Source organism: Thalassophryne amazonica, chromosome 5 (assembly GCF_902500255.1).
Source record: "Thalassophryne amazonica chromosome 5, fThaAma1.1, whole genome shotgun sequence".
Taxonomy (NCBI): domain Eukaryota; kingdom Metazoa; phylum Chordata; class Actinopteri; order Batrachoidiformes; family Batrachoididae; genus Thalassophryne; species Thalassophryne amazonica.
In genome coordinates, this window is record NC_047107.1 from 33,246,685 (window position 1) to 33,535,042 (window position 288,358).

Genomic DNA, 288,358 nt, shown 5'->3' on the forward strand with positions numbered 1-288,358 from the left:
GAGTGAGATAGATTATCTCATCAATAGTTTTATATCCTCATTGAGGACAACTTTGGATGCTGTAGCTCCTCTGAAAAAGAGAGCTTTAAATCAGAAGTGCCTGACTCCGTGGTATAACTCACAAACTCGCAGCTTAAAGCAGATAACCCGCAAGTTGGAGAGGAAATGGCGTCTCACTAATTTAGAAAATCTTCACTTAGCCTGGAAAAGAGTCTGTTGCTCTATAAAAAAAAGCCCTCAGTAAAGCTAGGACATCTTACTACTCATCACTAATTGAAGAAAATAAGAACAACCCCAGGTTTCTTTTCAGCACTGTAGCCAGGCTGACAAAGAGTCAGAGCTCTATTGAGCCGAGTATTCCTTTAACTTTAACTAGTAATGACTTCATGACTTTCTTTACTAATAAAATTTTAACTATTAGAGAAAAAATTACTCATAACCATCTCAAAGACATATCGTTCTCTTTGGCTGCTTTCAGTGATGCCGGTATTTGGTTAGACTCTTTCTCTCCGATTGTTCTGTCTGAGTTATTTTCATTAGTTACTTCCTCCAAACCATCAACATGTCTTTTAGACCCCATTCCTACCAGGCTGCTCAAGGAAGCCCTACCATTAATTAATGCTTCGATCTTAAATATGATAAATCTATCTTTATTAGTTGGCTATGTACCACAGGCTTTTAAGGTGGCAGTAATTAAACCATTACTTAAAAAGCCATCACTTGACCCAGCTATCTTAGCTAATTATAGGCCAATCTCCAACCTTCCTTTTCTCTCAAAAATTCTTGAAAGGGTAGTTGTAAAACAGCTAACTGATCATCTGCAGAGGAATGGTCTATTTGAAGAATTTCAGTCAGGGTTTAGAATTCATCATAGTACAGAAACAGCATTAGTGAAGGTTACAAATGATCTTCTTATGGCCTCAGACAGTGGACTCATCTCTGTGCTTGTTCTGTTAGACCTCAGTGCTGCTTTTGATACTGTTGACCATAAAATTTTATTACAGAGATTAGAGCATGCCATAGGTATTAAAGGCGCTGTGCTGCGGTGGTTTGAATCATATTTATCTAATAGATTACAATTTGTTCATGTAAATGGGGAATCTTCTTCACAGACTAAGGTTAATTATGGAGTTCCACAAGGTTCTGTGCTAGGACCAATTTTATTCACTTTATACATGCTTCCCTTAGGCAGTATTATTAGACAGCATTGCTTAAATTTTCATTGTTACGCAGATGATACCCAGCTTTATCTATCCATGAAGCCAGAGGACACACACCAATTAGCTAAACTGCAGGATTGTCTTACAGACATAAAGACATGGATGACCTCTAATTTCCTGCTTTTAAACTCAGATAAAACTGAAGTTATTGTACTTGGCCCCACAAATCTTAGAAACATGATGTCTAACCAGATCCTTACTCTGGATGGCATTACCCTGACCTCTAGTAATACTGTGAGAAATCGTGGAGTCATTTTTGATCAGGATATGTCCTTCAATGCGCATATTAAACAAATATGTAGGACTGCTTTTTTGCATTTGCGCAATATCTCTAAAATTAGAAAGGTCTTGTCTCAGAGTGATGCTGAAAAACTAATTCATGCATTTATTTCCTCTAGGCTGGACTATTGTAATTCATTATTATCAGGTTGTCCTAAAAGTTCCCTGAAAAGCCTTCAGTTAATTCAAAATGCTGCAGCTAGAGTACTGACAGGGACTAGAAGGAGCAAGCATATCTCACCCATATTGGCCTCTCTTCATTGGCTTCCTGTTAATTCTAGAATAGCATTTAAAATTCTTCTTCTTACTTCTAAGGTTTTGAATAATCACGTCCCATCTTATCTTAGGGACCTCATAGTACCATATCACCCCAATAGAGCGCTTCACTCTCAGACCGCAGGCTTACTTGTAGTTCCTAGGGTTTGTAAGAGTAGAATGGGAGGCAGAGCCTTCAGCTTTCAGACTCCTCTCCTGTGGAACCAGCTCCAAGTTCAGATCAGGGAGACAGACACCCTCTCTACTTTTAAGATTAGGCTTAAAACTTTCCTTTTTGCTAAAGCTTGTAGTTAGGGCTGGATCAGGTGACCCTGAACCATCCCTTAGTTATGCTGCTATAGACGCAGACTGCTGGGGGGTTCCCATGATGCACTGAGTGTTTCTTTCTCTTTTTGCTCTGTATGCACCACTCTGCATTTAATCATTAGTGATTGATCTCTGCTCCCCTCCACAGCATGTCTTTTTCCTGGTTCTCTCCCTCAGCCCCAACCAGTCCCAGCAGAAGACTGCCCCTCCCTGAGCCTGGTTCTGCTGGAGGTTTCTTCCTGTTAAAACGGAGTTTTTCCTTCCCACTGTCGCCAAGTGCTTGCTCACAGGGGGTCGTTTTGACCGTTGGGGTTTTTCCGTAATTATTGTATGGCTTTGCCTTACAATATAAAGTGCCTTGGGGCAACTGTTTGTTGTGATTTGGCGCTATATAAATAAAATTGATTTGATTTGATTTGATGTATTGGCCAGCTATGATGTCCACCAGCTCTCTGTCTATCCTGTTAATTCTCAGGATGTCCCACAGTGCAGCCTGCTCAACTGACTCAAAGCCTTTGTGAATAACATTATAGGTTGAAAAGAAGTACTGCTGACATTTACGCTTGTGTTCACTGAGTACGATTGACTTTTTGGGTATAACTACAGACTGCTCTGGTCTCTGAGCAGCAAGAAACTAGGACTGAATCCTGCCAGCAATAACTCTTGAAGTATCTTGCCTGGTACACAGAGTAGTGTAGTACCCTTCCAGACCAATGCCCTTTCCTTTCTAGAGAGGGACAACAAGATTTCAACCAGTCTGTTGGGATGACAGCCATCCTCCATATGGATGCAAGGTTTAATTGCAACACCAGCAGAACAACACTGTGACTTTTCTGGCGTTCAGCCCTGATACCACAGATCTCTGCAGCTGTTTCACCACATTTGTAATTTCACAGAGATTTTGCATTTTGGTGCCGACAGACAGAAAGCTAGTTATACTTACGAAGTCAGTATTATACAGTCTTCTTCAATTTCAATTTGTTTTCTTTATATACCGCCAAATCACAACAAAGTTGCATCAAGGCGCTTCACACAAGTGAAGTCCTTCTGATATGTCCATTCCTAAACCTGTCCATTGTCGTCCCTCCCAAAGAGAATCACAGCAAATTTAGCTCTGCCACCTCCAGCTCTGCCTCCTGTCTTTTTGTCAGTGCCACCATCTCTGAAGCCCATTTCGCACCGGCGCAAATGTAGAGTAGCGTTTTGTTGCATTTAGAGTACGCATGAAATGCACGCGCACTCTGCGTTTTTCCTGCGTATCATGAGAGACAGAGGGGGAGAGAGAGAGAGAGAGAGAGAGAGAGCGCTGTCTCTCTGTCTGCTCTTTTTTTTAAACCTGCTGTTTGTGTTCTCTGGATTTCGAAAGAAATCCATTTTATGAATTGAAAAAATGTAACCGTATTTTCTGATGTGCATTGTAATGGATGGATCCCTGCCGGCTCATGCACCCACACCGGGCTGGGTGGATCATTTATCACAGACTCGCACATGTTGGATCACAAGCGCTGTGTGCTATGTGGATCAAACCTGTTCACACGTGAATCTGAAACCTTTTCACATTCAAAGTCATACTTCTGTAAAGTGCTGCCTGGTTTGCACAAACCGAGGCGCAGTTCGCTCTCATCACCATGTCGGCCCTCAGCAGAACCAAGACAGCTCCTGCAAAGCCTCCCTGCTGTGAACAACTACACAGCCATCAAGGATCGTGTCGGCACTCAGCAATGCCACAGCAAAGAGAGTGATCATGCTCCTGCAAAGCCTCTCCTTCCACAGCAGCATTCACAAACCAGCTTCTGTTTGTACCACGCACCATGTGGATCCACCGACTCAGTTACTACAGTGTGTACAGCAGACTTGTTCAAAATGCCGTGCTTTAATCGTCCAGTGTTCTACACAGAAAAATTAAACATGTTTTAATTTCTTCCGCTTACTGCTGCGTTGGGGAGCAAAAACTCGGCGTTGAGCTACGTAGAGATGCATAACTCAATGTAGCAAGTACGCCACAATGCGCAACTCTACATTTGTGCCTGTGTGAAAGGGGCTTTACTGTTGCACTGGGGAACAAAAACTCGGCACTGAGCTGCGTAGAGCTGCACATTTCAATGTCCTAGGTACGCCACAATGCGCAACTCTGCGTGGGTGTGAAAGGGGCTTAAGATGTATAACATAGCTAGTCTCATTACTGTCTCTTAGACTCTTGTAGACTGCAAGATTGAAGGGGAACTTCAATCTTGTAGATATTCTTCAATCGCAAATCACTCCTGCCACCTTTGTCTACCCATTCCACCCAGCTTGCACTCTCTTCTTTACCTCTCTACCTTTGGACCCCAAGTATTAAAAATCATCTTCTTTTACCACCTCTACTCCTTGTAACCACACTATTCCACTGGCTCCCTCTCAATCACACACATGTACTCAGTCTTGCTCCTACTGACTTTCATTCCCTGTAACTCCAAAGCATATCTCCAGGCTAGACCCAACCTGCTCTCTACTCTCACTACAGATCACAGTGTCATCTGTCTTTATTAAACAATCTGGTTGGAAGCTAACATTTCTCCTAGACATTCCCAAGTTGGAATGGCATCTGGACCGACTGCCATTCAACTCTTCATCCTCTTCATGGTTGCCCTCAGTTCATCCTTACTAATCTCTTGCACATCCTGATCTACTCTCTTCACATCACTCAACCTTTTCTCTCTCTCATTTTCTTCATTCATCAGCTCCTCAAAATATTCCCTCCACCTTCTCAACAGCACATTACTGTCTGCATTCTTTACCACACTAACCTAGTGCACATCCTTTCCAGCCTGGTCCCTTTGTCTGGCCAAACGGTACAAGTATATGGCTCTATTCCACACAAGCTCGTCGAAACTGCACTTGCAAGACACAGTGTTCCAGACAAGATATGCAGCCTGATCATGGACTATTACAACAAGTTCAGCATGCGAGTGTCTTCTGCACAAGTAAAATCTGCCAGGCACCATCTGGAGAAGGGTATAATCACTGGCTGTACGATCTCAGTGTCACTCTTCTCATTAGCGATGAATATGCTGGTCAAGTCTGCAGAGGCTGTATGCAGCGGCCCCATGGCAAGATGGTCGCCATGCCCAAGCAAGAAGCTTGGACTTGATGGGAGCATGCGGAATTCCAAAGATCACCTGGGCAGAGCTATTGAGAGCAGAACCAGCACACATTAAGTCTCTCATCCAGCCGGTCTACGACGTCCTTCCATGCCCAGCTAACATGCACACTTGGGGTTTAGTAGACACTCCCGAGTGCAAACTGTGCCGGAGGAGGGGCACCCTGGAGCATATCCTGAGCTGCTGCCCCAAAGCGCTAGGTGAGGGACGATACCGCTGGCGCCATGACCAAGTTCTAAGATCTTTGGCGGATTCCATCTGTACAGCGATACAGCGCAGTAAGACTCAGACTCAGATGGTCCCCAAACAGACCATCTTGTTTGTTAGACTGGGGCAGAAGGCTCAGCAACATTGACCTAGCTCTTCAGGGGGGCTCCTCACCACTGCCTGTGATTTGCAGCTCCATGCTGACCTGGGTAAACATCTCAAATTTCCGGCCAACATTGCAACTACTTCTCTCTGCCCAGATATGTTGTTGACATCAGAGTCAACAAAGCAGGTGGTCCTTCTGGAATTGACTGTCCCATGGAAGGATGAAATTGATGAAGCCAATGAGCGAAAGAGGGCCAAGTACGATGAGATCATCAGAGAATGCCAGAGCAATGGCTGGAAAGCCCGTTATGAACTGGTTGAGATTGCGTGCCGAGGCTTTTGCTGGCCATTCATTGCTGCACACCCTCAAACTCCTTGTAGTGAAAGGACTGCAGGTGAAAAGAACCATCGAGAACACGCTACAGCCTGCACAGAGGGCCTCAAGGTGGCTGTGGATCTGAAGGGGGGATACGTGGAACAACTAGCCATTTGGACACAAGCTGGGGCCTGATCAACTGAGGGTGTATGAAGATTAAAGACCCGAAATACCTAATGACCCTGGGTTCTTCACTGATGATGTGTTGAGTAGCACCGGAAGGTGTAATAAATTCCTTCAGCGTCCACCATCTGATCCTTTTGTTGAGCTCTGACTCTCTTCCTCTTCTTCACTTCTAAAGTCATCTTACAATCCACTCTCTGATGCTGCCTACTACACTCTTCCCTGCCAAACATATTACAGTCTCCAATTTCTTTTAGCTTGCATCTCCTACAAAGAATGTAGTCCACCTGTGTGCACCTTCCTCCACTCTTATGTCACCCTGTGCTCCTCCCTTCTTAAAGTAGGTACTCACACAGCCATTTGAATGAATGAATGAATTTATTTGGCACACAAACTTAACAATAACAAAAAACTGATACACAAGACAATTCCACAGTGACATGTGTGACCAAAAGGGGGTGAGCAGAAGCAAAGCTTATAAAAGCCCACCCCTTATATACATACAAACATACATATATACTCAATACTATCCCCCAGAGCAAGCACACAGGTGACAGTGGTAAGGAAAAACTCCCTCTGATGTATTGAGGAAGAAACCTCAAACAGACAAGACTCTAAGGGGTGACCCTCTGCTTGGGCCATGCTACAAACACTTTTAACACAACACAAACTCAAATCCCATTATCATAAACATATCTAATGTAGATACATACATATATACACATACAGTAGTGTTCAGAATAATAGTAGTGCTATGTGACTAAAAAGATTAATCCAGGTTTTGAGTATATTTCTTATTGTTACATGGGAAACAAGGTACCAGTAGATTTAGTAGATTCTCACAAATCCAACAAGACCAAGCATTCATGATATGCACACTCTTAAGGTTATGAAATTGGGCTATTAGTAAAAAAAAAGTAGAAAAAGGGGGTGTTCACAATAATAGTAGCATCTGCTGTTGACACTACAAACTCAAAACTATTATGTTCAAACTGCTTTTTTTTGGCAATCCTGTGAATCACTAAACTAGTATTTAGTTGTATAACCACAGTTTTTCATGATTTCTTCACATCTGTGAGGCATTAATTTTGTTGGTTTGGAAACAAGATTTTGCTCATTTACTAGTGTGCTTGGGGTCATTGTCTTGTTGAAACACCCATTTCAAGGGCATGTCCTCTTCAGCATAAGGCAACATGACCTCTTCAAGTATTTTGACATATCCAAACTGATCCATGATACCTGGTATGCGATATATAGGCCCAACACCATAGTAGGAGAAACATGCTCATATCATGATGCTTGCACTACCATGTTTCACTGTCTTCACTGTGAACTGTGGCTTGAATTCAGAGTTTGGGGGTCATCTCACAAACTGTCTGCGGTCCTTGGACCCAAAAAGAACAATTTTACTCTCATCAGTCCACAAAATATTCCTCCATTTGTCTTTAGGCCAGTTGATGTGTTCTTTGGCAAATTGTAACCTCTTCTGCACATGTCTTTTATTTAACAGAGGGACTTTGCAGGGGATTCTTGCAAATAAATTAGCTTCACACAGGCGTCTTCTAACTGTCACAGCACTTACAGGTAACTCCAGACTGCCTTTGATCATCCTGGAGCTGATCAACGGGTGAGCCTTTGCCATTCTCCTTATTCTTTTATCCATTTTGATGGTTGTTTTCCGTTTTCTTCCACACATCTCTGTTTTGTTTTTTGTTTTTTTCCCTTTTTAAAGCATTGGCGATCATTGTAGATGAACAACCTATAATTTTTTGCACCTGCGTATAAGTTTTCCCCTCTCCAATCAACTTTTTAATCAAACTACGCTGTTCTTCTGAACAATATCTTGAATGTCCCAGGATTTCAAAGAGAAAAGCATGTTCAACAGGTGCTGGCTTCATGCTTAAATCGGAGACACCTGATTCACACCTGTTTGTTCCACAAAATTGACGAACTCACTGACTGAATGCCACACTACTATTATTGTGAACACCCCCTTTTCTACTTTTTTTTTTTTTTACTAATAGCCCAATTTCATAGCCTTAAGAGTGTGCATATCATGAATGCTTGGTCTTGTTGGATTTGTGAGAATCTACTGAATCTACTGGTACCTTGTTTCCCATGTAACAATAAGAAATATACTCAAAACCTGGATTACTCTTTTTACTCACATAGCACTATTATTATTCTGAACACTACTGTACCTACATACACCTACACATACGTACATGCATATGCAATGCGTGTGATTTTATACTACATATTTACAAGATAGAAAAACAAAGTGCACACAACTAAACAGTGATCAACAAAACACCCTAACCCTCAACACCCTTCCTCCTCCCTATACCTAGAAAAAAACATGTGCCTATACTGCTGCTTAAACTGGTTCATGCTTGGACATTGCTTGAGCTCCACCCTCAATCTGTTACACAACCTCACTCCGCAAACAGAAATACAAAAACCTTTTAATGTTGTATGTGCCCACTGATGTTTTAAGTTAATCTCCCCCCTCAGATTATAATCCCCTACTCTAAAGAACATGTTTTTAATATTTCCAGGAATGTAAATTGTTTATTGTTTTATACACGATTTGTACTGTTTGAAAATTAACCAGATCAGTAAATTTTATTTTTTTTTTATTTTAAGAAAAGTGAATTTGTGTGGTCTCTATAACCAGTATTATGAATTATTTTTATAGCTCTTTTCTGCAGTATGAATAATGGTTGTGTTGTACATTTATAATTATTGCCCCAGACCTCTGCACAGTAGTGTAAATATGGTAAGATCAGTGAGCAGTAGAGAATGCTGAGTGAATTGTGGTCCAGAATGTATTTATCTTTGTTCAGAACTGAAATGCTTCTTGACAGTTTGCTCTGAATGTGTTTTATATGAGACTTCCAGTTTATTTTATCATCAATTATCACCCCAAGAAACTTAGTTTCATATACTCTTTGAATATCCACCCCCTGTACTTGTAACTGTACTTGTATGTCTTTATTACAATTGCCAACTAACATATATTTTGTTTTACTTAAGTTTAATGATAATTTGTTCCTGTCAAACCACATTTTCAGCTTTCCCTTTTCTGTAGTGACGCTCCTTAGTAGTTTCTGCAAATCCCCCCAGAACAAAAAATACTTGTGTCATCTGCAAATAATACTAATTTTAATATCTTGGACACATTAAAAATATCATTTATATAAAGTAAAAAGAGTTTCTGACCCAATACTGACCCCTGTGGGACACCACAAGCAATGTCCAAGCATGATGATGTATATTCTCCCAACTTCACAAATTGTTTGTTACTCAAATAACTTCTCACCCAGTGCAACACTAATCCCCTGATCCCACGTTTATTGATTAATATATCATGATTGATTGCGTCAAAAGCTTTTTTTAAGGTCTATTAATATTCCAACTGAATGTAATTTATGATCTATGGCATTTGTGATCTCCTCAACTGATTCTACAACCCCTGGCAAAAATTATGGAATCACCGGCCTCGGAGGATGTTCATTCAGTTGTTTAATTTTGTAGAAAAAAAGCAGATCACAGACATGACACAAAACTAAAGTCATTTCAAATGGCAACTTTATGGCTTTAAGAAACACTATAAGAAATCAAGAAAAAAAGATTGTGGCAGTCAGTAACGGTTACTTTTTTAGACCAAGCAGAGGAAAAAAATATGGAATCACTCAATTCTGAGGAAAGAATTATGGAATCACCCTGTAAATTTTCATCCCCAAAACTAACACCTGCATCATATCAGATCTGCTCGTTAGTCTGCATCTAAAAAGGAGTGAACACACCTTGGAGAGCTGTTGCACCAAGTGGACTGACATGAATCATGGCTCCAACACGAGAGATGTCAATTGAAACAAAGGAGAGGATTATCAAACTCTTAAAAGAGAGTAAATCATCACGCAATGTTGCAAAAGATGTTGGTTGTTCACAGTCAGCTGTGTCTAAACTCTGGACCAAATACAAACAACATGGGAAGGTTGTTAAAGGCAAACATACTGGTAGACCAAGGAAGACATCAAAGCGTCAAGACAGAAAACTTAAAGCAGTATGTCTCAAAAATCAAAAAATGTACAACAAAACAAATGAGGAACGAATGGGAGGAAATTGGAGTCAACGTCTGTGACCGAACTGTAAGAAACCGCCTAAAGGAAATGGGATTTACATACAGCAAAGCTAAACGAAAGCCATCATTAACACCTAAACAGAAAAAACAAGGTTACAATGGGCTAAGGAAAAGCAATTGTGGACTGTGGATGACTGGATGAAAGTCATATTCAGTGATGAATCTCGAATCTGCATTGGGCAAGGTGATGATGCTGGAACTTTTGTTTGGTGCCTTTCCAATGAGATTTATAAAGATGACTGCCTGAAGAGAACATGTAAATTTCCACAGTCATTGATGATATGGGGCTGCATGTCAGGTAAAGGCACTGGGGAGATGGCTGTCATTACATCATCAATAAATGCACAAGTTTATGTTGATATTTTGGACAATTGAAAGGATGTTTGGGGATGATGAAATCATTTTTCAAGATGATAATGCATCTTGCCATTGAGCAAAAACTGCAAAAACATTCCTTGCAAAAAGACACATAGGGTCAATGTCAATGAGCAGATCTGATTTGATGCAGGTGTTAATTTGGGGGATGAAAATTTACAGGGTGATTCCATAATTTTTTCCTCAGAATTGAGTGATTCCATATTTTTTTCCTCTGCTTGGTCTAAAAAAGTAACCGTTACTGACTGCCACAATCTTTTTTTCTTGATTTCTTATAGTGTTTCTTAAAGCCAGAAAGTTGCCATTTGAAATGACTTTAGTTTTGTGTCATGTCTGTGATCTGCTTTTTTTCTACAAAATTAAACAACTGAATGAACATCCTCCGAGGCCAGTGATTCCATAATTTTTGCCAGGGTTGTATTAATGCCAGTGATGTTGAACTATTTGCTGTAAATCCATATTGACTGTCAATAAGTAATTTATGTTTGTTTATGACTTTATCCAATCTATTGTTGAATAATTTTTCTAATATTTTGGAAAATTGTGGAAGCAAAGAAACAGGCCTATAATTTGTGTGAAGTGGTGTCTATCCCCAGTCTTATACAGCGGTACAACTTTGGCTATTTTCATTTCATCGGGAGATTTACCAGTTTGAAATGACAAATTACAAATATATGTTAATGGTTCTGAAATCCCTTCAATAACCTGTTTTACAACTATCATGTCAATTTTATTTAAATCAGTAGATGTTTTGTATTTGCAATTGTTAACAATATCTATTATTTCTTTTTCTTCCACTGCTGTGAGGAACATTGAACAGGGATTCCTCTCTATAAGATTATCATTCCAGTCCTCCGATAACAATGAATCAGGAATTTTTTTCTGCCAAGTTAGGTCCCTCTTTGCAAAATCTACTACCATCTGCCCTTCCACATTTCTGTCCTTGATACCATACCTACCTATTACTTCCTTGTTACCTCTGTTACGTTCACCAACATGCCCATTGAATTCTACTCCAATCACCACTCTTTCATCCTTGGGTACAGTCCCCACCACTTCATCTAAAGTCTGGTTCACACAGCAAGATTTTAAAATTGTTGATAGGTTTTCAATAGCTGAGAGACCACACGCATGGCGATAAAAAAAATCCTAGATATAACAGTTTTGGTTGCACAGTGTGTGGTGTGCAGCCACACGGTGAGGACAACACACCACATGAACAGATTTCACACACGAACATTCCCAGGTCAGGAAATCTCACAAAACCTCTCAAGATCAAACGTGACTTTGGAGTAAACAAACATGGTGGACGAGGAAGAAGCAATGGTGATAGTTTGTGGACTATTTCTGACTGAGAAAAAAATGAGAGAAAAAGAAAAGGCGTTGGTTAAAGGAGTGGAAACAGTGTGAGCGTGGGCTCTACCTGCTACACTATGATATGGAGGTCAGTTGATTTTGTTTTTCCTTGTACACATCGTTACACACTGTGTTTAGATTGTTCTCTGTTCAGATATTTCCTGATTAATTACAGTTGAAATAAATGCCCATATCTGTATATGATTTCGAGTTGGTGGTGTCCTGATGTTGTTGTGGGATGTTTCCCTGTACTCTGGTGACTGTTGATGATAGTTATGCCCATCAGCTTTATTCATATTGTGATATTTTACAGGTTTATGACAGAGAAGGGTTAAAGGGATTACTTTACATGAATGTGAAGGAGCTTGAGTTTGTCCTCAACAAAGTAGCCTTGTTGATCACCAAGCAGGATACCAACAGGAGGTTATCAATTTCTGTGAAAGAGAGACTGCTATTAACACTGACAGGTTTGCTTGCAACAATCCATTTTGTTAGTTATATTTACATTTAACTGATACAATGAATGTCACTCTTGCTGGTTGTTTCTTTATCTTGGAAGTCCACAATTTCCAAGATTGTGAGTGAAACATGCAGAGCCCTCTATCAGGCATTTGCTCAGGATTATCTCAAGGTAACTGTAAGAGTGTTCCATGATGCATAACACAAAATGGCTGAAGGACATCCAAAATGTCATCGTTACTATCTGATCTTGACCTAACTGCTTTTCAAAATAGCTGACGCACAAAATGTCCTTGTATTTGGTAAAATTATCTGATCTCTTTATAGATGTTGAATTGATAAACCCAACGTATTCACATCTATTTGGAAAAGAATCAGCATGATGGAACACTCTGATTCTTGCATCGACATACACAGACACACACTATAAGAGTTTTACATAACAACCTTGAACATAATGTGAGCAGACACCCAATTCCCGCCTACTTCACTTTGCAGCCAATCACATAGCCGCTGACCCACGCCAGGCTAAGGACCGCCCACCCACATGGGGCTGACCTGAACTCAGGAATAAAAGTTGGTGGAGAAGAAAAATCTAGGCTCTTTGTCCAACAAACGAACTTAACAACTTCTTCAACCGGTTCAACCAGACCACAGCCTCAGCCTAAGCATGTTGTTGTTTTGCTGAGTGTGCTGTAGAAAGAGATTAAATAAACAGAGATGGCCAACACATATACAGGGCTGGAAATTAGAATCTGCCTGGTCATACCGGCTGTGGGTATGAACAGGCAGTTCCCCATGTCATGAGGATTCAGAATATATATAGTTTTTAGGGCTACCTATTACAGTTTGGGAGTTTATCAGACAGACGTAGCCCTTTATGTATATAGATTTATGAATGTCAAATCTGCAACCACTTTTATCTTTTTTGGGGGCGGGAGGGGATAAATGATACTGTGTCTTTTCTGTTTGTTTTCCTGCAAATTAAGAGTAAGTGGAATTTAATTATAATTGCCGCAGAGCTGTTTCATGGTCCAGTAGTGTGTGTCAGTGACTGTTTTTCTGTGACAAAGCTGAGACAACACTGAATGGTTTTTATATCCCTTGTGGTTTATTTATAACAATCATTTAAGCATTTACCACTGCCCTACAACAACAACAAAAAAATATGTCAACATCTAGATATACATGAACCTATAGCTGCACATGAAGCTGCATGCTTATATATATATATGCAATGAAAATAATTCAGTAGTTAGGTGTGACTGTGAAGGTTTTTTCTTCAGCAAGCACCTAAGTGTCAGCTAAATATCATTTGCTCTGTACATTTTGTTCTGTATATTGTGTGAGATTGCACTTGAATTAATAAATACAGCAATGCTTGTTACTGACAAACTCTTTATTCAGCTTCCTGTTGAATGATTACATCTGTACATTCCTCATGTTTTCCAAAAGCAATGTACAAATTTGTCCACGGAGAAATATTACTCCTACATTTATTTTATGAAATTGTAACTCAAACAGCATATTTTACGGTGCATCCCTGAGCCTGGTTCTGCTGGAGGTTTCTTCCTGTTAAGAGGGAGTTTTTCCTTCCCACTGTTGCCAAGTGCTTGTTCACAGGGGGTCGTTTTGACCATTGGGGTTTTTCCGTAATTATTGTATGGCCTTGCCTTACAATATAAAGCGCCTTGGGGCAACTGTTTGTTGTGATTTGGCGCTATATAAATAAAATTGATTTGATTTGATTTGCATCTGGAAAGTATTCATAGCGTTTCACTTTTTCCACATTTTATGTTACAGCCTTCTTCCAAAACAGACTAAATTCACCCGCTTTCTCAATTGCTCTCACCCTCCCACACCCCTTAATAAACAACATAAAAAAGTTTTTTGAATTTTTTATGAATTTATGGGAAAAAAACAACAACTAAGAAATCATGTATACGTAAGTATTCACACCTTTTACTCACTACTTTGTTGATGCACCTTTGGCAGCAGTTACAGCCTCAAGTCTTCTTGAATATGAAGCCACAAGCTTGGTGCACCTTTGGGCAGTTTGGCCCATTCCTCTTCGCAGCATCTCTAAAGCTCCAAGGGCACAGCCATTTTCAGATCGATCCAGAGATGTTCAATTAGCAGGTCTGGGCTCTGGCTGGACCACTCAAGGACACAGAGTTGTCCTGAAACCACTTCTTTGATATCTTGGCTATGTGTTTAGGGTCATTGTCCTTCTGAAAGATTAACCATCACCCCAGTCTGAGGTCAAGAGCGCTCTGGAACAAGTTTTCATCCAGGATGTCGCTGTACATTGCTGCATTCATCTTGCCCTCAATCCTGACTAGTCTCCCAGTTCCTACCTCTGAAAAACATCCCCACAGCATGATGCTGCCACCACCATGCTTCACTGTAGGGATGGTGCCTGGTTTCCTCCAAACATGATGCCTGGCATTCATCAGACCAGATAATTTTGTTTCTGATGGTTTGAGTGTCCTTCAGGTGCCTTCTGGCAAATTCCAGTTGGCTGCCATGTGCCTTTTACTAAGGAGTGGCTTCTGTCTGGCCACTATGCTATTCAGGCCTGACTGGTGGATTTGCTGAAGAGATGGTTGACCTTGTGGAAGGTTCTCCTCTCTCCACAGAGGAATGCTGGAGCTCTGACAGAGTGACCATCAGGTTCTTGGTCACCTCCCTGACTAAGGTCCTTCTCCCCCGATCGCTCAGTTTTGATGGGCGGCCATCTCTAGGAAGAGTCCTGATGGATCCAAACCTCTTCCATTTACGAATGACCGAGGCCACTGTGCTCATTTGGGACCTTCTAAGTAGCCAAAATGTTTCTGTACCCTTCCTCAGATTTGTGTCTCGAGACAATCCTGTCTCAGAAGTCTACAGACAATGTCTTTGACTTCATGCTTGGTTTGTGCTCTGACATGCACTGTCAACTGTGAAACCTTATATGTAGACAGGTGTGTGTCTTCTCAAATCATGTCCAGTCAACTGTATTTATCCCAGGTGGACAACAATTAAGCTGTAGAAATGTCTCAAGGATGATCAGTGGAAACAGGATGCACTTGAGCTCAAATCTGAGCTTCATGGCAAAGGCTGTGAATACTTACGTGGATGTGATTCATTATTTTTTTTGTTTGTTTGTTTGTTTTTAATAAATTTGCAAACATCTTCAAAAAAAAACTTTTTCACATTGTCATTATGTGGTATTGTGTGTAGAATTTGAGTAAAAAAAAAAAAAAAAATCAAAGAATTTCATCCCATTTGGAATATGGCTGTAATATAACAAAATGTGGAAAAAGTGAAGCGCTGTGAATACTTTCCAGACGCACTGCATACAGATACTGTAAGTGCTGATTGCGGAGTCCATTTGTTAGTTAGAATTATATAACACCTGAGTGGATTCTTGTCATGTGATTGGTGCTTTGTATGTCACGTGACATTATTCGTTCCATTTGTGTTGCATTGCATTTAGTGTGCAAATGTAATTTGGTTCCATACACTTTGTACCACTGCATGCTGCGAAACCTGCACACACGAGTGGGGGCGGTGTTTAGCCAAGCAAGGCAGAGTTTGTTTTCCTGACAGACAACGATTTGAACAAGATAATTGACGGTGCTAATTCTTCTAACACACACACACACACACACACACACACACACACACACACACACACACACACACACACACACACACACACACACACACACACAAACCAAGTCCACGACAGCATAAGCTGCCTGGAGGCACGAGCTGTGAAGATGAAGTTAGGATGAAAAGCTGGACAAATTTCTGATGTGATTTTTCACTGGAGTGAGGCAGTACACCGTCTTTTTTTGTGTTGGAAGTACACGAAGTCGGTGCATGACATCACGGACTACATCATCAGAATTATTTTTAGACTCCTATTTAAAGTTTGTGTTGGACTGTTGATGTCAACGCACCAGTGATGCACCAAAATGTAAGTCCCTTTTCTATTGTTTAGAAATTAACATATCAAATGACAAGGATCTGTTTTAGCCGTTATATACAACCCAGTCTCACGGCAGCAGCATGAAATATACATTAATCTATTGGTTCATGATATTGTGCCAAAAAGCACCTCATTTTCATCACGGCAGCACAAATTCATTCTAATACATTGCGTGATGGCTGCATGAAATTAAAAGTGAAGCGGGGGTCGGGGTGGTTATGGTTAGGGTGGGGGGAAGGAGTAGGGTTAGTAATAGCGAGTTAAAAAAAAAACCCTGTCACGAAAATTCGACTCATTTCGTGATGGGAGCACAAAAAAAAAACAACAACAAAAGAAAAAACGTGAGACTGGGCTGTTATATAAAACAAATAATTAATGTTTTTACATTCTTTCAATGGAATGAATAATTAATTCGGTGATTGATGGAATGTTCCATTCAACGAGGCAAAGCTGAGTTGAATGGTCTGTTCCAGCTTTCACCTCATGAAATATTCCCACCATTGAACTGAAACATTCATTATCTGTACAATGTTTTACTGACCTTGACTTTATACATGATGCTGTAGTCTTTTTGGAATAAATGGATGTCCCGATAACAGTACTTATTAATAAGTCATTCAAGAGTAAGATCCAGGATTTCAGTGACTTTCTGGAAATGACTAGCAGGTTGCTGCTACCTCTTTTCCAGATGGACTGACTCCATAGTGACTGGACTGAAGGCCACACTTCTATTTAATACACAGTTGTAATCATCTATTTTATTTTAGTTAACTGTGCATTACTTTTGTTAGTCTTGAAGTGCAATAGCTATGGATTTGAGCTCATTAATTTACTGCTGCGTGAATCCTAGGGGTGGTTAGGTTAGCTTCTCATTAGAGCTTAGCTTGCATTAGCTTTTGCTACTTGTTTATTCTTTTCTTACTGCACAACACTTTCAGATAACTTCTGCAATATTTTCAGACAGGGTAGCCCTCTTAGAGAGCTGTGTCCATAAGCTGGAGCAGCTTTTTAGTTTGAGTTAGACATCATAGGTACTCCAGATGAGCTTAGTGCCAGGGCAGCTAGTGCACCTATTAGCATTAGCTTACCTCCACCAGCTAAAGACTATGGCTTTCGGGCTGTTGTCAGGCAGAAGAAATCCTATAAAGCTTGGTGTCTTGTGGTACCCAGCTCACAGCTGCCGCTGCCAAATGTGAACCATTTTTCAGCCTTAGCTACACCTATTGATAGCTCTCTGACCCACAGGTGATTTCTAGCCCTATCTCCATGCCAGAACACCGTGTGTTAGTGATAGGGGATTCTATTACCTGCAAAATTAGATTACAGATGCCAGATGTTAAATGTATTCCTGGGGACAGAGCATCTGACACTGTCTCTCACGTTAGGGTGCTGACTATGCACAAGGGCAGACAGACAAAGGAATGTGATAGTAGTTATACTCACATTCATGTCGGTGCCAACAATGTTAGGATGCGGCGATCAGAGGTCACAAAAATGGACATAGAGAGTACTTGTGACCTCAGCCAGAAACATATGTCGGCATCAAGTAATAGTGTCTCCTCCCCTCTCGGGGAAATAAGACATTTAGCAGGCTGAAATCTTTGAATAGGTGGCTGGCGCAGTTTTGGAGACAGCAAAGTTTTAGTTTAATTGATAACTGGCCTTCTTTCTGGGGTCACTATAGCTTGCTGATGCCAGACAGTATTCACCCTACTGGGGAAGGTGCCACCATCTTATCTGCAAACATAGATAGAGTTCTACAGGGAGGGTAACATTCGGACTCAATTGCAGGTCACAGAGCAGGTGATTAGAGAGCCTGCAGGGCTGATGATTAATGTGGCTATGGATTCCATTAGCCTAGTGGGGAAATTAGCGCAGAAAAAACCCACTATCTTGACAGTGTAGTTTATGTGCCAGGAAGGAAAATTTTTTAAGTTGAGACTGTGGCCTGTTTCTGCAGACATACCCATAAACACGTAGAGGGACATGTTTTGCAAACTTAATTCCCATTATTACACTGGAAAACAGTAAAATTGAGGATTCCCCACTGGCTGTTCCTGCAACATCAGTTATTGCATGTCTGCTACCTTTAACCTAATTTTAGGTTTAACTTTAACTTTTGACCTCTTTAAAAACTGAAACTGACCTTTGTCACAATTTTTGCCGTATTTACCCAATGACTCCAAAACATACAGTCATACATAGTCCGAACTATACCTTTTTGGAATTGTTATGATCAGATAAATAATGTGGTATAGTTTTCAATATGATTGGAGCATTTTTAAATCTTGACCTCTGTGTAACCCTTCATCGACCCGTACCTGGCTACAGCTGCTACCCTAGAATTGCTTTATTACATTTTTGTGTAAGCCATGGTACACTGAGGCTGGATTCTAAGTGTCATTTCATCACCTTAAGTGGTACCGATTACGTCAAAATTGATGACTGGCTCATGGACTAAAGCATTGTCTCATCTAGACTGAATTATTGTAATGTCCTATTTTCTGGTGTATCGCAGTCCAGCATTAGGACTCTCCATTTGGTTCAAAATGCTGCTGCCAGAATTTTGACAAGAAGCAGAAAGTTTCACCACATTACACCAATTTTGGCTTCCCTTCATGGTCTTCCTTTCTCTGTGAGGTCTGAATTTCTGTGTTCTCAGGGTGCAGAACTACTTTGTGTCCCTAAGTTTAAAAAAAGTGGGCAGGCCAGAGAGCCTTCTATTATCATGCACCCAATGATGCCGGTAACGCGTTACTTAGTAAAGCGTTACTCTAATCTACCACTTTTTTCATAACAAGTAATCTAAGGCGTTATTCTTTCCAAATCATTAATCAGATTAAAGTTACTTGTCCAAGTCACTGTGTGTTACTATTATTTTTGTATCAAGGGTCGATTGCAGCATTAAAACTGGTCCATGAGCAGGGAGACATCAGGGTTTGGTTACTGCCCATTTCACTCACTTTCAGCGAGCTCTGAGCACAGAGCCATATCTGCTGTGCAGCAGCTCTGATTTGAAAAACAGTTGTCTCTCAAAGCGCAGTGAAGCTCAGAGTGATGGTTTTACAAAGACATTTTTAAAACACTGTGCCGCTGTGCGTCTCCTCACTAAAAACAGCTGATCCGTGATGCATTACAAATACTAACACTTTTTTCCCACCCAAATGCATCTACACTCTTTGTCTGATTTCAACATGATGTAAAAAACGCTGATTAAAATTTCTTACCTGTCAATCTGGCAGCTTAATAGCCCACAATAGCCCTAGATAAAAGGTCCACTTTTGAAGACATTTTTCATACTATTACTACTACTAATACTACTTATAATAATAAGCAGTGGGTCACACCTCTCAGTCTAGTCTGGTTGCAGTTTCTTCCTCATTATCACCAGAGGGAGGTTTTCCTTACCACTGCCAGTTGTGTGTTTGCTCAGTGGGAGGTTGGTAAGACTAGACCACTCGTGTGAAGGGCCTTGAGGCAGCACTGTTGTAATTTGACACTACACAAATAAAATACATTGAATTAAATTAAATTCTGTATATGGTGAAGGTGTTGAACTTAGTACAACATTGATGTTCATGTCTGTGACCTAGGCCTTTGAGCTCGAAAGACAAAAGGGAAGAGCTCATGAGGTCACCAGACAGAGGTCATTGAAGTCCAGGGTCCTACTGGTTCTACACTTACACCACGATTGTGAGCCTTTAAGTAGGACCAGTTACCTTAGCTGACAAGTGAATGTCTATAATCACACTACGGTCATGTGGTCCACACCCAAGATCATGATCCAGTACATAGATCCCTCAGTACTATTGACCCCAACACTGAATGGACATGTAAGAATGACTTGGCTGTAGCAAATAGATGTTAGATGGCTGCCAATCAGGACCCAGGGTGGTTCTGTAGAGTGGTGAATCCATCAATGCGTAGCACAAAGGTGTAGTTCCAGACCTGACCTGACCAGACCATTTGAGTAATTACCAGTAATTACCAGGCAAATGCAGCTAAAGCAGAAAAAGTGTACAATCAGTATTTTTGATCAAATATTAACAACACACTGCATTCATTACCTCTTAAAGTTTGAGTGCTTGATTATGACAGAAACATCTGTCAGTTTCATAAAGTCTATTTTTGATCCAGCACAAATTTCAAACTGAGGATTCTGTTAAACATATCTCAGTCAAGTTGAAGCCTTGATTTTCACCCACATTTCAGGCTGTAGTCAAAAGTAGAAAGATGTCAGAGCGAAGCGGTCAGAGCCAGATGGATGCACTCTGCTACATGGTCCACATTACAGCTGTTGATTGCACTGACATTGAGACAGCCATTGGGATGCAGGTACACGTGTTTCTCATTTGACAGAAATCCTACCTGCTGACCTGAAACATCCAGAAAACCACAATAAATGTAATTATTCTTCATGCTTCTGTACTACACACTGCTTCACTGCACAGTGCTGTCAGTTTGTTCCTAAAGTTGAACATCTGTTGCAGTACATGTAAAAATGACATTCACATAAATAACCATATGTTCATACAGTGTTAATGTCATAAAATAATGAAATATTCTTTATATCCTTTTGATTCTGTTAAAGAAAAAAGGCAAACATTTTCAACTTGTGTGTGAACTTCAATAATTGCACATTACATTCAAACACACTCAGGCCTTCAGTTAGTTCAAATGATTATGTGAGTGTTTGCAAAAGTAATGGCAATTACATTTTTCAGCAGAGTACAAAATTAATTACAAAAGAAAGAACTGACAAAACTAATGAAGCAGATCAAAAGTATTCTGAAAGTGGCATGATGCCCACATTTCAAAGTATAAGGCAATTACAAAAAATGGGCTTTTTATAACAGTCAACTTTGGGTTCAGAATACAATATCTGAACCCATTTTCATACATTTTCCTATATATTAGCATGGGGCCAGAAATTGAACTTGCCCTCAAACTTTGATTGTTGACTGAACCTAACTAAAATCAAACACTTCTTCCCATACGTTACCACAAAGTACCTTCCAAGTTTGACCAAAATTGGATATGGTGTTTTTAAGATATCTTGGTACAAATCATAGTTACATAGAAACCAAGGCGATTATAAAAGCATACACTTCTAGTAGCATTACTATCTTTTCTCCTTTTTCATTCATTTTCTGACACTTATCCAGGTCATGGTGGCAGTAGACCAAGCAGCTCATCCCCACTTCCCTATCTTCTGCCACGTCCTCTCACTCTTCCTGGGAAATTCTGAGGTATTCCCAAAACAGCTGGGAAATGTAATCCCTCCAGTGTAGCCTGTGTCTTCACAGGGGGGCCTCCTTCCAGTTGTACATGCCTGGAAGACCTCCCAAGTGAGATATCCATGGGGGGATTGTCACCAGATGTCCAAACCACCTCAGGTGGACCTTTCAAAGTGAAGAATCAGTGGCTCTTACTCAGAGTCCCTCCTGGCTATTCAAGCTTCTCACCCTGTCTTTGAGTGTAAGCCAAGATACCCAATGGAGGAACCTCATTTCTGTCACTTGTATCAACAACCTTGTTCTTTCATGACCATAGGTGAGGAGGCATGGAAACTGACTGGTAAATCGACAGTCTCTCCTTCTGGCTCAGCTATTTCTTCACCTCAGGACCTCAGATGCAGGCATAATCAGTCAATCAAACTCAACCTCCATCTTACCCTGACCTAGTCTTTTGTCCTAATTAAATAATTGCCTTATTTTTGCTGCTATAAATTGACACTTTGAAAATAATCTATTGTAAGAGAAACTGTAGAGTTTGTTTCTCACCATTCAGGCCCATGCAACAGTACATTCCACTCTGTTGAGTCAGATGGTCCCAGCACCCTGGAGATCCCAAAAGTCTTAGACGTTCTCTCAAAAGTTCTCTGATCAGCTTACATCTCTCAACAGTGTGCTTTACTTCTCCATGCCTGGGAAAAACAGTTAATTTTAGTAAAAGTTATCCATCCATCCATCCATCTTTTATACCCGCTTGCACCAGTTAAAGGTCATGGGGGGGCTGGGGCTTGTCCCAGCAGTCACGGGGCAGTACACCTCGGACAGGATGCTCGTCTTGGTAGTCTTAGGTGCACACAATTTATGGCAACAGGACAATATTAATGTACTAGGTCTGCCCCAACTACATTTCATTTATGTTCAACTTATCCATAGGACCATAAGTAATAGCAGGATTTAGTGAATGTGGTTGTTGAACTTAAAAATAGAATGTAATGACTGGAAACTAGCAATGAAACCTGTGCTGGACTGTGTGCTACTTTGCATCAGAGTCTTTTTCTGATGCAGTTAAAAAGACTGCATCAGGTCTGTGGGTATTGCTTCAAATGAACACTTAGTAATGTTGAAGGTTGTGTCAGTGACATCTAGTCACATAGATATTCCAAGATGGTGGCAGGTCACCAGAGTGCTGTGCTGCTCTGAGAAGTATATCTTGTTTTAATGTGCTGTTATGTGATTTTTAGACTGCAAAATAGTGTCTTTTAAGCTGCAAAATCCAAAACCTTTTTGAGGTTTTAATATTTCAGTTTTAAAACATTCTGGACTTTAAATTGGACAATGGAGATGTGTTACTAGCCTGCTAGCTGCTGTCCACCTGGGCCTGCCTGCTAGCTATTCTCCACCTGGGCCTGCCTGCTAGCTGCTGTCCACCTGGGCCTGCCTGCTAGCTATTCTCCACCTGGGCCTGCCTGCTAGCTGCTGTCCACCTGGGCCTGCCTGCTAGCTATTCTCCACCTGGGCCTGCCTGCTAGCTGCTCTCCACCTGGGCCTGGCTGCTAGCCGCTTTACACCTGGGCCTGTATGCCCTGCTGCTAGCTGCTCTCCACCTGGGCCTGCCTGCCCTGCTGCTAGCTATTCTCCACCTGGGCCTGGCTGTTAGCCGCTTTACACCTGGGCCTGTATGCCCTGCTGCTAGCTGCTCTCCACCTGGGCCTGCCTGCTAGCTGCTCTCCACCTGGGCCTGGCTGCTAGCCGCTTTACACCTGGGCCTGTATGCCCTGCTGCTAGCTGCTCTCCACCTGGGCCTGCCTGCCCTGCTGCTAGCTATTCTCCACCTGGGCCTGCCTGCTAGCTGCTCTCCACCTGGGCCTGGCTGCTAGCCGCTTTACACCTGGGCCTGTATGCCCTGCTGCTAGCTGCTCTCCACCTGGGCCTGCCTGCTAACTGCTGTCCACCTGGGCCTGGCTGCTAGCCGCTTTACACCTGGGCCTGTATGCCCTGCTGCTAGCTGCTCTACACCTGGGCTTGCCTGCTAACTGTTCCACACTTGGCTGGCTGCTATTTCGTGACTGCAATTTCCCTACCATAATTGCTGACTCTACCTGGCTAGCTAGGCAGCTTTCTAGCTGCCTGCCCTGCTGCTAGCTGCTTTCCACCTGGGCTTGCCTGCCCTGCAGCTAGCTGTCCTCCACCTCGGCCTGCTTGCCCTGCTGCTAGCTGCTCTCCACCTGGGCCTGCCTGCTAGCTGCTCTCCACCTGGGCCTGGCTGCTAGCCGCTTTACACCTGGGCCTGTATGCCCTGCTGCTAGCTGCTCTCCACCTGGGCCTGCCTGCTAGCTGCTCTCCAGCTGGGCCTGCCTGCCCTGCTGCTAGCTATTCTCCACCTGGGCCTGCCTGCTAGCTGCTCTCCACCTGGGCCTGGCTGCTAGCCGCTTTACACCTGGGCCTGTATGCCCTGCTGCTAGCTGCTCTCCACCTGGGCCTGCCTGCTAACTGCTGTCCACCTGGGCCTGGCTGCTAGCCGCTTTACACCTGGGCCTGTATGCCCTGCTGCTAGCTGCTCTACACCTGGGCTTGCCTGCTAACTGTTCCACACTTGGCTGGCTGCTATTTCGTGACTGCAATTTCCCTACCATAATTGCTGACTCTACCTGGCTAGCTAGGCAGCTTTCTAGCTGCCTGCCCTGCTGCTAGCTGCTTTCCACCTGGGCTTGCCTGCCCTGCAGCTAGCTGTCCTCCACCTCGGCCTGCTTGCCCTGCTGCTAGCTGCTCTCCACCTGCTGTCAGCAGCTCACCGCATCAGCGCTCAGCTGGCTCCTCATAGTGGAAAAATCACGGGCTGGATTTTATCATGGGGCGGATCCGGAGCCAACACGCAGCGGGACCAGCGGATCCTTCGCGGACTATGGGGCTGTTTTTTCCTGTGCGTCTCGCCCTGCTGTGTTTACTGACAGTCTGCTTTGAGCGTTCCCCCTACTGCAGCGCGCTTGGTGCTGCGCCTATGTTGCCTGCCAGGGGGACGCGTCCAGCTGATTGGGGTCCGGCATCATTGTCACCCACACCGCCTCCAATCAGCTATGACTCCCCAACTCTGCTTCCACACATAAGTATTCTGGTTTTGAAGGAGTGCATTTTATCACCACTCCACCTCTCTGCTGGACATCAGACCAAGGTGGATGTCACTTACAGACTGTTCAAGCAGAGGTGCCTCATTGCCCTTCTGCTGCTTATTTCAGGAAACATTCAACCTAATCCAGGTCCTGATCACAGTTTGCTGACTAATGTCCCTACATTCAGACCCCCCAGTGAACATCAATTAACTTTTGACTCCTTCTGCACTAGAAAGCACCTAGGTGTTTTCCATCTAAACACCCGCAGCCTGATCCCAAAAATGGCTGAGTTGACTGCTTATGTCCACACTTCAAACCCTGATGTTCTGGTTATCTCTGAGACCTGGCTCAAAAAATCCACCCCTGATTCTGCAGTCGCCATCCCTGGATATAATATATTTCGCCAGGACAGAAGTTCCAAGGGGGCTTGAGTAGCCATTTATTCCAAGGCAAATTTACACTGCTCAGTGTTAACATCTAAATCTGTTAAAAGCAATTTGAGTTGGTCATCATGAAGGTTAACCTGTCTACAAACTTCTCTATTATTGTTGCTGGTTGCTACAGACCACCCTCAGCACCTGCCTGTGCTCTCCCTGCTATCAGTGAGCTTATTGCTCCTTATGTTACTTCAGAATTCATCTTGCTTGGGGACCTGAACTGGGACATGCTTAACCCTCTACCATCAGTGCAGTTACAATTAGATGCACTTGGCTTGTCCCAGATTGTGTCAAGCCCCACCAGGTATAACTCCAGGTCTATGAACATTGGGACACTGATTGATGTTATACTTACTAACAGACCTGATAAATATGTCTCATGTGTATTCTGTCAAAGTCTAAGTGATCACTGTATCATAGCCTGTGTTCGCAAGAGCATTACTCCACAAACCCCACCTCTGATTATATTCAAATGGCTAACAAAACATTTTGACGAGCAGGCCTTCCTACATGATCTATCCCAAGTTATTTGGCGCAGCATTGATTTTATCCCTGATGTTGAAGTTACCTGGTCACATTTCAAAAGTTTGTTCACTTCAATTTTAAACAAACATGCTCCCCTAAGAAAAATAAGAGTAAAAAATCGATATAGTCCTTGGTTTAGACCAGATTTAGCTGAGCTCATCTGTCAGAAACACCATCTTTGGCAAAAAGCTAAATTCTCTAATAAACAATCAGATTGGCAGACCTATAGAGCTGTCCAAAACAAATGTACTCAGACAATTAGAAGGGCAAAAGTTACTCATTTTAAAGAGCAATTACTCGCTAGTAGTGCTGATCCTAAAACATTTTGGAGTTCAATTAAGTCTATGGAAAATAAGAAAATAAGTCCCTGTCTGCCAATCATGATCAAAGCTGATGGTGTGGTTATCACTGATAAGGCAAAAATTATGGACAATTTTAATAAACATTTTGCTCAGGTTGGCCATACAGACCTTTTATCTCAGGCCACAACCCCTGTGAAACAACCCCAATCAGCCCCTGATAGACCTGTCTTCTCTATCCATCCCATCCTGGAATCTGAAGTGCTCAATGAACTGCTGAGACTGGACACTTCCAAATCTGCTGGACTCGATTCACTAGAGCCTTTCTTTTTGAAAGTAGCAGCTCACATTTTAGCAACCCCCATCTGTAGACTATTCAATCTTTCCTTACAGACTGGGGTTTTTCCAAAAGATTGGAAATCTGCTGCAGTCACTCCTCTATTTAAAGGAGGAGACAACAGTGACATGAACTGCTTCAGGCCAGTTTCCATCTTGCCCTGTCTTTCGAAAATCTTTGAAAAAATTGTCAACTTACAGCTGATAGATTACCTGGAGTCTTACCAAATCTATAACCCATTGCAGTCTGGGTTTAGAGCCAGGCACAGCTGTCTGACTGCCTCATTGAAGGTCCTCAATGATATTATCAATGCTGTTGACAATAAGGAGTACTGTGTGGCTATGTTTGTTGACTTAGCCAAAGCTTTTGATTCTGTGGACTTAAACATCTTGATGGATAGGCTACGGGAGACAGGTTTTTCAGACAACTCCATTACATGGTTTAAAAGCTTTTGCTCTGGGCGTATGCAGGCGATGAGAGTTGAAGGGCTCCTCTCAGAACCCCTACCTCTTCACAAAGGCCTGCCTCAAGGATCCATTCTGGGCCCCACCCTGTTCAATATTTACATAAATAATATCACATATGCTGCAGGTCAGTGTCAAATGCATTTGTATGCAGATGACACTATCCTGTATGCGCATAGTCCCTGTTTCAACACTAGTCTGTCTTTGCTCCAAGACAGCTTCATTTCACTTCAACATGCCTTTTCTGAGCTTTGACTTACGTTAAATACAAGAAAAACCAAATGTATGTTCTTTAACAGAAACCTCCCGCTCCAGGTAAAATTGTATCCCTGGACGGATCAGAAATTCAGACTGTCTTGCACGATAAGTATCTAGGTGTATGGCTTGATAACTCTCTAGTTTTTGAAACCCACATCATTAATCTGCTCACCAAAGCAAAGGCGAGAATTGGCTTTTTATACCGCCACAAAAACACTTTCACTCGCCCAATAAGAGAGATTTTGGTAAAAACTACAGTTCTCCTCATCCTTGATTATGGAGACTTAGTTTACAGAATGGCATCAAAGACTCTGCTCCACAAACTTGATGTTGTATATCATGCTGCCATACGCTTTGTTACAGGTGCACCTTTCACCACGCACCGCTGTGACTTGTACTCAATGGTGAAGTGGCCCTCTCTCCACACACATAGACAAATCCATTGGCTATTGTGTATTTACAAATGTTTGATTGGCTTGGCTCCGTCCTATTTGAGCTCTTTATTAAACATCCACACTTCTAGTCGCGCTCTCCACTCCAGCACATACATCAGTCTTGTGGTCCCAAAAGTTCGCACAGTCTTTGGTCGCTCCTCTTTCCAGTTTTCTGCAGCAAGTGACTGGAATAACTTACAACAGTCTCTAAAGCTTAGTTTGTTTTTACCTCTATCTACTTTTAAAAACTCAATTTCTAACATTTTACAGGACCATTGCACATGTTTTTAATATTGTATATCTTAATTCTTAACATTTTCTGTTTTATTGTTGTTTCTGCAGTTGTTTTACTGTATGTTTTTCACTGTTGTATGTGGAGATTGTGAATCTGTTATTCTCTCCTGCTGTTGTGTTGCCTCTTGTCCAGGTCGTCATTGTAAATGAGAAAGTGTTCTCAATTGACTTACCTGGTAAAACATTGAATAAATAAATAAATAGTTGTAAGATTCCATATTGCAGCCCACCTCACTGCCTATAATTATGTTTTCTAAATGGGCACTGGGCTGGAAGACCTCCCGTGTTTACATAGGCTGTACATATGCAATCTCCCTAATGGATTTACCTATATAGTTTCTGTAAAAGGGACATTTAGTAAGGTTGAAGGTGGAGTTGATGACATCTAGTGGTATGGTTTCATACTGCAGCCCATCCACCCCAACGAAGTTTGTACTGATAATAATATGGACTAGACTAAGACCAAGAAACTAGCAATTCCAAGCAGAGCAGAATAGACTCTCCAACAAAAAAAATTAAACCCCATTTCAACCAAACAATCTGGTTTCAGTACTGGCACAGTACAGTACAAGATTTTATAGTAGAGAAGCTTGAATCTTCGACTGGACTGGGTTGCTTGACGCGAGGACGTTTCGCTTCAAATCGCAGAAGCTTCCTCAGCTAAAATTCTTGCTCTGGAAGTCTGACTTCTGTCTGACTCTTGTAGAGAAGAATAAAACAGAAGCCAACAAAAGCTGGAGTTTTAAACCTAACCAGACCCCTCCTACTGAGAGGCAGACTGCTATAGGCTAGTGACTAAACAATAGCTCTAATTAGCAACTATTGTGCTGTAGTTAGCACACCTAATGGCAGGACAGCTGTCCCTCTAATGATGGGATGGATGCCTTTCTGATGGCTCCCTTGATGACGTGAATGACTCATTACCATGAACAAAAGACTGAAACTCCTTTGACCTGAGTACCCCATTGTAAACAGGGGATAAAGTGTGTCTCATACCCCCTCCCCGGTTAAGGCTGGGTTTCAAACGTTTCACAAAGAATACCTCCTTGACCCCTCTCTCAAACCATTTCTTCTCTCTGGCTAATATTTTAACTTCCTTGTCCTCAAACGTGTGGTTAGTGTCTTTAAGGTGGAGGTGAACTCAGACTGAGGTCCACTGGCGCCCTCTCTGCGGTGCTGGTATAGCCTTTTGTGTAAAGGTTGCTTCGTTTCACCTATGTAGTGTTCGTTACAGTTTTCCTGACATCTGATAGAATACACTACATTGCTCTGTTTGTAACTAGGGATCATGTCCTTAGGGTGAACTAATTTCTGTCTCAAGGTGTTAACCGGTTTAAAGTAAACTGGGATTTTGTGCTGTCTGAAGATGCTCTGTAGTTTTTCCCCTACTCCTGCTAAATAAGGGAGAGACACTCCTTCTTGTTTCCGTCTCCTGTCTATCAGGTCTCTTTGTTCTCTGGGACTTCTGCACTTTGTCCAGGGACCATCGTGGGTACCCACATACTGTGAGGGCTTTCCGGACACGTTGTTGTTCTTTAGCCCTTCCCTCTGCAGTTGTGGGCACCTGTAGGGCTCTGTGTTGAAGCGTCCTGATCAGCCCGAGCTTGTGTTCAAGGGGGTGGTTTGAGCCAAAGAGCAGATATTGGTCAGTGTGAGTTGGTTTTCTGTAAACCCCTGTCTGGAGCTGCCTGTTCTCTCCAATCATGGTGCTTGGGCATGCAGTAACTGAACTGTCACATTAAATTGTATCGAAACAAACAACCACATGAATCTCTGTATTAATAAACCTAAATGATGTGTTTTCTCCCATGAGACGGGTGGAGACACAAAATGAATGCATCTCTATCATTGTACGCACATAAGTTCTCATTGTTTCATGGGTGCGGGCAGGACTGGGCAGGCACACTGTGGGAAATGGCTGGAGTGTAACACACATGTTGCAGGTGCAGGCGGTAACAATCCAGAATTAGGCGGGGGCAGGCAGGAGTTGGACGGAGAAATTAGTCCCATGCAGGGCTCTAGTCCCCATCTGTAAAAAATGGGGCTGGAGAGTGTGCTCAACTTATACAAGAATCACACTTCTCAGCCTTCCTTGGAAAGTCTGTGCCAGGGTACGAGACAGGAGACAGGAAGAGCAATGCGTTCCGTCCTGGTCATGGAATGGTGGATGAGCTCTTTACCCTTGCAAGGATATTGGAGGGGTCTTGGCAGTATGACCAAACAGTCTACATATATTTTATGGACATGGAAAAGGCATATGATTGAGTTCCTCTAGGAATCCTGTGGGGCATGCTGGGGTAGCATGGGGTACTGGATTCACTGCAACGTGCAATCCAGTCTCTATATGGCCAAAGTAGGAGCTGTGTTTGCATTCTTGGCATTACATCAGACCTGTTTCCGGTAGGTGTTGGACTCCACCAGGGCTGCCCCTTGTTACCAATCCTGTGCATGATGTTCATGGACAGGATTTCAAGGCACAGCCAGGGACTGGAGGGTATCCAATTTGGTGACCTCAGAGTTGCATCTCTACTTTTTGCAAATGATGTGGTTCTGTTGGCTTCATCAGAATCTGATGTGCACTGAGCAAGTTTGAGGCTGAGTGTGAAGCAACTGGGATGAGAATCAACACCTTCAAATCTGGCACTATGGTCTTGTGTCAGAAAATGGCAGATTGTCCCACCTGGGTTCGGGGAGAGTTACAAGTGGTAACTCAAGTCTGAGGTCAAAAGTGCTCTGGAGCAGGTTTTCATCCAGAATGTACATTGCAACATTCACCTTTCCCTCAATCCTGACTGGTCTCCCAGTTCCTGCCGCTGAATAACATCCCCACAGCATGATGCTGCCACCACCAAGCTTCACTGTAGGGATGGTGCCTGGTTTCCTCCAAACATGATGCCTGGCATTCACACCAAAGAGTTCAATCTTTGACTCATCAGACCAGAGAATTTTGTTCAGGTGCCTTTTTGGCAAACTCCAGGTGGGCTGTCATGTGCCTTTTACTAAGGAGTGGCTTCCATCTGGCCACTCTGCCATAAAGGCCTGATTGGTGGATTGCTGCAGAGATGGCTGTCCTTCTGGAAGGTTCTCCTCTCTCCACAGAGGAATGCTGGAGCTCTGACAGAGTGACCATCTGGTTCTTGGTCACCTCCCTGACTAAGGCCCTTCTCCCTCAACTGCTTAGTTTAGACGGGCGGCCAGCTCTAGGAAGAGTCCTGGTCTAGCTGAACTTCTTCCATTTACGAATGATCGAGGCCACTCTGCTCACTGGAACCTTCAAAGCAGCAGAAATGTTTCTGTACCCTTCCCCAGATTTGTGCCTCAAGACAATCCTGTCTCAGAGGTCTACCGACAATTCCTTTGACGTCGTGCTTGGCTTGTGCTCTGACATGCTCTGTCAACTGTGGGACCTTAAATATAGACAGGTGTGTGCCTTTCCAATTCATGCCCAATCAACTGAATTTACCCCAGGATGATGCCAATTAACCTGTAGAAAGATCTCCATGATGATTAATGGAAAAAGGATGTATCTCACCTCAACCTTAAGCTTCATGTCCATGTAATTTCTTAGATTTTTATTTTTAAGATATATTTATATGTATACTCAACAAAAATATAAGCGCAACACTTTTGGTTTTGCTCCCATTTTGTATGAGATGAACTCAAAGATCTAAAACTTTTTCCACATACACAATATCACCATTTCCCTCAAATATTGTTCACAAACCAGTCGAAATCTGTGATAGTGAGCACTTCTCCTTTGCTGAGATAATCCATCCCACCTCACAGGTGTGCCATACCAAGATGCTGATTAGACACCATGATTAGTGCACAGGTGTGCCTTAGACTGTCCACAATAAAAGGCCATTCTGAAAGGTGCAGTTTTGTTTTATTGGGGGGGATACCAGTCAGTATCTGGTGTGACCACCATTTGCCTCATGCAGTGCAACACATCTCCTTCGCATCATCCGTGAAGAGAACACCTTGCCAATGTGCCAAACGGCAGCGAATGTGAGCATTTGCCCACTCAAGTTGGTTACGACGACGAACTGGAGTCAGGTCGAGACCCCGATGAGGACGACGAGCATGCAGATGAGCTTCCCTGAGACGGTTTCTGACAGTTTGTGCAGAAATTCTTTGGTTATGCAAACCAATTGTTTCTGCAGCTGTCCGAGTGGCTGGTCTCAGACGATCTTGGAGGTGAACATGCTGGATGTGGAGGTCCTGGGCTGGTGTGGTTACACGTGGTCTGCGGTTGTGAGGCTGGTTGGATGTACTGCCAAATTCTCTGAAACGCCTTTGGAGACGGCTTATGGTAGAGAAATGAACATTCAATACACGAGCAACAGCTCTGGTTGACATTCCTGCTGTCAGCATGCCAATTGCACGCTCCCTGAAATCTTGCGACATCTGTGGCATTGTGCTGTGTGATAAAACTGCACCTTTCAGAGTGGCCTTTTATTGTGGGCAGTCTAAGGCACACCTGTGCACTAATCATGGTGTCTAATCAGCATCTTGGTATGGCACACCTGTGAGGTGGGATGGATTATCTCAGCAAAGGAGAAGTGCTCACTATCACAGATTTAGACTGGTTTGTGAACAATATTTGAGGGAAATGGTGATATTGTATATGTGGAAAAAGTTTTAGATCTTTGAGTTCATCTCATACAAAATGGGAGCAAAACCAAAAGTGTTGCGTTTATATTTTTGTTGAGTGTATATATATATATATATATATATATATATATATATATATATATATATATATATATATAGCTTTTTATGTTTTTGTTGGTTCCCGGTGTCGCTGACTGAATGATCCCCCCTAAAAATCAGTCCCCCTGCCTTCACTGCACATGCGTTGGTAGCAATTCACCGATTATCGCCTCATTTCTGCTTAAAACTACACTCCAGTCATCATCTGTCTCAGCAACAGATAGCTGAAGCACTTGTACAACAATCAAAATGGGGGAGCGATCAGAGTGAGTGTGAAAGCAACAGGTCTATGTCTGACTCTCTCAGCCTGAGTCTCTACACCCAAAGCAATCAGAGGGAATAATGGGATTATTAACCATCAGATGACAAAGTAAGACCTCTTAAATCATTCTAAAGTCAGTTTAAAGCAGAAATGAGGCCATTTTAAGCAGAAACTAGGTGTTAATCAGTGAATTGCTGCTGATTCTCCAAAATGAAGCATGTGCACTGAAGGCGGGGGGATGATTCTTAGAGGGGACCGTTCGGTCTGTGACACCGGCCGGTAGGTTACAGAAACCAGCATGGGATATTTCATTCCCTATACTGTACATCATATGTTGTTTAAGACTTTAACTCAGGTATCTTCTTGTATCCCCAAATTGTTACCACATGTTTTTCGTTAGAATCATAAAATAATATGTAGCAGATTGTTTGTGATTGACAACATTATCGACACACACCAACAAGGAGCTCATCTGCCAAGGGTGTCATCTCCAAAGAACAATCATTGATTTTACAGTCCCAAGAATTACAAAAAAAAAAAAAAAAAATCTGTTACTTAGATCATCCACTAACTCTGCTGGCTACATGAGGCAGTAATATGGAAATTAAGTCTGGCCCGGTCAAAGACGAGGTGTTCAAGGCACGACCATCTGGGAGGAGACTCAGGGTTAGTTGGAGAGATTATGTCTCCACACTGGCCTGGGAACACCTTGGGATCCCCAGTCAGAGGGAAAGGGAAGTTTGGGGTCCACTGCTAGGGCTGTTGCCCCCGCAACCTGATCCCGGATAAGCAGTCGAAGATGACCCATTGCCCATCAAAGACGAGGGATTATAACCCAAGTCAAGCCCATTAAGTGATACTGCCATTAACATAAATGGTAAATAAATAAATAAATAAATAAAACAAAATAAAATTGAGAGTAATATAATTTATGTTCCATGTTGCTGTCAAATGTATCGTAGGGGCCGGTAACATGGCGCACGGTGATAGCTGAATGAAGGAAAAAAGTCACAAATCATCGAGAAAAGGTGTGTGAATGATCCTGCATCTTCCCCATCACCAAAAAGCCTGTGAATCAGGAGTGCAAAAACAGATGAAACAAAACCCGACACTAATAAAAGTAAAACAAAGCGAACATCGACCTCTGATGCTTTAAATGAAATCAAAATGAAACATTCACGATGACGTGACTGACAGCAGGTATGAGACCGAGCACAGCCAGTCCTGTCCTCATGTCCGCAGCACCTGCAGGTGCAGGATTTGGTTGACAACAGGTGAGAAATGTTGTTTTTGTTCACAATAACAAAGTGTGTGCACACGCAAACTAGCCACAAACAGCTGGAACGTGCGCAGATGTTCTTACCGCTATTGTTTCTGTATGACAATGTTGCTTTTTGTCCCACACATGGACGAGTCATCAGGGATACATGGATGTTACGTTCAGTTCGTCGGCGCTTTAGTTATTGATCCGTTCAGATATCATCAACGTTCGTGCAAGACATCAAACTTGGGAGGTTGGACGACAGTCAGATGGAAAGCTGATGTTACGGGAACTACAAAAAGTTGCGGTCTTTGGTTGCACAGCTGTGCTGATGTTTATCACATGACTATCGTGCCTTCCAGCTCATGACATTTAAACACTGTGTGGCTCCGATCAAGCCACCAGCATTTGCTGAGTGTCCCTCACACACAGAGCAGTCTGACCCCGCCTCCTGCAGAAGGCAGGACATGGAAACACTCACTAAAATGTTTTTGACTGATGGATACAACCAGGGCAATATACAGGCCTGCAAAGTGGTTTGACTTAGTTATGCCGCATGCTAATCAATCAATCAATCAATTTTTTATATAGCGCCAAATCACAACAAACAGTTGCCCCAAGGCGCTTTATATTGTAAGGCAAAGCCATACAATAATTATGTAAAACCCCAACGGTCAAAACGACCCCCTGTGAGCAAGCACTTGGCTACAGTGGGAAGGAAAAACTCCCTTTTAACAGGAAGAAACCTCCAGCAGAACCAGGCTCAGGGAGGGGCAGTCTTCTGCTGGGACTGGTTGGGGCTGAGGGAGAGAACCAGGAAAAAGACATGCTGTGGAGGGGAGCAGAGATCGATCACTAATGATTAAATGCAGAGTGGTGCATATAGAGCAAAAAGAGAAAGAAACAGTGCATCATGGGAACCCCCCAGCAGTCTACGTCTATAGCAGCATAACTAAGGGATGGTTCAGGGTCACCTGATCCTGCCCTAACTATAAGCTTTAGCAAAAAGGAAAGTTTTAAGCCTAATCTTAAAAGTAGAGAGGGTGTCTGTCTCCCTGATCTGAATTGGGAGCTGGTTCCACAGGAGAGGAGCCCGAAAGCTGAAGGCCCTGCCTCCCATTCTACTCCTACAAACCCTAGGAACCACAAGTAAGCCTGCAGTCCGAGAGCGAAGCGCTCTATTGGGGTGATATGGTACTACGAGGTCCCTAAGATAAGATGGGACCTGATTATTCAAAACCTTATAAGTAAGAAGAAGAATTTTAAATTCTATTCTAGAATTAACAGGAAGCCAATGAAGAGAGGCCAATATGGGTGAGATATGCTCTCTCCTTCTAGTCCCCGTCAGTACTCTAGCTGCAGCATTTTGAATTAACTGAAGGCTTTTTAGGGAACTTTTAGGACAACCTGATAATAATGAATTACAATAGTCCAGCCTAGAGGAAATAAATGCATGAATTCGTTTTTCAGCATCACTCTGAGACAAGACCTTTCTGATTTTAGAGATATTGCGTAAATGCAAAAAAGCAGTCCTACATATTTGTTTAATATGCGCTTTGAATGACATATCCTGATCAAAAATGACTCCAAGATTTCTCACAGTATTACTAGAGGTCAGGGTAATGCCATCCAGAGTAAGGATCTGGTTAGACACCATGTTTCTAAGATTTGTGGGGCCAAGTACAATAACTTCAGTTTTATCTGAGTTTAAAAGCAGGAAATTAGAGGTCATCCATGTCTTTATGTCTGTAAGACAATCCTGCAGTTTAGCTAATTGGTGTGTGTCCTCTGGCTTCATGGATAGATAAAGCTGGGTATCATCTGCGTAACAATGAAAATTTAAGCAATACCGTCTAATAATACTGCCTAAGGGAAGCATGTATAAAGTGAATAAAATTGGTCCTAGCACAGAACCTTGTGGAACTCCATAATTAACTTTAGTCTGTGAAGAAGATTCCCCATTTACATGAACAAATTGTAATCTATTAGACAAATATGATTCAAACCACCGCAGCGCAGTGCCTTTAATACCTATGGCATGCTCTAATCTCTGTAATAAAATTTTATGGTCAACAGTATCAAAAGCAGCACTGAGGTCTAACAGAACAAGCACAGAGATGAGTCCACTGTCCGAGGCCATAAGAAGATCATTTGTAACCTTCACTAATGCTGTTTCTGTACTATGATGAATTCTAAAACCTGACTGAAACTCTTCAAATAGACCATTCCTCTGCAGATGATCAGTTAGCTGTTTTACAACTACCCTTTCAAGAATTTTTGAGAGAAAAGGAAGGTTGGAGATTGGCCTATAATTAGCTAAGATAGCTGGGTCAAGTGATGGCTTTTTAAGTTATGGTTTAATTACTGCCACCTTAAAAGCCTGTGGTACATAGCCAGCTAACAAAGATAGATTGATCATATTTAAGATCGAAGCATTAAATAATGGTAGGGCTTCCTTGAGCAGCCTGGTAGGAATGGGGTCTAATTAACATGTTGATGGTTTGGATGAAGTAACTAATGAAAATAACTCAGACAGAACAATCGGAGAGAAAGAGTCTAACCAAATACCGGCATCACTGAAAGCAGCCAAAGATAACGATACGTCTTTGGGATGGTTATGAGTAATTTTTTCTCTAATAGTTAAAATTTTGTTAGCAAAGAAAGTCATGAAGTCATTACTAGTTAAAGTTAATGGAATACTCAGCTCAATAGAGCTCTGACTCTTTGTCAGCCTGGCTACAGTGCTGAAAGAAACCTGGGGTTGTTCTTATTTTCTTCAATTAGTGATGAGTAGAAAGATGTCCTAGCTTTACGGAGGGCTTTTTTTATAGAGCAACAGACTCTTTTTCCAGGCTAAGTGAAGATCTTCTAAATTAGTGAGACGCCATTTCCTCTCCAACTTACGGGTTATCTGCTTTAAGCTACGAGTTTGTGAGTTATACCACGGAGTCAGGCACTTCTGATTTAAAGCTCTCTTTTTTAGAGGAGCTACAGCATCCAAAGTTGTCTTCAATGAGGATGTAAAACTATTGACGAGATACTCTATCTCACTTACAGAGTTTAGGTAGCTACTCTGCACTGTGTTGGTATATGGCATTAGAGAACATAAAGAAGGAATCATATCCTTAAACCTAGTTACAGCGCTTTCTGAAAGACTTCTAGTGTAATGAAACTTATTCCCCACTGCTGGGTAGTCCATCAGAGTAAATGTAAATGTTATTAAGAAATGATCAGACAGAAGGGAGTTTTCAGGGAATACTGTTAAGTCTTCTATTTCCATACCATAAGTCAGAACAAGATCTAAGATATGATTAAAGTGGTGGGTGGACTCATTTACTTTTTGAGCAAAGCCAATAGAGTCTAATAATAGATTAAATGCAGTGTTGAGGCTGTCATTCTCAGCATCTGTGTGGATGTTAAAATCGCCCACTATAATTATCTTATCTGAGCTAAGCACTAAGTCAGACAAAAGGTCTGAAAATTCACAGAGAAACTCACAGTAACGACCAGGTGGACGATAGATAATAACAAATAAAACTGGTTTTTGGGACTTCCAATTTGGATGGACAAGACTAAGAGTCAAGCTTTCAAATGAATTAAAGCTCTGTCTGGGTTTTTGATTAATTAATAAGCTGGAATGGAAGATTGCTGCTAATCCTCCGCCCCAGCCCGTGCTACGAGCATTCTGACAGTTAGTGTGACTCGGGGGTGTTGACTCATTTAAACTAACATATTCATCCTGCTGTAACCAGGTTTCTGTAAGGCAGAATAAATCAATATGTTGATCAATTATTATATCATTTACCAACAGGGACTTAGAAGAGAGAGACCTAATGTTTAATAGACCACATTTAACTGTTTTAGTCTGTGGTGCAGTTGAAGGTGCTATATTATTTTTTCTTTTTGAATTTTTATGCTTAAATAGATTTTTGCTGGTTATTGGTAGTCTGGGAGCAGGCACCGTCTCTAATGGCAGGGGGAGAGAAGCTGCAGAGAGGTGTGTAAGACTACAACTCTGCTTCCTGGTCCCAACCCTGGATAGTCACGGTTTGGAGGATTTAAGAAAATTGGCCAGATTTCTAGAAATGAGAGCTGCTCCATCCAAAGTGGGATGGATGCCGTCTCTCCTAACAAGACCAGGTTTTCCCCAGAAGCTTTGCCAATTATCTATGAAGCCCACCTCATTTTTTGTACACCACTCAGACAGCCAGCAATTCAAGGAGAACATGCGGCTAAACATGTCACTCCCGGTCCGATTGGGGAGGGGCCCAGAGAAAACTACAGAGTCCGACATTGTTTTTGCAAAGTTACACACCGATTTAATGTTAATTTTAGTGACCTCCGATTGGCGTAACCGGGTGTCATTACTGCCGACGTGAATTACAATCTTACCAAATTTACGCTTAGCCTTAGCCAGCAGTTTCAAATTTCCTTCAATGTCGCCTGCTTTGGCCCCCGGAAGACAATTGACTATGGTTGCTGGTGTCGCTAACTTCACATTTCTCAAAACAGAGTCTGATCCTCAGCGGGTGTGTCGTCGAGTGGGGAAAAACGGTTAGAGATGTGAACGGGTTGGCGGTGTACACGGGGCTTCTGTTTAGGGCTACGCTTCCTCCTCACAGTCACCCAGTCAGCCTGCTTTCCCGGCTGCTCGGGATCTGCCAGGGGGTAACTAACGGCGGCTAAGCTACCTTGGTCCGCACCGACTACAGGGGCCTGGCTAGCTGTAGAATTTTCCACGCTGCGGAGCCGAGTCTCCAATTCGCCCAGCCTGGCCTCCAAAGCTACGAATAAGCTACACTTATTACAAGTACCATTACTGCTAAAGGAGGCCAAGGAATAACTAAACATTTCACACCCAGAGCAGAAAAGTGCGGGAGAGACAGGAGAAGCCGCCATGCTAAATCGGCTAAGAGCTAGTAGCTACGCTAAGCTAGCGGATTCCTAAAAACACACAAAGTGAATAATGTGTAAATAATTTAGAGGTGATTCAGCAGAAGGAGTGCTTTAGTTAAGGCACGTAAAGATTACACTGGGAAACAAATTGTAATCTAGATAACTAGATCAATCTAACTGCGCAGATTAAACAGCTAACAGATACAGAAAAACACTGCTGTGCTCCGGAACAGGAAGTGATACAATACCGCAGTGAGAGCCAACCACCAGTATAATGAGCCGAGCCAACTTGCTTGCACTGTACAAACTGCTGTATGGAAGGTAAGAATGCCACATGAGAGAAACTACATTTACAGCATTGAGGAGAAACTGAAATAACATGGAGAGAGCATTTTGAATTGTAAAGGATAAGAATCACAATTCTGACAAATAGATTTGTTAAAGAATTTAAATTTTAAAGATATTTATCAATGACTAATGTCTTTGATTCTGTTTTTATACACACACACACACATATATATATATATATATATATATACGTGTGTGTGTGTGTGTGTGATTTCATCTAAATATTACTTTCTTAGTAATCACTGAACTGTTCACAACTGTAAAATGACCTTTTGCTCACATGAAAACTATGAGAATGTAAGCCTTGTTTTTGCCTAGCACAGATGTATATTTTAACGAGTCGACGTTGAGCAGAGAACAACACAGCCTCTGCACTAGTCCAAGGCTGGCGCTGCAATGTTTCAATTTGAAGAACAATTACTATCTGTTTGAGCAGACGTACCACAAGGCTCTTTCAGGTGCAAAGTGATACAAATGTAAATTGACTGAAGGAACGCAGCTGTGCTTCTGAATATTGTTCTTGCAATATGTCTGTGTGCAAATAAATTCAGGAGCAGATTGGGCGGGCCCTTGAGAGCTGACTGACGGACAGTGACGAGGGGTCATGATGGCTCTCCCTGATCAGGAAAGAAATTCAGTGTGTCCGTGTGGTTATTCTCTGCAATAATTTGAGTTGTTCTCTAGTACCAGGCTCAACTCGGACAAGATTTTTTTTTTCACACCTGCAGACCACAGTTTTCCACCAAAGTAGGCTACTTCTTAAGTACTGCAAATTATACTGCTGCCTGTGAGCACTTCCAGCTTTTTTGAGATCTGGTATTGGGCTGGTTTCTGTGGTGTTTATGAGTGGATATTTGGCTGGCTTTGTTCCAGAGACCTTACAACCCTGTGTGGGAAAGATATTTTTACTCAACATGGATCTGAATACAATTTTTCCTGAATGGCTTCTGCAGAAAATCTTTGCTTTGTTTCTTAAATGCTAGTTTGTTAAGTCTCTGTCCCACCTCTGCGCTCCTTCCCGCTGGCTTTATTTCTTCCACGGCTTTAAACACAGTCATTTTGACACTGTGATCCAACTTTTAACTTTGTGTTTGTCTGTTATTGACTGCAAAATCACTCGAGCTGGCGTTCTACGTAAATGCTCGTCTTGAGTGCGAGTCATTGCATCAGTGCGCACACACAGCGGAGCTCATCTGATCCATTAACAAGATGTTAAATCTATCATAAAGATACTTTTACAGTTGCTTATAGGAAGGAATGAACATGCAACTGTTTTACCAAGCTATTACAATAAATAAATAATAAAAAAAAGATGTTCCAAATACATTCTCCACTTCATGGAGCAGGAGAGAGAGAGACAAAAAGGGTCGGGATGAAACAGTCCTCTGTGATTACAGGAATGATTAGAGGTGTTTTCAACATCTAAGCTCTGACAGAAAATGATTAATCCGCTACAAAATAATTATTTTATATACAGCGTTCAGTGCACAAAGCAGGTGGAATTGTAATGCACAAGAGGATGGAGCCTGTGCAAAATAGCCTCTGTGGTCCTCATAGCTGCCAGGTGCTTGGATAATGGGCTTTTAACAGCCTCGTCCTCACCACAAACATGCCTCTAAAATCCTTGATTGTCCTCGTAGTACATCGTACACAAACTGCCCCACGCTGTTGTTACTAAATTTTGAACTTCTTGAAATTAGCACCACGTTTAGAAATAACCCTCGTTAGCTGAATATTCTACTTCTAAGAGCCTCTCAGAGCCATTATTCTCCCACAATTGTTGGATACCTCCTCTCGTACCAAAAAAAACATGCTGCATGGTTCATTATTCACTGTTCATTATTTGGTGGGACCAGGGCTTTAGTTGCTCGTTTGTTGGTCTTAGTGGAGTGCATTTTATTATCTGTCCAAACTTCATTGCCTCCGCTACACAAGAAAATGTCAGGACCACAGAAGTGCAAGATGAAACACATTACTAAGTGACCCTTTTAAATGGAAACTTTGGCTCAGTGGGCATGTCACACAGAGTGACATAATCTCATATCTATCAAGCCTAAATTTTACTTGTAGCAGTAGAATTTCTACATGCATTGTCAGAATTGTGAGATTTTGATGTTCAGAATGAAATCTCAGTCTTTACTCAAGGCCAAAATATGGCCATTGGGTATTGCAAAGACTTCGCATCTGTCCGTCCGTCTGTCTGTGCTCATCATAGGTCCAGTCCCACTGCTTCCAGGTTCTTCAAATTCACAGGGACCGTTCTTGGGACACAGACCTTGGACAAGTTCAAAGATGGCTAACTTTGACCTATTTTAAGGGGTCAAGATGGTGGGGGAGTGCACAGGCACGAGAATGCCCATCAAAAGTGACACCAGGCCTGACGTAAACAAACATAGTGGTGCCCAATGTAACCAGCTCCAAATAAAAATGCCAAAATACTCCAGTAGGGCAGACTGGGAGGCCTTCCATGCCCAATTTGAATTGTGGGCATGGGCTGCGGGCTGGTCAGAGGACAGTAAAGCACTCAAGCTGGCTCTGTGCCTTACAGATAGTGCTTTAACATGCTTGTTGCTGCTTAGCTCAGCTGAAAGAGGTGACTATGGGACTTTAGTTGGGGCCCTACAGCATCTTTTTGAACAAAGCAGTCAGCCTAGTTTTCTGTGTTCAGAGCTAGAAAACAGACAGAGACAGGCCGGAGAGCCACTCCGTGCATTGGCTAATGATATTGAAACCCTGGCCAGGAGGGCATACACCCATCTACTACTGAAATGCAAAGCAAGCTGGCCAGGGATCCATTTATCCGGGCCATAACCCCTGGAGAGCTGTGCAGACAAACACAATTGGTGCACCCCTGTACTCTGCAGGAGGCACTGCAGCTGGCCTTGGAAAGGGAGGTCATAGGAGGGACTGCAGAGAGCAACCATGTTGGGGACAGCCCAATAGCGAGAATGTGGACACAGGAGGGCCCAGGCCAAGAGAAGCCAGCATGGGCTGCTGAGTTGACTGAAGTAATCCGAGCGGTGTGACTGCAATCACCACACAGCAACAATCGTCCTCGCCAAGGCCCTCCTGTGTGTTGGGTGTGTGGCCAAGCTGGCCATATCAGCCCCAAGTAGTTTTTGCTCAGGGATATGCCCCAACGTCTGTGTAGAAGGGGCAGTGCAGACCCTTGCCCCTGTGTCTCACTATGCCTTGTCTCCAGGGGATGGAGCCCAGCAACACAAACAAGAAAACAGGGCTCCACTTCACCCAGAAGTAGAAGACACCGCTAAGTCAGCAAGGGTGGTGGCCTTTCCAGGGGTCCCACGGTTAACATAGTACACCCCACACAGACCCCAAAACCATACCACCAACCTCAAGAGCAACGGAGGCACAACATGGGAGAGACCCCAACTCCAAGCTCCTCATCCTACACCCTTGGCCCCCACCACCCCATACCCCAATTGACATACAGTACCCTGCCCTGGATCAGCAGGCCCCAGCAGGTGAGGCGGACAGACTGGCACCAGTAAGAGGGGCATGGAAACATAGCTGTGATAACTTATAAACTGGGCAGCAGGAAGAGCTGTGGCAGGTGTTGTTAGAACACAAGGACATTTTTGCCCTGATGGAGAAGTAGACCTGACACACCTGGCATGGCATGAAATTGAGAGTGGTGATGCACCCCTGCCACCTTCCTTTGGCGCACCAGGTAGCTGCTGACAGAGCAATTGAAGAAATACCGAAGGCTGGCATCAGTGAGCCAACTGACAGCCCATAGGCCTCAGGGGTAGTGATGGTCATTAAGAAGAAGCGCCCAAAGACGAGGTTCTATGTCAACTACAGACCACTAAACAGTGTGACCAAGAAAGACTTATACCCACTGTCCCGCATTGACAAGTCCCTGGTTCTACTCATTAGACCTGCGCAATGAGTATTGGCAGGTGCACTGAAGCCACACCAAAGATTGCTTTCTGTACTGGCAGAAGGTTGCGGCAGTTTTGAGTCCTCTGTTTTGGCCTGTGCAGCACCCTGACCACATTTGAATGGCTGATGGAAAAGGTGTTAAGCCCAGGTTACACATAGACGGTTTTGTTGGCGGGCAGTACGTAGACCGAAGTTTGCAGTAGTTCCGGCTGTTTTCGCGGTGGAAAGGGGTGGAGCATTTCGCCAGCGTTTTGAGCGCTACACTAGCCGCAAATGCGCGGATAAAACGCCGCTAAATCCACCGAATAAAGCAGCGTTTTGACGCCGTAGCATCCGGCACACGTCAGGCAACGGGGGTTAATACCCAGTTCTATCCTTTACAATCGCAGGTTTACACGCGCATGAGAATGGCGGTGTTCTGCTGCTGCCGATAATGCCCTGTGTACCGCTGGATTTATCCAGGCAAATCCTGCGTTACTCCAGGAACTTTTGTATATAGGCACCGCCCCAGAGTATAATAGGCTGAAGCAGCTGTCACTTCAGGGGGAGGGAGCTCATCTCTCAGCCTTTTCTTTTCCTCTTCTTTTCCCCTCCTCAACGTGTTGCTCATCTCCACTACAGGGCTCTCCTCTGCTTCTGAACCAGACCTCTTGGTAAGTCCTTGCCGCTGCCAATTTTCTTTTAGGAGGCATACTGGAGCTTCTTTGCAAAAATATCTGGAGCTGGCCGCGAGTGAGAGGCCTGCATGCAGCGTGCTAGCGTTTTTATATTGGCCGCCGCCTATCGGCCGTTTGGAACGCCATTAACCGGGAGGTGGCGTTTAGAACGACGTACTGTCTGCTAGCACTGCCGTTTTGTTTGCCTCTGTCGCCAGTTAAAACGCCTTTGAGGACGCCGATGTGGGCTCTATCGCCATTTTACACGCCGTTGGTTAGGGATACAACGCCAGCCGCCAATTACGGCGGTGTAAACTGCGGCAATACAGGAAGGAGCAGGATGACACGGTGATTAAAAAGTATCAAACGCCGTTGTTTGTGTTGTCTCTGTCAACACGCGAATTCTCCGGGAGCACTCCCGGAATTATTCTACATGTTGAATAATTTTTTCGATGATTCCCGGTAAAGCTGAAACTAAGCCATGCCCCCTAGTGCCGGCATTGACAACGGCGTTTGAGCCTTAAGATGGCCAAAAACTCTTCTGGGATGCTTCCGGGAGCTCTTACCGTCTATGTGTAAACAGGGCTTTAGCTGACATTCCTCAACAAGAATGTCTCATCTACTTGGATGACTTTCAGATCCATGGGAGGTCCTTCCAGGCAGCCTTGGGGGCCCTGTGGCAGCTTCTACAGAGGATATCAGTGACAGGTTTGAAGCTCCACCTCAAATGCTGTTTCATGAGAAAAGAGCTGGAGTTTGTGGGGCACAGAGTCGGGGGACAGGGCATTGGCACTTTGGAGGAGAAGGTGCGGGCCATGAGGGATTGGCCGGTCCCCACCAACCTGTGTGAGTTGAAGAGCTTCATTGGGCTGATGTCCTAATACAGGTGGTTTGTGCGTGGCTTCTCTTGTATAGCTGCATCCCTGTTCTGCAGAGTGCGGGCAGGCCTTCAGCTTTTTGAACAAGACTTTAACAGAGTCCCTCATCCTCACCCCTCCAGACCCCAACCTGCCATTTGTCCTGAACACACACACCAGCAATGTTGGGATGGGGGCAGTGTTGAGCCAAGTGGGTGCAGCAGGAACAGGATGTTGATCTGCACCCAGTGCTGCAGTGGGTGGAGTCAGGAAAAATCTGCAGTGGAATGAGGTTGCTGGGTGCTCGCATGCCACTAAAGGACAGCTTGAAAAGTTTGGGGCTCTCCTGGTGAAGGATGGAGTGCTTCAGAGAGCCTGGAAGGAGCCAGCTATAGGGGAATTAAGGTGGTGGTGCCTAGGGCATTGAGAGAGTCTGTGCTCAAAGCCTCTCATGGAGCTACTGGGGCAGGACACCCTGGAGTCTCAAAAACCCTCCGACTCCAGCAAGGGTTCTACTGGAGTCAATTCAGGAGGGATGCCATGACGTCTGTGGCAGCTGTGACATCTGCACGGCAAATAAAGGTCCACTGGATCAGTCTCGTGTCCAGCTCCAGCAACTGGCAGCGGAAGCCCCAATGGAGAGGGTGGCAGTGGACATAATGGGCCCGTTCACTGGCACAGACAAGGGAAACTCTTATGTTCTGGCTGCCATGGATTATTTCAGGAAATGGTTAGAGGCGTATGCCATACCAGATCAGGGGGCAGAGACTGTTACAAACACACTGGTGGACAGCATGTTTGCCAGGTTTGGTATGGCAGAGGTCCTCCACAGAGACTTTAAGGCTGAGGACCTGGTTTGGGTGTGTAGTCCAGGGAGGAAGAAGGGGCGGTGCCCTAAGCTAGACTGTCACTGGGTGTGGCCTTGTGAGGTACTGGAGAAGCTGGGTGAGGTGGTATATAGGGTCCAGCTGTCACCTACGGTGAGACAGGTGGCTGTCCACAGGGACAGGGTGGCCCCGTACAGAGTGGATGCACATCGACATCCACACTCAGGACCCTCAACACCTTACACGAGGAACGAGACAGCCACACCCAAGGCCCAATGACTGTTTCTCCTGCTAATTCCCCACCCCTAAACTAATTCCCTGCTCCTCAGCATGTTGTTCCAAGACTCATCTCAACTGCTCACATGACGCAAGCCCCCCCATTGCCTCTGCCCTGCCACTCCACCCCCCTCCGCCCAAGCTTGGTGGCGTGGCACGGGGCTGTGGCCACCTATACCCTCAATGCTTCAATTCGGACGACGGACTGTTTCAAAATTTAGCGTACATAAACAATCAAATGTATATGTGTGGTTGTTGTAATTCTGATGTGGGCCATTATTACACCTGCCCCCCTGCCTGCTCCTGGCCCTCCACATGTCTCCAGCAGCCAGCCCTCCCGTCCCTCCAACCCCCCACCATCCACCCCCTGGTCACCTCCACTGCATCCCGGACCTCGTCCCTCCTCCCCGGCGACTGTATTCAGCACCAGCCCACCTCAGCTCACACCCCAGCTCCCCCTCCCTCTCCCCACCCTCACTGTAACTCCAATCGAGGTGAGAGGCCAGCTCGTGCGGCTGAAGCAGAGGAAAGCAGCAGGACCTGATGGGATCTCCCCAAGGCTGCTGAGGACCTGTGCAGATGAGCTCTGTGAGGTCCTCAGCCACATCTTCAACATGAGCCTCAGCCTAGGGGTGGTCCCCACCCTGTGGAAGACCTCCTGTGTGGTCCCGGTTCCCAAAACACCGCACGCCAAGGAACCAGCCCACTACAGACCAGTTGCCCTGACCTCCCACCTCAAGAAGACCATGGAACGGCTCGTCCTCTCTCACCTCCGCACCGTGGTGAGCGACTCCCTGGACCCACTGCAGTTCGCCTACAGGCCCAACATCGGGGTAGATGATGCAGTCATCTCCCTACTGCAGCGAGTGCTCACCCACCTGGAGACCGGTGGGAGCGCTGTGAGAGTCATGTTCTTTGATTTCTCCAGCGCTTTCATCAAACTGGACTGGACTCACAACACCGATGCCCTGTACAAAAAAGGTCAGAGTCGCCTCCACCTCCTGAGAAGACTGAGATCCTTTGGAGTGAGCAGGCCTCAGCTTAGACCATCTATGACTCTGTTGTAGCCTCAGCTCTCCTCTATGCTGTCATCTGTTGGGCCCCGGGCAGCACAAAGCGGAAGAGAAAGAGACTGAACAAGCTGGTCAGGAAGTCCAGCTCTGTCCTGGGCTGTCCTCTGGACTCTCTGGAGGAGGTGCCTGAGAGGAGGGTGTTAACCAAGTTCAAATCCATCATGAACAACTCCTCTCACCCTCTGCACTGGACTGTAGTGGAGCTGACCAGCGTGTTCAGTAACAGACTGAGGCACCCTCAGTGCAAGAGGAACGATACCGCAGGTTGTTCCACCCTGTTGCTGTCAGGCTGTACGATAACACTGTGAAATAACCACATGCAATAATATGTCCACAAATCACGTGCAATATTAAAATGTCCACAAATCATGTTCAGTAACAACTCGTTTACAAATCCCTGCACTAATGTCACCTTACCACATCTAAACTCCATTTCACATATTGTAAAGAAGATTCTCCTATCTCATTTTCAATCCTAATCATGTTATATATATGCATGTGTATATATATATATATATATATATATATATATATATTTATATATATATATATATAACGCGCAAATTCCTCTGCACGTCTTTTCATGACAAAAAACTCCTGTAACAGTGGAATGTGCCGTTCATTTCCAAAGTGAACGCTTTGTTGATCCGGGACGTCATCTGACTACCAGAGAAATGGCAGAAGAGTTGGACATCAGCACTTTTTCGGCATGAAAAGACGTGCGGAGGAATTCGCGCGTCGGGACAGAGGCGCATGGAGCAGAACAAAAAGCAACGCCGTGATGAAGCCTCACAGGACATGTTGTGGCATGTCCAGCTTGTCCACAATTTCTCGGATAGTCACACAACTGAAAAGCCACCAAAAGCCATCTGAATCTTCCGAATGGTGCAAGAGCTGGGCATGTCAGGGCATGTCCTGTGAGACCAACACGGAGGTGCTTTTGTCCCGCGCCATTAGCGGCTCCGTGGCGAATTCCTCCGCTCCTCTTTCCATGACAAAAACTCCTGTAACAGTGGAATGTGCCGAAAAAGTGCTATGTCCAGCTCTCTTGCCATTTCTCTGGTAGTCAGACAACGTCCCGGATCAACACAGCGTTCTGTTTGGAAATGATCTGGTAGTTTCAGCCTGTCGATCGCCACTCGGAGCGCGGCGCGCCCTCCGCCGCTGTGGGCCGTCTTTAATCCAGTTGTAATGCTCCTTAATCTGTGTGATCCCCATAAGATCTTCAACGAAAGCTATCTGAATTTTCTGATTGGTTTCCACCTGGCTGTCTCTCACAGTTTCCGATCAGCCAATTTCCTGACAATGAAAATCCGCCGAGGAGGCTGGACCACTCCTCCCACAAGGCGTGCTAACAGGTGAATGACGCAACCGACAGGTGTGAAAAAAAACTCACGCATGCGCACGAAGGTTCAAGCAAACACACATGATTCAAATCTATATAGTTTTTGCAAAAAATAAAAAGGTCGGATTCTTTTCTAACAGACCTTGTATATATATATATATATACATATGAATGTACGAGGTCTGTCAATAAAGTAACGGTCCTTTTTATTTTTTTAAAAAAATATATGGATTTCATTCATATGTTTTTACGTCAGACATGCTTGAACCCTTGTGCGCATGTGTGAGTTTTTCCACGCCTGTCGGTGACGTCTTTCACCTGTGAGCACGCCTTGGGAAGGAGTGGTCCCGCCCCCTCGTCGGATTTCATTGTCTGGAAATGGCGGAATGATTTGGACTTTTTTTCCATCAGAATTTTGGAAGCGAGACAAAGGAACACCTCCGTTTCAGCGTGTCAGAGGACAAGTTTGGACATGTCAAGCTCTCCACAATTTCACTGATACTTACTGGACTGGTAAGCATTGAAAGCCGAGATAGACATGTCCAAACTTGTCCTCTGACACGCCGAAACAGAGGTGTTCCTTTCTCTCGCTTCCAAAGCGAATCGGTCTTTATGCACAAAGCCTCCGCGCGGCTTTCCATGACAAAATCTCTTGTTAAATGTGAAATCTGCCGGAAAATGGCTGATGTCCAGCTCTTGTGATAACCAGAGAAAGAGCACACGACGGTCTCGTATCCACAGAGCCATCAGTTTAGAAATGGACCGGTGGCTTGTGCCGCATCGTCGCAGCTCGGAACGTGGCGCGCCGAGCGTCCTTAAAGGGGTCCTTAAAGCTGAACTAACAGACCTTATTCTCTGTGAAGCCCATAAAATTTTCACCGAAAGCCAGATAAATTTTTCGAATGGTTTCCAGGTGCCAGTCTCGGCTCCGCACATTGGAAAATCCTACAGCTAGCCAGGCCCCTGTAGTTGGTGCGGACCAAGGTAGCTTAGCCGCCGTTAGCTGCTGCCCCCCAGCAGATCCCGAGCAGCCGGGAAAGCAGGCCGGCTGGGTGACTGTGAGGAGGAAGTGTAGTCCTAAACAGAAGCCCCCTGTACACCACCAACCCGTTCACATCTCTAACCGTTTTTCCCCACTCGGCGACACACCCGCCGAGGAACAAACTCTGGTTATTGGCGACTCTGTTTTGAGAAATGTGACGTTAGCGACACCAGCAACCATAGTCAATTGTCTTCCGGGGGCCAGAGGCGACACTGAAGGAAATTTGAAACTGCTGGCTCAGGCTAAGCGTAAATTCGGTAAGATTGTAATTCACGTCGGCAGTAATGACACCCGGTTACGCCAATCGGAGGTCACTAAAATTAACATTGAATCGGTGTGTAACTTTGCAAAAACAATGTCGGACTCTGTAGTTTTCTCTGGGCCCCTCCCCAATCGGACCAGGAGTGACATGTTTAGCCGCATGTTCTCCTTGAATTGCTGGCTGTCTGAGTGGTGTCCAAAAAATGAGGTGGGCTTCATAGATAATTGGCAAAGCTTCTGGGGAAAACCTGGTCTTGTTAGGAGAGACGGCATCCATCCCACTTTGGATGGAGCAGCTCTCATTTCTAGAAATCTGGCCAATTTTATTAAACCCTCCAAATCGTGACTATCCAGGGTTGGGACCAGGAAGCAGAGTTGTAGTCTTACACACTTCTCTGCAGCTTCTCTCCCCCTGCCATCCCCTCAATACCCCATCCCCGTAGAGACGGTGCCTGCTCCCAGACCACCAACAACCAGTAAAAATCTATTTAAGCATAAAAATTCTAAAAGAAAAAATAATATAGCACCTTCAACTGCATCACAGACTAAAACAGTTAAATGTGGTCTATTAAACATTAGGTCTCTCTCTTCTACGTCCCTGTTAGTAAATGATATAATAATTGATCAACATATTGCTTTATTCTGCCTTACAGAAACCTGGTTACAGCAGGATGAATATGTTAGTTTAAATGAGTCAACACCCCCGAGTCACACTAACTGTCAGAATGCTCGTAGCATGGGCCGAGGGGGAGGATTAGCAGCAATCTTCCACTCCAGCTTATTAATTAATCAAAAACCCAGACAGAGCTTTAATTCATTTGAAAGCTTGACTCTTAGTCTTGTCCATCCAAATTGGAAGTCCCAAAAACCAGTTTTATTTGTTATTATCTATCGTCCACCTGGTCGTTACTGTGAGTTTCTCTGTGAATTTTCAGACCTTTTGTCTGACTTAGTGCTTAGCTCAGATAAGATAATTATAGTGGGCAATTTTAACATCCATATAGATGCTGAGAATGACAGCCTCAACACTGCATTTAATCTATTATTAGACTCAATTGGCTTTGCTCAAAATGTAAATGAGTCCACCCACCACTTTAATCATACTTTAGATCTTGTTTTGACTTATGGTATGGAAATTGAAGACTTAACAGTATTCCCTGAAAACCCCCTTCTGTCTGATCATTTCTTAATAACATTTACATTTACTTTAATGGACTACCCAGCAGTGGGGAATAAGTTTCATTACAGTAGAAGTCTTTCGGAAAGCGCTGTAACTAGGTTTAAGGATATGATTCCTTCTTTGTTATGTTCTCCAATGCCATATACCAACACAGTGCAGAGTAGCTACCTAAACTCTGTGAGTGAGAGCTTGTCAATAGTTTTACATCCTCATTGAGCACAACTTTGGATGCTGTAGCTCCTCTGAAAAAGAGAGCCTTAAATCAGTAGTGCCTGACTCCATGGTATAACTCACAAACTCGCAGCTTAAAGCAGATAACCCGTAAGTTGGAGAGGAAATGGCATCTCACTAATTTAGAAGATCTTCACTTAGCCTGGAAAAAGAGTCTGTTGCTCTATAAAAAAGCCCTCCGTAAAGCTAGGACATCTTACTACTCATCACTAATTGAAGAAAATAAGAACAACCCCAGGTTTCTCTTCAGCACTGTAGCCAGGCTGACAAAGAGTCAGAGCTCTACTGAGGCGAGTATTCCTTTAACTTTAACTAGTAATGACTTTATGACTTTCTTTGCTAATAAAATTTTAACTATTAGAGAAAAATTACTCATAGCCATCCCAAAGACATATCTTTATGTTCGAGTGCTTTCAGTAATGCTGGTATTTGGTTAGACTCTTTCTCTCTGATTGTTCTGAGTTATTTTCATTAGTCACTTCCTCCAAACCATCAACATGTCTATTAGACCCCATTCCTACCAGGCTGCTCAAGGAAGCCCTACCATTAATTAATGCTTCGATCTTAAATATGATCAATCTATCTTTATTAGTTGGCTATGTACCACAGGCTTTTAAGGTGGCAGTAATTAAACCATTACTTAAAATGCCATCACTTGACCCAGCTATCTTAGTTAATTATAGGCCAATCCCCAACCTTCCTTTTCTCTCAAAAATTCTTGAAAGGGTAGTTGTAAAACAGCTAACTGATCATCTGCAGAGGAATGGTCTATTTGAAGAGTTTTAGTCAGGTTTCAGAATTCATCATAGTACAGAAACAGCGTTAGTGAAGGTTACAAATGATCTTCTTATGGCCTCAGACAGTGGACTCAATCCTGTGCTTGTTCTGTTACACCTCAGTGCTGCTTTTGATACTGTTAACTATAAAATTTTATTACAGAGATTAGAGCATGCCATAGGTATTAAAGGCACTGAGCTGCGGTGGTTTGAATCATATTTATCTAATAGATTACAATTTGTTCATGTAAATGGGGAGTCTTCTTCACAGACTAAGGTTAATTATGGAGTTCCACAAGGTTCTGTGCTAGGACCAATTTTATTCACTTTATACATGCTTCCCTTAGGCAGTATTATTAGACAGCATTGCTTAAATTTTCATTGTTACGCAGATGATACCCAGCTTTATCTATCCATGAAGCCAGAGGACACACACCAATTAGCTAAACTGCAGGATTGTCTTACAGACATAAAGACATGGATGACCTCTAATTTCCTGCTTTTAAACTCAGATAAAACTGAAGTTATTGTACTTGGCCCCACAAATCTTAGAAACATGATGTCTAACCAGATCCTTACTCTGGATGGCATTACCCTGACCTCTAGTAATACTGTGAGAAATCTTGGAGTCATTTTTGATCAGGATATCAATGCGCATATTAAGCAAATATGTAGGACTGCTTTTTTACATTTGCGCAATATCTCTAAAATTAGAAAGGTCTTGTCTCAGAGTGATGCTGAAAAACTAATTCATGCATTTATTTCCTCTAGGCTGGACTATTGTAATTCATTATTATCAGGTTGTCCTAAAAGTTCCCTGAAAAGCCTTCAGTTAATTCAAAATGCTGTAGCTAGAGTACTGACAGGGACTAGAAGGAGAGAGCATATTTCACCCATATTGGCCTCTCTTCATTGGCTTCCTGTTAATTCTAGAATAGAATTTAAAATTCAACTTCTTACTTATAAGGTTTTGAATAATCAGGTCCCATCTTATCTTAGGGACCTCTTAGTAACATATCACCCCAATAGAGCGCTTCGCTCTCAGGCTGCAGGCTTACTTGTAGTCCCTAGGGTTTTTAAGAGTAGAAAGGGAGGCAGAGCCTTCAGTTTTCAGGTTCCTCTCCTGTGGAACCAGCTCCCAATTCGGATCAGGGAGACAGACACCTTCTCTACTTTTAAGATTAGGCTTAAAACTTTCTCTTTTTGCTCTGTATACACCACTCTGCATTTAATCATTAGTGATTGATCTCTGCTCTCTTCCACAGCATGTCTTTTTCCTGATTCTCTCCCCTCAGCCCCAACCAGTCCCAGCAGAAGACTGCCCCTCCCTGAGCCTGGTTCTGCTGGAGGTTTCTTCCTGCTAAAAGGGAGTTTTCCTTCCCACTGTAGCCAAGTGCTTGCTCATAGGGGGTCGTTTTGACTGTTGGAGTTTTTCTGTAATTATTGTATGGCTTTTGCCTTGCAATATAAAGCACCTTGGGGCAACTGTTGTTGTGATTTGGCGCTATATAAATAAAACTGATTTGATTTGATTTTAGTGTTCAAAATAATAGTAGTGCTACGTGACTAAAAAGATTAAATCCAGGTTCTGAGTATATTTCTTATTGTTACATGGGAAACAAGGTACCAGTAGATTCAGTAGATTCTCCCAAATTGAACAAGACCAAGCATTCATGATATGCACACTCTTAAGGCTATGAAATTGGGCTATTAGTAACAAAAACTAGAAAAGGGGGTGTTCACAATAATAGTAGCATCTGCTGTTGACACTACAAACTCAAAACTATTATGTTCAAACTGCTTTTTTAGCAATCCTGTGAATCACTAAACTAGTATTTCAATCAATCAATCAATTTTTTTATATAGGGCCAAATCACAACAAACAGTTGCCCCAAGGCACTTTATATTGTAAGGCAAGGCCATACAATAATTATGTAAAACCTCAATGGTCAAAACGACCCCCTGTGAGCAAGCACTTGGCTACAGTGGGAAGGAAAAACTCCCTTTTAACAGGAAGAAACCTCCAGCAGAACCAGGCTCAGGGAGGGGCAGTCTTCTGCTGGGACTGGTTGGGGCTGAGGGAGAGAACCAGGAAAAAGACATGCTGTGGAGGGGAGCAGAGATCGATCACTAATGATTAAATGCAGAGTGGTGCATACAGAGCAAAAAGAGAAAGAAACAATGCATCATGGGAACCCCCCAGCAGTCTATGTCTATAGCAGCATAACTAAGGGATGGTTCAGGGTCACCTGATCCAGCCCTAACTATAAGCTTTAGCAAAAAGGAAAGTTTTAAGCCTAATCTTAAAAGTAGAGAGGGTGTCTGTCTCCCTGATCTGAATTGGGAGCTGGTTCCACAGGAGAGGAGCCTGAAAGCTGAACCTCAGTTTTTCATGATTTCTTCACATCTGCAAGGCATTAATTTTGTTGGTTTGGAAACAAGATTTTGCTGGTTTACTAGTGTGCTTGGGGTCATTGTCTTGTTGAAACACCCATTTCAAGGGCATGTCCTCTTCAGCATAAGGCAACATGACCTCTTCAAGTATTTTGACATTTCCAAACTGATCCATGATACCTGGCATCCCATATATATATATATATATATGCCCAACACCATAGTAGGAGAAACATGTCCATATCATGATGCTTGCACCACCATGCTTCACTGGCTTCACTGTGAACTGTGGCTTGAATTCAGAGTTTGGAGGTCATCTCACAAACTGTCTGCGGCCCTTGGACCCAAAAAGAACAAATTTACTCTCATCAGTCCACAAAATATTCCTCCATTTCTCTTTAGGCCAGTTGATGTGTTCTTTGGCAAATTGTAACCTCTTTTCTTCACATGTCCTTTATTTAACAGAGAGACTTTGCGGGGGATTCTTGCAAATAAATTAGCTTCACACAGGCGTCTTCTAACTGTCACAGCACTTACAGGTAACTCCAGACTGTCTTTGATCATCCTGGAGTTGATCAATTATTGTATGGCCTTGCCTTACAATATAAAGTGCCTTGGGGCAACTGTTTGTTGTGATTTGGCGCTATATAAAAAAAAAATGATTGATTGATTGATTGATCAATGGGTGAGCCTTTGCCATTCTGGTTATTCATCTATCCATTTTGATGGTTGTTTTCCGTTTTCTTCCATGCGTCTCTGTTTTTTTTTTTTTTTTTTTGTCCATTTTAAAGCATTGGAGATCATTGTAGATTAACAGCCTATATTTTTTTTTGCACCTGCGTATAAGTTTTCCCCTCTCCAATCAACTTTTTAATCAAACTATGCTGTTCTTCTGAACAATGTCTTGAACGTCCCATTTTCCTCAGGCTTTCAAAGAGAAAAGCATGTTCAACAGGTGCTGGCTTCATCCTTAAATAGGGGACACCTGATTCACACCTGTTTGTTCCACAAAATTGACGAACTCACTGACTGAATGCCACACTACTATTATTGTGAACACCCCTTTTCTACTTTATTTACTAATAGCCCAATTTTATAGCCTTAAGAGTGTGCATATCATGAATGCTTGGTCTTGTTGGATTTGTGAGAATCTACTGAATCTACTGGTACCTTGTTTCCCATGTAACAATAAGAAATATACTCAAAACCTGGATTAATCTTTTTAGTCACATAGCACTACTATTATTCTGAACACTACTGTACATACATACATATTCTATTTCTACCTCATTTCTTATGTCTTGTACTGTTACAAGTATTATTATTATTGCTTATCCTTGCACACGCTGTGTGATGAACATTTTCCTCTACTTGCACCCAGCTTGTGTGTTTTTTAAGAGCTGACGTAACATGTGAATTTCTCCTCTGTGAGATCAATAAAGTTTATCTTTATCTTTATGTTTATTACGTTCAACAACTGTGGATTAATTGCTGTATTTTTGTCTGAGGTAATCGGGTGTGAAGAATGAATTGCCCTTTTGGGGATCAATAAAGTTGTTTGAATTGGAATTGAATTGAATTGAAGACTGCAGGCACAGCCGCTGGTGTTCACTCCGAGGCAGCCTCAGAGACAGAAAGGGTGGCCGGGTCACCTCAGGGATTTTTTTATGTGATCCATCGGGCGAGGGACTTTGTAAGGGGGGGGCAGTGTAGCGACGCTGAAGTAATCTTCATGTTACACTGTGTTATCTGTTCTCTCAAGTGGTCTCTGTGTTTATTGGTTGTCTGGTGCATTGAATGTGTATGGGGATAAGGCAGGTATGTGACTGGAGGAGCAGGGAGGTAGAGCATTTCTGAGAACCTGCAGCTTTTTGGAGCTGAGAGCATTGCAGTTTTGTTGGCGTGGTTACGGCCGACAGTAACTGTTTTATGCTCCAGAATAAGGAACCGTTTTTCTGATACTCCCTATCATCTTTTCAGCATCCTGGTAGATGTTACATTATTCATTCAAGATGTCCTTGACTCACCATTCAAGAAGGTGGGCTGGATTTCGGAGCACTGTCGCAACAACACGTGCACCTCCTCCAGATGGCTGGGCCCACAGTGAGCTGACTATTTTCTCACACCGAGACCGCATAGCCAACAGGTCTGAGGGCTGCTTTAAGACACACAGGAGGTGTCCAACAGCCTCATCTGCCAAACACGAGAAAGAAAATGATCCTGATGTGAAGAAGAATGACGAACGATAGGTAATATTCACATATTAACAAGAAAAGAACCAAATCTATCTCAGAGAAAAGCACACAGTGAAGCACAAGACACGGTTTAGCATGACAAGACAGATACTGTATGGATCTCACACTAAAAAGGATGCATGACTTGCATTTATGTTTCTATGTTTCTAAGAAACAGGAAAATTATGTTATTTCGACACATTCTGATCATGTGGAACTGATTTATACATTTAAATTGTGTAAATTCAACAGACGTTTTAGAGTATTTTAAAGGATACAACATAACATGCATTTTCTGTTTAATAATGGTGCTACCCAGTGGTGTCCAAAGACCAAAAAGATCCAAGAAGATCTGATTTATATTACTTTGAGCAGATGGGATGAGTTCATCAGTGAAATCACCTGCTGGAGTCTGTGGCTGCAAACAAAACCTGCACCCTCTTGGCCCTTTCTGGAATACTTTGGACACCACTGCACTACAATGTAAAAAAAAACAACAACAAAAAATAACAAAACAAAACAACAACTTATTTTTTAAAGTTAAAAACTGTGGTTCTTAGAATTATTTTGCCAAAATACAGTTAAAAAAATATAAGTACCTTTTGGAGAACAGCATGTAAATTTGAATATATTCAGCTGTTGTAATTTACAAATAATACAGCATTACAATTGTTGTTGTTTATTTGGCTAAATTAACATTATCACGCTGCTGTTAGACCAATTATTTCTGTAGAAATGCAGTTGTTACTTATTGTACATCGAATCTCATTTCTTGAGAGTTTGTTGTGCTACTCCTATTTTGATCAGGGGTACCACATGAGGTTTGGTATGAGATCCAGATGTTGATGTGGTTTTTCTAGCACCAACTATATAAGGAGAATGCACCTCTGTCATTCTTGAACCTGCGATATTTCACTTGGAAAACAACCACACTGAGGGCTTGATATACTAAGATCCTCGGTAACAAGTGCTAAATTGCATGGGAAATCCGAACTTGCGCAATGGGGTGTTGACAGGATTGCAAGCGACTTACTAAGAGTAAATACGCAGTTGATAGTGGGCATGACATAACAAGGATTTTATGCATGTTTATGGTCCTAAGTGCAAAATGAAATTATATCAGCCATTTAAGTTACTGCGTGCAGGTGCAAGCCACTTTTTTATCCAGATCTAATATATATGGAAGAAAGCTCAGTACCCAAACAGCAGTATATTTAATTGATTTATCTAACGTGGTCTATATTTTTGTTTACTATCACCATTTCTCCAGTGTTTGTCTAATTGCTTTTTAAAACTAACACTCTGATATTTGTCATTGTAAATGAGAATTTCCTCAAATCCAGACGTGTCCTACTTTAAAATCATTTCTTGCTGTGACCCCTTCTGTTGTTGTCTGATAATGAGCGATCAGGACTCTATTCACTTGCCGTATGTACCTCACATGCACAAACTGTGACACATAACTGTGTTCATGAGCTGACGAGTTTTATTTTTAAAGAAAAAGAAAAAAATCAGTTATTTCACTCATTCAACTTCTGTTTTTGATCTTATTACACATGGAGACATTCATTCATTCATTCATCTTCTACCGCTCAGTCCAATTAATGGTCACGGGGGGCTGGAGCCTATCCCAGCAGTCATAGAGCGCGAGGCGGGGTACACCCAGGACAGGATGCCAGTCTGTCACAGCACATGGAGACATTTTTTATTTAAAAAAAAAAGCATTAAATAAAGTTAAATATGACCCACATTTACACTGAATGATATATTTTGTTTGTTTCCCCTGTGCGGTCTCTCTGCAGAAATGATGATCTACAAGAGCAAGCTGCCAAGTGCCTTTGGTTAACCCCATTTTCAAACTGTCAAACTACAGGCACTGTCATTTCATTTTGACCTTGATAAATCGTGTTACGTGTGCAAACCTCACTTATTGTGAACTGTTAGTAACTCAGCATACAGGTGTAATTTCCAAGTGCAATGGTGTTTGCACACCTTTTTACACCAAGTAACCCTTTAATAAATCACGCCCTTAGCACCTGCACCACGTTGCTGTCATGCAGTAGGAGCTACTCAGAAAATATAAGGAATTATATATCATATTGGCATATAAACATATTTTTACTGTATTTCCACAAAGTGTATTATATGAAGCGTTTTGAAGAATTTAGTTCTATATATCAGCAGGTTAAAAAGGATTCTGCAGTTCATTTCATTTTCAGTCTAATTCTCACCATGTGACAAAATTGTGGCACGAGTTACTGTGTTTTCTTCCAAAACAAAATATTACTGGTTCAAGGCTACCTTTACCCATTTGTCCTTTAATAATTGTTTGCTATTTACAACAGTTTTACGCTGTAAAATTTACAATATTTTCTGTAAAGATATTTTCACAATTTTACTGTTTTTTTGTTTTTGTTTTTGTTTTTTTACAGAATTATTCTGTCAAGCACAGCTGCTAGTTTCCCTCCATAAAAACAAGATAATTTATTTAGAGTGTATGTGAATAAAAATTACGGTTACCCTTGTTCAAATAATTATCAGGCTAAAGCTATCAGCTTTGTGTGGACATAAAGAAAATGCTGTACATCATACTGGTTAAACACATATGTTCTATGCAATCACTGACCACTTCATTAAGTATGTCTGCTGAACTGCACATCAAAGCCAATATCTAATCAGCTAATTATGCAGGTCTTCTGAAGTCCAATCTGAGCTTCAGAACATGGAAGAAAGGTGATTAATGTAGTATGCCTGTTGGTGCCAGACAGACTGGTTTGAGTATTTCTAAAACCTGCTGATATACTGTCTAGTGTTTGCAACATATCTTGGTTCTACAGAGAATGGCCACAATAAAAAGAAACATCCAGTGAGTCACAGTTTTCTGGCAGAAAATGCCTTGTTGATGTCAATTTGTTAAAAGTCAGAGAATTCAATTTTGTTTCAATTGATTTTATTTATACAGTGCCAAATCACAATGCTGCCTCAAGTCACTTTACACAAGGAAGGGCTAACCTTACCAACCCCCTGAGCAAGTACCCAGGTAACAGTGGTAAGGAAAGCCTCGTCTGTTTGTTTGTTTGTTTTTATCTTAGGGACAAAAAGGAGTCCTGAGACAGCAGAGCCCGGGCTAATATGTAGGGTGTAATTAGATCAGCTACAGTGATGTACAGCGTCCAAACTGCTTTTTTAGCAATCCTGTGAATCACTAAATTAGTATTTAGTTGTATAACCACAGTTTCTCATGATTTCTTCACATCTGCGAGGCATTAATTTTGTTGGTTTGGAACCATGATTTTGCTCGTTTACTAGTGTGCTTGGGGTCATTGTCTTGTTGAAACACCCATTTCAAGGGCATGTCCTCTTCAGCATAAGGCAACATGACCTCTTCAAGTATTTTGACATATCCAAACTGATCCATGATACCTGGTATGTGATATATAGGTCCAACACCATAGTAGGAGAAACATGCCCATATCATGATGCTTGCACCACCATGCTTCACTGTCTTCACTGTGAACTGTGGCTTGAATTCAGAGTTTGGAGGTTGTCTCACAAACTGTCTGTGGCCCTTGGACCCAAAAAGAACAATTTTACTCTCATCAGTCCACAAAATATTCCTCCATTTCTCTTTAGGCCAGTTGATGTGTTCTTTGGCAAATTGTAACCTCTTCTGCACATGTCCTTTATTTAACAGAGGGACTTTGCGGGGGATTCTTGCAAATAAATTAGCTTCACACAGGCGTCTTCTAACTGTCACAGCACTTACAGGTAACGCCAGACTGTCTTTGATCATCCTGGAGTTGATCAATGGGTGAGCCTTTGCCATTCTGGTTATTCTTCTATCCATTTTGATGGTTGTTTTCCATTTTCTTCCACACGTCTCTGGTCTTTTTGTCTATTTTAAAGCATTGGAGATCACTGTAGATGAACAGCCTATAATTTTTTGCACCTGCGTATAAGTTTTCCCCTCTCCAATCAACTTTTTAATCAAACTACGCTGTTCTTCTGAACAATGTCTTGAACGTCCCATTTTCCTCAGGCTTTCAAAGAGAAAAGCATGTTCAACAGGTGCTGGCTTCATCCTTAAATAGGGGACACCTGATTCACACCTGTTTGTTCCACAAAACTGACAAACTCACTGACTGAATGCCACACTACTATTATTGTGAACACCCCCTTTTCTACTTTTTTTTACTAATAGCCCAATTTCATAGCCTTAAGAGTGTGCATATCATGAATGCTTGGTCTTGTTGGATTTGTGAGACTCTACTGAATCTACTGGTACCTTGTTTCCCATGTAACAATAAGAAATATACTCAAAACCTGGATTAATCTTTTTAGTCACATAGCACTACTATTATTCTGAACACTACTGTACAAAGAATGGAGAGATCTGTAATTTTATCGTAGGTACACTTCAACTGTGAGAGAAAGAATCTAAAAAAAAAAAAAAATTCAGAAAATCACATTGTATGATTTTTTAAATGACTAATTTGCATGTTACTGTATGAAATAATGCCACACGTGTATAATTCTTTTATTAAGCAGAATTACTCCAAAACTAATGAGCCGCGTTTCCACACATACAGTACATCTTCAACCACTTACTCCAGTTAAGGGTCGCGGGGGGCTGGAGCCTATCCCAGTATTCATAGGGCGTGAGGTGGGCTACACTCTGGACAGGACACCAGTCTGTCGCAGGACCACATATAGACAAACAAACACACTCACACCTACAAACAATTTAAAGTCTCCAATGTAACTAACCTGCATGTATTTGGATGTGGGAGGAAGACGGAGCACCCGGAGTGAACCCCCGCAAACACGGGGAGAACATGTAAACTCACAGAACACACACCCATAAAGCCCACAGAAAGGAATCGAATCCATGACCTTGTTGGATGGAGGCAACAGTGCTATTCACTAAGCTACCATGCTGCCCTGAGCCATGTTTTAAATTTGAAAATGGTGGGAAGGCAAAAAATGGCACATTTAAAATTTATGAGTGAATTTCAATAAAAGACTGGGGTTTTTGTGCTGTTTAGGTTTTTATTATTTTTTATTAATTCAGGTCCTGACTCTGATAGGGATGCCCTCTTTCAGATATGCTCTGTTCAAAATCATTCACTCTCCATTTATATTCATATTGCAACTAGAGACAGTTAATAGCCTCTGAGAACGTCAGAAAGGGAGTGTATTTTAGGGCCCTCATTTGGAGTAATGATGGTGAGAGAAGTTCTGTTCTTTGTCTTTAACGTAGATTTACCCTGCTGGGCACAAATCTCACAACCCAGCTTATCTGTCCTTTAAGCTTTATTTTAACAATGAGGCAGAAGCCATCAATTACCTTGATTAAACAGTACAGGACCTGACCTGGAAATGATCACTAAAAACAATTAGCGAAAGTAACCACTAGGGATGGGTATTGATAAGATTTTATCGATATTGATACCATTATCGACTCCGCTTATCGTATCCGATTCCTTATTGATACCTCTTGTGAATTCTCTCTGTACTAAAAGTAGGCTTTACAGATTTTCTATGTCAACAACATTTTATTGAATCTTAAATAAATATAAAATTGGTCACTGGATCCTTAAAGTCTGGACATAATAAACTGTACATGGTGGGTCCTTGATCTCTGGACATAAATAGAAATAAACAAAATCTATAGTTTTGTCAAAAGCATTTTCTTTCAGAAATTACCGGCATAAATGTCTTTCCATACCTCTGAGCTGAGCTCTTGCAGCTGGCTGTTTTGCACGTCAGGATGTAATTCATAAAGAATGCAGGACGTCTCATTTTGGGACAAAAAAAAATAATAATAATTTTAGTCGATTGTAGTTTACAGCGTTTGGAAAGAGGTGTAATTTTATTTAAAGTGACAATTCATTATGAAGTTAATAATTCCGACTGGACTCTGACTTGGCACAGAGCAGCACAGTGTTTGCAGCAGTGCCAACGGAACAGAGGATGATTCTCGTTTCTTGACTGCAACAAGACAGAAGTCCCAGTTAGTGACTTTAATCCACACAAAAGTGACTCACGATTGACATATTTTAATGGCTTTGAGAGGGGTTAAAAAGTGGACTTGCCGCTTCTGAAGAGCAGTGAATCAAAGATCCAATGAGCCAGTGGATCAAAGCACTGCTTAATTAGTTCACACTTCAAAGTGGAGTCACACTGCAGAAACAGTTGATTATAGACCCGCTGCAGGGTTTGCAATCAACGTAGAGGAATGATCATTTTCCCGACAAACCCTCAAAAACAACGGCCACTCTGAAGGGCTGATAAGGGAATCATTAAGCAAAAGGCTATTGATGTCGGTGGATTGAATCAATTCTTAACGATATCCAAAAAGAACCGGTTCTCAATACCCAACCCTAGCAACCACTAACTTTTAGTATTGACTTGGTTGGGGTAACATCTGTCGGCTACTGATAAGCCAGTTTTGAGTTTAAGCACTGCAGGGGCTGCTGGGTAAATTCAGGATCACAAACACAAAACGAACGCATGAAAAATAAATAAATATAATAAATGAAAACCCCCAAACACTGTCATTGTCTATTTCATTTTATATAGCGCCAAATCACGACAAAGTTGTCTCAAGGCACTTCACACAAGTAAGGTATAATCTTACCAACCCCAATGTTGTTAGCTAAAATCTGTAGCTTGGCTGAAGACATTAAAACCACTACACATTTCACTCATGGTACCAACATGAGACTTACCTCAATCACAGTAAGAGCAACATAACACTTAAGTAAACTAACTACACCATTTGAAGTACAAAAACACAATAAATTAATAACACTAACAACACTGTTAAACTATAATGAACCACAATACCAACAATTAAAACCTCAAAACCTGGAACTCCCATGGTGCATTGCAGCACAATGTCCATTGTTTACTGATTAGCTAAAATTGCTAATTTCTCCAAAAATATTTGTCCTATCAACTTTCCGTTTTAGCAGCGTTCATCCTTGACCAAGAATACATAAGAATACGAAGCCATACACACAGATGCACACACACACACACACACACACACACAGAGGCCACTTGGCTATTATAATATAGATGTAGACAAAATGGGCTTTTCAATATTAAATTCAAATGTCTACAAAATCCACAATCCAGATCAGATCTGGATCAAACCTTGTCAGGCAATAGTGAATGCCAGTGTGCAGCTACCTTTCAAATATGATACTTGTTGGGGCAAGTTTGATTAAGATATAATGTAAAATATACATTAAATTGGATTTTCAATGTTAAATTTAAATGTCCAAAAAATCTGTAATCTGGATCATGTCCAGGTCAAACTTTGTCAGTTAATAAAGGATCCTACATAATGCTCACAAATATGAAAGAAATTTTAAGAGGTCAAAAGGAAGCATTCTGTTTCTTATTTTTAATGCTCATACGGCAGAGGGTATTTTAACATTGCGTTATATTTACTGTTGTTATTATAACCCTAAACCTAACTCTAAAATCTAACCTTAACCAAAACACACATTGCATATGCATGGGAAAATCATAGAAGTTGGCTACACACAAAATGTTGCTCTTAACTTTATGGTATCATATCACACAAAACATGTCATGAGAATACGTTGCTATGATAGAATCCCTGCACCGTCAAGTATTCCATGTCTGAGTTCTGTTCCTCTGACACAATCGGTGCTTATTTCACCCATACAGTAGTGTTCAGAATAATAGTAGTGCTATGTGACTAAAAAGATTAATCCAGGTTTTGAGTATATTTCTTATTGTTACATGGGAAACAAGGTACCAGTAGATTCAGTAGATTCTCACAAATCCAACAAGACCAAGCATTCATGATATGCACACTCTTAAGGCTATGAAATTGGGCTATTAGTAAAAAAAAAGTAGAAAAGGGGGTGTTCACAATAATAGCAGCATCTGCTGTTGACACTACAAACTCAAAACTATGTTCAAACTGCTTTTTTAGCAATCCTGTGAATCACTAAACTAGTATTTAGTTGTATAACCACAGTTTTTCATGATTTCTTCACATCTGCGAGGCATTCATTTTGTTGGTTTGGAACCATGATTTTGCTCATTTACTAGTGTGCTTGGGGTCATTGTCTTGTTGAAACACCCATTTCAAGGGCATGTCCTCTTCAGCATAAGGCAACATGACCTCTTCAAGTATTCTGACATATCCAAACTGATCCATGATACCTGGTATGTGATATATAGGCCCAACACCATAGTATGAGAAACATGCCCATATCATGATGCTTGCACAACCATGCTTCACTGTCTTCACTGAACTGTGGCTTGAATTCAGAGTTTGGGGGTCGTCTCACAAACTGTCTGCGGCCCTTGGACCCAAAAAGAACAATTTTGCTCTCATCATTCCACAAAATATTCCTCCATTTCTCTTTAGGCCAGTTCATGTGTTCTTTGGCAAATTGTAACCTCTTCTGCACGTCTGTTATTTAACAGAGGGACTTTGCGGGGGATTCTTGCAAATAAATTAGCTTCACACAGGCATCTTCTAACTGTCACAGCACTTACAGGTAACTGTTTTTGATCATCCTGGAGCTGAGCATTGGGTGAGACTTTGCCATTCTAGTTGTTCTTCTATCCATTTTGATGGTTGTTTTCTGTTTTCTTCCACGTGTCTCTTTTTTTTTTTTTTTGTCCATTTTAAAGCATTGGAGATCATTGTAGATGGACAGCCTATAATTTTTTTGCACCTGCGTATAAGTTTTCCCCTCTCCAATCAACTTTTTAATCAAACTGTTCTTCTGAACAATGTCTTGAACGTCCAGTTTTCCTCAGGCTTTCAAAGAGAAAAGCATGTTCAACAGGTGCTGGCTTCATCCTTACATAGGGGACACCTGATTCACACCTGTTTGTTCCACAAAATTGACGAACTCACTGACTGAATGACACACTACTATTATTGTGAACACCCCCTTTTCTATTTTTTTTTATTTTTTTTTACTAATAGCCCAATTTCATAGCCTTAAGAGTGTGCATATCATGAATGCTTGGTCTTGTTGGATTTCTGAGAATCTACTGAATCTACTGGTACCTTGTTTCCCATGTAACAATAAGAAATATACTCAAAACCTGGATTAATCTTTTTAGTCACATAGCACTACTATTATTCTGAACACTACTGTAAGAGGTGCTGCCAACTGTCCTGCATTGGGCGGGACAGTCCCGGTATTTACCCCCGTGTCCCGCATGAGTTTGTGTGGGATACCTATTAGTCTCACATTTGTGTGGGTCAAGGCATGCCCCCGGACCTGCCTAATTACACTTTGTGCCCTTGGTGCTCGCGGCCACGCGTGGGTGTCCCACACTGGTAAATTCAAATGTTGGCAGGTATGCCTGAATAAATAACATCAGGCCCGGATACAGACCGGTTTGGACCGATGCAGTTGCATGCAATGCTTCGATCCACTAGCTCGTTGGTTCTTTGATTTGCTGCTCTTCAGAAACAGCAAGTCCGCTTCTTAACCCCCCTCAAAGCCATTAAAATACCGTGAGTCATTTTTGTGTGGATTAAAGTCACTAACTGGGACTCTTGTCTTGTTGCTGTCAAGAAACGAGAATCGTCCTCCGTTCCGTTCACACAGCTCCAAACGCTGTGCGGCTCTCTGCTGAGACAAAGTCCGGTTGGAATAACTTCAAAACGAATCGCCGCTTTAAATAAAGTGACACCTCTTTCCAAACGTTGTAATACAGACAAGAAACTACAATTGACTAAAATGTTTTTTTTCCTCCCAAAATGAGACGTGCTGTATTTTCTTTACAAATTACATCCTGAAGTGAAGCACAGCAGCTGCAAGAGCTCAGCTCAGATATTTGGAAAGACATTCATGTCAATAATGTCTGCAAGGAAATGCTTTTGACAAAACTACAGATTTTGCTTATTCCTATTTATGTCCAGAGATCGAGGATCCACCATGTAGCGTTTATTATGTCCAAAGTTTAAGGATCCAGTGACCAATTTCATATTTATTTACTTTAAGACTCAATAAAATGTTCAATTTCAATTCAATTTCAATTTAGTTGGCCTATAAAGTGCCAAATCACAACAAAATTCTAAATATACTAAAACAAACACATCACGATTGTACACGTGTACAATTGTGATGTATTTGTTTTAGTATATTTAGTCATGGACATGATGAATATTGTTACCTGCTGGACTGTTTCTAATTTTGATTGGCATCAATGGAAAATGTCTTCTGTGAACTGTCTGTATCTCAATATATTATTATTAAGAATATATGCAGTCATATTTTTATTGATTTTATCAATTGAAAAAAAAATCATATATAGATTCAGGTATAACTGAAAGATTTTGGCACTGAATTTGATCCTGTCAATTTTTGTTATAGTGTTTTTTTAGGACATCATATTTATACAAATAAGAAGTGTTCACTATGGTCCATGAAGTATAATAAATATATTAAAAGAAGTGTGACAGTGTATGTTGCACACGAATAAAAGAATTAAGATTATTGAATAACAAGATGCGTGCGATTTTTATTTTATCATTGGGCAAAAATGCATCTGTCAGATTTTCACTCTGGATCCAGCCCTGAACATTCCTCACATAATTTTCTCACCATATAATCCAAAGCAGTGGGAGAACGACTGAGCACAGAGGAGCTCCATTCCTAGTGAAGCACAGTGCTGCACAGGCCAGGCATCACGTTCTAAATCCCCAAAGCAGAGCGCCTGTGCAGGTAGCAAGAGGAAAGGAAAAAGCCTCTGCCTCTGTCAAACAAAAACAAAATTACAATGAATGCAGGAAGGAAGATCTACCTGATAAAATATTAATTGTGGAAAAATGTGCACCACCATTACCAACATCAGTTGTGTGACTTTTGCCCACTGGTTGTGTAAGAGGTCTGCTCCAGTGGGGTAGTGACCAGAGGCTGAGAGAACAACCACACTTTGCTCTGGAGCCTTTCCCAGATTATCCAAAAGCTTCTTCAAACAAATGCCCCGCTGTTTTTCATCCCAGTAATAATACTGACGAATATCTTGAATCCCAGCTCCCTGAAAGATACCAGCCAGTGAATCTGTGGAGGAAATGAAGTGGAGATATTTCATAGGTGTAAAGTCTTCAAAATCGCAATAAGCCCCAACTGTGATTACAACAGTGGCTCTCAAATGGTCTTCTAGGCTGTTCATTGAAAGCAGAAAAACATAACAATGCTCCTCACTTTCCAAAATAGTGTTTTTGATTATTTATGTTAGGGGAACCAGCAACCAAAATGAGAAAATTGAATACGAGGTCTGTGAGAAAAGTATCCGACCTTTTTATTTTCTGCAAAAAATATATGGATTTGATTCATATGTTTTTACGTCAGCCAAGCTTGAATCTTTGTGCGCACGCGTGAGTTTTTCCACGCCTGTCGGTTGCGTCATTCGCCTGTGGGCAGGATTTGAGTGAGCACTGGTCCACCCCTCCCGTCGTTTTTTCATTGCGAGGAAATGGCGGAATGATTTGGGCTTTTTTTCCATTAGAATTTTTTCAGAAACTGTTAGAGACAGGCAGCTAGAAACCATTCGAAAAATTTATCTGGCTTTCGGTGAAAATTTTACAGGCTTCACAGAGAATAAGGAGTGTTACTACAGCTTTAAGGACTGCCCACAATGGTGCACGGCGCGCCACGCTCCGAGCCGCCATCGAGAGGCAGAAACCACCACATCATTTCTAAATGGATGGCTGTGTGGAGCCGGGACCATCATGTGCAATTTCTCTGGTTATCACAAGAGCTGGACATCAGCCATTTTCCGGCAGATTTCACTTTTAACAAGAGATTTTGTCATGGAAAGCCGCGCGGAGGCTTCGCGCGTCACGACCGATTCGCTGATGGAGCGAGACAAAGGAACACCTCCGTTTCGGAGTGTTAAAGGACAAGTTGGGACATGCCTATCTCGGCTTTCAGTGCTTATCAGTCGAGTGAGTATAAGAGAAATTGTGGAGAGCTGGGCATGTCCCAACTTGTCCTTTAACACTCCGAAACGGAGGTGTTCCTTTGTCTCGCTCCATCAGCGAATCGGTGATGCGCGAAGCCTCCGCACGGCTTTCCATGACAAAATCTCTTGTTAAAAGTGAAATCTGCCGGAAAATGGCTGATGTCCAGCTCTTGTGATAACCAGAGAAATTGCACACGACGGTCCCGGCTCCACACAGTCATCCATTTAGAAATGATGTGGTGGTTTCTGCGTCTCGATGGCGGCTTGGAGCGTGGCGCGCCGTGCGCCATTGTGGGCAGTCCTTAAAGGTGTAGTAACACTCCTTATTCTCTGTGAAGCCCGTAAAATTTTCACCGAAAGCCAGATAAATTTTTCAAATGGTTTCCAGCTGCCTGTCTCTAACAGTTTCTGAAAAAATTCTGATGGAAAAAAAGCCCAAATCATTCCGCCATTTCCTCGCGATGAAACAACGACGAGAGGGGTGGACCAGTGCTCACTCAAAGCCTGGCCACAGGCGAATTACGCAACCGACAGGCGTGGAAAAACTCACGCATGCGCACGAAGGTTCAAGCTTGGCTGACATAAAAACATATGAATCAAATCCATATATTTTTTGCATAAAATAAAAATGTCGGATTCTTTTCTCACAGACCTCGTATACTGAATTATGAGCAACATGAAACTTTTCCTCACTTGTGAAAAATAAATATATTTGTCCATTAAATGTCATTTTGCAATGAAAATCTAGGTTCTCCTGCCTACAGATTTCTCACTTTTGGGGTTTGGTAGTGGACTGGAATCCATAAATCCCTTTGCAAAGCTGGAAAACAGAAAAGAAAAGTACTCTACTGGAGAGCAGCATTGGTCCAGTCTCTAGATGCTGGAAACTGGAGCAGTGCTGGAGGTTCTCCATTGTCTGACAGCTTCCAAAACCAACACACTGTTGTTCACCTGGAACATCCTTTCTCTCAGCATGAATGACCATCTTTCACTGTTGTAGTGGGAACTTGGAAAGCTCTGCATGGGTATACCCAGCAGCTACTTTCTGGACATATGAATGACCAGTGAACTGCCTGGGTGGTTGTCATCTAAGCTCCAAGCCATGTTCATATTGTGGTTGATGCAGAGACTCAAATGAGGAGCATCACTTGCATTATGAGAGAACATTAGTTCCTACATTTTGGCCATGTTTTGCCATAATGTAGGTATGAGCCAGCTTGCAGGTGCCTCAGTGTTGAGGACCCCAACAACTGGAAAAGACCAAGAGGTCACTCCAGGTATTATTACCTGGAAATGGCAATAGATCAGTGGTCTAATTTGGTGGTTGCTATTCAGGACACAGGGTAGTTCCACTGTGTGGTGGATATAGTGCCTCACGGCACCAGCGCATGCTTCCACACCAGATCTATCCTCACCTGTCAAACTTTAGTTTTCACATGCTCATGGAATATCATCTGATAGTTATGCTTCGTAAATCAAATCAATTAAAAATGTCCATCAATGCCACTGAACGACATGTTAAAACGATATTCTATTTACGAGAAGACATTGAAAGACTCACTTGGCAATGACAATCATGTCACGAGGAGTTTGATCTATGAGGTCAAGAGACATCCTTGAAGAGAATCATGAGGTCACTAGACTCAGGTGTGTAAAAATGCTGATACTTTTGAAGAAGACGAAGGTCCAAGAGTTTAGAGTCTGACTACTTCCAGTTTTAACCAGTGAGATAACAATGGATGGATGTCTTTGGTATTAGGTTTCTGCAGAGAATCCTTATGTACCGCTGTAATGACTCTGTGTCAATTGAATGGCTAGTTAGGGAGACCCAGGTGAGGGATCTCCCTTATTGACTACTAACATGTACCTGCATGCCTTGTCACCAGTCGAATCCCAGGATGGTTCCACAGGTTGGTGGAGACACCAGTTTGCAGCATCAGCATATGCTCCTTGACCTGACTTGCTTTCATCTCTCAGCTTCTTCCTCAGAAGCTACAGCGTGATCCACTGCCCCTCCATACCACCCCTCACAGGTATCATCAAGCAGAAGAACTCTATCCTCGACTTTTGCAGACATGAAATGAATGTACTCTTGTAGACATTTATGATTACTTTGCCTGTGATTTGATATACTCACAGGTCCGTAAGTATTTGGACATTCCCTCATTCATAACGTTACTCTTGATTACTAACCATAAATTCTTTCTCAGTGAGCTTTGAGCTGGACTGGGAGGCGTGTGTGTGTGTGTGTGTGTGTGTGTGTGTGTGTGTGTGTGTGTGTGTGTGTGTGTGTGTGTGTGTGTGTGTGTGTGTGTGTGTGTGTGTGTGTGAGTAGGACAGGGGAAGGGTAATGCACGTGGAGGGGGTTATTAGGTAAGGCTTAGCAACTGTGTCTAGCTGGGAGGAGTGTGTGAGAGAATGGCCTATGAGTGGAAACGAGTCCTTGTGAGGGGATGGCCTGTGTGTGCACGAGGTCTCTGGTGGGGCGGGGTGGGTGAGGCTTTTGGATGACCATGTGCAGTGGGGTGTACAAAACATACAGTGCATCCTGTTAGTATTCACAGTGAGTCTTAATTTTTCCACATTTTGTTATATTACAGCCTTATTAAGAAATGGAATAAATTAATTTTTTGTCTCAAAATTCTACTCACAACACCACACGACAACATAAAAAAGTTTTATTGAAATTTTTGCTAATTTATTCAAAATAAAAACTAAGCTATCGCGTGTACATAAGTATTCACACCCTTTGCTCAATACATGGTTGATGCACATTTGGCAGCAATTACAGCCTCAAATCTTCATGAATATGATGCCACAAGCTTGGTGCACTTATCTTTGTGCAGTTTTGCACATTCCTTTTTTCCAGCACATCTCAAGCTCCATCAGGTTGGATGGGGAGCGTCGGTGTACAGCCATTTTCAAATCTCTTCAGAGATGTTCAATTGGATTCAGGTCCGGGCTCTGGCTGGGCCACTCAAGGACATTCACAGAGTTGTCCTGAAGCCACTCCTTTGATATCTTGGCTGTGTGATGAGGGTCATTGTCCTGCTGAAAGATGAAGACAGTTCCTGCCTCTGAAAAACATCCCCACAGCATGATTCTGAAACCACCATGCTTCACTGCTGGAATGGTCCCTGGTTTCCTCCAGACATCTGACATTCACACCAAAGAATTCAATCTTTGTCTCATCAGACTAGAGAATTTCTTATGGTCTGAGAGTCCTTCAGGTGCCTTTTGGTAAAATCCAGAGAGACTGCCATGTGTCTTTAACTAAGGAGTGGCTTCTGTCTGGTCACTCGAACATAAAGGCCTGATTGGTGGATTGCTACAGAGATGGTTGTCCTTCTGGAAGGTTCTCCTCTCTCCACAGAGGAATGCTGCAGCTCTGACAGAGTGACCATCAGATTCTTGGTCACCTCCCTGACTAAGGCCCTCCTCCCTCGACTGCTCAGTTTAGACGGGTGGCCAGCTCTAGGAAGAGTCTTGGTGGATCCAAACGTCTTCCATTTATGGATGATCGAGGCCACTGTGCTCATTGGAACCTTCAAAGTTTCCAAATGTTTCTGTACCCTTCCTCAGATTTGTGTCTCGAGACAATCATGTCTCGGAGGTCTACAGACAATTCCTTTGACTTCATGCTTGGTTTGGGCTCTGACATGCACTGTCAACTGTGGGACCTTATATGTAGACAGGTGTGTGTCTTTCCAATCACCCCAGGTGGACTCCTGTCAGGGGGTGTGTTTGATCTGCTTTTATTTCTGGTTGTAGTCTGTTTTTGTCTGTAGGCTGTCTGTTTTTGTCTGTCAGTCTGTAGGCTGTAGGCTTTCTGTCTTTTTTGATGGTGGACGTGTCTGTCTCTCTCTCTCCCTGGTCACGCCCCCCTTTCTAGTGCTTTCCATGCTCACCTGTTTTCAATTTTCAGCTCATCGCTGGGGTGCATATATACTGCTCATTCTGCTTTGTTTCTTCGCCAGATTGATGCGCCCTGTGCCTTCTTTCCAGCTCTCGTTTGTGTTCCTTAGTCCTGCCTGCCTCATAGTGATCTTGACCTCCTGCCCGTTTGTTTCGACCACGCTTAAGCCTGATGATAATAATACTGCTGCTGTGTTTTCTGGACTGTCTACCTGTGTACCGACCACTGCTTGTCCTACCACTAAAGTTTGTGTTAGAGATTTTGTATACATGTTATCACTGTTAAACGTTTGTACATTTGCCTTCTTTCTCATGAGAACGGTGTTGTGCTGTTTTGCACTTCACCCTGAGAACGTACGTGTTATTCAACCTTTTTTAGCTTTGTCTTCTTTCTCATGAGAACGGTGTTGTGCTGTTTTGCACTTCACCCTGAGAACGTACGTGTTATTCAACCTTGTTTAGCTTTGTCTTCTTTCTCATGAGAACGGAGATGTGCTGTTTTGCACCTGTCTTAATGCAATCCTGAGAATTCAATTTTGTTTTGACGTTTGTGATGTGGTGTTTAGTGTGAAGGAGTGTGGAAGACAGGACACTTCAGGCAGATGCAGAACAGCTGATACCTGCAACAGACGAACGAGATGTGCTGACCTGAAGTGTTCTTCCTTACAGCTGCACTTATTGACGTATGCGTTTATGTTATGGGAAGAAACTTGTCTTGCGTCATTACCCCCACCCTTAGGACAAGTTTCTTGTTTATGTGATGAGGGCGTCTCTTAATAAAAAGAGCGGAAAAGCAGGCCAGACTTTAGTGTAGCCTTGGTGTACAGCCTGGCCGCACTCCGCGCGTAATATTTGACTTTCTGTCTCACTGGTGTTTCTTGACTCTGTTTGTCTTGTTAAAGGTTCCAACAGTTTGTCAACCAGAGCTGTGCTTGTGAGTCTTGCATTTGTGTCCAAACCAAACCTTCTGTCAACTCCAAGTCCACCTGGGACATGGACTCCAAGTAAGCTGTAGAAACATCTCAAGGATGATCAGTGGAAAGAGGATGCACCTGAACTCAATTTTGAGCTTTATGGCAAAGGCTGCAAATACTTACGTACATGTGATTTCTTAGTTTTTTTCAGGATTTTTTTTAAATTTCACAAATCTAAATCAAAACAAACTTTTTCATATGATGCAACTTTTTAAACACTATTAAACATTGTATGTATAGTATAAAGCATGTTAATAGGAAATGAAAAATGAGTTTACCATCACAAGGGGAAGACAGGTAAACCGACCCACACCAGGCATCACCTGTATCACAGCGGTGTCTCAGGAGTTCAGCTCCGAGACGAATGGCACCAGTAAAACCAGCTGTCTGGACGCCTAATACCTAAAGTAAACACAGTAACAATCACAACTGTGAAAATGTCATGAAGGCAAAATACTTTCACAAACTTATCGTCATCTATTAATTTGTTCTGAGGTTGAAGCTGGTGACATAACTGTAATGGAATAATTACAGTTTACGTTGTAAAATGCTTTCATCTTGCAAATGCTCTGAAATCTATACATACTTGTGGTTGGTGTAGCTCAGCACACTCAGCCTCAGGTACTACTGGCATTTTAGGACTGTGATCATCAGACAACCTCACTTGGGTGACCAAGTTGGATGATTAGTCTCCTACACTATGGAACCCCATCTTGATACATTAGTCACGTCAAAGCCGCTGATGATGATTGTGTTTTTCTTTCCCGTCTACTGTGGAGCCCTACTAGGCCTGAAGTTCAAGTGTCTGATGGAGAGACTGGCCTGAGATATGATATGATACGAGGTCTGTCAATAAAGTATAGGTCCTTTTTATTTTTTTCAAAAACTATATGGATTTCATTCATGTGTTTTTACGTCAGACATGCTTGAACCCTCGTGCGCATGCGTGAGTTTTTCCACGCATGTTGGTGACGTCATCCGCCTGTGAGCACTCCTTGTGGGAGGAGTCGTCCAGCCCCTCATCGGAATTCCTTTGTCTGAGAAGTTGCTGAGAGACTGGCGCTTTGTTTGATCAAAATTTTTTCTAAACCTGAGACACATCGAAGTGGACACAGTTCGAAAAATTAAGCTGGTTTTCAGTGAAAATTTTAACGGCTGATGAGAGATTTTGAGGTTATTCTGTCGCTTTAAGGACTTCCCACGGAGCGAGACGTCGCGCAGCGGTCCCAGGTGCTGTCGTCAGCCTGTTTTAAGCTGAAAACCTTCACATTTCAGGCTCTATTGATCCAGGACGTCGTGAGAGAACAGAGAAGTTTCAGAAGAAGTCGGTTTCAGCATTTTAGAGCCTGAAATGTGGAGGTTTTCAGCTTGAAACAGGCTGACGACGGCGGCTGAGAGCGCTGCGCACGTCTCGCACCGTGGGAAGTCCTTAAAGCGACAGTATCACCTCAAAATCTCTCATCAGCCGTTAAAAGTTTCACTGAAAATCAGCTTATTTTTTCGAACCATGTCCACTTCGATGTGTCTCACAGGTTTAGAAAAAATTTTGATCAAACAAAGCGCCAGTCTCTCAGCAACTTCTCAGACAAAGGAATTCCGACGAGGGGCTGGACGACTCCTCCCAGAAGGAGTGCTCACAGGCGAATGACGTCACCGACAGGCGTGGAAAAACTCACGCATGCACACGAGGGTTCAAGCATGTCTGACGTAAAAACATATGAATGAAATCCATATAGTTTTTGAAAAAAATAAAAAGGACCTATACTTTATTGACAGCCCTCGTACACTTTATTGTCCCTTCCGGGAAATTTGTCTTGGACTCCAAACCTCTACAGAACACTTTCCTTCAATGCCTAAAGCACTTACCTAACTGTTGGAGATACTTCTCCTTCTTCCATGGCTTTCCTATGGGACATTGAGTTCCAATAATATCACCTGCCTCGCCTCAGATGATAGGTCTATATCTGGCATGGACACTAAATGGGTTACATGGGTAACTATCTGACCATGTTGACTGCCTGTCTTCAATCCTGTTCTGTCTGACAGGACTGGCTTTCGGGAATCTGCTCTGCATCCATTGAAGGCAGTGGAGAGCCTGTCAGAATTGTTTTGTTGCTGAAGTGGAGTGCTACGTAAAAAAAAAAAAATCATTATCCAAAAACTATAAACATTCTATAAAGGCCTAAGTGATGCAGCTCAAGTCAACATATCTTGTGTATTTGAACTTACCCTGTTCTCCATTATAGCCTGAGATTTCTTTCCCAAAGCTGCTTCTGTGGCTTGTTGGGTGAATTCTTTCAGGCCAAGAGACGGAGGATACTCTGAACGAAGAGTTGGATCAGTACTTAACTGTTGCTTTAATTTTTTAACAACAGTTGGTACAAACATCTGCCCATCCTCATTGAAGTACTCTGTGGAAAACAGTTTTTTGAAGAGATTACCAGAGCTGATGGGGATTTTTGTTTAAGGTCTGCATGATCTTCCAATTTCTGTGCAGATCTCCTTATCAGAGACATGCCTGTCAAGAAAAAGGGAAACTTTAAAAAGCCTGTCAGTGCATGTGAGTCTGTATGTCTCAATCTGTGTGGACCTGTCCAGGATATGACCTGCTTCTAAACAAATCTGAACTAAAATAGATTCCAGCTCCATGAGGCTCTTAGGTACGAGCGTAAATCTTGAAATATCAATGTACAGGTTGGATGGATGGACTGCAAAGGAATTCATTCAAACCGAAGGGCACCTGGTGAAGCCTCTGCCAAGGCCCCACAGACTCCTTTATCTTATGTTATGCATCAAAACAAAGCCCAGTGATTAGACAATTTATTTGGAGACAATAATGAAAACTTCCATAGATACCCTCTCTTGCAATATTCACAAAAGAGAAAAGGCATTCCTAGAGTCACACAGTGATCAAGAACTGCACCAAAATTTAATGGATTGTTCCTTGGTCTATGTTCCACATCCACCTCCTCCAAGTTTCAATTAAATCAGTTAATTGGTTTTTGCTTAATCCTACTAACCATCAAACCAAAACACAAAAATATATGGGAGAAAATATAACTCCCTTAGCAAGTGATAAGACTCCCTTTAAGCAATCTGTCCTAAAACACAAAAATATAATGATTCCAAAAATACGGGCTAGTTTGGCTTAGTTTATTCATGACAGAATTATGTAGTACTAGCGGTGTGTGAGATTATTTAGCCATTTGTGATACATTTGTGATATACACTGAGCCCCCTGAAATGGAAAATGTTGAAGTTCATTGAATGGAAGTGAAGAAAAAAAAAATTGCAGTAGAATCCCATGTAAAATGTCCAACTTTAGATGAGAAATAAACATGTTTATACATACAAAACAAACAAACAGTTTTGGTCTCTTTAGCTACTCAGGAAACAATTTGATTTGATTTGATGAAATATGATTCCATACGTTTTGTACCACTGCATGCTGTGACCACTGCGCATGCACACCGCGTGCGCACACGCTACTGGGAGTGGTGTTTAGCCAAACATTGCGGAGTTTGTTTTGCTGACGGAAGACGATTTGAAGGTGCTAATTGGTGCTAACACCAAAAAACAAATACATTACGTCGTAAGCCATCTGGAGGCATGAAGAGCTGTCAGGATGTGTAGATGAAGTTAGAATGAAAATTTCTGAGGTGATTTTTTTTTTTTTTTTTTGCTGGAGTGAGGAAAGTGCAGACAGCAGTCTGTACATGAAGTCAGTACATGGCATCACGGACAACATCATCAGAATTGTTTTTGGCAAGTTGACTGAGAACACTTTTGGACACCTATTTAAAGTTCATGTACTGTTGATGTCAAAGCACCGGTCATGCACACTACAATGTAAGTCCCTTTTCTGTTGGATATAAATTACTAAAATATCAAATGAGAAGAACCTATGTTTGCCATTATATAAAACAAATAATGAATGTTTTTCATTCTTTCAATGGAACATTTCATCTTTCACCATTGAACTCAAACATTCATTATTTATATACTAGATGCCAGTGACAATATGGTCAAATATATGGAAATTAATAAATTGTTCATTTTTACTTCATGACTTTGATTTTATTTTTAATCAAATAAATACTGCTCTGCCCTGATACGAAACAATATGACTGTTTCAAACCATCTGGGAAATCTGTCAAACATTGTCCTAAAACTTTCTGTTGTGACTTTAGGAAAACATACATAGAACATTTTACTGCAACATTCTGAAACATTTTGTTACGATGTTTCAGAGAGTCTACACTTTAATTTTTTCAAAATGAATTTTGCAGAAAACTTTCTAATACCAATGCAAAACATTTTGGATATGTTTTGTGTTTCCTGGGTATTCCTCCTCCATGACAACTGCACTGAGGGTAATAACTCTTTAGTTTAAGACGTTTTAAGCCATAACGTGGCAGACAGCATTTAGCGTCAATTGACTCCAGACTGCTGCAGTCGCCGAGACCACTAGCCGCTAGCTGCTAGCTGTTGTGGAGGAGGTGCTTTCTGAGCATTTTATGGCAAACATCTGTAATAATATGGTTTGTTGTGTGGTTAATCATCCTAATAGATCATCTTGCTCCAGTATTTCCCGCAAGTGAAATTCTTGTATTTTATTTGTTATGTTAGTAGGTATCGTAGCTTAGCTGACATTAGCTCCATTCCAAACTAACCCTATTTTATTTTAGTTTATATAGTGCCAAATCACAACAAAGCTGCCTTTGCCTCCTAACACTCCACAGTGAAGTAATAAGCTGATCATAATTTTTAATGCCTCCACCCAAGCCAGCCACCATGAAAACCACTGCCCAGTCAACAAAATAAGCTTTAAAGCAACACCCACACAAAGGTTAGCCTGTTAGCTGTACTTTTATCTGCAAGTCTGAGAGGCTTCATTTTTTCTGTCCAGGTCATGCAGCGGCTTGCCTATGCTCTACTTCTTTCCCCATTTTTGGGTTGCTCAGGAACATAGACCAAGCTATTTATACAGTATAATATGCCCATACAAAGCTCAGTGACACAGGCCATTACCACACCAAATTTAGTGTAGATATGATCAAAACTGTAGAGTCCTATCAGCATCACACATGCGCACACACATGCACGTGGACATGCACACACATTTACGTATTTATATGCATAAGATGTCAAGCTTGCACCAAATGAGAAAAAAGACGTACCATATTTTCCAAAGAAGTTTTTTGGTTTGTTTGTTTGTTTTGTTTTTTACCAGCGCGAGGGGATCTGAGACAAACAAACACCAATAATAAGTACACTGCAATAATGAGAAAAACAAAATCCCAAATTAAACAGCTGACAGTAAGGTGTGGCATATGCAGTTTTTCTTTTTCAATCTATTTTCTGGCAGGTTTGACTTATACTCTGGAAAATACTGTAAATTAGTTAATTATTTGTTTACACCACAACTCAAAATGCAGTACGCAGAGTTTGTTGAAATTTTGTGGACTTTTTGAAGCAGGCCTTATGGCATTCCAAAATGTTTTCCATGCTCTGGTGAGATGGTACCAGTTGGGGATGGCATAGATGGGAATTGGCCTATTTGCGCCTTTGGCATTTACTGTCGTTCAAATTGAAATTCCTGGAAAAATTTAGATGTTATTTGGTGAATTATACATGAACACTGGATGAATTTGTTTTCGCCATGGCTCCATTTTCAGAGTGAATGGACACTTTTTGGTGACAGAAAACATATGGCATATGGGATGCTGCAAAGTGGCTTTGTTTGTTGTGATACCTGGTCACCAGTGGTTGATTTTAAAGTCTGCATAGACCGCTTTTGAGCCAGTTCTTCTAATACATTGAACTCCACAGAAGTTGCACACATTTTTTAGAACAGAATGTACTAAGATGTTAACCAGGGCTGATAAATATCACACAGTATTCGACATGATAAGCAGTTGTCACTGGCTAAATGACCAGAATTGGAATGAGTTGTTCCTTAGCAACAGACCATATAAAAATACAAAGAAGACGATAATATTGAAATGTTCATAACTTACATCTGAAAAGGAACCATTTACTATTCAACAAAAATACATTCAAATTTTATGTGTGTGTCTGTGTGTGTGTATATATATATATATATATATATATATATATATATATATATATATATATATATATATATATATATATATATATATGTATGTATGTATGTATTTGACCAGCTGAGGTTTTAAATTAGTTAATATATTATTTCATACCAACAATGGTCTTGACTCCAACTGCTGGACACCCCCACCTGGGATCTATCACCCCAAGATGTTTTCTTAAGCACAAGCACCCCTTTAAACACCTGGTGTTGTGAAAGTGTCGTGACATGGACCCACAACAGGGGGCGTTAATGAACGGACAATGGATAAGCCAAAAGTAACAATTTAATGTTGTGAATCACACAACGACGTACAGACAATAACAATATGGTGGACTGTCAATCATACACCAGGTGACGTGTGGGCAGGCTCGACGATAGAAGACGCCTGGCGAGAGAAGAGCCGGATCCCCACACAGCTTTCACCACCAACGGAGCTGAAGAACACCGGAGCCGCCAAGCCCTGCGCCCCAGGTGGCCGCTGTCTTCAGCAGTCAGACCCGGTACTGCTGGCAGAGAACAGAGACAGTCCTGATGAGTGTGAGTTCGCACACTCAGTAATCCCACAGTCAGTGTTTAGTTAGGAGGGAGCACCTCCACCTGCAATCACACACTCGTGCAGCTCGTGTTTCACCACTTATCTGGTTTGGGGTGTGAGGCGAAGCCGTCGCTGATCACACCAAACGCCAATCCCACAGATAAGGACACACCAGGAAAACGGCTGCAAAGAAGTTCAGATTAATACTTAATGTTTTGAGTCAGCAGAGAAAATTACCTGAATGGTAGCTGATTTCTCGGCGGGGAGGTGGAGTTACAGTCCGGCCTTTATGGTGGTGGTGATGAGTAGTGGATGAGTGACAGCTGGTACGGATGATGTGTGACAGCTGTCACTCCTGGTCGCGCCGACGCCCTCTCGTGCTTGAAGCCCGCACTTCAAGCAGGGCGCCATCTTGTGGTGGTGGGCCAGCAGTACCTCCTCTTCGGCGGCCCACACAACACCTGGTTTAGAGCCAAAAGGGCCCAAGAGTAATTGCAGAGATGTGATTAATATAAAAGCAAGCAAGATTTATTTTACAATATGTTCTAAAGCCAAATGCATTACTCTTTAAAAAAAACAAGCACATTCATATAGAGAACCAACAGGTAAAGAAAAATCAAAAACGCATTCACATAAACAAAACGCAGTAATACAAAAGGAAAGAGACAAAATGACAAAACACATTAATACAAAATACAAAGACAAAACAGCAGTGGCACATCTGTCCTCCTCCTGGATACCTTAGCACATGGTGACTGTGCAGCTCAACCTCCATCTGTACCCCCGTGAGCAGAACAGAGCCGTTCACTCGCTCTGCATCAGTTCCCCCACAAACCTTCAGCAGCAAACCTGTGTGCTGTGCAGGGATGCCTGGCAAACAGACAAACACCTGTCTCAGCCGATTGCCCTGAAACCCTGGAGCCCGCAACCTAAGCAGCAAACAAGGTGTTTACATAATCAGCCACTTACGCCCTCCTTTATAGGGCGCCATCCAGAAGTCAAACGAAGGGGAGCTACGCCTGCTGCAGCGGTACAACCTGCACTTCATCTGCATATCCGCCAGTTACATATACCTGACATACAACCACAGAATCTACACAATTAACATTTGACATTAGTCATGGTCAATGTCCATCAATCAGCTGATTTTTTTTAAGTCTCAAATGATGTCACATGGTGTCAGAACAAAAATGGATACCAGCCATGCAGCAAGTAAGGTTCAAATATACGCATCGCAGGTAAAAAGGGTCAAACTCAAACCCATTATAACACAGGTTTCTAGGGGCCCTTTGACTGTATGTAAGGGCCTGCCTGATGAACCTGTGCCTTATTATTGCATTTAAGTGGAGTTGTGGGGGTCAAAGTAATTAAGTAAAATTTTCCAGAGCACTTTTCTGGATCTCCAGAAATCAATGAATTCTTTGCAGTCATTTTGAAGATTCACGGAACTACAAGCAACTGTAAAGTTTGGTGTTTTTATTATTGAGGAAGGAGGCCCAAATCAACACCAGGAAATATTTTTCCTCCAACAGAATTGTAGGAGATAAATAGATAAAGGAACAGGAGGCTTCAGATCAAAATGTGTTGACACCCAACTTTTAAAGAGCAGTTCATCACCAGGACCTAAAGCACTGTCCAACAAGAAGGAAGCCATAAATCCAACAGTGACATTTTTTAAATCTGAAAGGATTAAAACTCTTACTAATACCCCCATCACACATATGCCGATTGAGGCCCAACGACATTAGAATGACACATGTGGCCACAATCGGGAAATACTGAGTTGCGGTCTGAAGACCAAAGGATGTCAGTCTATGGGCAGTTGACATACAAGCCCAATTCCAATGAAGTTGGGATGTTGTGTAAAATGTAAATAAAAACAGAATATAATGATTTGCAAATCTTGCTCCGTCACCAATTCCTTGGTTGTCATCCTGAGGTTCTGTTGGACCTTTAGGACAAATGTTTGTTTGATCCTGGGGTTCATTTGGGTCTCATTCATTAATAAAGCAAAGTCTGTATGATCCCAAACATCTTATTCTTTTGTATGATAGATTGTACAGTTACTTGGTGCAGACATATCACTCTGAGCACACCTCATGGTCATTAGATTTAAGAATTGAAGCAGTGTAGGATGAGTACTTGGCTGGATGAGGTGTGGGGGCAGCAGATCTTGCAGAACTGCCATTCCATCAGGAAGGTCATCCGTGTCAAATCCTAATATAAAGTCCAAATGCACTGGATCCACTTTCTGTTACTTTTAAGAACTTTATATTTAAATAAAATAGACATCCTGACTGATTCAACATACACACATTCTACCTAAGGTGTATGTAAACAGATGCCCACAACTGTACAGCATGTCACACTTCTGGCCATACTGCTGCAGTTTCCTGTTTTTGAGTGTATATATTGGACGTTTTAGGGTGGCTTGGGTGCACCTTGTCCTTTTTACCTCCACCAACGAAGTTGGAGGAGGTAATGTTTTCACCCCTGTCTGTGAACAGCCTGGTACCTACAATTTCTCATATATTGTTATGAAATGTTGAAGATTCATATCCTGATTGCCAAGAAGTGATTAAATTTTCAAGGTCTATCGATCTCTATCTTTAGGACCCCTGCACACATAACACGAAAGACGCACAAACCAGAAGAAATCTGCAAACCAAACATGAAATGGGGAACCACGAACCATCGTGTGCGTGCACGAACACAGTGTGAGCAGCTGGAAGGTGTTGCACCACATTGCGCTGCTGATGTGGAGAAAAATAAAATAAAAACCAGCTGCATAATTAGTGACATTCACTGGGTTGATATCAATAATAAATAAAAAGGGATGCAATACAGAACCCCGCAGTTAAATAACCTTGGTTAAATAAAAAATAAATGCCACTCACGGGATTCGAACCTGCAATTTATAAAAGCTCTGATTACCAGACAGGAACTTCAACACTGTGCTACGATCACTGTCTTATAACAGCAGCGTAAAATGCCTAAAGTCAACAAGGAAATAAACTTTTTTTTTTAAAGAAAAGCACCATAATAACTGACAAAACGGCGTTCATTATGGCGTATTTTTGATGATACTTGACTGAAAGTGCTGTATTTATGGTGCTGTTGGTTTGTCATATTGTCATAGTCCTGTGGCACGCGTGTTCTGCCGGACACGCATGTTGGTCAAGACACATTGCTGCATGATCTGACGGTCCATTTCACATGGAGCAGCCTGCCAACATGCGCTGTGTGTGGCCACTGCAGCCCGGCTGTGTGCACTCAGACGTGGCTGTCCAGCCCCCATGTGATCATGTCTTTAAATACATATCAGCATGTCGTGCAAGTGTGGTCTCCTCCTGCACACCACATGTGTGTTGCGTTTTACGTCACACTCATGGGAGCCTTAGACAAATTTCACATCCAGCTCAAAGGTGATCGTATGCTCAGTATTTTCGTGCTGACAGCGCGAATGGCCACACATTTTCAAAGTGTCAAGCGAGTGGTGTTGGACGTTTGTGTGTGTCACCTGGAATTTGGCCGACACCTGCAGCGAGAGGGATCGAATGGGCTCTCACAGGGCACACTCTGTCTTTCAGTCACTGGTGTGCGCGAATAATTGTAGCGACAGGTATATGAGGCGTTGGAGGCAGCTCCGATTTTTCACAAATGGAATGCATTTCCTCTTTCATGCGTTAGTTGTCGTCAATCGTGTTATGTGTGAAGGGGAGCTTAACATTGAATGAATTTTCTAAAATTTGTAACTCTGTCAAAAACATCAAATTTCTTTCATATTTGAGAGCGTTATGTAGGATGGTATCCTTTATCGACTGCCAAAGTTTGTTCCAGATCTGATCCAGATTGCTGTTTTGTGGCCATTTGAATTTAACATTGAAAAGCCCATTTGGGGTACATTTTGCATTATATCTTAATCAAAAGTGTCTCAAGCACTTCAATTTTTCAATTATGGATTTACCTACAACACCAAAAATTGGATGGAGCTTCCAATTTCATGCCTGTTTGTCTATTTTCCAGTTATCAGTCAGAAGCAAAGTGCCAAAAAGCAATGACAAATTGTGTATAGCAAAAATAACCAATGATCTGTGAAAATTATCTGAAAAAGAATTCAAAAACTGAAAAAGTTGAAGAAAAAAAAAACTGACAACACCCCAAAAAACTTTGATTCAAGTGCTTGAACTAAATACATACTCCTGACATTTGATCACATCTAATGTACCTTATGAAAAGTCACTTCTAACAGGACTTTGACCTTGAAAATGTTTTCAAAAGTAAAAATTTGTGGAATTGGAAACTAGTGTTGGAAGAGGTTTGTGCTCTACGAGCGCAGTGCTCTAATGTTTCCTCTGTGTCTTGTGGTTTGCATTCTGTTCTTTGTTGATTCACATGTTGATTTTGTGCTTATGTTCCTGGATTTATTTTGGTTACTGTTCATTTCTTTTTGAAGTGTGATTATTGTTTGCCTCTTTTTGTGTTAGGCTTCATGTCAGTTTTTTTTCTCTCTCTCTCTCTGTTGCATTTTATACACCTTTGAATTCCACGTTGGGTTATTGTTGTATCTTGTACTTGGATTTATATATATATATATATTGGTTCTGTTACTTCCTCTGTATTGTTTTGTGATCTCAGTTATGTTTTATTTCTACTTACCCCTGAAGGTTGGTTGTGTTTAGTCATCTTGTGCTTACCTCCTCCACCAACAAAGTTAGTGGAGGTTATGATTGTTTGTCCTTGTTTCTTTGTCTGTTTTTGAACAGACTGGAGCTCACAATTTTCATATGCAGTTAGGAAATTTTTACTGAAAATTCATATCCTTATAGGAAAGAAGTGATTCAATTTTCAAGGTTAAAGGGAAAAGTCAGGAAAAATCTTGGAAAAATCCCTGTCTTTAACAATGAAAATATTTTTTTAAAGAAATTTCCTTCATATTTGATCACATTATGTAGGATGTTATCCTTTTTGACTGACAAAGTATGATCTGAATCTGATCCAGATTACAGATTTTTTTGTGGCCATTTAAATTTAACATTGAAAACTCCATTTGATGCATATTTTCCATTATAGCTTAATCAAACGTGCCCCAATCACTCTCACATTTGAAAGTGAGGTGCAGACTGGCACTCACTGATGCCTGACAAAGTTTAATCCAGATCTGATCCAGATTGTGGATTTTGTGGACATTTGAATTTAATATTGAAAAGGCCATGTACATTTGATGTACATTTTGCATTATCTCAACCAAAGTGCCTCAGTCACTCTCATTTGGAATGAGGTGTATGAATGAGGTGGTGGTCGGCGGGTCCGTCACTGCAGAATGGCAGCCACACTTCCGTCAGTTTGCCCCGGGCAGCTGTGGCTACACTAGTAGCTTACCACCACCAATGTGTGTGAATGAAATGTGTGTCTTGAAAAGCGCTCTATAAGTCCAAGGCGTTATTATATTATTATTATTTGTGACAACGAAGTGCAAATTGGCATGAATAGATTAAGATTTATCTATATCTGATCCGTATGGTGGATTTAGTGGATATTTGATTTTTTTTAACACTGAAAAGCTCTTTTAATCTATATTTTGTGTTATATTTTACCTTATAAAAACCCACTTCTAACAGGACTTTGAACTTGAAAATGTTTTCCAAGGTAAAAATTTGTGGAATTGGAAACTAGTGTTGGTGGATGTTTGCACTCTTTGAGCGCGGTGCTCTAGTTTCTCCTGAGTTTGTGAGATGTATGCATTCTCTTTGTAGTTAATGTTTGTTCCTTTAATGGATTCTTTTCTTGAATCTTAAAGACTGTGACAATTATTCCAAAAATGACATGATAAGGGGTAAAGAAAGCGTGACATCTTATTGGATTGCAAGTTTGACTGACAAACACCTAAGACTTCTTAAAGCCATGCAAAGTTTAGGATCCCACACAAGTTGTTCATTTTGTGAATTCTGTCTCCAGATTTCTGATAATATGGAGGGTGATCTCAACCTGCCTGCTATAACTCGTCTTTTTGAGATCTATGTGTGACTTCACAGATGTTCTGCTTCTGTTTGTGAACATGAACAAACTGTGACTGATTCACAATTTCATTTAAACAGCATAGAAACGGAATATACTGAGACATAACATGAAAAGCTGCCCTGTTGGAGCTGTGAAGACAAAAGAAGAACCGTGATGCAGAATGCAGTTATCAGACTCACCTCTTCCTGCCAGGTAAACTTTGCTGGTGTCCATGTCCTTTTTGAAGGCAGACAGCAGCCCTGGTTCATGGTTACCGTCAGCCGTGTGGGTACTGCTGAATATAGATGGATGACCTCCTGCTTTTCCATTTTGATTGACCCCTTTTTCAGGTTGGCTACTGCTGGTTCGGTTCATCTTCACCTGAGCCAGTCAAATCAGCTCCACTGCAGAAAGGCTTTTGTTTAGATTTTGTTGCCAGGATACAGCACGTGTGTGGACACGGTTACCCAGCAACGGTGATGGATAAGTTTGCCTCTCCCTAATTTGTGGGTCTGGTGAGTTTACTTTTGACATCACGGCAAGCCATCATTAAACACCTTTGTTTGGGAAGGAAGACCAGGCATCAGTTTTGCTCAAACTAATCGATAGTTTCACTCCATCCTCCACACTGACACCAAAGTCTTACAGAAGAAACCTTTCATCCTCAAAGCCTTATTTTCTTATATTTAGTAGGATACAATAACAAATTCTGATAACTGGTGTCTCGGCTGATACTAAGTATTAGTAGCAATTGGACAAGTCCAGTCTGGGAGCATTTGCCGCATCCACAACACCACGGACAGGGGCATCGGACTGGGGGGAAAAGGGTACTATGTACCCAGGTCCCAGAGCATGGGGGGGCACAAAAAACTGTCATTAAATACATTTTTGTGTTGCATGTTATTCATGTCCATACAATTCATGTTGTTCTGCTCTAACAATAATATTGAAAGATCTCTGAGGGTCCTTTCACCCCTGCATAGTTGTACAATGGTTTCATCCAGGTGCACAGGCAACACACACACACATCCCAAACAGGATCTGACAGAAAGAGGAGGTGTTTAGTAGAGCTGAAACAACTAATCGATTTAATCGATTATTAAAATAGTTGTCAACTAATTTAGTCATCAATTAGTTGTTAAATAATTTGTTTTACCGTAAATGTAAATGTTTTGTTTCTTCTATATAAATCAACCGTTTCTGCAGCGCAGCTTTGCTTTGAACCTTGAACCAATCGAAGCACTGATTCGCAGATCGAAACAGTGATTCGCAGATTGAAGGTGCTTTGTTGATTCAGTGTTTTATTTCGCTTAATCTTAATTTTTCCCCACTAAAACCCTAAAGAGCATATGTCTGTGAGTAACATTTACTTTTTTATGTTAATCTGACCTGTTATGGTCTTCTGAAACAGTTGATAGATGTATTTTATAACTTAAAAACGGGACCGATGCTAACGCGTTAGCATGTCTATGGCATTTTCAATGTTAAAGTTAGCATTAAGCTGTTGCAGCTGTCAGCACATTTGTTTTCTGTATAATAATTCATGGCTCAGCGTTTGTTGTCATAAAAGAGTCAAATGTATTACAAATTGTAATATTTTATTCATTTATTTTTATTTATATATCAATAATAATAATAATAATAGCAACAACAACAATGATAGTAATAATAACTAATAATGCTACAATACAGTTTTAGAGAAACGGACAAAAAGAATCTGATAAAACAAAACAGAAAAGATTAAACCAACGAACAATGAACATAAATAAATATAGAACCTGTTTCCTGTGAACACCTAGTGACTCTTAACCTCCACTTCATCCCTGTTTTATTAAGTTTAATGACAATTTGTTTCAGTCAAACCACATCTAAGCTGTGTTTTTACACAAGAAAAAAATAAAATTCAGTAAACTGAACATTTGTGTCTTTTTTCATGAAAATATCTTATTAAATATAACATATTACACTTTAGTCAGGCCTTTAAAATACTTTTGTGGACTCTTGCTGTAATATGTTGTCAGTGGTTGAGATAGTTGCTGTAGGCATCTAAACCTGATGGAAATCTCTTTGTGGTGTGTCGGTGATGTATGTATTTGCAAAATAAAACAAAACACTACTCCAGGTATGTTTTTGACGAGAATATAACATAACTTTGTTACAAGGTCAAACATTGATGTTACGTGATAAAGGCCTTTTAATAATAACTCACTTAAAGAAATAATGGAAAAACTTACATTTAAGTAAAAAAAACAAAATGATTAATCGAAAAAATAATCGACCGATGAACTGATTAGTAAAATAATCGTTAGTTGCAGCCCTAATGTTTAGGCTGAAATAATATATGACTTTCCTAAAAAATCAAAGTCCGGATTTCAAAAAAGAAGAGAAAAACGGATAGGGAAAGAAAACTAAATGAGGGAAAGCAGCTGCTAACCAAATTCTTTGAAAAGAGAGGTGATCTTGAAAGCTAGCCATATTGAGTTGGGGGTCTGGGGGACCAAATTTCACCATTTTTCTAGAAAATGGTGCAATTTGGTCCCCAGACCCCCCAACTCAATATTGCTCCCCCAACTTTAAAAAGGGTTCTGACTTCCAGGTGTGATCTAAGGTCTTCAATATGGCTATTACCTAGGGCCCAGAATTTGGTGCTATGCCCCTGACCACGGAACCACTTTGTGTTCTGGATGGTAACCACACAGGCAGACAACCAGTCCATTCACACATCTCTAAAATAACCATCTATCTGCTGCAGCCAGGTGAAACGTGGGGAACTCAATGGCCATCTCCTGCTACTGGGGTCCTCAACAATTGGACATCAAATAATCTGATACCAAGCACAAATAAGATACCAAATACTAATCTGATACCAAGCACAAATAAGATACCCAATACTAAACTGATACCAAGCACAAATAAGATACCCAATACTAAACTGATATCAAGTACCAACTGGACACTAATTGTTAATCTGATACCAAGCGCAAATAAGATACCAAATACTAATCTGATACCAAGCACAAATAAGATACCAAATACTAAATTGATACCAAGTACCAACTGGACACTAATTGTTAATCTGATACCAAGCACAAATAAGATACCCAATACTAAACTGATACCAAGTTCCAACTGGACACTAATTGTTAATCTGATACCAAGCACAAATAAGATACCCAATACTAAACTGATACCAAGTACCAACTGGACACTAATTGTTAATCTGATACCAAGCACAAATAAGATACCAATACTAAACTGATACCAAGTACCTACTGGACACTAATTGTTAATCTGATACCAAGCACAAATAAGATACCCAATACTAAACTGATACCAAGTACCAACTGGACACTAATTGTTACTCTGATGCCAAGTACAAATATGACCAAGTCACGTTAAGTCTTGGAGCATGCATTGGTGCCGTGCTTCATTGCATCCACGTCACTATGGAACTGCCTTAGGTCCTGGATGGCAACCACTCATGCAGACAACTGTTCCATGCCCACAGCTCTAAAATAACCATCTATCTGCCATGGCCAGGGGAATTGTGAGCATCTCCTTGGCCTTCTCCAGCTACTGGGGTCCTCAACACTCAGGCACTTAGGTGCTGGATTGTGCCGTGAGAAATAAAATAAAATAAAAGTTGAAGCTCCCTCACAACTCCTCATGTTATTTGCCTAAGTAAGCGCAAAGTCAGTTCACCCTGGAAATTCATGCAGTTTGGCGCAAGGTTCATAGCCGTTCACCATCGCCTCGCCTCAGTCACAGGGCAGCGCCCACACGTCGCTTGATTTTTGAACAAACCAAAAAACAAAAATCTCCGCAATGAACTCCTTCGCCACATCGTCAAGTTGGCACCTCGTACCCCTCACCGCATAGTGTCTGTGACTCAGAACGTGTGCAACATGTGAGACATCTCGTGAGGGGTTGCCACACACTTTTCTTTTTATATGACCAGAGAGGAACAGCTGTTCTTGAAGCGATGTAAAACTCCAGCAGTCTCCAGCCACCCGCCTCTGCAGCTGGCCGACACCCACTCAACGTGCACGCACGCTGGGCTGGATACACAAGCTGCATGAACCAGATTCATTGTGTCTGTTTATTTTTCTGAGGATAGAAGTGAATTTAAGTTTAATGCTCTTGGTCAGCACACACCCGCCGTCCGTGCACGGCCTGGACACGTCCTGTTGGGCCATGGATGACCTGCACAAACGGGATTTATTGTTTTTATTTTTTTATTATTCTGGGGACAGAAGTGGATTTCAGTTTAATGCTCTTGTCAGCACACACCCGTTGTCTGTGCACGGCCTGGACACGTCCTGTTGGGCCATGGATGACCTGCACAAACCGGATTTATTGTTTTTATTTTTTTATTATTCTGGGGACAGAAGTGGATTTCAGTTTAATGCTCTTGTCAGCACACACCCGTTGTCTGTGCACGGCCTGGACACGTCCTGTTGGGCCATGGATGACCTGCACAAACCGGATTTATTGTTTTTATTTATTATTCTGGGGACAGAAGTGGATTTCAGTTTAATGCTCCTGGTCAGCACACACCCGCCGTCCGTGCACGGGCTGGACAGGTCCTGTTGGGCCATGGATGACCTGCACAAACCGGATTTATTGTTTTTATTTATTTATTTATTATTCTGGGGACAGAAGTGGATTTAAGTTTAATGCTGCTGGTCGGTGCACCCCCGACGTGCACTTGTGGACAGCATACTGGACATCACCTGTGCATTGAATAGGGATTATGCAGCACTTCACAGTCATAGAGCCCATGCACTTTGTGGAGCGGTTCGAGCAGCGCTTCAAGTGCATCACTAGGATCCTAAAGATTTGGAGGTTTGTTCTCCTGCAAAGATATCGGCATCACCCAACACCTGTGTCCAGTGACCTCATGACTCCATAAGCAATTCCCAGGCATCTCTTGATCTTAAAGTCTGAGGACTCAGAGACATGAATATTATTGCCGCTAAGATAAGTGGATGTCTCTATGAGTTTAACATTTTCAACACATACACATGCACTTCTGATGGTGAAGTCCAGGAAGTCCTAAAAAATCTAGATCTTTGTTTTGACTGGGATTGAGTGATAATTGGGAGCAAATGACTGAATTGCAATAACAGGCCTGCATCTAACAACTGTTAATTCATTTTCAATTAATCTGTCATTTTTAAATAATTAATCGTTTGCTCTATAAAAAGGCAGAAATACAGAGTCCACATGTTCAAGTAATCTAATGACAAATCTGCAAAACACTTATTATATCAGACAATATTAATTAAACAGTCCAAATCATATTAATTAGGTTTTTTTTTAAACATTGTCTTAATTGCTTAAAATCTTTTTACTGATTCATTTATTAATTTAAAACAGTTTAACCAATTGGAGCTTTGTTTTAGAACTAGTTAAAACCACATATGCAGATTCAAACTGCTTCAAAGACGTTTAAACAGTTTACTGTTAAAAATGAAAACATGTCAAACTTGTTAAAAAGTGCAGTTTATCCACATTTAAGTAATTTAGTTTTAGTGTTAGTGTTGAGCTGGTTAAACAGAAAGCAGTAGTTATACTTGAGTACACTAGATGGCAGTAAATGGCTAAATCTGATTGGTGGACTTGTTAATTAGCTAGCCAGGTGTAAAGTAGTACATATTTAGTCAATTGTATATATATATATATATATATATATATATATATATATATATACTGTATTGGATGCTGAGATTGATTTAAAGGAGCCTTGTTTCCCCTGATGGGGTCTCTGACTGTAACTCCTCCTTATTTCTCAAAATGTCTGTCAGCTCGTACCCAGAGTTTTCCAGTGAAGTAAAAGAGTTGTGTCTGTTTTTTTGTTTTTTCCAGTTTATTGGCTTGTGTTATCATATTGCTACCTGGTGAGCCCTCTGACAATAGAAACATATTTTGGTATTTTGTACGCAGGATGTCAGCATAGTCATTTTATTGTCATTTTAATGCTCTGGTATCACACATCACTAAAACCACCACACTATGAACCAGAACATTAAATTGTTGAGTATTTACATAACCATACCTTTGTCCTGTCCAACTGTTTTGCAGATGCAGTAGAAATATGTCTTTTTATGTTTGGTAAATTAGCCATGATAATGTGAAATTTAAAAAAAATGCCAACAAACAAACAACAAGTAAAACAACCAAACCAATTACATTAACTCGTTTTGCCCCACTGGCACTGGAGTGTCAGGGTTCATGATTGTACTGGATCAAGACTAAGATCCAGCCCTTCACTGACTTCTGACACTTGTCCATCAGACGTGTATCTGTATCAAATCAAATCAAATCAATTTTATTTATATAGCGCCAAATCACAATAAACAGTTGGCCCAAGGCGCTTTATATTGTAAGGTAAAAGCCATACAATAATTACAGAAAATCCCAACGGTCAAAGCGACCCCCTATGAGCAAGCACTTGGCGACAGTGGGAAGGAAAACTCCCTTTTAGCAGGAAGAAACCTCCAGCAGAACCAGCCTCAGGGAGGGGCAGTCTTCTGCTGGGACTGGTTGGGTGCTGAGGGGAGAGAATCAGGAAAAACACATGCTGTGGAAGAGAGCAGAGATCAATCACTAATGATTAAATGCAGAGTGGTGCATACAGAGCAAAAAGAGAAAGAAACAATGCATCATGGGAACCCCCCAGCAGTCTATGTCTATAGCAGCATAACTAAGGGATGGTTCAGGGTCACCTGATCCAGCCCTAACTATGAGCTTTAGCAAAAAGGATAGTTTTAAGCTTAATCTTAAAAGTAGAGAGGGTGTCTGTCTCCCTAATCTGAATTGGGAGCTGGTTCCACAGGAGAGGAGCCTGAAAGCTGAAGGCTCTGCCTCCCATTCTACTCTTACAAACCCTAGGAACTACAAGTAAGCCTGCAGTCTGAGAGCGAAGCGCTCTATTGGGGTGATATGGTACTATGAGGTCCCTAAGATAAGATGGGACCTGACTATTCAAAACCTTATAAGTAAGAAGAAGAATTTTAAATTCTATTCTGGAATTAACAGGGAGTCAATGAAGAGAAGCCAATATGGGTGAAATATGCTCTCTCCTTCTAGTCCCTGTCAGTACTCTAGCTGCAGCATTTTGAATTAACTGAAGGCTTTTCAGGGAACTTTTAGGACAACCTGATAATAATGAATTACAATAGTCCAGCCTAGAATAAATAAATGCATGAATTAGCTTTTCAGCATCACTCTGAGACAAGACCTTTCTAATTTTAGAGATATTGCGCAAATGCAAAAAAGCAGTCCACATATTTGCTTAATATGCACATTGAATGACATATCCTGACCAAAAATGACTCCAAGATTTCTCACAGTATTACTGGAGGTCAGGGTAATGCCATCCAGAGTAAGGATCTGGTTAGACACTATGTTTCTAAGATTTGTGGGGCCAAGTACAATAACTTCAGTTTTATCTGAATTTAAAAGCAGGAAATTAGAGGTCATCCATGTCTTTATGTCTGAAAGACAATCCTGCAGTTTAACTAATTGGTGTGTGTCCTCTGGCTTCATGGATAGATAAAGCTGGGTATCATCTGCGTAACAATGAAAATTTAAGCAATGCGTTCTAATAATACTGCCTAAGGGAAGCATGTATAAAGTGAATAAAATCGGTCCTAGCACAGAACCTTGTGGAACTCCATAATTAACCTTAGTCCGTGAAGAAGACTCCCTATTTACATGAACAAATTGTAATCTATTAGATAAATATGATTCAAACCACTGTATGCAACGAAAGTGGTGAACTCATAGGAACTTTGACTTATTTCTGGAATGACATTCATGTTTCTGAGTCCTTGGAGTTTGAGACACCTAGAAGAGCTCATAGAGTCATGAGGCAGCTCGACAGTGGTGTTTGGAGATAGTAAGTCACGTTTATTTGAAATGGGACAATGCATATTAATGAACATAGTTACATGTAAATATGCCGGATTATAGCCGGATGCTAATTTCCATCCGTAGTCCCAGTAACATAGAAACAGACTAAGAACACACAACATACCAAAACAAATCAATCATGACAGAAAACAATTAAAACTGAATATACATACAAATATTTACAAAGTCAAAGTAGCAACGATTGAGGTGCAAAAGTACTGCATTAAAGTGACAAGTGCTACGTGCAAAGTGCTTCAGTGCATGGTTGAATTGCGTATTACAGTACTGGGTTGTACTGCACATTGCCCAGTACACTCATTTGCACGTGCACAAGTGTAAATATTGCACAGGGTGTCTTACACAAGTTTATTGTGTAAAGATTACTAAACTGTTTATTAACATAAAGTACACAAGGGCATTGTGTACATATAACTGGAAAAAAAAGAGAAAAAAACTCGAGTGGTGCCTCCACAGTTGAATTGGTTTTTAGGCTACAGATGGTTGCATGTCTGATTTGCCAGTAACCAAGCTTTCAACTGTCCTTTGAAGGTTCTGAAAGTGGTGCTCTCCCTGATTGTGACTGGGAGGTTGTTCCAAGCTTGCCCACCTTTTATGGATATAACATTCTGACCAAAGGTGGTCCTTCTATGAGTAATCTCACAGTTGCCTCTTGTGTCAGCTCTTGTACCATACCGTGTGAATCTTTTTATGTGAATGAATTCTTTAACAGGAGTTGGTGCTAGTCCATGTAAACATTTATATATAAAGCAGGCATATTTGAATACCTTCAGATTTTCAAAGTCTAGAAACTTATGCTTTTGATAAGAATTAGATTGTCTATCATATATCTTAACTGCTCTATTAGCTGCTCTATGGATTTTAATACCGAGGTGGCTGTAAATGTCCAGTTAGTGAAACAGTAGTCAATATGTGAGAAAACCATGCAAAAGAGATACGTTTTGGCTGCATTAGTTGTTAGAGAGGGACATATATGTTTAAAATTTAGTAAATTAAAATTTACTGTATTTTTTACTTTTTTAATATGTTTTTTGAAGGACAAGTTTGAGTCCAGGATAACTCCAAGATATTTAAATTGAGATACCAGCTCCAACTCCTCCCCGTCAAAAAACACATTGGACCTTCTAATGTCAGTGGGACGTTTGCTAAACATCATACATACTGTTTTTGTTTTTTTTTGTATTCAACTGCAGGCAAGTGTTGTTTAACCAGTGTTGTATATTGTGTAACACATCCGTGAGTTTTGAGGCGATGTCTTTCACATTATTTCTGTAAGTAAAAATGACCACATCATCCGCGTACATTTGTGCATTGAAATCTTTGCACACACTCGGTAAATCATTTATGTACAGCAAGAACAGCAAAGGTCCAAGGATTGATCCTTGTGGGACAACGACTGGGTTGTTAAGAAACAGGGATTTAGAACCATTTACGGTGACACATTGTACTGTTTTTGTTAAATAAGATTCAAACCATTGTGTTGATTCAGATGAACAGTTGAAATATGTAAGTTTTTTCAGAAGTAATTTGGAGACCCATTTTTCAATTATTTTAGAAATCACAGGAAGAATGCTGATTGGCCTGTAATTAACCATCAATGTCTTATCCCCAGATTTAAAGATAAGCATTACCATGGCTAATTTCCAGGATGATGGTACTTCCTTTGAGATAATTGACTGATTAACAAGAATAGTGAGTGGTTTTATCAGTGCATTAGAATATGTTTTTAGGAAGTCGGTGTCTAAATCAGATATATCCTTGGCCTTTGAACATTTCAAAGCAGAAATAATGTTCTTTACCTCTGGTTCAGTAATCTGCTCTAAGCTAAAAACAGGATGATCATTTAAAATGGATCTTGGCAGAACATTGGAGGGGGCAAAAAGCGTTGTCATATCTTTCGCACTGTTTAGGAAGTATTCATTAAACATTTGGGCCAATACTGTAGGGTCCTGATACTTGGGTACAGCCATTATGACTTGGTGTCAAACAAGCAGATATTTAGGGAGATTCAAAGGAGGAGTATCATTTGTGTTGTGGGGGAGCATCAGCTATTACACTTTGGTCATGTGGGGTGTTTTTCTGTGCATGATCCAACATGCAAGTGCCTCAGTGTTAAGCACCCAGTGGTTGGAGAAGACCAAGGAGACACCCAAGTTTCATTTAGCTGTTGGCAAACACATGGTTACTTTCAAGAGGTGGATAAGACTGGCTGTCTGCCTGGGCACTTACCATCCAGGACCCAAGACAATTACATAGTGTGGTGGTTGTAGTGATGTGTATAATTGATAAGAACTAGACCTAGCTGGCCGAGCTGGCATTGGCAGACAGATGGTTATTTTAGAGATGCTGGTATGGACCGAGTTAGCCCATCCCCACATTTGGTTGGTGTGGTTGTGGGGTTGTAGATGCATGAAGTGTAGCACCAGTGCATGCTACCAGCCTTAACTTGACTAGCTGGCCTGAGTTCTTCAGATATATCAGCAGTGATTACAAACAAGTTTGCTAATATGATTTTGTGATTATTTTGGACCCCCAGCGGATTTTTGTAACTCCTGCCAGCTGGTGCAATCTCTTTCATTCAGTCTTTCCAAAACAAATATTGTGAAGACAGAATTTGTCCCATATGAAGCAGTCCTTCGAGATGACTAGAACATTCAGAGGATTGACCCATAATGTGTTAATATGACTGAAGTTGTGAAAATGTGAATTTACCCTTTAACAGAGCAACGCAAACACATTTTCTCCTTGTCTGGGGTACTTGAGCAAATTATGGGCTCAAACTCAACAGCTCTTCAATTGGTGGACAAAACACTCGACGAACTGAACAAAATTAATCAAATTTTATCCAATAAAGGTGCGGCAGATTCGTTCAGACTTAATTGAGGAACAATGGTGGTTTTGATTTGTTTGCTGAAATTCTCAACATTATCAAAAATAAACCGTGCTATAACAACAACACAGAACCAGAACCGCACAACAAAAAAGTACAAATTTGTAGTGTATTCTTTTGTAACAACTGCAAGAAAGCCATGAAGTACACCATATGGTCTGCATTTGATGACTGAGGTCATTTTTGATTAACCATTCAGTCTACAAAATAGTGGAAAATAACCACACAAGCTCACAGACTGCAGCGTTCTGTCTTATTGGAGTCCAAAACCCAAAGATAGTGGGAAAGGATGAAAGATAAAGGGTAATGTTTACAGTGCATACCTTTGCCGAACATACAGGTTGTGTTGCAAAATGAAAAACATAAAGAGATGCCTTTGTTTAACTTTTTTTCTCACTCTTGAGCTTGATAAAATGTAGTGACAATAAATTGGAACATGAATTAGCAAGTGCATATATGTGAATTACCACAACCCCATCCTGGATAAGCAGTTGAAGATGTATTTATGCATACGATGTGAATTATTTTTTCAAACTAGCACCTAAATTAGTACATTTTTGTATATGTGGTCCTCTTTTGTTCTGCACAGCTTATACACATTGTGGTTATCTTCTTCTTTCTTTGCATCTTTGTCCTGCATTGTTGTGGGGTCACAGGTCCAATGTGACCAAAGGTTGTCCAAGTTTAGCGTTGAACAGTTTGACACTCAGCCACATTCAGGAATCAAACCCAATGACCCCTCAGTTGTTCATCAACCCACTATTGACTGATGTCCTCCCAGAAGACATACAGTGGGGGAAATAAGTATTTGATCCACTGTCAATTTTGCAGGTTTTCCCACCTACAAAGAATGGAGAGGTCTATATTTTTTATTGTAGGTAATTAAATTAATTATTTAAAAATCATACAATGTGATTTTCTGGATTTTTTTTTGTTTGTTTGTTTTTAGATTCTGTCTCTCACAGTTGAAGTGTATGATTAAAAATTACAGACTCCTCCATCCTTTGTAGGTGGTAAAACCTGCAAAATTGACAGTGGAGCAAATACTTATTTCCCCACTTTATATCATAATTCTGTATCTTGAAGTAGATGAGAGTCTACGACTCCCCCTAAATAAGACGCCAGTCTCTGGCAGGTTAATTTCACAGTCAAGGCTGGTACCCAGTAACAGCTGTGTGGACGGAGACAATGCAAAGAGACATCTTGTCCAAGGACACAGATGGGTAGTGTGACTGGGAATCAAACTAACGGCGACATATTGGTAGCTCAAGAATGAAGCAAACAACACAATGTTTCACATACATTCTGCACAGTGCATCGTTCTGGTCCACACAGCTGTAAAAGGCAAATGTCTGGGGAAGTAACCAGTACAGGTGGGTAATACCGGGAATTTTGGTATTGATCCGATACCAAGTAAATACAGGCCCAGTATCGCCGATATTGATACCGATACCTTTTCATATTTAAGCTTCATAGATCCAAAGGATCCAAAAGACCTAGGATAGAATTTCACCAAACATTGTACGTGACAACAAAATACTTTATTATCACAATCAATATTTTTGTTTAAAAAAAAATCACTCAACACAACTTAAAACAAAATTTCCTGAGGTAGAGGGCTGACAAACCACAATACAAGGGTGCGCTGCTCCATGTTGTGTGACACAGAGCAGTGCTGCTCTTACATACAGAGAGTAGACTTTAATGAATCTGCATGCGCAGCAGTCAGTGTGTGCGTGAGAGAAAAAAGCTTGAGTATCGATTTTTTTACACGAGGATCATTCAATATCAATACCAGCGTTGGTATCAATATTATCGATATTAGGATCGATCCGCCCACCTCTAGTAACCAGCAATGGACTGACAGGAGGAGTCATACAATCTCATCCACTTCACGCTCCGGTGTTTAAACACACAAACCAACCCCATGGATCTGACGGTCCACACAGAACTTATTTCTTGAGCCTGGAACTGGTGCTACCAAGGCTGCCACTGTTTGAATTTATATATGAAAAACAAACAACTGTAGAATCTGAAAGGCTCATCTACTGTCCAGCGTATACTGTTTCTAGCATCAAATGTCTATCATGTATTGTTCAGGCATACAGATGAATACAAGACATAATATGTGCAGTAACATTAGATTAAATTTAAATGAGTTCAGTTTGTGCGAACACCCAGGACACCCTGTCCTGGGTGTTCCCCACCTCGTGCTCAATGACTGCTGGGATATGCTCCAGCCCCCCGTGACCCTTAATTGGACTAAGCAGTTGAAGATTAGTGTGTGTGTGTGTGTGTGTGTGTGTGTGTGTGTGTGTGTGTGTGTGTGTGTGTGTGTGTGTGTGTGTGAGAGTGAGTGTGAGTGAGTTCAGTTTAAAGGTAAAGCGCTGTGCCTTTTTCTAGGTGCTTAGAAAAACATATTTTGTTTCCTGCAGTATCAGTGTTGCCTATATGAAATTGACTTAATGAAGTGGAATCAAACTGGAACAGATCAAGTCTAAACATGTGAATTGTTGGAGAACTCTGAGTGTGCAGAACTAAATGTGATGATGAGTTCACCTGTCCAAGATTAGACAGTGTCTGAATAGTTTATCTGCCATTGAACTATATTGTTTAATTTAAACAACCATGCACAGCAACATTTTGTGATATAATCATAAATAAATGTTGCACAGCTTGAGGGTGTTTTTCCCATGAAATGCATCTCTCTCTCTCTTTCTCTTGAGGCACTTCAGAGTGCATTATCACCCTTTTTTTTTCTCTCGAGGACCACAATGGAAATAAGTGTTTATGCTTTTTTGTGTTATCCTCGGCAGTTTTAAATCTTGTATGTATGTATTTTATACTCGTATTTTATTGCCAAATAAATCAAATCAAATAAAAAAATTGTACTGTGGCCACTTACCAAAAGAAAAACCTTGGGATCTGGTGAGGTTTATTTCACATAATCCATGATTCGATTAACCAGTAACACCGTAGAAGGACAAATATTGTTACCATGGTTATCTGCAGCCAGAGGTGGGATAAATTCACTGTCAACTCATTCTCAAGTCATCAATCTGCAAGTCCAAAGTCAACTCTGAAGTCAGCTTGCAAACAATTGGTGGTTATTATGATTGAGACTTGACTTGGGACTTGCTGATTCAAGACTTGAGAGTGACTTGATGATGACTTCATCTCACCTCTGCCTGTAGCTAAAATAGTTCACTTTGAGCAGTGATTGCTGAGTCTATGTGTCAGGTGTCTTGGTGTGATTTTTTTTTTTTTTTAATAGCAGAAATATAATGTTCATTCGTTTCTTAAATCCACTTATTCCAGGTAAGGGCTCCAGGGGGGATTGGCATGTACCACAGGTGAGAGGCACACCCTGGACAGGCCCCCACATACAGACAGACAAACATATTCACACTTACAATTACTTTACACTCACCAATTCACCCAACTTGCATGTCTTTGGAGGTGGGAGGAAGCAAAGTCCACATGGAAAGGATCAGGTCAGATTCGAACCCTGGACCTTCTTGTTGTGGGGCAACGGTGCCATTCGCTAAGCCCTCGTGCCACCCAGAAATGTAGTAATACTTTGATATGGGAGGGATTTAATAGTGCTGTTGTTTATGCAGATACAGTCAATGCTCAAACTACAAACATTTAAACCAAAAACAGACCCACAATTTTATCTTTGCATCTTGATTTATTCAGTTTATTTCAGGCTGCTGCTTTTTTTCTTCTTTTTTTTTTACCTTGGTATTGACAGTCTTTCCAGAATGTCTTTTATGAAATTAGACATCATATATGTTTTATGACAGAGTCAGTATCATAAATAGAAGACATGCTATACAACATTAATATTTGTCATCTCTTTTGGGAACACGCGCAACATAAACAGGGACCAAATGTTTATTTGAAGTTGTAAAAAGCTTCTAGGAACAGACAGATTATTGGGAGCAATATGCAGGAGATCCTGCAGTGACGTGTCGAGCTGCAGCCTTCTGTCTCCCACCGACGAAGACCATCAGCTCTGAGGAGGAGGAGGAAGAGCCGTGTCCGTCTTAGTCCACTTTCCTCGCTCAGGTTCTGGTTCTAATCCTGCCGTTCTGTGCGTCGCTCAGTCTTCTGCAGGAATCACGGGTGCAGAATGGTTCATTTTTGTTTACTTGCCATTTTAAAGTTTTCAGCCATCCTTTTCCTGCAATGTGAAGTTGAAAACAGATGTACACATTAATACTGTTTAAGTTTAAATTAGAGAACATCTTACTAAAAGACATGAATCACTATGATGAGACTGTTATGCATGTGGTGAAAAGAAGACGTTTCATGTTTGTTGAAACAATCAGCCTGACTTTTTTTTTTCTATTTTGACTATAAATAAATGACAGACATGAACCGTCATCTTTGATGATGACCCTGCCTATTTTCATTCAGTGTCTTTGTTCAATTCAGTACACACAGTCTGTTTTATCCATATTACTTTATAACACTGCAGGGGAAAAAAACAAGAGCAATCTGAGATTTATGACGTCCATCAGTCTGGATCCAGATCACCTCCAAAATGCAGTGGAGTCCTCCATGCTCTAAAATCTATTTGTGGTGCAAATTGTCAAACTTGGCGCAGTAGTTGATTTTTACGCCGATGATTTTATTGTCCTTGGTCGAGTGTATACATGTCTGTTAAGCTCCAACAGCCCTTTGTTTGTCTCAACATTTTCCTTTTATCACTTTGATTCTTACTGAGAGGATTATTCCTCTGAGCTCTTTTCTAAAAAGCAGCCTACATGTTGCTGCATGTACAGACCCTGCGCTGACTGTAGTCTTTAAATATGAAATTAATAATTTGATTTGGATGCACAGCCATTTCTGAACCATCCAGTAGGTGTCAGTATTGTCCAGGTGGCCGAACAGCACGTCTTCCTTTTCATGAGGTCTCCTGAGCAATGTTCACAGCAATAAGGGATGTTTCAAAGGATTCAACGCTGAGAATGCAGAATGGGAGGGGTCCTTGGAGAACAAGGAATGGAAGAGGAGAATATTGTAGTACTGTTTATTTTTTCAATTTATTTTCAATTTATTTGCATTTATATAGCGCCAAATCACAGCAGAGTTGCCTCAAAGACTCTGTGTTAATCTATATACATAAAGGGCTATGTCTGTCTGTCTGTCTGTCTGTCAGGGATAAACTCCCAAACTATAATATGTAGCCCTAAAAACTATATATATTCTGAATCCTAGTGACATGGGGAACAAACTGGTACCATTTTTTAAAAAGTTGAACTGAAAATTACCCCCAAAATAGCCGGCTGTGGTTATGACCAGGCAGATTCAAATTTCCAGCCCTGTATATGTGTTGGCCATCTCTGTTTATTTAATCCCTTTCTTCAGCTACTTTATGTTCTCAACTGTTAAACACCTGACTGTCCTGTACAACCCAGTTTGCCTTCCTGTCTGAATACATTCATTTTGTTAGTAAAATTGCAATGTAAAAAAAACAGTGAAATACACCACTACCTCAATTTTGATTTATCGATATTTACATTTACTGTTACCTACCTTTTGTGTGTAATTTTGTTATAAATTTGATTGTAAAACAAAGTCTGCATGAAGGACTTCAAATGTGTTTGTCTTTTAACCAAGTATTTCCACTTAGTTTGGGGAGTCCACCTCTTACAGTTCTGCTGGACAAACTTTAGCCCATTAACTATTACATTTATAAGACATCAGCATTACAAAAACAAATGTTGGGCAATTGTTTTGATTAAAATGATTGGCATTTGGCTTATGTCTAAAACAGGTTAACCCAGGCAGCGCCGGGTACCCCAGCTTGTAGGATATATTCATTTAATAACGATACTTTTCTTAGTCCCTCTGCATACTCCTGTACAGTAGGTGTTTAATTTTGTAGTAAGCATCTAATGTCAGTTAGTGATATGCCAGTTCACTACTTTTCACAAACCATTTCAAAGAAGCTCATTTGTAGTACGGGTGAAATGTTTTGGCACCTTCCCCAACCACAAATTCTATCCAGTCTTTCATTACGATGATTGCTGACTTCTGATTTTTATAACTCATTGTTGATCCTGACTTTACATCCAGATTGCTGATTGCGTTGATCCTGAAGATTGAGTCCTATAACTGCTCTATGATTTTGTTCACCTATATGTGGCCTTTGACACATGATGGCCAGACACAATCAAGAACACAGAGTTGTGGAGCATAACAGACCATCAACCAATGGAATTGGAGATCAGAAGGCGCCAATGGAGATGGATAGGCCATACGCTACATAAACAAACATCAAACATCACGCAACAAGCACTCAGCTGGAATCCCCAAGGCAAGAGGAAGCAGGGACGACCGAGAAACAGCTGGTGCAAGGACCTAAGCGCTGAAATCTGTTATGTGTCGGACGCAGCTCGGAGAACCGACCTGCGTTTGAAGGACCCAGTATGAAATAAGCAGAGCACGGTACAAAGGCTAACTGAATTTAATACATAACAGTGATACAAAAAATAACAAAAGAAAGTGCGGTCTGGCGTGGTGCGCTCCCAGCAGCGCTAACGGTCCGGAGCCAGAAGCTGTTCGGACCCAAGGACCCCGCCGACACCCCCCAGGTGGCCGCAACAAACCGAGTCTGTGAAAGAAGGAACCATTATGTGAGTCCACACTCTACACACAGAGAGAACACTTAAAGGTGTACAAACAGCAAACACTTCCTGGCTTGATTACTAATCAGCTTCCCAACCTGCAGGCATGGAACATCCAGTTCACAAAACTCCACTGCAGTGGAAGCCGATACATGACTAACATACAGCTCAATATAATAAAGGTGTGAGGGACACCACATTTACTGACTGTATAAATGTTAGTCACAAAATCTAACGTACCTCAGGAAGTGTGCTGACGAGCGTGAGACCTCACCACCTCCTCTTTCACAGACCGTGCATCAAACCCTGGACGTTCTCTGCATCCACTGATGATGAGATGGCTCCCGAGACGACGATCTCACCCGTCTGGTCACAAGGTCGAGTCTCTGGCAAATACACACTGTATACTCCAGTCTTAAATGCCACCATGTTCCAATCCATATAGATGCACCTCAGCTGTGAGTCCTGACGAGCCGCAGGTGATCAGGGTGAGGTCCTGATAACCTCAGCAACACAGCCACTCAGTCCCAAATGCAAGCCACCTGGAAGGAAAAACAAAAGACAGAAACAAAAAGGCAGCCAGGCCCCCCAGCCATACAACAAAATCCAGGCGATGGGTCAGTCATGGAGACAGCTGGAGAGGACAGCCCAGGACCGAGATGCTTGGCGAACCCTGGTCGACGGCCTATGCCCCAGGAGGGGAAATAGGCGTAAGTAAGTAAGTAAGTATATGTGGCCTTTGAACCTCACGAAGGAGGTTATGCTTTTTTTTAAATCATAATTTCTCTCTCTGTCTGTCTGTTTGCTTTGCTCGGGATAAAGGGGTGGATTGTAACCTTTGTTCATAATCATGGAATTCATCACCAGATCAGATTACATGAAAAAAGAAATCAGGATCACATAATAATAATCAAAGGCAGGATAAAAGATCAAATACAAGATTTAAAGTTCATCAACGCTTTCTTGACCGCTCCACCAATTTTTCTTAAATTATGTTCATGTCTTTTTGAGACACCCTGCTGAATAATAAACAAATAGAGCAGCTTGTATTAAAAAAAAACACAGGAATACTGAGGCTGACTGGCTATGTCCTTGGAAACGTAACGTGCTGTGTTGGACAATTAAGTCTTTTTGACTGTGTGTTACTGAACAAGTTGTTGGTTTGTAATGGTCACACCCTGTGTGGTGTCACAGTTTCTGTCAGACCAGAAAGCATCAAGAAAAAAGAGTATTTTTTTTACAGCTTTGAAATAGTTTTATATAAGTTTTTGTTTTGGGTGGACTACAATGTTTTTCTGTTTTGTTTTGTTTTTTGCTTTTGTTTTTTTTGCTGATGACTGCAGTGTCACCCACCATCTTTTTGCCACCTGTGAAATATAGCAAAGATTCGTCCCATCCTGTCTATGGCTGATGCTGAGACCCCAATTCATGGGTTTGTCTCTTCTAGACTGGACTACTGCAATGTTCTGTTTTCTGGTTTACCGCAGTCCAGCATTAGGGGTCTCCAATTGGTTCAAAATGCTGCTGCCAGACTTTTGACAGGAAGCAAAAAGTTTGAACACATTACACCCATTTTAGCATCTCTTCACTGGCTTCCTGTCCCAGTGAGATCAGATTTTAAGGTTCTGCTACTAGCCTATAAAATGATTCATGGACTGGCACCTCCCTACCTAGTTGACCTAATTAAACCTTACGTATTGGCCCGGGCATTGTGTTCTCAGGGTGCAGGACTACTTTGTGTCCGTAGGGTGACTAAAAAGTCTGTGGGTCATAGAGCTTTCTCTTATCGTGCCCCTGTTCTGTGGAATGATCTCCCTGCATCAATAAAACAGTCAGATACTGTGGAGACTTTGAAGTACAGATTTAAGATGCACTTATTTTCCCTTTCTTATGGCTAACATACTGGCATAGTATGTTTCTATGCTTTTTACTCTTTTAATTCATTTTATTAGGAAACGGAGTGTGCCGCGGCCTCAACTTCATCTAAATTCTGGGTCTTTTAATGAAACTTAGGGCTAGTGGCTGACGATCACCTTAGTATTTCTTCTGTTTTTCTTGTTGCTTAATGTTGACAAATTACACTATATTTGTCTTTATGATGCTTGATTCTGCATTTTTTTCTTTTCTCTCTGTTTGAGGTGCGGCTCCATCCAGAGATGGGTGTGGTATCTGTTCCAGAAACCGTCCTGTGCACCAATAACATTGCCTGTATATTTGTTTTGTGAATTTTTTTTTGTAATTTGTGTCTGTAGCATGGCTCAAGCAGAGGGTCACTCCTTTGAGTCTGGTCTGCTTGATGGTTTTTCCTCAGAAGGAGTTATTCCTTGCCACTGTTGCTCTGGGGGCTGGTAAGGTTAGTGCCTTGTTGTGATTTGGCGCTATGCAAATGAAAATAAATTGAAGTCCTTTTTCAACTCCCCTTCAAAATGCATGAAACTACATGAAATGCATCAAACAGCAACCTTTTTTTTAAGAATCTGTGGCTGAGCAGGTGTTTCAGTGGGACAGGAATTAAATAATTCATTTGCAGACCTGTGATTCCTTATGCAGTCATGAGGTAGTGGTGAGCTGAACAGAGATGTTTTTGATATTTTTGCATGAGAAAAGTTGAAGTCTTTAGGGCCTTGGTGCTTCCTCTCTGACTGTATGGTTGTGAGACTTGGATGCTATACAGTAACCTGATGCAATGACTGGTTGTTTTTAATACTAGGATTTTTTCGGAGCATCCTTGGATACTTCTGGAATGACTTTGCACCAAATGAGTGGTTAGTTAGAGAGACTAAGATGAGGAATATTACTTGCATTTTTATAGAATGTCAGCTCCCACATATTCAGCACGAGGAACCCGGTTCAGTTTTCCCTCACGCTGCTTGTCGGTGACATTTCATCTGCATTGTCCCAGTCCATCCAGCTATAAACAGGTACCAGAAACCTGCGTGGTCTCATGTGCCGTCCACGAGGAATCATAGACTTTCCTCTGTGTCACACTATGGAATCCAAGGACCTAAATGAGCTCACACCAGCAAGCCTCAAGGTGTGTAAAGGACTCACAAATTTAAGAATTTGTCCTTTTTTATGAAGAATGTTGCCAGCTGACATTTGGGCCTAGTATGAATGGGTTTGGAAAAAAGATCTGAGGATAACTTTCTGTTTTACAATTTGTTTTCACATAAGCACTTCATGGGTGACTTAAAATCACAAACCGCACATTGTTGCAGCTCAGTGTTGTTGTTTCACATTTATGTAGTCCATCTATTACTGTCAGGCTGGATGGTCAGGAAATGCAGGACACAAATGCACAGCTCAAACAAACAGCTCTGATTTTTAAAAGGTTTTGCATCATCATGCAATCAGGCGTGGTCAAAGCAACAGGCTGGAGGTCAGGTAAACATAATGAGGCAGGCAGGACTATGGAACACAGGTACAGAGCTGGAATGAAGGCACAAGGCACGACAAACTGGCAAGGGACAAACACACCCAGTGAGCTTATATAACCCCAGGTGGTAATCAGCAAATCAGGAACAGGTGTGCATGGAAAGCACCAGAACAAGGGCGTGGCCAAAGAGAGAGAGAAACACCAATCACCAAGAACCAAGAGAGACAGAGACAGACAGACCCAAGCTGAAAAACCCAGCAAGAGAATACACAAACCAAAACCAATAAAATGCAAGAATAACTAACTGAACAAAAGAACAAACAAAACTCATACCATAATAATTGCAAGTGGAGGACAAATGCATTCCATCATCTATGTTTAGTCTGCTTATAAAGCTGACAAGCACTGATATATTGTTTATAAATGCAAACAAAAAATAGTGAGGAAAATGACACTCTGGGCTTAGTTTACTTTTATCAGTTTTATCCAGACTCACACAAGTCAAAGAGTTGGAAGTAATGATTTATAATCTGGTATATCATTTTTTAAACAATAGCATTGACTGGAGTGTGATATGCCCTTTAGAGGCTCATATTGTTCAAAATGAGTTTCTATTCACCTCTTACAGTGGAATGTGTTGGTGTTCCTACAGCTGTAAGTCTGTGCACGTAGGAGCTCCTCTGCTCTAGAACCCAGACAACTGTTGTGAGATTACGTACATAATCGCTGGCTTTGTTGACAAGAAAGGCTCATTCTGGATAGTCTTTAATCTAATTATTCAATAATCTGTCTCTCTCACTCATGTGGGTTGAAGCACTCAAAGTGGTTTGATGTTCATCATATGACTGGACCAATCAAAATGGTCATAATAATGTTATTTCATTTCTACTGAATTCCACCACTCCCAGATAGATAAGTAAAATGATTAGTAGTGACAAGAGGCGGTACTTTCAACATTTTTAGGATATTTAGAACATATTTTGCTAATAGCATTCATCACCACATTCTCTGCCTGACTAAGATCAAATAAATATATTTAGATCAAACTAGAAAGGGAGCACATTTCTGGTTTTTACACCTCAGGTTACACTGCAGGTTTCCTCTGTGTGTGTGCACGAGCACACGCATGCTATTCACATAGCTATTTCTTAAATTAATATCTTCTTTATATGCGATCATTTGTTCTTTCTCTAAAATATTTGCAAGGGTTGATTAGTCAGGAGTTAGTATCTTTGTAATGTCACACAGCTGCTTATTAGTTATTCATGAGAGGCTTTGCTGCTCAATAACGTGTGGTGCATTAAGCGTGTGAATTTGGTTCTCCTACCTGTACTGGTTGTGGTCTATATTTTAAACCAGGTAGATTAGCTTGAGGCTATTATGGACTATGTTCCATTATTCTTGGTTTACTTATTACTCAATTTTTTTAGGTTAATTTAGGCTGAGTTTCAAACTTTAATTAGTTTTATATTGTCATTAGTTATAGTTACAGGTGGTGACAACTCGAAACATTAGTATTTGATTATTTTGGAGGAAAATAGAATGTGCTTGTAATTAAAGCTGTGCGGCCCTTCACATGTCACAAATTAACCAAATTTAGTTTCTACCTAAGTCCAAGCATTTTAATTTAGTGTTTTTCTTTTTCGTAAAATTACAGCTCATTTTAATGAAGAGAATATATTTTATCTGAAGGCAACTGTGTGGCAAATATTGTCTCTTCCTTTGTCGCCATCATGCTGATGAACTGGTGGTGAACGTGCATGTGTGCATGCATGAGGTTTTGAGATTACCTCTCACCTCACTCACCTCTGGTAATTTAACCAGCAAAGATCAGCTGATCAACACAACTACCACAATCTCAGTTATTTCAAGTCAAACTAGTGCTGTATTGTCAATAAAACTGATGGATGTAGAGGTAAGTCTATACCGAACATCGAATGAGGCCAAAGGCCAAACAAGGTCTTCGGGTGATGACAAAAAAAAAAAAATCCAACTGGGTCATCCGTGTTATTCGCCAAGAGGACCCCTAGAACCCCATTTTGAATGGTCATATGTGCCATGCCACCCGTTTCATCTGCCATGAGGACCCGGTCACGGCAACATCGCTTCTGGTTTGTTTCTGCGTCAGATCAATGTCCACCTCTTCCACCTTAAGGACCCCTAGAACTGAAGGTCACATGATGTGATCTAAAATAGTGTTGGGGAACAATTGATTTGGTTGCGGCACAAAAAAAAAAAGATATGGTTGCAGAATGTCACTTCCGGTTTGCTTCTGTGTCAGATCATTGCTAAGAACGTTGCTAAAACCTCACAGACGGAGTGCTTGCTTGTGCAACCGAATCAATAGACTGAAAGCACATCTGGGATTTCAAAGTAAGTAGTGGGCAGAGCCCAAACTACACTCAACAAAAATATAAACGCAACACTTTTGGTTTTGCTCCCATTTTGTATGAGATGAACTCAAAGATCTAAAACCTCTTCCACATACACAATATCACCATTTCCCTCAAATATTGTTCACAAACCAGTCTAAATCTGTGATAGTGAGCACTTCTCCTTTGCTGAGATAATCCATCCCACCTCACAGGTGTGCCATATCAAGATGCTGATTAGACACCATGATTAGTGCACAGGTGTGCCTTAGACTGCCCACAGTAAAAGGCCACTCTGAAAGGTGCAGTTTTGTTTTATTGGGGGGGGGATACCAGTCAGTATCTGGTGTGACCACCATTTGCCTCATGCAGTGCAACACATCTCCTTTGCATAGAGTTGATCAGGTTGTCAATTGTGGCCTGTGGAATGTTGGTCCACTCCTCTTCAATGGCTGTGTGAAGTTGCTGGATATTGGCAGGAACTGGTACACGCTGTCGTATACGCCGGTCCAGAGCATCCCAAACATGCTCAATGGGTGACATGTCCGGTGAGTATCTGGGCCATGCAAGAACTGTGACATTTTCAGCTTCCAAGAATTGTGTACAGATCCTTGCAACATGGGGCCGTGCATTATCCTGCTGCAACATGAGGTGATGTTCTTGGATGTATGGCACAACAGTGGGCCTCAGGATCTCGTCACGGTATCTCTGTGCATTCAAAATGCCATCAATAAAATGCACCTGTGTTCTTCGTCCATAACAGATGCCTGCCCATACCATAACCCCACCGCCACCATGGGCCACTCGATCCACAACATTGACATCAGAAAACCGCTCACCCACACGACGCCACACACTCTGTCTGCCATCTGCCCTGGACAGTGTGAACCGGGATTCATCCGTGAAGAGAACACCTCTCCAACGTGCCAAACGCCAACGAATGTGAGCATTTGCCCACTCAGATCGGTTACGACGACGAACTGGAGTCAGGTCAAGACCCCGATGAGGACGACGAGCATGCAGATGAGCTTCCCTGAGACGGTTTCTGACAGTTTGTGCAGAAATTCTTTGGTTATGCAAACCGATTGTTTCAGCAGCTGTCCGAGTGGCTGGTCTCAGATGATCTTGGAGGTGAACATGCTGGATGTGGAGGTCCTGGGCTGGTGTGGTTACATGTGGTCTGCGGTTGTGAGGCTGGTTGGATGTACTGCCAAATTCTCTGAAACGCCTTTGGAGACGGCTTATGGTAGAGAAATGAAGATTCAATACACGAGCAACAGCTCTGGTTGACATTCCTGCTGTCAGCATGCCAATTGCACGCTCCCTCAAATCTTGCGACATCTGTGGCATTGTGCTGTGTAATAAAACTGCACCTTTCAGAGTGGCCTTTTATTGTGGGCAGTCTAAGGCACACCTGTGTTCATCTCATACAAAATGGGAGCAAAACCAAAAGTGTTGCGTTTATATTTTTGTTGAGTGTATTTAAATTTATGGAAGAATACAATAAAATTAAGCTGGCTTTTAATACCTAGTGGTGCTGTAACATGATTGGTTTCTATGTGCTTTTTTAACTTTATTGTATGTGTGTTTTGTATGCTTAAAATGGCGGTGGGTCAAGAGGGCCCTGGTTGGGGCTGAAGGTTTTAGCCATGCTAATGCTTTCCAGAACCATTTTACTGAAAAAGTCTGAATGACCTAAATGACATGGTGAGATGGTGAGGAGCTTCGCCCATTAATGTCGGCGACATAAACATATTATTTACTGCTGTTGTAAAATACATTGATCATTCAATAAATCTATTGATCTTGAGAATACAGAAATTTCAATTCGATATTCTACTTAGCAATGATATCATCATGATTACCTTTAATAAACCCATATTTATGTACCATTAAAGCCTACAATAGTCATGAACACATTGTGTCCATCTATTTAAAGTACCTTCATCTCAAGACCTTCATACACCCAAGCAATTTTGAACTATGGTGTATTACATACAATTGAAGCGATATATTTACATCTACCTACGTCGATGTTTGGTCCAAGGCTTAGTTATATTCTAAACTATAAATCATTGTTCTTTGCTATCAGGTACTACTTATTACGTAACAATTTTCCATCTTTATCGTCACAAATTTCTTTTTTTTTCAGTCAGTGTTTTTGTTTATGATTATCTGCTGTCTGGATTTGTAAAAAAAAAAACTTCTGTAAAACATTGTTCTGGTCGGCCACACAAGAGAGCTGCTCCTCCGTCTCCACAGCCACCCTCACCCCTGAGTGTGTTTTCTTGCACTTTCAGACATTTTAGCAGGTCTATCACATTTAGCTCTCCTCTCCTTCATTTTTGTCATTTGTGATATCAGCTTAAATTTCCTCCTCAGCATCCTTGTGCAGCTCGGGGGAAGCCCTCACGTGATCTATGATGTCACTCGCAAATGTAAGTCATGGCGTCTGTTCGCTTGAATTTTGATCGATGTGGATCAAAATTCTAAATTGTTTCCACACAGTGCAAATTTAGATCATATTGGCAATATATTATGAATCCCTTATGTAAACGCTAAGTAATAAAATTTTAGTGTCACCAAGGAAAATTATTGTTATAACTTAAATCTTAAAAAAAAAAAAAAAACAAGAAAAAACAAAAGCAGTACAGCTTTAATTACAGAGGCAGAATATGTGGATCCTGCACCTCAGCTAGTGAATATATTTTGCCACATTTTTGCCTTAGGGCTCCTTCACACCTAACACAAAAGACCAGACCGGAAGACAATTTGCGAACCAAACACGAAATGGGGAACCATGAAACATTCCACCTGCTGTCGTGAGGAACGCAAGGTCGGACAGGCGTGCACGAAACCGCGGCTGTTGTGAAAGTGTAGTGACACGGACCCACAACAGGGGGCGCAAATGAACGGTCAATAGATGAGCCAAAAAGTAACAATTTAATGTTGTGAAATGTGCACAACGAAATACAGACAATCTCAGAATATAATTACAGTCAAATCACAAAGGTGACGTGTGGGCAGGCTCGAGGATAGAAGACGTCTGTCCTGAGAAGAGCCGGAACCACATGATTTCCGCCACCACCGAACCTGGTGAATACTGGAGCCGCCAAGTCCCGAATTCCCAGGTGATCACCGTCCCCGGCTGTCGGATCTGGTACTGCTGGCGAGAACAAAGACAGTCAAGTGTAGGTGTGTGCACACCCAGTAACAATAACGGTGGGAATGCCACCTCCACCTCTCACTCTATAACTTGCAGAGTACTGTAGATTCCTCAGGGGAAAAGAGTGCCTTCTAGCGCTCTCTCAGCTTCCACTGACAACGGTACCGGTACTCCTGCAAACACTCACAATATACAAACAATATTGTAACACAAAACGGCTGAGGATATTACCTCCAATGAAGTATGATATCTCGGCAATGAGGTGGAGATGACGTCTGGGTTTTATGGAGTGAGATGATGAAGAATGAGTGACAGCTGTCAGGAAGTAATGAGTAACAGCTGTCACTCCCGGCTGTGTCCGTGGCGGCAGCGCCCTCTCGTGCCTGAAGCCCGCACTTCAGGCAGGGCGCCCTTTGGTGGTGGGCCAGCAGTACCTCCTCTTCTGGCGGCCCACACAACAGGACCCCCCCCTCAACGGGCGCCTCCTGGCGCCCGACCAGGGTTATCGGGGTGTCGGCGGTAGAAGTCGGCCAGGAGGGCCGGATCCAGGATGAAGCTCCTCTTCACCCAGGAGCGTTCTTCGGGTCCATACCCCTCCCAGTCCACCAGATATTGGAACCCCCGGCCCATTCGACGGACGTCCAGGAGCCGGCGCACTGTCCAAGCCGGCTCCCCGTCAATGATCCGGGCAGGAGGCGGCGTCAGACCGGGAGCACAGACGGGTGAGGTGTGGTGAGGTTTGATCTTGGAAACATGGAAGACCGGGTGGATCCGCAGTGAAGCTGGGAGCTGGAGCTTCACTGCGGCAGGGCTGAGGACCTTGAGGATACGAAATGGGCCGATGAACCTGTCCATCAGTTTAGGAGACTGTACTTGGAGGGGGATGTCCTTCGTCGACAACCACACCTCCTGCCCGGGCTGGTATGCAGGGGCCGGGGACCGCCGGTGGTCTGCATGGGTCTTGGCCCTCATCCGGGCTTTCAACAAGGCAGAACGGGCGGTGCGCCACACCCAACGGCACCTCCGAAGATGGGCCCGGAACAAGGGCACACCGACCTCTCCCTCCACCACGGGAAATAATGGGGGCTGGTACCCCAAACACACCTCAAACGGGGAGAGGCCGGTGGCAGAAGACACCTGGCTGTTATGCGCATACTCGATCCAGGCCAGATGGTTACTCCAGGCCGTCGGGTGCGCGGATGTTACGCAGCGGAGGGTCTGTTCCAGCTCCTGGTTGGCCCGCTCTGCCTGTCCGTTCGTCTGTGGATGGTACCCGGACGAGAGGCTCACGGTGGCCCCCAGTTCCCTGCAGAAGCTCCTCCAGACGTGTGAGGAGAACTGGGGACCACGATCAGAGACGATGTCGGTGGGTATCCCATGCAGACGGACGACGTGGTGAACCAGGAGGTCTGCTGTCTCCTGGGCTGTTGGGAGCTTTGGGAGGGCCACGAAGTGGGCCGCCTTGGAGAATCGGTCCACTATCGTGAAGATGGTGGTGTTGCCCTGGGACGGCGGGAGGCCCGTGACGAAATCCAGGCCGATGTGGGACCAGGGGCGATGAGGCACAGGTAACGGCTGGAGTAGTCCTTGGGACCTTTTATGGTCTGCCTTGCCCCTGGCACAGGTGGTGCAGGCCTGGATATACTCCCGGACGTCAGCCTCCATAGACGCCCACCAGAAGCGCTGCCGGACAACTGCCACGGTCCTTCGCACCCCTGGATGACAGGAGAGCTTGGAACCGTGACAGAAGTCCAAGACTGCAGCTCGGGCTGCACCAAAACTGGTGCAGTAGAGAACCGTCGTTTCAACTCCTTGAACGCGGCTTCGCACCGATCCGACCAGGTGAAGGGGACTTTTGGAGAGGTCAGGGCTGTCAGGGGGCTAACTACCTGACTGTAGCCCTTAATGAACCTCCTATAGAAATTAGCGAAGCCGAGGAACTGTTGCAGCTTTCTACGGCTTGTTGGTTGGGGCCAATCTCTCACCGCCGCAACCTTGGCCGGATCAGGGGCGACGGAGTTAGAGGAGATGATAAACCCCAGGAAGGACAAAGACGTGCGGTGAAACTCGCACTTCTCGCCCTTCACAAACAGTCGGTTCTCTAACAACCGCTGCAGGACCTGATGTACATGCTGGACATGGGTCTCAGGATCCGGAGAAAAGATGAGAATATCGTCCAGATATACGAAGACGAATCGGTGCAGGAAGTCCCGCAAGACGTCGTTAACCAAGGCTTGGAACATCGCGGGGGCGTTGGTGAGGCCGAATGGCATGACCAGGTACTCAAAGTGATCTAACGGGGTGTTAAATGCCGTCTTCCATTCGTCTCCCTTCCAGATCCGAACCAGGTGATACGCATTTCTAAGATCCAGCTTAGTAAAGATTTTGGCTCCATGCAGGGGGGTGAACACGGAATCCAACAATGGCAACGGGTATCGATTGCGAACCGTAATCTCATTCAGCCCCCTGTAATCAATGCATGGACGGAGTCCGCCATCTTTCTTGCCCACAAAAAAGAAACCTGCCCCCATCGGGGAGGTGGAGTTCCGGATCAGCCCGGCAGCTAATGAGTCCCGGATGTAGGTCTCCATTGATTCGCGCTCAGGTCGTGAGAGGTTGTACAGCCTGCTGGACGGGAACTCAGCGCCTGGAACCAAATCAATGGCACAATCGTACGGACGGTGCGGGGGAAGGGTGAGTGCCAGATCCTTGCTGAAGACGTCAGCAAGATCGTGGTACTCAACCGGCACTGCCGTCAGATTGGGAGGGACTTTGACCTCCTCCTTAGCCTGTAAACCGGGAGGAACCAAGGATCCTAAACACACCTGATGGCAGGTTTCACTCCACTGAACCACTACCCCAGACGGCCAATCAATCCGGGGATTGTGCTTCAACATCCATGGGAAGCCCAAAATCACGCGGGAGGTAGAAGGAGTTACAAAAAACTCAATCTCCTCCCGATGGTTTCCAGACACCACCAGAGTTACCGGTTGTGTCTTGTGTGTGATTAAAGGGAGGAGGGTGCCATCTAGTGCCCGAACCTGCAATGGCGAAGGAAGCGCCACCAGAGGGAGCCCTACCTCCCTTGCCCATCTGCTGTCTAGTAAATTCCCTTCTGACCCCGTGTCCACCAGTGCTGGGGCTTGAAGGGTTAAATCCCCGCTCAGGATTGTAACTGGGAGTCGTGTGGCAATCTGTGTGTGTCTCACGTGAATGTTTTGACCCCCCCTTAGCCCAGTCTCTGAGGGCAGTTGTGGCCATTTGGGGCAGTTTTTCTGTGTGTGCTCCTTTGAGGTGCAGAGAAAACACTCCCCGCGGATCAGCCTCCTCATTTTAGCCCTGTGCGTTTCCCTAACAACGTCAGCAGGGGGAGCTGTTGCCCCACAGAGCGCTGCGGCTGTGGAGCGTGGGGAGGGCGGCCCCTTTTCGAAACCGGAAGGGAGAGGGGCGGCGCGTATCTGGCCACGTCCTTCGCCTCGCTCCCGACGGCGTTCCTCCAACCGATTGTCTAACCGTATAACGAGATCGATAAGCCCATCTAAATCCCGCGGTTCCACCTTAGCTACCAGATGCTCCTTCAGGACTAACGACAGTGTGTTTATGAAGGCGGCGCGGAGCGCAACGTCATTCCAGCCGGACCTCGCAGCCGCGATGCGGAAGTCGACTGCATATTCGGCTGCACACCGGCGCCCCTGTCGCAATGACAGCAGCATTGTTGAAGCGGTCTCTCCTCTATTAGGGTGATCAAACACTGTTCTGAACTCCCCCACAAACCCAGTGTATGCTGATAACAACCGTGAGTTCTGTTCCCAGAGCGCCGTAGCCCAGGCGCGTGCCTTACCCCGAAGCAGAGCAATCACATAAGCTATTTTACTAGCATCTGACGCGTACATGACGGGACGTTGTGCGAAGACGAGTGAACACTGCATGAGAAAGTCCGCGCACGTCTCCGCACAACCTCCGTACGGCTCAGGAGGGCTTATGTATGCTTCAGGGGATGGTGGGAGGGGTTGTTGAACCACCACTGGAACGTTCATATCCTGCACAGGGTCGGCAGGAGGAGGAGCTGCAGCAGCGCCCTGAGCGCTCGCCGCCATCTGCGCGGAGAGAACCTCCACCCTGCGGTTCAGGAGGATGTTTTGCTCGGTCATTTGATCCAACCGAGCCGTAAAGGCGGTGAGAATGTGCTGCAGCTCACCAATCACGCCTCCTGCAGACGCCTGCGCTCCCTGCTCTCCCATTGGTCGTTCAACAGCCGGGTGACACCCCTCGGAGTCCATGACGCTGGCCGAGATATCCTGTTGTGAAAGTGTAGTGACACGGACCCACAACAGGGGGCGCAGATGAACGGTCAATAGATGAGCCAAAAAGTAACAATTTAATGTTGTGAAATGTGCACAACGAAATACAGACAATCTCAGAATATAATTACAGTCAAATCACAAAGGTGACGTGTGGGCAGGCTCGAGGATAGAAGACGTCTGTCCTGAGAAGAGCCGGAACCACACGATTTCCGCCACCACCGAACCTGGTGAATACTGGAGCCGCCAAGTCCCGAATTCCCAGGTGATCACCGTCCCCGGCTGTCGGATCTGGAACTACTGGCAAGAACAAAGACAGTCAAGTGTAGGTGTGTGCACACCCAGTAACAATAACGGTGGGAATGCCACCTCCACCTCTCACTCTATAACTTGCAGAGTACTGTAGATTCCTCAGGGGAAAAGAGTGCCTTCTAGCGCTCTCTCAGCTTCCACTGACAACGGTACCGGTACTCCTGCAAACACTCACAATATACAAACAATATTGTAACACAAAACGGCTGAGGATATTACCTCCAATGAAGTATGATATCTCGGCGATGAGGTGGAGATGACGTCTGGGTTTTATGGAGTGGGATGATGAAGAATGAGTGACAGCTGTCAGGAAGTAATGAGTAACAGCTGTCACTCCCGGCTGTGTCCGTGGCGGCAGCGCCCTCTCGTGCCTGAAGCCCGCACTTCAGGCAGGGCGCCCTTTGGTGGTGGGCCAGCAGTACCTCCTCTTCTGGTGGCCCACACAGCAGCAGCGACGGTTTAGTGCATGCTCATGTTCATGTGAATGAGCACATTGCGAGCACGTGGAAAGTCCCACACACAGCAGTGGAGGAAAGAAATTTTAAAAACACCACAATTGATAATACTTAATTCCTGTTATACAGGGTGGATTTAGCCTCCGCCTAGACATACTCCAGGAAGTAATGAAATGATGTGGATCACTGTTCTCCCTTTTATGTTTCTTACATGAATTACCTGATGCGCTCGAGCCGGCCAGCTCCCGTGTCATGAAGAGTCGGCTCCCGCATCATGATGAGTTGGGCTCTCGCGTTGTGAACACATCAGCAGTGATCCACTGCAAATGTGATATGTTTTACTTATTACAATGTGGTGAAATCCCACAGTGACACATGCCTCGCAGGGGTATCCCATGGGGTGATTTCCTACATGGCACGGCATTCAGCAGCTTTGCAGTGCGCTGACGCGATGGTCAGCTGAAGCAATATGTTTAAATTTATTCCCACACGAGGACAGCATGCCGACGTCTGCACTTCACGCTGTAGTTATGCGACTTAATATCCTACAAGCCACTACAGGTGTTCCCAAGCTGTGAGTTGCGAGCACAGATATCTGACCACCTGCACGTCACAGGGGGACATGCCCACCTCTGTCAGCGGATATCGGATATCTGTCACTGAGATAGATGATGACTGGAGTGCAGTTTGAAGCAGAAACGAGGTGATAATCCGTGAACCGCGGCTAATGACGCATGCGCAGTGAAGGCAGGGCGGGCCAATTTTTAGGGGAGACCGTTCAATCTGCGACACCGGTCCTCATGAGAGCGTGAGCGCTCGCACACTCATGTAGCACACAGCGGTCATGTGGTCTTGCACCGGACTGTGGGACCTTCAGCCACAGCTGACAATGTTGGATTCATGGTGTGTGTGTGTGTGTGTGTGTGTGTGTGTGTGTGTGTGTGTGTGTGTGTGTGTGTGTGTGTGTGTGTGTGTGTGTGTGTGTGTGTGTGTTGGTGGTGGTTGGGGGGGAACGACACACTCCACAGCCATTTGTGTTGGGGGGGCGGACGACGACGATGTGTTGGGGGGGTACAGTCACACCCATGTGTGTTGTTCCGCCACTTTCGTGTGGGACTTAGACACTTTTCACAAACAGGTCAAATGTGCTAGCCTGCTCTCTACTATCGTACCAGGTGTGCGAATAGCCCCGCCTTTTCTAAATGTGCAGCGAGCTGTGTTAGATGATCATGTGTGACACCTGGAATTTGGCCTACACCTGCCAAGAGAGGGATCAAATAAGCACATGCAGGGCATTCGCTGTCTTTCGACCGCTTGTGTGCGTGAATGTTGTGGCGACAGGTGTACGGGGCGTTTGATATGGCTCCGATTTTTCATGAATGGCATGCAATTCCTCCTGCGTGTGCTAGTCGGCTTCAATCGTGTTATGTGTGAAGGGGCCCTTAGCCTAGATGCAAGCAGATTTTTGCTAGTGCTTTGCACTCTGGTCACAATAGGCCTGTTTGTGTGCTGGGTGAGTGAATCCAGTGTATTTCAAACATTTAAAAATTTTCTCAGATGCTTTAAATCAACTACATGCTAAATCTAATGAAATTGTTACAAAGAAGAAATGAATTGTTGCTAAATAGCTTCCCTAACCCTCCATCAAGGCTGCAAAAACATATAATATTATTTTTAGCTATGTCTGGCTATAGCAAATCTAAAAAATAAAATTATAACACCTGACTGTAGTTAATTCACAAATGAGTATCAGAAGCTGGCATACACACAGGAAATAACTTCAGGATTAACAACCTTGTTCAAAGAGACCTTAGCTGAGGTAAAGAGGGTCAGACAAGTACTGTTCTTTTCACCTTTGGATCAGGATTTTTCAATCTGGCTCAGAATTCAACCTACAGCTCTGCGGTCTCAAGGCCCATTCTCAAACCTTAGTTACCGCCACTTCCCTTAGTTACTATATTGCCCCCCCCCCCAAAAAAAAAAAACTTAAATCAAGTATGCCGTTGAAGATACTATAATATTTGAAACATTTTTAAAAGTTTTTGCACATTTTATTATTTATGGATAATAATTTGCCTTGTATTCCAAAAGATAATTTTTGATTCAAATGTAAACAAAATAATTATTTATGAGGCCTTCGGTCAGAGTGTTATGGTTTAAAAAAATGAAGGATTTGCCTTTAAGGACTGTGCTGCTGTGCGACTTCTGATATCAGCGAACCTTTGAGTGGGAGCTCTGGGGTTTGTCACGGGTCACTTCTGTCATGTTTCACTTTAGTCTGTATTTATGTTCTGACAGCTCTTGTTCCTTCTAAATTAATGCAAAGTCTCTTGGTGAACTTCAGAAGTAATGTTATCACACTGAAGAGCACAGCTCAGGAGCCACAGGATTCATTGCACAGAAAAAGCCTCACAACAAAACATCTCATCCTAAATAAATGCAGGAAAAAATATTAGACTGTAATGACAGCCTGACAGCAGAGCGTTATTGTTAGTGTTTATTTGTTCCCCGACTCCTGTGGATAACAGTCAAGCCCTGGGTTGCCTTAAAGCAGGGGTCACAAACTGATTCCAGAAAGGGCCAAGAGGGTGCAGGTTTTCATTGCAACCACCCACTCCACCAGGTGATTTCATTGATTAACATCACTTTGAGCAGATGGAATCAGTTAGTCATTGAAATCACCTGGTGGAGTGGGTGGTTGCAAAAAAAAACTGCACCCTCTTGATCCTTTCTGGAATCACTTTGTGACCTTTGCCTTTCAGGGTTAATTCTTTGCAAAGATCCAAGTTATAGGGGTCAAAGTTCCGAATTTTGATTCTAAATCCAATTCCCACCAAATCTGGCACACGTGTAGCAGGATCCTGAATTTCACACACAACTTTAAATTGACCAAAGGTCAAATTTTTTTCTTTTCACTTTGACTGGCACTAGATGTGTGTTCTGGAACTGCCCATGTGAGGTCAAATTTACAAAACCAAGGTCAAAGTCATGACAGTTTGTTTGACTGCCTACTCCTCCCAGGTTTTTATGGTTCATTTTGAGCTCAGGTGTATCCTGTTTTCACTGATCATCCTTGAGATGTTTCTACACCTTAACTGGAGTTCACCTGGGGTAAATTCAGTTGATTGGACATGATTTGTAAAGACACACTCCTGTCTACATATAAGGTCCCACAACTGACAGTGCATGTCAGAGCACAAACCAAGCATGAAGTCAAAGGAATTGTGTGTAGACCTCTGAGATAGGATTGTCTCAAGACACAAATCTGTGGAAGGGTACAGAAACAGGAGAACAACTACCTCTGCAGCAATCCACCAATCAGGCTTGTATGGTAAAGTGGCCAAACAGAAGCCAACAGCAAGTAAATGGCACATGGCGGACTGCCTGGAGGTTGCCAAAAGAACCTTCCAGAAGGACAACCATCTCTGCAGAAATCCACCAATCAGGCCTGTATGGCAGAATGACCAGACGGAAGCCACTCCTTAGTAAAAGACACATAGCAGCTGTTCTGGAGTTTGCCAAAAGGCACCTGAAGGACTCTCAGACCAGGAGAAACAAAATTCTCTGGTCTGATAAGACAAAGCTTGAACTCTCTTGTGTGAATGCCAGGTGTCGTGTTTGGAGGAAATCAGGCACCATCCCTACAGTGAAGCATGGTGGTGGTAGCATCATGCAGTGGGGATGTTTTTCAGCAGCAGGAACTGGGAGACTAGTCAGGATTGAGGGAAAGATGAATGCAGGAATGTACAGAGACATCGTGGATGATGACCTACTCCAGATTGCACATCAGACTGGTGCAAAGGTTCATCTTTTAGCAGGACAGTGACCCTAAGCACACAGCCAAGATATCGAAGGAGTGGCTTCAGGTCAACTCTGTGAACGTCCTTGAGTGGCCCAGCCAGAGCCCAGACCTGAATCTGATTGAGTATCTCTGGAGAGATCTGAAAATGGCTGTGCACCGGCGCTCCCCATCCAACCTGAGCTTGAGAGGTGCTGCAAAGACGAATGGACAAAACTGCCCAAAGATAGGTGCACCAAGCTTGTGGCATCATATTCAAAAATGTTTGGGACTGTCTGATGTGGGGGTTTTATTTGTTCTGTGCGGTGTCCTGTCATGTGCACCACTGTCCCTCCTGCCTCGTGTCTGTGGGTGTGTTCAGTCCATCAGCTGTGTGTTTGTGTGACCGTGTCTGCCTACCTGCTTTGAGTCCGTGTCTGGTGTGAGTCTTTTGTGTGCATCTGTCATCTTCCCTTTGTGTATGTGTATGGGTGATTATGTGTCTGCCTTCCTGTTTCATGTCCGAGTCTGGTGTGAGAGTGGGCGTGTGCGCTCCTGGCCGTACCGCTCTTGCGTTTGTTATGTGGGTCCCACATGTGTATTTGTAGGTGTGTCTGTGTGTGTGTGTGTTCACTCCAGCATCTGTCATTTGTCATTTGCGTGTGTCCAGTTTTGTCCAATGTGTGTGTATGTGGACGTTGTCTGTCTCCTCCGTCTGTGGTTCTTGTGGCTCCCTGCTTGTTTGTTTAGGTATTGATTTATGATTTTGTCTACATTTGTTTTTGCCATTTTGTGTATTTTATGTTTTTGGTTTGTATTTCTTGATCAGGTTTATTTTCCACTCACCCTGTGACGGCTGCTTTGTTTATTCCTTGGTGTTCCTTTTTTCCTTTCATATCTCAACATTTCCATTTTCCATTTTCACTTGTCCTGCATCTGTCACTCAATAGTTCTCACGTTTATAGTCTCACCTGTGTTTTTTTTTCCATTTGCCAGGTAATTGACACTGTGTCAGCTCATGTGAAGTGCTGTTATCTTTCTCATTTGCCTCCTTAATCATTTTTGTGTAAGTACTGCTGAGGTTTGTCGGGCACCAGTTCTTCTTTTGGTTTTTCATAGTTTAGATAGTCCTCCTGGTTTATATCTGCCTGGTGTTTTTGTTGAATTGTTTTCTATGCTCATTCCATCACCAGCTTGTGTGCTTTTTTGTGTTCTCACTTGTGTGGATTATTAAAGCACCCTTGTTTTTCTACACTTAGTTTTGTGTCCTGGCTGCCTGCTTTATTGGGGTTTCAATTAGACTCAGACCCACAGCCCGGAAAGCAACACAAGAAGACTTGAGGCTGTAATTGCTGCCAAAAAGGTGCATCAACAAAGTATTGAACAAAGGGTGTGAATATTTATGTAGATGATTTTTTTTTTATTTTTTTTTTTTACTTTTAATAAATTTGCAACAATTTAAACAGTGGTGGGCACAGTTCCGCAAATCCGCTAACCGCTAATTATCGAAGCTTACATTTTTGTTAGCAGATTAGCTTTTCAGATAACTGAAAACCATCTGGGTTGTCTGGGTGTCTTGGTGGCTTTCCTCACTCTTCTATTTCTTGCACAGTCACTCAGTTTTTGAGAACTGTCTTCTCCATGCAGATTTACCATAAAGTGCCATATTGTTTGTATTTCTGTGTAATTGATGTAAATAAAGTCCGAAACATATTCATTGGCAGCTTTACCATCAGAGAGCCTCATCCACAAACTATCACAAAAGACTCCAAGCTGTTGTTGATGTTAAAGGGGGCAACACACAGTATTAAGAAGAGGGGTATGTAAACTTTGGATCAGGGTAATTTGGGTAGTTTGTGTTGTCATTATGATTTAAAAAGAGTAAACCTGGTTGTTTGACAATAAATGTCTTCACCCAACCACTAACCATGAGTGAAAAAAAGTTTTTGTGTTATCATTCATATTCTCTGAAAAATGGCCAAACAAACAAAAATTCCGCCAGGGTATGTAAACTTTTGAGCTCAGCTGTAGCTTCCGTTAAATTTAGTTCCGATAACTTTTACTTTAACATTTTTTTGGTGGTGAAGTGAGTAAAGTTTAACAGTCAAAAACATTTGTAAACCGCTAAAATCGCTCCTGGCTGTCTGCAACAGTCAGGCCGCTGAGGGCACTCTCAGTGTGCCTTCACTGCACATGCGTCATTTCAGTGCTTCAGCAACAATTCATAGATTATCGCTTTGTTTCTGCTAAAAACTGCACGCCAGTCATCATCTATCTCAGCGACAGATATCTGAAGCTTTTGTACAACAATCATTTCCACATAAATTCATAATAAACGGCGTGAGCGCTCTCAGAGCCCGACAGAGTTGTAGATTTTAACAGTCGCATTGAACACAACACGGGTGCCGTTATACATAGATATAAAAAAAACAAGATTACAAAATAAACCTTCACTGTGCTCTGCGCACTCTCTGACTGGCTGTCGCTGGCCGATGACGTCGACATTAAGTCCAAGATTGCAGCGTGCTCAGTCACGAGTCTTGCAGCATGTGTGTTGGACATTGACTAGCGAGCCGAGCATTATATACGTTTTTATTGTTAGTTTACAGTGTCTTCTTTGTACAACGAGATAAGATGTCGTTTTTGTTCCGCGGCCTGAGGATTACGTTGAGGAGGAGCCTGCAGTGAGTGTGGATGTAGCGGACACTGCTCAGGTTGAGGGCCAGGCCTGCCACAAGGTCCAGGAGAACCCGTGGTGTGGCCTCACCTGGAGGACTTCTTTGTCTTCCAATCAGTGGACAACAGAAATGCTAACGTTCGTTTTTTTTTCCAGTGTATCATGTGCCAGCCAGAGGAGACGACATTTAAGGGACACACAACAAGCCTCTTTAATTTAAAGTCCCATGTGAAGAGGAACCACCCAGGCCATGCCATCCAATATGAGGAAAGGATCAAGGTCGGCTTTTCACATGGGAAACACAGGCAATCATCTTCTGCTAGCAGGAGCAGCAGCCAGTTGTCTTTGTCGCAGGCTCAGCCACCCGCAAAGAAAGAATGTCAGCTATCCCAGCCTATGATTCGGGGGGCATTTGCTCAATCGGCTGCTGACACTGGCATCCACCAGTCTGTGGTGGACACAAAGATTGTGGACCTCTTGGTATGCACCATGCAAAGAGTGCATGTTGTGGAGTCCCCCACCTTCATCAGTTTGGACAAGACGTTGAACCCCAGCAAAACAACGATGTCCTGCTGTACCCTGGGGATGTTGGCCAGCCACAAGCAGCTGGAGGAGTATCTTATAAGGTATTTTTGGTAAAACAAAGTGTATTGTATTTGGAAATTTAGGTAGAAGCTTCCTTAACAGTACATGACGCTGAAATTGAAATTGTAAATGATACTAAATTTCTTGGAGTTATTATTGATGATAAATTAAGTTGGAAAACACACGCTATTTATGTTAAATTCAAAATGTCAAAATCAATTGCAGTTCTGTACAAAGCAAGATGTGCACTATTACTGATTTTTGTTATGATGATGATGAGAAATTTAAGTTCATTATTATCTTCAAATGATTGTGTTTTGCTTGTTCTTCTGCTCTCTTTCGGCTTTTGTTATGAGGGGTAAAATTCGGCTGGACTGAAAGGCACGAGATGCACAGTGAGTGCGCAGGATGCCTAAAAAATACTGGTCTGCCGTGGTGGCTACTATTTTGCTGTATTACGTCACTAAGCCATATATACTGATTTATAACACAAACTGTCAAGAGGGGGAATAAATATAAGTGTAAAGATGATTGCATATATCACCAGAGCAGTAAATTGATCAGTCCGTGTAATAAAAAATCATTAGCGCAGACAGGAGGCCAAAACATCGCCATGGAAGTGAAATAGCAGCCACCACGGCAGACCAGCATTTTGTTTAGTTTTTTTTAGGTGTCCGGCACACTCCTGCAATATTTTCGGTCTTTCAGTCCAGCCCATAAAATTTGGGCCATTATAAAATACAAAATGGAGCAAAATGAAGCGAAGTGGGGTCTGAAAAGTGATCATGAAATGGGGGTAAAATGTAATGAAATGGAGCAGACTGACTCCAAATAAGCACTTTTATTGAATTGTTTGGCGCTTGCTTTTTGTGAGATGCGCTCAGTACATGTATTCGCTATGAATTGGGCCAGATACTGGCCTCTCTCTCCTAGCCTGTGATTAGTTGGTGGCCGAGACGCTGATATCAGCATTGGTCAGCCTCACTTTGGGCAAGTTTGGGGGTGTGGTGTGAGCACTGCTCTCCTATTGGTCATTTGGGAGTGGGAAATCTCACTCCAAAATCGAGGCCAATGACCGGCCCAATTCAGGACCGGTTGTCGGGCTAATGTATTCGGGGCAGGTTCGCCATCTGGTGTTCAAGAGATCAAACTTCAGCCACTGGGTCAGTCTGCTTCATTTCGTTTTACTCCCATTTCGTGATCAGTCCCCATTTTGCTCCATTACGTAGTATAGCCAGTAAAATTTACTGAGGTAAAAAGGGGTAGATGTGTAGAGTATATAAGCTTTAGCTACCCATTCGGTTACTTAGGTCAACTGAGGAATCAGTTTTGTGTATTAATTTATTATATTTTTCAATATTATCATCATGTTTTCCTAATCTGCCCTTTTATACAAATTTTCCTCATTTTGGTGCAACCTTATCTCATTAAAACCTTAATAAATGCAATTTTGTTGCACTTAGGTTGATTTGCGCACTTATGTTAATTTGCATAGGAATGGTACTACAATAATAATCCCAAAATATTTTTATGATCATTTTAACATTATTGCTATTCGTTGTAATGTTGTCTAATACTAAATTTCTTATTTCAATTAAAGAGAAAGAGAGAGAGATAGCGCTGTCTCTCTCTGTCTGCCTTTTTATCAAAACCCAGGTGTTTCTGATGACCAGGCGCTGCGGCTGTGTGGATCAAGCAGTTAGTCACACGTGTGGGTTTGATCACTAGTTGAGATCACACACACACAGGCACTGTGTACAGGGCCGTATATAGGAATGTGAAAGGGGGGTTCAAATCCTTGAGTTGGGGGTCCAGTGGGCCGCAGGGCCCCCAGTGGGGTCGAGGGGCAACGCCCTCGTGGGGGGCTCAGGGGGGCGAAGCTCCCCGAAGCAGAAGCTTTTTAAGGATTTCGAGGGGTAAAAAGCTACATAAATTTCATTTGAAACCCAAAATGTATCATTTTATGAAATACATTTTTATATACAAATAGTCCTTGCTTGGGATTGGATCAGTTGCCATAAGAACCACCCAGGAAGAACCAAGATAACATTAATGCAAACGTTATACCTGCCTGTCAGTTGTGAATGATGCAACCGACAGGCATGAAAAAACTCACGCATGCGCACGAAGGTTCAAGCTTGGCTGATGCAAGCGCACATGATTCAAATCCATGTAGGTTTTGCAAAAAATAAAAAGGTCGGATAGTTTTCTAACAGACCTCGTATTTAGCGGTATTAATAGTCGCGTTTATATTATGAATATGTACGTATATGTACGTTATGTATTAAAATAGCGGTTTTTAAATTGGCGACCTTGTTAACTCGCGAAATTCGCATAATAAATCCCACCTGAATATTTGCACCTTTACAGTATTTGCAACAGGAAGGGGAAGCTCCCTTTATTTCTCAGCTTATACATACAAACATGTTTTTATAAACCAGACAAGTGTAAATGTGTGTCTACATGGGTATTTACAAGCCTACTAATCTGTTTGATATCAGAGGAGGATAGGGACCAGGGAGCAAAAATTCTCAACCCCCATGGGAAAGGTTTATCTAGCCATTTCCCCTTCCATCACTTAAGGGGTTACTCTGGCAGAGGAAATTGAAACTTGAGGGTGTGTGATAATAGCTGTGTAACAGTTAATGCTTCTTGCTTATTATCAATGAAAAGAAAATACATAACGTTGATATCCAGATCAGAAAAAAATCAGCAGAAAAAAATCAGCAGAATTCTCGGGGGGGGGGGGGGGGGTCCAGTTGAACCCCCTGAACCCCCTCTATATACGGGCATGGCATACATGGATCAGACACACACGTGCTTCACCTTGTCTCCAGCTGATTCACTCTGGATGAATGCATTCAGTGTTTGGATGTGTTGTAGTGCACGCACACATAGGCATGCCCAAATGGACTGTCTTGTATATAATTCAGCGACTGAAACGTTGTTCAGAAAAGAATGCAGCCATTTGTGATCACACTGGGTTTTCTGTTTTCATACAGTTGTATGTCACACCTCTATGGATCAAAGCTGTTCGCACGTGAATGTCCACTGCTGCTGGAACTTTTTCAACACTTGTTGCTCAAAGTCACGCTTCTGTAAACTGGTTTGCACAAACTGAGGTGCAGTTCGCTCTGAGAGAACACTGTAGATGACACGAAATATTATTATGTTGTGTTAGCCCTCAGCAGCAGGGGCTGCTGATTGCGGCCCTGCAACCCCCCGCTGAGAACAAATACGCGGCCATCAAGGATCACCTCCTCATAACTTTTGAACTGTCAGATGCTGAAAGGGCCAGCAAGCTCTTCTTTCTGCACAGGCTGGAGGACAGCAAGCCATTCAGAGTTCATAGACAGAATGCTGCAGCTCCTGAAATGACACAGGCTGGACTTTTTGTGCAGTAACTCTCTCCTCACACTCGCCCCATCACACGCAGTGGCAGAAGCCCCATACCACACACCACGAATCTTTCCTCCACAGCAGCATTCAGAAACTGGCTTCTGTATGGTGTGAAAACATTCAACTGGTCAAATTAAGTAAACACGAACTTTACAAAAACTAAGTAAATGATAAGAAACCCCTTCACACATTGTATGAATAAGTACAAATCAGGGTGAATCACACCAGAACAGCTCTTATGAGCGAACCATGCAAACACTGGTCCATGGGCAGGTGTGAACAATCCTGCTGCAACAGTTTCGTGGTGTCATGCATGAGCATGCACAAACCCATCGCAGCGGGAACACAATGCAAGTAGCTGGAGCATGTGTAACCTTATCACATAGCTGCTGTGAAAAAAAATACACGCCACCCACGGGATTCAAATCTGCAATTTACAACAGCTCTGATTGCCAGCAAGAAACTCTACTACTGTGCCACCATTGCTGCCCTGTAAAAGGTGTGAAAAAAGGCCTGAACTCAATAAGGAGATCGACGTATTTAAAAAAAAATAAAACCACACACCATAAAAAACATCGCATTTTATTGAATCCCTCTTATCAAGAGGACAATACAAGTATGAACCTTCTGTTCCTCTGTAGATGACCCTTGGTCACAGATGTACAGTCATGAAATAACATGAATGAGAAGCAGGGTGCATCATGTCCACATCTACTGAACCCGGTGTGTCCAGCTGGCCCCACGTGCGTATCCAGCCCAACACGCGTGTCTTGTGAATGGCGTGCCACAGGACAGACAAACACTGCGCCATGTAGAACACAGCTCACGTGGGTGACGTCATATTCAGATCCCCCGCTGCATTATGATCTGACGGTCTATATCACCTGGGGCAGCCTGTCAACGTGCTCGCCAGTCCATTGCAAAGCGATATATGTTTTTATGTATTTCCACGTGATGACAGGGCAGCTGTCCCTCTCCTGATGGCTCCCTTGACGACTCTGCTGATGACGTGAATGACTCATTACCATGAACAAAAGACTGAAACTGCTTTGACCTGAGTACCCCATTGTAAACAGGGGACAAAGCGTGTCTCAGACCCCCTCCCCGGTTAAGGCTGGGTTTCAAATGTTTCACAAAGAATGCCTCCTTGACCCCTCTCTCAAACCATTTCTTCTCTCTGGCTAATATTTTAACTTCCTTGTCCTCAAACGTGTGGTTAGTGTCTTTAAGGTGGAGATGAACTGCAGACTGAGGTCCACTGGCGCCCTCTCTGCAGTGCTGGTATAGCCTTTTGTGTAAAGGTTGCTTAGTCTCACCTATGTAGTGTTCGTTACAGTTTTCCTGACATCTGATAGAATACACTACATTGCTCTGTTTGTAACTAGGGATCCTGTCCTTAGGGTGAACTAATTTCTGTCTCAAGGTGTTAACCGGTTTAAAGTAAACTGGGATTTTGTGCTGTCTGAAGATCCTCTGTAGTTTTTCCCCTACTCCTGCTCAAATAAAACCACACACCATAAAAAACATCGCATTTTATTGAATCCCTCTTATCAAGAGGACAATACAAGTATGAACCTTCTGTTCCTCTGTAGATGACCCTTGGTCACAGATGTACAGTCATGAAATAACATGAATGAGAAGCAGGGTGCATCATGTCCACATCTACTGAACCCGGTGTGTCCAGCTGGCCCCACGTGCGTATCCAGCCCAACACGCGTGTCTTGTGAATGGCGTGCCACAGGACAGACAAACACTGCGCCATGTAGAACACAGCTCACGTGGGTGACGTCATATTCAGATCCCCCGCTGCATTATGATCTGACGGTCTATATCACCTGGGGCAGCCTGTCAATGTGCTCGCCAGTCCATTGCAAAGCGATATATGTTTTTATGTATTTCCACGTGAGGACAGCAAGCACACACAAGTACATGTCCATCATGACACGATACGTGTTCTGCAGCTGTGACGTCCAGGACCAGAGATGTCAACAGCTGCTGCCCTGTCCATTCAGCGCACAGACCAAAGTGTCACTGTGTGATCAGATAAGAGGTGCCTCGCCTGCAGGGGGTGAGCGAACCACACGCACGCCATGAGTTGGGGGAGCAGGGTCGAGCGTGCGAATCACATGCACACATATGTTGTGGGGTGAGCCAACACTCTGGCATGCCACATGTGTACTTGGAAACTTCACAGTTATGGGAGCACTTAGACAAATTTCACCACCAGCTCAAAAGTGATTGTCTGCTGCCCGTTTTTGTGCAAACAGCGAGAATGACCACACATTTTCTAAGTGCCAAGTGAGCGGTGTTAGATGTTTGTGTGTGTCACCAGGAATTTGGCCAACACCTGCTGCAAGAGGGATTGAATGGGCTCTCAGAGGGCATACTCTGTCTTTCAGTTGCTGCTGTGTGCAAACAGTTGTAGCAACAGGTGTACGAGGTGTTGGAGGCAGCTCCGATTTTTTTTTTTTTTTCACAATTTGCACGCAATTCCTCCTTCATGCGCTAGTCGACTTAAATCGTGTTATGTGTGAAGGAGCCCTCAAGAACGACAGCAAAATGAAATATGGAGGAACTGAGGTTTTCAGCGGCATTCGTTCAAATTTTTCAACAGTTTAAAAATCCAGATGAAGCGCCAGCAGCAGTAACGTAGCTGCATGAAGGTTAAACATTGCTAATGAAAGTCAACGAAACTCCATATTTCTTGTTTCGTTTGGGCTTTGTGGTCCTTCGTTAGTGCTGTGTGACTGGGCCATTAAACTTACCGACACAACTGTTCCCATTTGCCTCGTGTTCCCTTCTCCACTGGGAACTGAAAAAATACTGCACTTCCACAAACGCTTCAGTGATTGCAGCCAAAAACAAAACAGTTCACCATTTTCCCATTAGAATTTATGCTGTTTGTGTGAAGAGACGAATCACCGGGCGGCATGTGGGAGTGTCAGCACAAACCACTTGGAGGATGGGGGTTTCAGCAGAAACCATTTTGAACCGGCATGTCTTCAACCGGTGTTGCAGACCGAACGGTCCTCCCGAAAAATTGGTCCGCCCTGCCTTCATTGTGCATGCCTCATTTGGGACCACAGCAGCTCGTTTGAGTCTGACTCTCTACACCCAAAGGGAATAATGTGATTATTAACCATCAGGTGACAAGGCAAAACCTCTTAAGTCATTCTAAAGTCAGTTTTAAGCAGAAACAAGGCAGTTTTAAGCAGAAATGAGGCAATAATCGGTGAGCCGCTGGTGATGCTTTGAAATGACAGAGGCGTAGTGAATGCAGCAGCAGTTCATCCACACCACAAAAAACAGTTTTCTTTTACTGGAAATACCACCATCGTTTTGAGTTTCAAAATTTGCAATGTGTTCGTTTTTGAGAAAAAAAAAATAGTAATCAGATAATTAAAAGGGATTTGTTTTGAAATGCTTTTCCATTTGTAATGTTTCTGTGTAGGCTCTCAGTTGTCCAGGTGGTTTCCATAGTAGAGAAGCTTGAATCTTCGACTGGACTGGGTTGCTTGACGAGAGGACATTTCGCTTCAAATCGCAGAAGCTTCCTCAGCTAAAATTCTTGCTCTGGTGGTCTGACTTCTGTCTTGACTCTTGTAGAGAAGAATAATCAAGAAGTCACAAAAGCTGGAGTTTTAAACCTAACCAGACCCCTCCTACCGAGAGGCAGACTGCTATAGGCTGGTGACTAACCAATAGCTCTAATTAGCACTTATTGTGCTCTAGTTAGCACCCTCCTAATGACAGGGCAGCTGTCCCTCTCCTGATGGCTCCCTCGACGACTCTGCTGATGACGTGAATGACTCATTACCATGAACAAAAGACTGAAACTGCTTTGACCTGAGTACCCCATTGTAAACAGGGGATAAAGCGTGTCTCAGACCCCCTCCCCGGTTAAGGCTAGGTTTCAAACGTTTCACAAAGAATGCCTCCTTGACCCCTCTCTCAAACCATTTCTTCTCTCTGGCTAATATTTTAACTTCCTTGTCCTCAAACGTGTGGTTAGTGTCTTTAAGGTGGAGATGAACTGCAGACTGAGGTCCACTGGTGCCCTCTCTGCAGTGCTGGTATAGCCTTTTGTGTAAAGGTTGCTTAGTCTCACCTATGTAGTGTTCGTTACAGTTTTCCTGACATCTGATAGAATACACTACATTGCTCTGTTTGTAACTAGGGATCCTGTCCTTAGGGTGAACTAATTTCTGTCTCAAGGTGTTAACCGGTTTAAAGTAAACTGGGATTTTGTGCTGTCTGAAGATCCTCTGTAGTTTTTCCCCTACTCCTGCTAAATAAGGGAGAGACACTCCTCTTCTTCTTGTCTCCGTCTCCTGTCTATTTGGTCTCTTTGTTCTCTGGGACTTCTGCACTTTGTCCAGGGACCATCGTGGGTACCCACATACTGTGAGGGCTTTCCAGACAAGTTGTTGTTCTTTAGCCCTTCCCTCTGCAGTTGTGGGCACCTGTAGGGCTCTGTGTTGAAGCGTCCTGATCACCCCGAGCTTGTGTTCAAGGGGGTGGTTTGAGCCAAAGAGCAGATATTGGTCAGTGTGAGTTGGTTTTCTGTAAACCCGTCTGGAGCTGTCTGTTCTCTCCAATTGTAACATTACAGTCCAAGTAGGCTAAATGGTTGTTTCTGGCATCCTCACGTGTGAACTTGATATTGGCATCCACCGAGTTGATGTGTTCTGTAAAGTCCTCAACTTCCTGTTGCTTGATTTTAACCCATGCGTCATCAACATATCTGAACCAGTGACTGGGAGAGATGCCCGTGATAGACGTCAAGGCTGTCTTCTCCACTCGCTCCATGTACAGATTGGCCACAATGGGGGATACCGGAGACCCCATCGCACAGCCATGAATCTGCCTGTAGTAATTCCCCCTAAACAGGAAATACGTGCTGTTAAGACAGATCTCCAAGAACTGGCAGACTCACACCAGACCACATCTGCCAGCTCTTGGAGATCTGTCTTAACACCAGTCATTCACGTCATCAGCAGAGTCGTCAAGGGAGCCATCAGGAGCTTCTGCGATTTGAAGCGAAACGTCCTCGTGTCAAGCAACCCAGTCCAGTCGAAGATTCAAGCTTCTCTACTTTCCATTTGTAATTTAACATTATTTGTTTAAAGGTAAACAGGAAAAAAATGAATATTTGTGGTAGTGTCCATTTTTACCTGAGGCCATGAAATATGGCCATTGGGTATTGCAAAGACTTTTAGTCCATGAGCCAGTCATGAATTTTGACCTAATCGGTACCACTTAAGGAGAAGAATCCATCCTCAGTGTATCATGGCCATTTATTGATCCTTTTATTTCAACCAATAATTTGCATAATTTTTTACTGAAATTGGAGCAACTTTAACTTTTGACCCCTGTACAAACTGAAATTGACCTTTGTCACCCTTTTTGCTGTTTTTACCCCATAACTCCAGAACACTCTGTCATAGATAGTCCAAACTATACCTTTTTGGAATCCTTATGATCAGACAAGTAATGTGATATAGTTTTCAACATGATTGGAGCATTTTTAAAGTTTGACCTCTGTGTAATTCTTCATTGATCCCTACCTGGCTACAGCTACCACCCTGGGATGGCTATCGTGCATTTTTGTGTAGGCCATGATACACTGAGGCTGGATTCTAAGTGTCGTTTTTTTCCCATAAAGTGGTACTGAAAACCTGCTTGGCCCATGGACTATTTGCATCTGTCTGTCTGCGCTCAGCGTAAGTCCAGTCCTATTACTGCCAGTGTCTTCAATGGCTAATCTTGACCTAACGTAAGAGGTATTTCAAGAGGTTAAGTGGCTGAACTAGCTAGCTGCAAACTGTTTCATTTGTGTGTAAATATAACCTCTTTGTAATATATTGTGTAAAAGCTACCGACAAATAAACAATTTTAAAACTGAACACCCTGTTTTTGTAACCTGATAACACCTCTGGACATTTCATGGACGTCAGTGTGCAAGCTAATGTCTGCTAACTCAAAGCTAACTTCAGCTCTTGTCAAAAGCTCACGTATGTGCACATACATGCCCTCCTGCAGGCGGTGTTAAAATGTAAATATTGTTTATGATTGATTGACTGACTGGTTTTATCAAACATGTACAAATTGTACGTACGACAACAGGATCTTAATAATTAATGTAAAAAACAATAACTGTTTAATTAAAGTAAGTGTATATATATATATATATATATATATATATATATATATATACGAGGTCTGTTAGAAAAGTATTGGACCTTTTTATTTTTTGCAAAAACTTGATGGATTTGAATCACGTGTGCTTGCATCAGCCAACCTTGAACCTTTGTGCGCATGCGTGAATTTTTTCACACCTGTCGATTGCATCATTTGCTGGTAAGCAGCCTTTGTGTGGGACGTGTGCAGTGCGCTTGGTGGATTTTCATTGCAAGGAAAAACACAGAACGACTGGAGCAGCACCACATCAAATTTTGCCAGAAACTGTGCGACAGCCAGGTGGAAACCATTCGGATGATTCAGACGGCTTTCAGTGACTTTTCAGTCGTGTGACTATCCGAGAAATTGTGGAAGAGGTGGGCATGTCACAGCATGTCCTGTGAGACTTCAACACGAAGGTGCTTTTGCTCCGCCATTAGCAGCTTCAGCACAAATTTCGTCGCCACTCTTTTCATGGCCAAATCTTCTGTCACAGTGGAATGTACTGAAAAAGTGCTGATGTCCACCTCTTCCGCAATTTTCGGATAGTCACACGAAGGTCCTGCATCACCACAGCGTTCACTTTGGAAATGATCTGGTCATTTCAGCATGTTGATGGCCGACCGGAGCGTGGCTCGCTGTCCACCGTTGTGCGGACATCTTTAAACCGGTTGTACCGCTCCTTAATCTGTGTGATGCCCAGAGCATTGTCACCGAAAGCCGTCTGAATCATCCGAATGTTTTCCACCTGGCTGTCACCCAGTTTCTGGCAAAATTTGATGCGGCGCTGCTCCAGTCGTTCCGTATTTTTCCTTGCAATGAAAATCCGCCGAGCGCACAACACATGTCCTCACACAAAGACTACTTACCAGCAAATGACACAATCGACAAGCGTGAAAAAGTTCACGCATGTGCACGAAGGTTCAAGGTTGGCTGATGCAAGCACACGTGGATGTTACAATAAAAACAAGATGTTGAATCTATCATAAACATACTTTAACAGCTGCAGACAAGAAAGAAAGAACACACAACTGTTTTATCAAGCCATGACAATGTAAACATGACAAATAATTACCTTTTTAGATGGTTCAAAATGCTTTCTGCAGCTCGTTAGGCACACGCATGAACAGCTGAAGCTGAAGCTGAAGCTGAAGCTGAAGCTGAAGCTGAACTCTGTAATTCAGAAAGCGATGAGAGCCGTTTTCAACAGCCAATTTGCAGGGAAAATGATTAATCCAACATGAAATAATTATTTTATACACACAGCGCCCAGCACAGAGCATGTGGCAGGTGGTGGAACAAAGAACGGCATCCAGCTGGGAACACAGCAGGTGGGATCGTCACAACGACGGGCGTGCAAGTGCGTGAATCAAAAGTAATGCTCCTGTCAGGGGGCCTTTAGGTGGACTCTAAATTGACTGTAGGTGTGAGTGTGACTCTGTTTGTCTGTCTATATGTGGCCCTGCAATAGAGTGGCGTCCTGATGTTTCACTGCCTCATGGCCTATGACCACTGGCATAGCTGCAGCTCCATGTGACCCTTGATTGGAGTAAGTAGATATAGAAATTGAATGACTGTACCATGCATTTTATTTCTACTTACCATGCATTTTTGTGTCATATGTATCGCTTTATTGAATGACTCCACTACCTGTTTTTAAAAGTGCATCCATGATACAAGGAAGCTAAGTCCAGTACCCTATAAGCAGCAGTATTCACAGGCATATCTTTAGCACATTATCAGATGAAAAATTCCTATTGGGATTTTTTGCTGGACTGGGATGGCACACGTGCCCTTCCACATACCACAGAGGACTGAAGCGGCGCACACTGAGCTCAGTGGTGTCTGCCAGCTGGAGTAAATTGCTGGTTGGACACAGAAACTGCTCTGTCCCCTGCTGTTAGTTTCCTGTTCCTACAAGAAACATCTTTCTAATATTCAGTAAACTTTCAAATGATGAGGCTCTATTTAGGTGTCAAATACAAAAAAATAATGAATGTTTTCCCTTCCTGCAATGGATAGAATATTTTCTTTTGCTGAAAGATGGGATGTTGTACAACCCCAATTCCAATGAAGTTGGGACGTTGTATGAAATGTAAATGAAAACAGAATGCAATGATTTGCAGATCCTCTTCAACCTATGTTCAACTGAATACACCACAAAAACAAGATATTTAATGTTCAAACTGATAGACTTTTTTGTTTTTGTGCAAATATTTGCTCATTTTGAAATGGATGCCTGCAACACGTTTCAAAAAAGTTGGGACGGGGTAACAAAAGACTGGGAAAGTTGATGAATGCTCAAAGTGCACCTGTTTGGAACATTCACAGGTGAACAGGTTAATTGGAAACAGCTGAGTGTCATGATTGGGTATAAAAGGGGCATCCCCAAAAGGCTCAGCCATTCACAAGCAACGATGGGGCGAGGATCACCACTTTGTGAACAACTGCATGAAAAAATAGTCCAACAGTTTAAGAACAATGTTTCTCAATGTTCAATTGCAAGGAATTTAGGGATTCCATCATCTACAGTCCATAACATAATCAGAAGATTCAGAGAATCTGGAGAACTTTCCACATGTAGGCGGCAAGGCCGAAAACCAACATTGAATGCCTGTGACCTTCGATCCTTCAGGCGGCACTGCATTAAAAACCGACATCATTGTATAAAGGATCTTACTGCATGGGCTCAGGAACACTTCAGAAAACCATTGTCAGTTATTGTTGTCAGTCAGTCATTGTCCATGCTGTTCTGTTACCTCATCATCAGATTATATCGGTTCATGCTGCTTTCTCGCGTTGGTGTCCCTGCAGTGTGTGCATTCCTCTGGCCCTGTCTGTGTCTTCTGTTTTTGGTCTCGTGTTCCAGTCCTTGTCCGAATATGTTTTGTCTGTTGCCCATGACCCCTTCTGATTTTCTGTGTGTATGGTTCACCTGTCGTTCATGTACCCCCCATATGCGTGTGGATGTGTATCATTTGTGTGGGTCCTGTGTGTGTGTGGTCTCTCTCCATGGGCTGTAATTCATGTGGGTCCCGTGTGTGTGTGTGTGTGTGTGTGTGTGTGTGTGTGTGTGTGTGTGTGTGTGTGTGTGTGTGTGTGTGTGTGTGTGTGTGTGTGTGTGTGTGTGTGTGTGTGCGCCTGTGGTTCATGTTTGAGTCTTGTGTATGTGTGGACATGTCTCCTGCTATCTGTCTCCTTTGTGATCCATCTGCTGTCCGTTCGTCCTTACACTCCCTGGTTCCCGGTCCATCATATCTCTGTGTTTTTGCCCCGTCGTGTCTCTGTGTTGCCCCGTCCTCTGTTCTCTGGATCTTTGTAGTTTTTCTTTATCTGTGTCATTTGTAGCTCTCTACAATTTGTGACCTTACACGGTTCTTTATTCATTGCTTGCCTTTGTGTTTTGGGTTGTCTTTTAATCCGTGTCTACATTGTTTATCATTTATTATGCCGTCTTTTAGTTCCACTATTTTTTTATTATGCCGTCTTTTAGTTCCACTGTTGTTTTTGCATTTTGTGTTCCTTTTACGTGTCTGTCATTTCCTGTCCGCTGTGATTTTGCACCTGTTACTCATTTGTTTTACTGCTTTTAAGCCACATCCGTTTGTCAATTTGTGCCAGTCAATTAATGTGTCATGGTGTCTATGTGTTGTAAGTACCATGTTTGGTTTTTCACGCACCAAGTTTTCCAGCTGTCATTAGTTTTGTCATCACCATCGCACCTCTCAGCTAACACATAACATTTTGGTAACGTTATATATTGGTTGTATTTAGGTTATGGTTATCAGAAACGTTTCTAGCATGTTTTCCTAACATTATTGCTTCCTCTTATATATTGACAAGTCATGTTTATCATTGACAAAAAAATTGACAAATATATTAATTGTAGTCTTACCGTCTTTGTTACTCCAGATTTCTTTCAATGACTAGACTTTGACTTTAGGTAACTTTACCAGCATGTTCTTGGAATGTTTTGATGAAATATATCTTTATTTGACTTTGTGTAATATTACCAGAATGTTCTGAGAACCAAAAAGACACTTTCCTTAAAAACGTTCCGAGAGCTTTACAGCTGACATTCTGATAACATCTGACAAATATTCTTATAGCATTTTGTGAACTTTATTTTGTTAGCTGGGCTCCCAGTTGTTCTCCACTTTGTGTTTTAGTGTTGGACTTTTTGTTGTACTTACATCCCTACACCTGCTTGTTTGGGTTTTCCCTCACTAACATGGATTATTAAAGCACCTTGGATATTTGTACCACATCCCTCTGTGTCCTGGCTGTCTGCTATTGGGGTTCAATTTGACTCTGATTTAGCTCATATCGTAACAGTCCCAGTGCCTTTTTTTTTCTTTTCTGCTTCACACAACCAAATCTCATGACATTTCCTGATGGCATCACTAAATGTACATTAATCTACCGGTTCGTAATACTGCCACATTTTGTGACTGGAGCACAAAATGCAGGGTGATGCAGGGCGTCTGTGAGGGTTATGGTTAGGGTTAGGGGAGGAGAGTAGGGTTAGAAATACTGAAATTAAAAAAATGCGTGATGGAAATGTGACTCATTTCGTGACGGAAGCACAAACATAAAGCGTGAGACTGCAGTTCCATGTTCTTTGTTTTTGCCTGCCATTTTGGATTGATCCCTTTGGTGACAGGACAAAATCCCAGCGGACAAAATCCCAACCCCTTATTACAAAAGTGGACAAAATCCCAGTCTCATTCCAAAGTCTCATTTCACTTGTTAAAAGGTTTCAGCTTTTTCAAAGTATTGAGTATTGTGTTGAGGTGACACCATAGTTGTTTAAAGGAACTGTGATATTCTATTTGAAAGTGTGAAAAAAATGTAATTAAATGTGTGTGATGAACTATAAATAAAATATTTTGAATGTATGCATGTGTTATTATTTTATATTTATACATATATATTTTCTATTTATATTTATTCATGAGACTGGGATTTTGTCCGTTGGGATTTTGTCATGGAACATTGGAATTAGAACTCTCTGTCACTGACCTTTGGCCTGTTTTAAGATAACCTTCTGCTGCCTCCATTTGAAAAACTTAACTGTTGGGCTGATCATCCATTTGCCTACTAATTGTTTTGTTTTTTGTTTTTTTGTTTTTTTGTTTGTTTTTAGTCATGCCTGGTAGTATGCTATTTAATAGATTTTTTTTTTTTTTTTTTTGCCTGCTTTTACCTTACATCATTGTGGTTTTCTGCACTGGGATCCTTTTGCTAAAACATTACACGCCATTAAGATATTTGCATACTAAATTAGGTCATGGCTTCAGTAGATGTGATCACCAGCATGAGGCAGCATTCTGCTAAGTGCTGTTCCAGTTTGCATTTTGGAAAAATCTCTTAAAAACCATCTCTTGCTGCTGTGGATGTTGATAAGGGCAGCGGTGATACGTCTGCATGTATTTCAATGAAAACAAAAGTACCTATTGATAATGGCTCTTCTGCACAGCACATTCACTCCTTCCTAGAACCCACTCATCTCAGTGGCTTTACATCAAGTGTTCTATGGGCTCTGACTGAGCTGGGACTGAGCGACAGAACTCTGACATCCACAGCATATGAACTCATTTTTATGTGGAATTCTGTGATGAATGGCACTGTGAGTGTTGCTACTTGATTAGATCAAATCGACAGCGGAGACTGAGGGGCAGGTCTTCAGCACGCTGGCTTAGTGCTTCAGAGGAATAAACTGTGCCTCTGAGCAGTGTGCAACAGGAACAGTTTGTCATATTCCTTTATTAAACGTGTCATCACGTCGTGGCCCGTCTCAACTGCTCAAAGCAAAGTGTGACTCTTTTGATCCTGCCCCCTTGAGATAATTTACGACAGAACACACCATTCTCCTTCTAAGGAAGACTTGTATGTTCTCCTTCACATCTCTTTGTTTTACAAGCAACATAAATGACGTCTTCCAGTGAAAATGAAAATGAAATATTTCTTGAAAATGGGATGTCAGTGTGGAGCCACTTGCAAAATCAGTTTTACCTTCTAACCTTAAATGATGTGCTTTCTTTGAACAGTATAACACAGAAATTAATTCTATTGATTTGTATACAGGTTTGTTTTTCTGCTTTGGAGGTTTTTAAGATTTCTAGACTTTAATTAAAAGTTGTAGTTGTGTATCTGTTAATGCCTGTAGAAATAGTTCTTTATGAATGAGCATATGTTCAGGTGAAATATCTCATTATGATTGTGCTTCTGCTTTTGATGATGTTAATAAAGTTCATTATATGTGAAAAGTCCTTTGCAGCTGCTAGAAAGTTTTCTGCAAGGTGAGGTTGTTATTTTGATCCATTAAAATTGAAATAAAGATAAAATAAAAAAAAAGCTCAATTTGGTTAGGGGATTATCCATCTATTTGTTAGTTTGTTGGCAGGGTTATGAAATGAGTTCTGATAACTAAACCCAGAGACAATTGATCTGGAAGGATTAGATTAGAGTCGATTAGATAATCTCTTGGGATGACTCTCTCAGGAAAATTGAGGTTCCAACACTGCTGTATAGCAGCACATAGGGTAAGAAGCACACAGAGTATCAAACGTGAAAATAAAAAACAATTTGCAAATATAAATATAAATACACAAATATAGATACTAGAAATTGGTTGATCTGAAAGGATTAGATTAGATTAGATTAGATTAGACAGAACATTATTAATCTCTTGGGACGACTGTCTCAGGGAAATTGAGGTTCCAACACCACTGTATAGCAGCACACAGGGTAAGAAGCACAGAGAGTATCAAAAGTGAAAATAAAAACAATTTGCAAACATAAAAACGCAAATATAAATACTAGAATTTGGTTGATCTGAAAGGATTAGATTAGACAGAACTTGATTAATCTCTTGGGACGACTCTCTCAGGGAAATTGAGGTTCCAACACCACTGTATAGCAGCACACAGGGTAAGAAGCACACAGAGTATCAAAAGTGAAAATAAAAACACAATCTGCAAATAGAAATAGAAATACACAACTATAGATACCAGAAATTGGTTGATCTGGAAGGATTAGATTAGATTAGATAGAACTTTATTAATCTCTTAGGATGACTCTCTCAGGGAAATTGAAGTTCCAACGCCACTGTATAGCAGCACACAGGGTAAGAAGCACACAGAGTATCAAAAGTGAAAATAAAAACAATTTGCAAATATAAAAACAAATATAAATACTAGAAATTGGTTGATCTGGAAGGATTAGATTAGATTAGATAGAACTTTATTAATCTCTTGGGACGACTCTCTGAGGGAAATTGAGGTTTCAACACCACTGTTTAGCAGCACACAGGGTAGGAAGCACACAGAGTATCAAAAGTGAAAATAAATAACAATTTGCAAATATAAAATATAAATACACAAAAATAAATACCAGAAATACTGCTCACGACTGGTTTACTGGCTACTACTGTTCCTCTCCTTCCCATCCTCTGTCTTCCTGTTAGTCCTGTGTTCTCCTTACTAATTATCAATAAATTTTAAGAATAAAGCATAAATGGTGACAGGAAATATTTTAAGATGCAACTTTGTATCGGTCAACCGAATTTAACAGTAAAATGCAGAAGAAAAAAAACTGCTTGAGCACAATCTAACACTTTTTGGTTTTGATAACTGTGAGCCATGGTGAAGTTTGTACTCTGACACTTTCTTCCACTACAATACTCTTGCTTTACTTATTTATTAATTTATTTATCCATCATAAAATCAAAATGGAATTTTAAAATATGTAACTTCTACATCCAAGCAATAAGCATCCAGCACCTACTCAAAAAAAAAAAAAAAATCTACTTTCTAAAATGTATGAATTGTTTCGTTGGTCAGATTATCAAAGGTGCTGCAGACATCAGTCTATGATAAACTCCACAGTGGAGGTTATGTTTTTACCCGTGACTGACCGACCAACCAACTGATTGATAACATAGGACCAACTGGATCAGTTCTATTTAAACTTGGTGCAAAGGCATGGGGCATGTTCCAAAGAAGAACCCATTAGATTTTGGTGTAGCTCTGGGTTAAAGGATGCATCAAAGGACAGCAATCAAGATCAAAGATCAGCAATCAGGACAAAAGCTCAGTGATCAGGTTCAAGAGTTGTTGGCCACTACCAAAGGTCAGCGAAGAGGGACAATGGTCAGATCAGAATCAAATATCAGACATCAAAATTTAGGTACATGATCAACCATCATTGTTCACAGTTAAAGGTCTGCGATAAGGATCAAAGGTCATTGATTGGGAGCAGAGTTCAAATTGAAAGGTCAGTGATTAGGATCAAAGATCATTAATGAGAGTCAAACAATAGGTTGAGGTTCAAAGGTCAGCATTTAGGATAAAAGGTCCGTGATCAGGAATACTGATCACTACAGATTTCAGTGTCGTGGCACACTGGTCAAGATCAAACTCAAATCTAAACAGCAATTTAAACGGTCGTGATGAAAGGTAAGTAATCAGAAGGAAAGGTCATGGTTAGGTTCATAGTACAAGAATTAGGATCCAAGGTAAGTGATCAGGATCACTGGCTGACCGGCCCATGGAAATATAGACTGGAATGGACATGCGCGCCTCTATCTATTAGCGTCACTCAAGAGAGGAAGGCGCCATTACTAAGGGTGGAAATGTGCAGCTCATCAATAATAAACTGACTGCTTTTTTTGCACTAGCGTCACTATTTCTTAATGGATTTTAATAAATGTAGGCTTGTTTCAAAGCCCTTTGAAAGCTCTTTCCAATGCACCTATGCATGTGTGGGTGAAAAAAAAAACTTTTATGTAACAGATGTAACAGATTTTAATAAAAGTAGGCTTGTTTTAAAGCCCTTTAATTGCTCTTTCTAATGAACCCATACATGTCTAGGTAGAAAAAAATGTTTTATGTAAAGTGTGGAAATTTGTGGAAAATATTCCATTCTGTTCATTTACTGTGATTTTTATTAATCTGAAGTATGTCTTGCCATTGTGCTCATTTATCTTGCTGCTTTTTCCACTGTAATATTACTGCTAGTCTTTTAATGACAACAACATATATATGATTTTTACTAACATTTTATTACAAGTAGATATAAAGCCATTCAGAATTTATGACTTTTGACCCTCAGTCAGGGTAAAAAGTACCTCCTCCATCCCCTCCAACCACACTGTTAAAATTTAAATGCCTCCTGTGACCACCATGTACATATCATATTAAACAACAGCTGCAAGTATATACGAGGGCTGTCAATAAAGTAACGGTCCTTTTTATTTTTTTCAAAAACTATATGGATTTCATTCATATGTTTTTACGTCAGACATGCTTGAACCCTCGTGCGCATGCGTGAGTTTTTCCACGCCTGTCGGTGACGTCATTTTTTCTCCTATCACTTCTGTTTAACAGGATCAAGGTCTCTCTCCACCCTCAGTAATGGCCGACGTGCAGCACGCCGCTAGTCACGTGACGTCCATTCCAGTCTCTATTTCCATGGACCGGCCAACTGACCATTGCCTTCACCCTTCCCAGCGTGTGTGTGACTTGACCCTGAATTTAAGTAGATGCACACATGCATTTGTTATGATATGAAAGTGTGGAAAACAAATTATTATTTAGCAATTTATTTTTAGTGCAAAATAAATTTTCACTCACAATTTCAATATGAGCATCCTGTCCTGCTTCAAAATATATAAAAAAAATTTATTTAAAAATAAATCTTTCTCTGTCGTGTTATTGCTTAACTTAAGAGTGTATAAATTAACAAAAAAAAAATATCATCCAAAACAATGTAACAGTGAAAGTCTGGAAAAGTAAACAATACTTACAATACTTATAGCTGTTGTCGCGCACCTTTTCCACCCAGCCATTTTCCTTTTCCCATTTGCCCATGTATTTTTGCTTTCTTTTTTGTTTTGTTTTTTTCGAGGAGGAGTAACGACGTTACAGACATTGCTGTTCGTAGGCGTATCTGCAGTGCCAGTGTCGGTGTCTGTGTCGGTATCAGCCATGCTGATTTGTTATGGTCGTCCGACGACCGTCGTCGGCTCATGATTCTCGTCCGGGATCTTCTTGCGAGCAGATGTCCCTCAACCAATGAGATAAGAGTGATTCTGTATCGTCAACTCGTGTCTGTCAGCTCATTGGTGAAGAGCAGGAAAGAGGCTGGGATCAAATTTACCGTAAGTTTCCATATAAAGCGCAAGTCAATTCCATTGACATTTTACAGACTTTTTGATTCTCACAGAAATACGGGACAAACTGCGTCCCATTTCAGGTCAATACGGAACGCACACTTTTATTTCCAAATAAGGGACGATTCCGTTTTTCAAGGGACGGTTGGCAACCCTATTAGGATCTCAAGCTTACCCATCAAGGCAGTCAGTAGAGGTTCAAGCTCATGAAACTGCATTTTGTCAGTTATGATTCTCTGAGCAATTACCCTTGGTTATGTGGATGCAGCATTCTTTGAGTGGCACTGACTGTACTGAGTGGCGTACCACAACAGAAGTAAAAAAAAACACGGTAATAGCAGAAACCGAAAGTGGACTAATGACATTCAGATTTGAGGTCTGAGAGACACAGAAACAACACTTGTGTAACAATGTTATTGGCAGCATTTTGTGTGTCATTTTGAAGTTTAATATTTCAGAGTTATTCCAGTGTGAGTCAAGAAAATTTGTAGAATTTGGCTAGCAGCTAACCCCCATGTTGCTAGCTGTTGTCCTGAAGTCTCCATGTCTCTTTGGGTCACCTGCTTCTCTAACATGCGGGCAATTCCAGGATAACAGAGTTACAACAACAAAATCTTGCCAGATTTTAGTTTAATATGAAAAAAATTGCTCTGTCTGTAACTCTGTTACCATGGTTACTCGTCGTTGATCCTGTATATCATGAAGCTCGTTATCAGCTGTGTCTTTTAACACTGCATTTTCCAGCTGGGAGCCAAATAGGCGGGGGACGGGTTGTTAGGACAGACAAAGTTGACAGCTGCTTCCTGGTTCTCATTCCCCTCAGGTATTCAGTAATTTACAGTATTTTTTGCATATGCCCTCCACATAGTGTAAACACTGAGAAGAAAGTCAAAAAAACGGGGAGAGAAATATTACAAACCACAAATTCCCTACATTATCTGTGACACTGGAGGAATACTGGTCATCTGGGAAGTATTCACAGCGCTTTGCTTTTTCCACATTTACATTACAGCCTTATGCCAAAATGGAGTAAAATCATTTTGTCCCTCAAAATTCTACTCACAACACCCCATAATGACAACATGAAAAAAGTTACTCTTAATATTGGTAAATTTATTAAACATTTAAAAAAAAAATAAGAAATCACATGCACATAAGTATTCACACCTTTTGCTCAGTACTTTGTTGATGCACCTTTGTCAGCAATTACAGCCTCAAGTCTTCTGGAATATGATGCCACAAGCTTGGTGCACCTATCTTTGGACATCTTTGCCCATTCCTTTTTGCAGCACCTGTCAAGCTCCATCAGGTTGGATGGGGAGTCTCGGTGCACAGCCATTTTCAGATCTCTCCAGAGATGTTCAATCAGATTCAGATCTGGACTCTGGCTGGGCCACTCATGGACATTCAAAGAGTTGTCCTAAAGCCACTCCTTTGATATCTTGGCTGTGTGTTTAGGGCCATTGTCCTGCTGAAAGGTGAACCTTCCCCCAGCTTGAGGTCAAGAGGGCTCTGGAGCAGGTTTTTATCCAAGATATCTCTGATGCTGCCACCACCATGTTTCATGTAGGGTTTCCTCCTAGGGTTGCCTGGTTTCCTCCAAACATGATGCCTGACATTCATGCCAGAGAAGTCAATCTTTGTCTCATCAGACCAGAGAATTTTGTTTCTGATGGCCTGAGAGTCCTTCAGGTACCTTTTGGCAAACTCCAGGTGGGCTGCCATGTGCCTTTTACTAAGGAGTGGCTGCTGTCTGGCCACCTTACCATACAGGCCTGATTGGTGGATTGCTGCAGAGATGGTTGTCCTTCTGGAAGGTTCTCCTCTCTCCACAGAGGAATGCTGGAGCTCTGACAAAGTAACCATCGAGTTCTTGGTCACCTCCCTGACTAAGGTCCTTCTTCCCTGATTGTTCAGTATAGATCAATCAATCAATCAATTTTTTTTATATAGCGCCAAATCACAACAAACAGTTGCCCCAAGGCGCTTTATATTGTAAGGCAAGGCCATACAATAATTATGTAAAACCCCAACGGTCAAAACGACCCCCTGTGAGCAAGCACTTGGCTACAGTGGGAAGGAAAAACTCCCTTTTAACAGGAAGAAACCTCCAGCAGAACCAGGCTCAGGGAGGGGCAGTCTTCTGCTGGGACTGGTTGGGGCTGAGGGAGAGAACCAGGAAAAAGACATGCTGTGGAGGGGAGCAGAGATCGATCACTAATGATTAAATGCAGAGTGGTGCATACAGAGCAAAAAGAGAAAGAAACAGTGCATCATGGGAACCCCCCAGCAGTCTACGTCTATAGCAGCATAACTAAGGGATGGTTCAGGGTCACCTGATCCAGCCCTAACTATAAGCTTTAGCAAAAAGGAAAGTTTTAAGCCTAATCTTAAAAGTAGAGAGGGTGTCTGTCTCCCTGATCTGAATTGGGAGCTGGTTCCACAGGAGAGGAGCCTGAAAGCTGAAGGCTCTGCCTCCCATTCTACTCTTACAAACCCTAGGAACTACAAGTAAGCCTGCAGTCTGAGAGCGAAGCGCTCTATTGGGGTGATATGGTACTACGAGGTCCCTAAGATAAGATGGGACCTGATTATTCAAAACCTTATAAGTAAGAAGAAGAATTTTAAATTCTATTCTAGAATTAACAGGAAGCCAATGAAGAGAGGCCAATATAGGTGAGATATGCTCTCTCCTTCTAGTCCCCGTCAGTACTCTAGCTGCAGCATTTTGAATTAACTGAAGGCTTTTTAGGGAACTTTTAGGACAACCTGATAATAATGAATTACAATAGTCCAGCCTAGAGGAAATAAATGCATGAATTAGTTTTTCAGCATCACTCTGAGACAAGACCTTTCTGATTTTAGAGATATTGCGTAAATGCAAAAAAGCAGTCCTACATATTTGTTTAATATGCGCTTTGAATGACATATCCTGATCAAAAATGACTCCAAGATTTCTCACAGTATTACTAGAGGTCAGGGTAATGCCATCCAGAGTAAGGATCTGGTTAGACACCATGTTTCTAAGATTTGTGGGGCCAAGTACAATAACTTCAGTTTTATCTGAGTTTAAAAGCAGGAAATTAGAGGTCATCCATGTCTTTATGTCTGTAAGACAATCCTGCAGTTTAGCTAATTGGTGTGTGTCCTCTGGCTTCATGGATAGATAAAGCTGGGTATCATCTGCGTAACAATGAAAATTTAAGCAATACCGTCTAATAATACTGCCTAAGGGAAGCATATATAAAGTGAATAAAATTGGTCCTAGCACAGAACCTTGTGGAACTCCATAATTAACTTTAGTCTGTGAAGAAGATTCCCCATTTACATGAACAAATTGTAATCTATTAGACAAATATGATTCAAACCACCGCAGCGCAGTGCCTTTAATACCTATGGCATGCTCTAATCTCTGTAATAAAATTTTATGGTCAACAGTATCAAAAGCAGCACTGAGGTCTAACAGAACAAGCACAGAGATGAGTCCACTGTCCAAGGCCATAAGAAGATCATTTGTAACCTTCACTAATGCTGTTTCTGTACTATGATGAATTCTAAAACCTGACTGAAACTCTTCAAATAGACCATTCCTCTGCAGATGATCAGTTAGCTGTTTTACAACTACCCTTTCAAGAATTTTTGAGAGAAAAGGAAGGTTGGAGATTGGCCTATAATTAGCTAAGATAGCTGGGTCAAGTGATGGCTTTTTAAGTAATGGTTTAATTACTGCCACCTTAAAAGCCTGTGGTACATAGCCAACTAACAAAGATAGATTGATCATATTTAAGATCGAAGCATTAAATAATGGTAGGGCTTCCTTGAGCAGCCTGGTAGGAATGGGGTCTAATAAACATGTTGATGGTTTGGATGAAGTAACTAATGAAAATAACTCAGACAGAACAATCGGAGAGAAAGAGTCTAACCAAATACCGGCAACACTGAAAGCAGCCAAAGATAACAATACGTCTTTGGGATGGTTATGAGTAATTTTTTCTCTAATAGTTAAAATTTTGTTAGCAAAGAAAGTCATGAAGTCATTACTAGTTAAAGTTAATGGAATACTCAGCTCAATAGAGCTCTGACTCTTTGTCAGCCTGGCTACAGTGCTGAAAAGAAACCTGGGGTTGTTCTTATTTTCTTCAATTAGTGATGAGTAGAAAGATGTCCTAGCTTTACGGAGGGCTTTTTTATAGAGCAACAGACTCTTTTTCCAGGCTAAGTGAAGATCTTCTAAATTAGTGAGACGCCATTTCCTCTCCAACTTACGGGTTATCTGCTTTAAGCTACGAGTTTGTGAGTTATACCACGGAGTCAGACACTTCTGATTTAAAGCTCTCTTTTTCAGAGGAGCTACAGCATCCAAAGTTGTCTTCAATGAGGATGTAAAACTATTGACAAGATACTCTATCTCCCTTACAGAGTTTAGGTAGCTACTCTGCACTGTGTTGTTATATGGCATTAGAGAACATAAAGAAGGAATCATATCCTTAAACCTAGTTACAGCGCTTTCTGAAAGACTTCTAGTGTAATGAAACTTATTCCCTACTGCTGGGTAGTCCATCAGAGTAAATGTAAATGTTATTAAGAAATGATCAGACAGAAGGGAGTTTTCAGGGAATACTGTTAAGTCTTCTATTTCCATACCATAAGTCAGAACAAGATCTAAGATATGATTAAAGTGGTGGGTGGACTCATTTACTTTTTGAGCAAAGCCAATAGAGTCTAATAATAGATTAAATGCAGTGTTGAGGCTGTCATTCTCAGCATCTGTGTGGATGTTAAAATCGCCCACTATAATTATCTTATCTGAGCTAAGCACTAAGTCAGACAAAAGGTCTGAAAATTCACAGAGAAACTCACAGTAACGACCAGGTGGACGATAGATAATAACAAATAAAACTGGTTTTTGGGACTTCCAATTTGGATGGACAAGACTAAGAGACAAGCTTTCAAATGAATTAAAGCTCTGTCTGGGTTTTTGATTAATTAATAAGCTGGAATGGAAGATTGCTGCTAATCCTCCGCCCCGGCCCGTGCTACGAGCATTCTGACAGTTAGTGTGTTAGTTAGATGGGCGGCCAGAAGAGTCCTGGTCAATCAGATGATCAGATGATGAAGGCCACTGTGCTCATTGGGACCTTCAAAGCAGCAGAAATGTTTCTGTACCCTTAATTTGTGCCTTGAGACAATCTTGTCTCTGAGGTCTACAGACAGTTCCTTTGCCTTCATGCTTGGTTTGTGTTCTGACATGCACTGTCACCTATGGGACCTTATATGTAGACAGGTGTGTGTCTTTCCAAATCATGTCCAATCAACTGAATTTACCCCAGGTGGACTCCAGTTAAGTTGTAGAAACATCTCAAGGATGATCAGTGGAAACAGGATGCACCTGAGCTCAATTTTGAGCTTCATGGCAAAGGCTGTGAATACTTATGTTCATGTGATACAAAGAGGAATGGGAAATAGTGCCAGGTGCACCAAGCTTGTGCACATCATATTCAAGAAGTATTGAGCAAAGGGTGTGAATACATATGTACATGTGATTTATTAGATTTTTATTTTTAATAAATTTGCAAAAATAAAATTAAAAAAAAGCTTTATCCACATTGTCATTATGGGGTATTGTGGGTAGAAATTTGACAGAAAAAAATGAATTTCATCCATTTTGGAATAAGGATGCAACATAACAAAATGTGGAAAAAGTGAAGCTCTATGAATACTTTGCAGATGCACTGTAGCACACATTCACATTAAAGACAGAAGTATGACTTTGCGCTTCAACAAAAAGTGTGTCATTTGTGTGATGCACAGTGTGTGAGAATCTTGAAAGCTTCACAGCAGATGTGGACTCAGGTGTACTTTCAGCTGAATGGGAAAATGTGTCCAAACCTTTGTCTGGTAGTGTACAAAGGCTGATAAACCACCACAGGATTAGAAAATATTATTATTAGCATGAACAGGACAGGAATATGGAAGCAAATCAATGCCATAAAGAAAGACACCAGAGGGCTGACTCAAATCTTGTGAGCTCTATACTACAAAATAAATGTACATGTAAATACACATATGTCTGTTAACCAAGTTGTTAACCAAGTTGTCACTGACATTTGATTAAACTAGAGAAAATCTAATCACATCTATCTTAGCAATATTTCCACCAAGTTTGAAGAAAATCCATCGAGTCATTTTTGAGTTACATTGTTCACAGTCACACACATACACACACACGCCACTGAAAACAACACCCTGCTTTGCCACTTCGCCAGCACACAGGGTAATAATAGATGTCAGCAATCAAATCAAAGGATTTGCCTCTTGAATATTCAGATTCCATATCCATGTTGCTCTGTTTCCACAAACTCAAGTCAATTTTTGTCAAGTCACAAAGTCAAAGACTGGTGCTTCAGATATGCTTGGTCACATTCAGACGGTGACATTCAGATCTGAACATAAGAGATGGATGACGAGTGGATTCTGTGCTTTAATCTGAAACCCTTAAAATAATATTAAAACTTTGAGGCAGGATTTCCTCCTTGATCCATATAATAATCCTAATCTGGACTAAAATGGATTTTTGGTCACTCCAGTGAGCTCAATATTGGAATTTGTTTTGGAGATTCAAACTAGTGTGGACTGTGAGCCACTGGCTGAGGTATGCACTCTACTCAGTGCCCTTCTAGGTGTAACATGTCGGACTTGGCTGAGCTGCTGCAGGTGTATGTTTCATCTGCAGCAGAACAAGAGTGAATCAAATATTCTAACGTCTGTTCTCGTTGGCTCTCATTCTTGTAAACACCCCCCTGCCCCCCAGTTAGGGGGAAAGTCTTGTGCCTCAGTGATAAAGTTTTATCTGTAACAGGGGGTGTTGGACAGGGCGTATCGCGGCCCTTTGACACGCATGCAGTCACAGTCATATTCAGGAAGGTCTTCAAACATCGGGTGTGATCCTGCAAATCATTGTGAAAGTGTTTTAACTTTCTTTTATAAATAACCTTCTCAGATATGTTCATATTCCAGAATGTAATCAAACAGAGTTATAAAAGCTATATTTATCAAGACTCCGAAATGACAAAAGCTAAATTACTCAAGGAAATTTTTCCTGCTGTTGTGTTGAAATATTTTACCAATTACAGCTTCATTTCTTAATACCAACCTGTTTCCTTTTAGTATTTGGCTTTAAATTATTAATTACAGGAAATTATTAATTACAGGAAATATAAATTGTTAATGTTAGTTTCACTTTTATGGGCAGCACGGTTGGCTTAGTGGTTAGCACTGTTGCCTCACAGCAAGAAGGTCATGGGATCGATTCCCACCTGTGGCCTTTCTGTGTGGAGTTTGCATGTTCTCCCCGTGTTTGTGTGTTTTTGAAAATCTGATATTTCACAGAGAATTAATATTCTGATACATTCTGGATTTATTGAGACAGTTTATATAAATCAGAAACACAAGTCTGAGTTAAAAAAAATTTAAAATCTAAAAACGAATCACAAAAAGATTATTTACTCTCCACAGATGAGTTATGGAAATATAACTTCATACTTTTGCTTTGTAGTTTCCAACTGTTAACACGAGTAATTGAAGTTAAATCAAGCTTTTCATTTCTTAAAGTGCATTTTGCAATCGTTTGTACAAAACACACACAAATGTTTGGATTTCCTTTTATTGTAAACTGTCCTATAAGTAAAAAAAAAAGCACAAATATTCAGATATGAAACTGCATTTTCATTGTCATGTCATAGTTTAATGACAGTGACAGGATTTGTTTAATTCAGCATGACGTCATTTCCAAAATGCAGTTTTCTTCATTCACAGTCGAGGTGAGAAACAGCTGACATAAAATACATTTAAGACCAAATATTCGACTCATACTTTGGAAATGTAGTTGTCTTTTTTGGCAATAAATTTAACACATTTAATATTTTTCAAAGTAGTGAATATTTGAATTAACTGTAACTGTAGCTCAGGTGGTGATTAAAGTAACCAAATGGTTGGTGGTTTTGATCCCTGAATCTTCTATCTCTATGTGACAAAGTGTTTTTGAGCAAGACACTGAAACCCAATTTACTCGTGGTCCCAATCCCTAATTAAATCAGAAAGTGTTAGCGACAGGAAAAGTATTTGGCTTTAAATCTGAAAGCACGTCAACCACACGTACAGACATTTAAAAAAAGATACAGAGAAACTACTTTAAATTGACGTAACATGTAAATTTTGACTAATAATATAATAATAAAGCCACTCAGTCTGTGGCATATTATGTTGAAGTATTTTTTTTCATATGTAATGCCAGTAATTTATTTCTGCTGTGATCCTACTAGGAAAAGTTTACAAAAGCAGGAACCTGTCGAGAAATTGTAAGGGGGAAAACAGGACTTACAGTTTGATTTCTGGTTCGGATGAGTCACTGATCTGAGCGTTGCCATTGGACTGGTGAAGCCCGACTGATGGCTCCTCACTTTTGATGTTTTCCTGAGCGCCGTCCTGGCTCTTGGTGCTCACAATCCTGCCACTTTGATAATTGTGGATGGATCCCGTCGTGCTGGATTCAGCCTGCCACAGAAAGCAGGAGCATCGAGTTTGCAGCTCTTTGTAGAAAGTGTTGAATCTCGGCGTGGACAGCCAAGAGCAACCCAGCAGGCTCTTGAATGCTGCTCGAAACTCTGGACTCCTGCAGTAGATGATGGGATTCAGACCGGAATTGATATAACCCAGCCAGTTTAACAGACGGAATATCCGCTCTGAAGGAACGCCTCTGTAAAACGCATTGATGATATTGGCAACGAAGAACGGCAGCCAGCACACAGTGAAGGTGCCCATGATGATGCCTAACGTCTTGAGGGCCTTGTGCTCTTTGACTAGTATTAGCCGCGATGGCCTCCGTTTGCCGGTCTTTCGGTAGCTGCTGCTGCCGGAGCTCATGCATGCTGATGGGAGAACATTGTTGGTGTCGGGACTGAGCTGCACTTCGGCCAGTTGCCACTTATTCTGGAAACGCTTCCGATTCTTATCTATAAGCTGTACCTGCCTGGTCGCTATTAGAAAGACTCTTGCATAGACGAATATCATTATCAGCAGTGGAATATAAAAAGACACTATCGACGAAATGATGGCAAAAGCCCTGGTGGTCACAAAGTCACAGCACGCAGTATCGTTGTAGCACTTCTGTGCTTCTTCATCATCCTCTGCGCGCCAATACCCTTGCATAATGGGTACAAAAGAAATCAAAGCAGACACGATCCACACCAGACAAACAATTAGCCTAGCACGCAACTTATTCAGAAGGATCTTGTATCGAAGCGGCCTAGTTATGGCTATGTAGCGATCCACCGCAATCACGCAGAGCGTCTCGATGCTGGCTGTTACACACAGCACGTCAACAGAAGTCCAGAACTCACAGAATGTGTCACTGAGCTGCCAGTTGCCCGTCACCACAATGGTGGCTCCCAGAGGCACCACTAGGACCCCCATGATGAGGTCTGCACACGCCAGGGACATGATGAAGATGTTGGTTGTGGTCTGTAGCTGTGATGTACGTGTTATGGCTACGATGACCAGCAGATTCCCCAACACGATGATCAGGATGATGAGCACCAATATGATAAGACTCCAGGGCCCCACCGCAGGGTGGTACGGTCCGGTTGCATTCATCACAACAGCACTCAAGTTGTTGTCCATTATTTACTGGCTCACCTTAAAACTGTGTTTTTAAAACTTGACATAAAAATATCAACATTTTTGCAGACTATAGCTGTTCTATACTTTGCTGTTACCGCTCACATTTCAGCACGAGCGAGTTCCCACGATTCCAAAGACTTTTGGTGATTCTTCTCTTCTTGGTAGCAACATGGTCTCTCAAAGGTTGGGGTCAAACAGTCTCCAGTGGCTGCAAGACCAGAAAACATCTGAGAAAGATATGAAGGTCACGTTAAAAACAAACAACAAACTTTCTGCAAAGAAAATTTGGCAGTGTCCAGTTAAATAAATCCAGTGGGAATAGAGAAGTTAGCAGGCTGTTGAGCTTTCATGAGCGATGCTCCAGTTGAAATATTGGAGATAAAGCAGTCGTGACGCTGAAGCAAGAACCACCAGAGTGCACCAGAGTGGCTGTCCACTCTTTCTTTTGCTCTCTCTCTCTCTCTCTCTCTCTCTCTCTCCTCTCTCTCTCTCTCTCTCTCTCTCTCTCTCTCTCTCTCTCTCTCTCTCTCTCTCTCTCTCTCTCTCTCTCTCTCTCTCTCTCCTCTCTCTCTCTCTCTCTCTCTCTCTCTCTCTCTCTCTCTCTCCTCTCTCTCCTCTCTCTCTCCATCTCTCTCTCTCTCTCTCTCTCTCTGGTTGCTTAAGCCTGTATTGGCTCTAATCAAACCCTGGCTGAAGACAGAGGGGAGGAGCTGAAAAGTGTGCCTGTGTGTCAGAGTCACAATGTTCTGGGATCAGAATGTCAATAGAACAAACACACACACACATCATGAACCCGGCCCTGAGGTAACAGCTTTGGCTGTAAAGCTCATTATTTAGTTATATTCTGATAATGAATTATTATGCAACACTTCTTAGAAAAACCTATGGGTTCTGTTGTTTTTGTTCAGCACTCCTTGTGGGAGGAGTCGTCCAGCCCCTCGTCGGAATTCCTTTGTCTGAGAAGTTGCTGAGAGACTGGCGCTTTGTTTGATCAAAATTTTTTCTAAACCTGTGAGACACATCGAAGTGGACATGGTTCGAAAAATTAAGCTGGTTTTCGGTGAAAATTTTAACGGCTGATGAGAGATTTTGAGGTGATACTGTCGCTTTAAGGACTTCCCACGGTGCGAGACGTCGTGCAGCGCTCTCAGGCACCGTCGTCAGCCTGTTTCAAGCTGAAAACCTCCACATTTCAGGCTCTATTGATCCAGGACGTCGTAAGAGAACAGAGAAGTTTCAGAAGAAGTCGGTTTCAGCATTTTATCCAGATATTCCACTGTTAAAGGAGATTTTTTTAATGAAAGACATGCGGACGGGTCCACGCGTCGGGACGCAGCCGGCGCGGTGCAGGAAAAACACCTCCGTGTTGATAACCATTTGTAAAATCCAGGCGGCTTTTGATGGCTTTCAGTGGAGTGAGTATATGAGAAATTGTTTAACAGCTGGACATGTTCCAACTTGTCCTTAAGGCTTCCAACGGAGGTGTTTTTCCTGTGGCGGAGCGTCGCGGCGGCTGCGAGCCGACGCTGCAATCCGTCCGCACGTCTTTCATTAAAAAAATCTCCTTTAACAGTGGAATATCCGGATAAATGCTGAAACCGACTTCTTCTGAAACTTCTCTGTTCTCGCACGACGTCCTGGATCAATAGAGCCTGAAATGTGGAGGTTTTCAGCTTGAAACAGGCTGACGACGGCGCCTGAGAGCGCTGCGCGACGTCTCGCACCGTGGGAAGTCCTTAAAGCGACAGTATCACCTCAAAATCTCTCATCAGCCATTAAAATTTTCACCGAAAACCAGCTTAATTTTTCAAACTGTGTCCACTTCGATGTGCCTCACAGGTTTAGAAAAAATTTTGATCAAACAAAGCGCCAGTCTCTCAGCAACTTCTCAGACAAAGGAATTCCAACGAGGGGCTGGACGACTCCTCCCACAAGGAGTGCTCACAGGCAAATGACGTCACCGACAGGCGTGGAAAAACTCACGCATGCGCACGAGGGTTCAAGCATGTCTGATGTAAAAACATATGAATGAAATCCATATAGTTTTTGAAAAAAATAAAAAGGACCTATACTTTATGGACAGCCCTCCTATTACTACTGAATGAATAATAACATGTAAGTAATAAATAGGTACATATAAAACAGGGCATGTCATGCATCATTTGACACTTCTGCAAAAACAGGTCACTTGCAGCATACCTTTTTATTTACTATTCATTATTACTTTATTTGTTGCTGGTCACCTAAATGTGTAAGTAAATATAGTTATGTGGCAACACAGTGCGTCACACATTGAGAGATATTAAACTTAAAAGCTGTTGTAGCAGGTTTATAAATTACAATGAGGAAGGCTGTTTATGTCTGAGTCTACCCCATAATGCAAACCAAAGATAAAGCTCCGGCTTGTTTAATTTATTTACATTACTTTTTTATTTTTATGTGTTTAAAAACAGCTTTTTATGACAATATATTATAGCCACATTAAGGGGAAAGAATGAGGAAGAAGAACATGTTATTTTGCATTTTGAGAACAGAGTCAGAATGTTGACAATAAAGTTGAAATACTATTTTGACAATATATTGAAAATAAACATGGCATTTCGAGATTAAAGTCAAACTTCTGAGCTTCGACAAAATGCTTCAAGGAAATGAACAGGTGAAATAATTACATTATTATGAAATAGTTTGATCCTCTATCCACACTAAACACACTTATTTCAGCTACGGGTTAGAGGGCCTGTCCCAGAGGTCACTGAGCAAGAGTCAGGGCCGTATCATTATTTGTAAATAAAATTATTACACATACAAGGACTGTGAAAATGCTGTGAAAATTTCACCCATTGAAAAAGAGAAGTCACCAAAAAACTGGAACGAGCAGCTGTATTTGTGCAACCTGAAAGTACTGCTAATTTACAGGTGATGGTTCCATCCCTGTTCAAAACACAATAAACCAGTTTAATCAAGATGTTTGATGATGATGTAGCAGAGCTCAGGAGGGCAAGACAAATTACTGAAGAAAAAAAATAATTAAAAACATCTAAATAAAATATCTCTGAAGAAAATCCTGAACAATTCAAAGGAGGTTAGTGAATTTTTCATACTTTATATAAGTCTGAACATAACCTGCTCCACACCAGGTTAAGTTTGCCACCTACGTATGTCAACATGGTTATCGAACCACATTAACCCACTAATCTCACTTCGTAGTACACCCCTCTAGTGCAGCAGATAACTGAAACAATCCTTCACTTGGTGATGCAAGCATCAGATTTGACATGAATGTTCTTCATAAATCAGTGTTTGAGGAAAAGTGCTGGCCACTTGAAAATCCAATATGGCGACCAGGCAGGGGTCAATGAAGAATTGCACAGGGGTCAAAATCTAAAAATGCTCCAATCATATTGAAAGCTATACCACATTATGTGTCTGGTCACAAAGATTGCAAAAAGGTATTGTTTGGATGATCTATGACTGAATGTTCTGGAGTTATGGGATAAAAACAGCAAGAATGGTGACAAAGGTCAATTTCAGTTTGTACAGTTGCCCCAATTTTGGTAAAATGTGGTGCAAATTATTGGTTGAACTAATAGGATTAATAAATGGAATAGTTTTGACTGTGTTGAATGCTTGGTTTGCAAAGTAAATGTCAAACAATGTTGACGTCCATTGGATTCTATGGCATGTGACAGATGTTACCCTGTAACGTGACAACTGAGCATGACACATGGTACAAACTATTCCTTTTTAAAACCCTATTAACTCAACCAATAATTTGCATCACATTTTACAAAAGTTGATGCAACTTTATCTTTTGATCCCTATACAAACTGAAACTGACCTTTGTCACCATTCTTGCTCTTTTTACCCCATAACTCCATAACAGTCAGACATAGATTGTCCAAACTATACCTTTTTGGAATATTTATGATCAGACAAATAATGTGTTATACTTTTCAATACGATTGGAGCATTTTTAGATTTTGACCCCTGTGTAATTCTTCATTGACCCCTACCTGGCCGCCATATTGGATTTTCAAGTGGCCAGCACTTTTTTCTCAAACACTGATTTATGAAGAACATTCATGCCAAATTTGATGCTTGCATCACCAAGTGAACAATTCTGGCCAGAAATCACACTTATCTGCTTCACTACTCTGGGCATGTTGTGAAAAGCATGACGGCATTGTAGGTGGTTCTCCAACCTGTAGATAATTCTTTTTTTTTTGGCCTCTGATGGTGGGATTGGCACTCCAACCACCGTAAACATAACCGCAGAGCTTGACACAAGAAAAGGAGATCTCGCTTCATCACTCCTTGGGAGTAACGCTGCTGCTACCTATTGGAGGAAGACCAACGTTAATGAAGAGGAAGGGAGAAGGACATTTTTCCTTGGAATACCACAAAAGACTGGAGAGCACCAAGGATCATGTCTCTGGAGGTTAGTGAGTGGTGCTAAGGGGTCATCCATGGCATGGTGCCACCCAGGTCCAATTAAGGTAGCTCATTTGGGTGGGCACCTGGGACATTCTGGGCTTGATTTACCAAGATCCCTGATAAGAAGTGTTAAACTGTGTGGGCAATCCAAGGGGGTGAGGACAGTTTTGCAAGTGATTTGCTGAGAGTAAATGCACAATTGATAGTGGGTGATAATGTGACACTAATGAGGATTTTGCATGCATTATTTACTTAATGTACAACCCCAATTCCAATGAAGTTGGGACGTTGTGTAAAATGTAAAAACACTTCAACCTCAATTGAATACACTACAAAGACAAGATATGTAATGTTCAAACTGATAAACTTTATTGTTTTGTGCAAATATTTGCTCATTTTGAAATGGATGCCTGCAACACGTTTCAGAAAAGCTGGAACAGTGGTATGTTTACCAATGTGTTACGTCACTTTTCCTTCTAACAACACTCAATAAGCATTTGGGAACTGAGGACACTAATTGTTGAAGCTTTGTAGGTGGAATTCTTTCCCATTCTTATGGACTGTAGATGATGGAATCCCTAAATTCTTTGCAATTGAACGTTGAGAAACATTGTTCTTAAACTGTTGGACTATTTTTTTTCATGCAATCGTTCACAAAGTGGTGATCCTCACCCCATCCACCGTAAAACCTGTGCCAAATCAACATGCAGGTACTCCTCAGATCTGCTGTGGTGACTCCGAGTGAAAACAAGGGAGCAGCCGAAGGGGCTTTTTCACGTTCCTTTCATCATAAACATAAAAGTGATCCAACTTGTCAAATAAGATAAGATGAAGTAGTCTGTCTTTGCAGGAGACACCCACAGCTGTAGAGAGCAGGAAATAAATGCCCTCGGTTTGACTTCAGCGTTCGAGGTTGTAAAACAAAATAACAGATTGCTATCTTGCTGTTGCACAAGCTGTTGTCCTGAAGAACAATCAGGCGAATGCCTTCCATGCGATTCACCTCAGATATCCAGCACGCTGCTCAGCTGAGTCTTATGCAGTTCCTTCTTTGGTCAGCTCAACAACTGCTCTGATTGCTCATGGTGTGTCTGTAGTTACTGTTGTGTTTATTCCCCAATCATTCACTTTGTCTTAATGACAGGAAAATCGAACAGAAGGGCACTCATTAGAGCACACAGCATACCTCCACCCCAGCACACAGTGTTCTGCCTCACACTGTTAAAACAATTATTTCAATTTACTCTGCATCAATAATTTATCACAGATTTTCCAGGGAGCATGTGTGTCTTCACCTGTCACACGTCTGTCCACTTCACAGCAGTAACTGTGCAGTGATATATTCGGCAGCTGTTGTGCTTTGAACATGATTACATACAACACATGAACATTGTTGTCATATAATTTGCCATATTTACTCATGTTTCAAGTTTCATTGCAGTTGTCATAAATCTGTTTGTGATATTCATGGACAGGATATCGAGGCGTAGTCGGGGGGAGGAGGGTCTTCAGTTTGGTGGACTCAGGGTCTCATCACTGCTTTTTGCAAGGTCTTTTTCACAAGTGAGGGGACAATAGAGCGTGAAACTGGCCGGTGAATCAGCACAGCAGGGACAGTGTTACATTCGCTCTACCATACCATACCGTAGCTGAGCCATAACGGCAAAATTCTCAATCTACTGATCAATCTTCGTTCCTACTCTCACCGTGGGTACAAAATGGGCTTCCTCAAGAGGGTGGCTGGTGTCTCCCTTCGAAATAGGGTGAGAAGCTCGGTCATTCATGAGGAGCTTGGGGTACAGCCACTGCTCCTTCACGTTAAAAGGAGCCAGCTGAGGTGGTTTGGGCATCTGGTAAGAATGCCTCCTGGGCACCTCCCTAGGGGGATCTTCCAGGCACATCCCACTGGGAGGGGACCCCAGGTAAGACCCAGAACTAGGTGAAGAGATTATATCTCCACACTGGGCCTGGGAATGCCTTGCTATCCTCCAGTCAGAGGTGGTTAATGTGGCCCAGGAAAGGAAAGTTTAGGGTCCCCTACTGGAGCGGTTGCCCCTTCGACGTGATCCCGGATAAGTGGTTGAAGATATACAGTATGTATGTATACTTAAAATGTTTATAACTGTCGACATGATCACATCTGTAGCGGTTTTCCCCTCACTGTAGTGAGTTTGGCACATCAGAAAAATAGCACACTAATAAAGCTAATGTGGTGCCATTTTTTTTTTTTTTTTTACCCCTTGCAACAGTATGCGTAGAACCAGTGAAGCCGTTGTGAAGGGGCTGTGACATCACAAAATCAGTGGGTGGGACCTGAGGACTGGAGGAAATCATACTATTTATGTGGAAAAGGCCATATAAGACCTAATATTTTTGAAGAATATTTATTTTATATGAATTATAACAGCACCAGAGAGTATTGATTATTTTTAGATATCAAGGGAACTAAATACAAGGAGATGCTGAGCAGCTTTCAGTAATAAGTGTCACCCTTCAAGCCTGTCACCCTTGAACTATAAACTGTGCATTTCTTTGGTATCATATACATGTTATCCATCCTTTTTCGCACTGGTTTGAGGAATAACTGGACCTCTTAAATTCTCTCTGCCACTTTGTCACTCTTTTCACGACATTCTGGGAGCATTTAAACAGGGAAAAGCAGACAAAAGCAAAACACTGTAGTTTTTTTTTTTTAGCTTGCAGACCAGGAGGCCCAGTCTGACAACATTTGTGTCAAAGAAGGTCGCCCCTGTGGAGCCAGCAGCTTGACAGCCACTGCAGAAGAAGGTGTCACTGCTGGAGCTGGAACTGGTCCTAGTATAATCCGGCACAGCAGCTGACGTAAGCTGTTTGTTGATGGCTGACCTGACAGCGTGTCACCATTACAGAGAAAGGACTGTACAGTGTATGTGGCAGTTGGCTGGGAATAATTCGTAATTCATTCTTAGACTCTCACGTACATATGTTCTCAATCTTAAAAGCACAAGACAAAGTACATGTGGTGAATCAGTAAGAATATGTGTTGAAGTGAAAAAATATTCAGATGATGAATAATAAATGTGTGCACAAAAGAAAATATACTGTACACATATGAGAAAATGAATACAGTATATTGAATGGGTTGATGAGTATGAAAATGATGTGACTCATGCGCTCTGTCCTTCACAGTCATTACATTGGGAGTTTTTGAACCAAAGTGTTTGACCACTTTCCTCCACTATCATCAAAACACCAAATAAAATATATTTTGTAAGAATGGTGCTCCATCCTTCCAGCAGAGTTTCAGATTGGCTTTTTACAACAGTTTGAGTTGTGCAGAATCAATGGTTAGGTGCACTGAAGCCATTCTGGTGGCACGTGATGGCCCAGCAGCTTACTGGCCCATTTAGGGCCATCTTGAGGATCTATGAAGCAGGGTCTGAAACCCTTGTATATGAGGTGTGTCCATCTCCACTTTGCCATTTAGAGGCTCCATAATCTGAGTACATTCTTTCCTTACCACTGCTGCCAATGTGCTGTGGGTAATCTAGACTTTACTCATGTATACTATTGGTCACATCACCACATGACTTCTAACCTTTGGGACTGGTCAAACATGAAGCTCAAGGCCATAACTGTTAAACTCAAACCAATATCTCCAATAGAGCCAATATCGAGTCATCATGGTTGTGGGTTAGTCAAGGATGAAGTGGGTTAGTCAAATTTGGACAGAATTACTCAAATGCCAAAGCCACACAAACCAATATATTATTGTCATTAAATCACAAATATGTGACATTGTGTGAAATGTAAATAAAACAGAATGCAATGATTTGCAAATCCTCTTCAATCTATATTCAATTGAATACACCAGAAAGACAAGATATTTAATGTTCAAACTAATAGACCAGGGGTGGCCAAGTTTGGTCCTCGAGAGCCACCTTCCTGACACTCTTAGTTGTCTCCCTGCTCCAACACACCTGAATCCAATGAAAGAGAGTCTTTCATTGGATTCAGGTGTGTTGGAGCAGGGAGACAACTAAGAGTGTCAGGAAGGTGGCTCTCGAGGACCGAACTTGGCCACCCCTGTAATAGACTTATTTGTTTTTGTGCAAATATTTGCTCATTTTGAAATGGATGTCTGCAGTACATTTCAAATAAGCTGGGACAGGGGCAACAAAAGACTGGGAAAGCTGATGAATGCTCAAAGAACACCTGTTACAAAGGTGAACAGGTTAATTGGAAACAGGTGAGTGTCATGATTGGGTATAAAGGAGAATCACCAAAAGGCTCAGCTGTTCACAAGCAAAGATGGGGTGAGGATAACCATTTTGTGAACAACTGCATGGAAAAAATAGTGCAACAGTTTAAGAACAATGTTTCTCAACATTCAATTGCAAGGAATTTAGGGATTCCATCATCTACAGTCCATAATATAATCAGAAGATTCAGAGAATCTGGAGAACTTAGAAGGAAAGGTGATGTAACACAGTAGTAAACATACCACTGTCCCAGCTTTTTTGAAACGTGTTGCAGGCATCCATTTCAAAATGAGCAAATATTTGCACAAAAACAAAGTTTATCAGTTTGAACATTAAATATCTTGTCTTTGTGGTGTATTCAGTTGAATATAGGTTGAAGAGGATTTGCCCATCATTGTATTCTGTTTTTATTTACATTTTACACAATGTCCCAACTTCACTGGAATTGCGGTTGTACATGTGATTTCTTCATTTTTTTTAAATGTGCAAAAATTTCAAAACACCTTTTTCATGTTGTCATTATGGGGTTCTGTGAGTGGAATTAAAGGATGAAATGGATTTAGTATATTTTTAATAAGGCTGTAATATAAAAAAAAGGAGAAAAAGTGATGTGCTGGGAATGTTTCCTGATGCACCGTGTGCGACACCTTGTTCTGTTCTCTGCATGTTGCAAGGTGAGTTGTGTGGCTGCATGCTTCATAAGAAGAAAAAAGTACTTGTGATGTACCAAACACACAACATTTGCTCAGTCTGTGATGCCAGGTTGTAATTCACCAGAGCTGTCACAAAGAATTAGCATGACTGTTTATCAATCTCCAAATAAACCCTGGGAATGTTTCTTAACTCTCTGTGGAAGCTTCAAAGACGATCATCTTTTATTGTAAAAACTCCAGATTTGTCTGTGTGGTGACTAACAGCCTGTAGTGTCTGTCTTTCTGCGGAAGCCATCTGGAATTTATAAGCTTACATTTCAATTAACAGCGTGAGCCATCTGGCCAGTTTTTGAAGTCCCATGCTTGGAAAAGTCCACACAGTCATTCTCTCGCTCACTGCCAATAAAGAAAGTCCAACGGCGTATTCAGAGGCTGCTCACATGTTTGTTTGACATCAGATGTGGGCGTTAAATAGAGTAGCTTCTTGAGATATTTGGATCTGTTAAAGTGTCTGTAATTATGTTTCACCAATGAGATGTTTTATGACTTTGTCTTCTCACACAGCAGTGGAACAGGATCCAGTGTCTAAACAACACAAAAAGGGGTTGCATTATTCCATAAGAATCAAATAACGCATGGTTCATGGTTTTGAAGACACTCAAAGTTCACAAGGCCTGTTGTTTAAGCCACGCTTTTAGTGGGCTGTGGGTTCTTTGACGTTCTCCGGACCAGAAGTTTACAAATGCCTTCTGTGAGTTTGTTTAGCAGCTTTATTTTCATCACACAGGAAATTCTCCATTAGCTGAAGGAGCTAATCATCTATAGAGGGAGGAGGGTAGAGTGGCTACAAGTAGAAAAAAAAAAATTAAATTCCTTAAGGGCAGATGTTGGTACTACTGTAAGTCATATGTCTTGTTCAATACAAATTTATGTGCATCCAGAATGTGATGAAATACACAGAAAATTCATTTGGCATGCATGCGCAGAGCGCATATTTTCCTTTTGCATGCATCTTGTGAAGGTTAAAGGCCAAAAGCTCTGATACAGCCAGCAGATGTGTTGTTATCTGCAGTCAGGAATCCATGCATATTTGGACAGTGATATGTTCTGTGTGTATTTTCTTCCTGTCTACACCAGCACAATGAAGATTAAATGAAACAATGAAATATCACATTAACAATTTACGAATTATGCCCATTTGTATACATCAGGTGAAATAAGTGTTCAATACTTATTTTACCCCTTCACCATTTTTTCTCAGTAAATATATTTCTAAAGGTGCTACTGATATAAAATGTTCACCAAATGAAAATCTGGAGAAAATCTAGGTTAAAAACCCATCTGTATTCTCTGGCCTTTCCACTCCCTTAATCTTTTCATTTCTTGTACCACTCTGTGATTTTGTTTGTCCCTTGCTGTTCATCTTTTAGTATTATTATGTTTATGATCCATTTTATGATTTTAGTTATTTTACTGTTTTATCTACATTTTGTACAGCACATTGGTCAAATGTGCTTTATAAATGAAATTTACTTCCTAAATGTCACTAACAACCCAAGTCAGCCATACATGCAAAGAAATCAAATTATAGATGTCCATGAATTAAGTTATGTTTAATAATGTGAAATGACAAAGGGAAAAAGATTTGAACACCTGAAGAAAGGACGGTGTAAAAAGGCATGGGAAACCAAACCACCAGCTGAAATCTATCAATAATTAGAATGCAATCCTGCTCGTCGGTGCAAATTAATATCAGCTGGTTCAGTCCCAACTGACAGCCTATTAACGTCATCTCATTAACAAGGTGTCACATCTCAGAATGGGTAAAATAAAAGACCTCTCTCAAGATTACCTTTTACAACCTTATTGTTGTAAAGCATACTGATGGCATCAGTTCCAGAAGGATTTCTAAACTTCTGAATTTTCCAGTGAGCACTGTTGGGGCCATAATCTGGAAGTGGAAAGGACATCATTTCACCATACACTGGCCATAACTAGGGATGGGCAATTATAAGATTTTATCACTATTGATACCATTATCGATTCCACTTATCGATCTGATTTCTTATGGATTCCCTCATCGTTACCTCTTGTGAAGTTTCTGTGTACAAAAAGTAGGCTTTACAGGTTTTCTATGTCAACAACATTTTATTGAGTCTTAAAGTGTTGTGTGGGCCGCTGAAGAGGAGGTACTGCTGGCCCACCACCACCAGAGGGCGCCCTGCTTGGAGTGCGGGCTCCAAGCACGAGAGGGCGCCAGACCCAGAGGAAGTGACAGCTGTCACTCATCACACCAGCTGTCACTCATCTACACCAGTACTTAAGCCGGACTGCAACTCCACCTCCCTGCCGAGAAATCGACTACCGAGAGGTAACTTCTCTGCTGACTCATATTGTTAAGTGAATTCGGTGTTCTTCAGATCCGTTGGCGGTGAGGGCCGTGTGGGATCCGGCTCGGTTCTGGACGGGCGTCTCCTATCCTCAAGCCTGCCCACACGTCACCCAACGTGTACTTGACTGTAGTTCCAAAGTGATTGTTGTCTGTATTCCGTTGTGCACAATTTACAACATTAAATTATTACTTTTGGCTTATCCATTGTCCGTTCATTAACGCCCCCTGTTGTGGGTCCGTGTACCTACACTTTCACAACACCGCTTATGCTACTGTATACGTTTGACCCATGCATGCGCAGATGTGTTGCGCACTTCGCTTATTGAAGGAAGAATGGATCGAAAATTGTACCTAGACATTCTTGATTAACCCTCAAGCGACCAAGCTATTTTAGCAACTAATATGACCCCATTGACTTTATATTGTAATATGTCTATATAAATGATTGTTTTAGGGTTCTTCATATTTAGTACACTCCCTAATATAGTTGCCCATCATCTAATGTAGTAAGGCATGGAATCTGATATTTATTTTTACCAAAAAGTAGGCAAAAAACACACACTGATTACCTTTTATTTCTTTGCATTTTGTTTCTTTGTATCAAAAATGAAATCAATACAGCATAAAAATTAGTTTTGTTGAGTACAATATGTATTACAATGTGGTAGGATAGTTATAGCATCACAGTATTCCATAACGATTCTATGTCAGGGTAGTCTGACATCTCAGTGATAAGATTTTCACTGTCTGATGCTGACTCATCTCCATCAATGGAGCTATTTTCATCTTCACACTGGGCATCAAGAATCAGTTTCAATGCTTGTGCAACTATAAATCTTGCTATCCTGGGTCTGTTGGCCATGCTTCCCTGCAAAACAGTAACATAATGATTAAAGTTGGCAAATTACAATACCAGCTGAAGCTACGTATAATGTCGAAAATCTCATAAATCTCCCTGGTGTCATACACAAGTTTGGGTTATAGTTGCTACACGGAGCAGCCAGTTCTTGCAAAATCTGTGAGCACATGCAGGACAAATATATTGACAAAAACATGGTAGGAAACCTTTTTCCCATTTGAATTGGCAGAATGGTGCACAAACACATACACCTGGGGTCATAATGACCCCACTCGGTCCCTTGAGGCTAACAAAAATCTGCTGCCATCTACTAGGATGATGAAGATGAAATGAGGGTGGACATTTTCTGCAAGACAATGATCCAAAACACACAGCCAAGGAAACTCACAATTGTTTTCAGAGAATGAAAATAAAGCTGCTAGAATGGCCCAGCCAATCACCTGACTCAAATCCAATAGAAAATCTATGGAAAGAACTAAAGATCAGAGTTCATAGAAGAGGTCCATGGAGCCTTCAGCATTTGAAGACAGTGTGGAAGAATGGGTCAAAATCACACCTGAGCAATGTGTGCAACTGGGAGGTGTCTTGAAGCTGTCATTACCAACAAAGGCTTTTGTATGAAATTTTAAATAAATTTCAGTCAGCGAGTTCAATACTTATCCAATAATACTTATAATACATCAATACTTTATGTCATTCCATTTCATTACACATAACTTAATTTCTCTACTAATTTACTTTGATTTCTTTGTATGTGTGGATTGCTTGGATTGTTACCAACATCTGGTGTTGTGTGGGCCGCCAGAAGAGGAGGTACTGCTGGCCCACCACCAGAGGGCGCCCTGCCTGAAGTGCGGGCTTCAGGCACGAGAGGGCGCTGCCGCCTCACAGGAACAGCCGAGGTGACAGCTGTCATAGTTGATGAGTGACAGCTGCACTTCACCCCGGATAAAAGCAGGATGACACCTCCACCACGTCGCCGAGATATTGTTCTTCTACGGAGGTAATACTCTTAGCCTGAATATTCCGATATTGATTCCAGTTGATACATCGTTGCAGCTGTCTCCCCGGAGGACCGGCGTGGGCCGCGACTGCTTCGCTCTGCTTTTCGCCAGACAAGTGAATAGACAGACGCTGCACGAGTGTGTGTCAGAGGTTGTTGTTACTGGGTGTACACACACCCACACTTGACTGTCTTTGCTCTTCGCCAGCAGTACCAGATCCGACATGCGGAGACGGTGGCCACCTGAGGGACTCGGGACCTGGCGGCTCCAGTATCCTTCGGGTTCGGTGGCGGAGGAAATCGTGTGGTTCCGGTTCTTCTCTAGACGGACGTCTCCTATCGTCCTGCCCACACGACACCTTTATCCATTGACTTTGTATTTATTCTATAATCTGCTGTGTGTGGTTGTGGCATTCACAACAGTAAAGTGTTCAAATTTAACTCCTTCTATTGTCCGTTCATTTACGCCCCCTGTTGTGGGTCCGTGTCACTACACTTTCACAACAAGATATCTCGGCCAGCGTCATGGACTCTGAGGGGCGTCACCCAGTGATTGAACGGCCAATCGGAGAGCAGGGTGCACAGGCGTCCGCAGGAGGCGTGATTGGTGAGTTGCAGCACATCCTCACCGCCTTTACGGCTCGGTTGGATCAGATGACCGAGCAAAACATCCTCCTGAACCGCAGGGTGGAGGCTCTCTCCGCACAGGTGGCAGCGAGCGCTCAGGGCGCTGCTGCAGCTCCTCCTCCTGCCAACCCTGTGCAGGATATGAATGTTCCAGCGGTCGTTCAACAACCCCTCCCACCATCCCCTGAAGCATACATAAGCCCCCCAGAGCCGTACGAAAGTTGTGTGGAGACGTGCGCGGACTTTCTCATGCAGTGTTCGCTCGTCTTTGCACAACGTCCCGTCATGTACGCGTCTGATGCTAGTAAGGTAGCTTATGTAATTAATCTGCTTCGAGGAGAGGCACGCGCTTGGGCTACGGCGCTTTGGGAGCAAAAGTCACGGCTTCTTCATACGTACACTGGGTTTGTGAGGGAGTTCAAAACCATGTTTGATCACCCTAACAGGGGAGAGACCGCTTCAACTGTGCTGCTGTCAATGAGACAGGGACGCCGGAGCGCAGCCGCTTATGCAGTCGACTTCCGCATTGCGGCTGCGAGGTCTGGCTGGAATAACGCTGCGCTCCGCGCCGCCTTCGTAAACGGACTGTCGTCGGTCCTGAAGGAGCACCTGGTGGCCAAGGACGAACCGAGGGAATTAGATGGGCTTATCGACCTTGTTATACGGTTAGACAATCGGTTGGAGGAACGCCGTCGGGAACGAGACAAGGGGCGTGGCCGGGCACGCGCCGTCCCTCTTCCTTCCGGGTCTGAAAAAGGTCCGCCCTTCCCACGCTCCATGGCCTCTACGCCCCGTGTGGCCACAGCTCCCCCTGCTGACGAAGCTATGGACACGAGCAGGGCCACATTCAGACCACTGACTAGACAGAGGAGGCTTCCCCGCGGGGCGTGTTTTGTTTGCGGCTCAATTGAGCACCAATTGAGAGACTGCCCCGAACGGTTAAACACCAAACGCCCGCCGCTAGAAACTGGGCTTAGGGTGGGCCAAGAAATTCACGTGGGACACACACATATTTCCACACGGCTCCCAGTTACAATCCTTAGCAGGGATTTAACCCTTCAGGCCCCAGCACTAGTAGACACAGGGTCAGAAGGGAATCTGCTAGACAGCAGATGGGCCAGGGAGTTAGGGCTCCCTCTGGTGGCGCTGCCTTCGCCATTGCAGGTGCGAGCACTAGATGGCACCCTACTCCCTTTAATCACACACAGGACACTACCAGTAACTCTGGTGGTGTCAGGGAATCATCGGGAGGAGATAGAGTTTTTTGTGACTCCCTCTACCTCCCGTGTGATTCTGGGGTTCCCATGGATGCTAAAACACAATCCCCGGATTGATTGGCCGTCCAGGGTGGTGGTACAGTGGAGCGAGACCTGCCATCGGGTGTGTTTAGGATCCTCGGTCCCTCCCGGTTCCCAGGCTAAGGAGCAGGTCAAAGTCCCTCCCAATCTGTCGGCGGTGCCGGTTGAGTACCATGATCTTGCTGACGTTTTCAGCAAGGATCGGGCACTCACCCTTCCCCCGCACCGTCCGTACGATTGCGCCATCGATTTGATTCCAGGCGTGGAGTTCCCGTCCAGCAGGCTGTACAACCTCTCACGACCTGAGCGCGAATCGATGGAGACCTACATCCGGGACTCCTTAGCTGCCGGGCTGATCCAGAACTCCACCTCCCCGATGGGAGCAGTTTTCTTTTTTGTGGGCAAGAAAGATGGCGGTCTTCGTCCATGCATTGATTATCGGGGGCTGAACGAGATCACGGTTCGCAACCGATACCCGTTGCCTTTGTTGGATTCGGTGTTCACCCCCCTGCATGGAGCCAAAATATTCACAAAGCTGGATCTTAGGAACGCATATCACCTAGTTCGGGTCCGGAAGGGAGACGAGTGGAAGACGGCATTCAACACCCCGTTAGGTCATTTTGAGTACCTGGTCATGCCTCACTAATGCCCCCGCGACGTTCCAAGCTTTGGTAAATGACATCTTACGGGACTTCCTGCACCGATTCGTCTTCGTGTATCTGGACGATATACTCATTTTTTCTCCGGACCCTGAGACTCATGTCCAGCATGTACGTCAGGTCCTGCAGCGGTTGTTGGAGAACCGGCTGTTTGTGAAGGGCGAGAAGTGTGAGTTTCATCGCACCTCTTTGTCCTTCCTGGGGTTTATCATCTCCTCCAACTCCGTCGCCCCGGATCCGGCCAAGGTCGCGGCGGTGAGAGACTGGCCCCAACCTACGAGCCGTAGGAAGCTGCAACAGTTCCTCGGCTTCGCTAATTTTTACAGGAGGTTCATTAAGGGGTATAGTCAGGTAGTTAGCCCCCTGACAGCCCTGACCTCACCAAAAGTTCCCTTCACCTGGTCGGATCGGTGCGATGCCGCGTTCAGGGAGTTGAAACAGCGCTTCTCGACTGCACCCGTCTTGGTGCAGCCCGATCCCAGTCGCCAGTTTGTGGTTGAAGTGGACGCCTCTGACTCAGGGATAGGAGCCGTGCTATCCCAGAGCAGAGAGACTGATAAGGTTCTTCACCCGTGTGCCTATTTCTCCCGCAGGTTGACCCCAGCAGAACGGAACTATGACGTGGGCAATCGAGAACTCCTAGCGGTGAAAGAGGCTCTTGAGGAGTGGAGACACCTGTTGGAGGGAGCGTCAGTGCCATTCATGGTTTTTACTGACCACCGGAACCTGGAGTATATCAGGACCGCCAGGTGGCTGAACCCCAGGCAAGCCCGCTGGTCACTGTTCTTCGGCCGTTTTGACTTCCGAATCACCTACCACCCTGGGACCAAGAACCAGAGGTCGGATGCCTTGTCCCGGGTGCATGAACATGAAGTCAAAACCGAGCTGTCGGATCCACCGGAACCCATCGTACCGGAGTCCACTATCGTGGCCACCCTTACCTGGGATGTGGAGAAGACCATCCGGGAGGCCCTGGCACGGAGCCTGGATCCCGGAACAGGGCCAAAGAACAGACTATACGTCCCACCAGAAGCCAGGGCTGCCGTCCTGGACTTCTGTCACGGGTCCAAGCTCTCCTGCCACCCAGGGGTGCGTAGGGCCGTGGCAGTGGTCCGGCAGCGCTTCTGGTGGGCGTCCCTGGAGGCTGACATCCAGGCTTACATCCAGGCCTGCACCACCTGCACCAGGGGCAAGGCGGACCACCAAAAGGCACAGGGACTCCTTCAGCCGCTTCCTGTGCCTCATCGCCCCTGGTCCCACATTGGTTTGGATTTTGTCACGGGCCTCCCGCCGTCCCGGGGGCACACCACCATCCTCACGATAGTGGACCGGTTCTCCAAGGCGGCCCACTTCGTGGCCCTCCCGAAGCTCCCGTCGGCCCAGGAGACAGCGGATCTCCTGGTCCACCATGTCGTACATCTGCATGGGATACCAACAGACATCGTCTCAGATCGTGGTCCCCAGTTTTCCTTGCATGTTTGGAGAAGTTTCTGCCGGGAGCTTGGGGCCACAGTGAGCCTCTCGTCTGGGTATCACCCTCAGACCAACGGACAGGCTGAACGGGCTAACCAAGAGCTGGAGCAGGCCCTACGATGTACCACATCCGCACACCCGACGGCTTGGAGTGAACACCTGGCCTGGATCGAGTATGCGCATAACAGCCAAATGTCCTCTGCCACCGGCCTCTCCCCGTTCGAGGTGTGTCTGGGGTACCAGCCCCCTTTGTTTCCTGTGGTGGAGGGAGAGGTCGGTGTACCCTCGGTCCAGGCCCACCTGGGGAGATGCCGTCGGGTGTGGTGCACTGCCCGTTCGGCCTTGTTGAGGGCCCGGACGAGGGCAAAGACCCATGCAGACCGTCGACGGTCCCCGGCCCCCGCATATCGGCCCGGGCAGGAGGTGTGGCTATCCACAAGGGACATTCCCCTCCAGGTGGATTCCCCCAAACTGAAGGACCGGTACATAGGGCCCTTCAAGATCCTCAAGGTCCTCAGTCCCGCCGCAGTGAGGCTCCAACTCCCGGCCTCACTGCGGATCCATCCAGTATTCCACGTTTCCAGATTGAAACCACATCACACCTCACCCCTCTGTACACCCGGTCCGGCGCCGCCTCCTGCCCGTATCATCGACGGGGAGCCAGCTTGGACAGTGCGCCGGCTCCTGGACGTCCGTCGAATGGGCCGGGGTTTCCAATATTTGGTGGACTGGGAGGGGTATGGACCCGAAGAACGCTCCTGGGTGAAGAGGAGCTTCATCCTGGACCCGGCCCTCCTGGCCGATTTCTACCGTCGCCACCCGGACAAGCCTGGTCGGGCGCCAGGAGGTGCCCGTTGAGGGGGGGGTCCTGTTGTGTGGGCCGCCAGAAGAGGAGGTACTGCTGGCCCACCACCAGAGGGTGCCCTGCCTGAAGTGTGGGCTTCAGGCACGAGAGGGAGCGCTGCCGCCTCACAGGAACAGCCGAGGTGACAGCTGTCACTCATCAACTATGACAGTTGTCACCGATCATCTGCACTTCACCCCGGATAAAAGCAGGATGACACCTCCACCACGTCGCCGAGATATCGTTCTTCTACGGAGGTAATACTCTCAGCCTGAATATTCCGATATTGATTCCAGTTGATACATCGTTGCTGCTGTCTCCCCGGAGGACCGGCGTGGGCCGCGACTGCTTCGCTCTGCTTTTCACCAGATAAGTGAATAGACAGACGCTGCATGAGTGTGTGTTAGCGGTGGAGGTGGAATTCCCACTGTTGTTGTTACTGGGTGTACACACACCCACACTTGATTGTCTTTGCTCTTCGCCAGCAGTACCAGATCCGACACGCGGAGACGGTGGCCACCTGAGGGACTCGGGACCTGGCGGCTCCAGTATCCTTCGGGTTCGGTGGCGGAGGAAATCGTGTGGTTCTGGTTCTTCTCTAGACGGACGTCTCCTATCGTCGAGCCTGCCCACACGACACCTTTATCCATTGACTTTGTATTTATTCTATAATCTGCTGTGTGTGGTTGTGGCATTCACAACAGTAAAGTGTTCAAATTTAACTCCTTCTATTGTCCGTTCATTTACGCCCCCTGTTGTGGGTCCGTGTCACTACACTTTCACAACATCTGGTGAAAATTTCATGTTAATCGCAACTTTAGAAATATATTTACTGAGAACAATGATGATGTGCTTAATACTTGTTTTACCTGCTGCTTGTAGTCCCTCATTTTTAGAGTCCATCAGTAATTGGACAAACAAGCATAATCCTTAATCTAAGGATTAAGTCTGTAGTGTCCAAAGTATTCCAGAAAGGGCTGAGAGGGTGAAGGTTTTCTTTGCAGCCATTGACTCCAGCAGGTGATTTCACTGATGAACTCATCCCATCTGCTCAAAGTGATGTTAATCATTCTCTCGGCTATTTCTGGAATACTTTGAACACCACTGGATTATCACTTTTACAATGAGAGGATGGACGTGAACATTTCCAAGTGAGTCAGTATGTCTTGGACATCATTTACTTCAATCATTATGAAATGCAAAGGGTATGTACAGTACCATACATACTGTTCAGATAATCCAATAACCAATAATTGTCTAAGCTAATGTTTTTGCTAGCGGATTAGCTTTTCGGATAACTTATAAAACCATCATCGGACCAATTATCTTCCCATTTAATTCTGATAACTTTCAGTCCGATAACATTTTTTTCTGGTACAGTGAGCAAAGTTTAACGGTCAAAAATGTTTGTAAACCCTAAAATCAAACATTTTAATCCCTGTCATGTGTAGATCAGTGGTTTTTGGCATGGAAATATAGACCTGGAATGGACGTGCGCCTCAATCTATTAGCGTCGCTCAGGACAGGAAGGCGCCATTACTAAGGGTAGAAATGTGCAGATCATAAATAATAAACTGACCGCTTTTTTGCACTAGAGTTGCTATTTGTTAACAGATTTTATTAAAAGTAGGCTTGTTTTAAAGCCCTTTAATTGCACTTTCTAATGAACCCATACATGCCTGGGTAGAAAAAAAAAACGTTTTATGTAAAGTGTGGAAATTTGGGGAATTTACTGTGTTTTTTTTTCCTGTCATCATAATTCTCGATGGATTTTTATAAATGAAGCCTTGTAAGTTGTATTCAAGCTGATTAAAGCTCGGATAAAAAATCCTTATGTAATAAAATATAAATCTGAAGTATGTCTTGCCATTGTGGTCATTACCTTGCTGCTTTTTCAACTGTCATATTACTGCTAGTCTTTTAATGGACAACAACATATATATATGATTTCTACTAGCATTTTATTACAAGTAGGTATAATGCCATTCACCATCCTGGTTCTCAAGACCAGGCACCTAAGTGGCTCTACTCTACTCTTTTCTACTCTCCTATGTTACTCTTCCTTTTTAGATATTTAGATATACCTTTATATACTAGCATAGTTCCATCTTTGTATTGGAATATAATATATAAGATATACTTTACTGAATTTTCATGTCATATTAAACAACAACTGCAAGTATATATATATATATACTAAACTAGTATTTATTTGTATAACCACAGATTTTTATGATTTCTTCACATCTGCGAGGCATGGCGTCAACCAACTTGTGGCATCTTTCAGCTGTTATTCCACTCCAAGTTTGTTTAACAACATTCCACAATTCATTCACATTTCTTTGTTTTGCTTCAGAAACAGCTTTTTTGATGTCACCCCACAAGTTATCAATTGGATTTAGGTCCGGGGATTGGGCTGGCCACTCCAAAACATTAATTTGTTGGTTTGGAACCAAGATTTTTGCTTGTTTACTAGTGTGCTTGGGGTCATTGTCTTGTTGAAACACCCTTTCAAGGGCATGTCCTCTTCAGCATAAGGCAACATGACCTCTTCAAGTATTTTGACATATCCAAACTGATCCATGATACCTGGTATGCGATATATAGGTCCAACACCATAGTAGGAGAAACATGCCCATATCATGATGCTTGCACCACCAGCTTCACTGTCTCACCTGTGAACTGTGGCTTGAATTCAGAGTTTTGGGGGTCATCTCACAAACTGTCTGTGGCCCTTGGACCCAAAAAGAACAATTTTACTCTCATCAGTCCACAAAATATTCCTCCCATTTCTCTTTAGGCCAGTTGATGTGTTCTTTGGCAAATTGTAACCTCTTCTGCACGTCTTTTATTTAACAGAGGGACTTTGCGGGGGATTCTTGCAAATAAATTAGCTTCACACAGGCGTCTTCTAACTGTCACAGCACTTACAGGTAACTCCAGACTGTCTTTGATCATCTTGGAGCTGATCAGTGGGTGAGCCTTTGCCATTCTGGTTATTCTTTTATCCATTTTGATGGTTGTTTTCCGTTTTCTTCCACGTGTCTCTGTTTTTTTTTGTTGTTGTTGTTGTTGTTTTTTGTTTTTTTTTTTTTTTGTCCATTTTAAAGCATTGGAGATCATTGTAGATGAACAGCCTATAATTTTTTGCACCTGCATATACGTTTTCTCCTCTCCAGTCAACTTTTTAATCAAACTACGCTGTTCTTCTGAACAATATCTTGAACATCCCATTTTCCATCAGGCTTTCAAAGAGAAAAGCATGTTCAACAGGTGCTGGCTTCATCCTTAAATAGGGGACACCTGATTCACACCTGTTTGTTCCACAAAATTGACGAACTCACTGACTGAATGCCACACTACTATTATTGTGAACACCCCCTTTTCTACTTTTTTTTTTAACTAATAGCCCAATTTGATAGCCTTAAGAGTGTGCATATCATGAATGCTTGGTCTTGTTGGATTTGTGAGAATCTACTGAATCTACTGGTACCTTCTTTCCCATGTAACAATAAGAAATATACTCAAAACCTGGATTAAACTTTTTATTCACATAGCACTACTATTATTCTGAACACTACTGTATATATATTTAAACATTTTTGTTTCCGTATTTGTATGCATGTGAACGCAGCTTAATGTAAAGAACTTATATATATATATATATATATATATAATAGCTCCTCGGTGTCAAGGCTCCTGGGGTGGATGAAATCTGTCCTGAGTACCTTAAGTCTCTGGATGTTGTGGGACTGTCTTGGTTGGCACGCCTCTACAGCATCGTGTCCCTCGGGGCACCCTGTGGGGGGTGCTCCGGGAGTACGGGGTCCGGGGTCCTTTGCTAAGGGCTATCCGGTCCCTGTACGACCGCAGCAGGAGCTTGGTTTGCATCGCTGGTAGTAAGTCAAACCTGTTTCCAGTGCACGTTAGCCTCCGCCAGGGCTGCCCTTTGTCACCGGTTCTGTTCATTATTTTTATGGACAGAATTTCTAGGTGCAGCCAGGGTGTAGAGGGGGTCTGGTTTGGGAACCACAGAATCTCGTCTCTGCTGTTTGCGGACGATGTGGTTCTGTTGGCTTCGTCAAATCAGGACCTTCAGCATGCACTGGGGCGGTTTGCAGCCGAGTGTGAAGCGTTCGGGATGAAAATCAGCACCTCCAAATCCGAGGTCATGGTTCTTGACCGGAAAAAGGTGCTTTGCCCTCTTCAGGTCAGTGGAGTGTCCTTGCCTCAAGTGGAGGAGTTTAAGTATCTCGGGGTCTTGTTCATGAGTGAGGGACGGATGGAGCGTGAGATCGATAGACGGATCGGTGCAGCATCTGCAGTGATGCGGTCGCTGTATCGGACCGTCGTGGTGAAGAGAGAGCTGAGTAGGGGGGCGAAGCTCTCGATTTACCGATCGATCTACGTTCCGATCCTCACCTATGGTCATGAGATTTGGCTCAAGACCGAAAGAACGAGATCGCGAGTACAAGCGGCTGAGATGAGTTTCCTCCGCAGGGTGGCTGGGCGCTCCCTTAGAGATAGGGTGAGGAGCTCGGTCACTCGGGAGGAGCACAGAGTTGAGCCACTGCTCCTCCACGTCGAAAGGAGTCAGTTGAGGTGGCTCGGGCATCTTTTCCGGATGCCCCCTGGAGGCCTGGCTGGAGAGGTGTTCCGGGCACGTCCCATTGGGAGGAGGCCCCGGGGAAGACCCAGGACACGCTGGAGGGACTATATCTCTCGGCTAGCTTGGGAACGCCTTGGGGTTCCCACTGAGGAGCAGGGGGAGATGTGTGTGGATCGGGAGGTCTGGGCGGCTTTGCTTGAGCTGCTGCCCCCGCGACCCGACTCTGGATAAAGCGGAAGAAAATGGATGGATGGATGGAATATACGAGGTCTATTAGAAAAGTATCCGACCTTATTATTTTTTTAAAAAACCATATGGATTTGAATCACGTGTGATTGCGTCAGACAAGCTTTAACCCTCGTGCACATGCGTGAGTTTTTCCATGCCTGTCGGTTGCGTCATTTGCCTGTGAGCAGGCTTTGAGTGAGGTGTGGTCCACCCCTCTCATGTATTTTTTATTGCGAATAAATTTCTGAATGATTTGGAGCTTTGCTGCATCAATTTTTTTCCAGAAACTGTGAGAGACCTCCAGGTGGACACTGTTCGAAAAATTAATATGGCTTTCAGGGACGATTTTATGGGGATTACACAGATTAAGGAGTGAGCCAGACGGTTTAAAGACCGCCCACAACTGCTGAGAGCGCAGCACGCTCCCAGCCCCCATCGACAGGCTGACACCCCGCTGAAACAACCAGATCATTTCCACGTGAAAGCTTTGTTGATCCGGGACCTCGTCTGACTTTCACAAAAAGGCAGAAGATGTGGACATCAGCACTTTTTCGGTACATTTCACTGTTACAGGAGTTTTTTTCATGGAAAGAAAAGCGGAGGGACGCGCCACGGAGCCGTTCATTACGCGGGACAAAACCACCTCGGTGTTGGTCTCACAGGACGGCTTTCAGGTGGATTTCAGACGGATTTCGGTTGCTTTCCAGTCGTGTGAATATCCGATTGTGATTGTGCATGAGCTGGACATGCCAGAACATGTCCCGTGAGGCTTCATCACGGCGTTGCTTTGCGTCGAGCGGCAGCACCGCGACGCGTGGAACTCCTCCGCACGTTTGTCTTAATGTGCCGGAAAAGTGCTGATGTCCACGTCTTTTCACAATTCCTGTGCTAGTCAGATGACATACCGGATCAAGACAGCATCCAGTTTAAAAATGAATGGCACATTCCACTGTTACAGGAGTTTTTGTCATGGAAAGAGAAGCTGCTCCACCGTGCGTCGCAGTGCAGCCGCTCGAGCTCTCACGACGCAGCTGTGTGTACAGGGACTTTTCTTCACCGTTTGGATAAGCAGGACGCTTTATATGGACTATTCCTTCAGATGAACCCCACTGAAACTAACAGGTAAGAATTTATTTACTATGTGTGCCTTTTACTCTGCCAGTCAGTGCATTAATGGATCTATTTCGGTTGTTTAAGCTGCAGGTTTCCAAGCGTGTGAAAAAATCATCAGCTTTTAGCTCGTAAATGACGGTTTATATAATACCGAGATAAACTGTGACTTCTAATACTGTGTTTTACTGCTTTTGAAAGATGACAGTGTTTGGGGTTTTATTTTTTATTTATTCATTTTTTGTGTGTTCTTTGTGATTATGATTCTTGAATTTGCCCAGCAGTCCCTGCGGCTTTTAAAGTGAAACTGGTTATCTGATTAATGGTTATTGAAGCTAACTTTTTGGTTAGCTGTGCCCACCACTGGCCATACCATACCACCATCTTTATTTATAAAGCACTTTACTACAACTACAGCTGACCCAAAGTACTGTACACTAAAACATACAATTGCAACTGTAGGACCTTTGTGGCCGGGACGGCGGTGGGATCGAACCCCAGACGGCTCACACTAAAGACCATTCCTCTACTAGGTCAGCCAAAGGGGAATTCCCCATTAGCCAAGCTAGCGGGAACGTCTTTTCAATCAGGACCCAGGACCTTCATCCTGCTACACATTTAAAACATTAAGACATAGATTTAAACAAGCTAATAAATATAAAAATATAAAAACTATCAAATCTAAAACTTGAGTCTCCCTGCTGTCAACAGCCAAAGAAAAAAGACCCTTAAAAGTGGCCAATGAATGTGCCTCTCTAACACCCAAAGGCAAACTATTCCACAATTTAGGAACAACAACGGGAAAGGCCCTGTCCCCTCTGAGCTTCCTTTTAGATCTCGGTACATCCAGGCACTTAAAAACAGGAGAATTTTAAAAATTGAGGGGGAGGTGATGGTCTAGTGGTTAAGGTGTTGGGCTTGAGACCAGAAGATCCTCAGCTCAAATCCCCACCTGACTGGAAAATCACTAAGGGCCCTTGGGCAAGGTCCTTAATCCCCTATTGCTCCCTGTGTGTAGTGAGCACCATGTATGGCAGCACCCTGACATCGGGATGAATGTGAGGCATAATTGTAAAGCGCTTTGAGCGTCTGATGCAAATGGAAAAGCGCTATATAAATTCAGTCCATTTACCATAAAAATGAGCCCTAAAATACAGGTAACCAATGACGTAACGCCAAGACAGGGGTCATATGCTCTCTCCTTTGAGTTCTTGTCAACGTCACGCAGCGGCATTCTGAACCAGCTCCAAATGCGAAAGCAGCGACTGACTGACTCCCACATGAAGTGAGTTACATTAGTCCAAGCAAAATTAAACAAAAGCATGAATTACCATCTCAAAATGCTGCCTAGAAAGAAAAGGTTTTCACTGTAGTCAAACGCCTTAAATGATAAAAGCTGGACTTTACTACAGCTGCAATTTGACAGTATAGAAAAATCTGTCTAGTAGAAATACTCAGAAGGCAAGATAAAGTTATTTTAATACATTAAGGTAATGTACAGAATGTTAGAACAGTCTTTGTTGGGAAAAAGTATTGGTACAGTCTACCACCGGACAGCGGACAGAGTGGAGGTCAGAGTGGTCAGCGATCCAGTGAGAGGTGAGTAGAACTTTGATGTTTTAAGGAATGTGTGTGTGTTTCCTATTGACTGAGAGTTGATGGTTACACCTGCTTCTGTTTAAAGACTGCAGCTATTAATTAAGCGACTCTGAATGAATTCTTAACATCTGAGCCTTCTGGTACAACTCATGTTATGCTGCATTTCTCAAAAACTGAGTGAGTGTGCAAGTAGGAGACTTCTGATGGAAGACACCAAGACATCTACGACAACTCTGAAGCAGTTCTAGGCTACTGTGGCTGTGACTGGAGAAACTGTGCCCTGTACAACTTTTATCAGTTTCATCACCAGTCACAGCTTCCTAGTGGAATGAAATACAGGACTGCCACAAAAGAAAACAGATGAAGACTTGCAAACTGAGCTGAAATTTCCCTTCTTATTTCTATGAATTTTTTTTTTTTTTTTTTTTTTTCTGTTGTAGTCCACCTGTAGCTGTATAACTAGTGGTGCAACAAACAAAAACAGCATTCAGCTGTTTCTCCAGTCACAGCAACAGTAGCCTATAACTGCTTCAAAGTTATTTTAATTGTGTTTTCTTTTGTGAAGTACTTAAAATGCTACATAAACTATTATTATTATTGTCTGAAAGAAACTGATAGTAAACATGATGAATGGCTGTAATTTCTAAATGATTAATGTGATATTTTTTACAACTCCATTTAAAGCCAAACATCTACACCAGTGGTCCCCGACCTTTTATGCACCGCAGACTGCTTTCATACAAGACAGTTTTACCACGGACCAGGGGATGCATAACAATATACTATAAAGTGCATCGTATATAATTTGATTATTACATATGTAATGTAAATGCAATTTCATGGACTGTAAGATGTTTTCTATTATGTTTTTACTTTTTATTGAATAAATGTATTTTTTAAATATGTAAATATAATTTTGGTATTTTATATTAAACAGTCCTATCCCTTTGTGTTCATGTGTTTTGTTTTTGTTTTTTTTATTATTAAAAAAAAAAACTCTAAAGCTGTCTTTTAATGCACAAGAAAACTGTGATTGTGATTAATGCAGGATGAAGACAGGGACGGAAGTAATCTTTTTTCAAAATAAAATGTGTACCCTGCAGAGTAATGTCAATACAATAAAAATAATTTTCAAACAGTTTTTATTCTTTCTGTGTGGCCCGGTATCAAATCATTGAAAGCCCAGTACAGGTCCATGGCCTGATGATTGGGGACCCCAGACACATCAAGAATAAACATATTTTGTTTTTTTGTTTTTTCATCTGCATTATGGTGGTGTGCAGAGGTAAAATTACTAAAATGATCACTTTCCAAATATTTATTGATGTGAGTGGACAGAACTCAAGCTCCGCGGTTTAACACAACTCTCATCTAGTGGGTGAATTACATTAATTATACTGTGAGTGGAAGCACATGCCTGTAGTTTCCCAAGCCTCTCACTGGGGTTCTGTGACAGAAGGAACACTGTCCCCGCAGACACAACACTCTCATGGGAGACTGATGTGACCAGTGGCTGCTATTTTTGGGACAAAGCTGAATATTTCATTCTGAAAGCCATGCTGAATCCATGCAGATAACTTCCCATGCAAAGTTAACGGTCCCACAATGAATGAAAAACAAAAAAATTAAGAACACTTCACCCATACTGATTTGATGTGAATTTTTTGGTACAATGCATAAATTTACATGTACTGCACATCTTGAGACACAAGCATAGTTTTGTCTCCTGCTTCTCATTAAACCTTTTCCTTTGGGATTATCAGCATGCCTAAATAATAACAGGCATTTAGTCACATGCTATGTCTACTTTTGGTTTATCTCAGTGTTTACAAGGATTTTACAAATATTCAAGGCTTTTTGCTGAGATGTAGTTAATGTAATGTATTGGCTGTCCAATCACGTTTTATATTTAACACATATTGCAGTGCTACATGCTGTTGTTTCAAAACAGCATGTGGAAATTAACATGTGGAATTGGCACATTAAGTCTAGAGGGGATTGATAAATTTGAGCCCTAAATTACAAAGAGAAAGGATTTTTTTTTTTAATGTAACCATCACTTTTCAAAGTAATTCCTCCTACAATCTGTACTTGTTGCAGTGATCACAGATCACAGAGAATTTGGATTCATTTATTCATTTAGATACTGGCATCTGAGTTACACTACCACCTAATCTCCATGAAATGACCGTATCACTGTGCAGTCCCCATGATGCTTCAGTTTATTTCCCATGATGCTTATCCATTACATAAGGCTGGAGAAGACTTAGAAGATGGTCTCATGTGTAAACATTGTTATTCTAACCAAGATCTTGAGATATATGGCTACATAATAACATTAAAATCACAAGGCCTAAAGTGGCCACTGTGTACTTAATGGTGTTGTTTCAGCAGTAACTGAGTAGTTACAAATAACGACAATGTGGTAGATTGTTTTACTGCTGAAACAACACCATTAAATACATTAAATACATACCGGCAGGCTTTGCCATGCCAGATCCATTTCGAGGTTCCCTTGTATGCACTCAATTTGTTTCGGATCCCGTTTTACCGCCATTACAATATGTAAATTGTGGTCAGATGGTCCTCAGATTGCACATGAACTGCCTTCGGATAGGTGTCTCATCTCGATGGTTCCCGGAGAGTTTTGAACATGTGCATCACACTCTGGGCCGTCGGTCGATTTTGACCATGTGGACTCTTGCAGATGGCTGTCAGAACATTTTGTAACTGAAACCTGACACTTTTCACATGTGCGCCGATTAGTCATTCTGACATCATTCTGCATGATTCTGGCTATGTGTGACGGGGATATAATTGGGATGGGTTAAATGCAGAGGGCAAGTTTCGTTGTATGTATATATGTGCAATGACAATAAAGGCTCTATTCTGTTCTGCTCTCAACACAATCAGCGTGTTAGGAAATTTCACACATACTGTGTACTAAAAATTTCAACACAAATGTATCAGAAATAACAAATTTAGAATTAGTTTGAATATTATCCAGAAATGCAAAGATGAAAGCCTTATATAGGCCCACTGCTTATCTCCAGGTTGAGAGTCTCAGACTTCCTCTGGACAGAATGCTGGTCATTTCCATCCAATGCCAGTATCCATTTATAGCTAAGTCAACATAGACAATGCAGATAAAGTGTCTGTCTGACTCAGAAAGCTAGCATGAGCAGGATTCAAATGCAGGTCAACATATTGGCAGTTTAGTTCATTATCCACAGACCTACCTGCTCTACTTTCAAATGCATTGTTTTTTTGTTGTTGTTGATTGCTTTGTTTTACATCATTACCATAGTTGTTTTGTTTCCCACTGCAATTGCGCTGTCACCATCAAAAGCAAAATATGCTGACTTTGGGGCAAGATTAATTCAGGTTTAGGCCCCCATCAAACATAGCAAGAATGTGCAGGAACCATGCCCGACATGGGAAACATTGCCATAATCCAACGCAGTTGGGAGAAAAAGAGGCATGGTCAGCCATGTCGGAACGCATCCAGATTACCTCGTCAACACCTGCACGTTGGCATCCAAAGCGCATGAAAATTCAGTAAGGTATGTCTTCTAGAATATATTCCATTTCTAAGGTAGAACTCTACTAGTGTATACTAAGTTATATCAAAATATCTAGAAAAGGAAGCGTAGAATAAAGTAGAGCCACTTAGGTGCCTGGTCTGCCTTAGGTGCCTGTAGTCTACATGCCACCAGGCATGTAGACTACAGGTAGATGACACAGACTGCTGTCAGACGGCCATAAACGGCACTGAAGACTGTCCGATGTCCAAATGTGTGGATGGCAAACACAGGACAGGAGTGCTGTGTTCCTCACAAGAGTGCACAGTGTATGTGTGTGCATGGCGCACGTGTGGTCCGCGCACACACGTGAGGCTGTAATTATCACTCAGCCGTGTGTTTGTGTGTATATGTGTGTTGATATGCATAACACTGCATGAGCCGAGGCACAGCGCACGCGCTTAATGCCACTGGACAGCTTCACTGAAAGTTTGCTGGCTTTGGGCCATGCAGTCCGCTGTGTCAGACAGAGTGCCTGTCCAGGGACCTTAATGTCTTTTTTCTTTATTGCTCACTTCAGGAGCACAATGCAACTCTGGACACTGAAATAGTTGGATTATCACATGGGACTTTTTTTTTATTATTTTGGGTGAGAGATTTTTGACCACAGGCTGCGTCCTGGCTACACGTCAACATCTACGCTGTGAAACACTCCTGGACCGCTGTTGGAGGTGAGGTTCATGTTTATTAATGGTGTCACAGCCTGGCATGTCATATCTTCTACAGAGTTAGAAGGTGATCATTTATTACAGAATGAGATCCGTTCATCTCTGAGCCTGATGCGTGCAATGACGCGTTACAAGGCACCACAGAGAGGAGCAGCTGCCATGTTACATACAGATATGATGGAGAAAATACTTGTAGTTGACATTATTTACGTCGCCCATGGGAAAGAATGGACAAATATCTGTACTGTAAGGTCTATTGTGGATATAACAGCCTGTTCATATTTGCGGCGGTGTGCGCACAGTAGTGTACGGAGGTTTTGGTTTGATAGCCGCTGTTCACATTCACTGTACATGATAATAATTGATAATCATTATCATGATGAAGCGTGTCACATACATTTCAACAGTTCCTTTGCACTCTGGAGGTGGGGGGATGGGTGTGGACATTATTATTATACGTGGCACATGCAGGTCATAACGGCAGGCTTTGCCGTGTAAGATCTATCTCGAGGTTCTCTCGTATGCACTGAAATTATTTTAGATCCTGTTTGGCCACCATCAGAATATGTAAATTGCAGTGAGTGAACCCCAAACCTGTGAAAACATTATGATGACCAATTTGTCCATTGATGTTGAACTTAAATGTGATGCATTGGATTGAAAATGACATGCTATGAGTATGGATTACTTGTGGCTCGGCACCCGAATTTTATGCCAAGCACGGAAAGAGTTGCCCTGAGATATTTAGAGTGGTGTATGAGTTTACCTGGAGTGTACACCATGTTTGTCCACAGTTATACCAAGTTGGCTGAGTCTATTCTTGGTCATCCTGAGCCATGCCTGGGCCTGGTCTAGGGGTCTGATCAAGCTCCAGAAAACAACAACTTTCACACACTCCTGCAGACTGGTGTGCCTGCTGGACAGGACTCGACATCAAATGCAGGCAGTGAGATCTGCTTCAGGAAATCAGCCAACCTACACCTAGTTGTAACTCCGAGTTTTCTGTTTCTAAAAGGGAGGATCATCAAACGCAAGAAAGAGGGGTAACTCAAGTGTTTTGGGCAGGTTTTCTTCAATAAACCTTGAGTTTCTCAGTCTCCTTCCTCTTCACAGTTGTTTCTCTTTCTGTCATTCATCTGCATCATCCTTCATATTAGAGTGAAATGTAACCTACTTTGTCACATAATATTTGGAGTACTGAGTAGTTTTCTCACAACTGAATCTGTCAGGACAATTGACAAACCATGAAATCATATATATGTATATTTGTGTGTATGTGTGTGGGTATTTGTTTGTTTGTTTGTTTTTGGTACGTGGTTGCCATGGTCAATCCCAGTATCAGGGCCCCATTAATATTGCTTTTTGTGCGCGCACTTAACAAAAGTGAACCTATACTGAGTTAATTAGTCATTCATCCTCTATATTCACTTACCGCTCAAGGGTCATAGGAGTGCTGTAGCCTATCGCAGCAGTCACAGGGTATGAGGTGGGGCACACCCTGGTCAGGACGCCAGTCTGTCGCAGGGCCATACATAGACAGGCAAACCCATTCACACTCATGGTCAGCTTGAAGTTTACAATTCACCTAATCTACATTTCTTTTGATGTGGGAGGAAGCTGGAGAAACCGGAGGTAGCCCACACAAACTTGGGGAGAACATGCAAACTCCACACAGAAAGGCCCAGGTGGGAAGGGATCTCATGGCCTTCTTGAGGCAACAGTGAGGCAACAGTGATAACCACTAAGCCACTGTGCTACCCTGTGTTAATTAAATTAGCTCAAATCAGCTGTGCTAGAATCGAAAACTTAACAGTTTCCCATCTCAGGGTAAGTCAACTCAGAGTTCACACATAAACTCAGAGTTTGTTGATCCTCCTTTCTGAAACAGGCCCCCAGTGTAAGAGTACATCAAACCCTCAAGAGCAGAGGCCATCACTGGCTCTGCAGACATCCCCAAATATTTCTTTACAAAAGGACCTCCTTGGGGTTTCCACCATTTCTTTTGATATTTCATCTGTTGTTGGAAGTGATGGTGTCTCTGTAAAGTTTGTCCCTTAAAATATGCTTTAGGACTGTGGTGAACTGACAGCTTTGCCACTTGGATTTCATTAGGTGCACTGACACCATTCCTGGAGATAGCCAGCCATGGCAGTGTACCAGGGGCCTTCCTAACACATGAAGGACAGGAGCTCCTTCTGTGTGATCCTTCTTTCATAGCCTGTTAATGAAATGCCCATTCTTCAACATGCAGGAAGCCGTGCTTGTGTTTTCTTTGGGAGTAACCAAACATGACAGTTTCAAATGACCACCAGCTGCTTAAGTCAAAAACAGGAGACATGCTGGCAAAGGGCCAGTTACTTTGAGCATCTTGTTCTGAAACCAAAGCAATGACACAACGCATTACAATATGTGCTGAAAAAAACATGCTGGTAATTCCATTTGGTAAACAATGAATCAAAATAAATGTTGCCTGCTTTGACCTGCTGCTTGTAATACCTCTAACAGTCACATCAATCTCACACTGAAGCAGCCAGGAGGAGCACAAGGTTCTGATGATATATAAGTCTGCAAGACTGTTGGCTAAACCCACTGCAACATAAAAAATCCACACAATCACAAGAGCTGCCATGCTTGCTCAAATGCAAGCAATAAATCAGAGTCAGTTTGCGTCTGATGATGGTCCAGGTCAGAGTCACACAGGAGAACGCAAGAGTCCGGGGTACTGGCGCCAGACAGGAACAGACAAAATGGCTCTGGTTCAGCATTTCATCTAGTCTTATGTGGATCAATGGCTACACTAAGTCATTAGTTACATCATGTTGGCTTTATAACTAATCTCTATAAATACACGCATCTGTGACCCCCTTCAAGGAGGCAATAGTCCACTGTCTTTCCGGGAAAAAAGGTCATAATCATCATCAATATTATAATACCCAAGTGGCCTGTGTGTGTGTGTGTGTGTGTGTGTGTGTGTGTGTGTGTGTGTGTGTGTGTGTGTGTGTGTGTGTGTGTGTGTGTGTGTGTGTGTGTGTGTGTGTGTGTGTGTGTGCGTGCATACATGCGTGCGTGCTTTATGCATGCTTGCGTGTTGCTTCATTCACAGAGAAATTGGGGAGAGTTGACATTGTCTTCCTTCCACTGTCCAGATGTCATACCCAGTACTGTCCTAGCTGTCTCCTTCACCACATCTGCAGTACTTTTCCAGTTGTCCAAAACTGCTTCCCCTCCAACTAGTGCTTCTCTCACCTGCTCGCTAAATTTCACACAAGTCTTCCTCCTTCAGCTTCCACCATCTGATCCTTTGTTGAGCTCTCTTCTTCTTTACCTCTAAAGTCATCCTACAAACAACCATCCTATGCTGTCTAACGACACTCTCTCCTGCTACCACCTTACAGTCTCTGATTTATTTTAGCTTGCATCTCCTATAAAGAATGTAGTCCATCTGTGTGCACCTTCCTCCACTCTTATATGTTACCCTGTGCTCCTCCCTTTTCTTAAAGTAGGTATTCACCACAGCCATTTCCATCCTTTTTGCAAAATCAACTACCATCTGTCCTTCCACATTTCTACCCTTGATGCCATATCTACCCATTACTTCCTCGTCACCTCTGTTCCCTTCACCAACATGCCCATTGAAGTCCGCTCCTATCACCACACTTTCATGCTTGGGCACATTCTCCACCACCTCATCTAACACACTCCAGAAATCTTCTTTCTCCTTCATCTCACAACCTACCTGTGGGACATATGCACTGATGATATTCATCATCACCCCTTCAATTTCCAACTTCACACTCATCACCCTGTCAGACACTCGCTTAACCTCCAACACACTTTTAACATACGCTTCCTTTAAAATGACCCCAACACCATTTCTCTTCCTGTCCTCACCATGGTACAGCAACTTGTACCCACCGCCGATGCTCCTGCTCTTACTTCCCTTCCACTTGGTCTCTTGCACACACAATATGTCTACCTTTCTCCTCTCCATCATATCAGCCAGTTCTCTCCCTTTACCAGTCATACTACCAACATTCAAAGTCCCCACTCTCATTTCCACCCTTCTAGTTTTCTTCTTCTCCCCGCTGTTCGTGGCAACGTTTTCCTCCTCTTCTTCATCATCTTCGCAGTAGCCCAAATTCCATACTTGTACTTTACTCTAGAGAATTTGGCAGTACATCCAACCAGCCTCACAACCGCAGACCACGTGTAACCACACCAGCCCAGGACCTCCACATCCAGCATGTTCACCTCCAAGATCGTCTGAGACCAGCCATTCGGACAGCTGCTGAAACAATCGGTTTGCATAACCAAAGAATTTCTGCACAAACTGTCAGAAACCGTCTCAGGGAAGCTCATCTGCATGCTCGTCGTCCTCATCGGGGTCTCGACCTGACTCCAGTTCGTCATCGTAACCGACTTGAGTGGGCAAATGCTCACATTCGCTGGCGTTTGGCACGTTGGAGAGGTGTTCTATTCACGGATGAATCCCGGTTCACACTGTCCAGGGCAGATGGCAGACAGAGTGTGTGGCGTCGTGTGGGTGAGCGGTTTTCTGATGTCAATGTTGTGGATCGAGTGGCCAATGGTGGCGGTGGGGTTATGGTATGGGCAGGCATCTGTTATGGACGAAGAACACAGGTGCATTTTAATTGATGGCATTTTGAATGCACAGAGATACTGTGATGAGATCCTGAGGCCCATTGTTGTGCCATCCAAGAACATCACCTCATGTTGCAGCAGGATAATGCACGGCCCCATGTTGCAAGGATCTGTACACAATTCTTGGAAGCTGAAAATGTCCCAGTTCTTGCATGGCCGGCATACTCACCGGACATGTCACCCATTGAGCATGTTTGGGATGCTCTGGACTGGTGTATACGACAGCGTGTACCAGTTCCTGCCAATATCCAGCAACTTCGCACATTGAAGAGGAGTGGACCAACATTCCACAGGCCACAATTGACAACCTCATCAACTCTATGCACTGCATGAGGCAAATGGTGGTCACACCAGATACTGACTGGTATCCCCCCCAATAAAACAAAACTGCACCTTTCACAGTGGCCTTTTATTGTGGACAGTCTAAGGCACACCTGTGCACTAATCATGGTGTCTAATCAGCATCTTGATATGGCACACCTGTGAGGTGGGATGGATTATCTCAGCAAAGGAGAAGTGCTCACTATCACAGATTTAGACTGGTTTGTGAACAATATTTGAGGGAAATGGTGATATTGTGTATGTGGAAAAAGTTTTAGATCTTTGAGTTCATCTCATACAAAATGGGAGCAAAACCAGAAGTGCTGCGTTTATATTTTTGTTGAGTGTATAATGAGTGGGCTGCACCCACTGTAAACATACCAAAAGATCAGTATCTCATTCCAGAACTACAAGACTTGTTTACAAAGTTGGCAGGAGGTAACAGATTCACCAAGCTAGATTTCTCACAAGCATATGAACAAGCGGAACTTGATAAAGGTTCAAAACAGTAATTAACAATCAATACTCACAAAGACCTGTAAAGAGACTTCCTTATGGGGTGGCCAGTACACAGGCAATCTTCCAAAAATTGATGGATTGTGTTTCACAGGGTTTAGATGGAGTAATATGTTAATTTGGATGACGTATTGATCATTGGACAGGACAGAGAACAGCACATGAAAAATTTGGAAGAAGTTCTGAAAAGGCTGCAAAACCATAATCTTTGTGTAAACAAAAGTAAATGTGCCTTTTTCCAACACAGCATGTCGTCAGGACACATGATCGAGGGAATCCATCGTATGCAGGAAAAGTGTGAGGCTATTGCAAAGGCTGTGATCCCAAGTAATGTAACTGGGTTAAGGTCTTTCCTCTCTCCAGTGAGTTACTACATTGATAGCACCAATGACTAGGTTGCTACGCAAAGATGCCCAGTGGGAGTGGACAGAATCATGTAAAAAGGCTTTTGAGGAAGCCAAGAAACAGCTGATTTCAAACAAAGTCTTATACATTTCAACCCAGATCTGTGACTCATACTGACCTGTGATGCTTCACCAGTAGGTGTTGCTGCAGTGATATCTCACTAAATGCCAGATGGAAGTGAAAACCCAATTGCTTTTGCTTGAAGAATGCTCACAAAAGCAGAGAAAAATTATTCACAAATTGAAAAAGAAGCATTAGGCCTAGTTTTTGGAGTAATAAAGTTTAATGAGTACTTGTTTGGACGCAGATTTACTCTGAACACTGATTACGAACCATTACTAAAAATCTTAGGTCCAAAAACACAAGTACTGCCGTTAGCAGTAGGTAGAATTCAGAGATGGTCTTTGATTTTAGCAGCATATTCCTACGAGATCAGGTACAATCCGTCAGAACAACATGGGAATGCAGATGTATTTCTCCCGACTGCCAATAGCAGATGAAAATTTTCCAAGGTCAAATCGTGTTTCGAGTTTCTTACCTAGACAGTCTGTCTATCACAGCTCAGCAGATTTCATGTGAAACAGAGAGAGATCCCACACTGCCAAAAGTGAAACAATATGTTTTGTCCAGTTGGCCAAAACGTGTCTGATGAGGCTATTCAGCCGTATGTGAGACGAAAATTTGAACTGACTGTGGAAGATGATTGTTTACTTTGGGGATTCAGAGTAGTCATTCCAGAGCGTCTGAGAAACAGGTTACTTTCAGAGTACATGACAGCCACTAGGGCATGGTTAAAATGAAGTCCTTGGCTAGGAGCTTATTATGGTGGCTTTCATTGGATGAAGACATTGAAGATGAGGTAAATCAGTGTGAGATCTGCAAACATCAGGGTAGTTTTCCAGCTACAGCACCACATACTTGGAAGTGGGCTTCAGGTCCAAGGGAGAGAATACACCTTAATTTTGCAGAGTCTAAGAAGCAAATGTTTCTTGTGGTGATGGATGCATATGCCTGAAGGCCTGAAATTATCCATATGCAAACTACTACCACGTGCAAAACAATCAAAGTTTTGAGAAACTTGTTTTCGGCTTATGGGTTACCAAATGAGATGGTAACTGATAGTGGACCTCAATTCATTTCTGAAGCTGAATGCTGTTAAACACATCAAAAGTCCATGCTACCACCCAGCCTCAAATGGACTGGTAGAGAGGCTGGTGCAAAACTTTTAAAGGTCCTTAGCCAAAAGTAGAGCACTTGGTGGCATGTTGCTGCAGCACTGTATTGCAAATTTCTTGTTTGGTTATCGAAATATGCCACAGGTGACAACTGGAAAACACACTGGCAGAACTCTTTTTGAAAAGACAGGTCTGCACCGGGTTATCTTTGCAGAAACCAAATTTCTGCCAATCTATCCAGAAACAACATGTTCAGAAGTAGTCAAATGTGAAGCGAAGACTCAGGAGTTCCTCTGTGGGACAAGCAGTGCTTGTAAGAAACTAAAGGGGAGGAGAGAAATGACTGACTGGTGAAATTACACAGATTTCGGGTCCTATTACAAATTTGGTGTTAGTAAATGGAAATTGTATCAAAAGACGTGAATCAGTTACTGGAAGAAAAGAAAAAGAATGCAAATCCAGACATTGTGAATGATGATGATTTTGTTTATGATTTTGACAATGAACTGAATGATTCAGAAAATGAGTGAAAGGACACTGCAGGTGAACAGTTAACAAACTGTCCTCAGATTGTTGTTCTTCAGGGTTTGGTGGAAATGGACCCCAGCTGTGGAAAACCTGGTGGGTACACACAGTGGTGGGCACAGTTCAGATGTTTTTGCTATCTGATTAGCTTTTCAGATAAGTTTTAAAACCATCATCAGACCAATTATCTTCTGATAAATTTAGTTCCGATAACTTTCAGTCAGATAACATTTTTTTTTTTGCTGGTAAAGTGAGCAAAGTTTAACGGTCAAAAATGATTGTCAACCCTAAAATCAAACGTTTTAGTCCGTCTGTTGTGTGTTTGTAGCAGACTGGCTGCCTGTCGCTTGCTGATGATGTAGTCATTAAGCGCAAAACGTGATTGGCCAGTCAACGCAGGTAGCATTGTGGGTAGTGTAGTTCAGGTTCACTTTGGATGTTACAGTGAGTCATCCACTTGACACAAAAACAAAACAGACTAATTTTGACTTTATTTTATTTCTTTGTGGCTGTAATTAATCGCCAAGACTCGGTGTGACAGAGGAGCTCTCACAGTTCAGCTGTGTGTACGGAGGGACCTTTCTTCATGACACAATTAGATTTTTTTTTTTTTAAAGGATGCTTTATGTGGATTATTTATTCAGATGAATCCCACTGAAACTAACAGGTATGAATTTATATTTACTACATGTATTTTACTCTGCCAATTAATGCATTAACGGATGTATTTCAGTTGTTTAAGGGTTCAAAGCATGCGAAAAAAGCGGCAGCTTTTAACTTGTAAATGACGGTTTATCTAATACCGAGATAAACTGTGACTTCTAATACTGTGTTTTACTGCTTTTAAAAGATGATGACAGTGTTTGGGGTTTTATTTATTCATTTTTCGTGTGTTCTTTGTGTTTGTGATCCTTGAATTTACCCAGCAGCCCCTGCGCCGCTTAAAGTGAAACTGGTTTATCTGAAGCTGACAGTGCAATTTGATGTGGCCACATCCAAATCTATACTAATAGTTATCGGTTATCTGTAATAAAGATACATTTTTTAGTTTATTGGTTTATTGCCATAAAAGATAACTTTTCAGTTAACTGATTAATGGTTATCAAAGCTAATTCTTTGGTTAGCTGTGCCCACCACTGGGTAAACAATATGTGGAGCATCCAGAGAGAAATGTGTCTGGACTTGTAACAGAGATGTAAATAATAACAATGTATGTTAAAAGAAACTGTACATGTAACTGTGTAAACAGAAAAGAAACAAGTGCAGTTGAAGTCCACAGGGGAGGACTGTGGTATTCTGCATTATCATCACGTTACCAGGGCGTTGCTAGGCCGGTATCGTAGATTTACGTCAACGCTATCTGGCTATACCCACCCGCTGTGCGTAAACAAATGCCGTCATAGCGCGCAGCCCAAGAACTGTCTGCAGAGGGGGAAAAAAAAACTGTCCTCAGAGGAAAAGATGAAAAGGCGAGAAGTGTGTTTTGGTCCCTATATGGATATTTCGGATGATTTTCTCATGGCTAGTACGACAGTGAACAGCAGCTAAAGCAGCCAGCTTGATGAGGACCCACTGCTGAATTTGGAGAGCAGCGCGCGCCAGGCGACACGACAAAAGTTAAGTGAGCCAACTTTTTATGTACGCGTTACATGTGTATCTCAGTAAAAAGTAATAATAATGCAAATAACATGCTGTTGTCATGCTGTATGCATTTTCTGAGTCCCTCCGTTCACGGCCAGTCGCTCACAATGACAGATATTCGCCCTCGTCTAACTCTGGCGATGCATACCGCCCTCCAAAAGCATGTTATTGTATTATTATTATCACTTTACTGGGGCGTTGCTGGGCCGGTATCGTAGATTTACGATGACGCTATCTGGCTATACCCGCCCGCTGTGCGTAAACAAATGACGTCATAGTGCTCAGCCCAAGAACTGTCTGCGGGGGGATACTGTCCGCAGAGGAAAAGATAAAAAGGCGAGAAGTGTGTTTTGGTCCCAATATGAATATTCCGGATGATTGTCTCATGGATAGTATGACAATGAACAGGAGCTAAAACAGCCAGGTTGATGAGGACGCACTGCCAAATTTGGACAGCAGTGCACGCCAGCCGACATGACAAAAGTTAAGTGAGCCAACTTTTTATGTACACATTACATGTTGTGCTCCCATGACCAGTAAAAAATCAAGGACCGAGATGTCGCCCGGTATGGTGGAACCAGGACCCCACCCTGGAGCCAGGCCGGGGGTTGGGGCTCGCGCGTGAGTGCCTGGTTTTCGGGCCTTAGCCCATGGGGCCCGGCCAGGCTCAGCCCAAAAGAGTGGCATGGGCCACCGTCCTGTGGGTTCACCACCTGCAGAGGGGGCCATGGGGGTCGGGTGCAGAGAGGACTGGGTGGCAGTCAAGGGCGGGTGGCCCGGCCGCCCGGTCCGTGCTCACAGCCCCTGGCTGTTGGGACATGGAATGTCACCTCACTGTGGGGGAAGGAGCCTGAGCTTGTGCGGGAGGTTGAGAGATACCGACTGGAGATAGTCGGGCTCACCTTCATGCACAGCTTGGGCTCTGGTACCCAACTCCTGGAGAGGGGCTGGATGCTCCACCTTTCTGGCGTTGCCCACGGGGAAAGGCAGAGAGCTGGGGTCGCATTGCTTATTGCTCCCCAGCTCAGTCGCCATGTGTTGGAGTTCACTCCGGTGAACAAGAGGGTCGCGTCCTTACGCCTTCTGGTCAGGGACAGGTCTCTCACTGTTGTCTCGGCCTACGGGCCGAGCGGCAGTGCAGAGTACCCGACCTTCTCTGAGTCCCTGGGAGGGGTACTAGATAGCGCTCTGACTGGGGACTCCATTGTTCTCCTGGGGGATTTCAACGCCCAAGTGGGCGGCAACAGTGAGACCTGGAGGGGGGTTATCGGGAAGAACGGCCTCCCCATCTGAACCCGAGTGGTGTTCAGTTGTTGGACTTATGTGCTAGTCACAGTTTGTCCATCACAAACACCATGTTCGAGCACAAGGGTGTCCATAAGTGCAGGTGGCACCAGGACACCCTGAGCAGGAGGTCAATGATTGAAGCCGGTCAGACCTGGCAGGCCCAAACGTATCGTGAGGGTCTGCTGGGAACGACTGGCGGAACCCTCTGTCAGCGAGGTCTTCAACTCCCACCTCCGGGAGAGCTTCTCCCAGATCCCAGAGGAGGTTGGAGACATGGAGTCCGAGTGGACCATGTTCTCCACCTCCATTGTCGATGCGGCCACTCGTAGCTGTGGTCACGAGGTCTATGGTGCCTGTCGCGGTGGCAATCCCCGAACCCGGTGGTGGACGCCGGAAGTAAGGGATGCTGTCAAGCTGAAGAAGGAGTCCTACTTGTCTTTGTTGGTAGGTGGAACCCTGGAGGCAGCTGACAAGTACCGGCAGGCCAAGTGTGCCGCAGCCCGTGTGGTTGCAGGGGCAAAAACTCGGGTCTGGGAGGAGTTCAGGGAGGCCATGGAGGAGGACTATCAGTCGGCCTCGAAGAAATTCTAGCAAACCGTCCGACGCCTCAGGAGGTAGAAGCAGCTCTCCACCAGCACTGTCTACGGTGCAGGTGGGGAGCTGTTGACCCTAACTGGGGATGTTGTCGGGCGGTGGAAGGAATACTTCGAGGATCTCCTCAATCCCATCGTCACGTAGAGGGGGTCTGGTTTGGGAACCACAGAATCTCGTCTCTGCTGTTTGCAGACGATGTGATTCTGTTGGCTTCGTCAAATCAGGACCTTCAGTGTGCACTGGGGCGGTTTGCAGCCGAGTGTGAAGCGTCCAGGATGAAAATCAGCACCTCTAAATCCGAGGCCATGGTTCTCGACCGGAAAAAGGTGCTTTGCCCTCTTCAGGTCGGTGGAGTGTCTTTGCCTCAAGTGGAGGAGTTTAAGTATCTCGGGGTCTTGTTCACGAGTGAGGGACGGATGGAGCGTGAGATCAACAGACGGATCGGTGCAGCATCTGCAGTGATGCGGTCGCTGTATTGGACCGTCGTGGTGAAGAGAGAGCTGAGTAGGGGGGCAAAGCTCTCGATTTACCGATTGATCTACGTTCCGATCCTCACCTATGGTCATGAGATTTGGCTCATGACCGAAAGAATGAGATCGTGACTCCAAGTGGCCGAGATGAGTTTCCTCCGCAGGGTGGCTGGGCGCTCCCTTAGAGATAGGGTGAGGAGCTCGGTCACTCGGGAGGAGCTCGGAGACGAGCCGCTACTCCTCCACATCGAAAGGAGCCAGTTGAGGCGGCTCGGGCATCTTTTCCGGATGCCCCTGGACGCCTTGCTGGAGAGGTGTTTCGGGCATGTCCCATTGGGAGGAGCCCCCTTGGAAGACCCAGGACACTCTTGAGGAACTACGTCTCTCGGCTGGCTTGGGAATGCCTTGGGGTTCCCCCGGAGGAGCTGGGGGAGGTGTGTGTGGATCGGGAGGTCTGGGCGGCTTTGCTTGAGCTGCTGCCCCCGTGACCCAACTCTGGATAAAGCGGAAGAAAATGGATGGATGGATGGACATTACTTGTTGTGTATCTCAGTAAAAAGTGATAATACTGCAAATAACATGCTGTTGTCATACGGTATGCATTTTTCTGAGTCCGTCCCCCGCAATGACATCTATTCTCCCTTGTCTAACGAGGGCGAATATCTGTCATTTTAGGTGACTGGGCATGGACATCGGGCCTCTGAAAATGCATACCGCCCTCCAAAAGCATGTTATTGTATTATTATTGTATACCTATAAATGATACGCCAATATGATTGGATAAAACACTAAAGAATAAATAGCAATACACCCTTTTCGCGGACGGGTAATATTTTTCATACCACCCGAGTAATCAGCCAATCCGGACAGCGGAGCGGCACCACGACGGAGAGGCGCGGTCAGAGGAACTGTGAAATACTGGTGAGTCACTATTAATAATTTCTTATGTCTCCAACCTCGTAGCTTGATCGTTAAAATTAAATTTGATAGTTCTAAAAGTCGTCATAATTATTTATAGGAAAGCATTCTATTTTTTTTCTACTAAGGTTTGAACTTTGAGTGTTTACACTGGAGAGAAAAGTGAGAAAATGTTAATGCCTGTTTGAGAAAAGTGTATAAAGTGTGTAGTGAGGGGTTTTACAGCCTTAAAACATCGATAATAATTGTAAAAAATAACGCTGACTACTTCGCGGATTTCGCCTATCGCGGGTTGTCAAGTTGTTCACCAATGAATATGGCTTTTTACACCCTTCAGAAAACCATACACCCTTCGGCCTCATAGTATTCTGAGGGTGCAGCAACCAGGGTTACCTCCAGGGGCGCTAAGCGACAGTATAAAAGGCTGTGACTGTGTGAAGCCAGATGCAGAAGAAGGGTGGATTGGAGGAGGAGACTTGTCGGCTGTTGCCTGTATAATAAAGTTCGCTGTGTTCCTGTGCAAACACGTCGGCTTCCTTGGCTAATATTTGAACATCTGTGACACAACTGAAACCAGGATTAAAAACTTTCTAAATCAGTTTTTTACAATTCACTGAGGCTGTGTGCTGAAGACGATCGTTTCGTTTAACGGGCGTGTTTCGCTAAAGTCCACTGTTCTTTTGTGTAAGATCGTTTGTGTGAACAGAACAGTAAACAGTTTGTACAGTTGTGTAAACAGTTCCAATGAAAACTATGAACTTTTCATGTGAAAATTAGTGAAGACCCACCCTCCTGATTTGATACTGAGAAAATGAGAAATATATTTCTCTTTTAATTATTTGTTTAAAATAGCAAAATACAGCAAAACGTCAATTCTATAGCCTTGAAATACGATCGAATAGGTGTATTTTCAGCAACATTTCAGTTCATTTTTCAGAAAATCCATGAGAGGCGGCACAGCCAATTTGGACCCGAGAGCCGGGTGGAAATTTGCAGAACCGGGTGACCACCCACCCTGATGATGATAGCTTCAGTACAAACCGCAGCCAAAGCACTTTTTTTATATATATTTCTATGACAACTGTTAAAGCAAGGTATTTTGGTGGTTTGTGCACTTGATTTCAGTGCGGAAGGTTCCTGGGTCAAACCCCACCCCTGCCACATTTCTCCATGTAATGTGGAGTTGCATCAGGAAGGGCATCCGGTGTAAAACTTCATGCATGTAAATTCAAAACTTTATGCATGTGAAATCAACATGCAGATCCACCTCAGATTTGCTGTGGTGACACTGACTGCAAAACAAGGAAGCAGTTCTTGGAAACATTTTGTTTTGCTGCCAGTTCTTATCTAATGATCACAAGCTTCACATACAAGAGACCTTCTGTTGTGGACACTGCCATCTGTAAAACTGTTACAATAAATGAATGGTGCTTAAATTGTTCGAAACAGTCTTTTTCTCTGTGTCCACACTGCATAATTTGTGGAATAAATTCTCACTTTGTTGTCCTTAAACTCTAAACATTTGGTGAAAAATTAGACCATACAGAGACATTACCTACAGGGGTGTGTTACTAACCATGCTTCAATGCACAGTACGAGTGGTTATTTTACACTCATTTTCCAGATTGTGCCGCAGCCCAGCCCAGGGTGACAGCATGTTTAGGATCTTAATAAACATTAAGCTCAGTGTAACGCCCATTTTGTCTGGCGGCACCAATTCAACCTTCTATTAAGATGCAGGAACATGTCAATCAGCATGAAGATATTTGTGTATGTGTGTCATAGGGGCACAGACTTGCCTTATTTGGACTCACAGACCCCCCTTTGACTGGCCTTCAACCTGCACCATCATACTTCAGTAACCAAATGTTTCCACCAGTGTGTCATGTATATTTGTGCGCACATTGCTCTGACCACAGTGTTTGAAGGACAGTCGTATCTCGCATTGCACTAACCACCCACTTTAAGTGGCCTCATTATAGCTTAAGTCATTTGTTGAATTTTACAAGTCATTCCAAAAAAATCTCTCATGATTCTTATGAAGTGCTGTTTGGGAAGCTTGTAACATGTAATGTGTCATACAATAAAACAAAAATGAACATATCAGCACATATTGCTTTTATAAAACACATCACAGATTACATGGAATTCTAGTCAGTACTGATGTCTAACCTTAGTTTGAACTATCATGATGTCACCTTAATAGTCACGCTAACCAAGTGCCTTATGCGGAACATTCCATTATTTATCTTCATCTTACACGCACCTTCACCCTGATGCACAAGTGCTTTCATACTTTTTCACAAAAACAAAACACAGACATTCAGATCTTAACTTTATATCTATCACAATGGGGTAGTTTGACAAGAAGATGATGAAATGATTACTTAAGATAAGCATGCCCCCACCCCCACTACGCCAACGAAGTTGGGCAGAGGTAATGTTTTTGTTTAATGAACAGCCTGGAGCCCACGATTTTCATATATCATTATGAAATTTTTGCTGACGATTCAGATCCTGATAGGCAAGAACTGATTCAATTTTCAAGGTCATAGGTCAAAGGTCAAAGTCAAGAAAAATCTTGGAAAAATCCCTATCCTTTAACATTGAATGAATTTCCAAAAATTCATAACCCTGTCAAAAAAGAGACAGAATTTCTTTCATATTTGATAGCATTATGTAGGATGGTATCCTTTTTCGACTGAAGTTTTATTCGGATTTGATCCAGATTACAGATTTTGTGGCCATTTAAATTTAACATTGAAAACAACTTTTAATGTATAGTTTACATTATATCTTAAACATACATGCCCCAATCACTCACATTTGAAAAGTGAGGTGCAGACTGGCACTCACTATTTATTGCCTGATAAAGTTTTATCCGGATCTGATCTGGATTGTGGATTTTGTGAACATTTGAATTTAATATTGAAAAGCCCATTAGATGTACATTTTGCATTATATCTCAATCAGAAGTGCCTCAGTCTCTCTCATTTGTGACAATGAGGTGCAAACTGGCACTCTCAAAGAATGGATTAAGTTTGATCCACATCTTATCCATGTTGCGCATTTAGTGAATATTTGATTTTAACATTGAAAAGCCGTTTTGTTCTATTTTTGCGTCCACTAAGGATGTAATAAAATCATCTGAGTTTATTTATTTGTCTGTTTGTTAGCAGGATTGCATCAAAACTACTTTCACCACAGATACATATAAGGCCATGGAAGAACCCATTAAATTTTGGAGGTGATCCAGAACCGGATCTGGACTCTGGATCAAGTTTCACTTTATATAGGCTTTGAAGAATTACTGTTAGCAGGATCATCTCAAAACTACTGCACGGATTTTGCCAAAAATGTCACCACAGATACATATTAGGCCATGGAAGAACCCGTTACATTTTGGAGGTGATCTGGAGCCGGATTCTAAATCACCTCCAAAATTTAATGGGTTCTTCCATGGGTTTCACATTATATAGGCTTCGAAGCATTACATCAAAAGTCGTTCACAGATTCTCACCAAATTTGCACCCCAGATACATATAAGTGCATGGAAGACTCCACTGAATTTCGGAGGTGAGCCGGATCCAGATTCTGGATCAAGATTTCACTATTACAACAAAACTACACAATAAAATCACCAGTGTAGAAGTAACACTGACAGTGTTAAATTAACACTGCCGGTGAACATATGGTTCTACTCTGGTCAGAGTGGGACCATATGTTCACTGGCAGTGTTAATTTAACACTGGTGATTTTACTGTGAACTTCACAGATTCTCACCAAATTTGCACCACAGACAGATATTAGGACATTGGAAGTCTCCACTGAATTTTGGAGGTGAGCTGGATTAGCGGAAGTGAGGAATCTTTGTTTGCTCTTGTTTGTATTATATTTTGGCTCATGAAAAGCCACTTCTAACAGGGCTTTGACCTTTAATTTTTTTTTTCCAAACTAAACATTTGTGGAACTGGAAACTCTATGAGTGTGCTGCTCTACTTTACGTTTTTAAAATGTAAATCAGTGTATGGAGTGTTTGCATGCTGTTTTCATGTGAATGTTCACACTGCTGTTTTTACACATTCAATGCAATTTAATATTTTTTTCACAAACAGTTAAATTAGTTATGGACTAACAAGAGTAGTTTTGCACAATAGTCATTAAGAAATCATTTCAGCTATCATAAGCCTTCTTTTACTCTAAGTTTTATTTGCAGTATGAATACTGTTTCCCAGCACAGCACGGGGATGTCTGTAAATAAAAGAGGTTTACAGCTTCAGTGTTACCCTTCTGTCTTGATTAATCAGATGCATTGGAAGCCATGTTACCTACTGAAGTTGGTGTAACTCACGCTGACTGTTCAGGTCTCTGAGTTTACAGAGTGCATCAGCTTCTCAAATCAGTCACAAGCTAAATTAAAAAAATATATAACCTGGGTTTTATTCCCACTCAGTCTACTTGTCTGTTTCCTTGAAAAAGAAACTTCATCTGCATTGTGTCAGTCTAACCAGATGTACATTGGTACCAGCCTTGGCTGGGTAAGTAACCTGCGATGGAATGGCATCCCATCCAGGCAAACTGTACAGTCTCATCTACTTCATGCTACTAAATCCGAGCATAAGTACCAGAACCAGTAGACCGAATGCTGCATTTACACATAGGCAAGACGCATTACAAATGTCATATTTGTGTCATTCCTGGCATTCTTAACATGACTTAATGCATCTGAATAGGTTTCTTAATAGTGCGTGTTAGTGCGTAATATTCATGATTCTCGTGGAGCATGTTATTGGCTGTCAATAAATCTTCCATGACTGTCACGCACCACCCTCATTTCGCCTCACGTCATTGAGGTCGCACCTGAGTGTGTTTATCTGTCTTGATTAGTGGTGATCTTTAATAAAGCGTGACAGGGTTATTCTCTGACGTGCACACAATTAAACCCTGTTGCACCGCATTCAGTTTCATTGCTGCAGTATGCTGAAGAAGGACAGTGACGCCAAGTCGGCTAAAGGTATTGTTCCAGGGCTCCTCAGTGTGCTCCTGTAGGTGATTCACCTGCTGCATGTGCCTGATGTTTGGGAAAACAAGCAAGACGAGAGCCACATGGATCCACACATCTGGCTCTCTCTGTCTCCTTCTCCTTTCTGTGCCACTCCATGGCACAGAGCCCAACTAAGCATGCAGCCACAAAGTTCTTCTGCTGTGGATTTTCAGGAGTAAATTGGAGCGATCAGAATTGTTCAACAACTGATGGTTGGATGAATATAGCGGTGTGTGTGGAGACAATTCCCCTCATTCACAACATGACAGAACTCAATGATGCGGTGTTGTGCACTATCGCGCGTAACAACGGGACCGGAGTGCGTAATGGTTCCTGATAATTCTCCAGCAACACGTGCCATTAATCGTAATGCCCCAAATCATCACATTTGTGGCATTCGTGACTTGCCGTCATTATGTGTAAACGCAACTTAAAGGACTTATTTCTTCTATTTTAGCTACTTTCACTAAAGCAACACAAATACACAATTACATGTCAATCACCATGTGAATAAGTAACCTTCACAGCTTGCTAAAGGTCTGACACCGCAGGGATTAGCTGATATGGTGTTTTTCCAACACTGGAATAAAGTATAACAATACTCCTTGGGTAAAGCACTATAAATATTTACTGTAGCTCCTCAGCAATCTGCCAGCAATCTGTGGTCTTTGTTGTGACAACACTTCTACTGGTCAGTTAACTCACTGTAGATCTCAGGATGGAAAGAGAATTATAATACTTAATCCTATGTGGCAATGACACAAAACAAGACAGCAACATCAAAAAACTGATCTACAAATTAAGCTATTAGTTAACAGATAAAGAATGTTATTTTGTGGGATTTATACAGTGCATCTGGAAAGTATTCACAGGGCTGCACTTTGTCCACATTTTGTTATGTTACAGGGCAACATGGTGGATTAGTGGTTAGCACTGTTGCCTCACAGCAAGAAGGTCATGGGATTAATTCCCACCTGTGGCCTTGCAGTGTGGAGTTTGTATGTTCTCCCCATGTTTGCGTGGGTTCTACTCCTGCTAAATAAGGGAGAGACACTCCTCTTCTTCTTGTCTCCATAGGGGAAAAACTACAGAGGATCTTTAGACAGCACAAAATCCCAGTTTACTTTAAACCGGTTAACACCTTGAGACAGAAATTAGTTCACCCTAAAGACAGGATCCCTAGTTACAAACAGAGCAATGTAGTGTATGCTATCAGATGTCAGGAAAACAGTAACGAACACTACATAGGTGAGACTAAGCAACCTTTACACAAAAGGCTATACCAGCACCGCAGAGAGGGCGCCAGTGGACCTCAGTCTGCAGTTCATCTCCACCTTAAAGACACTAACCACACATTTGAGAACAAGGAAGTTAAAATCTTAGCCAGAGAAGAAATGGTTTGAGAGTGGGGTCAAGGAGGCATTCTATGTGAAACAGTTGAAACGCAGCCTTAACCGGGGAGGGGGTCTGAAACACGCTTTGTCCCCTGTTTACAATGGGGTACTCAGGTCAAAGCAGTTTCAGTCTTTTGTTCATGGTAATGAGTCATTCACATCATCAGGAGAGTCGTCAAGGGAGTCATCAGGAGAGGCATCCGTCCCGTCATTATGAGGGACAGCTGCCCTGTCATTAGGAGGGTGCTAACTAGAGCACAATAGGTGCTATTGTTTAGTCACTAGCCTATAGCAGTCTACCGCTTGGTAGGAGGGGTCTGGTTAGGTTTAAAACTCCAGCTTTTGTGGCTTCTATTTATTCTTCTCTACAAGAGTCAAGACAGAAGTCAGACTACCAGAGCAAGAATTTTAGCTGAGGAAGCTTCTGCGATTTGAAGTGAAACGTCCTCACGTCAAGCAACCCAGTCCAGTTGAAGATTCAAGCTTCTCTACTATGGAAACCACCTGGACAACTGAGAGCCTACATAGAAACAGTCAGGTGTCATGTTTGAAGAAAACCAGGCACCATCCCTACAGTGAAGCATGGTGGTGACAGCATCATGCTGTGTGGATGTTCTTCAGCAGCAGGAACTGGGAGACTAGTCAGGATTGAGGGAAAGTTGAATGCAGGAATGTACAGCGACATCCTGGATGAAAACCTGCTCCAGAGCACTCTTGACCTCAGCCTGGGGCGATGGTTCACCTTTCAGCAGAATAATGACCCTAAACACACAGCCAAGATATCAAAGAAATGGCTTCAGGACAACTCTGAATGTCCTTGAGTGGCCCAGCCAGAGTCCAGACCTGAATCCGATTGAACATCTCTGGAAAGATCTAAAAATGGCTGTGCACTGACACTCCCCATCCAACCTGATGGAGCTTGAGAGGTGCTACAAAGAGGAATGGGCAAAACTGCACAAAGATAGGTGCACCAAGCTTGTGGCATCATAATCAAGAAGACTTGAGGCTGTAATTGCTGCCAAAGGTGCGTCAAGAAAGTATTGAGCAAAGCGTGTGAATACATGGGGCTTCAGCTTAGGCTTGTGAGTACAATGTCAAGGGAAAAAATTGATTTACTCCATTTTGGAATAAGGCTGCAACATAACAAAATGTGGAAACAGTGAGGCGCTGTGAATACTTTCTAGATGTAGGGGAAGGGGGCACAGTGGATCAGAAATGTTGTTTTGTGGCAGCATGAATACATTATGCATAGGTTTAAGTCATTGTATTGTGGATTTCGTACAGCAAGTTACTGTTTATATGGCTGTATTATTTATGTCTCCCCAAGTGTAATTTACAGGTGTTTAAAATCAATTTTAAAATTTTTAATTCACTGTACCCTGGACACTAATTCACGGGACACAGTGAGTCAACTTAGAGTGTAATGAAAAAACACATGATTATAAAGATTTCTTCAAAATTATTAAATATATGCTGAGGCATATACAAATTATAATCCAGCAAACCAGCTATGTAATGTGAGAGTGTCTTATATAGTGATATAAGTCCTTTAGAAACTATTATAAATACAACTGTCATAATTTCTGTTCAAATGTTAAAACAGTTGTTTATATACACAAATTATAGAAATAATTCATGGAAAAATAAATGTATAAGCTTCAACAAGTAATATTTGTCATCCACGTGATACTGGGGCTTAGTAAATCACTTTCTAGACTGAGTCACTGTGCCCCGGGTGCATGTGATACACATGAGTCATGTTATCAAATAGCTGATAGTCTGGAGAAGACATAACACATACTCATCAGTTGGGTGGGGTAGTCTTCTCACTAATAACAATTTTTGGGAGCCACCTTTCCTCTGTTGTGATAAATAAATACAAGGACACTGACATCCACAAAATTTACTTTATATTGGAAAAAAGTGACTTCACTTGCCACTTAGTTTTACCCTTAATGTATGCAAAAACAAAAAACACTAATTTATAAGGGGGATGTCTTTATGCATAAAAATATGGCATAACTGCTGCAAATATATAAGTAGTTTTGCAGATATAGCTACTGATTCACCGTGCCCAGGTTTCCCCGACTGTATGTAAAAGCAACAAATAGCCATTCGTTATTGCAATTTTTGCATATGTACCTATAATTTTGCTGGTTTCTTATTCTTAAAGCTTGTGGCTTGATCACACATTTTATAGTTTAAATTGTTTTACTGTCTTGTATTGCTGTTGTGAAGAACTTTGCATAGGCTGCTGTGGAAAATGCTATGTAAATAAAGTTATTTGTCCTGTAAGTTGGAAATTCTGGTGTCTTGTGATGTCAGCATTATTCTAACGCAACAAGCCATGACTGTGCTGGGGCAATAATGCTAACTTTTCTCCCTCAAATTGGTTCAATGTACACTCAGTGGACACTTTATTTGGTACACCTTGCGAGTACCTGGTTGGACCCTCTTTTACCTTCAGAACTGCCTTAATTCTTCATGGCATAGATTCAGCAAGGTGTTGGAAACAGTCCTCAGCGATGTTGGTCCATATAGACAAGGTGACGTCAGGAAGTCAGTCGCCCATTCAACCAGTCTGCCAATTCTCCTTTGACCTCTGACATCAACAAGGCATTTTCTTCCACTGGATATCTTTTCTTTTTCAGATCATTCTCTGTAAACCCTAGAGATGGCTGTTTCTGAAATACTTAGACCAGCCCACCATACCACATTAAAAGTCACTTAAATCCTCTTTCTTCTCCATTCTGATGCTCGGTCTGAACTTCAGCATGTCATCTTCACCATGTCTAGATGCCTGAATGCACTGAGTTGCTGCCATGTGATTGGCTGATTTGCTATTTGTGTTAACAAGTAATTTAACAGGTGTACCTAATTAAGTGGCCAGTGAGTGTATATTAGGCGCACTTCCCACTTCAAACCCCACCCCAGCCACATATTCCTGTGTAATGTGGAGTTGCATCACAAAGGGCATACGGTGTAAAACTTGTGCCAAATCACCATGCAGCTCCATCTTGGCTCTGCTGTGGCGACCCTGAGTGTAAACAAGGGAGCAGCCAAAGGGACTTACTGTTAAGTCACTAATTTATTTAAAAAGTGCAGAGAATGAGGAAGCAGGAAACAGGAAGAAGGAAGCTGCTGCTGTCTAACTTTTTCTAAATGATCAGCAACACGTCTTGTGAGGGACGGGTTTTTGAAATATACCACCTTCATTAATCAGAGCTACGCGGCTGATGTGACACCGCTACAGCTGGGATCATAACAACACAACACAAAATTGTGTTGACGGAACATGAATAAGTGTTGTAGCATTAATCCACTTGGCGTGGAATGTGAGTGCACTTTAAAAGTTGTTTTAGAGGCTTCAGCCCCTGGCGCCATGTATAACATACTGCAACGAGCCTTATCGCGCAGATTGAAGATAAAGCTAAGAGGGGGAAATGTAGAGGAAGGGGAACTGCGTTGTGTAATTTATGACTGGATGATCCATCACGGGCAAGAATGTGCTGTTGCATCTGAATTTTTTGGAGTTTATGTGATATAAAATATGGTGAAATCTGCTGTGCCTGAGAAAAGCCTGTGATTGTATAATTTATTGCTGACTCAAATGTGGTTTAGAGGAGTTCCCTGGAAAAGAAAAAACGGCTTGTTCTCTGTAATTGACCCGATTCAGTTAGTGGGGAGGAAAATCAAGACAACTACAGGGACAAGCGACATCTTCAATGCTTTTTTTTTCACCTGAAAGTTCTGTCCTGCACGCAAGTCCCTTGGCACGTTCACCTCTGCGGCACAACCACACCTCAGCCCGTGTCTCATTCAACACGACCCGCATGTTCACAAGAATGTTGACTGACCTGTTTAAACGTGTTGCACTGGCGAGACATAACGAACAATAACGCGGTGAATGTAGCACTTGCAGAAGAAGGAAGGTGGTTAAAATAAACGAGAAGATAGGGCCAAGTTTAGAGACAGCAGGAGGGCACAAATGGCGTGAAAACATGAAGTGTGTGGCTTACGATAGCATCTCTGCAGCCAGTTTCCTTTTTGCTTTGGAACATTGCTCGCATTGCTCGGCGTATGTGTGCGCCGGTGATGAGCTTAGACCTGTTCCTCTGACTTTTAAAATAGAACAGCCAGTCCCTGTTTGGTTTTTCCTTTGCAGTGAGGCTCCAGCCCCAACATGCAGATCCCTATCAGATCTGCAGCGGCGACCCTGGGTGAAAAGGGAGAAGCAGAAAGAACTTACTAGTGAGGCCCCAGCCCAAAAAAATACAAACAGGACATCTCATTGCACAGGGGAAGCAAAGCTCATTAAAGGGGAAATGAGCAACCAGGGGGGAAAAAAACAACCAGGGTGGAAAAACATGCTTTTAATCCCTGTGTTATGACAGAAAATGCTGAAATGTTGAATAGGCTGTAAATCCATCTTTTTTAGTGAAACTGGCGTAACATTTCTGAGATGGAACAGCTGATTACCGCAATAGGAGATGCAAAAAAGAGATAGATTTTTTAAATCTGCTGTAGATTTAGAGGAAAAACATTTGCTCAGGTCATTTATTCACCTTATATCCTCCAGTCATGAACCTCCTCTTTGGTCTCCCTCTTCTCCTCCTGCCTGGTGGCTCCATCCTCAGCATCCTTCTCCCTATATACCCTGGGTCCCTCCTCTGCACATGTCCAAACCATCTCAATCTCGCCTCTCTGACTTTGTCTCCAAACCGTCCCACCTGAGCTGTCCCTCTAATATGTTCATTCCTAATCTTGTCCATTCTTGTCACTCCCAAAGAGAATCTCAACATCTTCAGCTCTGCCACCTCCAGCTCTGCCTCCTGTCTTTTTGTTAGTGCCACTGTCTCTAAACCATACAACATAGCTGGTCTCACTACTGTTTTGTAAACTTTCCCCTTCACTCTTGCTGATATTCTTCGGTCACAAATCACTCCTGCCACCTTTCTCCACCCACTCCACCCTGCCTGCACTCTCTTCTTCACCTCTCTACCACACTCCCCATTACTTTGAACAGTTGACCCCAAATATTTAAACTCATCTACTTTCACCACTTCTACTCCTTGTAACTGCACTATTCCACTGGGCTCCCTCTCATTCACACACATGTACTCAGTCTTGCTTCTACTGACTTTCATTCCCCTTCTCTCCAAAGCATATCTCCACTTCTCCAGACTAGACTCAACTTGATCTCTACTCTCACTACAGATCACAATGTCATCTGCAAACATCATAGTCCATGGGGACTCCTGTCTGATCTCATCTGTCAACCTGTCCATCACCACTGCAAACAAGAAAGGACTCAGAGCTGATCCTTGGTGTAATCCCACCTCCACTTTGAATGAGTCTGTCATTCCGACTGCGCATCTCACCGCTGTCACACTATTCTTGTACATGTCCTGTACTACCCTAACATACTTCTCTGCCACTCCAGACTTCCTCATACAATGCCACAACTCTTCTCTTGGCACCCTATCATAAGCTTTTTCTAAGTCCACAAACACACAATGTAACTCCCGCGATAAACGAGGGACCACTGTATATCTACATGAAAAGGTTTATCTTTGACCCGTTCTTTGATCCTGTGTTTGCGCTTGTGATGGAGGGCTGTATGTGGGGTTAATCTACTGTCTCGTGTCGTTTCTCAGATCAGTTGTTGGTTTGGTTTTGTGGTATGCAGGAGATCTCTCGACCGAGGGTCTATACGTTCAAATAATAATTAAAAAATACTGTCATCACTCTTTACTCTTAGTCAGTCTCTTACAACGGTGTAACCTAAATGCACGAGCTTTCTAGGAACGCACCCAATTCATTATGCACGCTCAGAGGCAGGTACCCTCCGGTGCGCACTTTTTGTGGGGGAGGGGGCGACCCCGCCCCCTGTGATAAACTCATCGCCCCCTTAATATTTTTTTCTGGCGCCGGGCCTGCTCAGTGTGGTACTGATGACTGCAATGTGATCAACACCATGTGAAGTTAAGCTGTTCATCAGAAACAAGCAAAGCACTTTGACCATGAAAGTGCAAAAGTAGATGTATGTGTGAATGTATGTCCATCATCTGTGGCACACAAGCCCCCCGTCCCAGCCCTCAATCCCCAACCACACACACACACACACACACACACAGTTCCAACTCCTTCCACACTTAATTCCTTCCTTCCTGTCTGTCCGCAGTGTTGAAATACTGAGTAAACATTAGCTTCTAATCAAAGGTCAGTGAGAAGGGTTGAAGTTGCCTTTAATTTCATCTATGATGTTATTGATTGCTTTAATCAAAGACAATTAAAGTATTGGTTGCTGAGTAACTGTACTGTCGGAGGCAAAGAAATCATAAATGTCTACAAAATCTCACACTCAGATATCGCCTGGGTACCCTGCTAGTGTGCACATATCTCTCTCTCTCTCTCTCTCTCTCTCTCTCTCTCTCTCTCTCTCTCTCTCTCTCTCTCATATATATATATATACACATATGTGTGTGTGTGTGTGTGTCCCAAAGCAGTTTCACATTTATGTGCCTAAATAGGCAAATTGTCCTCATTATGCAATTTCTATCACCACCGGCGCCACACAAATTTTGCTGTCGTTTTGAAACAAAAAAAGAACAATGAAAGATAACAAACAAGCCCATTCCATGTAACTTGACAATCATGTGTTGAGAGAGAGAAGAAAGAAGGCAGCTTCTGTTGCATTCATACAAAATGCTTCCTGCAGGTGTGGACCTGTCTGAGTTTTAGAATATAATCACTGTGAACCAATCAGAAAACACATTCCTTATCTGATTGGGCCATTTCAGTATGAAAACCATTTTTCTTTTACCAACAATCACACCTGCTCCTAATCCATCATTCACTGGCCATCCAGCAGGTGGCAGACATGTCTGTGGGATAGTACAAAGGCAAGTTGTTTTGGATTGATTTGGTGCATCAAACTTCATCAGATTTTTATGAGTTTGTCCTCACTGTATCCCATTTTAATTTGATAAGTTATGAGATGGCAGCATTTATTGTTCTTGAGCTGACTCTTGTCTATCTATCTATCTATCTATCTATTGACACTACATTAGGGTATATGGTGAGGTTTTTCCAAGGAAGATCAACTTGTACCTCCATCCTCAGGCATCAGACCTCAAGAAGAAGATTTTTTTTTTTTTTTTTTTTAACAGATTAAACAAATCAATTAAAACTTATTTTCTGGAAATCTTAAAGCTATAGGGCCTTTCAAAATTCACAAAATTGAGAAATTTAGTTTGTATCAAATTCCAAACATTATAATGTAGGTTTATTTTGTAACATGTTGCAACATTACAGCTCTTTTAATGAATAAGACACATTTATCTGGGGGGAAATTTCATAGTGAATATTGTCTTTTCCTTCATCACCATCCTGCAGACTAACTACAGGAGGAAACATGTACACGCAAGTGTGAGGTTTTGAGATTACCTGTGACCCATGTTATGTTAACATCCATAAGATTTTTTGTAAATCACTTCCAAATCTACCAAATGTTGGTTATAACAGCTGATCCCTTGAATTTTGAATTTCCCCTTCAGGGGTTGAAATTCAATTTTTTTTTCCAGACAGCATGAATTTTGATCGTATTGGCAATATTATATTATGAATCCCTTATCTAAATGCTAAGGAATAAAATTATAGTGGTGCCAAAGTAAACTCATTTTATGTTTTAAACCTTAAAAAAACAGTGGCACTATACCTTTAAGCTTTCTGTGAATTCTTTTATCAAACCACAAAACATAGAAATGACAACAGGTGTTCATCAAAAGAAATAAGGACAAATATCTGAAAATCAAAGTGTCTGTTTCAGACCAGTGGATTATAAAAATGCAGATAAAACTGACTGCACAGTAAATTTTGCAGAGTAAATTTTACTCTGCTGGGATAATATTTAGTCCTAGTCTAAATAGAGTAAAATTCACTCTATTAAAGAGTGAAAACAGCTCTCTTGTCAAATCAAGTGTTTCTACTCCAATAAGAGTTGATATTTCACTGTGATAGAGTTGATTTAGCACTGTGATAGAGTATATTTAACTCTATTTGGATTGGGACCAAATGTTATCCCAGCAAAGTAAATTTTACTCTGCAAAATTTACTGTGTGTTAATACTTTCTAATGCTGACACTGCTGTGCCAGCATTAGAAAGTATTATTGTTGCTGGGTATGAATGTATTTGTGAAAATGGCAGCTATTTCTTATATGAGGTCTGTCCATAAAGTATCGTACCTTTTTATTTTTTTTTAAACTATATGGATTTGATTCATATGTTTTCATGTCAGACAAGCTTGAACCCTCGTGCGCATGCGTGAGTTTTTCCACGCCTGTCAGTGACGTCATTCACCTGTGAGCACACCTTGTGGAAGGAGTGGTCCCGCCCCGTCGTCGGATTTTCATTGTCTGAAAATGGCGGAATGATTTGGGGTTTTTTTCCATCAGAATTTTTTCAGAAGCTGTTAGAGACTGGCAGCTGGAAACTATTCGAAAAATTTATCTGGCTTTCGGTGAAAATTTTACGGGCTTCACAGAGAATAAGGACTGTTACTACAGCTTTAAGGATGGCCCACAATGGCGCTTGGCGCGCCGCGCTCCGAGCCGCGACGACAGGCACGAACCACCGGATCATTTCTAAATGGATGGCTCTGTGGATACGAGACCGTCGTGTGCACTTTCTCTGGTTATCACAAGAGCTGGACATCAACCATTTTCCGGCAGATTTCACTTTTAACAAGAGATTTTGTCGTGGAAAGCAGCGCGGAGGCTTTGTGCGTCACGACCGATTCGCTGTTCGAGCGAGACAAAGAACGCCTCCGTTTCGGTGTGCCAGAGGACAAGTTCGGACATGCCCAGCTCTCCACAATTTCTCTTATAACTCACTCGACTGGTAAGCATTGAAAGCCGAGATAGGATGGCAACACCCACATAAGGGGGTCATTTCAGCTGTTCCAGGTCTCAATAGAAAACCAATGGGTAACTTCATGCAGGCTTTGTCCAGTATATATACATTTTATGGTAGTAACGTGCTACAAGTAATGCACCTCAGTAAAGAAGTAGGTTTTGCATGAGAACTTTTGATGGTCCTTTTGTTATACCTGTCGTTATAGTCTTACTTGACTTGGGTGTTGTTATTGTTGTTGTTGTTATTGTGTTGTTGTTTTTTAAAAACTATTACTCTGCTTTTTAGTTAAGTGCATTTACCATAATAGGTCAGTATGGTGGCCAATTAGTTAATGAACTTGTTCTCAGTTCAAGATCACCTGTGCCTATAGAGCTTAATAGTGACCACCCATATTTTTTAAGGCTTTGGTTTCAGAAGTGAAAATCCCATTAATTTTCTCTACTGACATTTTTGAAAATTCATGTATAAAGCATTTTAAGCCTTGAACAAATCCATTCAATTACGATGTGAATCATGACCATAAAAAGATTTGAATTGGATAAAAAATGAAGGAAAATGAAAAAAGCCAAAGGTACCAGACTATGTACATAATTTTGTTTCAGCGAGAACAAACTACTCATCCCAAAATGTATTGCAAATCCATCCTTCTTGATCTTTTCTCAGCCTTCTAATCCTTTTCATTATCATAGTATTTATATGGATAGTAATAGTGCATATTAAGAGTTTTGTATATATTTTGTTGGTTATGTTGTGTGTCTACCTCTATTGTGCCCTGGCGTCCTTCACAGAGTATACCTCATCGCTTGCCCTGTGGATACTGGGAATAGGCTCCACATACCACATCTCCTGCAGCAAAACTAACAAACTAAGTCCACCAGCAACAAAACAACTGCTTTGCAGGTTTAAATAAATATTTTCCTGGTAACCACAATGTTCACCAATCAGAGACAACGCCATTTCAATTTAGGATTGTGTAGTGCACGTGCACACGCAAGGACTGTTTCGGACATAATTCACCAAGTCAGACATTGTTCAGAAGGAAATGCAGCCACTTACGATAACACTGGGTTTCCTGCCTTAGGGTGCACTGGCTCATGCAATAGCACGAACGTAGTCGTGACGATACCACCCGCTGTGTTCACAGCTGGACGCCGTTCTTTGTTCTGCCGGCTGCCACGTGCTCTGAGCTGGATGCTGCATATATAAAATAATTATTTTGTGGCAGATTAATCTTTTTTCTGTAAATTGGCCGTTGAAAACGGCTCTAATTGCATCCTGAATCACAGAGGAGGCTGCAGCCAGAGCCATTCGCCTGCACCTAACTACCTGCAGAAAGCATTTTGAGCCATCTAAAAAGGTAATTATTTGTCATGTTTACATTGTCATGGCTTGATAAAACAGTTGTGTGTTCTTTCCTTCTTGTCTGCAGCTGTTAAAGTATGTTTATAACAGATTTAACTTCTTGTTATAATCCTTAGAACGAGCTGCACTCTGATGCGATCCGCTGACGTCACCACTCGCTCTGTTCACTTCTTCTTTACTCCACTTGACGAGCTGCACGTAGTGTTGGAGATTAGATCACCACATAACACGACATTTGTGCGTGAAAGATTTTTTTAACATTTCAAAATTGTGCCCAATGGCACACACTGGCGACCCTCTCGCGTCCTGTCAGCACCCGTTAAAGATGAGTTTACTCTCCAGCTGTTGCATGAGCCACAGGCATGCTTGTGTCAGTGCACCTTTACACAGGGACATGTGTCACAGCTCTGTCAATCAAACCTGTTAACATGTGAATGTCCGCTGCTGTAGAATAGTTAAACCTGTTCACATCTTACTGCTCAATGTCTCAGGCTTCTGTGGAGTGCCACAAAAAAGGGTTTTCATGTGTTGTATGCAAAGCTTTGATTTTGCCTGCTTTGTTTTCAACTGCTGACATCTTTCTGCAGCTGGAATGGAATGTTCGTTCAAGCAGCCCAGTCTTTTGTCCTCCATGGTTACACCCCCTGCGGAGTACAAGCCGGGCGAGCAGTATTTAAGATGTGAACCTGAAATGTGATTTTGTTGTTTTGAACTTGTCTCCTTTTGTTTCTGACTCAGTTTCTACAATAGTGTACTTCTTTTCAGTGACATTGCAAATAAAATACATTTTTCTTAAACTCATACACTTTGGGCTGCAGCAGGGGCACATACCATTGTCACACAAAGTAGTAGCTCTTAATGAGTTTATTTTGGATAGTTACAAAATTTTTGTTATTTTTTTGTTATATTATATATTTATAATATATTTTTACTTCTGGAACCGTACTGTTGAGCTCTATTCTAAATGTAATTTGGACCTGCACCAGGAAGGACATATAGCGAAAAACTTGTACCAAATCATCATGCTATGTCGGATCCTCTGTGACAACCCTGAGTAGAAAGGAAGAAATCAAAAGAACATACAGTGCATCCGAAAAAGTATTTTTTTTTCCAAATTTTATGTTACCGCCTTATTCCAGAATGGAGTAAATTCATTTTTCCCCTCAAACTTCTACTCACAACACCCCATAATGACAACATGAAAAAGGTTTTTTGAAATTTTTTCTAATTTATTTCAAATAAAAATATGAATAAATCAGATGTACATAGGTATTCACACCCTTTGCACAATACTTTGTTGACGCATCTTTGGCGGCAATTACAGCCTCAAATCTTCTTGAATATTATGCCACAAGCTTGGTGCACCTATCCTTGGGCAATTTTGCCCATTCAACTTTGCAGCACCTCTCAAGCTCCATCAGCGCGGATGGGCAGCGTCAGTGCACAGCCATTTTCAGATCTCTCCAGAGATGTTTAATCACATTCAGGTCTGGGCTCTGGCTGGGCCACTCAAGGACATTCACAGAGTTGTCCTGAAGCCACTCCTTTGATATCTTGGCTGTGTGCTTGGGGTCATTGTCCTGCTGAAAGATGAACCTTCGCCTCAGTCTGAGGTCACGAGCGCTCTGGAGCAGGTTTTCATCCAGGATGTCTCTGTACATTGCTGCATTCATCTTTCCCTCAATCCTGACTAGTTTTCCAGTTCCTGCTGCTGAAAAACATCCCCACAGCATGATGCTGCCACCACCATGCTTCACTGTAGGGATGGTGCCTCCTTTCCTCCAAAGATGGTGCCTGGCATTTACACCAAAGAGTTCAGTCTTTGTCTAATCAGACCAGAGAATTTTGTTTCTCATTGTCTGAGAGTCCTGGAGTTTTGCCTTTTGGCAAACTCCAGGTGTGCTGCCATGTGCCTTTTACTAAGGAGTGGCTTTCATCTGGCCACAGGCCACACTATCGTACAGGCCTGATTGGTGGATTGCTACAGAGATGGATGGCCTTCTGGAAGGTTCTCCTCTCTCCACAGAGGAATGCTGGATCACTGACAGAGACCATCGGGTTCTTGGTCACTTCCCTGACTAAGGCCCTTCTCCCGTAATTGCTCAATTTAGACGGGCGGCCAACTCTAGGAAAAGTCCTGGTAGATCTGAACGTCTTCCATTTGTGGATGATGGAGGCCACTGTGCTTATTGGGCCCTTCAAAGCAGCAGAAATGTTTCTGTACCCTTCCCCAGATTTGCACCCCAAGACAATCCAGTCTCAGAGGTCTATAGACAATTCCTTTGACTTCATGCTTGGTTTGTGCTCTGACATGCACTGTGGGACCTTATATGTAGACAAGTGTGTATCTTTCCAAATCATGTCCAATCAACTGAATTTACCCCAGGTGGACTCCAATTAAGCTGTAGAAACATTGCAATGTTGATCAGTGGAAACATGAGGCACCTGAGCTCAATTTTGAGCTTCATGGCAAAAGCTGTGAATACAAAGGGGAATTCTTCTCTGACGTGCGCACAATTAAACCCAACTGCACAGCATTCAGTTTCATTACTGCAGTATGCTGAAGGACAGTGATGCCAAGTCGGCTAAAAGCCTCGTTCCAGTGCTCCTCAGCGTTCCACCTGCTGTATGTGCCTGATGTTTGGGAAAACGAGCGAGACAAGAGTCACGTGAAGCCACATATCTGGCTCTCAGTCTCCTCCTCCTCTCTGCGGTACTCCATGGCACAGAGCCCAACTAAGCATGCAGTCACAAAGTTCTTCTGCTGTGGCTGTTGAGGAAAAACTGGAGCGATCTGAATTGTTCAGCAGCTGACGGTTGGATGAATATGGGTGTGTGTGTGTGTGTGTGTGTGTGTGTGTGTGTGTGTGTGTGTGTGTGTGTGTGTGTGTGTGTGTGTGTGTGTGTGTGTGTGTGTGTGTGTGTGTGGAGACAATTCACCTCATTCACAATGTGACAGAACTTAACGATGCGCTGTTACGCATGATAGCGCGCAATAATGTGGAACATTGTGCTTAATGGTTCCTGATAATTCTCCAGCAAAACATGCCATTAATCTTAATGCGTGGTAACAGGTTGCAGCAGTTCCTGAGGACACCTGATGTCTCTGCCCCGAATCATCACATTCGTGATCAGCGGACAAGAATGTATACTTCGAGGCATTCGTGACGTGCTGTCGTTATGTGTAAACGCAGCGTTAACAACAGATTTTCCAACCTCAGCAAGCACGTTGAAGGCTCAGTTTGTTATGGTACACTTTGTGTTGTTCATGGTTTGACTCTTGGAGTTCTGATAATTATTACTTACCTTCTCCTCCTGTGCCTTGATAATTATTCCTCGTAAGTTATTTTATTTTTCCTCCGTGGTAATTATTCACAGTGCCATCTCCTGTTTTCTTTCAGTGTAATATTGTCCTTATGTTACAATTAATCTAATTCCCCTCCATGTTCGTTTTCTCCATGCTTTTACTTTGACATCTGCTTTTTGTGTCTTGTCACTGACTTTACTTCCTGTTCAGGGTTCACACGTGTTCTGGTTTCTTTAAGTGTTTCAAACACTATTTAACTGTTCCTTCACTTCAGTGCCAAATTGCCCAGCTTTCATGCCTGCTTTCTCACATTCTTTCCTCGTGGTTGCCTTACAGTAACAGGCCTAATGTTAAAGATTTTATATATATATATATTTTTTATCACTGTTAAACATTTGTTCCTTTGTCTTTGTTCTGATGAAATGTTATTGAGCTGTTTTGCACCTGTCTTAACGTAACCCTGAGAATGTACTTGTTATTATTACACTGACAGCACAACTTTGTTTTTGTAGCCACTAACGACTGGGAGTGAAGAGATGGAGGTTATTTTGACCTTATGCTGTACAAATGCTTACTGTTTAAAACAGGACACTCCAAGCTTTTGCAGAACAGATGATAAGTGCAAACAGAGGAGCCTGCAAGAACGAGATGTGCTGACCTTCAAAGATATGATTAAACAAAAGGAACCGTTTCTCCACACAGCTGCAACCATTGGCATACGTGCCATGAGATGTTTTGTATTACGGGAGGAAACTTGTCATGCGAACCCCCCCCCCTTACGACAAGTTTCACAATGTGGGTAGGTTTTCCTAATAAAAAGAGTGAGCATGCGCAGCAGTCCCCAGTGCTTTCAGTGGTACTACGTGTACGGACTGTCTGCACTCCTCGCGAGCTAAATTTGACTTTCTGTCTCACTGGTGTTTCTTGACTCTGTTTGTCTTGTTAAGGTTTTAAGAATGTTTGGAGGAGAAAATACCCAACATTGACTGGGGGCTCGTCCGGGATCTCAACAATACCGGAGGTGTCCGGCGGGGGTCGTCAAGTCCAGACGTAAATCCTTGGCCAAGGTCCGATCGATTGATCGTGTCTGCAGTTGTCGACCGCCGTTGGCATCGTCTGGTTGACGAGATTTTCCCGAAGAGGACAGACAGGAAGTCGAGTCAGTGAGTAGAATTTCTTTGTAACAGTACTGAGTGAATGGTGATCAGATCACATAAACAGTTAAATTCCGCAAGCGATGATACAGAATCGTCTGTTAATGAAACACAGTTAAACTCTGTAAGGAGGTCGGACTCCTCTACGATGGCGAGGAACGCACATAGTTAAATTCCGAAGGAGGGTGCGGACTCCTCTGTTTTAAATACGAAGTAATACCGGTTTTGAGAATAAAAGTGTGAAAGTGTAATACTTTGGACAACGTAAGTGTCAACCGTGTGTGGAAGCAGAGGCAAGTGATTCCGCTTCCTACGGGGAGGTGAAAGGAATCAACCACACGATGGCAAATTAATTGTCACGTCCAAAGAAAGTGAAAACTTCAGATTTAGAACACCCTAGGTGTGCCCCCCGTCTGAAGTCCAAATTATAACAAAGAATAATAATAAAAATGGGGGGAAAGACGTCTAAAAATAAGGAAAATTTATCAACTGACGACTGGAAATTTATGGAAGCAAAAAATCCAAAAGCAACAAAGAAATTGGAGACCTGGATAAATAAACATGACTTTGACGGACGACTGAACCTGACTAGTATTCAGAAGTTGAAGGAAAGGTTAGAAAAGGAACATAAAGGTGATGAGAAAAAAAAAACAGCAAGTAGGGGGTGATTTAGTGGCAGTTTGGGAAGAGGAAGCACAGAACAGACAGAAAGGAGCAGAGAAAAGGAGACTAGAAAAAATGAGGAAAAAGAAAGGAGTAGGGAAAGCAGAGGAAGATGTAATAGTACAACAAGAACCACAAGAACCTCAGAAACAGGCGGCAGGACCGTCTGGAAAATCATTATATCCTCAGGTAGAGGACGAACCACAGCATTATGACTTAGCAGTAAAACCAAAAATAAAAATAGGAAAACCACAAACTCGTAGTCATACAAAATTACCGTCTGCACCACCAATGAATGAGACACATGAAGATGAAGAACAATGTCGCCACCTGACCTGCATGTCACAATGTGGCACAAAGACACTCCAGGTCCTGATGGTGACTATGAAAACAAATTGAAAGACATCTCACCTATGAAGCTGACAATGACAGATTTGATTCATGATGGCAACTCAACAGCCGTCATAACAGTGACAGGTGCCACTGAAGATGTTTTAAAATTGAGATTCACAGGTATGCCATTACATGTGTCACTTTGTAAACCATATTTGACAGAATGGCAAGATTTGGGACTGACAGTCATGACAGCTTTGTCAGCCACTGATTGGAGCAGAGTTGGACCACGAACGGAGTTCAGTCCATCAACTAAATTGTATAAAGTGCCAGTTAATGTCTCATTGGTGCTGATAGCCGGAACACATATTGATGTGTCCACTTCACAATCCTGAGTGTTTCAGTTGAGTCCTGAAGAAGATTATCTTCTTTCTTCAGTACCATCAGGATTGTGGACAACAGGTCCTTCAGACGTAGGACTGATTAAAAATGCACAACCTGTAGTTATAAGACCAAAAACAGAATACAGACCATGTGTAAGACAGTATCCATTGAAACCTGATGCAGTTGAAGGAATCAGACCAGTAATAGAGGATTTGTTAACAGCAGGAGTTATAGTACCATGTCCAGATTCACCATGTAACACACCCATATTTCCTGTAAAAAAGGCTCCGCCCTCAGTAGGATGGAGAATGATACAGGATCTCCAAGCTGTAAATGCTGCTGTAGTAAAAAGAGCTCCATGTGTTCCAGATCCGCACACACTGTTAAACTCATTGAGATCAAATTGTAGTTGTTTTTCTGTAATAGATATCAGTAATGCATTTTTCTCTGTACCAGTGGACCCAGATAGTCAATTCTGGTTTGCTTTTACCTTTAAAGGACAACGATATACATTTACCAGATTACCGCAGGGTTACGCAGAGAGTCCAACTATTTATTCTCAAGTCATGTCAGCATGTTTAGCCAATTTCGTTCCACCGGCAGATAGCCAACTATTAGTGTATGTCGATGACATTCTGATTGCCTCTGACACACGAGAAAACTGCATAACTGACACAGTAGCATTATTGTGTTTCTTATTTGATAATGGCCACAAAGTGAGTAAAAACGAAGTTCAGTTGTGTAGGGATAAAGTAAAATATTTAGGACATGAATTATCAGCCACAGGGCGTACTATCCTGTCTGACAGGAAGGAAGCGATTTTATATGCTCCAAAACCACAAACTAAAAGACAGATGATGTCATTTCTTGGACTGACAAATTACTGCAGGGCATGGATTCCTTGCTATGCAGAGTTGACTAGTCCACTTTCTGATTTGATGTACAAAGATGATATTTCAATGTCAACTGTGCTGGAATGGAACAAAGATGCTGAGGAAGCTTTTGTAAAAGTCAAACAAACATTAGTGTCATCCACAGTTTTGGCACTACCAGATTATAGTAAACCATTCATTCAAACAGTTGATTGTAAGAATAAGTTCATGACTAGTGTTTTGGTACAAGTGTATGGCTCAAAATTAAGGCCAGTTGCCTACTACTCATCTAAATTGGATGCAGTGGCAAGTGCTCTACCACCATGCGTACAAGCTGTTGTTGCAGCCTCTATGGCTGTTCAAAGTAGCAGTAATGTTGTTCTATTCCATCAGCTGACATTGAAAGTTCCACATGCAGTTTCTGCACTTCTGTTGCAGACAAACATGAGCTTTTTGTCCCCAGCAAGACATCTTTCGTGCATGTCCTTGCTATTATCACAACCACACCTTACGGTAGAGCGATGTACAACATTGAATCCATCCACATTGATACCTTTACCTGAGGATGGTGAGCCGCACAATTGTCTTGATGTAGCAACTGTCTGTATGAAGGCCCGTGTTGATCTTTTGGATACGCCCATCCCACACAGTACAATTGTGTATGTGGATGGATCCTCCACTAAAAATGCTTATGGACAAACACAATCTGGATATGCTGTTGTCACAAATTCAGAAGTATTGGATTCTACTTCGTTGTCATCATCATTCTCAGCACAAGCAGCTGAATTAGTAGCTCTAACTGCAGCTTGTCATTTATTTAAAGGAAAGGCTGTAACAATTTATACAGACAGCCAGTATGCTTTCAGCACAGTGCATGTGTTTGCAAAATTGTGGAAAGAGCGTGGAATGGTGACATCATCTGGAAAGCCGGTGACTCATGCCACTCTTTTAACAGCACTACTGAAAGCTGTGCAGTTACCACAGAACATTGCTATATGCAAATGTGCGGCTCACACCAAAGGCTCTGATATAGTTTCACAAGGAAATTATTTTGCTGACAGAGCAGCAAAGGAGGCAGCAGCAGCTTCTTCTATTTTTGTTGTACAGGAAACCACTCCAGATTTGCATTTAGGTCACACACTGCTTGCTGAGATGCAACAGCAGGCACCTGAGAAAGAAAAGCAGATGTGGTTAAACAAAGGAGCTACATTGGCAAATGAATTGTACTTATGACCACAAAAGAAACCCATATTGCCAAAAAATATGTTTAAATGGGCGGCTATCATGAGCCATGGCGTGACGCATGTCTCATCAGGGGGTATGATGTCGCAATTACAATCTATTTTTGTCTTTATGGGTTCGATGCATATGCAAAACAGCATTGTAGAGCATGCATGACATGTGCAAAACACAACTCACAGGGTAATTTGAGACCCCAAAGAGGCAAATTTCCAACACCACAATATCCCTTTCAAGTGATTCATATGGATTATATACAGCTGAGTAAACATGAAGGAAAAGAATTTTGTTTAGTCATAATTGATGCATTCTCAAAATGGGTAGAATTGTTCCCCACAAAACATGCAGATGCACTTACAGTGGCTAAAGCATTGTGCAAAGACATCATTCCACGATTTGGAATACCAGAAACAGTCTATTCAGATAATGGAGCGCATTTTGTTAATACAATAGTGCAATACGTAGGAGAAGCGCTACAGATTAATCTTAAAAATCATTGTGCTTATCATCCACAAAGTGCAGGATTAGTGGAAAGGATGAATGGGACAGTAAAAAACAGACTTAGGAAGACAATGGAGGAAACAGGCAGACCATGGACACATTGTGTAGATTTGGTAAAAATGTACATAAACATAACTAGTATCATGGGGTTGACACCGTATGAAACATTGTTTGGCAGAAAATACCGATTGCCATATTATGGGCAAATCTGGGATGTACCTGAGGAAGCCAATTTGGCAGATTACATGAGGAAGATGTTAGAAAGACAACGAGGGAGAGTTTCAAACACTGATGATCCCATTTCTCCACAGGATGACCCTAAAGTGGTACCTGGAGACTGGGTGTTGATAAGAAGCATCAAGAGAAAACACTGGCATTCACCTAAGTGGGAAGGGCCCCATCAAGTACTACTCACAACACCCACAGCTTTGAAAATTGGGGAAAGAAGTACATGGATTCATTTAACTCACTGTAAGAAAGTCATTTCTGCAGACACAGACAAACAGTAAGAGCAGTAGGATAAGACTAGTAATAGTGTGTGAGCTTGGTGTTAAGATCCAGGGTAGACACGAAAGCTAGCAGAAGACATTAAGAAACCACTGTTCTGAACATAGGTGTGCTGTAGTGTGTAGAAATGGCAAAAGAAAAAAAAAAAAACAAAAGAACGAGGGTTCCTGGACCCTATGGACAGTCCTTATTATGCTACTTTCTTTTTCGGATTGGGCTTATTATTAAAAGCCATAAGTGTCGGACACGACAATACAGGACACATCAACAAACTAAATAGGCCAAAAAGAGAGGACAAAGACCCCAATCCACTTATACCTGTAGGGCATCGATGTAGTAAACAAAGAGCATATCAATTTGGTGTACAGGCCTGCTTTCCCCGAAATGCTTCAGTAGTAATCAAAGTCCCTTTTACATCCTTGACACGGACACAGGATGATCAACAGGGATCATGGTATAGTGGCAGGACAAAGGGTGCATCCATAAGAAATACAAAAGACATGAAAACAGATGACTGGTTCCTAGTAACTACAGGAATTAGTGGACAAAATAACAATTGGCTTTTAATGGCAGAACAAGCAGGACTAGCTACAAAGAAGGACTGTGTTGTATGTATGGGACCCAGACCTATATTACAGGTAATACCGGCAGCATTACCCAAAGACTGTCTGTTGACTGTAATGACACAGACATACATTGCAGCAAACAACAATTGTTCTAAGTGGGACAAGATATCCATTGACCAAATTGACTAAGATTAAACCTTTATTTTCAAGCAAAGTTGGGCATGCTAACCATACATGTGTAAACTTGACAGGGACAAGTAAGACTTTGGGTAGCTTAAACCACACTGCCTGGTGTAAGGATGTGGTCCATAGTAATTCCACATTCAAACCTGTCAGTAGAAGTGATGTATGGTGGTGGTGTGGTGATAACAGAATCTTTGACAGACTGCCAAGAAATGTGTCAGGTTATTGTGCATTAATATCATTATTGTTACCAGTTAAAGCTATACCCATGACCCCTGAAGACGTTATGACATATGCAGCTTCTCTTATTCCTGAAGATTGGCAGAAAGGCATAGCCAGACATAGAGTAAAAAGAGATTGGAAAGGAGTGGGAGATCCAACATATATTGATGCGATAGGAGTCCCCAGAGGAGTGCCTGACGAGTATAAACTGGTTGATCAAATAGCAGCTGGATTCGAATCCTCCATCTGTTGGTGGTGTTCAATTAATAAGAACGTAGACAGAATAAACTACATCCACTACAATGTGCAGAAATTAGGAAATTGGACTGAGGAAGGATTTAAGGCTGTCCATTCACAGTTAGAAGCCACGTCCCTTATGGCCTTCCAGAACCGTATTGCTCTGGATATGTTGTTGGCAGAGAAAGGAGGTGTTTGTGCCATGTTCGGAGAACAATGCTGCACATTCATTCCCAACAACACAGCTGCAGATGGCAGCCTCACTCAAGCCATCGACGGTCTGAGGACGTTGAACAGGAAGATGAAAGAGCACAGTGGAGTAAACACCGAAGGCTGGGATTGGTGGCTGGAAGGGATGGGAAAATGGAGGTCTTTGATTTCTTCACTATTAGTGTCTATAGCAGTATTTGCTGCGATTCTAACATTGTGTGGATGTTGTTGTATTCCATGTCTTCGAGGCCTTGCAAATAGAATGATAACCACAGCAATAGGTCCAGGACCAGGAGGGGGACCAGCTTCATATCCACTCCTGGGGCAAAACGACGACGAGGAGGAAGAGGGCTCTCATGACCTGTACCCAGACCAATGGAAGTATGATGACCCAGACACCGATGATGATGACAATGATGACATAACCTCTGGGGTGTAAGCCTGTAGAACATACCATGATGAACCTCTTAGTGAAAATCTCAAAAGAAGTGCTAAGCTAGGTGATGCCTACTATATGTTTAACAAGCGATAACAGGAGGGAATGTTAAAGATTTTATATATATATATATTTTTTTATCACTGTTAAACATTTGTTCCTTTGTCTTTGTTCTGATGAAATGTTATTGAGCTGTTTGCACCTGTCTTAACGTAACCCTGAGAATGTACTTGTTATTATTACACTGACAGCACAACTTTGTTTTTGTAGCCACTAACGACTGGGAGTGAAGAGATGGAGGTTATTTTGACCTTATGCTGTACAAATGCTTACTGTTTTAAACAGGACACTCCAAGCTTTTGCAGAACAGATGATAAGTGCAAACAGAGGAGTCTGCAAGAACGAGATGTGCTGACCTTCAAAGATATGATTAAACAAAAGGAACCGTTTCTCCACACAGCTGCAACCATTGGCATACGTGCCATGAGATATTTTGTATTACGGGAGGAAACTTGTCATGCGAACCCCCCCCCTTAGGACAAGTTTCACAATGTGGGTAGGTTTTCCTAATAAAAAGAGTGAGCATGCGCAGCAGTCCCCAGTGCTTTCAGTGGTACTACGTGTACGGACTGTCTGCACTCCTCGCGAGCTAAATTTGACTTTCTGTCTCACTGGTGTTTCTTGACTCTGTTTGTCTTGTTAAAGGTTTTAAGAATGTTTGGAGGAGAAAATACCCAACACCTAAGCTGTCGCTTTGTGTTTGCCGAGTACCACCTGTCATTTCTTGGTTCATATACCTCACATGTGCATTTATTGGGTATCAACCCTCTGCTATTCCTATGGATAACTCCTTTGCTGCTCCCTTCAGGGACACATTTTCATGATGGACTGTCTTCTTGTTTACCAGCCCCTTGCCTGAACTATGGACCATCTATTCTTACCTAAACTAATTTGTGCTGTGGACTCTCCCTGTTGAGTATTCTGAGCAACCCAGCTGAACCAGTGACAGTGGAGCAGATAATGGAAAAAATGTGCATTTGGTGATACAAACACTAAATTTGGCATGGTGATTGTCATAATATTACTCTGCATATATGGTTGATTGGACACATAAAAAATTAAAGATGGTGGCCATTTTCCAAGATGGCAGCCAAAATGACCTATCGAAAATCACTTTTTATATTTATATACCTATTTCATTGATTTAAATGATACTGATATCAAATTACATTTGGTCATATTTTAATATTTGGTGTTATGCAATCTATTATCTGTCAAATCAGAATGAAGCTTAAATCATTGGCATTTATTTTTTATTATTTGTCTGTCTGTCTGACTTTTAGCAGGATTGTGTCAAAACTGCTGCACGGATTTTGACGAAATTTTCAACACAGATACATATTAGGCCATGGAATACACCATTAAATTTTGGAGGGTAATGTGGATCTGATCCGGATTCTGAGTCAAGTTTCACTTTACATAGGCTTTGAAGGATTATGTCAAAACTACTTCATGGATTCTCAACAAATTTTCACCACAGACACATATTAGGCCGTAGAAGAAGACTCCAATAAATTCTGGTGGTGATCCACATCTGAATCCGGATTCTGGATCAAGATTTCACGTTACATACACTTTGAAGGATTACATCAAACTATTTCACGGATTCTCACCAAATTTGCACCACAGATAGATATTAGGGCATGGAAGACTCCATTGCATTTTGGAGGTGATCTGGATCTGGATTGTGGGATGTCAGAAATCTCTGATTGCTCTTGTTTTTAATGGTTTCCACTTCAATAGTTTCAAAGTTCATTTCCTGCATGTAAGTACGTCTCTTCGGCTGCCTTGTTTTTCATTCAGGGTCACCACAGTAGATTCAAGGTGGATTTGCATGTTGATTTTGGCACGTTTTATTCCGGATCCCTTATCTGACGCAGTTCCAATTACATGAAGAAATGTGGAGCAGGGGTGGAGTTTGACTTCCGCACTGAAACCAAGCACATTGATCTATTGCATGTCAGCCTATTAAAAGGTAATGTTGAATATATTGTGTTGTTGTTTTCAAAATCTGCAGCCAACATGGTCAAACGCCAAGTTCACAGAAATCAAATGCAACGTTTGTGAGAAAAAATTGATTTTGGAGTCAATTTAGCAGATATCTTGAAATATATGTCATATTGGATGAGTGATGTTGTAAAAGAGATCCATTGTGATGAATAGCATACAATATGCCACAAATATTACACAAATCAATGAAATAGGAGCATTTCTATGCAACAAGTAATTTTTAGTAAACCATTGTGTCGACCATCTTGCAAAATTGTGTCTGAGTCTGACATGCTGTTGCGCGTGTGTCATTTCGGAGCATCAGCAACGAGTCACAGATTATCCCCTCTTTTCTGCTTAAAATGGCCTCCTTTCTGCTTAAAACTGCCTTTAGAATGATTTAAGAGGTATTACTTTGTCATCTGATGGTTAAAATCACATTATTCCCATTGATCGCTTTGGGTGTAGAGAGTCAGACTCAGAGCTGCTGTGGCGCTATGATTGCTCGCCCATCTTTTATTATGAAATAATGCAGCATTTATGCGGAAATGATTGTTGTACAAAAGCTTCAGATATCTGTTGCTGAGATAGATTATGACTGGAGGGCAGTTTTAAGCAGAAACAAGGTGATAATCAGTGAATTGCTGCTGATGATCCTAAATGACACATACGCAGGGAAGGCAGGCCAGACCAATTTCTAGGAGGGGACCGTTCAGTGACAAGTTTTTACCTTGTGTGTGCTTTTTATATGTGTTCATGTACCGGGGCAGGCTTATGTGTGTTGTTGTGGTGTCGTCTGTCATCATGAGGCCGGTCATGGTTTGCTCAGCCCTGCTGTTGACCTAAGGCAGGACATACCTAAAGGCACTTCTGCTCCTAACTGGCAATTAGGATGGGTTAATGCAGTAAACACATTTCATTGTGCAGGGAACATGTTCCTTTGTGCATATGACAATAAAATTCTTTTGCATCCTTTGAATCCTGTTTCAAGGAATAAATGAAAACCAGAAACAACTGACATAATACTAGGGGCAAAAATTAAACCAGAAACTTTATTTATTTATTTATTCATTCATTCACTTTTATGCATTAGAAGAGAAACATTTATTTGAAATAGTTGTGGCCAGGCAACAATGCTGAGGTTTTTTGTTCTTTATTAAAATTTTATCTGATGGGTGACATTAACAGTGTTGTCACGCACTCAGCCCACTTAATGTTTGTGAGTCTGTTTCACCGAGCTTTCTATTTTCCAATGCTGCTGCTGCAGCCGTGTACAAGCAGATTAAGCCTGCACTTACAATTGCCCCTTTTTAAGTATATTTTAATGACATCGCACAGCAGGGCCAAGCAAAATAGCCACTTAATACTGTCGCTGAAGAGAGGTTGTTCACTGGGATATGGACCAACTGCTTTCTGAATCAAAACAGTCACACTTATCAGGTCAGTCAACATTATTATAACATCTCAAGATGTAATCCTCTCGTGATACACAAAGAAAGAAAGAAACATTGTGTCTTCTGTGTTTGTGATGAATTTACCATTCTCATGATTTTAGTCATGTCCTGTTTTCACTGAGTTATTATCAGTATTCTTTTGTTAACAGCCACAAGCAAGTTGCTTTGATCTTCATCTAGGTCTGCTTTAAAACAATAGTCCCATCTGTGGAAATGTGAAAAGTTGAATTAAACTGCAGCTGATGTCATTAGGTACCCAGATCTTCTCCTGTATAAATAGAAAATAGACGTTGAGAAAGAAAACAGTTGAGCTCAGAAACTAATTTTGATATTGCTTGACCATTGTGTGATTTCTCACAGAGGGCTTTCCCACCAATTCACTGCCAGTGCTATCATCTATATCAAATTAAGCTATCTAATTTTCCTGTCTGTTGTAACGACCCACTTACACTTAATAGGATGTAATATAAAACCAGAAAGTCAATTTATATCTTGTGAGAGCGAGCTGACAGAAATAAGTTCAGTTTAAGTTAAATCCACAAATTATAGGAGAAATGGCACTCTGAGTGCATACCTCTGCTGGCAAAATAACCAAGTATAAAATAGCCAAGGAGGCCAGCCAGAATTCTATCATCAATCAGGTCTTTGTGATGTCATGAGTTGAAATGTCAAAGAAGTCTTTGTTAACATGTTTTAAAAAATGAAATAATTGGTGAAATGGGTGCAGTGTCACTTAGCAATGGCCACAGCAAAATCTTCTCAGTGATTCCTGTTTTCAAACAACAGTCTGAATTAGGGCTGCACATCACCCTGAACCAATATGGTGCAGGCTTCACCTTTACAACCTCATTACTTTACTTACCTCTTTCTGATTGCAGATGACACCCAAAGCTCTCTCCACCACCCCATCGCCACCAGTTGGGCCTTGTTTGCCATGGGAGCTGGGGTCCACTCTCCACCTCTTTCATCAGTGAGATTCGAGGCACTCTGCTCATCCAACTGCCATGACAAGGACCAAGGCCAAAATGAACAGTGTACTTTACAGCAAGTTGTGTAATAAACTTCCCTTCTTTAAGCAGCTGAGTCTTCTGGTAGAATTACTTTTCATTGTTATGCTGATGACACTCCATTTTGCATGAATAATTGGATTTAATCTCTCAAGTTATTATTTTCGAGGAATGTCTAGCTTCAGTGAAAAAGTGGGTGTCCTGTAGTTTCTTACGTTTACATTCAGAGAAGACTGAGATGATGACAAGTGATCCTGCAAGACTCACACACACCATTATAATCAGTTAACATTGGATGCATGTGTCATTCATCATAGTAATAAAGCAAAAAATAATAATAATCACAGGCTGATCTTTGATCCGACACTGTCCTTTGACATAAACATTAGAGAGATTAAAAAGAAAGATTTTTTTGCATCTGCTTTCCTTTCCATTTCGTTTTATTTGCCATCTTACTACATATTAATATAAAAAATCTTCAATTGGTTCAATTTTAGTTCTTTTATTAACAATAAAACCTTAAATGGGCTTGTCCCCTCTTATCCGGTAGCCCTTATTAAACCTTAAACCTGACCTGTGTTCTACTTTCTCCGAATGCCAGATTACTCTGTGTTCCAGTACTATAAAAGAAGTCAGCAGGTCACAGAGCTTTTTCTTATTGTGCACCTTAACTGTTGAATAGCCTGCCCAATTAGATAAGACAGTCAGGCTCTGGCATTTATTTAGTCCAGATAAAACACTCATCTGTTCACTTTATCTTATATTGAGCTGTATTGAATCACTGGCTTCCTTCTCACTTCTATAAGTCACACAACCAATGGGTAAGAACTCAGTCTCAGCCAAACCAATCTCCTGGGGAGTGGCAGCATATAACAGGACACTACTGCCAGTGAGCCTGGTGGCATGTAATATGTTAATTTGTAAGGCTGAAGTTATGGTAGATTAGTTGTTTTGATGAATTAATTTCGGCTTTTCTCTCTGTCCAACATCCTAGTTGGACAACATCCAGTAAACTGCCAGAATGGGTAAATGTGTGTATACCCACAGCAGATGGTCGCCCCACTGACTCTGGTCTGCTTGAGGTTGCCTCTTTTCATCAAAAAACAAAAAAAACACAAGTAGGTGGCACATGACATCCACTGGGGCAACATATCTCTAGCTCTACTTCTGACCTGCTCAACATCATGGTTACAGGTCAATAGAGGTCATTTGAGTCAAACTTATACACACACACACACACACACTCATCTTCAACTGCTTAGTCCAATTAAGGGTCGTGGGGGGCTGGAGCCTATCCCAGCAGTCATAGAGAGCGAGGGGGTACACCCAAGACAGGACACCAATCTGTCTTGAGTCATACTATTCTTCACAAATACAGCACAAAATTTATAAATATATTGCAGTGCTAAAATACCCTTGGCCATATGAGCATTCTCTTCTTTATAATTTGCAGTTGTTTAATTAATCCTATCCTATTGTCTTATGTACAATTTGTACATGTTCAATAAAGCCCCTCTAACAATTCAATCAATCAATTATAAACAATACTTACATTTTAACAGCATGTGTAGGACGGCGTGTGTGTACATGAGCTTTTGACAAGAGCGAAAGTTAGCTTTGCGTTAGCAGAAGTTAGCATGCATGCTCATGTCCGCAAAATGTCTTCTAAATCACTCCAGAGGTGTTATTAGGTTCCAAAAACAGCATTTTCAGTTTTAGAAGTGTTTATTTCTCACTAGCTTTTACATAATATATGAGAAAGGTGTTATATTTAGCCAAAAATTAAGCAAAGTTAGCCGCTAGCGACACCAGGAAGTGACCTCACCACGCTAACGTCTGCGAGATCATACAATAAAAATAGGAACAGAATGTGATTTTTTTTAACCTCTTAAAATACATCAAGGTTAGCCATCTTTGAACTTGTCCAAGGTCTGTGTCCCAAGAATGTTCTCTGTGAATTTGAAGACTCTGGCAGTAATGGGACTGAACTTATGCTGAGTATGGACAGATGGAAGGAAGAATGAAAAGCCTTCACAATACCTGATGGCCATATTTGATTCTCTCATATATATATATATACACATATGTGTGTGTGTGTGTGTCCCAAAGCAGTTTCACATTTATGTGCCTAAATAGGCAAATTGTCCTCATTATGCAATTTCTATCACCACCGGCGCCACACAAATTTTGCTGTCGTTTTGAAACAAAAAAAGAACAATGAAAGATAACAAACAAGCCCATTCCATGTAACTTGACAATCATGTGTTGAGAGAGAGAAGAAAGAAGGCAGCTTCTGTTGCATTCATACAAAATGCTTCCTGCAGGTGTGGACCTGTCTGAGTTTTAGAATATAATCACTGTGAACCAATCAGAAAACACATTCCTTATCTGATTGGGCCATTTCAGTATGAAAACCATTTTTCTTTTACCAACAATCACACCTGCTCCTATCCATCATTCACTGGCCATCCAGCAGGTGGCAGACATGTCTGTGGGATAGTACAAAGGCAAGTTGTTTTGGATTGATTTGGTGCATCAAACTTCATCAGATTTTTATGAGTTTGTCCTCACTGTATCCCATTTTAATTTGATAAGTTATGAGATGGCAGCATTTATTGTTCTTGAGCTGACTCTTGTCTATCTATCTATCTATCTATCTATTGACACTACATTAGGGTATATGGTGAGGTTTTTCCAAGGAAGATCAACTTGTACCTCCATCCTCAGGCATCAGACCTCAAGAAGAAGATTTTTTTTTTTTTTTTTTTAACAGATTAAACAAATCAATTAAAACTTATTTTCTGGAAATCTTAAAGCTATAGGGCCTTTCAAAATTCACAAAATTGAGAAATTTAGTTTGTATCAAATTCCAAACATTATAATGTAGGTTTATTTTGTAACATGTTGCAACATTACAGCTCTTTTTAATGAATAAGACACATTTATCTGGGGGGAAATTTCATAGTGAATATTGTCTTTTCCTTCATCACCATCCTGCAGACTAACTACAGGAGGAAACATGTACACGCAAGTGTGAGGTTTTGAGATTACCTGTGACCCATGTTATGTTAACATCCATAAGATTTTTTGTAAATCACTTCCAAATCTACCAAATGTTGGTTATAACAGCTGATCCCTTGAATTTTGCCCCTTCAGGGGTTGAAATTCAATTTTTTTTTCCAGACAGCATGAATTTTGATCGTATTGGCAATATTATATTATGAATCCCTTATCTAAATGCTAAGGAATAAAATTATAGTGGTGCCAAAGTAAACTCATTTTATGTTTTAAACCTTAAAAAAACAGTGGCACTATACCTTTAAGCTTTCTGTGAATTCTTTTATCAAACCCAAAACATAGAAATGACAACAGGTGTTCATCAAAAGAAATAAGGACAAATATCTGAAAATCAAAGTGTCTGTTTCAGACCAGTGGATTATAAAAATGCAGAAAAACTGACTGCACAGTAAATTTGCAGAGTAAATTTTACTCTGCTGGGATAATATTTAGTCCTAGTCTAAATAGAGTAAAATTCACTCTATTAAAGAGTGAAAACAGCTCTCTTGTCAAATCAAGTGTTTCTACTCCAATAAGAGTTGATATTTCACTGTGATAGAGTTGATTTAGCACTGTGATAGAGTATATTTAACTCTATTGGATTGGGACCAAATGTTATCCCAGCAAAGTAAATTTTACTCTGCAAAATTTACTGTGTGTTAATACTTTCTAATGCTGACACTGCTGTGCCAGCATTAGAAAGTATTAGTTGCTGGGTATGAATGTATTTGTGAAAATGGCAGCTATTTCTTATATGAGGTCTGTCCATAAAGTATCGTACCTTTTTATTTTTTTTTAAACTATATGGATTTGATTCATATTTTCATGTCAGACAAGCTTGAACCCTCGTGCGCATGCGTGAGTTTTTCCACGCCTGTCAGTGACGTCATTCACCTGTGAGCACACCTTGTGGAAGGAGTGGTCCCGCCCCGTCGTCGGATTTTCATTGTCTGAAAATGGCGGAATGATTTGGGGTTTTTTTCCATCAGAATTTTTTCAGAAGCTGTTAGAGACTGGCAGCTGGAAACTATTCGAAAAATTTATCTGGCTTTCGGTGAAAATTTTACGGGCTTCACAGAGAATAAGGACTGTTACTACAGCTTTAAGGATGGCCCACAATGGCGCTTGGCGCGCCGCGCTCCGAGCCGCGACGACAGGCACGAACCACCGGATCATTTCTAAATGGATGGCTCTGTGGATACGAGACCGTCGTGTGCACTTTCTCTGGTTATCACAAGAGCTGGACATCAACCATTTTCCGGCAGATTTCACTTTTAACAAGAGATTTTGTCGTGGAAAGCAGCGCGGAGGCTTTGTGCGTCACGACCGATTCGCTGTTCGAGCGAGACAAAGAACGCCTCCGTTTCGGGTGCCAGAGGACAAGTTCGGACATGCCAGCTCTACACAATTTCTCTTATAACTCACTCGAATGGTAAGCATTGAAAGCCGAGATAGGATGGCAACACCACATAAGGGGGTCATTTCAGCTGTTCCAGGTCTCAATAGAAAACCAATGGGTAACTTCATGCAGGCTTTGTCCAGTATATATACATTTTATGGTAGTAACGTGCTACAAGTAATGCACCTCAGTAAAGAAGTAGGTTTTGCATGAGAACTTTTGATGGTCCTTTTGTTATACCTGTCGTTATAGTCTTACTTGACTTGGGTGTTGTTATTGTTGTTGTTGTTATTGTGTTGTTGTTTTTTAAAAAACTATTACTCTGCTTTTTAGTTAAGTGCATTTACCATAATAGGTCAGTATGGTGGCCAATTAGTTAATGAACTTGTTCTCAGTTCAAGATCACCTGTGCCTATAGAGCTTAATAGTGACCACCCATATTTTTTAAGGCTTTGGTTTCAGAAGTGAAATCCCATTAATTTTCTCTACTGACATTTTTGAAAATTCATGTATTAAAGCATTTTCAAGCCTTGAACAAATCCATTCAATACGATGGAATCATGACCATAAAAAGATTTGAATTGGATTAAAAATGAAGGAAAAATGAAAAAAGCCCAAAGGTACCAGACTATGTACATAATTTTGTTTCAGCGAGAACAAACTACTCATCCCAAATGTATTGCAAATCCATCCTTCTTGATCTTTTCTCAGCTTCTAATCCTTTTCATTATCATAGTATTTATATGGATAGTAATAGTGCATATTAAGAGTTTTGTATATATTTTTGTTGTTATGTTGTGTGTCTACCTCTATTGTGCCCTGGCGTCCTTCACAGAGTATACCTCATCGCTTGCCCTGTGGATACTGGGAATAGGCTCCACATACCACATCTCCTGCAGCAAAACTAACAAACTAAGTCCACCAGCAACAAACAACTGCTTTGCAGGTTTAAATAAATATTTTCCTGGTAACCACAATGTTCACCAATCAGAGGACAACGCCATTTCAATTTAGGATTGTGTAGTGCACGTGCACACGCAAGGACTGTTTCGGACATAATTCACCAAGTCAGACATTGTTCAGAAGGCAATGCAGCCACTTACGATAACACTGGGTTTCCGCCTTAGGGTGCACTGGCTCATGCAATAGCACGAACGTAGTCGTGACGATACCACCCGCTGTGTTCACAGCTGGACGCCGTTCTTTGGTTCTGCCGGCTGCCACGTGCTCTGAGCTGGATGCTGCATATATAAATAATTATTTTGTGGCAGATTAATCTTTTTTCTGTAAATTGGCCGTTGAAAACGGCTCTAATTGCATCCTGAATCACAGAGGAGGCTGCAGCCAGAGCCATTCGCCTGCACCTAACTACCTGCAGAAAGCATTTTGAGCCATCTAAAAGGTAATTATTTGTCATGTTTACATTGTCATGGCTTGATAAAACAGTTGTGTGTTCTTTCCTTCTGTCTGCAGCTGTTAAAGTATGTTTATAACAGATTTAACTTCTTGTTATAATCCTTTAGAACGAGCTGCACTCTGATGCGATCCGCTGACGTCACCACTCGCTCTGTTCACTTCTTCTTTACTCCACTTGACGAGCTGCACGTAGTGTTGGAGATTAGATCACCACATAACACGAATTTGTGCGTGAAAGATTTTTTTAACATTTCAAAATTGTGCCCAATGGCACCACACTGGCGACCCTCTCGCGTCCTGTCAGCACCGTTAAAGATGAGTTTACTCTCCAGCTGTTGCATGAGCCACAGGCATGCTTGTGTCAGTGCACCTTTACACAGGGACATGTGTCACAGCTCTGTCAATCAAACCTGTTAACATGTGACTGTCCGCTGCTGTAGAATAGTTAAACCTGTTCAACATCTTACTGCTCAATGTCTCAGGCTTCTGTGGAGTGCCACAAAAAGGGTTTTCATGTGCTGTATGCAAAGCTTTGATTTTGCCTGCTTTGTTTTCAACTGCTGACATCTTTCTGCAGCTGGAATGGAATGTTCGTTCAAGCAGCCCAGTCTTTTGTCCTCCATGGTTACACCCCCCTGCGGAGTACAAGCCGGGCGAGCAGTATTTAAGATGTGAACCTGAAATGTGATTTTGTTGTTTTGAACTTGTCTCCTTTTGTTTCTGACTCAGTTTCTACAATAGTGTACTTCTTTCAGTGACATTGCAAATAAAATACATTTTCTTAAACTCATACACTTTGGGCTGCAGCAGGGGCACATACCATTGTCACACAAAGTAGTAGCTCTTAATGAGTTTATTTTGGATAGTTACAAATTTTGTTATTTTTTTGTTATATTATATATTTATAATATATTTTTACTTCTGGAACCGTACTGTTGAGCTCTATTCTAAATGTAATTTGGACCTGCACCAGGAAGGACATATAGCGAAAAACTTGTACAAATCATCATGCCATGTCGGATCTCTGTGACAACCCTGAGTAGAAGAAGGAAGAATCAAAAGAACATACAGTGCATCCGAAAAAGTATTTTTTTTTCCAAATTTTATGTTACCGCCTTATCCAGAATGGAGTAAATTCATTTTTTCCCCCTCAAACTTCTACTCACAACACCCCATAATGACAACATGAAAAGGTTTTTTTTTTTTTGAAATTTTTTCTAATTATTTTCAAATAAAAATATGAATAAATCAGATGTACATAGGTATTCACCCCCTTTGCACAATACTTTGTTGACGCATCTTTGGCGGCAATTACAGCCTCAAATCTTCTTGAATATTATGCCACAAGCTTGGTGCACCTATCCTTGGGCAATTTTGCCCATTCAACCTTTGCAGCACCTCTCAAAGCTCCATCAGCGCGGTATGGGCAGCGTCAGTTGCACAGCCATTTTCAGATCTCTCCAGAGATGTTTAATCACATTCAGGTCTGGGCTCTGGCTGGGCCACTCAAGGACATTCACAGAGTTGTCCTGAAGCCACTCCTTTGATATCTTGGCTGTGTGCTTGGGGTCATTGTCCTGCTGAAAGATGAACCTTCGCCTCAGTCTGAGGTCACGAGCGCTCTGGAGCAGGTTTTCATCCAGGATGTCTCTGTACATTGCTGCATTCATCTTTCCCTCAATCCTGACTAGTTTTCCAGTTCCTGCTGCTGAAAAACATCCCCACAGCATGATGCTGCCACCACCATGCTTCACTGTAGGGATGGTGCCTCCTTTCCTCCAAAGATGGTGCCTGGCATTTACACCAAGAGTTTCAGTCTTTGTCTAATCAGACCAGAGAATTTGTTTCTCATTGTCTGAGAGTCCTGGAGTTTTGCCTTTTGGCAAACTCCAGGTGTGCTGCCATGTGCCTTTTACTAAGGAGTGGCTTTCATTCTGGCCACAGGCCACACTATCGTACAGGCCTGATTGGTGGATTGCTACAGAGATGGATGGCCTTCTGGAAGGTTCTCCTCTCTCCACAGAGGAATGCTGGATCACTGACAGAGACCATCGGGTCTTGGTCACTTCCCTGACTAAGGCCCTTCTCCCGTAATTGCTCAATTTAGACGGGCGGCCAACTCTAGGAAAAGTCCTGGTAGATCTGAACGTCTTCCATTTGTGGATGATGGAGGCCACTGTGCTTATTGGGCCCTTCAAAGCAGCAGAAATGTTTCTGTACCCTTCCCCAGATTTGCACCCCAAGACAATCCAGTCTCAGAGGTCTATAGACAATTCCTTTGACTTCATGCTTGGTTTGTGCTCTGACATGCACTGTGGGACCTTATATGTAGACAAGTGTGTATCTTTCCAAATCATGTCCAATCAACTGAATTACCCCAGGTGGACTCCAATTAAGCTGTAGAAACATGCAATGTTGATCAGTGGAAACATGAGGCACCTGAGCTCAATTTTGAGCTTCATGGCAAAAGCTGTGAATACAAAGGGGAATTCTTCTCTGACGTGCGCACAATTAAACCCAACTGCACCGCATTCAGTTTCATTACTGCAGTATGCTGAAGGACAGTGATGCCAAGTCGGCTAAAAGCCCTCGTTCCAGTGCTCCTCAGCGTTCCACCTGCTGTATGTGCCTGATGTTTGGGAAAACGAGCGAGACAAGAGTCACGTGAAGCCACATATCTGGCTCTCAGTCTCCTCCTCCTCTCTGCGGTACTCCATGGCACAGAGCCCAACTAAGCATGCAGTCACAAAGTTCTTCTGCTGTGGCTGTTGAGGAAAAACTGGAGCGATCTGAATTGTTCAGCAGCTGACGGTTGGATGAATATGGGTGTGTGTGTGTGTGTGGTGTGTGTGTGTGTGTGTGTGTGTGTGTGTGTGTGGTGTGTGTGGTGTGTGTGTGTGTGTGTGTGTGGAGACAATTCACCTCATTCACAATGTGACAGAACTTAACGATGCGCTGTTACGCATGATAGCGCGCAATAATGTGGAACATTGTGCTTAATGGTTCCTGATAATTCTCCAGCAAAACATGCCATTAATCTTAATGCGTGGTAAACAGGTTGCAGCAGTTCCTGAGGACACCTGATGTCTCTGCCCCGAATCATCACATTCGTGATCAGCGGACAAGAATGTATACTTCGAGGCATTCGTGACGTGCTGTCGTTATGTGTAAACGCAGCGTTAACAACAGATTTTCCAACCTCAGCAAGCACGTTGAAGGCTCAGTTTGTTATGGTACACTTTGTGTTGTTCATGGTTTGACTCTTGGAGTTCTGATAATTATTACTTACCTTCTCCTCCTGTGCCTTGATAATTATTCCTCGTAAGTTATTTTATTTTTCCTCCGTGGTAATTATTCACAGTGCCATCTCCTGTTTTCTTTCAGTGTAATATTGTCCTTATGTTACAATTAATCTAATTCCCTCCATGTTCGTTTTTCTCCATGCTTTTACTTTGACATCTGCTTTTTGTGTCTTGTCACTGACTTTACTTCCTGTTCAGGGTTCACACGTGTTCTGGTTTCTTTAAGTGTTTCAACACTATTTAACTGTTCCTTCACTTCAGTGCCAAATTGCCCAGCTTTCATGCCTGCTTTCTCACATTCTTTCCTCGTGGTTGCCTTACAGTAACAGGCCTAATGTTAAAGATTTTATATATATATATTTTTTATCACTGTTAAACATTTGTTCCTTTGTCTTTGTTCTGATGAAATGTTATTGAGCTGTTTTGCACCTGTCTTAACGTAACCCTGAGAATGTACTTGTTATTATTACACTGACAGCACAACTTTGTTTTTGTAGCCACTAACGACTGGGAGTGAAGAGATGGAGGTTATTTTGACCTTATGCTGTACAAATGCTTACTGTTTTAAACAGGACACTCCAAGCTTTTGCAGAACAGATGATAAGTGCAAACAGAGGAGCCTGCAAGAACGAGATGTGCTGACCTTCAAAGATATGATTAAACAAAAGGAACCGTTTCTCCACACAGCTGCAACCATTGGCATACGTGCCATGAGATGTTTTGTATTACGGGAGGAAACTTGTCATGCGAACCCCCCCCCCTTACGACAAGTTTCACAATGTGGGTAGGTTTTCCTAATAAAAAGAGTGAGCATGCGCAGCAGTCCCCAGTGCTTTCAGTGGTACTACGTGTACGGACTGTCTGCACTCCTCGCGAGCTAAATTTGACTTTCTGTCTCACTGGTGTTTCTTGACTCTGTTTGTCTTGTTAAAGGTTTTAAGAATGTTTGGAGGAGAAAATACCCAACATTGACTGGGGGCTCGTCCGGGATCTCAACAATACCGGAGGTGTCCGGCGGGGGTCGTCAAGTCCAGACGTAAATCCTTGGCCAAGGTCCGATCGATTGATCGTGTCTGCAGTTGTCGACCGCCGTTGGCATCGTCTGGTTGACGAGATTTTCCCGAAGAGGACAGACAGGAAGTCGAGTCAGTGAGTAGAATTTCTTTGTAACAGTACTGAGTGAATGGTGATCAGATCACATAAACAGTTAAATTCCGCAAGCGATGATACAGAATCGTCTGTTAATGAAACACAGTTAAACTCTGTAAGGAGGTCGGACTCCTCTACGATGGCGAGGAACGCACATAGTTAAATTCCGAAGGAGGGTGCGGACTCCTCTGTTTTAAATACGAAGTAATACCGGTTTTGAGAATAAAAGTGTGAAAGTGTAATACTTTGGACAACGTAAGTGTCAACCGTGTGTGGAAGCAGAGGCAAGTGATTCCGCTTCCTACGGGGAGGTGAAAGGAATCAACCACACGATGGCAAATTAATTGTCACGTCCAAAGAAAGTGAAAACTTCAGATTTAGAACACCCTAGGTGTGCCCCCGTCTGAAGTCCAAATTATAACAAAGAATAATAATAAAAATGGGGGGAAAGACGTCTAAAAATAAGGAAAATTTATCAACTGACGACTGGAAATTTATGGAAGCAAAAAATCCAAAAGCAACAAAGAAATTGGAGACCTGGATAAATAAACATGACTTTGACGGACGACTGAACCTGACTAGTATTCAGAAGTTGAAGGAAAGGTTAGAAAAGGAACATAAAGGTGATGAGAAAAAAAAAACAGCAAGTAGGGGGTGATTTAGTGGCAGTTTGGGAAGAGGAAGCACAGAACAGACAGAAAGGAGCAGAGAAAAGGAGACTAGAAAAAATGAGGAAAAAGAAAGGAGTAGGGAAAGCAGAGGAAGATGTAATAGTACAACAAGAACCACAAGAACCTCAGAAACAGGCGGCAGGACCGTCTGGAAAATCATTATATCCTCAGGTAGAGGACGAACCACAGCATTATGACTTAGCAGTAAAACCAAAATAAAAATAGGAAAACCACAAACTCGTAGTCATACAAAATTACCGTCTGCACCACCAATGAATGAGACACATGAAGATGAAGAACAATGTCGCCACCTGACCTGCATGTCACAATGTGGCACAAAGACACTCCAGGTCCTGATGGTGACTATGAAAACAAATTGAAAGACATCTCACCTATGAAGCTGACAATGACAGATTTGATTCATGATGGCAACTCAACAGCCGTCATAACAGTGACAGGTGCCACTGAAGATGTTTTAAAATTGAGATTCACAGGTATGCCATTACATGTGTCACTTTGTAAACCATATTTGACAGAATGGCAAGATTGGGACTGACAGTCATGACAGCTTTGTCAGCCACTGATTGGAGCAGAGTTGGACCACGAACGGAGTTCAGTCCATCAACTAAATTGTATAAAGTGCCAGTTAATGTCTCATTGGTGCTGATAGCCGGAACACATATTGATGTGTCCACTTCACAATCCTGAGTGTTTCAGTGAGTCCTGAAGAAGATTATCTTCTTTCTTCAGTACCATCAGGATTGTGGACAACAGGTCCTTCAGACGTAGGACTGATTAAAAATGCACAACCTGTAGTTATAAGACCAAAAACAGAATACAGACCATGTGTAAGACAGTATCCATTGAAACCTGATGCAGTTGAAGGAATCAGACCAGTAATAGAGGATTTGTTAACAGCAGGAGTTATAGTACCATGTCCAGATTCACCATGTAACACACCCATATTTCCTGTAAAAAAGGCTCCGCCCTCAGTAGGATGGAGAATGATACAGGATCTCCAAGCTGTAAATGCTGCTGTAGTAAAAAGAGCTCCATGTGTTCCAGATCCGCACACACTGTTAAACTCATTGAGATCAAATTGTAGTTGTTTTTCTGTAATAGATATCAGTAATGCATTTTTCTCTGTACCAGTGGACCCAGATAGTCAATTCTGGTTTGCTTTTACCTTTAAAGGACAACGATATACATTTACCAGATTACCGCAGGGTTACGCAGAGAGTCCAACTATTTATTCTCAAGTCATGTCAGCATGTTTAGCCAATTTCGTTCCACCGGCAGATAGCCAACTATTAGTGTATGTTGATGACATTTTGATTGCCTCTGACACACGAGAAAACTGCATAACTGACACAGTAGCATTATTGTGTTTCTTATTTGATAATGGCCACAAAGTGAGTAAAAACGAAGTTCAGTTGTGTAGGGATAAAGTAAAATATTTAGGACATGAATTATCAGCCACAGGGCGTACTATCCTGTCTGACAGGAAGGAAGCGATTTTATATGCTCCAAAACCACAAACTAAAAGACAGATGATGTCATTTCTTGGACTGACAAATTACTGCAGGGCATGGATTCCTTGCTATGCAGAGTTGACTAGTCCACTTTCTGATTTGATGTACAAAGATGATATTTCAATGTCAACTGTGCTGGAATGGAACAAAGATGCTGAGGAAGCTTTTGTAAAAGTCAAACAAACATTAGTGTCATCCACAGTTTTGGCACTACCAGATTATAGTAAACCATTCATTCAAACAGTTGATTGTAAGAATAAGTTCATGACTAGTGTTTTGGTACAAGTGTATGGCTCAAAATTAAGGCCAGTTGCCTACTACTCATCTAAATTGGATGCAGTGGCAAGTGCTCTACCACCATGCGTACAAGCTGTTGTTGCAGCCTCTATGGCTGTTCAAAGTAGCAGTAATGTTGTTCTATTCCATCAGCTGACATTGAAAGTTCCACATGCAGTTTCTGCACTTCTGTTGCAGACAAACATGAGCTTTTTGTCCCCAGCAAGACATCTTTCGTGCATGTCCTTGCTATTATCACAACCACACCTTACGGTAGAGCGATGTACAACATTGAATCCATCCACATTGATACCTTTACCTGAGGATGGTGAGCCGCACAATTGTCTTGATGTAGCAACTGTCTGTATGAAGGCCCGTGTTGATCTTTTGGATACGCCCATCCCACACAGTACAATTGTGTATGTGGATGGATCCTCCACTAAAAATGCTTATGGACAAACACAATCTGGATATGCTGTTGTCACAAATTCAGAAGTATTGGATTCTACTTCGTTGTCATCATCATTCTCAGCACAAGCAGCTGAATTAGTAGCTCTAACTGCAGCTTGTCATTTATTTAAAGGAAAGGCTGTAACAATTTATACAGACAGCCAGTATGCTTTCAGCACAGTGCATGTGTTTGCAAAATTGTGGAAAGAGCGTGGAATGGTGACATCATCTGGAAAGCCGGTGACTCATGCCACTCTTTTAACAGCACTACTGAAAGCTGTGCAGTTACCACAGAACATTGCTATATGCAAATGTGCGGCTCACACCAAAGGCTCTGATATAGTTTCACAAGGAAATTATTTTGTTGACAGAGCAGCAAAGGAGGCAGCAGCAGCTTCTTCTATTTTTGTTGTACAGGAAACCACTCCAGATTTGCATTTAGGTCACACACTGCTTGCTGAGATGCAACAGCAGGCACCTGAGAAAGAAAAGCAGATGTGGTTAAACAAAGGAGCTACATTGGCAAATGAATTGTACTTATGACCACAAAAGAAACCCATATTGCCAAAAAATATGTTTAAATGGGCGGCTATCATGAGCCATGGCGTGACGCATGTCTCATCAGGGGGTATGATGTCGCAATTACAATCTATTTTTTGTCTTTATGGGTTCGATGCATATGCAAAACAGCATTGTAGAGCATGCATGACATGTGCAAAACACAACTCACAGGGTAATTTGAGACCCCAAAGAGGCAAATTTCCAACACCACAATATCCCTTTCAAGTGATTCATATGGATTATATACAGCTGAGTAAACATGAAGGAAAAGAATTTTGTTTAGTCATAATTGATGCATTCTCAAAATGGGTAGAATTGTTCCCCACAAAACATGCAGATGCACTTACAGTGGCTAAAGCATTGTGCAAAGACATCATTCCACGATTTGGAATACCAGAAACAGTCTATTCAGATAATGGAGCGCATTTTGTTAATACAATAGTGCAATACGTAGGAGAAGCGCTACAGATTAATCTTAAAAATCATTGTGCTTATCATCCACAAAGTGCAGGATTAGTGGAAAGGATGAATGGGACAGTAAAAAACAGACTTAGGAAGACAATGGAGGAAACAGGCAGACCATGGACACATTGTGTAGATTTGGTAAAAATGTACATAAACATAACTAGTATCATGGGGTTGACACCGTATGAAACATTGTTTGGCAGAAAATACCGATTGCCATATTATGGGCAAATCTGGGATGTACCTGAGGAAGCCAATTTGGCAGATTACATGAGGAAGATGTTAGAAAGACAACGAGGGAGAGTTTCAAACACTGATGATCCCATTTCTCCACAGGATGACCCTAAAGTGGTACCTGGAGACTGGGTGTTGATAAGAAGCATCAAGAGAAAACACTGGCATTCACCTAAGTGGGAAGGGCCCCATCAAGTACTACTCACAACACCCACAGCTTTGAAAATTGGGGAAAGAAGTACATGGATTCATTTAACTCACTGTAAGAAAGTCATTTCTGCAGACACAGACAAACAGTAAGAGCAGTAGGATAAGACTAGTAATAGTGTGTGAGCTTGGTGTTAAGATCCAGGGTAGACACGAAAGCTAGCAGAAGACATTAAGAAACCACTGTTCTGAACATAGGTGTGCTGTAGTGTGTAGAAATGGCAAAAGAAAAAAAAAAAAACAAAAGAACGAGGGTTCCTGGACCCTATGGACAGTCCTTATTATGCTACTTTTCTTTTTCGGATTGGGCTTATTATTAAAAGCCATAAGTGTCGGACACGACAATACAGGACACATCAACAAACTAAATAGGCCAAAAAGAGAGGACAAAGACCCCAATCCACTTATACCTGTAGGGCATCGATGTAGTAAACAAAGAGCATATCAATTTGGTGTACAGGCCTGCTTTCCCCGAAATGCTTCAGTAGTAATCAAAGTCCCTTTTACATCCTTGACACGGACACAGGATGATCAACAGGGATCATGGTATAGTGGCAGGACAAAGGGTGCATCCATAAGAAATACAAAAGACATGAAAACAGATGACTGGTTCCTAGTAACTACAGGAATTAGTGGACAAAATAACAATTGGCTTTTAATGGCAGAACAAGCAGGACTAGCTACAAAGAAGGACTGTGTTGTATGTATGGGACCCAGACCTATATTACAGGTAATACCAGCAGCATTACCCAAAGACTGTCTGTTGACTGTAATGACACAGACATACATTGCAGCAAACAACAATTGTTCTAAGTGGGACAAGATATCCATTGACCAAATTGACTAAGATTAAACCTTTATTTTCAAGCAAAGTTGGGCATGCTAACCATACATGTGTAAACTTGACAGGGACAAGTAAGACTTTGGGTAGCTTAAACCACACTGCCTGGTGTAAGGATGTGGTCCATAGTAATTCCACATTCAAACCTGTCAGTAGAAGTGATGTATGGTGGTGGTGTGGTGATAACAGAATCTTTGACAGACTGCCAAGAAATGTGTCAGGTTATTGTGCATTAATATCATTATTGTTACCAGTTAAAGCTATACCCATGACCCCTGAAGACGTTATGACATATGCAGCTTCTCTTATTCCTGAAGATTGGCAGAAAGGCATAGCCAGACATAGAGTAAAAAGAGATTGGAAAGGAGTGGGAGATCCAACATATATTGATGCGATAGGAGTCCCCAGAGGAGTGCCTGACGAGTATAAACTGGTTGATCAAATAGCAGCTGGATTCGAATCCTCCATCTGTTGGTGGTGTTCAATTAATAAGAACGTAGACAGAATAAACTACATCCACTACAATGTGCAGAAATTGGGAGATTGGACTGAGGAAGGATTTAAGGCTGTCCATTCACAGTTAGAAGCCACGTCCCTTATGGCCTTCCAGAACCGTATTGCTCTGGATATGTTGTTGGCAGAGAAAGGAGGTGTTTGTGCCATGTTCGGAGAACAATGCTGCACATTCATTCCCAACAACACAGCTGCAGATGGCAGCCTCACTCAAGCCATCGACGGTCTGAGGACGTTGAACAGGAAGATGAAAGAGCACAGTGGAGTAAACACCGAAGGCTGGGATTGGTGGCTGGAAGGGATGGGAAAATGGAGGTCTTTGATTTCTTCACTATTAGTGTCTATAGCAGTATTTGCTGCGATTCTAACATTGTGTGGATGTTGTTGTATTCCATGTCTTCGAGGCCTTGCAAATAGAATGATAACCACAGCAATAGGTCCAGGACCAGGAGGGGGACCAGCTTCATATCCACTCCTGGGGCAAAACGACGACGAGGAGGAAGAGGGCTCTCATGACCTGTACCCAGACCAATGGAAGTATGATGACCCAGACACCGATGATGATGACAATGATGACATAACCTCTGGGGTGTAAGCCTGTAGAACATACCATGATGAACCTCTTAGTGAAAATCTCAAAAGAAGTGCTAAGCTAGGTGATGCCTACTATATGTTTAACAAGCGATAACAGGAGGGAAATGTTAAAGATTTTATATATATATATATTTTTTTATCACTGTTAAACATTTGTTCCTTTGTCTTTGTTCTGATGAAATGTTATTGAGCTGTTTTGCACCTGTCTTAACGTAACCCTGAGAATGTACTTGTTATTATTACACTGACAGCACAACTTTGTTTTTGTAGCCACTAACGACTGGGAGTGAAGAGATGGAGGTTATTTTGACCTTATGCTGTACAAATGCTTACTGTTTTAAACAGGACACTCCAAGCTTTTGCAGAACAGATGATAAGTGCAAACAGAGGAGTCTGCAAGAACGAGATGTGCTGACCTTCAAAGATATGATTAAACAAAAGGAACCGTTTCTCCACACAGCTGCAACCATTGGCATACGTGCCATGAGATATTTTGTATTACGGGAGGAAACTTGTCATGCGAACCCCCCCCCCTTAGGACAAGTTTCACAATGTGGGTAGGTTTTCCTAATAAAAAGAGTGAGCATGCGCAGCAGTCCCCAGTGCTTTCAGTGGTACTACGTGTACGGACTGTCTGCACTCCTCGCGAGCTAAATTTGACTTTCTGTCTCACTGGTGTTTCTTGACTCTGTTTGTCTTGTTAAAGGTTTTAAGAATGTTTGGAGGAGAAAATACCCAACACCTAAGCTGTCGCTTTGTGTTTGCCGAGTACCACCTGTCATTTCTTGGTTCATATACCTCACATGTGCATTTATTGGGTATCAACCCTCTGCTATTCCTATGGATAACTCCTTTGCTGCTCCCTTCAGGGACACATTTTCATGATGGACTGTCTTCTTGTTTACCAGCCCCTTGCCTGAACTATGGACCATCTATTCTTACCTAAACTAATTTGTGCTGTGGACTCTCCCTGTTGAGTATTCTGAGCAACCCAGCTGAACCAGTGACAGTGGAGCAGATAATGGAAAAAATGTGCATTTGGTGATACAAACACTAAATTTGGCATGGTGATTGTCATAATATTACTCTGCATATATGGTTGATTGGACACATAAAAAATTAAAGATGGTGGCCATTTTCCAAGATGGCAGCCAAAATGACCTATCGAAAATCACTTTTTATATTTATATACCTATTTCATTGATTTAAATGATACTGATATCAAATTACATTTGGTCATATTTTAATATTTGGTGTTTATGCAATCTATTATCTGTCAAATCAGAATGAAGCTTAAATCATTGGCATTTATTTTTTATTTATTTGTCTGTCTGTCTGACATTTAGCAGGATTGTGTCAAAACTGCTGCACGGATTTTGACGAAATTTTCAACACAGATACATATTAGGCCATGGAATACACCATTAAATTTTGGAGGTAATGTGGATCTGATCCGGATTCTGAGTCAAGTTTCACTTTACATAGGCTTTGAAGGATTATGTCAAAACTACTTCATGGATTCTCAACAAATTTTCACCACAGACACATATTAGGCCGTAGAAGAAGACTCCAATAAATTCTGGTGGTGATCCACATCTGAATCCGGATTCTGGATCAAGATTTCACGTTACATACACTTTGAAGGATTACATCAAAACTATTTCACGGATTCTCACCAAATTTGCACCACAGATAGATATTAGGGCATGGAAGACTCCACTGCATTTTGGAGGTGATCTGGATCTGGATTGTGGGATGTCAGAAATCTCTGATTGCTCTTGTTTTTAATGGTTTCCACTTCAATAGTTTCAAAGTTCATTTCCTGCATGTAAAGTACGTCTCTTCGGCTGCCTTGTTTTTCATTCAGGGTCACCACAGTAGATTCAAGGTGGATTTGCATGTTGATTTTGGCACGTTTTATTCCGGATCCCTTATCTGACGCAGTTCCAAATTACATGAAGAAATGTGGAGCAGGGGTGGAGTTTGACTTCCGCACTGAAACCAAGCACATTGATCTATTGCATGTCAGCCTATTAAAAGGTAATGTTGAATATATTGTGTTGTTGTTTTCAAAATCTGCAGCCAACATGGTCAAACGCCAAGTTCACAGAAATCAAATGCAACGTTTGTGAGAAAAAAATTGATTTTGGAGTCAATTTAGCAGATATCTTGAAATTATATGTCATATTGGATTGAGCTGATGTTGTAAAAGAGATCCATTGTGATGAATAGCATACAATATGCCACAAATATTACACAAATCAATGAAATAGGAGCATTTCTATGCAACAAGTAATTTTTAGTAAACCATTGTGTCGACCATCTTGCAAAATTGTGTCTGAGTCTGACATGCTGTTGCGCGTGTGTCATTTCGGAGCATCAGCAACGAGTCACAGATTATCCCCTCTTTTCTGCTTAAAATGGCCTCCTTTCTGCTTAAAACTGCCTTTAGAATGATTTAAGAGGTATTACTTTGTCATCTGATGGTTAAAAATCACATTATTCCCATTGATCGCTTTGGGTGTAGAGAGTCAGACTCAGAGCTGCTGTGGCGCTATGATTGCTCGCCCATCTTTTATTATGAAATAATGCAGCATTTATGCGGAAATGATTGTTGTACAAAAGCTTCAGATATCTGTTGCTGAGATAGATTATGACTGGAGGGCAGTTTTAAGCAGAAACAAGGTGATAATCAGTGAATTGCTGCTGATGATCCTAAATGACACATACGCAGGGAAGGCAGGCCAGACCAATTTCTAGGAGGGACCGTTCAGTGACAAGTTTTTACCTTGTGTGTGCTTTTTATATGTGTTCATGTACCGGGCCGGCTTATGTGTGTTGTTTGTGTGTGTCGTCTGTCATCATGAGGCCGGTCATGGTTTGCTCAGCCCTGCTGTTGACCTAAGGCAGGACATACCTAAAGGCAACTTCTGCTCCTAACTGGCAATTAGGATGGGTTAAATGCAGTAAACACATTTCATTGTGCAGGGAACATGTTCCTTTGTGCATATGACAATAAAATTCTTTTGCATCCTTTGAATCCTGTTTCAAGGAATAAAATGAAAACCAGAAACAACTGACATAATACTAGGGGCAAAAATTAAACCAGAAACTTTATTTATTTATTTATTCATTCATTCATTTTTATGCATTAGAAGAGAAACATTTATTTGAAATAGTTGTGTCCAGGCAACAATGCTGAGTTTTTTGTTCTTTTATTAAAATTTTATCTGATGGGTGACATTAACAGTGTTGTCACGCACTCAGCCCACCTTAATGTTTGTGAGTCTGTTTCACCGAGCTTTCTATTTTCCAATGCTGCTGCTGCAGCCGTGTACAAGCAGATTAAGCCTGCACTTACAATTGCCCCTTTTTAAGTATATTTTAATGACATCGCACAGCAGGGCCAAGCAAAATAGCCACTTAATACTGTCGCTGAAGAGAGGTTGTTCACTGGGATATGGACCAACTGCTTTCTGAATCAAAACAGTCACACTTATCAGGTCAGTCAACATTATTATAACATCTCAAGATGTAATCCTCTCGTGATACACAAAGAAAGAAAGAAACATTGTGTCTTCTGTGTTTGTGATGAATTTACCATTCTCATGATTTTAGTCATGTCCTGTTTTCACTGAGTTATTATCAGTATTCTTTTTGTTAACAGCCACAAGCAAGTTGCTTTGATCTTCATCTAGGTCTGCTTTAAAACAATAGTCCCATCTGTGGAAATGTGAAAAGTTGAATTAAACTGCAGCTGATGTCATTAGGTACCCAGATCTTCTCCTGTATAAATAGAAAATAGACGTTGAGAAAGAAAACAGTTGAGCTCAGAAACTAATTTTGATATTGCTTGACCATTGTGTGATTTCTCACAGAGGGCTTTCCCACCAATTCACTGCCAGTGCTATCATCTATATCAAATTAAGCTATCTAATTTTCCTGTCTGTTGTAACGACCCACTTACACTTAATAGGATGTAATATAAAACCAGAAAGTCAATTTATATCTTGTGAGAGCGAGCTGACAGAAATAAGTTCAGTTTAAGTTAAATCCACAAATTATAGGAGAAATGGCACTCTGAGTGCATACCTCTGCTGGCAAAATAACCAAGTATAAAATAGCCAAGGAGGCCAGCCAGAATTCTATCATCAATCAGGTCTTTGTGATGTCATGAGTTGAAATGTCAAAGAAGTCTTTGTTAACATGTTTTAAAAAATGAAATAATTGGTGAAATGGGTGCAGTGTCACTTAGCAATGGCCACAGCAAAATCTTCTCAGTGATTCCTGTTTTCAAACAACAGTCTGAATTAGGGCTGCACATCACCCTGAACCAATATGGTGCAGGCTTCACCTTTACAACCTCATTACTTTACTTACCTCTTTCTGATTGCAGATGACACCCAAAGCTCTCTCCACCACCCCATCGCCACCAGTTGGGCCTTGTTTGCCATGGGAGCTGGGGTCCACTCTCCACCTCTTTCATCAGTGAGATTCGAGGCACTCTGCTCATCCAACTGCCATGACAAGGACCAAGGCCAAAATGAACAGTGTACTTTACAGCAAGTTGTGTAATAAACTTCCCTTCTTTAAGCAGCTGAGTCTTCTGGTAGAATTACTTTTCATTGTTATGCTGATGACACTCCATTTTGCATGCCAATAATTGGATTTAATCTCTCAAGTTATTATTTTCGAGGAATGTCTAGCTTCAGTGAAAAAGTGGGTGTCCTGTAGTTTCTTACGTTTACATTCAGAGAAGACTGAGATGATGACAAGTGATCCTGCAAGACTCACACACACCATTATAATCAGTTAACATTGGATGCATGTGTCATTCATCATAGTAATAAAGCAAAAAATAATAATAATCACAGGCTGATCTTTGATCCGACACTGTCCTTTGACATAAACATTAGAGAGATTAAAAAGAAAGATTTTTTTTGCATCTGCTTTCCTTTCCATTTCGTTTTATTTGCCATCTTACTACATATTAATATAAAAAATCTTCAATTGGTTCAATTTTAGTTCTTTTATTAACATATAAAACCTTAAATGGGCTTGTCCCCTCTTATCCGGTAGCCCTTATTAAACCTTAAACCTGACCTGTGTTCTACTTTCTCCGAATGCCAGATTACTCTGTGTTCCAGTACTATAAAAGAAGTCAGCAGGTCACAGAGCTTTTTCTTATTGTGCACCTTAACTGTTGAATAGCCTGCCCAATTAGATAAGACAGTCAGGCTCTGGCATTTATTTAGTCCAGATAAAACACTCATCTGTTCACTTTATCTTATATTGAGCTGTATTGAATCACTGGCTTCCTTCTCACTTCTATAAGTCACACAACCAATGGGTAAGAACTCAGTCTCAGCCAAACCAATCTCCTGGGGAGTGGCAGCATATAACAGGACACTACTGCCAGTGAGCCTGGTGGCATGTAATATGTTAATTTGTAAGGCTGAAGTTATGGTAGATTAGTTGTTTTGATGAATTAATTTCGGCTTTTCTCTCTGTCCAACATCCTAGTTGGACAACATCCAGTAAACTGCCAGAATGGGTAAATGTGTGTATACCCACAGCAGATGGTCGCCCCACTGACTCTGGTCTGCTTGAGGTTGCCTCTTTTCATCAAAAAACAAAAAAAACACAAGTAGGTGGCACATGACATCCACTGGGGCAACATATCTTCTAGCTCTACTTCTGACCTGCTCAACATCATGGTTACAGGTCAATAGAGGTCATTTGAGTCAAACTTATACACACACACACACACACACTCATCTTCAACTGCTTAGTCCAATTAAGGGTCGTGGGGGGCTGGAGCCTATCCCAGCAGTCATAGAGAGCGAGGCGGGGTACACCCAAGACAGGACACCAATCTGTCTTGAGTCATACTATTCTTCACAAATACAGCACATAAAATTTATAAATATATTGCAGTGCTAAAATACCCTTGGCCATATGAGCATTCTCTTCTTTATAATTTGCAGTTGTTTAATTAATCCTATCCTATTGTCTTATGTACAATTTGTACATGTTCAATAAAGCCCCTCTAACAATTCAATCAATCAATTATAAACAATACTTACATTTTAACAGCATGTGTAGGACGGCGTGTGTGTACATGAGCTTTTGACAAGAGCGAAAGTTAGCTTTGCGTTAGCAGAAGTTAGCATGCATGCTCATGTCCGCAAAATGTCTTCTAAATCACTCCAGAGGTGTTATTAGGTTCCAAAAACAGCATTTTCAGTTTTAGAAGTGTTTATTTCTCACTAGCTTTTACATAATATATGAGAAAGGTGTTATATTTAGCCAAAAATTAAGCAAAGTTAGCCGCTAGCGACACCAGGAAGTGACCTCACCACGCTAACGTCTGCGAGATCATACAATAAAAATAGGAACAGAATGTGATTTTTTTTAACCTCTTAAAATACATCAAGGTTAGCCATCTTTGAACTTGTCCAAGGTCTGTGTCCCAAGAATGTTCTCTGTGAATTTGAAGACTCTGGCAGTAATGGGACTGAACTTATGCTGAGTATGGACAGATGGAAGGAAGAATGAAAAGCCTTCACAATACCTGATGGCCATATTTGATGGCCTCAGGTAAAAATAGAACCTCTGGTACTGCATTCACATGTTGGCAATATGTGGCAGACTGTAAACCTGATGTTCTACTGATTTCAGCATAATCTGGATACGAGCTCATAAAATGGCACAAAATGTAAAAAGGTGAGTCTAACCATTTTACAAATATTGTGGTTTTTAGTTAATATGGTTAAAGCTTTAAGTCTGTTCTAATAAATGGAACATTGCATTTTGGGGTGGATCCATATAAAGAGATGGATTCAGTACCAAGAAGCAGTTTATGCCTTCACAGAGGTATGGGCTCTAATGACCGTACTTTGGGTTTCTCATGATTATTTTGCAGATACATACGATAACCAGTGGGAAAACAAGAAAGTGTTTCTCCTGTGAGGCAGAGATTATGAACTGGCTCTGGCTGGATTCGTGTTTTCTTGGTATATTTTGGTCTGCCCAATGTTGAGTCTGCAAGCTGGTGAGAGATGGCACAATTCCTATCAGACATGCAGCAATATCACTCATGTCAGTCAAACTGAACTTATTTTCGCAGGAGATTTATTTTCTACATTTTTTAGAAGGTGTGACAGATTTAATCTTAAACTGGATTACACCGTGTTTACCTTAAATCAACCACAGCAAGCGCCACAGAACAGCTGTCACTTGGCTGTTCCGACAGAAAGAAATTTTGGAATAAAGTAGAAAACGTATATTAATTGAGAAGGCATACTCCTGCGATATCCCAACAGTTCTCTGTTAACATTATTGTTTCACCAGAACTGTCATATTCAGAAATATTGGAGGGTCTTTTCCATAGAAATTTCTAACCACTTCTAAAAGTGATGTTATATGACCAGGAAAATCAGACAAACACATTTATCTTATGGAGTGTGATGAACGAGCCGAAGATCCAACAATGACTCATCCTCCGAGGCCGTGCTGACATCTTGCCCAATTATCGAGGGTGAAGAACGTACATTACTGTTGTGTTTATAGATGCTAGCCTACTAGCTATCTGGTAAATACAAGCCCATAGAAAAGAAAAAAATGGACCTTGTGATTGGTTCTGTGATATTTTCATTCGATACCTTGTATGTGGAATTGTCTTGGTGTTTTGTTTTGTTGTTGTTTTGGTGATAATTGATTATTATAAATGGACTCCGAGAGCCTTCACTTTAAATAACTCATCAAGTATCAAGGACTGCATGTAGGTCAGTCCAGTATACATGCCCTCTTCTTTTGCAGCTATGCCTTTGTATTGAGTGCAGAATGTGGTTTTGCATTGTCTTGTTGAAAAAGGCATGGATGCCCCTGCAAAAAAGCTGGAGTTTTAAACCTAACCAGACCCCTCCTACCGAGAGGCAGACTGCTATAGGCTAGTGACTAAACAATAGCTCGAATTAGCACCTATTGTGCTCTAGTTAGCACCCTCGTAATGACAGGGCAGCTGTAATAGTAATGGCAGTAATGGCTATTTCATCTGGTTCCTGAAATTGGCATGCTGTAACTTTAAGGTAGTACATCCTCCTGCAGGCCTGTAGGTGGAGCTGTTGAGTTTTGAATGTGTGGACATTCATTGGGCTGTGGACTCACCTTGCGGTTTTCATAGTGTCTTGTCATTTTTAGTTTTTTATCCACCAAAGATGATTCTGTGGATTGATGCCTGTTGTGACAATTGTAAAGTAAAATTATTTTGTTTTTCCAACTTTACAATGGCCGTCAAGTGGATTATTAACCGTGTGGTTGTAAAAGTGTATGCTCTGACCTGCAGCCAGACCACATTTTGGTACTTACACTAGATCAGGGGTGGCCAAGTTCGGTCCTTGAGAGCCACCTTCCTGACACTCTTAGTTGTCTCCCTGCTCCAAAACACCTGAATCCAATGACAGACTCGTTAGCAGACTTTTAATGAGCCTTTCATTGGATTCAGGTGTGTTGGAGCAGGGAGACAACTAACAGTGTCAGGAAGGTGGCTCTCAAGGACAGAAATTGTCATTGCTACTTCTGGGCAAGTTTAAGGGCCCCTTCACAGATAGTCTGAATAAGTACAAATCAGGGCGAATCACGGCGGAAAAGCTTGTATGAACGAACCACGAAAACATTGAGCTGGTGGGCAGGCGTGAACGATCTCGCTGTGATGGTTTTGTGCACGCGATGGTGTTGTGCACAAGCATGCACAAAACCATTGCAGCGAGATCACAATGCGAGCAGCTGCAGCATATGTAACCACATCGCACAGCTGCTGTGAAAAAAGAAATACATGCTACCCGCAGGACTCAAGCCTACAATTGAAAAGCTCTGACTGACAGGCAGAAACTTTACCACTGTGCTACCATCACTGTCCTATTAAGAGTGAGTAAAAATGCCTGAAATCAACAAGGAAATAGGTGTATTTTTAAAAAATAAAACCACACACCATAAAAAACACCGCATTTTACTGAATCCCTCAAGCTGGAAATACAAGTATGATCCATCTGTTCATCTGTAGATGACCCATGGACACAGACATACACTCATGACATGAATGGAGCTCTTATCATGTCCACATCTATTGGTCCGGCGTGTCCAGCTGGCCCCGTGCACGTGTCCAGCCCGACACACGTGTCTTGTGGACAGCACGCCGCAGGACAGACACAAAGTCATGTGGAACAAAGCTCACTTGGATGACGTGACATTCAGATGGCCTTCTGCTTGTTATTATCTGATGGTCCGTATCACCTGGGACAGCCTGTCAATGTGCGCACCGTGCATTCACTCAGAGCCAGCCCAAGGCATACGCCAACTACGTGGTCGCTTAGGGCCTCCACGCCACCAGGGGGCCCCGAGAGCACCGAGACGTTGTGATAAAAAAGTATACTCAACAAAAATATAAACGCAATACTTTTGGTTTTGCTCCCATTTTGTATGAGATGAACTCAAAGATCTAAAACTTTTTCCACATACACAATATCACCATTTCCCTCAAATATTGTTCAGAAACCAGTCGAAATCTGTGATAGTGAGCACTTCTCCTTTGCTGAGATAATCCATCCCACCTCACAGGTGTGCCATACCAAGATGCTGATTAGACACCATGATTAGTGCACAGGTGTGCCTTAGACTGTCCACAATAAAAGGCCACTCTGAAAGGTGCAGTTTTGTTTTATTGGGGGGGGGGGGGGGGATACCAGTCAGTATCTGGTGTGACCACCATTTGCCTCATGCAGTGCAACACATCTCCTTTGCATCATCCGTGAAGAGAACACCTCTCCAACGTGCCAAATGCCAGCAAATGTGAGCATTTGCCCACTCAAGTCGGCTACGACGTCGAACTGGAGCCAGGTCGAGACCCCGATGAGGACGACGAGCATGCAGATGAGCTTCCCTGAGATGGTTTCTGACAGTTTGTGCAGAAATTCTTTGGTTATGCAAACCAATTGTTTCAGCAGCTGTCCGAGTGGCTGGTCTCAGACAATCTTGGAGGTGAACATGCTGGATGTGGAGGTCCTGGGCTGGTGTGGTTACACGTGGTCTGCGGATGTGAGGCTGGTTGGATGTACTGCCAAATTCTCTGAAACGCCTTTGGAGACGGCTTATGGTAGAGAAATGAACATTCAATACACGAGCAACAGCTCTGGTTGACATTCCTGCTGTCAGCATGCCAATTGCACGCTCCCTCAAATCTTGCGACATCTGTGGCATTGTGCTGTGTGATAAAACTGCACCTTTCAGAGTGGCCTTTTATTGTGGGCAGTCTAAGGCACACCTGTGCACTAATCATGGTGTCTAATCAGCATCTTGGTATGGCACACCTGTGAGGTGGGATGGATTATCTCAGCAAAGGAGAAGTGCTCACTATCACAGATTTAGACTGGTTTGTGAACAATATTTGAGGGAAATGGTGATATTGTGTATGTGGAAAAAGTTTTAGATCTTTGAATTCATCTCATATAAAATGGGAGCAAAACCAAAATATATACATGAAATTAAAATAATACTGAATAATTTAAACGAAATTGTATTACACCTGAAAAAAATTAATTCATTTTGATAAAATACCAATACTAGGTTAATTGATGCCTCCTGTTGGCTGCTGCCACCGTTGGGCAAATTTAGATACACCACTTGGGTCAGGTGGTTGATGACTAATCGTGAGGAATGAAGTGAGTGCAACTCATGTCTCAGAAAAGAAATTATCCCTCTGAAGCGGAGAAAAGAAAAAAGAAGTTGGAAGATGAGAAAAAACAACAAGACAAAGGTAGGTTTGCATGTCCAATATTACAATTTTTGTTGTCATTATTTGCGAAATGCTCCGTTCCTTTAGTGTAAAGTGCTTTAGGTGTCTTAAAGTCAGAGGCGATTGCTCTAAGACTGCAAGGGAAGCTCAGCTTCCCCTAAAATGTCAAAAAATAAGTTACTGACTAAATATGCGCTACAACGGGCTCAACTTTTGTTCAGAATCAGCTTCTTATCACTGGTAATGACGCGGCTTTCCTCTCACTCAAACCTGCAGCCTCACAGTGCTTTAAACAGTGTGGACACTAAGCGTCCACAGACTTCAATAGCGACACAAAGCATGCAGCGAAACGAGACGAGTCATTGGATAAATGCTGGGCTTTGTCCCGCCCATCGGACGCTCAGCATGTCTGGGGGTCTATGGGGCAGTGGGCTGGCCTCGGCAGGCCCGGACGCTCAGCTTCTGCATGATGATTGGATGATCTGTCTGAGGCTGAATCCCTTTTTGATTGACAGCGAAATGAGCGAATCAGCAATCTTTTGGTGTAAACATCCGTGGGAGCATTTGCATTCTGTTCTGAGTTGAACCGGAGACTTTTCTAATCCTCTTAGCGACATTTTCTTTGTTAAAAACGACTAGCGACAAATCGACTTCTGACTTCTATCGCAGTTTCTGTCCCTACCGAGCAGCGGGTGCTGCTGAGCTCCTCCACCGTCACAAAGCACTCACAGGCGGACAAACTTCACACTAGCCTCCCGCCAGTCCCAGCTAGCGAGCTAGCTAGGTAGCAAGCTGCACATAATGGCAGACAATTTGAATGTTGTGGACCGGATTTTGGCGAAGCCATTTGATAGTCTTCCTTACGAAGAAAAACTTAGAGTTAAACAGCAGGGCAGATCAACTCCTCAGATTAATTTGGTGCAAAAGGTGGGGGAAAGTAGCTCAGCTCTCAATGGTTTGCAGGCCAAAGTTAAAGCAATAGCCCCCAGTCCAATATTTGTACATTGCTATGCACACATTGCTGTTATGTTGTGGATTTCTATGTTCATTTTGGAGATTATTTAAGTATTGTATTATTATTTAAGTATTTAATTTTGATTACAACTTGATTTTTCTGTAAGATAATGTGAATGTCATTTGATTCTATTTTGTATTTGGATATTGAACATTTTGCACACCATTGCACATCTGAAAGAAATTAAACTATTTAACGTGTTTACTATAAATGCAGTCTCCTGCCTGCTGATGTTACTTTCAAATAGTTAAATTAATGAGCCATACTTATACATCACTCTGTATGTAGAAGTTAATTAAAACATATTTATGAGTTTGCTACCCCTTTAAGGTTAAAAACAAGAATGACACCTGTATGATGTAAGATAATTACAAATAATGCCAATGATTGTGGGTACGTTACACACATAACAGTGTAGCCTATGGAATAATGAGGCATCTGGTGCTGAGGTGATGGTAGGGGGGCCCCCAAATGAAATTCTGCTTAAGGCCCCATAAAGGCTTGGGCTGGCCCTGTGTTCACTCACTGCAGTCCGTCGCAACAGCGATATATGTTTTTATGTATGTCCACATGAGGACAGCAAGCAGACACCCACGCGTCACAGTGTACACTTGTAAGTTCATGTCAATCAAAACACGGTACATGTTCCCCAGCTCTGTGTCTGTTATGTGAGCTGTCAGTGATTCTGGGCAGCTGACAGGCACCTTGCTGTGCTGTGTGCGGTCAGACCTGCCTGTCCGGCCCCCATGTGATCATGTCTGTGCAGCATACATATAAGCATTTTATGCAAGTGTGCCCCCCCCACCCCCTTACACCACATGCATTGGGGGGAGCAGGAGAGAGGTGCGAACCAGACGTATGGCACATTTTGGGGTTGGGGGGGAGTGCGACACGTGCACTACACATACAGGCCACATGTGTGATGCTTTTTGCACACTCGTGGGGACACAAATTTCACATCCAGCTCAAAAGTGATCGTCTGCTGACTGTTTTCATGCTAACAGTGCAAATAGCCACACATTTTCATTTCCGTGTGTGTCACCTGGAATTTGGCTGACACCTGCCGTGAGAGTGATTGAATGGGTTCTCACAGGGCACTCTCTGTCTTTCAGCCATTGGTGTGCGTAAATAGTTGTAGCAACAGGTGTACGAGGCGCTGGAGGCAGCTCCGATTTGTAGCGACAGCTGTATGTGGCATTAGAGGCAGCTCTGATTTTACACGACTTGCATACATTTCCTGTTTGTGCACAATTTCACCACATTCGTACTATGTGTGAAGGAGCCCTGACATAAGGCTGCTTTTTTCCCACAGTAATTTTTTTAAGTGTCATTTGTGACTGTAACTCCATATTGTAGGGCTTGACAAAGGTTTCCCATGTGATTATATCAGCTATTGATGAATAATTGGAGATCACAGGTGTGTAGCTTAGGCTTGCAGCCTTTCCCTTTATGCACTGAAAATCCTCCAGACGTCTTGAAACATTTAATGATATTTTACAATGCAAATAGGTAAATATGGAAATCCCTTTCATTCTTTCTTTAATAAACATTGTTTTTCAACATTACAATAATTTTTCATGTATTTTTTTTAACAGACATGATCCTCTGCAGAAAAAACAGCCTTTCATGGATGCTGCTTTTGTGTCAAATCATGAATAAAAAATAACCTGTTTAAAATAACATAATTTTTTTATTGATATTGTTGTGAGCCCTAAATTAGCCCAGTTGAAACTTTGTTTTGGGCTGCAGGCCTGAAATGCAAGAATGGATGTATATTTTGTATATTAACCAGTGGTGGGCACAGCTAACCAAAAAATAGCTTAGATAACAGATAATCAGCTAACTGAAAAGTTATCTTTTATAAAGCTAAACCAGCCAAAAATTTATCAGAAGCTACAGATAACCGATAACTTCCAGTATTGTCTCCGGCACACTTGCAACTACTAACAAGCTGCATTTGAGTTTTAACACCACGATCACTTCTGGTAGCATCAAAGGCGACTACAGACCCAAACAATGAGTCAGCACTTCTGTCTTCGTGCACCCTGCCCACTGCTGGAAGCTCTTGTTTATTACATAAACAGGAGCTCAACTCTCTACATAGCTCAACTCTCTACTCAATAACAGTATTGCAGTGAGGCAGAGGTCTTGGAAAATAAAGCAGTGCTGACTTATGGTTTGGTTTATAAATAAAATTAATACTGATAGAATAATTCTATTAATGTCAATTCTGTCATTTATACAAAGTTAAAATATAACATATCTTTTAATGTTGAATAATGCACTAATTCTGAAGTTTTGTAACAAACACAGACAGATGCCAAAGGGATTATGGGTAAAATGTGTCTTCGCTAACACTGATTGGTTGACTCATTCATTCTATGTAAACCAACACATTAATGTGAGGTGTGGCATGTGTTGGTGTTTATAGATAAATGTGCTTTTGAAAAATATGCCATTTTTTTATTTGTAAAAAAAAAGGCATTTATAAAAAGCCAAGTTGTAATTAGATAACCGTCTGATATAACCGGTGTCAAAATAAATAGAACACTGCCAACCTCTGGTGCACAGACACTCAGTACTTATGCTGGGCTTACACTGTGCGAGTTTTGGCCCTTTACCAGCTGATTTTTCACTCATACGAGAATTTTTTGGATCACGCTGAGTTTCGGCTTAATCGCGCGTCCTGCATCATGTAGTATACATGGAGTAACAAGCTGCGTTTAACCTCTCATGACCACCTCCTGATCAGCAATCGTATGGTCGGATGAAAATCAAACCTGTTTGATATTCTGGTCGGCCATCGTGAGGATATCCCACTGCTGAAGCACTACAAGCATCCAACCTCTCGCACTGTGCATGTGCAAACACCAATGCAGAATTGGAGAGAGCATAAACAGTGATCATCCCTTTGGGAGAGCAGCTTCTGTTTCTTTTTCCCCCCTTTCTTCAACTCATTTAAAGTCTTGTATTGTTTTTTTAAAACTTTCATGTCTCCCATCGAGAGTTTTTTGTAAAAATAAGAAATGTAAATAAAGTTTGAAAAAAAAATTTCTGTTTATGTTTTGCTTCTGGAAACATGAGTCAGACGTGTGGTTTTTGGACATACAATGTGAGCAGTCAGATCGCATCAGAGCATCGGGCCAAATAGTGTGAGAACATAAATTGTGTGCTCTGAACTTTTACACCGTGTGGTTCTGTCGTACAGTTTGAGCTGGAGCCGAGTACAATGATTGAAAGTATTGTACAATGTCTGCCCAGCTTTAGGGAGAATACTGCCATGAATACTACTGGCCAGTAGATGGTAGTAGAGAATGGGGAAAACTTGCCGAAACAAAATTCCAGATAATCCGTGAAATTTAATAAACGCAAACTGAATTTCTGACATCCTATATATATTACTCTGGAACAAAGACGACAGAGTGTTTGACATAAGCAGGACTCTAAATAGCAAATAGGAATCGATTGCAATGATTCCAATTGAAAATAATGGAGGAGCAACCTGACCTTCTTCTGGCATTTTTACATAAAACAAACACAATAACAGCATCTATAAACCCAGAGAATATATTCACAAGGGTTTTAGGCACAATATAGAAAGAGTTTAATGTTGTTATCTGTGTGGAGCCTGATCAGAGCATCTCAAATGCATTTCTTCTGTCATGAATGTACTGAGGGTACCCATAATGCACCTCGACACAGCATGTCCACACGAAAACCTTCAAAATTAGTGCATTACTTTAAAACTAAAACCTATATCTGATATTTTCACTTTATAACACTTCAGATGTGACATTAAATAACTTGTCCAAAATTAGTTTGGTTAAAATTTTAACCATAAGTTAAAACTGGATGCCTCTGGATGACTTGGGTGATATTGTCAGCGTATCAGTATGGGTTCTCCTTTGCCTGCGAAGGATAGAGCGGTTTCTTTTAGAATCAGCTCTCCTCTGTTTACAGAGGACAGAACTGCACATCTACTATAAAACATTTAACAGGTAGGTACTAGACTGATTTTAGATTTTATAAATGTTTGTAACTATTCAGCTTTGTTTACTATGTCTGCAAAAATAGTTAATCAATCAATCAATCAATTTTATTTATACAGCGCCAAATCACAACAAACAGTTGCCCCAAGGCGCTTTATATTGTAAGGCAAGGCCATACAATAATTACGTAAAAACCCCAATGGTCAAAACGACCCCCTGTGAGCAAGCACTTGGCGACAGTGGGAAGGAAAAACTCCCTTTTAACAGGAAGAAACCTCCAGCAGAACCAGGCTCAGGGAGGGGCAGTCTTCTGCTGGGACTGGTTGGGGCTGAGGGAGAGAACCAGGAAAAAGACATGCTGTGGAGGGGAGCAGAGATCAATCACTAATGATTGAATGCAGAGTGGTGCATACAGAGCAAAAAGAGAAAGAAACACTCAGTGCATCATGGGAACCCCCCAGCAGTCTAAGTCTATAGCAGCATAACTAAGGGATGGTTCAGGGTCACCTGATCCAGCCCTAACTATAAGCTTTAGCAAAAAGGAAAGTTTTAAGCCTAATCTTAAAAGTAGAGAGGGTGTCTGTCTCCCTGATCTGAATTGGGAGCTGGTTCCAGAGGAGAGGAGCCTGAAAGCTGAAGGCTCTGCCTCCCATTCTACTCTTACAAACCCTAGGAACTACAAGTAAGCCTGCAGTCTGAGAGCGAAGCGCTCTATTGGGGTGATATGGTACTATGAGGTCCCTAAGATAAGATGGGACCTGATTATTCAAAACCTTATAAGTAAGAAGAAGAATTTTAAATTCTATTCTAGAATTAACAGGAAGCCAATGAAGAGAGGCCAATATGGGTGAGATATGCTCTCTCCTTCCAGTCCCTGTCAGTACTCTAGCTGCAGCATTTTGAATTAACTGAAGGCTTTTCAGGGAACTTTTAGGACAACCTGATAATAATGAATTACAATAGTCCAGCCTAGAGGAAATAAATGCATGAATTAGTTTTTCAGCATCACTCTGAGACAAGACCTTTCTAATTTTAGAGATATTGCGCAAATGCAAAAAAGCAGTCCTACATATTTGTTTAATATGCGCATTGAATGACATATCCTGACATATCCAGTTAGTGGTCTAAAAATTATCAGACCAAAACCTATCTGAAGATAATTAGTCCGATAATGGTTTTCTGTCAGGATTTGGTTTGTGCTGTTTTATTGTGCATTTTGTCTTATTTTTGGGTGTTGTCAGTTCTTTGCCTGTTGCTTTCTGCTTGGTCTGCTCTGTCTTTCTCTTGGTGGTGGGTGTTTCCCTTTGTCTGACCACACCCCTGTTCTAGTCACCTCCCCTCACACCTGTCTTTGATTTGCAGCTCATCACTTGGGTGTATTTAAAAATCTCTTTTGGCTCTGGTCCTTCACCAGATCGATGTGCCTTGAGCCTTCTTTCCAGCCTTCTCTTGTACCATTGCCTTGCTTCGTATTGCCTCATTGTGTTTTTGACCACCTGCTAGTTTTTCTCAACCACGTCTCTCGCCTGATGATTTTTGTACTTGTGCTCTTGTCTGACTGCCTTACCGTGTACCGACCCCTGCTAACCAACACAGTAAAAGAGTTAAGCCTACAGATCTGTGAGTTTGTGTTCTGCATTTGTGTCCAGCCAGTTGTCAACACCGAGCCTGACATTTTCAAAGTTATCTGAAAAGCTAATCTGATAATCAAAATGTTATCTTCGATAATTAGAGGATTAGTGGAACTGTGCCCACCACTGATATTAACAAATGAAATGAAATTGATCACACAAAACATGTAATAGTAGAGCTTCCCACTGTATGCACCAAAATAGAAGTCAAAGTACTGTAAGAAAGAATCACCGGGGGTATTTGCATTTTCCATACGGCCCCAACTTTTTTGATTTGGGGTTGTACTAATTGATGTACTTATTACAGTAATGGTTTAGTGTAGTAACTTACTTCTAGTACTTATTTGAGGTAAGCAAGCAAGTAGTACGGACACAACTGACACACACAACACTGCTGCTATTTTATTGGTTCTTTGACCCAAATGTTTATAGATGACAACCCAGTGTCATGCTTTTTTTATTCATGGTCTGGTCCCGTCATTTATGGTTCATTTTTTGTGATCATTTTTTTTATTGAAAAATGTATAATATACATATATATGTATTCACATAAACATACATAGTTTTTCCTCCCCCATCTTCTTTTCAACCTAGTTCAAGACAAAAGAAAGTTCCCTGGAAAGGTGTTTCGTCTGAGGGACTGCATGGCACAACTGCCAGCAAACTCTGAGTGAAGCTGTCCAGTGTGCGCACTTAGTGGGCCATGCAGCGTTATGCATACACACACACAGTGATAATCGCAGCCTCACGCATGTGAGTGGAGCGCACATGCACCACACACACACACACACAAACGCTGCACACTCGTGTGTGCATGAGAAACACAGCGCTCCAGTTCATGTTTGCCATCTACATACGCTCTGGAGTGTCATCTACATACACTCTGGATGTGATCTGACAGGTGTGGACGAGGCTCTGTCTGTGCTCCGATACTACTGACCACCCCTCTTTTCCTCCCGACTGTGTCAGATTGAGCAATATTTGCCATGTCGGGCATGGTTCTAGCACATTCTTTCTATGTGTGATGGGGGTTTAAAGCAAGAGATATTTCATTCCAGAATCTAACCACGCCAGGGTACTCCCAGTAAACATGTTGGGCATTAAGTGGGCAAAGATTGCAGTTTGGAGATGTCGTGACTTTCATAGAATAACGCCTTCTAGGGCTGAGGTACGGTTTGGGTTTTTGGATGTACCACTGCATTTACCTTTCGTGATAGCATCATGAAATGGTCTGAGATGGGGTTGAGGAGACACCAGCACATATATCTATGTACGCCACAAAAATTTCTGTTTGCAACCTCAGTCTTTTTTAAACAGTTCCTGCTGCGTGTTAGATGATGGTACCATTTTCATGTATGTCTGCAATCTTTGAATTGTCTTGGAGATTTCTTCTTCTTCAGGTGCCAGGCTGCAACTACATCATGGGATGGTGTAGTGTAGTTCATTTACATATTATAGAGGTGCCTACATAGTTTTTATACCCTACAGATTGTGACATACTGCTTTTTTGGTTACAATATAGAAAGCTACTATGAGCATTCAGATCGGCAATATGTGTATTGTGTTGCATCCCCAATAGTTTGGGAGTTGATTAAAGCTGCAAGTCCTTGAATTTGCAAGATTGGTCATGGTAAGATTGCATATTGGACTTTGGTAAGTTCAGTCTTGAGTTCAGTGGAGTCTTATGTCGTCAGATGTGTCAACTTTTTCTAAGAGTACAAATGGTTTTGCAGAATATTTTAAATATTAGTGTAATTTTACAACCAAGTTGACAAAAACAATGCCTCAAAATATGTGTCAAGCCCTAACAGGTGTCAACTATAAGTTGTCAATGACCACAATGAGTCACGTTGCTCTTCTTTAATTTTAGCCCAAATGTGATCATGACACAAAGGAAGATTTTTAGCGGTACATATGGACATGTTGATTGAGTGGTCTTGCCATGTGTTCTGTGTTACCATGACCTGTTGTATCTAAGACACGTAGCACACAGTGGGCAGAATTGCAACTGGCCACAGTATGATCAGTCATGGCAACAGCAGCATCACCACCAAAAATAAAATTCACTCTGCATGTACAACTGAATGACAGGGTGAACACTGCCAGTGCTCATGTGACAATCCCCATCAGGGGGCAGGGTTCATGTCCCAGTTAGAACAAGTCTCCAGCAAGAGTCCTGAGGCTCAGTCTCCTGTGCTACGTAAGCTGATGGAGCTGCTGAGGGCAAGACACTGAACATCAAAAACTGCTCAACCTCGGGCCACAGTGCCTCCACACATAAAAACAGGAAAAGATCTAGAGGAAGAAAAAGATATATTATCTATGGGTATTATATAAACACAGGTGACATAAAATGAAAACCAAAATAAAGGGCCCTATCTTGACAAAATGGGTAGCACAAATGCTTTGGGTTGTGTCCAAGTTCTATTTGCCATTGAGAGGGTGTTTAAAGGGAGCACAAACCAGAGCGCTGAGTGCAAAGGGGTCCATCCACCCATTCATCATTGATCAGCATTTCCAAATGTGAAAATTGTCACTAGGGTTCTCTTTTAGTTTCACCGTTTTCTGCACTTGAATTCTCAAAATGTGAGAATGGCACTTTTGTTTTGCTCTGTGGCTGTATCCATGGTTCCTTGTGTGTTTGTTAGCATTCACCTTGACTCTTGTACTTGACTTCATACAGCTGTTTCACGTTCATGAGCAGTGCATCAAACTTATACTGTCTCATTAAGCCAGGGGGTTTTCACTTCATGTTTGTTGGATTCTTTGGATTCTCTCCCTGTGGTCCACTATTCTACATTGTTCTGCAGTTTTTCATTGAGGGACTAGGAAATAAACCACTTTTATATACATACATACACACACACATTTTTGTGTGCTAAGAGAAATGATGTTCCCCGTGCCTCAGGTTTGATGGCGTGAACGACAACACTCAACACCACACCAATCACCACCCTTCGAAGACAAGACACTTGAGGCTCTCCCTGTGGTTTGTGGTTTTCCAAAGATGAGGCTACAAAGTGGAGCCCAATGAATTTACTGGTTGGCCAATATCAGCCAGTATGGGCCTTTCATTAACACATTAGTATCAGCAATATGTTTGTTGATATGAAAACCTATATCTCATTATGTAGTTTGTTTACCAAAGGGCACATCAGGCTATTGTTTATAATGCTATCAAGCATGTCTGGGATCCCAATCACCCCTTGGTCACGTTAACTACATGACATTCATTTTCAGTCAGAGTGTGCATTTTACAGTGACAAGAGAAAAGTGGTCACTATGCTGCTGAGAGGGTAATGGCTGATTTTCAAGTTGCTGCTAGAGCAGTGCCTATGCGCATACGTGATGATGTCACAACTCTTTCCGGTTAGGGAGATGCGGTTTGCCGCTATTGTTTCTGTATGACAACATTGCTTTTCATCCCACACATGGACAAGTCACGTTCAGCTCATCGGATCATTAGTTACTGATCCGTTCCGATATCATCAATGTTCGTGCAAGACATTGGACTTGGGAGGTTGGACGAAGGTGGACGACAGTACAGGAACTACGGAAATGATACGGTCTGTAGTAGCTTCTGAGATTCTGCCCATCCTCTATTCATTCCTGTGCCCATCCTCTTTTTTCAAAATGACAATGTCTCCTTCTTTGAGATTCCTTCTTGGTTTATGCCATCACTGCCTGATTACAATGTTGGTGAGATATTCCTTATGCCATCGACTCCAAAACTGTTCTGCTAGGTACTGAACATGCTGCCATCTTTTTTTGCCATACATGTCTTCTCTGACAAACTCACCCGGAGGAGGTAAGGCCTTGGTGGATTTTAGAGTCAGAAGATGGTTGGGTGTGAGTGGTTCAAGAGATTATCGATGGTCAGTGGACGACCATTGACAATCGCCATAGCTTCATAGAAAAATGCTCGTCATGAAGCATCATTTAGCCTGCCAGAGGAAAAGGCAAGTGTGGACCATAGGATGCTTCTCACTGTCCTAATCTGCCTTTCCCACACCCCTCTGACATGGCTTCAATACAGTGCATTCACACTAAAGTCACACTGCTTCTCAGAGAGAAATGTAGTCAGTCTGTCTGCATCAAGTTCCTTTAAAGCCTCTTTAAGCTCATTTCGTGCTCCAACGAAGTTGGTGCCTTGATCAGACTTGATTTGGCAAACAACTCCACGAATGGCAATGAAACATTGAAGGCCATTGATGACAGTCTGTGGACATGTCTGTGAACATCTCAATATGAATGGCACGTGAGCTAAAGCAGATGAAAAGAAGACTGTAACGTTTGTTCTTCTTTCTTTCTTGTTTGGTAATGAATGGACGGAAGCAGTCTATACCACAGAATGTAAAGGGAGTTGAAGGTTCAATACGTTCAAGAGGTAGATTAGCCATCCTTTGCTCTTGTGTTGGTTTACTGTGCTGCCTGCAGATGACGCATTGGTGAATGTATGCTGCTACTGCGTGGTTAAGTCCTGGAATCCAGTAGCCATTGGACCTGATTTCATCGATGGTTATGCCTTTACTTTGATGCTTCCTCCTTTCTTGGAAATGAGCATCATCACCATCGTTGTGATGTAATGATTCTTAGGGATGATTGCTGGGTGCTTGATGCTATCGGGAATAGAGGAGTGGCACAGTCTTCCTCCCATCCTGAGAACACCATCTTTATCAAGAAAAGCAACGAAAGAATAGCTGATTGTGAGATGGTTGTGGAAGTCCTTTGCTCAGCAAGCTCAACTCTTCTTGATACACTATTTTCTGTAGAAAATTGTATTTCTTTGATTAATAATAATAATAATTAATTTAATTTATACGCTGCCTTACATTTGACAAACAAATCTCAAAGCGTTACCATAAAAGTACAAAGAATAAAACACAGTACCAGGAAAAAAAAACACAGTTAAGAAAAAGCTTTTAAAAACAAACAAGTCTTTAAGTGTTTTTTAAAAGTTTCAGCTGACTGTGGCGCACTTAGGTGGTTGGGAAGAGCTTTCCACAGTTGGGGTGCAGCCATCTGGAAGGCCCTATCTCCCATAGTGCGGAGTTCGGCCTTCGAGAGCTGGAGTTGGTGACTGTCAGCAGAGTGAAGATGGCGTGATGGGTTGTAGGGACTGATCAGATCTTTGAGGTAAACTGGTGCACTGCCATGGACACACTGATAGATCAGGAGACAGATCTTATATTCAACCCTGAACCTAACAGGGAGCCAGTGGAGGTTTTTGAGGATGGGTGTGATGTCCATGGACTTCCGCACACCCATCAGGATCCTGGCAGTGCAGTTCTAAATATACTGCAGTCTCTGCAGGCTCTTGCCAGGTATCCTGATGAGGAATGCGTTGCAGTAGGTTGCAGTAGTCCAGCCTGGAGGAGACAAAAGCATGGACCAATTTCTTAGCATTGGGTAAGGAAAGGGAGGGACAGAGTTTGGCGATGTTCCAAAGAGGAAAGAATGCAGTTTTGAAGAGGTGCTGGAAGTGGGTGTCGAATGACAGGTGGGGATCAAACCGTACCCCATGGTTAGTGATAGAGGAACTGAGGGGAATGTTGTGGCCAGCGAATGAAAAAACAGTCAGAGGAAATGACCGAAGTTGGTGAGGGGTCCCAATTTTGTTACTGTTAAGCTGAAGAAAACTGTCATTCATCCACACCCCCCTCTCCTCCAGGCAGGCCGTGAGAGCAGTTACTGAAAGTGAGGGCAATGTGGGGTCCAACCTGACATAGAGCTGAGTATCATCAGCATAGTAGTGGAAGGCAACTCCATGCCTGCTGATGATGTGGCCCGGGGGGGGAGCATGTAGATGGAGAATAGTATGGGGCCGAGGACTGACCCTTGAGGTACTCCACAGATGACAGTGTGGGCCCTCGACCTGGCTCCCCCCAGAGCCACATATTCAGCTCTATCAGTCAGGTAGGACCAAAACAACTGGAGTGTTGTGTGGAAGATGCCAATGAAATATTACAAACGGTGAAGGAGAATGGAATGGTCCACAATGTCGAAGGCGGCTGAGAGGTCCAAGAGTAATAGGAGAGATGGAGAGCCCTGGTCAGAGGCCACCAGCAAATCATTGGTGACCCTGACCAGGGCTGTCTCTGTGCTGTGTGTGATGCGAAACCCTGACTGGAATATTTCATAAAGACTGTGAGAGTGTAGTTGATTGTGAATTTGGGTGGCAACAGTTTTTTCTATGATTTTGGAAAGAAAAGGGAGCTTGGAGATGGGCTGGTAACTAGATAGAATATCAGGATCAAGAGAGGGTTTCTTTAGCAAGGGGTTGATAAGAGCTGTTTTGAGAGAAGTTGGGAGATATCCAGTTTGCAGCGGAGAGTGTATGATGGTAGTGATGAGAGGGATTATGGAGTTGATATTCAATTTAATCAGGGCAGTAGGGAGGGGGTCAAGAGGACATGTTGAGGCCCTCACGTTTCTGATGAGGGCCTCAACCTGTCCCTGTGTGGGAAGGGCAAAATGAGAAAAGGCAGATGCTGTAGTTAGGGGGGTAGATGGCAGAGTACTGTGAGGTGTTAAACTACAATGGATGGTATAAATTTTTGAGATGAACCCTCAATGGCAGAGGCATTTGGTAGTGACTGTGTATATTTTTATGTATGCCCTCATTTCATATATTGAGAAAGGCGATATCATCTAGGGACGCTGTTCTGCTGTCTTCGCTGCCGTCCTTGAAGTCTGATTCTAGAATGCGAATAGCATCGGCAGGAGTTACTGGAGGGAGCTCTCGACAGAGGTTCTGTAACACACATGACCTGTACTCAGTGAGTCGTGGCATTGTGATGAGCTACCCACAATACACCATCCTAAATCTGTCTGTACTGCGTAGGGTTCCTCATCTCCTCCTAGTATGACCTGTTTTGGTGCCATGGCTCTAGAGCAGTTGTAGCCAGTGCTACAACTGCTATCTCCATAAGATGACTCCATTGCTTTGCAGCCTCATAAGTGGGAATATGTGCACGGTTTACAGGAATACAGTACTTTGTGTAGGTAACTGGAAGAGCAATCAAAATGGCCAATTATATCCTCTTACTCATGACAGTGCCCTTTCCACGTATGGTTGTCAACTGAAGCTTCACAGGGTATGTATTTGCAGTTAAACTGTCACTAACTTCTTGATCGATGAATGTAGTGTCACTCTGAGTATCGAGAAGAGCATCGACAAGTTGCTCAACAGCTGGATTATTGTTCAATGGCACCCATACTGGCAAAATCATTGGTGTAGAGGATTAGCCTTTGCCTGCTATACTGAGTGAAGTTGCAGTAGCATCTTGAATGATCCCCATTTCCAGGGAAGACCTTTCATTCCTATAGTTGTCATCATGGAGAGCTGTTGGGTGCTTTCCCTTGCAAGTGTCACAGAAGTGACAATAACAACAGTCTTTAGAACTGTAGCCAGGTTTTAGGCATCCGTAGCAGAGTTTGTTGTCCTTTATATAATTCCATCACTCAATCAGTCCCATCTCTGTAAACATGGGACACAAATGAAGCTGGTGTCTATTATCTAGACCAGTGGTTGTCAAGTGTGAAAGAGTGAGCCCCTCTCAGAGAACAAATGAATAGCTGCGCCCACCCCCCCCCCACACACACACACACACCGACACACACATACACACAATTTCAACATCTTTCTGTGCTTCTTTTTATTCTTTTACACATTAAACACATTTTAAATATATTTATGTGTTTTTAAGGAACTGTCTATGCATTTACACAGTTTACAACCTTTGTAAACATTTTAAACATATTTTTTAAAGAACTTTCTATTCTTTCACACATTTTACACACTTTTCAAAACATTTTAAATGTGTTTTTAAAACCTTTCTATTCTTTTATTTTTACCTTTTGTCATATTTAAAATATCTTTTTTTAACATTTCAACATCTCTGTGTTTTTAAACATCTTTGACATAACTAACACAATTTAAAATAAATAATATTCATTAAACTTTTATATGTATTTAGTCTCTCATCTAGTCTCACCTCTTGTTTAGTGTGAGCAATGAGTCTGGGCCTTTGATGCGCACAGGCAGCTGATGCGGGGATGCACCATGGAGAGGAGCAAACAAAGATCGTCCTCTACTTTCTTCTTTTTTTGGTTGCCCCAAACTCTGTCTTCTCACTGGTAGATTTACACACTAAAATTTGTCCATTTTGCTCCTGGCATGTTAGCTAACAATGTTTTCTTTTTCCTTTTTCCCCTTCTTCTTTTGTTGGTTAACAGTGTTTACAGTTATTTTCTTGCCCCCCCCCCCCCCCCCCCCCCCCCCGAAGAACTCTGGTGCCCCCCAGGGGGAGCACGCCTCGCAGTTTAAAACCACTGATCTAGATAAAGAATGCACGGAGTGTTAATTTTTTTGGTATCTAAACTTTGGTTATCGTTATTGCTCGTTGTTTGAGTTGTAAGAACACTGGCCTTGTTCCTCTTCATATCTCTGTAATTTTTCTTCTCAGTGCAGAGATCCTTGGAATGAAGAGCATGAAAGGATGTAATCGGATTGCAGGCAATTTCTGCTTCAGCTGACATGGATATAGCAAAGTCCTTGAAACTCGGGAATTGCTGGTAATCATTTCGTCTTTGTGTGACCTGTCTGTTCCAGTGTGAAGCTACCCAATCTAGCAGTTTGTGAACCAACTTCTGATTTTCCTCCCAGTCATTTAGTATGTCAAGACCCTTGACATGAGGCATGGCGTCTTGACAGGCACTCAGAATATCTGAGAAGTTCCTGAGACCTTCAGCAGCCGATGGTTTAATTTTTGGCCAATTGGTGAGCTTCTCCCTGAATGCCCTCTGAATGGTGAAAGGCTGGCCAAAGCGACAATTCAGTTTGTTCCAGGCGTCTTGGTAGCCAGCGTCATTGTTTCGGTAAAACGTACCATCTAGAATTTGACGTGGTGGGCCTCCAACATACTTTCTCAGATTATAGAGTTTTTGATCGATGAGTGAGGTAAATGCAGCACGCCATTCAAAGAACCACATGGGATCACCACTGAAGATTAATGACTCTGGAGTTGGGAGCCTATTTAATGCTATGCTGTCTTGAAAGACCTTAGCAAGAGAGGAAATGAAATATCTGCATGAGGAGGTGTCGTAACAGGCAAGTGGTGGATTACAGCTTCGGGCCACCTCTTGGCTTCCTTGTTATCACTGTTAATGTAATTGAAAACTTCACGCTCCATTTCCTTATCATAGACCTTTAACTTAGCTTGAGCTGCCCTTACTTCCTTTTCGTTAAACTTTTGTTTTTGCACTTCTAGAGCTTTCCGTTGCTGTTCCTCCAGCTCCCGTATTGGTTCCTTTAGTGTTTATTCCTCAAGCAGCATCTGATAATTTGCTTCCCTCGCTGCTAGGTCAGCTGATGCTTCTGCACGCTTGGCTGCTATCGATGAAGTCATTGAGTGGTGATCAGACCTGCTTTGACTTATGAAAGAAGCTGCAGATCCATAAACAGACTTTGCATGCTCATGATTGAGCAGTTCACAAAGGCGGCGTCTTTCCTCTTCTTCATTAAACTCCTCTTCCTGATCTATAGTTCTGATTTGAGCAATGTCGATTATTTCCTTGGTCACTGATTCACATGTATCTACTCGTCTCCTTATGTCAGTAGAGGGTGTGACAAGGTCTTGAATTTCATAGTTCATTATATCTTCGATAACCTTTTTAAGGTCTTCATTGAGAGGCCAGAGCTGACTCTCAGGCATGTATGTCTTCAGCAGATCTCTTGTTTTGCATGCTTGGAGCTTCTATTTGTCATACATAGAAAGTAATCGTTTCTCCTTTTTTTGTGGTTTCTTCACATTGGAGTGCATGCATCTTCTCAGTGGGAATACGTACACGTTTGGACCATTTCGGACTGACAGATGCATTGGTGTGTTTTTGAAGCTTGCTTTGAACATCAGAACATTGTTCTTCTTGTTGGGGCTCACTTTGCAGATCATGACCATCATGCTGGACAGCAACTGCCCACTCCTCCACACTGCCTGATTTTGACAGTATCACAGTTCCACAGCAGTGGAAACAGCACCTTACACAAACATATATCGCTGTTGCAATGGACTGCAGCGAACGCGCGCACGGCACGCACATTGACAGGCTGCCCCAGGTGAAACGGACCGTCACATCATAACATGCAGTGGGCGATCTGTCTTCTTGATATCGGGCATTTTCCCGCACCTTTTACAGGACAGCGATGGTAGCTCAGTGGTAGCCTTTTCGGCTGGCAATCAAAGCTTTTGGAAATTGCAGGTTCGAATCCTGTAGTGGCATGTATTTTTTTTTCACAGCAGTTGTGTAATGTGGCTACACATGCTGCAGCTGCTCGCACTGTGTTCCCGCATGCACAAAACCATCACAGCATGTATTTCTTTTTTTTTTTTCACGTCAGCTGCACAAAGTGGTTACACATCACGCAGCTGCTCGCACTGTGTTCCCGCGTGCACGAAACCGTTGCAACAGCATCATTCACACCTGCCCATGAGCTGAATGTTTTCGTGGTTCACTCATACGAGCTGTTCTGCCATGATTCACCCTGATTTGTACTTATTTGTACTATGTGTGAAGGAGCCCTAGCATTCACTCGTAAGTAATACATTATTTTTGAGTGGCACAGTACCTGCAAGAATCTAATCTTACTTTCACCCCTGAGTGGGACTATGTGATTGGCTGTAAACTGGTGCATCGGTGTGGTAAGCGGGTGAAGTGATCGCATTGTTTGTTCAAGCAGCATGTGTCATATCAAAACTTTGTGACAACTTGTTTGTGTCAGCGTGATAAGCAACAATGGAACGTTCCATCAGACATCCACATGTTTGTCCCAGACAGTTTTGAAGCACTTGTTTTTATCAGTTAGACTGCATGCAAAGCAGTTAGGTTAAATCCAGTTTTCAACATTAAGTGATCTGAGGACATTTGGGTATGCGTCATGGAACATTCTGACACTATCCATGATCCATGATTTGTATCCATGTGGATACAAATCTATCATAACAGAATAATCCAATCAGGATATGAACCCAACATGCACCAGTTTGTACAGTCCTTTTAATGAGGTCAGTTTTGCTTAATCATATCTTTTGTACAATTCAAGGATCCTGGTGGGTGCCTGGGAGTATGCCCATCCAGTCTACATGTGTTTTGTGGACTTGTAGAAGGCATATGATTGGGTACCCCGGGAGATACTGTGGGAGGTGCTGCGGGAGATTGGATGGCCGTGAAAAGGGCCATCCAATCTCTGTACTCGCAAAGCGAGAGCTGTGTTTGGGTGCTCGGCAGTAAGTCGGACTTGTTTCCGGTGGAGGATGGCCTCCGCCAGGGCTGCGCCTTGTCACCAATCCTGTTTGTGATATTCATGGACAGGATATCGAGGCGTAGTCGGGAGGAGGGTTTCCAGTTTGGTGGGCTCAGGGTCTCATCACTGCTTTTTGCAGATGATGTGGTCCTGTTGGCTTCATCGGCTGGTAACCTCCAACACACATTGGATCGGTTCACAGACGAGTGTGAAGCAGCTGGGATGAGGATCAGCACCTCTAAATCTGAGGCCATGGTTCTCAGCAGGAAACCGATGGATTGCCTACTACAGGTAGGGAATACGGTCTTGCCCCAAGTGAAGGAGTTCAAGTACCTCGGGGTCTTGTTCATGAGTGAGGGGACAATGGAGCGTTATATTGGCCGGAGAATCGGTGTAGCAGGGCCGGTATTGCATTCATTCTACTGTTCTGTTGTGATGAAAAGGGAGCTAAGCCAAAAGGCCAAACTCTCAGTCTACTGGTCAATCTTCGTTCCTACTCTCACCTATGGTCATGAGGGTTGGGTCATGACTGAAAGAACTAGATCGCGTGTACAAGCAGCCGAAATGGTCTTCCTCAGGATGGTGGCTGGTGTCTCCCTTAGAGATAAGGTGAGAAGTTCGGTCATCCGTGGGAAGCTCGGAGTAGAGTCGCTGCTCCTTTGCGTTGAAAGGAGCCAGCTGAGGTGGTTCAGGCATGTGGTAAGGATGCCTCCTGGGGGCCTCCCTAAGGAGGTGTACCAGGTACGTCCATCTGGGAGGAGAGCCCGGGGAAGACCCAGGACTAGGTGTAGAGATTATATCTCTACACTGGCCTGGAAACGCCTCAGGATCCCCCAGTCAGAGGTGGTCAATGTGGCCCGGAAAAGGGACGTCTGGGGTTCCCTGCTGGACCTGTTGCCCCCATGACCTGAACCCGGAAACGCGGTTGAAGATGAGTGAGTGAGTGAGTGAGTGAGTGAGTGAGTGAGTGAGTGAGTGAGTGAGTGAGTGAGTGAGTGAGTGAGTGAGTGAGTGAGTGAGTGAGTGACACTGCGTGTTGAAATTTGTTTTTATCACCATTATTTCCAAATTAAAGCAATTCCTTGACTTATTTATTTATTTATTTTAAAGCTTTGGTCTTCAAAAAGTTGTTTTTCAAAAACAGATCTTGCAAAAGGGAGTCATCTTACAATCAGGGTCCTCTTATACTGGGAATAATACATTATTTGACCCTGTGAATTTCTTATTTTAAATATGATTTGCTAGAATCTGCAGTCATGACAGCCCCACACCAGTAATTGTGGCTAATCAGCCTGCAGCTATGCAATATGCCCAGACCTCAATTTCATCTAAAGTAGACAAACCATTACTCCAGTCAACACCCCCCCACCCCACCCCCCATTCCATTCGGTCTTCAATCCCTTACAATCTCTCTACTCACAGCCTCCACAGAGTTCACATTCAGCCTCCACTCACAGTCTACCACTCACCCTCCAGCAACAGAGTCCACCCTTCAAACATCAGGCACAAAGTTCAACCTGCAACCACAGACCACTATTTTCTACATCAAGGTAGTACATCTTTACTACTCCCAAGACCAGATTCCATTGAAGACACAGTCTCCCACAGAAAAGGCTCAGCTTTGCAGTGCCCTCACTTCCAGACTCCACTGCAACAGTGCCACCAGATCGAGGTTCCGCTGCAGCAGTACAACCAGCTCAAGAGCCTGTTGCAGGAGTGCAACCAGCCCGAGCCAACTGCAGTAATACGACCAGTTGCACAGCCTGATGCATTTGCATCAGCAGTTCTGGAGACTACTGCAACAGAGTCAGCAGTCCCATAGCTTGATTTGTACGATACGATACAATACTGTTATATCTGTGCTGATTCCTTATTTTATCTTAGTGATCAAGTATTTGCCTTTGTTATTTGATTGGGAGTCTCTGAGATCTGGTTTAAAGTTTAAACATAAGAGTTAAGTTTCACTTTCACCTCGCATTTGCAAGTTTCAGATACAGGGAAGGCTCCCCCTATCTGTGAGAGCCAGTAACATATAGACTAAACCACGCCCACTGCCAGTAACATATAGACTAAACCACACCCACATTGTACAAAAGTGTTGTGGATGCCATCTTTGTTGTCTTTCACAACATGGTGTCTGCCTGTGAAGACCCAGGCCTGGTTTTCAACATGACTTTCAATAAATACAAAATGAGGAATATAATGGTTTGGTTCTTGGTAAGGAGCAGTAACTACATAAAGAACCGGGAGAAATTACGATACAATACAATATGATATGATACGATACGATACAATACGATATGATACACTTTATTGTTCCTTCCCTTCTGTTGAATGTTGATTTAGCACAAATTTTATACCGGATGCCCTTCGTGACACAACTCCACATTACATGGAGAAATGTGGCAGGGGGAGGTTTGAACTGGGAACCTTCCATTTTTAAGGAAATCTTTCCTTTTTGTTCCCAGCATATTTGACAATAATGTCAGCACATCATTTTGAGAACATCAGACCTAACGTTCTGGAAATGTTACTAAGTTTCTCTTTGGTTCCCAAAACATTCTAGTAACATTACATAAAATCACCTAAAGATATATTTCATCCAGATGTTCCCAGAACAATCTGGTAATGTCACCTAAAGTTATAGTCTAGTCATTGAAAGAAATTTGGAGTAAGAAAGACGGTGAGACTAGAATGAATAAATTTGTCAAATTTCCCTCAATTATTAAAATGACTTGTCAATATATAAAGGAAGCAATAACGCTAGGAGAAGGTTCTAAAAATGTTTCTGATAACCATAACCTAAATATAACCAATATATGATGTTAGCTGGGCTTGCATCAGGGAGAGTCCAAGGCAGCCAAACATTAGAGTGCATCATCAGCTATAGTACCTAAGATAGCCAAAGGTCACCATACCTTCTCAGCTTTTGCTTCAGAGTTCAAGTTGGCCAAGGGTTGATATGCTTTATCAACTGCAGACTTTGATTTGGCTGAAGGGTGGTGCACCTCATCACCTTCAGTTTCCAAAGCAGTCAAGAGTCAGTGGTTCTCTTCAGCTACAATTTCCAAGGCAGCTGAGGGCCAATATGCCTGCAGATGGTAGGTGTACTTCTTCTGCCCCTGTTCCAGAGGCGGTCGAGTGTCAGTGTATCTTATCAGCAGTGTTGCCACAGTTACTTTGAAAAAGTAATCCAATTACTGATTACGCCTTGAAAAAGTAACTTAGTTACTTTACTGATTACTCAGTTGGAAAAGTAACTAAGTTAGATTACTAGTTACTTTTTTAGTTACTTTCCCCAGCTGCCGACAACAACCCTCTGCCACCTCAACATGACAATGATACCTGTTTTGCCAAAACTCACTTTATAGTCACCCTTTCTTGGCTTCAATGAAAATAAATACTTGTTTTATAAAAAGTAAAATAAAGACCTCTTTCTTGACCTCATATTTAACTGTTGACAGCACTGTAACAGTAAAACTTGCAATTTCTAACCAACATTGTTTAGAAATGTAACTATTAAATTCATTCTAACATTTAAGTTCTCTCTAAACATTTTACTTGTCGAAATTATTATTAATTTAAGTAGTATTAGTAGTTGTAGTAAAAAAAAGGCTTCAAAACTGGACCTTTAATCTAGGGGTGTTGTGGGAGGGGGGCATCCCTGCCCCATGCCCCCATTCCATCTGGATTCGTCCCTGCTTTGGCGTTTGAGCACAAAGAATGGATAACATTTATTTATGCAGAAAACAGGACCAGATTTACAGGTAAGAAGGTTTTATTGCGTTTTCACATCATGTGGTCCTCAGAAAGAGAGTTTAGGTGCATTTCAGTGGAAAATAGTGTTAGTTGTTGATGCGTCGTGGAGGATCAGCTGTTTTTAGCAGCAGATACGGAGCGGCTCAGAGGAAAAAAAACCCATAAAAATATCTTTGTAAAGCTCAGTGCAGGTGTGCTGTTGTCACCGCGCTTTAAGAGGTGAGGACGAGTCGTAGCTGTTGCAGAAAACCGCGGATGAAAAGCTCACAGCTCGCTTAAAGTGTGTAGTTCAGTCGAACCCCGACCTCCTGCCCACAGACCAAGTTTAATGCTGCTATCGACCCACAATGTAAAAATAATAGTAATGCACAGTGACTTGGAGAAGTAACTTTAATCTGATTACTCATTTGGAAAGATTAACACGTTAGATTACTCGTTACCGGCATCACTGCTTATCAGTACCCGTGTCAGAGACAATTTACAATCAGCACGATCCCTCTGACCCTGTCCTGATTCAGCCATCACCCTGCCCCCAGATGTCCCCTGATTCCTCAGTGCATCTGTTGCACAGTCGAGACGCATCAGTAAAGCTATTGTAGTCTTCCATACAACCTTCAGATGTATCAGGTGTTCAGGCCTCCTAAATGTCCTGCATGTCTCAGCCCTTTTTCAACCTCTTGCCTGGCCTCCAGATGTCCCTGCCCTACTGTGGCCACCAGGCCTTCCTTGTGATGTCCATGCCTTACCACAGCCTCTTGGCTGCCCACGTTCCATCATTTTCATGGCCTCCTTGTTTCCCTCCAGATGTTCTGTCCTTATAGTGGATCTTGGCCAGTCTAAAGATGTTTGGTCCCAAGGCCTCTCTGCCACTTTCTCTGCCTTTGCTCTCCTTCTGGCCCCCTCTGCCCTCCTTGTCTGATCTTGTTTTCCTTGTATCTTTTCTGTCTGGCTGTGGCATGTCACACACTAGCAATAGAAATATTCAGCTGGTTTGGAATGTTGTTTTACATGGATGCCTCACAATCACCCATAAGCGCGCACACACACACACACACACACACACACACACACACACACACACACACACACACACACACACAAAGGGGAGCAATAGGGAAGGAAAGGGTGGGAAAAAATCTCCCCTGTCAAACAAGGGAGATGCTCACTGTGGTAGCCGTCTGAGAAACTTGTTTTATGTGAGTAAATTGGTATATTGAGTGAATGTGAGTTACACGGATGTGTGCATGTGTGTTGGCAGTGCTTAAGTCTGCTTGAATTCCGGTCAACCACCAACTACAATATAAAATAGCACCTTGTTGTGGAAGCTTTCTTGTGTTGCCCACAGCAGCAGATTTTGTGGGGTTTGTATATTTAATTTTACAATGAATAAAAATCAGTCAATTAAATAGACAATGACCATGCGCGTGGGCAAGACCTGAGTGGGACGAATGAAGTCCAAACATGCCCCCCACCCTCCCACCAGTTCAAGTTCTCAAACATGCAAAACAATGGCTAATGGGCTAACTTTGGTTTGGGTGTTTGAAGAATGGATATTTTTGTTGTCCGGGTGGTGATTTTTATATCAGATGACGTATGGGGGTATTTAAATGTAAGTATGTCCTTTTGGCATCTCCCTTCTTTCTTTCTTTTGAGATCACCACAGCAGATCTGAGGTGGATCATCATGCTGATTTGGCAGACGTTTTATGCAGAATGCCCTTCCTGACGCAACTCCATATCAGAGAAGAACTTTCCACACTGGAAACAAGCACACTTAATGCTTGGTCATCACTCCTGCTGCAGTTATTAAAATGTATGTGTTGTGGTTCTACCCAGCGGCCCATTTGGCTGTGGTTTTTGGTTTTGTTTTATCTTTGGGTTTTCATTTGTCTTATGGATCTGTGATGTCTTATGTTCTGATGTTGTCTCGTGTCTCCCTTAGGCTGATGTGTGCACTCTCCCCTACCACCAGTGTGTATGTGAGTGGGCGTGTCTGCCCTGGTTCGTCTTGTGCACTTGTCTCCCCGTTCTTCAGCTGTGTCTTATGTGGTGTTATATACCAGCTTGATTGGTTCTTTGTATGTCATGTGACATGGCTGCCCACGTTCCATCATTTTCATGGCCTCCTTGTTTCCCTCCAGATGTTCTGTCCTTATAGTGGATCTTGGCCAGTCTAAAGATGTTTGGTCCCAAGGCCTCTCTGCCACTTTCTCTGCCTTTGCTCTCCTTCTGGCCCCCTGCCCCCTTGTATGTCATGTGACATGGCTGCCCATTTGTGTTGCGTTGCATTTAGCGTGAATTTGGTTCCATTTAGCATGCAAATTTGGTTCCATACATTTTGCACCATTGCACGCTGGGAACCCTACCCACTAGTGGGGGCATTTAGCTAAACATGCAGAGTTTGTTTTGCTGACAGATGATGATTTGAAGAGCTAATTGATGGTGCTAATTCTTCTAACACACACACACACACACACACACACACACACACACACACACACACACACACACACACACACACAAACAAATCCACTACACTGTAAGCCATCTGGAGGCATGAAAAGCTGTTAGGATGAAGTTAGAATGAAAAGCTGGACTCATTTCTGATGTGATTTTTATTCACTCCACTGAGGAAGTACACAGTCTTTGATATATTATTGGATGATATATTATTGGATGAAGAAAAGTTATATTGGACGAGGCGGAGCAGACGATTTTCTGCTGTTGTTGACATGTTTGTTGCCATTTTTTCAACCAGCGTCTGTCAGCTAGTTCCTGACCTTCATATGCCGCGCTCTGATTGGCTAGCTGTTGGCAGTAAGCTCTAACGCTATTGGTCAGTGTGAACCGATCCAATATAACTTTTGGTCCTAGCCTTTTTGGATCCTTTTGGATCCAATATAACTTTCTGGCACCAAGTATGCCAAAATACAGGTAAATGATGGACAGAAAGGCTAATCTGTGATTGGCTATTGCAATCTGAGTGGAGAACATATATATATATATATATATATATATATATATATATATATATATATATATATATATATATATATATATATATATACGATGTGTGTGTGTGTGTGTGTGTGTGTGTGGTTTTCATATGAGTTCACGTTTTATGGTTGCCAGTTAGTTTAATCTGTTTATTTCTTGTCCTCTGTGGGTTTGTTTTGTTACTGTATTTTATTTCCTCTTCACCTGTGGTTGTTCATTTTATTGCCATTATTATTATTATTAGTTTGGCACCAGTTATTGTCTGAGGGATATTCCAGCAAACGAGATTAAGCCAAATCCTCGCTTATTTTGACAAGTCGCAATTTTTTAAGCGAGGGTTCCATTCCAGCAATCCCACTAACGTCAAGTTTCGCTGAGTTACGGTAGTATCTTATACGTCTGAACTAGTCTGCTCGCTACCAGGATAACTCTCGAGCTTAGTGATAACTGTGCACCACACAAAATGTGATAGTTAGAAGATGATATCAATGCAAGGATTCTGTCATGTCAAAGTTCCTAGTCCCTGGGAAATATCAGAGACGGACATTTTATTTGCTATAAACTTATCATGAATGTGCAACCCACCCTTGAGCCCTGTAGAGTGCCGTGCATTTTTTTCCTTTCTTACTTTTTAATTAGTTAATTAATCCTAATTTATTTATTTATTCATTGCACAGTATGTAAAACAGTTAAAAAAAAAAAAAAAGTCCAGTAGAGTTAAGTGCCACTCTTTGCAGCTTTGAGTTCGTCTTTTGTAGGTTTGAAGTCACTGGCCTTGCAATCTTAGTTGAGTTTGAATCAAAATCAGAATCGAATTTATTGCCAAGTAAGTTCGCAAATACAAGGAATTTGAGCTGGGTTTATTGGAGCAATAAGAAAAAATAAGAAAAGAAAAACACTTTTACTAAAAGAAGTAAAAGAATCAAATAGACAAAACCATATTCACTGTTAAATAAATAGAATGGAATGGAATACCAATGCTCATGCTGGAAGTTGGACCAATGCAATGCATCTGGGTAAAATGTACTGATAAACAAATGTGTCCTTATTCTGCAGATTGCAAAAGCTTTATGCTACTGCTGTGGTGAACATGATGAAGTTTCTTCGAGCTTGTTAAAGTTATGTCCGTATGTTTTTTGATGTCAAAATTATGAACATGACATGGTTGGGTTGGACTATGTGCTTCAAAATGCCGAGCTTCATGCTGTTGGAATGTAGTGATGTTGGAACAATCCCAGAAATGTCTCCTGCTTGTTTACAAAAAGTAGACAACTTAATAATTGAATTTTTTCTGGAGTCTGACTTGTTGTGCATTTCAATCTTCAAACTAAGGTATCGCTCTATAAAAAAGCTTTAATTTGTTTTATCAAGTTAATCACTGGATAGCAAAAATGTAATGTAATGTATTTAAAAGTAATGTATCACTGCATAAAGTGATATGCTAGTTTGAAGGTTGCAACGTATAACAAGTCAGACTCCAGAAAAAGTTAAATTATGAAATTATCTGCTTTGTGTGAACATGCAGAAGAAATTTTTGTGATCACTCCAATATCACAAAATTCCAACAGCACAAAGCTTGGCATTTTGAAGTTCATAATCCAACCCAACCACTCACTTATGGTGTCTTGTTTCATAATTTAGACATCAAAAACACCTACGGACATAATTTTAACAAGCTCTAAGAAACATGTTCACCATAAAACATTGCAATCTGCAGGAATAAGGACACATTTATTTATCAGTACATTTTACTCAGAATGCATTGCATTGGTATGTTAATCATATGCATTTAGTCAATCTGCAGTTTCCTGCCAGCCTTTCTCTCTGAGTTCATTTATTGGTGCCGTGTTAGCTCTTTTTCTTATGAGATGTTTAAATTCCTCATAGGTCTCCATTATAAGTTCCTGCTCTGAGGCAGTGAATATTGCCGCTCACTCTTTGGTATGACATTTTGCCATTGTGAATCCAGTTGATCTGTGTTTGATCTCATGGGCTGCCTATGAATAACGTGCACATGCAATTAGTCTGACTGGCTGAACCTGTCTTGACTTAGTTTGATTGCATGAACGTTGCTCGGCTTTTATGGAACCACTTATCCTCATCTTATTTGTTAGGCTTATTCAAGTCAGGTGTTTCACATTAAGCGCCGCTTTTCTGAGCTTGCTTTATGGAACGGGCTCCTATTCAGTTATTTATTTCCCTGCACCATGTTTCTCCCACGTGAATCTTAGGTTCCGCCTTCTCATTCATCACCCACCTGTTGTTAATTCCACCTGGGTTATTTAAGCACTTCCTTGTTTGTCAGTCAGTGCCGGTTCATTGTTTATGCCAGCCTGTGTCTGCACCTCGCCCTTGCTGCTGTGTTGCCCCATGTATAAGTACCCACTCCCTGTGTTAACCTGTCATAGTTCTCAGTGGCTCTGTGTTTTGTTCACTTGGTCTGTGTGCTTCACTGTGTTTTTGGGATTGTGTTTTCTTTTGCTCTGTGGATTTCTGGTGCAACTTGGTCACGTTCACATTAGAGACCCCTCCGGATTTTGGGGGGGACTAAATAAATCACCTTGTTTTTTTGCGCACCTTTTCATTTTGTGTCTTTCTGCCTGCAAAACTGGGTTTGACTAGACTTTGTCAAGATCGTAACAGTACGACCAGCATATTCATTCCCATCGCAACACCTGTGAACCTACTGTCACAAAGTTACCTGTTAGTTAGCGCTAACCCGGTGTCGCTGACTGAGTGGTCCCCCCTAAAAATCGGTCCACCCTGCCTTCACTGCGCATCCATCATTCCTGTGCGTCAGCCGCGATTCACTGATTACCAACTCGTTTCTGCTAAAAACTGCACTCCAGTCATATCTGAAGCTTTTGTACAACAATCATTTCCACATAAATTCAGCATTATTTCATAACAAAAGACGGAGGAAGCAATCAGAGCGCCGCAGTCAGACGAGTTGCTAGCTGCTGCATTCACTGCACCTCTGTCATTTCATAGCGTCAGTAGCGACTCACCGATTATCACCTCGTTTCTGCTTAAGACTGACTTTAGAATGATTTAAGAGGTTTTACCTTGTCATCTCATGGTTAATAATCACATTATTCTTTTGATCACTTTGGGTGTAGAGACTCAATCTCAGACGAGCTGCTGTTGCCCCAAATGACGCATGCGCAGTGAAGGAAGGGCGGACCAATTTTTATTGGGGGGCTGTTCAGCCTGCGATACCTGAACTACACTCAACAAAAATATAAACGCAACACTTTTGGTTTTTCTCCCATTTTGTACGAGATGAACTCAAAGATCTAAAACTTTTTCCACATACACAATATCACCATTTCCCTCAAATATTGTTCACAAGCCAGTCCAAATCTGTGATAGTGAGCACTTCTCCTTTGCTGAGATAATCCATCCCACCTCATAGGTGTGCCATATCAAGATGCTGATTAGACACCATGATTAGTGCACAGGTGTGCCTTAGACTGTCCACAATAAAAGGCCACTCTGAAAGGTGCAGTTTTATCACACAGCACAATGCCACAGATGTCGCAAGATTTGAGGGAGCGTGCAATTGGCATGCTGACAGTAGGAATGTCAACCAGAGCTGTTGCTCATGTATTGAATGTTCATTTCTCTACCATAAGCCGTCTCCAAAGGCGTTTCAGAGAATTTGGCAGTACATCCAACCAGCCTCACAACCGCAGACCACGTGTAACCACACCAGCCCAGGACCTCCACATCCAGCATGTTCACCTCCAAGATCGTCTGAGACCAGCCACTCGGACAGCTGCTGAAACAATCGGTTTGCATAACCAAAGAATTTCTGCACAAACTGTCAGAAACCGTCTCAGGGAAGCTCATCTGCATGCTCGTCGTCCTCATCGGGGTCTCGACCTGACTCCAGTTCGTCATCGTAACCGACTTGAGTGGGCAAATGCTCACATTTGCTGGCGTTTGGCACGTTGGAGAGGTGTTCTCTTCACGGATGAATCCCAGTTCACACTGTCCAGGGCAGATGGCAGACAGCGTGTGTGGCATCGTGTGGGTGAGCGGTTTTCTGATGTCAATGTTGTGGATCGAGTGGCCCATGGTGGCGGTGGGGTTATGGTATGGGCAGGCATCTGTTATAGATGAAGAACACAGGTGCATTTTAATTGATGGCATTTTGAATGCACAGAGATACCGTGACGAGATCCTGAGGCCCATTGTTGTGCCATACATCCAAGAACATCACCTCATGTTGCAAGGATCTGTACACAATTCCTGGAAGCTGAAAATGTCCCAGTTCTTGCATGGCCGGCATACTCACCGGACATGTCACCCATTGAGCATGTTTGGGATGCTCTGGACCGGCGTATACGACAGCGTGTACCAGTTCCTGCCAATATCCAGCAACTTCGCACAGCCATTGAAGAGGAGTGGACCAACATTCCACAGGCCACAATTGACAACCTGATCAACTCTATGCGAAGGAGATGTGTTGCACTGCATGAGGCAAATGGTGGTCACACCAGATACTGACTGGTATCCCCCCCCAATAAAACAAAACTGCACCTTTCAGAGTGGCCTTTTATTGTGGGCAGTCTAAGGCACACCTGTGCACTAATCATGGTGTCTAATCAGCATCTTGATATGGCACACCTGTGAGGTGGGATGGATTATCTCAGCAAAGGAGAAGTGCTCACTATCACAGATTTAGACTGGTTTGTGAACAATATTTGAGGGAAATGGTGATATTGTGTATGTGGAAAAAGTTTTAGATCTTTGAGTTCATCTCATACAAAATGGGAGCAAAACCAAAAGTGTTGCGTTTATATTTTTGTTGAGTGTAATATAATAAAGCAATACTGAAGTGTCACTGAACAAAAATGCTCAAGCACCAACTTCTTTGATGGTCTGTTAGTACATTTAATTGCACAATGAGCCATGTTATTTCAAATACCGTAATAAAATGTTCAGAAAGGATAAACAGTCAAATCGACAGCAGAGAGCAACTTCTGCCAATTAGGCTGACTCTGGCATACTATGTCACTCAAAGTGACCACGCCCTTAGTTATTTGTAAATTTATTTGTACTGTAAAATTGGAAGTTCTCAAACTTTACAGTACAAATAAACATGACTTTTGGGAGCCAACCTCAAGTGAAAATACTAATACAAGATTTTCCACCTGCCTTATTTAAGAGGGTGTGAGGTTGGGGCTTGGCAGGGAAGGTATAAACCTTTGTTGAGAGATTGACACCAGTAGTGAGGTGTGTCATAATGTTAGTCCTTAATTATTATCAGGAGGTGCATCAGTGCCACATAGCCCCAAAACTGCTGTGACAGCCCACAGCTGCAACACCACAGGTCACAGAGCTTCATTGCCCCTGTGGCAGGGAGATGCACAAAGATGGGATCAACATGATGGTTTACAAGGAGGCAAGAAACAACTTCATGGACCACAGACCAGCTAAGGACATGTTGCAACCAATCACCTCACAGGTGGAAGCAAAGCAGTCCCACATGTGATATAGGACACAGGCTCCCAGTTCTAACACCAGACAGGACTCGAAATCCAACAAAGAGAGGAGGCCAATGCCCCTATCTTTGATGGCCCACCGGGGTCTGTATTCATTCATGATTTCCCACCTTTGTGCACAATGAACTCTATTTGGTTGTCTCAGTTGTAACTTTCCTGTTATACTGTAAGTTACTACTTGTTCTGTCAGTCTTGTATTGGGCCTTCTGTTCTATCTTGATAGAATGGCCACAGGAGATGGTTACCTCACTGAATCTGGTCTGGATGAGGTTATTTCTTGTAAAATGAAACAAACACAAAAAAGGAAGTTGGACGGGGTCCTTGGCATTTGCCGCCATTACGCTCATGAAGAAGGAAAACAAATAAACAGCCAACATATAATCATTGGTGAATAAATAATCAATGATTAAAAACCAATAAAATAATTATCATTTTGGGCATTCAAATTAATTATGATGTAGCACTGCATACCTCATGTATACCGTATGATAATTGTATAACTGAATTGAATACAGTTTAATTTAAATGAAGCTGTAACTGATGAAAACAGACAAAAGTTACCCTGTGTCAAGTTTTTTCTATCACATCCATACAAGCTTATAAATTCTTCACAGATGCCATTGGTATCTTGGAAGCTTCCCCCACTCATCTGCTTTGTTACCCTGTGCATAGCCAAAGCAGCGAGCATGGTATTGCTTTCACTAGTGTGTGTGTGTGTGTGTGTGTGTGTGTGTGTGTGCGCGCGCACAAGAAATGTATGTACAATGACAATAAAGGCTCTATTCTATACTGTAGAATACTACTACTACTAGTAATGTAGGTAGATGTTAAGCAATTGTGCAGAAACTGCACAAGTATTTTTCAGATACATTCCATAAATTTCTACGATGATATTGTGGTATTTCCAAGGGTTTTAATATACACAGTGACTGAGAGCAATAATTAGAATGTTTTCGAGTTGTAAGATGGAGTGTTCCATTCAGCGAGGTGAAAAAAAAAATCATTATTTATTTATTTATTATTTTATTTTATATGACACTTTAAATAGGTGTCATATCCTGATACCCTCCTGGTATCATGGATACATTTATACAAGTAGGTAGTGGAGTTCTTCAGTGGAGTGAAATGTATGGAACCAATTTGGATGAAAAATGACGTAAACTGTTGGGAAGGTGTCGTAGCACGGACCCACAACAGGGGGCGCAAATGAACGGACAATGAGTAAGCCAAAAGGTAACAATTTTAATGTTGTGATAATACACAACTAAATGTGTCGTAATTCTCACAGTCAATAAACACCAGGTGACGTGTGGGCAGGCGCGAAGATAGAAGACGCCCGACGAGAGAGAAGCCGCGTCCCACACGGCCTCCACCACCAACGGTCTGAAGAACACCGGAGCCGCCAAGTCCCGAGTCCCCAGGTGGCCTCTGTCTTCGGCTGTCGACCCTGGTACTGCTGGCAGAAAACAGAAAGATGATGTATGAGTGTGAGTCCGCACACTCAGTAATTTACAGTCCAAACACAGTTGGGAGGGACCACCTCCACCTCCAAATCACACACACTCGTGCAGCTCCTGGTCAACCACTTATCGGTTTTGGGGTGTGAGGCGAAGCCGTCGCAGTCACACCAAACGCCAAAAATCCCAGATAAGGAATACCAACAGGAAAAACAGCTGCAAAACAGATCAGATCATTATTCGCAATAATCACAGCAGAGAAGTGTACCTTGGTACTGGTAGTCGATTTCTCGGCGGGGAGGTGGAGTTGCAGTCCGGCTTTTATGGTAGTGATGATAACGAGTGACAGCTGGTGCAGAGGATGAGTGACAGCTGTCACTTCTTCTGGGTCTGGCGCCCTCTCGTGCTTGGAGCCCGCACTCCAAGCAGGGCGCCCTCTGGTGGTGGTGGGCCAGCAGTACCTCCTCTTCAGCGGCCCACACAACAGTAAACCATACAGTGGACTGTTTTTATACAGTGGGACAAATAATCAATGCTACCTACTATGTAATAGTTTCAATAGCTACTGAAGCACATTTGTTTGGTGACATTTTCCATTTTAATAGCTGTGGCTTTCAGAGTGTGGTCTGGGATTGTGTTTGCTCTCTGTGTGCTGTTTGTCTGGGTCTTTTGAAGGTGACTCTGGGCGTGTGGGATGA

The 288,358-nt window shown here is 42.2% G+C and overlaps 2 protein-coding genes and 1 long non-coding RNA gene across 5 annotated transcripts; all 3 read right to left on the bottom strand.

Annotated features, from left to right (window-relative positions):
- Positions 1–18,998: 18,998 nt before the first annotated feature.
- got1l1 (glutamic-oxaloacetic transaminase 1 like 1) lies at positions 18,999–86,207 on the bottom strand. Its single transcript, XM_034169943.1, has 9 exons — positions 85,994–86,207; positions 75,373–75,554; positions 73,422–73,545; positions 67,133–67,350; positions 66,892–67,042; positions 56,066–56,231; positions 22,129–22,271; positions 20,551–20,721; positions 18,999–20,346 (listed from the first exon to the last, which is right to left on the bottom strand). Exons 1-8 carry the CDS (start codon positions 86,166–86,168, stop codon positions 20,582–20,584), a joined length of 1,299 nt encoding a protein of 432 aa, XP_034025834.1. The 5' UTR covers positions 86,169–86,207; the 3' UTR covers positions 18,999–20,346; positions 20,551–20,581.
- A 14,128-nt stretch (positions 86,208–100,335) lies between these two features.
- On the bottom strand, positions 100,336–207,563 carry adrb3a (adrenoceptor beta 3a). Of its 3 annotated transcripts, XM_034169945.1 has the most exons (5): positions 207,505–207,563; positions 206,959–207,155; positions 152,412–153,936; positions 134,933–135,030; positions 100,336–100,804 (listed from the first exon to the last, which is right to left on the bottom strand). In XM_034169945.1, exons 3-4 carry the CDS (start codon positions 153,707–153,709, stop codon positions 134,946–134,948), a joined length of 1,383 nt encoding a protein of 460 aa, XP_034025836.1. In that variant the 5' UTR covers positions 153,710–153,936; positions 206,959–207,155; positions 207,505–207,563; the 3' UTR covers positions 100,336–100,804; positions 134,933–134,945. The 3 variants fall into 3 exon arrangements, with proteins under 3 accessions (XP_034025836.1, XP_034025835.1, XP_034025837.1); XM_034169944.1 differs by lacking the exons at positions 206,959–207,155; positions 207,505–207,563 and having other exon boundaries at positions 152,412–154,169; XM_034169946.1 differs by lacking the exons at positions 134,933–135,030; positions 206,959–207,155; positions 207,505–207,563 and having other exon boundaries at positions 152,412–154,168.
- A 570-nt stretch (positions 207,564–208,133) lies between these two features.
- Positions 208,134–225,132, bottom strand: LOC117510294. The gene is made up of 3 exons (XR_004560668.1): positions 225,040–225,132; positions 213,622–213,625; positions 208,134–208,144 (listed from the first exon to the last, which is right to left on the bottom strand). It is a non-coding gene; the product is annotated as an uncharacterized LOC117510294 (long non-coding RNA).
- Positions 225,133–288,358: the final 63,226 nt, after the last annotated feature.

Bases quoted from the DNA above. Each gene is read 5' to 3' on its own strand.
- adrb3a (XM_034169945.1), bottom strand. From the start codon at position 153,709: ATGGACAACAACTTGAGTGCTGTTGTGATGAATGCAACCGGACCGTAC. The intron at 135,031-152,411 runs GTAAGTCCTGTT...TCTGAATTACAG, and splicing joins TCCGAACCAGAAATCAAACT to AGTTCAGCTTCAGCTTCAGC.
- got1l1 (XM_034169943.1), bottom strand. From the start codon at position 86,168: ATGAACCGAACCAGCAGTAGCCAACCTGAAAAAGGGGTCAATCAAAAT. The intron at 67,351-73,421 runs GTAAACTCATTT...TTTCCTCCACAG, and splicing joins CCTGTCTTCCCCTTGTGATG to ATTCACTGGCTGGTATCTTT. The intron at 22,272-56,065 runs GTGAGTCAAGGA...TGTTTTTCCCAG, and splicing joins CCAGCCCACCTTCTTGAATG to GCATGGAGAAGTAAAGCACA.